General features: G+C 43.1%; 1 protein-coding gene and 3 long non-coding RNA genes across 20 annotated transcripts; 3 read left to right on the top strand and 1 right to left on the bottom strand.

Moving 5' to 3' along the window:
- Window positions 1-9,642: 9,642 nt before the first annotated feature.
- LOC135321514 (GDP-fucose protein O-fucosyltransferase 2-like) lies at window positions 9,643-17,106 on the bottom strand. 14 transcript variants are annotated; one of them, XM_064487029.1, is made up of 5 exons: window positions 16,931-17,102; window positions 15,310-15,546; window positions 13,005-13,171; window positions 12,048-12,177; window positions 9,643-11,139 (listed from the first exon to the last, which is right to left on the bottom strand). In XM_064487029.1, exons 1-3 carry the CDS (start codon window positions 17,040-17,042, stop codon window positions 13,164-13,166), a joined length of 357 nt encoding a protein of 118 aa, XP_064343099.1. In that variant the 5' UTR covers window positions 17,043-17,102; the 3' UTR covers window positions 9,643-11,139; window positions 12,048-12,177; window positions 13,005-13,163. The 14 variants fall into 14 exon arrangements, with proteins under 14 accessions (XP_064343099.1, XP_064343101.1, XP_064343103.1 ...); XM_064487031.1 differs by having other exon boundaries at window positions 12,048-12,105; XM_064487033.1 differs by having other exon boundaries at window positions 9,643-10,453; window positions 12,048-12,105.
- Window positions 17,107-17,306: 200 nt separating this feature from the next.
- On the top strand, window positions 17,307-23,920 carry LOC135321513 (uncharacterized). Of its 4 annotated transcripts, none has more exons than XR_010381346.1 (6): window positions 17,307-17,507; window positions 18,934-19,109; window positions 19,230-19,312; window positions 22,534-22,620; window positions 22,968-23,128; window positions 23,419-23,920. It is a non-coding gene; the product is annotated as an uncharacterized LOC135321513 (long non-coding RNA). The 4 variants fall into 4 exon arrangements; XR_010381347.1 differs by having other exon boundaries at window positions 17,493-17,607; XR_010381348.1 differs by lacking the exon at window positions 17,307-17,507 and adding an exon at window positions 19,930-20,065 and having other exon boundaries at window positions 17,836-19,109.
- Window positions 23,921-44,306: 20,386 nt separating this feature from the next.
- LOC135321511 (uncharacterized) lies at window positions 44,307-254,712 on the top strand. The gene is made up of 8 exons (XR_010381343.1): window positions 44,307-44,674; window positions 45,031-51,800; window positions 220,467-220,652; window positions 223,133-223,357; window positions 226,392-226,563; window positions 228,557-229,695; window positions 229,998-230,121; window positions 253,664-254,712. It is a non-coding gene; the product is annotated as an uncharacterized LOC135321511 (long non-coding RNA).
- On the top strand, window positions 137,101-146,506 carry LOC135321512 (uncharacterized). Its single transcript, XR_010381344.1, has 4 exons — window positions 137,101-137,928; window positions 139,321-139,490; window positions 144,141-144,297; window positions 146,241-146,506. It is a non-coding gene; the product is annotated as an uncharacterized LOC135321512 (long non-coding RNA).
- Window positions 254,713-282,074: the final 27,362 nt, after the last annotated feature.

Below are 282,074 nucleotides of genomic sequence, written 5' to 3'. Positions count from 1 at the left end.
CAGCGTGCAGGCTGCCCAAACTGGGGACACGGGAAGCCGGGCAGAGAGTACCAGACAGCAGAGAAGAGTGAAGCCCTGCTCAGAAATTAGATAGGTTCCTAGGTCTTGGATGAGTAAGGAGGCTCACTGCTCATCCTTGATCCCTTTGCTGGTGGCCAAAAGGGACCAAGGTCCACGAGAGCACTTCTGGGAGCTGCCTGCCAAAACCTGCAAAAGGACTGCTCAGGACTGGCTCTGCAGTAGGAGCAGAGGAAGGAAATGTCACCTCTTGGTGGACATTATTGGTGATGGCAGTAGGAGGCCTAGCAGCCTCGGTATAGTGGTGGCAGGACAGGGTCCTAGTGGATGATCGTTTTCACCTCTCTTAAAAATCATTGCTTCATATATTGTATCCATTTTGTGGTTTATTTTAGGGTGGTAAATATGGTCTCTGTTACTCCATATTAGCTGGATTGATTAATTTTTTTATTGTTAATTTTCTCTTCAATGATTTGGAATCTATATTGCCTTTTAATGAAAATTCTCTCTAAATTTTTATAAATCATCTCTAAGTTCATAACTTTATATGTAATTGGACCAGTATTCCTATAACACTATCAAAACTGAAATAACCTATTAGATCCTGTTCCTCAATAATGATAAATTTAGCATATTTTACCTCTCTGCTGTTCCAGATTGTGTGTGTGTGCGTTTGTGTGTGTGTGTGTGTGTGTATGTGTCCTCCAGTTACTATGTTTAGACAGTTGCTTCCAGTTTGTTATATTAACAATGAAATATAGCTATAAACTTCCTGGATTTCATTGCTCACTACCACTATTTAATACCATGTCTTTCCCACTTTTGAGTTATTTACTTATCGGGATTTTCAAATCAACTGGACACATGATTGGCTAAGTTTTTTCGAGAAGTGGACTTGGAACACTTTCATGTCTATATGAAGCTTTATGTTCTCCTCCTCAACAACTCTCAGGGTGTTGTTGATGGCCCAAGCCTTGTTTTAAAATATGGCATTGTTTTTCATCACCAAAAAAACAAAAAAGTTTTCTTGATTTAAATTGCTGTCTTTTTATGACTGGCTAGTCTTTTCTGGTGGATAGAGATTTACTTAACCTTCCCCCTTCTTTTCGCCATAACTCGGATTCATTGAGATGCATGTTTTTACCATTTCTCAGATGGGCTTCCGCTTTGACTTCCACTTTAAACCATCACCCCACTCTTTTTCTCCATGCTTATTCCTGAAAAAGTGAGCTCTCTATCGGATTAAAGGTGGTTCCCGTCAGAGATGTGTGGCTCCCTGTCCAAAGGTCCAAATGAAGAGAAAAGGAAAGATTCCTGTTTCTGGTGGTTACATTTTGTCAGCTTAGAGATCTAGTTATCCGTGTGGCTGCGGTGGAATCTGCAATATCTTGGCTGAGAGTTTCCTTTTTCTGGCTTACTAGGGGAGCCGCAATAGCTGGGGTCACGGCGCTGTGGCCGTTGTCAGGATCCCGGGACTGAGGCAGCCCCTCTCCCCCCTTGTTATTTTGATCTTGCAAACTGGGCCCCAGCTATGCGAACCCTGCATCTGGCGGCCAGGATCGCCCCCCACGTGACGTGTCCCCAGTTCCTCGGCGTCCCTCACTGCTATCAGCTAGCTCCAGTAAGGGTGCGAGCTGGCTTCCACTGCGGTCTTTCCTCCTTCCTCTCCAGGCAGGCCGTCCTTTCCCACTAGATGTCCCTATACTTTCTCTCCTGTGCTACATAAGCTGAAGGAATTCCTCAGGGTTTCCAGCAGGTACATGGCGCTCTTCTATGTTTGGACCCCTTCAGTGCTTGTAGTGGAAATTTAGGAGGTGGAAAGGAAGAGCTTGGGGGTTCTCCGTATCTAGGGGCTCCCTATCCAGCAGATTCAACTAACTGTGGTTTGAAAATATTCGTGAAAAAACAGTTTCAAAAAGCAACACTTGAATTTGCCATCATTGACAACTACTTACATAGCATTCATGTTGTATTAGATACAGTGAGTAATCCAGAGATGATTTGAAGATATATATAAAGTACATGGGAGGGTGCACATAAGTTCCATGCAAGTCCTATGCCATTTTATACAAGGGGCGTCAGCATCCATGGATGTTGACTTCAGGGGGGAGTCCTGGAACCAGTGCCCCATGGTTACCAAGGGATGACTAGAAGTCCAGGCTCCTTATCCCAGCCTGTCAGGTCCCCATGTGGTCTGAAACCTACCTGTACCACACTTCCCTTGTCACTCTCCTCCAGCCCTGGCAGACTGTCCTTTGATTTTTGAACAGGCCACACTCACTGTGCTTCATATCTGGCCCCTAGAAATACCCGTTACTTTCTGAGCATGGCTCTGCTTTCACAAAAAGGGCTGCATTGTCACTAGAGAAGACACTGTGGAATTTCCTTTAAAAACTGAAAATAGACTTAACTCATGATCCAGCCTTCCCACTCCCGGGCATATGTCAGAAGAAAACTCTAATTCAAAAAGTCACATGCACCTCAATGCTCACAGCAGCACTATTTATAATAGCCAGGACATGGCATAAACGCAAATGTCCATCGACAGCTGACTAGATAAAGATGTAGTAGTATATTTATACAAAGGAATACTACTCAACCATTAAGAAGAACAAAATAATGTCATTTGCAGCAACATAGATGGATGTAGAGATAGTCATTCTAAGTGAAGTAAGCCAGAAAAAGAGAAGAATGCCATATAATATCACTTATATGTGGAATCTAAAAATAGACACAAGTGAACTTAACTACAAAAGTGAAACAGACCCACAGACATAGAGAAACAAACTTACGGTTACCAGGGAGAGAAGGGGATGGGAAGGGATAAATATGGTAATTGGAAAAGTGTCCCTCTTGGAGAGTTATGGAAATGTTAGCTATCTTGATTGCGATGATGGTTTTCTGGGTGTAGACATCTATCAAATTCATCAAATAGTACATGTGAAATATGTGTAATTTACTATACAGGAATCGTACCACAATAAATATGCCTGTAAAAAAAAAAAACAAGAAAATATTGGCGGCATTCTGTCCTACGTTTTTATGTGTCTTTAGTGAGTGGGTCTTCAATTTTCCGGTCTGCCATATTTTCTGAACCAGAAGTGCCCTCCTTCCCTTTTCTTTGATAAACTGTCAGTGGGTGGCATTTATTCCCGTGGCTTCAACTGCTCTCTGTCCACTGATTAACTGTCAAATCTTTTCCAGCAAGGACATTTCATTTCAGTCCCAGAAATATACTTATAATTGACAAGTAGACATGCCATTGTTTGAAGAAGTAAACCTAGTTCTGAGCGAGTGTAAATTCAAACACACAGAGCTTGAGATTTTTATGGGATAATCAAGTGGGAATGTCTACTTGTCAATTATAAGTATATTTCTGGGACTGAAATGAAATGTCCTTGCTGGAAAAGATTTGACAGTTAATCAGTGGACAGAGAGCAGTTGAAGCCACGGGAATAAATGCCACCCACTGACAGTTTATCAAAGAAAAGGGAAGGAGGGCACTTCTGGTTCAGAAAATATGGCAGACCGGAAAATTGAAGACCCACTCACTAAAGACACATAAAAACGTAGGACAGAATGCCGCCAATATTTTCTTGTTTTTTTTTTTTACAGGCATATTTATTGTGGTACGATTCCTGTATAGTAAATTACACATATTTCACATGTACTATTTGATGAATTTGATAGATGTCTACACCCAGAAAACCATCATCGCAATCAAGATAGCTAACATTTCCATAACTCTCCAAGAGGGACACTTTTCCAATTACCATATTTATCCCTTCCCATCCCCTTCTCTCCCTGGTAACCGTAAGTTTGTTTCTCTATGTCTGTGGGTCTGTTTCACTTTTGTAGTTAAGTTCACTTGTGTCTATTTTTAGATTCCACATATAAGTGATATTATATGGCATTCTTCTCTTTTTCTGGCTTACTTCACTTAGAATGACTATCTCTACATCCATCTATGTTGCTGCAAATGACATTATTTTGTTCTTCTTAATGGTTGAGTAGTATTCCTTTGTATAAATATACTACTACATCTTTATCTAGTCAGCTGTCGATGGACATTTGCGTTTATGCCATGTCCTGGCTATTATAAATAGTGCTGCTGTGAGCATTGAGGTGCATGTGACTTTTTGAATTAGAGTTTTCTTCTGACATATGCCCGGGAGTGGGAAGGCTGGATCATGAGTTAAGTCTATTTTCAGTTTTTAAAGGAAATTCCACAGTGTCTTCTCTAGTGACAATGCAGCCCTTTTTGTGAAAGCAGAGCCATGCTCAGAAAGTAACGGGTATTTCTAGGGGCCAGATATGAAGCACAGTGAGTGTGGCCTGTTCAAAAATCAAAGGACAGTCTGCCAGGGCTGGAGGAGAGTGACAAGGGAAGTGTGGTACAGGTAGGTTTCAGACCACATGGGGACCTGACAGGCTGGGATAAGGAGCCTGGACTTCTAGTCATCCCTTGGTAACCATGGGGCACTGGTTCCAGGACTCCCCCCTGAAGTCAACATCCATGGATGCTGACGCCCCTTGTATAAAATGGCATAGGACTTGCATGGAACTTATGTGCACCCTCCCATGTACTTTATATATATCTTCAAATCATCTCTGGATTACTCACTGTATCTAATACAACATGAATGCTATGTAAGTAGTTGTCAATGATGGCAAATTCAAGTGTTGCTTTTTGAAACTGTTTTTTCACGAATATTTTCAAACCACAGTTAGTTGAATCTGCTGGATAGGGAGCCCCTAGATACGGAGAACCCCCAAGCTCTTCCTTTCCACCTCCTAAATTTCCACTACAAGCACTGAAGGGGTCCAAACATAGAAGAGCGCCATGTACCTGCTGGAAACCCTGAGGAATTCCTTCAGCTTATGTAGCACAGGAGAGAAAGTATAGGGACATCTAGTGGGAAAGGACGGCCTGCCTGGAGAGGAAGGAGGAAAGACCGCAGTGGAAGCCAGCTCGCACCCTTACTGGAGCTAGCTGATAGCAGTGAGGGACGCCGAGGAACTGGGGACACGTCACGTGGGGGGCGATCCTGGCCGCCAGATGCAGGGTTCGCATAGCTGGGGCCCAGTTTGCAAGATCAAAATAACAAGGGGGGAGAGGGGCTGCCTCAGTCCCGGGATCCTGACAACGGCCACAGCGCCGTGACCCCAGCTATTGCGGCTCCCCTAGTAAGCCAGAAAAAGGAAACTCTCAGCCAAGATATTGCAGATTCCACCGCAGCCACACGGATAACTAGATCTCTAAGCTGACAAAATGTAACCACCAGAAACAGGAATCTTTCCTTTTCTCTTCATTTGGACCTTTGGACAGGGAGCCACACATCTCTGACGGGAACCACCTTTAATCCGATAGAGAGCTCACTTTTTCAGGAATAAGCATGGAGAAAAAGAGTGGGGTGATGGTTTAAAGTGGAAGTCAAAGCGGAAGCCCATCTGAGAAATGGTAAAAACATGCATCTCAATGAATCCGAGTTATGGCGAAAAGAAGGGGGAAGGTTAAGTAAATCTCTATCCACCAGAAAAGACTAGCCAGTCATAAAAAGACAGCAATTTAAATCAAGAAAACTTTTTTGTTTTTTTGGTGATGAAAAACAATGCCATATTTTAAAACAAGGCTTGGGCCATCAACAACACCCTGAGAGTTGTTGAGGAGGAGAACATAAAGCTTCATATAGACATGAAAGTGTTCCAAGTCCACTTCTCGAAAAAACTTAGCCAATCATGTGTCCAGTTGATTTGAAAATCCCGATAAGTAAATAACTCAAAAGTGGGAAAGACATGGTATTAAATAGTGGTAGTGAGCAATGAAATCCAGGAAGTTTATAGCTATATTTCATTGTTAATATAACAAACTGGAAGCAACTGTCTAAACATAGTAACTGGAGGACACATACACACACACACACACACACAAACGCACACACACACAATCTGGAACAGCAGAGAGGTAAAATATGCTAAATTTATCATTATTGAGGAACAGGATCTAATAGGTTATTTCAGTTTTGATAGTGTTATAGGAATACTGGTCCAATTACATATAAAGTTATGAACTTAGAGATGATTTATAAAAATTTAGAGAGAATTTTCATTAAAAGGCAATATAGATTCCAAATCATTGAAGAGAAAATTAACAATAAAAAAATTAATCAATCCAGCTAATATGGAGTAACAGAGACCATATTTACCACCCTAAAATAAACCACAAAATGGATACAATATATGAAGCAATGATTTTTAAGAGAGGTGAAAACGATCATCCACTAGGACCCTGTCCTGCCACCACTATACCGAGGCTGCTAGGCCTCCTACTGCCATCACCAATAATGTCCACCAAGAGGTGACATTTCCTTCCTCTGCTCCTACTGCAGAGCCAGTCCTGAGCAGTCCTTTTGCAGGTTTTGGCAGGCAGCTCCCAGAAGTGCTCTCGTGGACCTTGGTCCCTTTTGGCCACCAGCAAAGGGATCAAGGATGAGCAGTGAGCCTCCTTACTCATCCAAGACCTAGGAACCTATCTAATTTCTGAGCAGGGCTTCACTCTTCTCTGCTGTCTGGTACTCTCTGCCCGGCTTCCCGTGTCCCCAGTTTGGGCAGCCTGCACGCTGGCCACAGCCCATCAGAATCTGTTCCCCTGCCAAGAGGCAACGCGTGATCTTGAGTAGGGCTCCAGGCCTGTGGAGCAGCGTGGCTTGGACTGCGTCCTGGCCCTGGGTGCGCGAGCTCCATGTCCTTGGTTGAGTCAGTTAACATCTCTAAGCTAAGTTTCTTCATCAGTAAAATGAAGACATATCAATATGGAAAAATAAAGTCAGAATCGGGGGGGAATAAATTTCTAGTGACTGAAGATTTTTTTAATTTTGAATTATACAGCAAAAGACATCATACAAATTTTACTACTTCATAATTCTAAAGGACAGCTTCTACTGTTAATACTAATGCATGCACATACACACAAACACACGTGCAGACGCACTGACTCTGGCCCACATACATTCCCTACACACACACGTACATGGACTCATGTACCACACACACACATACCATACACACAACCATACACGTCCTCAGACGCACACACACACATAGCATACACACAACCACACACATCCCCAGGCGCGTGCGCGCACAGCCACACACACACTCACAGTCATGTACCACACAATTCCCCAGGTGCGTGCGTGCGCACACACACGTCATACACACCTTTGGCGTTATTCTAAATCAATTTACAATTGAGGGTCTCAGTGTCCATTGTTTTATCCGCTCAGAAGATCCTGACTTCGGACTGTGAAGCAGGAGCCCCTCCTCTCTGGAGATGGTCTTTGCCACTTACAGTCTCAGTAGAGCCAACATAAATGCTCTGGACCCTTGGAAGTGCAGGGCCAGAGCATACCTGGGAGCTCACATTCTATATATCTAAACATTTTAAGTGCAGTAGGTTCTAAAGTCCTGCCTTTACAAATATACATTCATTTGAACCTGGAAGGCCAGGTTCAAAATTAGAACAACCAGACTCAGGGGAGTCCTGCAAAGAAAGTGAGTGTGTGGGGAGAGCTGATTCCCAGACTCTGATCACTAGCCTGACCCTTTTCTTCCCAATGCTGGGTCCATCCCTTGCCATAAGTGGCCTTGGATGTGCACAGGGGGACACTCAGATTTCACGTCCGGGCTCTGCCTATAACCTCCATGCAAACAGCTGCCCTTTGGCCTCTCTGTGAGTCCTGGGAATCTGAACTCCGGGGAGAGCCAGTGCAGGCACTAGAAATGGGTCAGGGGCTGCTGAGGCAGGGCATTCGGCGTCCTGGGTTTCTAGAGCATGGGATGGAGCCAATGACCATGTCCCCTTGGCCTTGCTGACTCCACCCGATGGAGGGCGTGGCCAGAGGAAGTGTCAGGGCCAGGGGAACCTTCTGCAGTGCAGGACCCAGGGCAGCGGGGGGCCCGGGTCTAAGGAGAGAAGCCCTAAGGAAAAGTCTGTGGAGGCTGTAAGGTACCTTCATTCCCATTAATTAAAAAAAACAAAAGCTTACCACAGGCGTGCGGGGGAAGGGTTTTGTTATAACAAGGGAAGGCACTTGCCAAGGTCTGGCCATAGAGGGCTGCTGGGTTTGCCAGGTTGAAGAGGAACCGAGAGGCCGTTTGCCTCCCCTGGGTCTAGACACTGCTTGAATTCTTCCAGGTGACACTTAAATGCAGTGAGACATGGAACTCTCTAAAGTTGTTAAAATATTCATGGTGAGCCATTCAACTCTCTCCTCATTCTTGGCTACGAAAGCACGATAAACACAGGTGGGAATCTCATCAGCATGTTGGTTGGTTCACTGTCCATCTGGAGCCCCCTCTTGTAGGAGCCTTTATCACATCACCCAGGGCTGACCCATCTCAGGATCACAGCTGATTTTCCACAGGTGGCACCACTTGCTGGTGACATGAAGGAACCATGTTAGCCACCTCCCAAACTCTGAGGCTTCTCCTGGGAGGAGCCTGCAGACACCCAGTCCAGCCTCTGCACAATGATGCTCCTCAGTGTCACTCCCGGCTTGCTGCCCTGGCCTCTAGCTCTGGCCAGAACCTCGCTGAATTGTCGATAAATGTCCCCCATGCACCACGTCTAAGCTTGGGGTCCAGAGGTGACCATGGTTCTTATTTTCTTCCCATCGATGGACTGTTTGATCTTCATGTAATCGTGTTGGCAGGAAGGCCAGTACCACCCTCTTGAGGCCTCCCCGAGCCGCCTCTGTCTATAACTGTCCTAGCGCCCCAGGGGATCGGGTCTGAAGCCTGGCACTCAGACACGAGGATGACAGCTGGAGAGACAGGAATCCACTCCTGCTGTGGCTTCTGCTGAGGCTCGATGTGGCCATACAAATGGATCCCACAGGCCCTGACTTCACTTGACTCACTGCAGGGATGCTCCCACACTGCCCCGTTCCCCTCCAGAGACAGAGGGCTTTCTGCTTGTTCCCGAAGGCCCCACCCCCGAGGGGGCACTGGGTCCAGTGGAGCGTCCAGCCTGGTTCCCCGCCAGCCCTTAGGGCTTTGGTGGGGCCTGGAACATCAACTACCCTCCCCTTAGGGGCCCGTTTGTCCTTTCCAGCCAACAGACCTAGGTCATAAGCACTTTAACTCACCTGAGGGTGTTTTCCTCACTTCAGGGGCAGTGAGGACGGGGCTTCTTCACACTCCAAGTGCCCCAGGTCTGGATGCAGACAGTCTGGCTCTCCCCCAAGTCCTGCAGTTCCCGGCCACACCTGCTGCTGGTCACAGTCTGTGCTGTGTTCTCTTCCAGGACAAGGGGTGCACTCTGACCCCCGCCCCGCCCCCACCAGCAGTGGCAGAGGCGGCGGACAGGCAGGTGAGCTGGGGCCTGAGACCGTGCCCGCAGATCAGTGCCCCAGAGGCCGCTGGTGACTAGAGGGGCCACGGGGCAGAAGGCAGCATGGGATGGGAGGAGGAGGAAGGTTCAGGATAAGGAGATGAAAGGGGGAACGGACAGCACTGTGAGGGCCTCGGCCATGAAAGGGAAGAGAAATCACAGTGACAGCTGGAGCGGTGTCGGCGTTAAAAGCTGCGGGCTGTTTTTTTAAATTTTATTAATTACCAATATATATTGACAGATTTCTTATTTTATTAAAGATTATGTTCCATGTCATATAACAGGATAGAGTATGTTATTATTTATTAAATAATATATAATAGAAGATATACTAGCATATTATCTTCTGTTTATTTATTAGCAGATAGTATATAATACATATGTAGGTGTTTATACACATAATATATAATTCATGCATCTATATAATATATAACCCATAACAAATAATGTAAGATTATGATTAATATATAATATAACAAGATTACATAACAATAATGATGTAATATTACCCATTGTATGTCTTGGTTCATGACACATTCTCATCTTAGGTGCCTGTCAGAGGTATTTATGTATTAAAATTAATATTATAAGACACAGTTATGAACCTATCACCCAGCATCATAACAGGAATATTGACAGTGACATACTGTGTCCTCTTTCCCTATCCTGCTCTTGGCCTTTTCTCACAGGAAGTAACCAGCATCCTGAATCCTGGCTTACCCTTGCCTTGTGTTACTTTCACACACACAACATTTAAGATCAGTTAAAACAAATGAACTGCAGGTACATGCAATGAAGTGGATGAATCGCACACTCCATGTTAAATTGAAAAAGTAACCCCTAGAAGGTAGCCGATAGTGTGCTATGCTTTTAACTGTGTATATATATGTCAACTAAACTCACTGAATTAAGAACAACTACAGCTAGAGTCCAGGTGGGAGAGGGACAGATAAAAGGTGAGGTGAGCAGGTTTGCTGCAGGTGAGCGAGTTCCTTTCCAGTGACATGTCATTCTCTCTGAAGCAGGAGGCAAGGCCATCTGCTGGGAGTCAGGGAAGAGACAGAGGGAAGGTTAGAGGTGTGCAGAGAGCAGAGAATGTTGACACCACTGAGTGATAAGTGGGGAAATGTGCTCACTAGAGAAATCCTGGAGGATTGCCTGGCAGCGGCAACATGGTGGGCATTGATTTGTAGTCTTGGAAATCTGTGCTGGGAGAGCCTGCTGCCTGCAGGCTCAGAACAAGTAGAGCTGGGTGAACCGAGATGGAAGTCGGCCTGGTGAGGAACTGAAAAGGTCAAGGCTCAAGGGGGTTTTGTCTGTCATAAAGAGAGTGCTGACTGTGGATGCAGAGCTGGAAGGTGGGGAAGTGGAAGTAAGAGGAACGTGGACAGGCAGGAAAGCAGAGGAGTCAGCACATGATGCCCCAGTGAGGGTGAAGGAGGGCCAGGGAGGCTGGTGGAGAAGAAGCTGGACGGCTAGAGGTGGGCACTTAAAGGAGAGAGGCTGGACCTGGGGTGGAGACACGCCCGGGTATGAGCCCGGGGGTAGGGTGAATGGGGGGTGGCTGGCTCAGGCTGACAGAGAAGAAGACCCTACAATGACCATACTGGGTGGTGGAAGGAGAATGAACTTTGACGTCTTGATGGTAGGAGGCGAGGCAATACAGAGCTGGTGGTCCAGGTGCTCCTGACTGAGGCAGATGAGCAGGGAGGCCAGGGTGGCAGGCACTGCTAGGAAAGGATCTGGGTTTTCCATGTGCTCCCACGAGGGGAGGAGCAATCATCTGAAGGTGGAAAGTGAGCACAAGGAGGCCAACCCAGGCACCTGATCAAACGGGGGTTGTGAAGGTGCAAAGCGTCAACTCCAGTGATGGTGGCCCAGGAAGCAGGGACCACGGGTGAAGTGAGGGGGCACTCAGAGAAGAGAGGGAGAAGAGTCTTCTGGGTGTAGGGGGAAGAGAGGCCCCAGGACAAAGGAGCACAGAGGCACAGTGATGAGGATGGACTGGCTCTATGGTGACAGTGCAGGGATGGCTGGATCTTTGTCCTGAGGGCTTAGGTTGGGGGGACTACTGGCCTCATGAGGATCCCCCTCTCAGCAGCCTGGACAGAGGCTCTCGCTCCTGAGAGCTGTGTGGCCACCACTGTTCCCGGAGGGGCTCTGCCTCCATCTTCTCTTATCAGACTTTCCTGCCCAGCCCCCGACCGCCAGCGAGGGAGCCTGGGCCTCGCAGCTGTTTGCCGTGGAGGGACACAGGCTCCTCGGAGGAGCAGGCGGATCTTACTTTGCTCCGTAACCCAGGGCCTAGCAAAGCGCCAGCCCATGTGTGGGCCATGTAGGGGCTCGGATACTTACTATACTAACTCAAAGCAGTAGAATTGCAGAGCTGGAGGAAGTGACCACTGAGCTCACAGAGTTCACTGCCCACACCCCCATTCTACAGATGAGGAATCAGAGACCAATCAGTGAAGCAGCCTTGGCCAAGGTCACGCTGCTCGTAAATGCTGGCCTGTGTCGGGCATGCCAAGTGATGAGCTGCAGTGAAGGGGCTGAGAGGGGTCTCTGGGGCCAGAGAGCTCGGGTTCAAGTCCCAGCTCTGCCATTTATTAGCCGTGTGATTAATGAATGTCCTTACCTTTAAAGTGGAACTCATAGTGGTGCCAACTCATTGGGTTGTCATGAACACAGCGTTCCTGGAACAGCAGGACAGAGTTCTGTAAGGGTTTGCTGTTGCTTTGGTTATGATTATTATCACCAAGTGAACCCTGAAATGAAGAACAAAGGCAGCAAGAATTTTTATTTTAAAGGAGTTTCAAATCCTCTGATGAATGCTTCATTTCATCTATTCAAGTTTTCATTTGACCCTTATTAACAACTAAACAATGGATGACTTTTGAGGCAATCTTGCTTCATGTCTTTAATTCTCACTAACGACACAGGCTATTTAACAGGCAGCAGTTTCTTTTCCAGGAAGAGGGACAAAAAGTTAAAAATGACTCAGTGCCTCTCGGTCCCCAGTGAGTTGGTTGTGACCTGTCAACCCAGCTTTGGGGAAGTGCCCGCTCCCCCTGGGCCCACTGAGCTGCCCCGCAGCCTCCAAGGGGTGCCATACCCCCACACGAATCCAGTCTCTTGGTTCCTATCTTTGCTTCAGATCCCTCAAGGACTGCCCATGCCCCAGGGCCCCATCTGCCCCACCAGCCTTGGCTGCTGGACTCCAGGACACCATCCTGGGTCTCAACCATCCCCTGTTCCTATGACCGCCCCACTACTCTACATTTTGTCCTTCAAGTGTGGGCTTCTGTGGCTCGCCACACAGCAGGGGTCTCCCCGTCCTCCACCTTGGGTAACTGCATCGTCCTGCACGGTGCCTAGGGAACCCGTGTGGAGGCAGGAAGAATACAGAACAACAGGTGCTCAGAGGGGCTGCCTTTCCCACTGCAGGGGCCCTAGAGAGCTTTCTCCCAGCTGGTTATTCACAGGCGCTGAAGCTGTGGAATCTCGATCTCACCAATTTAAAGGGCATCATCACTAATTACAAAAGCAATCATTTCTTCAGTAGCAAAAGGAGAAAAGACTTTGTGTTCCCCACCTCCAACTGTTTTCCTCCAGCTTCAGATGTTTCTCATCTCTGGGCAAGGGTAGAATGCAACTCACAGAATATTATTTTTCAATGTCTTTTCCCACTCTGAAGATTGCTTTCCCAGAACCGATGAAGGCTAGAATGGTTTAGCTTCCCTGGACTGAGGATTCAGAGGCCTGGGGGGAAGGGGGGAGGGGGAGGTGAGATAACTCAGCAATATTGAACCTAACAGAGACATTAAAAGGTTCTATTCTAAACAGAAAGGAAGCAGGATGCTATAGAAACAGGAAAACCATAGTTGGAAATGCAATAACGAGTTGCAAGAAAATAAACATAAAGATGTAAAAATGAAAAAGGACAACAAAATAAAAAAAGTTGGGAATGGGAGAGGGGAGCAAGAAAATGTAGATTTTTTTCTTTCTTTTTTTTCTTCGTTATTCTTAGGATGTGTTGGAGCCTACGTGATTATCAGTCTAAAGGAAATAGATATAGTAATGGGCTGATATATTTGAAGAATAAGGTAACCACAAATCAAAAGCATACAATAGAGTCGCAAAAAAACCAAAAAGAAACAAACTCAAAATGGCTTAAAGACTTAAATATTACACACGACACTATAAACTTCTCACAAGGAAACATAGGCAAAACATTATTTGACATACATCTCAGCAATGTTTTCGTAGGGCAATCTAAGCAACCCAAGCAACAGAAATAAAAGCCAAAATAAATAAATGAGACCTAATTAAACTTATAAACTTTTGCACAGCAATAGAAACCATAAGTAAAACTAAAAGACAACCTATGGAATGGGAGAAAATATTTGCAAAAGATGAGACTGACCATGGCTTAATTTCTAGACTATATAAATAGTCCATACAACTTAATAAGAAAAAAATAAACAACCAAATCCAAAAATGGGCAGAACAACTAAACAAGCAATTCTCCAATGAAGACACACAGATGGCCAATAGGCATATAAAAAATGCTTAATATCGTTCAATTATCAGAGAAATGCAACTCAAAACTACAATGTTATCATCTCACACCAGTCAGAATGGCCATCATTCAAAAGTCCACAAACCATAAATGCCGGAGAGGCTGTGGAGAAAAGGAAACCCTCCTACATTGTTGGTGGGAATGTAGTTTGTTGCAGCCACTGTGGAAAACAGTATGGAGATTCCTCAAAAGACAAAAAAAAAAAAAAAAAAAAAAAAAGGCTTATCACCTAATCCAGCAATCCCACTCCTGGGCATATATCCAGAGGGAACCTTCATTCCAAAAGATACCTGCACCCCAATTTTCACAGGAGCACTGTTTACAATGGCCAAGACATAGAAGCAACCTAAACATTCACTGACAGATGACTGGATAAAGGTGCGGTATTTAGATATAACAGAATATTACTCAGTCATAACAAAGAAGGAAATAAGGCCATTTACAGCAACATGGATGGAACTGGAGATTATCTCACTAAGTGAAATAAGTTAGACAAAGACAAGTATCATATGATATCATTTATATGTGGAATTTTTAAAAAAATGATACAAATGGACTTATCTATAAAACAAAAAACAGACTCACAGACTTATAAAACAAACTTAGGAGTTCGGGATTAACAGATACAAATTACTATATGTAAAACAGACAAACGACAAGGATTCACTGTAGAACACAGGGAAGAATATTCAGTATCTTGCAACCTATAATGGAAAAGAACCTGAAAAAGAATAGACTATGTATATGTACAACTGAATCACTATGCTGCATACCTGAAACTAACAAAACAGCTGTATAACTGAAACTAGCAAAACATTGTAAATCAAACACATTTCAATTTAAAAAAAATTGATAAGCTCTAAATACCTTTATTCAAAGAAAATCTTGAACTCTTCCCTCTTACAAAATTTAAAATGGGTAGCTTGAGCAGGGCCAAATTATACTGGATAGGCAGTTACATATCTTCTCCAGCACGTGGCCCATGCTACACACACATCGTGTTTTCCTACAGGTAAGAACAGCCCTGACTGCACAGCGAGCGACTCTTTCTGGGACAAGGGCCTCTGTGGCAGTGGCCTCCTTGTCACCGCTGCATCTCACCAGGAGGCCAGGGTTTTCAGAGGGGAGGGGACATAGAGCTCATACACTTCAAATTGACTTCCCGAAAAAACTATGGAAAAACCAAATTCACCTGCAGTGTAGGAAACATGAGCAGGGCCCCTAAGCAGACCGACAAGCCCAAAGTAAGATGGCCCGATGTTCAGATCGGAACCAGAACAAAGACCACCTGGCCCCAGTTAAATGACCACCACCTCACCTGCAATGAACTGCTCGTACTCAATGTCAGGGATGTTTCTGTTGAGACTTGGGAGGTCAAAGGAGTCGGACCAGGGATCGGGGCTCTGCCAGTGGTAGAGGTGGCCCCAAGGGAATAGCACCAGTACCGTCTCCTCCATCTTCAGCAGGGTCTTCAGGAGGAAGGCAATGTGGATGCAGACGTTCCTACGGAGGTTGAAGCCCTCTGGAGGGTTGAAGTCACACAGAAGGTACCTGGCTGGGAGCAAAGGAGAGCGGGTCTTCAGGGCCAGGCCTCTGCACAAGAATCCCGGCTTAGATAGAACAGATACAACGGGAATCCCTGCACAGCCCATGGCCTAGACTCCAGACACATTCAGCAGCTTCTGGTTTGTAAAGTGGAGGCACTGCCCACCCATCTCCATGTGGCCAATTACTTCAAGTCCGGGAGCAGTTGCGGAAGACATCTTGGCATCCGTCTAACACCACTAAGCACCCGACTAGCATCTGAGCACCCGTTCTCCAGGGGCTCTCAAACTTCTTGTTCTACAGAACCCTATACACTCTTAACAATTACTGAGAACTCCAAAAGGCTGCTATTTATGTGAGTTTAATCTATCACTATTTCCTGTGTTAGAAGTTAAATAAGAAGTTAGAAAAAGTGTATGAATTCACTTAAAAATATTAACAATCTACTGTATGTTACCATTAATACTCTTAAACAAAATATAATTCTATTTTTCAAAAGAAAAATCATTAGTGAAAAGAATAGCAGTGATTTTAATTTCTGCAAATCTCTTTTGGACTGGTGAGAGCTGAATTCTCCTATCTGCCTCTGCATTCCCTGTTTTGTGATATCGCAGGCCAGGTTTTCCCTGGAAAACCCCGCAGGAACTCGGGAGAGCAAGAGTGTGCAAAAGGCAGGTGACATCCCGGCGTTTCTATGAAAATGGTCTTGCACCTCAGGGGCCTTGGATACACTTTGATAACTGTTGCCCTATCCAAGGCGAGACTCTTCTACACAAGAGCCAGGCAAGGGTCCTGGATTCTGTAATGAGTTACCGCCACCACACCCCTCCCTTCTCTGTGTGTTCTCACAAGCTCCATTACTGCAGATGAGGATGTAATCCTCAACTGGGGCCTCTAATCCCAGAAGACTGCTAACTTCAAGAGGGAGGGTCCCATCTACCATCCCTACACCCCGCATAGTTTATTTTGAGTCAAGCCCTAGATAACTGCTTATCGGCACTGACCCTTGTGTCTTTTTCCTGAGGTTGACTGAAGGAACCAACATCTGGATGGAACTGAAATTTCCCTGCAGATAAACAAGGCTGATAAGCCACCCCATTCCAACATCTGATTCTGGGGCTCTTCAAAACCCGGGTAAGGCCCCGCTTCATCTAAGATGGGTCCTCCGCCTGCCCTTCCCGGGGGGTTCTGGGAGGCCGCGGCCACCAAGGGCGACCCAGACTCGCGGCCCCAGCCCCAGGGCCTGAGGGGGAGGAAAGCTTGAGGCTGTGCCCAAGCCCTGCCCCGCCCCGCTCCAACACGCTCCCCGGCACCACAGCCCTCCCCGGCCACCGCCCCAACCCCGATCCCACCCCGGTTCATGTCCGCCGGCCCCGCCGACGGCGCGGACGTACGTTTACCGTCTGTGGGACGCCGCCCCAGACAGGATGTCGGCCGCCGACTGACCAGGCCAGAACTAGTCGCCCGGCCGAGCAAGCCGCCATCCCCAGCAGCAAGCACCGCCATGGTCCCGGGCAGCTGCACACTTCCGGAGCCCGCTACCCGCCCCAGAAGCGCACGTCGGCCCGCGCAGAGCGTGGCGCCTGTAACCATGGCAACTCCGCGGGGCCCTCCCCTAGCGCTTGCGTCGTGCGTCCTCCCGAGTCTAGTTGTGCGAGGGCAGAACTTGCGGAGCCAATGGGAGCCAGGGCGCAGCCAGGACGGGGGTGGGGGGAGGCTTATGGGACAGCTGGGCGGGGCCGGGGAGGGCAGGGCCGCGTGGAAGTCCTGACCTGCAGGTGGCGCCGGCCGGAGGCTGGGGCGTTGCTGCCACCAGTGGGCGGGGCAGCGGGGCAGCGGGGCGGGGGCACCCTCACCTGTCCGTGTGTGGGGATCAGCCTGGGCTCCGTGGCCTCCGCTTGCACCGGACGTGGACCCAGGCTATCGGTGGGCAAGATAGAGGACTGAGCCCAGGCACGCACGGCTGGCCAGGTAGGGCACCTGAAGTGCAGATCCGCCAGGCCCGCTGCCGGCCTTGAATACGCGCTGCTAGGCAGTTTCCAAGAAGACGGGATCTGTCATAAGAGGGGAGGTAGGGCTTGGGTGCCAGATGTCGGGTTGGGTGCAGTCTCACAGGAGAGCCACGGTGAGAGGGCGCAGAGCGGCCCCTGTGTTGGCGGGGCTAGGAGTTTGGGGTATAGGGTCGGGGTGGTGTGTGCCTTTCTCTGTGGTCTCCTCACTCCAGAGCAAGGGGCTCTGCTTCCCCCCTGCCCTCACTGCACTCCCTGCCTTCCCCAGCACCACCTGGGGTGTGGTCATGTCGAGGCAGGGAAGGCCCAGGGAAGGGGCTCACTCAGGGGCATGGGCCACTCTGCAGGGATGCTGGACCTGACAGCAATGCAGTGCTTCGGAACTCCCCTGGGCTGGGTTTCTAACCAGTGGGATGGAAGGGCCTTTCCTTCCTGGGGTGCATTTGGGGGAACTAGATACGTCATGAATGTCAGCCCTGAAAATGGAGGCTGCGCTACATCCATTCTTGGAAAGAAAAATCAGGCCCTTCCAGCCCAGGTGACTCAGAAAGTCAGTCAGCAATGTTCGGGGTCCCCAGTTTAGGCTTTCAATTTGAGCTGAGCGGCTCAGGAGGCCAGATCCCTGTCCGTGGCTCCAGGAGTAGGCTTTCTGCTGGGGGACAGGATCCTCACAAACACCTGTGTCTTTGTGGGTCACTCCCCTCTGACAAGCTGGGAGGCAGGGTGCAGTTGTGGGAAATCGTGTTTCCATGAGGAGAGGGCCACCAAGTGGTGGGGGCACAGGAGACAGTGAGAAAGAGTCCCGCGGCCTTTCTGGAATCAAAAAACTGGCAAATGTGAAAAAGTGCATAATTTGTTTTATTGAACAGGCTGCTTATGTACGTTTGGAGGGCCAGGTTCAAGGACACTGCATCCCTCCAGGACAATAGCCTCAAAAGAAGAACAGACAGAGCAGGAAGAGATGTGGGGTTTCTCCCAGGAATGAGGCAGAACAGGGATTTCTGCAGATTTGCAAGGAGACCCCGACCGCTGAGCACCGGGTTACAACCCCACGTGACCCTTGTCGTGTTTGGCTTGGGCTCTGGGTCTGGCCTGATCATGTATTCTTCCAGCTGAGTTCCAGAAATTCAGAGGGTAGACTTAGAGAGGCTGCGTTTGGAACCCGGTGTGGAGACGGAGGGTCCTTTATCCTGAGTCCCCTCAGCCTAATCACTGTAGCTGAGTTCCAACACCACCCAGGCCCCCAGGGTGGCCGTGGAGGGAGAGCAAGCCTGGCAGGTGACCCAGGGGTCCCACTGCTGTGCCCCTCCCTTATCTTTGTTCCCTTTCACCCCGGAAGGTGTGATTGTCTCATGTCATGGTGACAAGCCATCTCTCTTCTCTGTCAGGTGGGATCCCCACCCCCGCTCAGCCTTCTTTCTGCATGGATGCTGAAGGACCAGGCTCACTTGAAGTTCTGAGTTTGAGCAGTAAGGTGGAAACAAAGAAACCAATGGAAACAAAGAAACAAGTCATTGTGGCAAAGCTCCCCACCACAGAGAAGCTGCCCTGAGTGGAAGGGAGGGTGTGGGCATGCCCATTTGTTTCGTGTCTCCCAGTGCTCTTCTCTTTCTTATTGCAGACCTGCATGGTTACAACAAAATGATCTGCAAAACTGAAAATATTTACTCTCTGGCTTTTACAGAAAAGGCTGACCAGCCTCTGGTTCCCGTACCGGTCAACTGATTGGAGTACCTTTCCAGTTTGGAAACATCTGGGCAGGCCCAGGTTTGCAAAATTCTTTAAGAGTAGTTATGGAGTTTTGCTTCTAAACATTTTTATGGCTGTATACTTCTGAGCTGAGGTTGTGCTGTGTAATTCTGAGCCGGGATTTTCTCAAACTGTTTCTTATTTCTTATACCGGACACCCCTAAATTCCAAGGGGAATGGGATGTTAAGGAAGCCATGGAGTTTAGGAAAAAGATACAGATTTCATTTCCATTTAAGCATCGATGTATCTCCATCCTAGGCAGTATCGGTTCTGTGGTATTGATAGGGGAACTAAATAGCAACCAAATTTATAGAAAATAGTGGGTCATTGGGTACACAAGTTCTTCTTTTCAACATTTTTGTAGTGTTTGCAGTTTAAGATGACCGTTCCTGAGAAACAGGCAGCCTCTTAGAATGAAATAGCATTTTCCCTGAACCATACTCAATTTTTATTTCGTAGACAGCAGGAAAGGCAATCACACATCCAACACTTGGGGACCTCAAAGATAAAACGTAACTTTCTGGGAGCACACTCCCCCCATCTCCCTCTGCTCTTTTCACTGTCCCATTGTCCCTGAAGGCTCTTTTGTATCTTCTGCTCATGACTCCAGTAACTCTTCCTTCTCGTCCCTCAGCTGGTAAGTTTACTTTTCTACTTTAACCAAGCAAACTGAAGCCAACAGAAGAGAACTTTCACCAGCAACTCCCAGCACATCCGCTCGCCTTCTGATGTCTGTGACCTCACTCTCGCTGCCCCACCTCTTATTACAGGTGACATCGAAAGCCAGATCATCCAAAAGTCACCAGGGGGCCCATCCATACAATCTTCTCCGGGCTGTCACTCCCACATCCATCCTCTCTGTCACTACCTCATCTATTTTGTTCTCCTGCTAGTTGGCTCCTATCAGTATATAAAAGTCCATCCTCTTAAAAGAAACAAACAGCACTCCTTGACTCTAATTGGCCCCCACCAATTGCCACCCCATGTCTTTGCAGCAAATCTTTAATGAGTCGTTTAAACTCACTCTCTGCATATTCTCTTGAGCCATTCCCTTTTGCACCCACTCTGGCTTTTCCCCTGATCCCTCGCTCTATGGAAACTGCTCTGTCAAGGCCATCAGTGACCCCACGTTGCTAAATATAGTGGTCAGTTTTTAGTCTTCATCATGCGTGGCCCTTTGGCAGCATTTGACCCAGCTCTTCCATTTCTCCTCCCCCGTGTTCCTGCTTCACTTGGCCTCCAGCCCATCGCTCTGCTTTCGATCCACTGGCTGGTCTTTTGCCAACGTCTCCTCTTTTTTCCAAATATTTACTGCGAATGTGCCTCGGAGTTGGGTCCTGGGTCTCTCCTCTATCTCACTGCTATACTTTTGGTGGAAGCAACCAGACTTGGAAATTGACATGCCATCAATTTCTCGATTTGTCCAAAACTCCCTGATTGAGCTTTTCCATTTGGAACTCTCTCCCTGATACTCATATTCTTTTTCTTTCATTCATCTTGCTTTCACATTCATACATATGTTCTACTGTGTAAATTACTTTTCCAAATTTTGAATCAGTCCATACATATCATGTGAAATGCTCAGATCTCTATTATTTCCACTAAGATGCTTATTCTACCTTAGAACCTTTCTGCATTTCTGTATTTATGTCAATAAAGTGAATAGTATTTCTACAAGCCTCATAGTTAAACAGTGTGTTTGTTTGGGGCTACTATGTAACATGAAATAATGATACATCAACATAGTCCTTTTTCATTTAATTTTATGTAACACCAAGATGAGGTTTTTGCACTGAAGACTGTTTCATTGAAATTTTACCTACGTTATGGACAGTCAGTTTATGTGAAAGCCCTCATTTCTCCCCTTTTCTGATATATTTTCCATTTGGCTATTATAACATATACCTTGGCATGAAATGAAATTCCAAATCCACTCACATAATAAAATTAATACATTTAAATTATATTTTTTAATGTTAAAAAGAAAGAAAAAAAACCCCAGACTCCTCTACCTATTAGGCATTTCTGTGGCAATATCTAATAGACTCCTTAATCATGACATTGAAGAACTGAGCTGATTCCAGCCCCTTTCCACCTGCTCAGCCCCATCTTGTCCCATCCCCTGTGGATGGAGAGGACATCCATCCCATTTTCCAGGTACAGATGTTGGAACCATGTTCTCCCTCTCTCTTTCTCTTACACACACACAGACAGCAAATCCAGCTTGTTAGAAAATTCTGGCTACTCTGAATTCATTAACCACGTACTCCCTGTTCCCCACCCTCCTAGGAGCCACCTTCAACCCCTTGTTGGACACCAATTAGCCTACTTCTTCCATCTTTGCTTTTCTACAATCTCATCCACACAGAGTCAGAGGGAGCCTATAAAAGCATACATTGAGGGGGTGGGTGTAGCTCAGTGATACAGTGCATGCTTAGCATGCATGAGATCCTGGGTTCAAACTACAGCACCTTCACTAAAATAAATAAATTAACCTCCTCCCAAGAAAACCCAAAACAAAAGCATAAATTGGACATCACCCATCCCATCAAAACTCACTAAAAGGGTCACCATTCCATTAGGAGCCAAAGTCGTCCCAAAGTCTTCGAGGACACGGCCTGCTCTGCTCTCCGCCCACACTCTCCCCATCACTCTGGGGGCCTCTGGCTCCGGCTCTTCCTTCTTCCTCCGGATCTATTCTGCTTCAAGTTCATTACTCCTTGAGATCTGCCAGGATTGCCTTATTCCCTCCTGCCTGCCTCCCACCCCACCGCCATCACCTGAGTTTGCTCATATCACTCTTATTTTTCCCCAAGCTCTTGCTACCCCCATCATGTTGCCTGTTTTCTCTGCTAAAACTCTGAGCCCCCAGTGATGGGGAGTCGTGTCTATTTTGTTGACTAATAAAGCCCAAGAGCCTTGGGAGTGGGTATAGTTACTAGATTCCCATAAGTAGTAGGAGCTTATACAGATTTGCTGAATGAATGCAGAGGTCCTGGTCCAATTCGATGGAGCACTTCTGTGTCCTGCTCAAAGTTTAACTCTCCTTTCTTCCTGAGAGAGGGTGACCACTTCCTTGGTGATCAAAGGCAAGATCTATTTTCTTTATGCTGTTAACCTTAGGCGGGGAGACTGGGGGATCTTCATTTATATTTTAAAATTTGATTCACTCTGCAGTTTGTCTCTTGTCTATGTATCCTTTTGAGAAACCGTTTATGAGTGATCATTCTTCCATCAGATTGAACAGGATCCAGGGGGAAGTACCAAGCCTGTCCCATCGGCCATCCTGTGTGTCATGTCCTGTGACCCAGTGGATGCTCAGCACGTAAGTGAACCAACAGGAGTGAGTGAAGAGATGGGAACATCTCATAATTGTGGTGGCTGCACTCTGTCCGATGCCTTGAGATTTGGGGAAGGGTTTACAACTGCGGAGGCGAGATGTCAGGTCCTCTGTGCTCTTCCTGAGTGCCCTGGCCTTACCCATTCCCCCAGCCCCCTCTGGGCAGCCAAGCCCAGGAGCTGGGCCACCGGCGATTGTGCTGATCAATAATCCACCTCACCCAAAGTCCGGGGGTAAGAGCGGCCAGCACAACTGTTTGTAGACTCTGAAGTCAGGTCCTTGGAGGAATTCCTCACTGAACAATGTTTTGGACCTTTTATTTTTCTCTATAGCCTCCAGCTGAAGAAACAGATTGCCTTAGGTACATGAAAGGTGAGGACACCTACTATCCCCATGGAGCCCAGGTGGGGCTGGGAGTCTGCTGTTTGTACAGCCGGTGGGCTCGTGTTTCTTTGGGCATCCCTGTGCCTGAATTCCTGCAGTACACTCGGTGGTAAGAACGGGGGTGCCTGGCAGGGAGGGAAGCGGTTCGGGGGACTACACAGCTGGGGAGACGTTAACCTGGGGTGAGCGGGAGCCGGCTGATGCATGGAATCTCGGTGCAGGGAACTCTCCAAACTCAGAGAGGTTCCCACTCCCGCAGGGTCCCTTTGATCAGGGTGCTAGGCTGTCAGCACTGCAGGGTCCCTGTGAGGATCATGGTGCCTTCAGGCAGTGGGAAGTGAGGGGTCCAGTGGCAATTAAATTAACTGTGCACCCAAAGCCAACCCCCGTCTCTTTCAGCCTGTTTCCTAATCTGCAAAACTGGAATGATGTTAACCACCCCGCAGGTTTGTTGATGGGCTGGGACACACTAGACTGCCAGGAGCTGGAATTCCTCTGTGCCCTGATTGTAATCCTTCCTTCACACTATTTACTCTCACAAGTTCAGTCTCTCTGTCTCTCTCTCATTCACTTGTAACTTTCTCTCCTGCTCTGGTTTCATTTGATTCCCACCCTCCTCCCAATCCCCAGATGAGTGAAATTAATTTCTGTGTGTCAGTTCCAAATTCCTGGGAAAGATGCTCTGTCCTCTCTGGATTGGTTGTCCAACCCATCAGTTGCAGTCAGAGGAGTGAGTCCCTCTGTGACCAGAGGAGGGGCTCTGCCCAGCCCCCCAGCCACCACTGTGGGAGCACATAGCTCTCCGAGGAGGAGGTACTGGCTGTGACTTGGTGTCACTAAGTGTGAATTTATCTCTCCTCTTGCCCCACCTTCATCCTCCTAAACAAAGATGAAAATTATACACTCCCGAGATTTGTGTCATGGAACACTCAGGGTGGGGGCTAAGAGGGCTGGATTCCCTGCTGAGTGTAAGGGGCTACAGTGATTCCCCAACGAGAGCTTGTAAAGGAAACAGCACCAGCCCCACTGGACACTTAGGGTGCTGAGTCTGCGTGACATTGAGCCAGGCTTCTGACCACAGCTCAGGGGTCTGGTCCGACCGGTTAGTCTTTGAAACCAACCAGCTTTGGATTCCTCAACCCCTCCCTGAGGTTTTACCTGAACCACGAGCTTCTGTATCTCTGAAGACAGATGATGAGGACCCTTCACGTAAGGCATTTGCACAGCCCTGTGCGGGAATTTGTGCTGCACGGTCTGCCCGGCGAGCTGACCAAAGTTCGTATTTTACTGATCTTAGAAATAGTCTGGTTTCCTGATGCACTGTTTCACTGAACAAGCAACAGAAGCCACCTCTGGCTGATAAAAACCAAAAAGGGACTTAATGAAAAGATACTGGGAGGGTGCATGGAGTGGCCCAGACCAGAGCCGACCCTGGGGCCATAGGAGATGTTGGGGAGCCCCAGGCACCAGGCTGTGCAGGGTGCTACCGGGCCCCCTGCTGCCCCAGCAGGGACCACCCCTCCTCCTGACACTCCACCTCACTGCAGGTTCATGTCCCGGCAGGGCCAGGTCACACTGAAGCCACCAGCACACACCTCAATGGGGGAGTTGGCCCCTTCTCAGCTGAGGGCGTGCCTGGTGTGGGGAGAGGCCCAGTTAGAGGAAGACGGTTCCCCTACTGTTCCGAGTTAATGCGCAAGTCAGTGCCCATCACTCAGGAGAGCCGGGCTGGCCTGACCTCATTGTGGTGACTAGGCCGTCTGAGTTCACGTATTACTTTTTAGGTTGGAAGGCCCAAGAGGGAGAAAAAGTGGAGGTTCTAGTACTTATTTTATATTTCCCATGTACCAGGTGCGGTATGCAAGCCACTTCAGACAAGGCCCATAACAACCACATTAATAGGCCACGGAGAAAGTCGTGCATTCAGGCCTCTGCAGCCCCGAAACGCGTGTCCTCATCAGTTCCTTAGTTACCAGTGGAAGTTGTAGGGATTTATGGGACTGTGTGCTCCTGTGGGGCTGGGATGTGTGTGTTTAAATCCACATCTTCAGAAACTCGGCCAGAACCACAGCCACTGATTGTCTGCATGGAGGCAGAGGAGGGGAGGCTTCCAGCCTCTGGTCCAGCTCGTGTGGACCTCAGAAATTGCTCCTTCTGTCCTGAAAACAACACCAGAGCTGAGGGAGCTGAAAACCCACTGCTGTTCTTAGACCCACAAGAAAACTGAGGGGGAAAGCTGCTCCCAACCCAGAGAGGCAGCCGGGCAGGCTTGGAGAGTCACAGCTCCCAGGGCAGAACCCGCTATTTTAAGAAACTAGGGGGCAGGCAGATTTAACAGGTCCCTGAGGCCAGCTGGAAACAGCGTGGGGAAGTCTGAGTGTGACAACTTCAGGGGGCCAGTCAGAGGGGCCCCCTGCTCTTTTTCATGCATTTTACTTCGAGGACAGTACCCTGTTCTCAGAGTGAAAATCATAGGAAAACTCTTCATGCTTCCTGCCAGGAAAGGATAAAATAACTCTAATGAAATACACCCAGAACATTCTCTTCCATTGTGGGGGGTTGTGTTTTTTTTTTAAATGAGAAATTATTTTACCAGAGCCTAACCAGCCTGGGGGAAGGGAAATCCCTTCTGTCTCACCCAAATTGGGGTGAAGGGAAAGAGACACACTTGTGGAGGTCACAGCTCAGGGCACAGGCTCAATGAGAACTAATCACAGGAGTATAGATGCCCTGCTCTGTTCCACTACCCCAACACCTTACCTCCATGTCAGTAGGGCCTCTGTGTAATAACAGGAATAAAATTAAAAGAAGTTAATGTCTCAGGATTGTCTAGGGAAAACCCAAAGACAGCGGGCGGATGAAAACAAGGACACACAGGCAGCTTTAGCCTCTCACACCAATGGCTGTAGCAAACTACACACAGCCCATCCCAGTAGATAAACAGAAAACCTCACAGAAAAAACTATTTATTTTGGTTCTCTTACCCAGTGCATTCCATGGTGCATCCTCACCTAGAATTGAGTGGAAGCAAGTCCATTTCAGAAGGGACATAACTGAAGAGGAATGGCTTTCCAGACTCTGAAGGGCAGAGAAACACCAGCCTGGGTTAGAGAAAGGTGAGGGGTGGGGTAAGGGGTGGGCTGCCTTCCCCAAATAAGGAACCTTCCTGAGGCCAGCACAGTGGGAGGGAGGGCCATGGGGTGGAAGCAGCCAGACTTCTTCCTGAGAACTGATGGGATGCCTCAAAGGGACCATTCAGGTGCCCATTCAGGTGTCTTGACGGTGGGAGCCAGTTGGTCTGCCTCAGAGCCCAGGACTGAGGTGGGTGCATAGCAGGCAGGTCTTACTTAGCCGGATCCATTTCACTTCTCCGAAGCCCTGTGTAAAACATGAAGCGTGAACGGCCTGGTGAGCACAGCTCTGCCCTCAAGACCGGTTTCTACTCCTCTCTTCCCAGAGAACAGCATCTCTGAGCCCGTCCTGGGTGACCTCACAGAGATCACTCTAGTGGCCCAGGCTAGTGACCGGGAACATGTACCTTCCTGCAGCCAACCCCAGACGTCCACTGATGCATCATATACTGGCAAATATGTGAGTTCATGTGCATTGGTCTAACAGCAGAGACTCTGCCACAGGCCCAAGAGGTGGTGTGTGAGACATACAGGGGTGCAGGACTGTAAGCAGTGCAAAGGTGTAAGTGGTGGCAGGGGTGCAGGGGCTGTGGAGGGTGAAGGCAGTTCAGGGGTTGTGGGGGTGCAGGCAGTGCAGGGAGTGTCAGGGGTGCAGAGGTACAGGGAGTGTAGGGGTGCAGGGAGGTGCTCAGGCAAGTGCACATCCTCGCAGTCAGCCTGACCACGGGAGGCTAGTGCAATGGTTTGGGGCGGCGGAAGCGGAGGCGGCGGCGGGTGGGAGGCTGCCAGGGCAAGCCGGTCGATTTCTTCTCTTCCCTGCAGCCTGGCCTGGGGGTGCCTTGGCCGCCGGAGATTCGCCAGATGTTGGACTCCAAGTAAGCTTGCTCCTGGGAGGTGGGGCGGTTAGGTCAGCAGGCGGCGGCAGCGGTAGGGGGGCGGAGCGGGGCTGCCCCTGGCGAACTGGTGGAATAGCTGCCTTCTCCCGGCTGCCGGGCCTGGGAGCAGCCTCTGCTGCCCCAGGTCGCCGGACACACCTGTCCCACTCAGCTTGCTGAGTGGGGAGTGGAGGCGGTGCCGTTAATGTGCGGGGACCACGGGGGTAGGGGGGCTGCCGCGGGGGAGCCGGTCAATTCTCTCCGCACTCCCCCGCGGCGGAGCCTGGGGGCGGCCTCCGCTGCCCTAGAGGGGGGACGCCGGTCTCCAGGTGAGCTTGGCCCTGGGAGGTGGGAGCAGCGGCGCCAGGGGGAGGGGGTCCTTTCCAGGGAGCTGCTCCATTTCTTCTCTCCCCCGCGGCCTGGCCTGTGGGCGACCTCTGCCGCCGGAGATTTCCCTGAGGTCCGACTCCAGGTAAGCTTGCTCCTGGGAGATGGGTGCGGTGCGGTCAGGGAGCTGGTAAGGTGGTGGCTGCGGGGATAGGGTGGCTGCCCCGGGGTAGCTTGTGTATTAGCTCCATGTCTGCACCGCATGGCCTGCAAACGGCCTCTGCTGCCCCAGGTCCCGGGACACCCCTGTCCCACTTAGCTAACTGGGGGCGGGAGGCAGGGTAGTCAGTGTGCAGGGGTGGCGGGGTTCGGGGGCCTGCAGCTGGGAAGCTGGCCCATTTGCTCCCATCTTCCCCGCGGCTTGTCCTGGGGGCTGTCTCTGTTGCCCTGGGTTACGGGACACGTGTATCCTAGTCGGCCTGACCCCGGGAGGCTGGCGTGGTACGTTGGGGGTGGTGGCAGCAGCGGTGGGTTTTCCCATGAAGCTGGTCCATTTGCTCCCATTTCCCCTCATGGTTTGCTCTGGGGGCGGTCACTGTTGCCCCAAGTTCACCGGACGTCCATCTCCAGGTCAGCCTGCTCCCTAGAGGCGGCCACCGAGAGGTCAGGGGGCAGGAGCGGTGGCTGATGCGGGGGGATGGGGATGCCTTGGGGAGTTGGTGGATTGGCTTCTGTCTCCCTGATGGCCTGGTGTGGGAGTCGTCTCTCCTGCCCTAGATCACCAGACACACCTGTCCCATTCAGCCTGCTGGGAAGGGTCGCCCTGGGCGGTGCCTTTAAGGTGCGAGGGTGGCAAAGGCGGAGGTAGAGGACCTGCAGCGCGGAGCTTGTCAATTTGCTCCCCTCTTCCCCGCGGCCAATCCTGGGGGTGTCCTCTGCTGCCCAAGAAGCTGGATGCCCGTCTCCAGGTCAGCTTGCTCCTGGGAGGCGGACGCGATGAGGTCGAGGGGCAGGGGCAGCCGGCCGTCGCAGCTTCCTAATGGGGCCACTTCTTCTCCTTTCCCCTGACCTGGCCTGGGGACGGCCTCTCCCGCCCAAGATTCGTCTGACACACCACACCAGGTCAGGTTGCTCCTGGGAGGTGGGCGCGGTGAGATCAGGGGGTGGGGAGGAGAGGGGTGCTGCCTATTGTGAGCTGGAGGATAACCTCCCATCTCTCTGGAGGCCTGACATGGGGGCGGCCTCTGCCGCCCCTCGTTCCCAGGTCACACTTGTCAGGGTCATATTGCCCCGGGGGTGCGTTAAGGTGCGGGGGTGGCGGGATGATGTCGAAGGTATGGAGCCTGCCGCTTGGGAGCTGGTGGTTTAGCTCCCATCTCCCCAGCAGCTTGGCCTGGGGGCAGCCTCTGTTGCCCCAGGTTGCAAAGCACAGTTTCCCTGACAGCTTAGCCACCTGAGGTGGGCAGGATGTGCTGAGGGGGCAGAGGCAGCTGCCAAGGCAGCAACGGCGGGGGCTGTCCCAGGCCAGCTGGTCTATTTGTTCCCATCTCTACCTTTGCTGCCCTAGTTTCGCAGGACGTCCTTCTCCAGTATTTCCTTCTCCTGGGAGGTGGGCGAAGTGCATGCAGCCCAAGGTCTGGGCTCTCCCCTGGGGAGGGGCAGAACTCTATTGTTCTCATTTGTCTTTATTCTTCAGCGAAGGGGTTACTGGACCCAATTCTTAATTCTGAGAATGTGTAGCCTATGTTAAGGAAGAGCTGCTGGACAGTGTGATTTCTAGGTGGGTTTTCACATCAGCTGATGCCCAAGGCAGGCAGGAAAGCTATTACTCAGAGCTCCTTAGTGTGGAGTTGGGGGGTGGCCCTGCTGTCCTCACCATACTTTTTAAAAATGTGTCACTCCCCTTTTTTTCCTAGGTGACATTTTAGGTTATTGGGTCACAGATTCCTGGCACAATCATCCCTGTTCTCAAACATCTTTTAAACTTGGATGAAGTGATAAGTAGGGGAAGAAGATGATTTGCTGAAAGGTAAGAATACTTAAATTTGCATTAAAGCTACATTCTGTCAATCTTTCTCAAATGATTTTTCTCGGATTCAAAATCCACGACCTAATGAATGTTGTACTCCTGTGTAAATCATTGATCTTCAGATCACATTTGTTAAATGGTCAATGAGATTTGTTAAGTAGATTATTCCTGAAAGGAAAAGCTCAGGCTTTTGAGAATTCCTTGTCTGATGTCACCCAGGCAGTCACAGTAGAAGACAGAACTGATATAAAAATCCCTCAGCTGCCTGAACTGCAAAGCTTCTGGGATTACTGATCCCTGAAATGCAGGTGACTCTTGATGATATTCTGGGGCTTGGTTTACATGATCAGATTCTTCCAGTCCTTTAAATGGGTTCCGTGGCCCCAGCCCCGGGAGAGCTGGTCATAAGGTCCATATCGTGAGGGGTGGGATGGGAAGGCAAGGTCTAAGAGCTGGAATCACTGAGATTCCACACTCGCTAAACACAGACTCCAGAGCCTAATTGTTGTCAGGTTCTGTTCTGGATTTGAGAGTGTGTTCAGACATGATTCTTGCCCTTCAGGGGTCACTGCCTGGGTGGAAGTAACCTTTACACAAATCTGGGAAGGATGGCAATTAAGTAGATGGGCTGTTATAGTCCTCAGTATGCCCAGGCTCACTCTTCCAGGCACTCTTGGGACTAACGAGAGTCATGTTATTCACTCATTCACTGATTTATTACCCTTGAATTGATCATTTGTCCCATAGTAAGTGAAACAAGGGATCAGGAACATGAATTTTGTCCCCTCTCCCATCACTGATTGTATCTGTCAGTCGGGCGCCCTGTGTATGCACTGTGAAATGGTGATATTTTTTGCCCAATGGGGCAGCACTGACAGTTCTGAGAATCAGGGGAGTCTCGTGGGTAGGACAGAACCGTGACACACAAGGCAACACGCCACCATGTGAGACAGCATTGTCGATGCTCAGGTGACCCGATGTAGACCGCGGTGCTAAACCTGAGCGTGTTCAGTGATCTTGGCTGCTCTAAAAATACAGACTACAGGTCCCAAACTCTGGAGACGCTGAGGGTCTGCACCTCAGAATTCTGCAGTTTAAGAAGCACTTTAACTAATTCTGATGAAGATGATCTGAGTGTCCCAATGAGAAACACTGGGGTGCGATTCAGCAATACTGAGGATTCTCAGGGAACGATGTCTTTTCAGGTTGGTCCAAGGTCCCTCACTTGAGACTTTTGCCTTGGGTTTAATTGTATGTGTTCAGAAGTGATGTCTCTCATTTCCAGTGCTTGTCAGCATGCTCTGTGCAGGAACTTGCACTCAGTAGATGGCAAAAACTATGATTCTTCAGGTCACCGAGCTAGAGTGTGAGTGATCTTTTATTTTGGTTTTCTTTATAGCAATGCAGAGTCTCCCGAGAAGAGATTCAGTCTGAACAGCTTTGTGTCAGACTTTGGAAGACCGCTGGTGCCCAAGGTGTTCTCTGGCAGGGCAATGACGAATCTAGGTCCCTCTTTCACTGCTACATCAATCATGTGGGCCACTTGGATAAGGCCAAATTTGCTATCCCAACCATAGCCCTTGACAGAGATATTCAGCTCCAGGAAGCCATCAGATGCAGCAGGTGGCCAGAGGAGGAGGCGAACGGGCTCATAAAATGTGACATCCCCAACTTCATCAATACGGACCAGAACTCTTCCTTTGGGGAAGATGATCTCCTGATTTTGGAACCACCAATTGTTCTAGAAGATAAGCCAGTTGCTCAGACCTCACACATAGACTTGAATTGAGAAACGTGCTTTGTCAAGTGTCTTTCTGAAGATGTGAAGTTTGTCTTTGTATGGCAGGAATTCCCCTTTCACAAAATTGTATGTGTTTGTGTCTGAGAGAGAGAAATGGAGACAGACAGAAAGACGGAGACAGAAGAGCACCCCCTCAGAAGAGAGCTAGTTAAGGTGAGTTTTGTGCCTTTAAAAACATTTGGGGTTTTGGGGGGAACAAAGTATTTACATTGTCTCATTCTCCTAGTTGGAAACCTTGGCCCCATACTCAGTGTTAGCGGCCTTGAATGGGGATTGGCAAGGTGCATTTCATCTGGCGCTGCCACATCCATGCTCTGCCTTTAGCACGTTGCTTTGCCTCTCAGGGCTGCCACCCTTTTAACTGTAAGGAGAGGAGTCTGGAGTAGGTGATCCATCCCAGCTCTGCTGTTTTGCAAATTTCTGATTTCGTATTCGGATGAGGCTGGGATACACCCAGAGCAGTATAAACCAGGCCCTACCTCCTGTCTCTTGCTGGGGCATCCCTTAGGCCTGTGCCTTCTACCCAACCCTTTACTGAGCCCAGCTTTTGTCAGGAGCCCAAGAGCCTACCGAGATGGCAGGGGACGTCTCTCGTGGTCACGGTGGCCATCATTTCTATTGGTTGTGCTGAAACAGCTCTTCTGAGATCCTCCGGCCACCCTTGCTCCAACCTGAGGACAGCCCTACCGTTTCTTTCCTAGGAGGAGGATCAATCCATGGTGCATTTTATGACAATCCTGTCCCCAGGAATGCACGGAAGGTTATCAGCTGAGTGAGGTGAGGTGCCTCTGTTTCTCTGCGTCCCTGTATCTCTGTCTGCTCACAGTGCCCTGCCTCCGGCTACTGAGCAAGAAAAGTGCTATTCACCATGATGGGTGTTTTGCAGATGTGTAGGTGATGGTCGTGTAGCTCATGTGTGGGCTTTGAGCTGGGATGGTGAAGAGCTTATAAATACCTCATCAACATTTATTCGAGGTGGCCTGGTGCCACACAGACTTGATTAATGAAGGCATCAAGCCTACACACTGGTTTGGAAACAACTTGGTTTTGATCAGTCACACTGCATGCATGACTCGCTGCTAATCTCTGGGTGGTTTTTTCATTTTAGATTTATTCACCCAGTGTCTTGCTTAAGCTGAAAAATACTTTTATTTCACCAGAATATTCTCTGATTCTTTGTTTTCACTCATCCAGTTTTTTAATTCCTTTAAAAATGTTGTGTTTATAATGCCTCCTTATTTCTATCATCTCTAGGTTCCCAGTGGCCTGAGCCATGCAGCAGACTTTATGTAGGAACTGTACCACCAAAAGAAATCCCCTCGCCATAATATCTTTTGAGGAAAATATTATTCTTTAAGACTCTAACACTAAATCGTAGAAGAAAGCATGGAACATTTCTTGTAGTTAATACATGTTCATGCAAAAAGAAATTTGATATTTTCATTGAAAAATGTTGACTTTAATAACTTTTACTAATGTGAATATTATTATTCATTATTTAATTAACCAAATAATACCACAGTTATTTATTATTAAGATTGAAAACTATTTACACAGTCTCTCAATTAGAAGACTGAAGTGTATTTAAAAGATGGAAAAATACCCATGATGACACCATCTTTTTTATTAACTAAATATCAAGAACTGTGCAGGGTTAAGATTTGACCCCCTGCAAGCTGCCAGGTTAGCATGAGGTAGTCTGTGGATGCTGCCAGAACACAGGACACTCCCCCAGGATCAGAGACAAAGGACTTCCTGCCGGCACAGCAGGCAGCCTGGGGTTCATGTTCATGTTGCTTCCTGAGCTCTTTTCCTATTGCTGTTGTAACTAAGGACCACAGACTCAGTGGCTTAAAGTAACACACATCCATTGTCTCACTGTTCTAGGGTGCAGAAATGCAAAGTCAATGTCAGTGGGCTAAAACCAACGTGTGGCCAAGGCTACGTTCCACACTGACGCTCTTGGGAGGGATTCATCTTACTACCTTTCCAATCTTGCAGAGGTGCTCACAATCCTTGGCCCAGAGCCCTGTGTCACTGTGACTTCTGCTGCCACATCACATCTCTGTCTCTGACCAATCTGCCTCTCTCCTCTAAGGACCTCCGTGATGACGTTTGCTTCCCACAGTGATCTGCCATCCCAAGGTCCTTGACAGTCACACCTGCAGAGTCCCTTTTGCCATGCACAGTGACATTCCTAGGTTCTAGGGATCAGACCGTGGACATATTGGGGGCCATTATTCTACCGAGTTCTTCCCTTTGGCCCCACTGATTCTTGTCCATCCCACATGAAAAATGCATCCACCTCATCCCAACACCCTCCAGAGTCTCATTTACTACACCATCAACTCAAAGTCCAACATGTAGTCTAACTATTATCAGCTCAAAAGCCTAAGTATTTTCATCCTCAACACCTAAGTCAGGCATGATTGAGACCCTGGGTGTGATCTTCTCTGTTCAAATTCCTGCAATGGCTTCTCATTTCACTCAGTGAAGAAGCGAGTGTCCTTATGGTGACCTTAAAGCTTTCCTCCCCCTCCCGAAGCTGAGCTCATCTCCGGTTTTCTCCCTGGCTCACTCCGCTCCAGCCACACTGGCCTCCCTGCTGTCCCTTGGGAATATCAGACATGCACCCACAGGCCTGTTGCCCTGGCCGGTCTCTGTCCAACTCATATGCTGAAGTCCTGAACCCCAGGACTACAGAACATGACCCCACTTGGAAATAGGGTTGTTGCAGATGTCATTGGTTAAGAAGAGGTCATTAAGTTGGGCCCTAATCCAGTATGACTTGTGTCCGGATAAATAGGGGCAATGTGGACAGAGAGACACGTGTACATGGGAGATGACGTGATGAGATGTGGAGAGAAGACGGTCGTCTCCAAGCCAAGGAGAGAGGCCTGGACCAGCCTCTCCCTCCCAGCCCTCAGGAGGAGCCTGCCCTGCTGACACCCTGCCTGCAGACTCCCCGCCCCCAGGGCTGTGAGACAGTGAGCCTCTGTGGTTCATGTCACCCAGTGTGCGGTGCTGTGTTAGAGGGAGCTCAGCAACTAGCACCGCGTTCTCAAGGTCCTCAGTGAGCCCAGCTCTGGCCATCTCATTTTAACCTGGAAACTGCCTTTCCCTTGTCTCTGCCCCAGATACCCCCTCTCCCTGATCATATTATTTCTATCACCTTCTAGAATACCATATATTTCACATGACTGTCAAGACTGTAGTTTATGTTCTGCTCCTCCTCAGTCCTACAGGGACAAGGATCCTTATTTGTTCACTGACGGACCTCAGGTGGCTTGACCTGTACCCATGGCACAGCAGTCAATACAAATTGGCCGGATGGAAGGAGGGATCGTTCCTTACATTCACAGGTGAGTGAACGAAGATTCCGGGGGACTGAGAGTTTCGCTCAGGCACAGAGCTGGTAAGTTTCAGGCCAAGGTGGGTTTCAGGTACCTATGAACCTGAGGGAGGCTTGAGTGATACTCTTTCCATTGATTAGTATTTCTCAGGTGTCTCTTTTTCTGGCTCTAACTTTTGACTTCTTTCTGTTATTCTTCTAAGCTTTCAACCAGTTTTAAGTTTTAATTCTGCTTTGTCTCAGGTAAACAAATAAAATCTGTAAATCTTTCAACTCATTATATATTTCATCTAAATACATTGTGATTAGTGATGATGTTTTATTTCTGGCATCTTCTTTTGTGATTTTTATTTGCTTTGCTCTGCTTTTCTCCTGCCTGTTATATACCTTGCAGTCATGGTTAAGAGCATGGCGTCTAGAGACAGCCTATCCGGGCTTGGTTCCCTCCCTTGCTAACCATGTAACCAGTATATGTAATCCCTTTGAGACTCACTTTTTTCATGTACAAAAAGTGGTACTATCCGCCTCAAAGACTGTGAGCATTAAGTGATAAAATAGATGAAGAACTTAGAATAGTGACCGGCCTATTTTGCGTTCTTCATTTTGACTTCTTTATTTTTATTCTCTTTTTAAACAATTACTTTAGAGATTACTGTTGAATTTTAATGAACACCCTAGATATTGAAGATTAAAATGTTACTTAACCCATTCATTGAATTTTATATACCAAATGATATCTGTGTTTTATTTCCATAAGTTCTGTTTGGTTCTTTAAAAAATTGATCTGTTTTCTTTTTCATGATGTCCTGATTGTTCATTAGTTATATAAGATTCATTTTATCTTTTAATGATTCAGTCATACTTCTTTTATGCTCTCTCTTAGATTGTTTCATAATTTTAAGCTCTGGAATATTAATCATCTTGTGTTTTACGGTTAGATCTTTCTTCCCAGTGGCACTGATTTCCTTCTGTTTTTAGTTGTGTGTCTGTGTGTGTGTAGAGTTGTGGGAGCTTCTCTATAGTGAGTACATATTTTTTCCTAAGATTGTCCCTTACATCTTGGTTTTTAAAGTTTCCCTAGAGAACAATTTTGTGTTGCTTATCCTAAGGCTCCAGGTGATATGATCAACCTTGAATTATTATATTTTTGGTTTGGGAATTCCGGAATCTTCAGTGGAGTATCAATTTGGATTCCACATTCAAATAAAGCAGGGGCGTGGAGATTAGATTTTTTAAGGGAGACTTTGTTTTTCCCTAGAGAACCGGTTGTTACACCCCTTTCCTGTGTGCACATGTGGAGAACTTTGAGTCTCCCTTTCAGTGAAGAGGCAAGTCTTCCAATACGTCTTATGCAGAGGTTTCTATAAAGGAAGACTCTTCTACATCTGGTATGGACCCTGTTTCCTAAATGGACATTGTATCCCTATTTATGTGCAGATGAAAACCCCTTCCCTCCAGGGTGCGGTGGCATCAGCTCACAAGATTACCATTTTGGCGTTAAGTGTCCTCTTTGTATTGTCACCTGGGAACTTCTCTTTCCATAGTTAGCTCTGTGTTACTTTTGTTGTATTTTATCCGGCATTACTGAAAGTTTTACTTAAAAGGGATCCTAATTAGCTCTGTTTACCTGTTTCCAGAGCTGAAAGCTTCAGTTCTAGAGTATCTGTTTGATTTTTCTTAAAAATACATTCCAGTATATTTCTCTGGTGAAAGTCTTGACCCTGCTATATATTCTCCCATCATTTCCTTATTTTCTTGAATGTGTTAAAAGTATTTTATAGCCTTTATTTTTAACTCTGATGCCTACATCACCTGGGGTTTGCATCCTTTGTCTAATATTTCTTATTCTCATTTTATCCATCATACAGTCTTGACATGTTGCATGTCTAGAAATTCTTTATTACATGGAAGATATTGCAAATGAAAAATCCATATCTTATCTTCCGTAAGAGGTTTTCTACCTTCCCGTTAGGCAGACAGAGTGAGGGACTGATCATCTCACTCCAATCAGGCCCTGAGTTGTGTCAGGACAGAAGTGCCGTTTTTCTTAAGACAGCTTTGAGGTATACTTGGCAAAATAATTTTCACACATTTAAAGTGTACAACTTAATACATTTTGACATGTGTATCCCCAAGAAACCATGACCACATTCAAGAGAGTGAACATACCCATCACCCACAAAACTCTTCTCCTGCATTTTGTTGTCCCTCCCTCCCTCCCCATCTATTCCCCTGGAAACCATTGATCTGCTTTCTATCACAACATACTGGTTTGCATTTTCAAGATCGTTGTATGAATGGATTCATGCAGTATCAACTCTATGTTGTCTGACTTCTTTCATTCAGTGTAATTATTTTCAGAGTCATCTGTGTTCCTGTATTAATAGCTTATTTTTCTTATAGCAGAGTATTGCTTAGTGCTGAGTTTTTCCTGAATAGTTTATTGTGAGCAGTGTTTGGATAGAACATCCTTTGTTTCTTCATTTACTTCTTGATGGATGCATGGGTTGTTTACAACTTGAGCTATTATAAATAATATTGAAGTGAATATTTAGTTACAAGTCTTTGTATGGACATATGCTTTTATTTTCTAAAGCATCAGATGAGGAATATCTGGCTTATATGGCAGATTGGTGTTTACCATTTTTAAAGAAACTGTTAAACAGTTTTCCAAAATGGTTGTGCTATTGTAAATTCCTCGTGGTGTGTATCAGTTCTGGTTGCTCTATTTCCTTGCCAGCACTTTGTAAGGTCGGTCTTTCTAATCGTATACATTCTAGTATGTATGTGTACTACTATCTCACTGTGGTTTTTAAAAGCATTTCTCTAATGACTAATGGCATCTTTAATCAGCATCTTTTCATATGCTTATTATCCATCTGGATATCTTTACTGAAGTGTGTTTTCTGGCCTCATTCATTCATTCAGGTGTTTGCATTATTATTGAGTTTTGAAAACTTTTTATTCTGGATCAGACACAAAGAAAGACCTTTACCAGATATATGATTTGCAAATAGCTTCTGTCTATGGCTTGTCTTTTCATTTGCTTTGCAGTGTTTAGAAGAGCTTTGAAGAGTCTTCATTTTTGTAAAGTTCACTCTATCAGTTACTTTTTTTAAAATAGATTATACTTTTGGTGTCATAGCAAAGAAATATTTGCCAAACCCAAGATCATAAAGCTTAAGCCTATGCTTTTTCTCCTAGCTGTTTTATAGTTTTAGATTTCCTATTAAGATCTATGATCCACTTAGAGTTAATTTTTGTATATTTTGTGAAGTGTGGATCAAAGTTCATTTTTTTTTTTGCATATCACTATCTAACAATTCCAGCACTACTTGTAGAAAAGATCCTTTTCTCTACTGCAACCTTTTGAGAATCAATTGTCTATATAAGTGTTCGTTTAGTTCTGAACTTTCTATTCTGCTCCATTATTCTACTTCCCTGTTTTACACCAACACCATACTTTCTGATTACTGTAGCTTTATAAAAAAAGTCTGAAAATCAGATAGTGTAAGTCTTCCAAATTTGTTTTTCTTGTTCAAAGTTGTTTTGGATATTTGGGATCCTTTACATTTTCATGTGAATTTTAGAATCAGTTTTTAAATTCCTTACATCCTCTTCTGCCAAAATTCCACCCATGTCTTTGGCCATCTCCAAAGCCACATTTTCTGAAGAGGTCTCTCTAGATCCTAGGTGAAAGTAATTCCTCTTTCATCTGTGCTTCATTCACATTTCTTAATATTTGATTACATTTATTCATATTTGGCTTTATGCACTTGTCTGATCTTTCCTGCCATATAGTAAACCTCTCAAGATTAGGAATCTTGACTTGGTTCCCTCTGTCTGCTGAGAAAACTAGTTCTATGCTTTGCAGGAGTGAGCCCTGCAGTAAGAGGTATCTGCAGCACACGTCTATCTCATTGTTTGCATATTGTCAAGGAATCCTGCAGATTTGGAATTGTTTATTGATTGTTGTCTCCAAGACGGCTAGGTCTTTTTTATTTCTATTACTACTGCTGCAGTTTCAAAGAACAATGGGCTAATTATTTTCCAAATATAAAAACATACTGTAATTGAGTTCTGATGCAAATTATGTGCTGCTGTGTCTTAAAAACCTGCTTAGTGTTCACAGGCCCCTTCACTCATGGAACTTTTGGGAGAATGACATATCCTTAGAGATAACACTGCTGACTTTGGCGACTTGAGCAGCAGTATCTGAACTCACTCCTGCTGTTTTTCCAGTGTCCCCTCTAGCCCTCCTCCAGCCCTCCATGCCCGAACCTGCAGTTCTGCCCTCGAAATGCCTATTACTTCTCAGGAAGACTTCCCTATGAAACATAATCATATCCTTCTTGTGGGGACATTCAGTCCAGTGACCTGACAGCAGGGGAAAATGTTTAGTCTGCTCTTGGTAGAGCCTAAACTCTTCCATACTTATTAGAAGCAAATCCAATGAGGAAACTGTGTTGACATCTAACAAATCAGCATAAATGTCTGATGAGGAAGATCAGCTTCCCCATCCCACTCAGGCGTCATGTTGGTGTGACACTCACCATGGCTAACATTTTCTCCTGTGTGCAATGTAAGTTTCAAGACATTATGCATGGCTTTTTGTTTTTCTTCATTGGTCTTTCCACATTTACTGTGTCTGGTGAGATTATATGAATCCTGCTTATTTTCAGCCCAGCACTTACCCTTTTTAAAGGATCACGTGTTTAAAAGGCTAGTGGACAATTTGTTAGAAGATAGAAATCCTTAGATTTTGGTCCTAGAGTTGAATCTTGGTTAGGGGTGAATGAAAATTCCCATTAAAATTTTAAATTCAGTGTTACAAAGTTTTAAAAATAGTTAAATATTAGCCAATTCCATTAAACACTTTAGCAGTTATTTACTTTTAATCCTGCTTCTGGGGCAATTTTGCAATGATTCCCTCCCTTTGTTGATTCCCTCTTTGTCAGAATCCTTGAGAGGCCCCTGTCATCACTGTCAGTATCATCATCATCATCATCATGGAACTGATTCCTCTGGAAAGTTCTAGGAAAATAAACAGATGTGTGGGGTTATGTGTAGGTCAATGTGTGCATATACAATAAGAACAGTTATCAGACATTAGATGCAAGATATCCATTTTATTTAGAGAAGAATGTGGTCATGAAATCCTGATGTGGTGAATGAAGGAGCAGTGGGAACAGGATAGTCAGTGGAAAGGAGGAGGAAGTGAGCGAAGCGGGGAGCATAGATCCTTGGTTAGCCGATCATCAAATTGGTGTGAATGAGGGGAGTGTGGTGGCAGAATCATGTTCCTCCCCTGCCACAGGTTAGCCAACAGTGACATGTTTCTGTACATGGCAAAAGGGATGACAGATATATTAGGAGAAATATCTTAGAGGATTTCGGTATTCTAAATTCTCTATTAGCCTTTTAAACCCATGATACATTATTAAAGTTTAGTGGAGGGCCACAAATAAAAAGGATTCATATAATCTCACCACACATACTGAAGGTAGAAAGACTAAGGAAGAAAAACAAAAAGTCATTCATAAGTGCCTTGAACCTTAAATTGCTCATGGGATGAAATGTCACACAAGGTGAGTGTCACAGCCACATACATAATGCCTGAATGGGAGGGGAGAAGGGGATCCTGAGATGAGACAATAGGGTGAGTAGCCTGGATTGTCCAGGTGGGCCCAATGTAATCACAGGGGTCTTTAAAATTGAGGACGTAGCCCAGCTGAGTTTAAAATCAGAGGGAGGTGTAGCCATGGAGCAGTGTTCAGAAAGGCTGCTGGCCATGAAAATGGAGGAAGTCGTGGGACACAAGCTAAGGAAGGTGGGTGACCTCTGGAAACTGGAAAAAAAAAACAAAAACGAGGAAACATTCTCTTCTAGATCCTCTAGAAGGAAGGAACTCTGCTGGCAATTTGAATTTAGCTCAATGAGAACTGTGTTGGATCTCTGACCTCCACAGCCATAAGCTGATAAATCTGTGCTGGTTTAAGCTGTTAAGCTTATGGAAGTTTGTTACAGTGGTAATAGAAAAATAACATAGTGAGCGGTAGTGTAAGGGATTAAAGTTCTAGGCTGGGGTGTGGAGAGGATTCTGACATTTACACCTAAAAAACAACCAGGTGCAGTGGAAAGGTGTTTTAAGGAAGACCTACCTGGCAGGGCTGTTAATAGGACTGTTTGGTGTGAGGAGAGCATTGGAGTAGAGGAATCAAATAAATCTCTACCAGAAAAATAAGGAATAAAATATAACAGTGCTTCAGTGTTAGTGGATGCAGGAATGGAAATGGGCAGAGAGATATAAACATTACTTTGAAATTAGCTACAGGTTTGATGATAGCATGTTGGGGAGAGTTAGCCGATGTGTGGACTGAATGTTTGCATCCCCTCAAAATCCGTATGTCAAAACCCCATCTCCCAGGGTGATGGTATTGGGAGGCGGGGCCTTTGGGAAGTGATTACTAGGATAAAATAAGGTCATGAGAGTAGAGCCCTCATGAATGGGATTAGTGCCCTTATAAAGGGCCCCAGATTGCTTGCTTCTCTCTGGCCCATGAAGATAGTGGGAAGACAGCCATCTTCAAGTCATGAAGGCTATCATCTCCCAGATGCATTGACCTCAGCCTCCAAAACTTAAGGAACATGCTGGTTGTTTAAGCCACCTGGCCCATGGTAATTTGTTACAGCATCCCAGACTGACGAAGACAGTGGAGAATGCCTCTGAGTTTGACACTGATTGCCTGGAGAATGCTGAAACCCAGGGAAGTGGGCAGCACAGACGTTTACTCATTTAATCCTGGCAACACTGTACGAGATAGAGTCTACATATTCCTCGCTATTTAAAAGGGAAGGAAAAAGAGGCACAAATAACAACAACAACAACAACAACAACAACAACAATTTTTCCAAGATTCACACAGAACCCCTGGAGGCAGAGTGAGAATTTATACTCAGGCAGGCTGACCCGAGAGCCCCTGCTCATAACTACTAAGTCAGATCACCTTGCTTATGTGGATCAATTTTTTTCAAGTGTGATATGAGGGTACTGTGTCCAGTAACTTATAATTTCAAAATAACTCACTGTAAGGGAAACATTAGTCGCAGGCATTGCAAACCACAGTAAGCTACACATACAAAAATAACTCGTTAGGGCAAGATAACCAATAATGTTTTTAAATATTATACTTTCTGTACCTTTGCAATAAAATGTGTATTTATAATTCTGTCTGCCTACAGAATAACTTCATAATCCTGAATGTGGCTGGTGGCTCCCATGGTGGACAGCACGGGCCTAGAAAATTTAAGTGACTTGTCCAGCCTCGCCCAGGAAGCTAGTGGTGGGATCAGAGATATAGGTTGTGACTTTTCCTTCCTATCCAACAAGTCCCTCATGGAGGCTTAGAAGCTTCTCCTTTGGTGCCCAGCTGTCTATTCGTACTTATGACATCTTGTCAGGTGTCCCAGCCTGCTCCTGAACATAAGCCAGTAACAACATCTGCCCTTTTCTGGCCAGGTAATACATTCTAGCAGCTTCCATTGACTTCTTGGCATCAGTTCTTACCTGGAAGGGTAGTGGCTAGAGGTGGAAATGTGTCCACATGACAGGTTTTTCATAAACATAGCAGGAGTGGTCAAGAGAATAAAACGTCAGGAAGATGAGTAGAAGCAGGTCATTTAATATACCAAATGGGTACTTTCAATGTCTGTGTTTCCGAGTCCAGGCTTGTTCTGCTCGTGCATTACAGGCCAATAAATCAGGAGACCAGGTTTTGGGGGCAAGAAATAGCGACTTTAATTTGGAAAGCCAGCTGAGAAATGGTAGAATAATGTCCTGGTGAACCATCACCCCAAGTCAGATTTCAGGCTCTTCTTATATTAAAAATGGGAAGTGGGAATGCTTGGTTGTTGCAAACTTGGTGTATGAATTCTTTGTTGTTAGAATCCTTTGTTCTTGCAGCTCTTCACCTGGGTCACATCCGTGTAAACCTCCAACAAACAAATGTTGTTTTCTATTCTGTAACTTGTTATCTTTATGTGAATAGAAAAGTGTTAATATCCTTCAAAGTCAGAGCCTTGAGAATAGGGTCTCCTGTATATTTCAGGCTCTAGGCAACATTGTTTTACAAAAGGTGCAGAACCAACAAGACTAAGCCTAGGAAACAGGGCACAGGGTTAAAGTCAAAGGAACAGATCTAATATGGAGTCAGATTTTTTCTTTCCTATTTCAGTAGTGCCATGGAGAAGGCAGTTTGGGCAGCTTTTTGTAGGGTCCTGGAGGCTTTCTCAGCCTCTGTGTGCCTCTGTTGAAAACCCTTCATAGCTATCTGGCCTGCTGGAAAACCACTCCGCCTGTTTTGCCCTGAAGATGTGTTCTGTTTATAACTGATCTCTACTTCTTGGAAAACAACTCAATAAAAACTCAGTTGGTTTTCCACCAGCCATGGGCAGGGGTGAGGAATAGCACTTTATTATTTTATGAAAAAAAATAAAAGAAGTCTTAAAACAGCACTGGGCACATAGGAGAGAGTCAATAAATGCTTCCTGGCTGAAATCAAAGTGATGGCTCAGTGATTCCATGGCTGCTGTATTTGCTGAGCTTGCTACTCCTTTGCTCCATTACACATTTTTTTTTAACTGAAAAAGAAATACATGCATGTGGTTGAAAAATTTCAAACAGAGCACAAAAATACACAAGTGAAAGAAGTTTTCCCTCATCCTCTCTTCTTTCAGCCCTCCCTGGAGATGCCACTGTTTACAATCCTTTGTGTGTTTTCCAGATATGCTATGCACATTCCGACCTATGTATGTAAATTCCTTTAAAGTTAAAGTATTACTTATTTTTAACTTAAAGGGATTTAAATCCTCAAGTGTCTTCTGCCCTGGTAATAGAAAAGAACAAATCTGACTCCATATTAGATCTGTTCCTTTGACTAAACCCTGTGCTCTGTTTCCTAGGCTTCATCTTGCTTGTAAAACAATGTTGCCTAGAGCCTAAAATATACAGGAGAGCCTATTTTGAATGCTCTGACCTTTAAGGATATTTAACACTTTTCCATTCATATAAAGATAACACGTTACATAATAGAAAATAACGTTTGTTTTGTTGGAGGTTTACAGGGATCTGACCCAGGCAGATAGCTGCAAGAACAAAGGATTCTAACAACAAAGAATTACTACATCAAGAAGATTGCAAAAACCAAGCTCGTAGGAAAGGAGCCTGAATTCTGACTTGGGGAGATGGTTTTCCAGGACATTAGTTTGCCATCTAGGTCTACAGAAAGTTGCTATTTCATGCCCCAACACCTGGTCTCCCAACTTACTGGCCTGTCCTGCATTAAGGAGAATGAATTTGGACTCAGTAACACTCCTATCTTCCTAGCAAGCTGGGCACTGGAATTGAGGGCAGCTATCCCACACCCAGGGACATACTGTGTGCCCTTGATGGTTCCCCGAGGGTGGGGAGTGGTTTACCCAGGAAGGATGGGGACTATGCACCAAAACTCAGGCAGTATGCTCCTTTTGGGATCTGACCTTGTACCTCCCGCTCCCCGCCAGCACAACACCTGGGACAGTGGAGGTAAGGCAGAGATCTTGCCTGCCTGTGTCCCAGCGTGTAAAAGGGGAATACGTACTCTTTCCAAGGTAGTTCTGAGCGACAACACCTGCGGGTGCTTGGTTCCCAGAGCAAAAGGAAACCCAGCTCCGCTTGGGGGCAATGGGTGTGATCCCCGTAGGGGTCCTGCAGAGGCCTTGGGTGGAGGGCTGGGCCAGGGAGGTAAAATATGAGCTGCGGGCCTTGAAGGGTTAGAGAAGTGTGCAGAGGCAGGACTGCTGCCTCCTTCAGGATGCCCCCAGAGTTAAAACTATTTCTCTCCATCTCTGCTACTCTCCTCCACCCTCCAGATCCCTGCCTTCTCTCTGCTCCTCCTGTCCATGTCTCTCCCTCCACTTTTCCCCTTCTCCCTTCCTCCTCCCATCTTCTCCGTCCCTCGCTTCCCCACCTTCTCTTGCAGAACCCAGAGAGGATCGCTGGCCCTCCTGCGCATGCGCAGTCTGTGCCAGCTGGACCGAGGGTTGGAAGCTGCAACTCCGAGCCGGGGATCGGCCCCAAAGGCTTCTCAGCTCTTTCGCCCGGTAGGACTTTGGCTCCTGCCCTGGCGCCCCGGCCACAGCTGTCCAGGGCCAAGTGTGCACCTGCCGCCTCTCGCCCCAGCCGGGCTCCCCTCAGTCCGCGGCTGGCTTCCCCTTCCCCTCTCCCGCCCGCGAGTCCTCTCCTCCCGGGCTGCCTCTCCTCGGGCGCCGGCCCGTCCCCGCCCCTAGGCGGGCTGTGTCCCGGGCGGGCGGGTTCTGCGGACCCGGACGGGGGCGGGCGGCTGGGGCTGGGGCTGGCCTCCGAGCGGGGCTACAGTCCGCGTCACCCCCCCCCCGCTTTCCCTGCCCCGCGACCCCGGGGCTGCCCTCCTCTCCCTTTCCCGCTCCCTGGGGACCAGCTCAGTGGTGTGGGCGCTGCTCCCCGGGCTGAGAGCCTCCGGCTGTGAACCCCAGCTTCTCCTGGTGGAGTCGGGAAAAGGGAGCGTCAGTGCTGAGCGAGCTTCCGTCTCCTCCCTCAGTGTTTCTGCCCCAGGTAAGTACCTTGAACACTTTCACGTGTTTTGATGGCGGTGCTTGATGATGTCACTGTTTTTATAGTGAGAGGGATTACAGTGTTGAAAGCAAGGCTTGGTTCATTTAAAAATGAGCTGAAGGCATGAGGCTGTGACATCCTCCATCCTTCCCTCTCCCAGGGTGAAACGTGTGGCCGTCGATCTTAAAAAGATAGTTACAGTCCCTAACTAGCCCAGCCCAGCTAGGGTGTGTTAACAGGAACAGCACCACCAGAGGCGTTGGAGACTCAGGGACTTTGCAGTCCTAAAGAGCTCCTGGCAAAATTTGGTTTGTTTTGGTTTTTTTGTTCTTCTTAAATTGTGGGGCAGACTAGTAGTATAGAGGGAAAAATAATTGTCAAGAAATATTTTTTCATTTAACATCTTTATTGTGATATTGTTCACACACCATGAAGTCCACCCACTTAAATGCTACAATTCAGCAGCTTTAGCATATTCACAGTGGTGCAACCATTTAATATTCCAGAACGTTTTCATCACTTCAGAAAGACCAGTGGAAATGAATGACCTATCCACCCCTTCCCAGTGCTGGTTCTAAAGAAGTTTCTTGGTTGTTCCTGACCATAAATTATCTTGTTACCCATAAAAAATCTGGTAGGAAATCTAAACAGAATTGTATTGAATCTGTCTATCAAAGCAAGAAGAATTAATGTCTTTATGGCATAAATTTCTTCTACCCATGAATATATCTCGGACCCTATATTTTCATATTTCCAGAGCCTGGCCCATGGGAAGTCCTCTTTAATTGTTGGGTTTGTGAATGATGAGATTCTATACATCGTTAGTTGCAACTGAAGCCTTTCACAGAAGAGAAAAGTAAACTCACTGAAGCCAAGTGACTCTCTGATGGTCAGAAAGAGTGACAGCCAGTGCTGGAGTGATCCAGTGGACTTGGTGTTTGTAACCAGAATTCTCCAGCACCTACAGCTAAGGGGATCAGAGTATTCTTTTATTTTTTCTAAATGGCGTTTCTTTTATTTTTACTTATTTTTTAAAATTATTTTTTATTGAAGTGTAGTCAATTTAGAATGTTAGTTTCAGATGTACAGCAGAGATTCAGTTATAAACATATGCATATGTATCTACATATGTTTTAGATTGTTTTTAGTACAACTCATTACAAGAAATTGAATATAGTTCCCTGTGCTATATAGTAGGTCCTTGTCATTTATTTTATATTTATTAATGTGTATCTGTTAATCCCCCTTTTCCTGCCTGCTAACCACAGTTTGCTTTCTATGTCCATGAGTCTATTTCTAGCAGCACCGTATTTGCTAGTAATATATGCTGGTTGGCTGCTTTCAGTTTCAGTAATTCCACCTTATCTGTGGGCATTTTCCTTCTGGTGGGCCTGTGTGTGGTTTGCACACGTGATATAAGAGTTGTGTATTTGGGAGAACTCCAGGCCTCATGTAGTGCCTGGTACAGAGTGCCCACTGAGCTGATGCTTGAACTGGGAAAAAAAACATAGTAAACGTTGGAATTTCCACTATGGTTGAGACTTCCAGGTTTCCATAACCTGTTTAGCCCACCTTAATGTTGGCTGCACCCATACTGGGTAATTTGGTGGAACTTCATGGTATGGTGGTGTAGAGACGGGGCCTTGTATGCTTCTTCTCTTTCCGTTTTCTAAGACTCATTCTCCTGGGCCTTCCAGATCCTCCCCCAGAAGTGCCCAAGGCTGGCTTGGTGCTGCGCTGAGGCAATATTTGTTAATAAGACCCTTTCCTCATCTCTTCTGAGCCTCCGTTTCCTTCTCTGCACAATGAAGACTTAGACTAGAAAAGTGCTTTTCAGTTTCTTTTAAGCCATGTTTCCTTTGAGAAACCGAATATACAAATCTCTCCTCCCATTCAACATACAGATTTTGACACATCCTCCAAGGAGTGACATAGCTCTTTGTGGAAAATTGAAGTGATTGTGATTCCAGGTGGCACAGAAAAGACTCTTCAGACATTTATTGCAGGGAGAGGGCAGGAAAGGGGCAGTATATCCCACTTTCTAGTGTGAGCACTGGAACAGGGGCTTGGGTTTAAATACAGTGTCCGAAGTGGCCTCTCTCTAATCTTTTTTTTTTTTTTGCCTCTCTCTAATCTTGCACAATGTGATAAACCTCTCTCCCTCAGTTTCTTAATGCGTCAAGTTGGGGTGATAATAATTTAAGTCTTTTGTGAAACATTATACACATAAGACATTTGTTTCTCGGTAGAAAAAAAACCTGCGAGAGAATCTGGGATTTCTTTAAAAAAAAAAAAATCTTGTCCACAGCACTCTGTCTGTGTCTATTTTGAAGTTCCTTGAGGGTGAGTGTTGGGTCTAAAGTCCATCGTGGGACAGGTGGCCCATGGGTCTGTGTGCCGCAGATTGCCCCCTCCTCCCCAGTCCTCTTCCTCTCAGTCCAGGATGAAGTTCCCTAGTAGATTTACACAGAGATCTTGTGGAAATGGCTTTTCATTTTATTGTTTCACGAAGAAGGGCTGCCATCATGATCTCTGTAGTCAGCTTTTGGTGACCTGAAGGCTATGCAATTACGTTTTTCTATTTAATAAAAAGAAAAAAAAATTACAAGTACAAAATTAGACCTACGGTGGTGGCAGGGGCTCTTGAAAGTGGGGACCATTAGCTTTGTTAGTTTCAGGTGCAGGGGCCTCTGGCCATGAGGACACATCATCGTGCTCTGAAGTTGGAGGGACCAGTGGGCTCAGTGGGAATGTTTACTGAGTGTATCTCATGGGCTGGGCATTGACCTATTTGTACTGTGTGTTCCTTATTTGAGACAGTGAGCTCATTTAACCTCAATAGCCTCTTTAATAAATTAGACTTTTTATTTTGAGATATAATGTAGATTCCCATGTAGTTGTAAGAGATAATATGGAGAGGGCCTACGGACTTTTTGCCCAAGTTTCTTTAAAGGTTCCATCTTGCAAAGTTGGGATACAATTCAGTAATGACTCACTAACACTTTGAGGTTTGTGTTATTGCCCTCATTTCTATTCATGATTAAACTGGGGTTAAGAGGAGCACACAGGCCTGCCCAGGTCACCCATGGTTAGTGTAGAGTCGGGTGAAACGTGGGCTTGGGATTTCCAGGCAGTACCATCATGATGCTCTGTGGCAGGGAGCAGCATTCACTTTGCTTGTTTATTCATTCATTCAACAAGCATTTATTGAGTAAACTCTGTGGGTCAGATGCTATCATAGGTTTATCTGATTCTTCAGCAGTATGGAGAATCCGGTAATGTTTCCTTCTTTTTTTTAATCTGAGAAAATTAGCTCTGAGAGGTTATAAACCCCCCAAAGGAAATATAGCTCATAAATGAGGGATAGTAAATTTGTACAGTTCCTTCTTCTTATGCAGGTGGGACCCTAGGCATTTTACATTTGTAAACTTCCATAATCCAGATATATTCTTGTAAGGCAAGGATTTTTTTTTAATTGAAGTATACTCATGTTTACAATGTTGTGTCAATTGCAAGGTGTTTTTTTTTTTTTTCTTGAATTTGGAATTCAAAAAATATTTTTTGAGGGGGGTAAATAGGTTTATTTATTTGTTTCATTTTTTTAAAATGAGGTACTGAGGATTCAACCCAGGACCTCATACATGCTAAGCATGTGCTCTACCACTGAACTGTACCCTCCTCCCCAAAGCAAGTTTTCTTATCAAGTATTCTGCAGCTTAGGAGTTCAAATAAATTGGAGTTGAAATCCAGGTCTTTTGATCCTACTGTGTTTCTTTGCTTTATATCCTGCTGAGGGGTGTGGAAGCAGTTCCTTTATTCATTCCTTTATTCAGCAGTTTTGAGCACTGACTTTGCATCAGGGCCTGGCTAGGTGCTTGGAAACAGAAAACAAGAAATGACCCTTTTCTGCAGAGGGCGGAGGCCTAGACCAAAAGCTGCGTAATGTGATCTGAGCTGCGGTAGCCATGTGCAGACGCTGAGGACAAACTGTACCCCCGGCTTTGCTTGGGCTTCCCCTGCCTTCTGACTGGTACACACCAGGTCACCGCAACCCAGTGAGGCCCGCAGCCCGCAGCACAGTATGTACCTCGGTCTCCTCTTCCCTCTCGTCAGGGCCTGCAACATGAACATCCCTGACTACGTGCAGTGTGCTGAGGACCACCAGACTCTCCCCGTGGTGGTCCAACCCGTGGGGATCATCTCAGAGCAGAATTTGTTGTGCATCTATAAGCGAATCTCCTTGGTGAGGCAGATCAGCCCGTGCGGCTCGCAGTGGGCACTCTGTATCCACTAAAGTCACCACTATGCGCCCGAGAATGGGTGGAGCGACTTCCAGACCCACCACAAGGTCGTGGGCCTTGTCACCATTACCGACTGCCTCTTGGCCAAGACCTTCGAGAAGCTCCACGTGCAGAGGAGCTGTATGGCACCACGCTCTATGACTCTCGGCTCTTTGTCTTTGTGCTGCATGGGGAGGTGGCCGAGCAGCCGCGCACCGACGTGGCCTTCAATTTACGAGGACTGCCGGGTGGTGGAGAAGAGGATCGAGGACTTCACTGAGTCTCTCTTCATCATGCTCAAGTCCAAGTGGCTGGACGGTGCATCCAACAAGTCTGGGGACAAGATCCTCCTGCTCTACATCCTGTTTGAGAATGAGGACTTCGTGGGACTGGACACAGAGAGCAGGAAAGTCTACCTGGATGCCCGGCCACCCTGGCTATGTGAAGGGTTGCTTCCCTACATCCAGAAAGGGATCAGCAAGGAGGAGGGCTGTCTTGTAGCCAAGGCGTGAGGGAGGAGCAACCCGCCGGTTTTCAGACGTTTAAAAGTGAATCCGCCTTTGTTTCAGAGAGATTCTTCTAGGGTTATTATGGACACTTACTCCCGCTTTTCAGCCAATTACCCTGGTGTGACCCCTGGAGTTGCTGTCCAATAGAGTAGCCAAAGCCACTGATGCTAGGAGAGCTGGGGAGGAGGCTGCTCTGAGCTGAGATGTGCTCTAGGTCAAATGCACATCAGACGCTGAGACTTGTCTAGTAAAAAGAATGTAAACAATCTTGTTACTTTCTTTATTGATTACATGTCAATATGATAGTATTTTACATACAGTAGTATAAGTAAGATATGTTCTTAAAATCAGTTTCTAGGGGTTTTTTTGGGGGGTTACCTCTTTAAATGTGGCAACTGGGAAACTTTCTTTACATGGCTCACATTTCATTCCTGTTGGACAGCCTCTCCTGGGACAGTCTCATCACTTTGCTTATAGATGTCATGCTGAATCCTGAGATGCAGAATGAGGCGCTGGTTGAGCTGGGGGTGGAGCCAGTGTCTCCTGCTTCCCAGGTCCAGCACCTGCACGGCTCAGGCCCTCTCTCCCTGCCTGACAACCACCATGCCAATTTAGGACAACAGAAACACTGCCAGGGGCTTCCAAATGAGCTCCTTACGCAGGGAAATGCGTGTCACGGAGTATGGGGCACAGCAGGGAAAGATTCGTCCTCACTTTGTCCCTGTGATTAGGTCAACGGACCCACTTTGCCTTGGAAGTGCAGACGAGTTCTTCTGGGCTGCCTAACCCCCCTCCTTTTGCTCTGTTTCCCTGTGTATCTATCGAGATGTCCCTCGGGCAGAAGAGGGTGAGATGCCTTTGCCGAGAGGTGGTCCCTCTTTGCTGGGGAGATTGTGGGAATCTGTGTCCCCCCGGCCTACGGCCTCGGGCCTTGACTCTGGAGAGGGCTCATGGCGGTCCCACAGGTGACGGTCGGAGGACCTGGCACGTGCTGCCGGGCCCGAAGTGGAGGAGGTGTTCTGCGATTCTCTGTGAGTCTAAAATCAGATTCTACTTTCTGGTTGTTGGTAAGTTGGAGGAGAAGATGCCAGAGAATTGATAAAAAGATAGTCCAGACCAGTCCTGTGAGTGACAGGCACAGGGGACCCGAGTCCCACCTGCTTGTGGTGCCTGGCGGGCTCTGGATGTATTTTCAATTCCTCCCCGGGCATACCTCTGTGGCTTAAGGAAGGGGCGAGGCATATCGTGGCCATGACCTGTACTTGTCCTCGCAGGGCCCTGTGATATACACGGCTTTCTCCCCTTCCGCTTCTTGTAGATGAGCTGGCAGATGTAGTGGTCTGGGCAAAGCTGAGGGCACAGATGCCAGCACCGTGCCACTCCCAGGCTGGCTCCATTCCCGTCACCTGTCACCTCCTGCTCAGGCCCCAGGCGTCAGTGAATATAGGTGCATCAGTGCAACGTAAGCAGGGACCACCTTCTCCCCCTGGACAGAATGGTGGGTGAGCACTGGAAGCCTGAAGCCCTGCCCCAGCCCCCTGGCCAGTGCCTCCTCTTTTGTCACAGGAGGCACTGGTGATATGTTTGCTCAGCAACTGCTTGGCTCTGAGTCTGCAGACCCACCAGAGAATGCCAGCTTGTTTTTGCCTTTTGAAGTGTGTCCTTGGGATTTGGCGGAGTAGCTGTTTTTGTGCTTAGCCCATAGTGGTTGACACTGTCACCATTGTTTACCCAGAACCTCGTGTACCAGGCATGGCTCTCGGCATCAAAATACAGCAGCGCATTAAACCTCCCTCCTGGTGGGTCTGTCTGTTTTGGTACCATAAGGGCTCAGCCAGCATCTGAACGTCAGTGAGATAACGCGGCCAGTGAGCTCGGGTCAAGTACGCTCTCCTCCAGTCACTTTTACTCCATTGTTGCTTTTACTATTCCACAGTCATTACTTTTTTAAACAATGCTTTGGTGCAGGAACAGAGCCTAATTCTCTCCTGTTACTCTTGGTGGGAGTGAGTAAAATTGTCCAGCTTGAAATGCGACCACATTTTGTAGCTCAAAAGCTGTCTACACGCATCTAGGTGAAGTTTAGGTTTGGGGCGCTGACCACGTTGGGGTCCCCCGGCAGCGCCGCTCGCCTCAGGCCCCTGCCTTCCCTGGAACAATAGGTGAGGGTGGGTCTCACCGTCCCCTCGTCCCTGTCCTCACCAAACTCACCTAAATTCTTGTAATTGCTGTCAGTTATTTTTGTTCTCATGTGTTTCTAATTTTCGCTGTTCCTCTTTTCCTTTTTCTATTTCCCTTTCTATCTTGTACCGCCCTGTGAGCATGTTGTTGCGTCTGAAAAGTGGACTGTGCACACCCTGCATTGGAAATAGCCAGATTGTCCTCCGTGCTGTCCCCATCGCTTTAAAAAGCAAAAACCTTAACAGTTGCCTTGATCCATATATTATCCTAGTCATCTTTTTATTTTCTAGTTTTTTGGAATTTTTGCTTTGTTAGCACATCACCCACTGGTGTTTGATACCTGTTAAAATCCTTGCTTTGAGGAACCAGTTTGGTCCTCCTTATGTTTGGTGACAAATGCGCCCTTATTAAATTTGTTTGATTGTTTTGAAGAAGTGAGATGCGAATTGATTTAGGCGGCTGCTGAGGGATTTTTTTCATGGAGTATTTAAACTTGGAAAGTCAAAATCTGCAGCATCTTCCTTGATTCTGGCTTTCACACAAACGTGCTTGGCACGAGGTTCCGGGCTATTGTTGTGTGCGTGCGTGACGGAGATCCTGGCCGGTGGTCACTGGTGAGAAAGTGGCAGGCTCGGAGATGAGCAGCTGCAGGGGATGCTGTTGGAGGAAGCAGTCACCGATTTTATGTTTTTCGTTTTTTCTTTTTGCATTCACCTTCCCCGTGCCATTTACTTTACTTTGCCTTCATAGAGAGGCAGGATCGGGTCTAAACTCCATGCCACTCTTATTTTTCCTTTACGAGGCTGGTTTTTCTGAGTATCAGAACAACATGGCCTTCTCCTAAGTAGCTGGCTCACTTGGATCTGGTGGACACAGGGACCGCTAGAGGGGACCGTAGCTTCCTTTCTGCTCCAGCCAGTGGGCATTCAGAGCCGGGTCTGTGGTTTGCCTCAGCAGCCATGCAGGCCCCCCTGTACCAGCCTTTACTATTAACCCATGTTGGCAGTAAATAGCTGACTCCATGTCTGTTGCAGCTGACATCCACCACTGACGGCCGTGTCGTTAGTTTGCGGTAATGAGTCTCCAACACCCCAGTCAGCCGTGAAGTGACCTTGCATTCTCACCCACACCCTGGTTCAACTCACCCGGGGAAAGCGTTTGGCCACCACCGTCATGCTGGCCATGAGACCTTGCTTATCCTTTCATGCCCTGGTCCAATTGTGGACACTTCATCCTTCACTGACTTGGTCTCGCTTGAGACAGGCCAGACTTTCTGAAAGAGTCCATCACATTCTGGGGGGGAACAGAACAGAAGTAAGAGTAGCAAGTATGTGTCTAGGCTATCTGGGTTGGCAAATGCAGGCTGGGATCTGTGAAGGCTGGTCTGTGCCTTGGACACAGGCCTTTCCCGTGGCTCCCGATAGCCCGGGGGTCGGAGTGAGAACAGCCTTGCCTGGGTTCCCCCATCCTCATCTGCTCACTGGCAGGTGTGCCTGCTAACTCGGAACTGCCCCAAACCTCGGGCCCTTCAAAGTTCAGACCACAGGAGAACCTTGAGTCCCTTCTCCTGGGCCTCCTTTGTGAGAATCCAGTGCCTTCTGAGGTGACCAGCGGCAGGAGATGCCTCCCCCTCCAGGGAGCTCTCTTCGGAGGACTGTGACGCACTGTACCTTGCTATGAGCTTGTGGGGTTCCATCCGTGGTCCTTGCAGAACCAGAATTGAGACTGGCTTAGCGATAGAAATGACAGGACTGATTCCAGGGCAGGGCCGGGGGGAGGAACAGGGGAAATTGAATGTGACCTCAAACACCTAGGTGGGTTCTGGGTCTGTTACTAAAATCGGGAGCCTGGGAGGTACCTGCCAGGAATCGAACTCTAGAGTAAATGGTGGACATGAGGCATTTTTAAGATTCCATTTGTCATCCAAGCTAGGACTTCAAAGAGGCACTCGGGTCTGTGGCCCTGGGGCTCAGGTGAAGGAGCCGGACCACAGATACACGTTGGGAGTCGTCATTCTTAGCTGGTGTTCACAGCCGTGCAGGTGGATGAGCTCATCTCGAGAGGTGCAGACTGAGGCTGAGGCGGGGCAGGGCTGTGCCTGGGTTGGAGGAAAGCCCAGACCATGCAGCTTTGGTGTGTCAGTCAGTGGCGTTTGGGATTTTCAGAGCAATGGCATTTATCCTTAAGGGTCCTGGAGGTGGGCAGGGCCACCCAGGAAGAAATCTGAAGGGAGGGTTGTGGCCACGCGTGCGCGTCTTGGGATGATGCAGAGGCTGCATGGTCCGGGAGGGGAACCTCCTCGGAAGCTGGAGTCGGAGTGGGGAGTGGGGAGAAGGTAGGCACACTCACCTGTGAGGGAGGGACAGAGGCCTAGGGAGTCTCCACCCTAGCGGACTCTCTTTCCCACGAACAAAAGGCCAGCAGACAGAAGATTTGAGGTGAGAAGGGACGGGCGCTGGGAGAGGAGCCAAAGTGGAGAATGGTGGTTGGACAGTTCTGGAATAGTCTCCCTGCAAAATAGAGTTAAAAATACCCAGATTCTTAAGAAAATTGATAGTGACCTTGGAGGAGATACTTCTTTTTCTGGCCTCCTAAAGGTAAGGCATGTATCCAGGGATACACAGAAGAATCGGGCAGTCTGGTCCGGGGTCTTGACCCTTACCAGGGGGAACAATGCAAGTTTAAAGGGGGAGAAGGGCAGCGGAGGGAAACTAGCCAGGCCTCGTGTCAGGTACCAGTCGGCCGCACTACTTGCGTGTTGCATTCACATCCATGTCTCCCAGGTGGGCGGTGGCAGCCCCCTTTTGCAGATTGGGAAGCCTTCTCAGAGGGGTTAAGGGATTGGTCCGTTTAGCGGCTAGTCAATGCTGTAGCAGGATTCAAGCAGGGCCTTGTCAGACTTCAAGGGCATGTTCTCTCTACTAATTCCGGTACCTCTCTGTTGTACCTGGATTGGTGAATTGGGTCCGTTTTGGAGCCTTTCACAAAAAGAACGATTTAAGTGCCTCAGGACTGTTTCACAAAGCTCAGTGTTCTTTAATGGTTCAGAAGCACCACAGTGATTTTCGCCCCACAGAGGTAAGGTCTTACTCCTTTGACGCTGACGTGGTTGCAAATGACGTACAGGTGCAAAACCAGACTTAGCAGCTTCTGAAGGGAAACTCTCCAGTTCTGCCTTGATAGGCTTTCTTCCACAGGATGTAACCTGCTGCAGCGTAGATCTGAGCTTTCCGTATGGAGTGAGGGTTTGATATCCAAAGTTAGCAAAGAAGGGTCAGATGGAGAAAATCGACGTTAACAATTTATTTTGGGGTTTCATTAGACAAGATGCACTATCGCTTAATGGCCCATATAACGTATGTAATCGAATACAGAATATTGCACTCCTTACTTTCTAATGAGAGCTGTCTTGCAACGTATGGTTGTCTGCTTTGGAACTTCAGCTCAGCCACTAGGGCGCCTGTCAGTGTGTTGGTGTGATTGTATTTACACAGTGCATGTAATCTGGACTTCCTCAGCCCCAAACACTCCAGTGCAGAATCATAGGCTGTAGCCATCACTTAGTTACACAAATACTTCTACAACTATATGATACAAAAAAAAAAAAAAAGAGAGAGAGAGATTGCCTTTATCAAAGTTCCTTTGATTTTAACTGCAAACTGTTGTTGAGCAGCTCTGGTTTCCTTTGGATATGAATATGTACATTTCTTTGCATGTAACTTGGATTTTAGACTAGAACACCAACCTCTTGCTTTCCATGAGCCACAAAACTCATAGCCAAATGACATACGTATGAAACATTTTATTCTTTTCTTCTGAGACAGAATCCTTGAATCTGGGACTTGGGCTGTGATTTTGCTTTTTGCTCTTCCCACCCCTCTTGTTGTCTCACTCCTTTTTCTCACGTGGCCTCCAAGAGGTCATGGTCTCCGAGGAGCAGGTGGACAAACACCAGTTGGTCGCCAAGCAGTCCTGCTGTAGAGGGAGCCCAGCCAAGAGCTAAAGGACATCATCAGAGAGGGCTTCCTTGAAGAAATGGGCTCTACATTCAGTTATGAGGGCAGAGTAAGAGTCAGCCAGAAGAAGGAATCAAGAGGGTGACTCAGGTGGCAGGAGCAGCCCGGGTAGAGGCCTGGAGGCTTGTGGGGTGGGGACTCGGGGAGAGTGCACTGTGTGGTCCAGGGTGGAGGGTGCCCCTGCTTGGAAGGACCCTGCAGTGGGCCTAGGGATGGAGGGCTTTGGAGGAGCTTGGTTTTTTACTAGAACTGACACAGAAGAAGCAGTGAAGGGTGTCAGCAGACAGTGAACCTCAGGAGAGGTACTCCTGGTTTTGCTTCTGATGTTCTACAGAAAGAAGGGGTCGGGGTGGGCGAGAGCAGCTCTGCCCGTCCCTTTGAGACCCACCCCTTCATTCATTTATTCATAACACATGCAATTCTGAGTGTCCAGGGGAGAGAGGGTGGACTCAGAGTAGTAAGCAAAATGTATTGCTTCTTGAGAGCTTAGCAGTGTCAGAAGTTGTCTTAGCGTAGAATGTTCTAGGAACACAGCAGGGGCACCTAACCCAAAGTGCAGAGGTTCGAGGGAAGGAAGGCTTCCTTGACAAACCGTCAAAATGCGCCTGGAGGCAAGTGGGAAGTAGCAGCAGGTCAGGGGGCACCTGAGGTCATTGGGGACCTGGGTACTGAGGTGAGGCTGGGCGAGCAGGGTCGGGGGTGGGGCTAGAACTCTACCAGGGAGCCTCTGAAGGGTTTGAAGTGGGGGTGATGTAATCAAATTTGTGCTTTGGGAAGGCTGTCCTGGCTGTGTGTGTGTGTGTGTGTGTGTGTGTGTGTGTGTGTGTGTGAAGCGGGTTAGAGGGGGAGAGTGCCACCAACTGGGAGGGTCATTAGAAGACCATTGACAGGCCGGGGGGCCACCAGTGGGAGAGGGGCGTCGGGGCTGCTTGGGGACGGCAGGGGCAGTGTGGATGCCGGATTTCCTCATGGGGAAGGCTTATTAACTGGGACCCCCTTGCGGCACCTTGTGGCTGGAAGAAAACGGATGCAGCCAGGTGGAATTTTCTCTTCTTCCCTGCCTTGTTTGATGATCTTAGCTCAGCCAACATTTGGAACAGAAGAGCTAAGTTTCAGGGTACTCCAGGAATTTGTTGAGCTCGTTCGAGTGAGATGTGATAGGATTTAGGCTTGTGTTGAGATCTGCATGTTCACTTAGCTAGAAACGTCCCGTCTTTTGGATTTCCATAGGGGTATTTATTCTTGATAAAGATTGCTTTCTTGGTGAGAGGAAATTTAATACAGCTGCTGTCTTTCTCAAAAAAAATCTTATCTTTTAAGAAATTTAATATTCAAAAGAATAGCAAAATTTAAAAATGATAAAGTAAGGCTTTGGTGTAGTTTCTTTGGATTCTGAGTTAATGTAGAGTTAGAGCCTTTGCATTACTTAAATAGCACATCCTTGTCAGTATTTAAAGAGCTGTTAGTGAGCGCCCCAGGCCCCACTTCTCAAAGCATCATTAAATCTTGCTCTGAAATAGTGAAGTCATAAAGTTCTTGTTGGCAGAAGCCAAACAGTTGGTTTATAATTTGCAGCATAGCACCCTTTATAAAATAATAATAGGTTCAAAATTAAGAAAGTGGAAGATAATTGATTTTTTTAAAGCTGAAACATAAACTCTCTTGTGTTAATGTTGCAACTGGAAATTTCGAAAAGAAAAATCCTACTGTAATATCATCTACGTGGAATACATATATGTCTATCACGTTTGCAATGTAACTGCGCAGTGGTTTTTGAAGACAGGACCATTCCAGCTGAGATACTGGCAGTGATGCTTGCTGGTTTTCAATGGAAGACCCTAAATTTGCCTACTTAGCTTTATTCTTTTCTTTTCTGTTCTCTCTCTCTCTATTTTTTTTTTTTTTTTTGTAGTGAAAGGGCTCAGTAGTGCTTTGCCAGCATGATTTTGGGGCAATTTGGGGGCAGATATCGTGCACAAGCAGTGAGATATTTCCATGCATTTTACTTTCCGGACATCACCATGGAACATGTGGGGGTTTGTGCCTGCAGGCCGGGATGCTGCAGGACTCCCTGGTCCATCACCGTTATGTCTTGGAGCTGCTCCAGTCAGTGAATGACTTTCTGTGCCTTGGAGGTAAGGTGATCTGATGCAGATGATCAGATGTGTAACAAAGTACTGTTACTTGAAATAGAAAACCTAACAAAAATGGCTCTAAAATACAGGATGAAGGAGGAGAAATGGCTGAGCTGCTTGCATGGGGAATATTCTCAGGTGACTCCCTCATTGTGACTCCTGTCACTCCCCACCCCCCCAGCCCTGCACGGCAGTCATGCTGAAGCAAGCATGCACTTTCTCAGAAACACGCTGAATTTCCTTGTGCCTCTGTTTGTTGGCTTTTTTTTTTTCAAAGCACATCTTGCCCTTTGCTTAAATGCCATCCCTGCCTAGTCACCTCTTACACTCATTCTTCTGGACCTCGTCCGTACATAGCTGCTGAATGGATGAACAGAACGTAGTATCTCCATGTAGTGGAACATTATTCAGATGTAAGAGTGAATAAAAAAGAAAAAATAAATAAAGGGGAATATGAAAAAGGCCACCTGCTCTGGGAAGTCCACCCTGACTGCTCAACCCGCCCTTTTCCCTTTGAAACCCAATCACTTATGCTCCTCTCTACTCTTTTTGATAGTACTTACCAACTTCTAATGAACTTTAACACTTTCAAAAAAAAAAAAAGAGAGATGCTGATACCACTTCAACATGGACGAGCCTTCATAACAGCACGTTAAGTGAAAGGAAGCAGACACAAACGGCCACATATTGTTGACTTCAGTGATCTGAAATGCTCAGAATAGGCACATGCAGAGGCAGAGAGCAGGTGATGGTTGCAAGGGGCTGGGTGGAGGGGGGTTGGGGAGTGACTGCTAGTGACAGGGGTGTTCTTCTGGGGTGATGAAGTGTTCTGGAAATAGATGGTGTTGAGGGCTACACAACCGTGAGTGTGCAGAAGACTGCTGAGCGCTGTCTCTGGGAGTGCCTGTGGTTGGGGGCGGATTTATTTTGTTCTCATCCGTGAAGAGTCATCTTGTGCTGAGGCCATTCTACTCCTGTGAGTGGTGAGGCTCAGAGACTTTGCAGAGTCATGTGTTAGTTTCCCCCTTGCTGAGTGTAAGCAAAAAATTTTTAAGCCTGAGAAAGTGCTCCATCTGCAGAAATGTCTTTCAGTTTTGCATGGTGTAAAAATCTTGAGAGATTTTTAATCGTTGAGGACAGCCTGTGGGGGGATACAGCCCGTGAAGCCTGGGTGACACTGGGAAGAGCCACGCTTCCATCCCTGACAGGGGTGGGGATTTCACCCCCGTTCAGGCAGTGAAGGGCCCAGACCCGTGAGCGGAGTTGACAATCGTGAATATTTACGTGTATCCGCTGCTTCATCTTGGATATTAATTTCAAGCTGAGTCAGTTTGTGGCGGCAGCCTCATCCTACATCAGGAATCTATACTATCTGCTCTTTGAGGTGAAGACCTGACAGACTTGATTATTTAACAGTCTCCCTTGAATTGATATCTCAGATTCCTTTGTCAATAGTAAAACAGCAGAGATATAGACGTCCTTTAATGCCGATGTGACCTGGAGCAGGTTTAGTCTCTGTGCCTCAGTGGCCTCATCTGCGGGTGGGGAAGATGATAACAGTGCTTCCCTCAGAGGGGCTGGTGAGGGGAGAGTGAGGAGCACAAAGGGAGGACTTACACGAGATGCTCATGAATGACAAAATTTAGTGCTCTCAGCCTGGTGAGGCCTCAGGGGCCGAGATGGCCGAACAGAGCAGTCCTAGCCGGAGCTCGATCCGTGTTGGCAGCTGTTATGATCAGTATCACCACTGTGGGTTATCAGGCAGTTTTAAGACTTGGTAATAGGAATTCATGAATAATGTTAAAAGATTAGACAACTCAGATCCGGTTTACATAGTTCTCAAGATTTCCTATGAGAAATGGATATTTTTCCCCCATCTTTAATCTGAGTTGAGTCTCTAAAAAATTCTGTATTCCTCCATCTTTTTGATTTAATTCTCCATTTCTTGAAAAATAAAGTCTTTAAATGGAGTTACTGGTTTCTGAACTGAGGGTCTCATGCATGCTGAGCACATACTCTCTCAAGTGAGGTATAATCTCCCCCGTGATTTTTTTTAAACTTTTCTTTCTTAGTATTCAGAGGTTAGAGGCCTCTAATTCTTTTTCTGGAGACATGTCCATGAACCTGTAAATCTATAATCAGTGGACAAAATTTGGTTTATGAAAAAATTCTATAGAACATTCTGCAATCCATTCAAAAGGAAATGCTCATTGACATAAAATGTTTCTCCTTTATGGTGATTTCTAATTTTTTGTCTGCCTTAACTTATTAAAAGTAATCCTCATCATCATAATGACCAAGCTTGCTCTGAGTGGACACCTCCCTAAGTCTAAAATGCTTTCCTCATGTTTTACCTCATAGCAGGTGTTTAAGGGTAGGTATCAGTGTCTCCATTTTTGCAGCTGAGGGATTGAGAGATGGGGCAGCTTGTCCAAAATCTCACACAGCTGGCGCTGGCAGACTCAGGGCTGGAACCCAGGCTGCACAGGATGCTTTCTCAATGGCTCCTCTGATCAGCGCCGTGTTGAGTGGTTTCCCGAACTCCTGTGAGTCCATAAATGAACGATTTTAGCGGTCTCAGTTTGATGAAGCCTTCAAATGAGACACACCAGTGAGAATGTGAGACAGAGTGGCATAAATTGAAATTGTACATTTTCACAAATGTTGCATTCTCAGGCAATGACTTAAAAAGTTTATTTTTTTATTTTAGTGCTCTGTAAACACTAAAAACAAAACATTAAAAATGATTATAGTGCAAAATAGGAGTGGGCTTTGAAAGTCCAACCATTGCTAATGATGTTGCTTGTTTTTCTCTAGTGGTGCTTATTGACAGAAAAATTTACAAAGACTGAATTGGTTCTATGTAGTCTTAGTATGGAGGAAAGTTTTGTCAGTGAATATTGTAAGTAAAATCTTTACTCTTTTCTTTCCTGATGATGAATATGTAAGTTGTTTTCATGGCTTAAGTACATTTCCTCATTTGTGAAATTTGAGTGATGCCGTTTACCTTGTTTGACTGTGAGATGTAGACGCCTTGTATACGAAGCACCCAAGAGCTGCTTAGTAAAAATATGCCGTCACAAGGACAGATAGTTTAGAAGGATCAACTCTGAATACTAAAGAGGGTGGCTTGTTTCTGATGCATATTCAATTTGCATATATATGAATATATGAATATGGCTTAAAGTAACAAGGATTCAGGGTTTTGTGTGTGTGTGCAGTATGAAGGTTTAATGAAATCTGTATCATTCTAGTGAGACAGGGACTAGTTAAATCACCTTAAGCAGACGGCCTTGAAGATTATTTACACAGAATGTGTGTTGTTACAACTCAGAATTCATGTTGCCGTGTAACCATCCACTCAGACATTTAAATTCGTAGAAATCTGACCAGAAGTATTAAGTTTAGAAAAATCCACATTGATCATTTTAAGGGAATAAGCTTCTTTCTTTTGTGATTAAAGAAATTTTGATTTATTTTTCTGCATGCTTAATAGGTTTTAAAATATCAAAACATTGATTTGACATGTCACTTTTTTTTAATAGAATAAAGCTCATGCTGTTTTAATGTGCAAATAAATGTTTTTGTATTTCAATACACTTGTATGATTTCCTGGCTCTTTGAGAAGTATTTTGCAAGATACTTAGGTTACCTACTGTTGGAAAAATACAGACGTGACTTTTATGAATAGAGGTCTAGTACAGATCTGTTGGTTTTTGCTACAGTGCATGACATGAGGCCTAGGAGAGAGAGCTTTGCTGCTGATTGCCGGAAGGACAGATCCCAGATCTCAGTCTCCCCTCCTGTAAAATGAAGTGGCTGGACTGGATTCTTTCCTCTTCTAAGATGAGTTTCCATGAGCCTGTGTCTTTTGTTTATATTCAAGAGTATTAGCAATGTCAGATTAAATACTGAATACCCCTCCCTTCCCCGAAGCAAACTGCAGTATGTGCTACATAAGCTTTAAGTTATCTGATTCTTGTTTCTGATTCAACAGGCAATTTTTGTGTTGCATCTTTCCCGGCAACCTGGAAGGTCTTTTTAGCCATAGGAGGCGCTGTTGCACCTTCATACAGTCTTAATTTTCCTGTTTGTAAAAGAAGGCTTAACAAATTTTTTTTGCTTTGATTCCTTTGCTTAGTGCTTCAGAATAGCACAATGTCCATTATGTCTGTCTACCTGGAAAAATTATTCTGCTTATATCTTTGTTTTATTCTGTCATCTCGCTGTGAACATTTCAGACTTGCTGTGCAAACAATGGCAAAATCGGTCTTTTATTCCAGTGTTAGCAACCAGTGAGCCGGGATTTTATAAAGCAGCTAGAAGCGGCCTCTTGAGCACCTTAAAGCTGAAAAGTGTACTGAGTTCCCTGAGTATTGACCCAGCCGCTGTGTGTCATTTGGTGGGAGGTGATTTTGTACATAGAAGAAGGGGTGTAGTGATTTGTCTTGGGTTTGCGTGCACGCGCTGCCACTGAGCCACGTGAGCCTGAGTCAGTTTGTTCTGAGTTTCTCCCTCGTCTGTGAGATGTGGATGCTCGTATATGCTTTGCAGAATTGTGAGAATTAGAAATTATGTAAATTGTTTAGCACAGTGGGAATGTCAAAGGGCTCATAAAGTTTAGCTCCTGTTTTGTATGAAGCCATCATTTTAGAGTCTTTGGCAATTACTAAGAAACAGGAAAATAAGAAAAGCTGGTTTTATGATGAAAGATATTTGAGGAGGTTCCATAGTTCCTATACCCATAATTTAGCATCAGCAAAGTCAGGACCGTTACACAGTCGCCCTGAACCAATGTTAAGCCACAGAATTTTTTGGTACTTCATATATATTGGGGCTTAAGTGGACCCAATACTTATACACATGTTTTCTCCAGCAGCCAACTGAGAGATGACACAGAAGAACAGACAGGCGATAAATGTCTCCTTTATTACTGATGAAGCCACGTTCTCCATGAAATTCAGGGCTGTGGGAAAATGCATGTCATGATACTGTGTCCCAGAATTAGAGACTCACGCAGTCCCAGTTAGCTCTGGGCCACAGCGAGCCTTCCCTTAATATGATCTGCCCCATCCTGCACAGGGCTTCCCTGCCATGGAGCTGAGCATCCCGGGTGCTTCCCAAGGGTGGCCAACACTGGAGGGAAAGGAAAGGTTTCATATGCCCTGCTTGTCTCTCCGGACTCACACCTCAATCTGTTGTTGTGAAGAGTGCTAGCCGTTGGCCAGGGGTCAGGGGTGTGAAGGGGGAAGCACTCTCCATGGACCAGAGGAGTGTGGAGGAGGCATCCCTTCTCTCAGTTTAAACGGGTGGTGAGATGCAAGAGAAGGGTGCTCTCCAAGAGTTTATAAGAGGGGAAATAAGGATTTCCTTTGGGACTCAGACTAGCCATGAAACACAGAAGATGATTAGTAGGGAGACTTGTAAATCACTTTCTTATTAAATTCACATTTGTTGAGCACCAAAAATGTGCTACATTCTTTTCTGAGCGTTTTACAGAAATGAATCCTTCAATCTTCACAACAAGTGAGTAAGGGAGATTTGATTGTTATCCCAGGTTTACAATGTGGAAATTGAGGCACGGAGAGAGTAAGTAAGTTGGCCAAGGTCACAGAGCTAGTAAGTGGCAGAGCTGGTATTTAAACCCTGGCTGTCTGGTTTCCAGGCTCCCAGGGATGGGCTTTGGGTGTTTACAGGTATCTGCATCCCTGGATCTCTGTACCTCTGTGCATCACTTAGCCCAGAAAGGACAGGGAAAGGAGAGTTACACAGGTGCTCACAGTCGTGTCTCAGCCACTGTCCACGGACAGTGCACCGTGATTGGCGTTAAATGTCTTCTGGGCAGCAGATCTGTTCGTATAACAGAAATTTAGTCCATTGAGTTAATCTAGAAACCCTTCCTGCTCTGCTTCTGTCCATGGTTGCCATGTGACTGCCTGCCCGTGATTGGGCCGTTGAGGAGAATCTGTACTCATAGTTGAACTCTGATATTTCAGTCTGGTTCGTAGTTTCACATCTCCTGTTACATTAATAAATTCAATTTCTGGTTTCTTTGCATCAGTCTCTCATGAGTTTGGTTAATGTGACATCAGTCCATGGGAGCCCAGGGTTGCTGACGGTATATTTTCTGAGCACGTTGTGGCACTTCTACCCGTGCGGACCTGGGTGGAAGATTTCCGCCTTCCGCACTGATTTCCCCGAACAGCAGGGTCCTCTCCCACCCCCGGATGTGAGGCTGTGAGCTCTCAGAGTAGGCCAGTCAGAGGCCAAGTCCACCAATCAGAAAATGATGAAGTCCTTGGAAGTGGGTTTAATAGAAAAAAAGGGCTTCCAGGTAGTCCGATGGGCTGTTCGAGTCCATTTGGTGAAAAGCTATCCACTGTTTCTGGTTGAGCTGCTTCTTTGCTGTTGAAAAGTCTGGATTACATGGAAGGATTTTAAAAAGCAGAAAGGTGTGATTTCATGTGGTACATCCACACCGGTGAGAAGTGATGGATGACCGCCTGGGTGAGGCATAGACAGAGTCTTACAAACTTCATAAAACAGCTTTAAAAGCTCTGCCATCTGAGTGCACTTCATATGGGGTCCAATTCATGACTGGGCATGCTGAGAGGGCAAATAATTGATAATGGCAGAAAGGACACGGAGGCATCAAAAAGGTCTCAGTCATGTTCCCTGTTTAAAGGATGTGGCACAATGTAATATATTTGAGCTGGTTCTTCACTGAACAGTTTTGAGTGTTTTCTGGGACTCCCCAGTGCACCAAGGTTCCGTGCAGCTGGGTGTCCCCTCAGTGCATCTCTGTCAGCGCTCCTCCTGGGCTGACGTGGTGTCACGGGGAGCAGGACGGTCAGCGTCCCCGGCTCCTCCGAGCTCCGTTTCTTCATCCGCAATGCTGGGTTTCTCTTCGGTGTCTACTTAGTAGGTTTGCTGAGAATCACACGTGATGGTTGTCAGGGGCGATTTGTGGTTGTCTCTGTGATTGTCATATAGTGAATATTTGATAGAAACTCTTGTGTTTTATTAAAATTATGGCTCCTAGATTGCAGTGGTTTTTAGTCTGCATTTACTCTTTTTATAACTTTATTCTTATTTTTAAATATGTACTTATTTTTATTTATTTTTATGAAGGTACTGGGGACTGAAGCCAGCACATTGTGCATGCTAAGCAGGTGTTCTACAACTGAGTAATACAGACCCTCCTTGTCTGAACTTAAAAATAAATATTTCAATACCCAAATAACTCTTAAACACCATCATGGGACCAATTTTCTCTATAGACAATTGAATACATATGCTATTTCAATAAGAATAAAAGTTGTTGGGACATACTTTATGAATCTGTTTACGTGTTTAAAAACGATCATAGGTAGTGATAAACACGAGTCTTGGATCCACTACTTAGGGTCTGTTTTGCCGTCATGGGAAATTATATTCTACAGAGAAGGCTAATTGGGTCTCGTTGATATTTGGATGATTTAGCAGATGATGAAGGCTTTCAAAAGCTGACAGTTTTGTATTTTAAACTAACTACAAAGTTATCTTCTATAAATTGGAAGTCCTCAGCTTGTGAATTGCCCAGTAATTCAGTGTGTACATGTCTGTGTCTCTGTGAACGTGTGTGTGTGTGTGTGTGTGTGTGTGTGATTTCAGGAAGGTAGAAATAAGTTCCATATAGCCTTCTGATACCTTTCTCTTCCAGTTCAAGGTGTAGGCATATATTTATACAAATAAATTGATACTCTTTTGTCATTTGGCATATTGGTGGGTATAAAAGGTTCTCATAGTTGTTTCAGAAGGGTTGGGGAGAATGAGCTTAGAAAATAGGAGGAGATAGAGGCAGGAAGGTTCTTTACACTTTGTGCAGGATGAGAAACAGTAGCTTTTCTTTTTTCTACTAAAGCAAACTGGCACTGAATTGTAACATACTATTACTCAGAATTGCTTTTCTGATCAGATACGAGTGCCTCAGATTTTTCAAGGCAACATGAATGATGAAATGTGTTTTAGCAGTTATCTTTAAATGTAGTTTTATTTTTTAAGTAAAAGGCTATAGCCTGTTCTTTCTTCCAGCGTTACAAGAAGTTCCCATTGATCCAGGTACATGATAATTGTGCTTAGTTTCTTCGGGTTATTGTTTTGTTTTTTTTTAAGTGCTTGTTTCATTGTGGTGTGAATGAATGTTTAAAATTTCTGGATTTTGATGTTTAGAACATGCTGATTTATCAGAACTGTTAAAAACCTGATTGTTGTTTGGTCCTCGTTTGGTGGGGCAACCTATTGATTTCTGTTGTCTGTTAAAGAGGGAAATTCTTCCTCTAGCCTGTAGATCATTAAGTGAATGGTTTGCAGTGTGCCTTTAAAATTCTTTGAATGCATTGAGCATGTTTGTCCAGTGAATTTTGTATTGACTCATAGTAATGACTTTGTTTGATTCTGTGGCTTTTGCTCCTCTCCACATGAATTTGAATTCTCTGTTGCATTTTGTATACGTGTTCTTAACAGGGGAAGAAATTTTGCATTTTTTACATAGGTGGGTTTTCCTATCCCCTCTGAATGCCTTCTGTAATTGATACAGCGAAAATCTGTTATTGCAGTGCTTAATTATTTCATAAACTATTTTTTGGCTTAATCAGAAACAATGACAAAGAATGATAATAAAAAACATGAAAACCTTCCTTCCTTTGAAGAATAGAAATGAGGTGGTCAGGCTCACGCGTGCTTTGTACCTGACACCCTTACTTTCATGTCATTGTGTATCATGATTCGGAGATGGAGTTGCTTCAGGTTTGTAGATTTTTGTTTTAACATTTGTGTTGAATTCATTCTCTAGGCTGATGTTTCCTGTTGCGTTTGTGGAAAGTGTAGGTGAAGGGAAACAGATGCTACGTTTTGTATTCAGGAGGCCTGAGTTGCTGAAGAGAATAGAGTAGAGGGTGGGCTGAGGAACAGAGAGACACTCCCTCACCTCCAGGCTGAAATTGATGAACAATGAAATCAATTAGGTGTATCGGTATTTATTTGAGCAATAGAAGTCAGAGGGCCCAGACTGTCTAGTTATGCGCAATGGAAAGTACTGAATTCACCTGCAGAATTAGGTGATTTACCAAGTAGAAGCAGCTTAGAGCAATCAGAAAAATCAGTTCTATGATGAGATATAAAAAGAATATAATATCTATTATTTCTGAAACTTTTCTATGTTAAGTTGTGTAGAGCTAAAATTAAGTTCCAAGCACCAGGAGTTAAGAGTCTGGGTGGTTCTGTGGGATCGTTATTCAGGGATGTGTCTAGACCCTGCTGGAATGGCCGAAGCTGGCAGGAAAAGACCCAGAGCCAGGATTTGTCATCCTAGGGTGTCCTCCATAATGGTTCCATGTGATAGCCCATGATTGGGTTAGCAAATTTAACAGACACCAGACGCATGTCAACTTTAAGAAGAAAAAGTGTGCTTAGTAACTGCTTTCAAGCAAGCACCTGTGCATCCTCACTCCTGTCTCCTTGCCATAAAAAGCAGAGACAATGCCTTGCTTGCATATTTGAGGTTTTAGATAGCACTCTGTTCATTGCAGAGCAATGACCCAGGCCCTCAGCTATAAATGCTGGGCATGCGTGCTGTTAGATAGCCTATTATCCCCAAAACACGGACCTGGCTGGACTGGTGGTCTGCTTTGTAATGAATATCTAAAGAATTTATCTTGTTCCCCTCTCCCCATGACTCCCCTAAAGGTAAACTAAGCCTTCTTACTCATTGTGGATTCTACAATCTCTGTCTCATCCTGTCTTTCCCCAAGTTCCTGTTTACTATCACACAACTGTTAAAGACTATTTTCTTTGATTATACACAATACATATGGGAGCATTTGAGAGGCTCTTGGAGTTGGCTCCCTACTCCCTCTCGCTTTCTTTCCTTTTTCCACAGTCTTGAGTCATTCATTCCATGTCGGTAAGACTTCTGCCAGCCAGAACCCACAGTTCCAGGTGAGAAGGATGCAGACTTTATCTCTCCTACCCGAGGGAGAGAGAGAAGAGAATTGAGATCTGCTCCCCCGTGGTCCCTTCCTGCCCCAGGGCCACTCCAGTTCACCTGCAGCCTTCTGGCCTCTGCTCTCAGGGCCTCTGTCCCAAGACTGATATCAGCCTTTTTTTCCCTTGTCAATATTTCCTGTGCCTTTAAGGAGTTGGTCTCTTCTCTGCAATTCCACCCTGGCAGATGTGATGGTGGTCAGCGTGCTGGTGGGCAGTCATTTGGGGACTCCCAGGAGCCATTCTGATTCTCCTGAGTCTCTCATTCGGGGTTACAAAACTGTTGAGAACCGGAGGAAGCCCATTCACGTGAGGTCAACACAGTATTACATCACTTTCATTTTATTTTTGAATTTTCAGTGGAGAAATTATTTGTAACAAACTGTTCCAAATTTTCGGCCGCCTGCTTTCCTCACCACTATTTCCTTGTTGCCTCTGGTGCTTGTTTAAAGAACCAGGTTTCTTCTCTGGTCATTTCTAGCAGGTGGGCTTGCCGAATCCTTGATCTGCATTTGAAGCAGAATGCTTCTTCGTGATGTCAAACTGATTTTCCTTGTCATGTCTTAATATTTTGTGTACACTCAGCAACTGTTTCAAGTGAAATGCTCTTGTCCAATTTCGGTTAACTCACATTTGCTGAACTCCTGCTTTCATGCTGAGGGCAGTTTCTTCTTCCTGTAATAAAATTTAGCAATTTGCATTTACTATGGGAAGGTACTGGCCCGAGGTGCTCTCGTTCTTAACAGTTTTAATAACAATTCACCCATTAAAATGTACAGTGGTTTTTACTCTATGCCCAGAATTGTGCATCCCATTCAATCTTAGAACATTTTCATCCCCCCAACAGGAAGCTCCTTACGCATAAGCAGACATCCCTATCTTCCCCATCCTCCCACAGCCCCAGGGAGCCACTTTTCTCTCTCTGTGGGTTTGCCTCTGCTGGAAATTTCATGTAAATCGAGTTACTTCATGTAAGTGGAAGCATCTATTGTGACTGACTTCTTTCACACTGAGTAACGTTTTCAATATTTGTCCACGTTGTGGCCTGGGTCAGTACTCTATGCTTTGCTATTGCTGAAAGTATTCCTCTGTATGGCTGGGCCCCTCTGTTTACCCATTCATCACGTGATAGGCATTTGTGTTGTTTCTGCTTTTTGGCTGTGATGAGTAAAGACACCGTGAATATTCCTGTAGGAGTTTTTATGTGAACATTTGTTTTCAGTTCTCTTACGTGTGTGCCCAGGAAGCAAAATTGCCTGGTTATTCAGAAACCAAATGTTCAACTCTCTAAGGACCTGCCAGGCGTTTTTCCAAAGTGGCCAGGCTGTGTTACATTCTCACCAGCAACGGCTGCGACCTCTGCATCTTCTGTGTCCTCATTAGTGCTTGTTACTCTTTTTTTGATTATAACCTATTGAAGTGAGTGTGAAGCGGTTTCTCCTAGTGGTTTAGACTTGATTTCCCTTACAGCTAATGATATTGAACATCGTTTCGTTGTGCTTATTGGTCATTTGTATATTTTCCTTGAAAAATGTTTTTCAGATCCTCTATTCATTTTTTAATTGAGTTGCCTTATTATTGTTGAGTTATAGGAGGTTCTTTTTGTTTTTGTTTTGTTTTGTTTTTTTTTTTTCTGGTAGATACAAATTCCTTATCAGATAAATGATTTTAAAAAATTTTCTGCTGTGTGTTGTTTTTTCACTTTCTGGATGGTGTCCTTTGAAGCAAAGTTTTAAAATTTGATGAACTCCAATTTATCTCTGTTTTCTTTTTCCTTGTGCTTTTGGGGTAATATTTAATATCTGAGGTATTTTATTTAAACTTTTATATATAAAATTACTTAATTATTAGGACCGTTCTAGGAGAGAGTCAATAAATGCTTCCTGGCTGAAATCAAAGTGATGGCTCAGTGATTCCATGGCTGCTGTATTTGCTGAGCTTGCTACTCCTTTGCTCCATTACACATTTTTTTTAACTGAAAAAGAAATACATGCATGTGGTTAAAAAAATTCAAACAGAGCACAAAAATACACAAGTGAAAGAAGTTTTCCCTCATCCTCTCTTCTTTCAGCCCTCCCTGGAGATGCCACTGTTTATTATCATTTGTTTGCTTTTCCAGATAGGCTATGCACATTCCCACCTATGTATGTAAATTCCTTTAAACTTTTACTTATTTTTAACTTAAAGGGGTTTAAATCCTCAAGTGGCTTCTGCCTGGGTAATAGAACAGAATAAATCTGACTCCATACTAGATCTTTTCCTTTGAATTTAACCCTGTGCTCTGTCTCCTAGGCTTCATCTTGCTTGTGAAACAGTGTTGCCTAGAGCCTGAAATATACAGAAGAGCCTAATCTGAAGGCTCTGACCTTTAAGGATATTTAACACTTTTCCATCCATATAAAGATAACAAGTTGCAGAAAAGAAAATAACGTTTGTTTTGCTGGAGGTTTACAGAGATTTGACTCAGGCAGATAGCTGCAAGAACAAAGGATTCTAACAAAAAAGAATTCCTACACCAAGAAGTTTGCTACAACAAAGCACGTAGGAAAGGAGCCTGAATTCTGACTTGGGGAGATGGTTTTCCAGGACATTTGTTTGCCATCAAGGTCTACAGAAACTTGCTATTCCATGCCCCAACACCTGGTCTCTGAAATTATTGGCCTGTCCTGCACTGAGGAGAATGAATTTGGACTCGGTAACACTCCTATCTACCTAGCAAGCTGGGCACTGGATCTGAGGACAGCTCTCCCACACCCAGGGACCTACTGTGAGCCCTTGATGGTTCCACTAGGGTGGGGTGTGGTTTATTCAGGAGGGATGGGCACTATGCACCAACACTCAGGCAGTCTGCTCTGTCTGGGGCTCTGATCTTGTACCTCCCGCTCCCCACCAGCCCAAAACCTGGAACAGTGGAGCTAAGACAGAGATCGTGCCTGCCTGTTTCCCAGCGTGTAAAAGGGGAATATGAACTCTTCCCAAGGTAGTTCTGAGCGACAACACCTTCGGGTGCTTGGTTCCCAAAGCAACAGGGAACCCAGCTCCGCGTGGGATCAACGGGTGTGATCCCGTAGGGGTTCTGCAGAGGCCTCGGCTGGAGGGCTGGACCAGGGAGGTAAAACTTGAGCTGCGGACCTTGAAGTGTTAGTGAAGGGTACAGAGGCAGGACTGAATTCTGTTTCAGGATGCCACCAGAGGTAAACCTTTTCTCTACATCTCTGCTACTCCCCTCCCCTCTCCAGATCCCTCCCTTCTCTCTGCACTTCCTGTCCATCTGTCTCCCTCCACTTTTCTCCTCCTCCCCTCCTCCTCCCATCTTCTCCCTCCCTCACTTCCGCAGCTTCTCTCACAGAAACCTGAGGATCGCTGGCCCTCCTGCGCATGCGCAGTCAGTGCCAGGTGGACCGCGGTTTGGAAGCTCCATCTCCGAGCCGGGGATCTGCCCCAAAATCTTCTCAGCTATGTCGCCCGGTAAGCCTTTAGCTCCTGCCCCGGGGCCGGGGCCTCCGGCTGTGGAAGTGCAAGGTGGGGGGCTCACGGGAAAGGTTCAGGCGGCTGCAGGAGGGCGGTCCACGTGTCACAGCCCGCGAGGGCATGATTCAGCGTGTGTTCAGCTATATTGCTCGGGCCAGGCCCCTCTGCCCGCGCCACCTGCCCCGGCGCCCCGGCCACAGCTGCTCAGGGCCAGGTGTGCACCTGCCGCCTCTCGCCCCAGCTGGTCTCCCCTCAGTCTGCGGCTGGAGTCCTCTTCCCCTCTCCCGCCCGCGAGTCCTCTCTTCCCGGGCTTCCTCTCCTCAGCCGCCGGCCCGTCCCCGTCCCTGGGCGGGCTGTGTCCCGGAACGGCGGGGTCTGCGGACCCGGACGGGGCAGCTGGGACTGGGGCTGGCCTCCGAGCGGAGCTGCAGCCCACGTCCCCAATCCCCCGCTTTCCCTGCCCCGTGACCCCTGGGCTGCCCTCCTCTCCCTTTCCCGCTCCCTCAGGACCAGCTCGGTGGCGTGGGCGCTGCTCCCCAGGCTGAGAGCCTCCGGCCGGCCGTAAAGCCCAGCTTGTCCTGGTGAAGTCTGCAAAAGGGAGCGTCAGTGCTGAGGGAGCTTCCGTCACCTCCCTCAGTGTTTCTGCCCCAGGTAAGTTCCTTGAACACTTTCAGGTGTCATGATGGCGGTGCTTGATGATGTCACGTGGTTTTATACTGAGAGGGATTACAGTGTTGAAAGCAGGACTTGGTTCAGTTAAAAATGAGCTGAAGGCATGAGTATGTGACATCCTCCAGGCTTCCCTCTCCCAGGCTGAAACGTGTGACCGTTGATTTTAGAAAGATAGTTACAGTCCCTAACTAGCCCAGCCCAGCTTGGGTGTGTTAACAGGAACAGCACCACCAGATGCGTTGGAGACCTAGGGACATTGCAGTCCTAAAGAGCTCCTGGCACACAGTTTGGTTTGTTTTGGTTTTTTCTTTTTCTTAAATTGTGCGGCAGACTAGTTGTATAGAGGGGAAAATAATTGTCAAGAGATTATTTTTCATATAACAGCTTTATTGTGATATTGTTCACACACCGTGAAGTCCATCCATTTAAATGGTACAATTCAGCAGCTTTTAGCATATTCACAGTGCTGCAACCATTATTATTCCAGAACGTTTTCGTCACTTCAGAAAGAACAGTGGAAATCAATGACCTATTCACCCTTACCCAGTGGTGGTTCTAAAGAAGTTTCTTGGCTGTTCCTGACCATAAATTAACTTGCTATATTCCATGAAATATCTGGTAGTAATTCTAATCAGAATTGCATTGAATCTGTCTATCAAAACAGGAAGAATTAATGTCTTTACGGCATAAACTTCTTCTAACCATGAATATATCTGAGACCCTACATTTTCATCTGTCCAGAGCCTGGCCCATGGGAAGTCCTCACTAATTTTGGGGCTTGTGAATGATGAGATTCTATACATTGTTAGTTGCAAATGTAGCCTTTCACAGAAGAGAAAAGTAACCTCAGTGAAGCCAAGTGACTCTCTGATAGTCAGAAAGGGTGACAGTCAGTGCTGGAGTGATACAGTGGACTTGCTGCTTGCAGCCAGAATTTTCCACCACCTACAGCTACGGGGATTACAGTGTTCTTTTATTTTTTTAAAGACTTGCTTTTATTTTTCTAATAATTTTTTATTGAAGTGTAGTTAACTTACAATGTTAGTTTCAGGTGTACAGCAGAGATTCAGTTATAAACATATTCATATGTATATACATACGTTTTAGATTGTTTTTAGTACAACTCATTACAAGAACTTGAATATAGTTCCCTGTGCTATATAGCAGGTCCTTGTCATTTATTTTATATTTATTAATGTGTATCTGTTAATCCCCCTTTTCCTGCCTGCTAACCACAGTTGGCTTTCTATGCCCATGAGTCCATTTCTAGCAGCACCATTTTTCCTAGTTAATATATGCTGCTTGGCTGCTTTCAGTTTCAGTAATTCCATCTTATCTGTGGGCGTTTTTCTTCTGGTGGACCTGTATGTGGTTTGCACACGTGGTAATAGAGATCTGTATTTTGGAGAACTCCAGGCCTCGTGTAGTCCCTGGTAGAGAGCGCCCACTGAGCTGATGCTTGAACTGGGAAAAAAGCATAGTAAATGTTGGTATTTCCACTATAGTTGAGACTTCCAGGTTTCTATAACCTCTCTAGCCAACCTTAATGTTGGCTGCACCCATACTGGGTAATTTGGTGGTACTCCATGGTATGGTGATGTAGAGACAGGGCTTTGTATGCTCCTTCTCTTTCCTTTTTCTAACACTCGTTCTCCTGGGCCTCCCAGATCCTCCCACAAAAGTGCCCAGGGCTGGCTTGGTGCTGCACTCAGGCAATATTTGTTAATAAGGCCCTTTCCTCATCTCTTCTGAGCCTCCGTTTCCTTCTCTGCACATTGAGACCGTAGACTAGATAAGTCCTTTTCAGTTTCTTTTAAAGCCATGTTTCCTTTGAGAAACAGAAAATGCAAATCTCTCCTCTCATTCCAACCCTTTAGATTTTGATAGGTCCTCCAAAGAGTGACATAGTTCTTTGTGGAAAGCTGATGTGATTGTGATTCCAGGTGGCACAGGAAAGACTCTTCAGAGATTTATTGCAGGGAAAGGGCAGGAAAGGAGCAGTATGTCACACTTTCTGGTGTGAGCAATGGAGCAGGGGATTGGGTTTAAATACGGTGTCTGATGTGGCCTCTCTCTAATCTTGCACAATGTGATAAACCTCTCTCCCTCAGTTTTTTCATGTATGAAGTTGGGGTGATAGTATTTTAGGGTTTTTGTGAAACATTATACACATAATCCATTTGTTTCTTGGTAGAAACAAGAGCTGCTAGGGAGTCAGTGATTTCTTAAAAAAAAAAAAAAATCTTGTCCATAGCACTCTGTCTGTGTGTATTTTGAAGTTCCTGGAAGGTGAGTGTTGAAACTAAAGTCCATCATGGGACAGGTGGCCCATAGTCCTCTGTGCCCCAGATTGCCCCCTCCTCCCCAGTCCTCTTCCTCTCAGTCCAGAATGACGTTCCCTAGTAGATTTATACAGAGTTCTTGTGGAAATAGCTTTTCATTTTATTGTTTCACCAAGAAGGGCTGCCATCATGATCTCTGTGGTCAGGTTTTGCTGACCTGAAGGCTATGCAATTGGGGGTTTCTATTTAATAAAAAGAAAAAAGATTACAAATACAAACTTAGACCTAGGGTGGTGACAGGGGCTCTTGGAAGTGGGGGCCATTAGCTTTGTTAGCTTCAGGTGCAGTGGCCTTTGGCCACGAGGACCCATCCTAGTGCTCTGAAATTGGAGGGACCAGTGGGTTCAGTGGGAAATTTGAGTGTATCTCATGGTCTAGGGATTGTCCTATTTGTGCTGTGTGTTCCTTATTTGAGACAGTGAGCTCATTTAACCTCAATAGCCTCTTTAAAAATTAGACTTTTAATTTTGTGATGTAACTTAGATTCCCATGTAGTTGTAAGAGATAATATGGAGAGGGCCTATGGACAATTTGCCCAATTTTCCTTAACGGTTCAATCTTGCAAATTTCGGGTACAATTCATTACTGACTCACTAACCCTTTGAGGTTTATGTTATTGCCCTCATTTCTATTCATGATTAAACTGGGGCTTAGAGAATCACACAGGCCTGCCCAGGTCACACACATGGTTAGTGTAGAGTCGGGTGAAAGTGGGCTTGGGATTTCCAGGCAGTACCATTATGATGGTCTGTGGCAGGGAGCAGCATTCACTTTGCTTGTTTATTCATTCAACAAACATTTATTGAATAAACTCTGTGTGTCAGATGCTTTAATAGGGTTATCAGATTCTTCAGCAGTACTGAAAATCAGGTAATGTTTTCTGTTTTTTAATCTGAGAAAATTAGCTCTGAGAGGTTATAACCCCCCGAAAGGTAATATAGCTGATAAAGGAGGGATAGTAAATTTCTACAGTCCCCCCTTTTTATGCAGGTTGTAACCTAGGCATTTAACATTTGCAAACTTCAGTAATCCAGATAATTTCTTCTAAGGCAATCATTTTTTTTTTAATTGAAGTATAGTCAAGTTTACAATGTTGTGTCAATTTCAAGCTGTTTTTTGAATTTTGAATTAAAAAATATTTTTTGAGGAGGGTAATTAGGTTTTTTTATTTGTTTCATTTTTTAAAATGAGGTACTGGGGATTAAACACAGGACCTCATACTTGATAAGCACGTGCTCTACCACTGAACTGTACCCTCCTCCCCAAGGCAAGTTTTCTTATTCATTATTCTGCAGCTTAGGAGTTCAAATAAATTGGATAGAAATCCAGATATTTTGATCCCACTGTGGTTCTTTTCTTTATATTCTGCTTAAAGGGGTGTGGAAAGCAGTTCCTTTGTTCATTTCTTTATTCAGTAGTTTTGAGCACTGTCTTTGCATTAGGGTTTGGCTAGGTGCTTGGAACAGAAAACAAGAAATGACCCTGCTCTGCAGGGGCAGGAAGCCTAGACCAAAAGCTGGGTAATGTGATCCGACCTACAGTAGCCATGTGCAGGCACTGAGGACAAACTGTACCCCCGTCTTTGCTTGGGCTTCCCTTGCCTTCTGGCTGATACACACCAGCTCACCGCAATCCAGAGGGGCCCACAGCCCACAGCAGAGTAAGTATATCGATCTCCTCTCCCCTCTCGGCAGGGGCTGCAACATGAGCACCCCTGACTACGTGCAGTGCGCTGAGAACGACCAGATTCTCCCCGTGGTGGTCCAAGCCATTGGGATCATCTCAGAGGAGAATTTCTTTTGCATCTATAAGCGAATCACCTTGGTGAGCCAGATCAGCCCCTGTGGCTCCCATTGGGCACTCTGTATCCACTACAGGCACCACTATGCACCCGAGAATGGGTGGGGAATCTTCCAGACCCACAGCAAGGTAGTGGGCCTTGTCACCATTGCCGACTGCCTCTCGGCCAAGGCCTTCGAGAAGCTCCACGTGCAGAGGAGCTGTATGGCACATCGTTAATGACTCTCAGTTCTTTGTGCTGCATAGGTAGGTAGCCGAGCAGAAGCGCACCGACGTGGCCTTCAATCTACGAGGACTGCAGGCTGGTGGAGAAGAGGATCGAGGACTTCACTGTCTCTCTCTTCATCATGCTCAAGTCCAAGTGGCTGGATAGGGCCCCCAACAAGTCTGGGGATAAGATCCCCCTCCTCTGCACCTTGTTTGAGAAGGAGGACTTCATGGGATTGGACACAGACAGCAGGTAAGTCTACTTGGAGGCCCGGCCACCCTCGATGTGTGCCAGATTGCTTCCCTATATCCAGGAAGGGATCATCAAGGAAGAGGGCTGTCTTGTAGCCAAGAGTGGATAGAGGTGCAGCCCGCTGGTTTACAGACATTTAAAAGTGAATCCGCCTTTGTTTCAGAGAGATCCTTTTAGGGATATTGGGGACACTTACTCCAGCTTTTCAGCCAGGACCCCTGGTGGGACCCCTGGAGTTGCTGTCCAATAGAGTAGCCACAGCCTCTGATGCTAGGAGAGCTGGGGAGGAGGCTGGTCTGAGCTGACATGTGCTGTAGGTCAAATGAACATCAGATGCTGAGACATCTAATAAAAGGAATGTAATCTACCTTGTTCCTTTCTATATTGATTACATGTCAAATTGATAGTATTTTACATACAGTAGAATAAGTAAGATCTGTTCTTAAAATCACTTTCTAGTATTTGTTTTTTGTTTGTTTCTTTGTTTACTTTTTAAATGTGGCAACTGGGAAACTTTCTTTACATGGATCTCATTTCATTTCTGTTGGGCAGCCTGTCCTGCGACAGTCTCATCCCTTTGCTTAGATAAGAGATTCTGAATCCCGAGATGCAGAACGAGGCTCTGGTTGAGCTGGGGGTGGACCCGGTGTCTCCTGACTCCTAGGCCCAGTACCTGCACGGCTCAGGTCCTCTCTTCATGCCCGACAGCCACCATGCCAGGTTAGGTCATCAGAAACACCGCCAGGGATTTACGAATGAACTCCTTACACAGGAAAAGGCGTGTCACGGAGTATGGGACAGAGCAGGGAAAGGTTCATCCTCACTTTGTCCCTGTGATTAGGTCAAAGGCCTCACTTTGCCTCGAAAGTGCAGATGAGCTCTTATGGGCTGCCTACCCACCACCCCCACTTTCTGCTCTGTTTCCCCGTGTGTCCATTGTGCCGTCCCTCAGGCAGAAGAGGTTGAGATGCCTTTGCCGAGAGGTGGTCCCCCTTTGCTGGGGAAAGTGAGGGAAGTTGTGTACCCCCGGCCTACGGCCTCGGGCCTTGAGTCTGGAGAGCACTTATGGCGGTCTCACAGGTGACGGTTGGAGAACCTAGCACGTGCAGCCGGGTCCGCTGTGGAGGCGGTGATCTGTGATTCTTGAACTTGCCCAAGATCAGATCCTACTTTCTGGTTGTTGGTCAGTTGGAGGAGAAGGTGCCAGAGAATTGAAAAAAAGAATGTCCAGACCAGCCCTGTGAGTGAGAGGCACAGGGGACCTGAGTCCCACCTGCGTGGGGATGCCTGGCGAACTCTGAATGAATTTTCAGTTCCTCCCCGGATATTCCTCTATGGCTTAAGGAAGGGGCAAGGCATGTCGTGGCAATGATCTGTACTTGTCCTCACACGGCCCTGCGATCTACATGTCCACACTCCCCTTCTGCTCCTTGGAGATGAGGTGGCAGGTTTAGGAGCCTGGGCACTGCTGAAGGCACAGCTGCCAGCACCGGGCTTCTCCCAGACTGGCTCCGTTCACCTCACCTGTCACCTCCTGCTGAGCCCCCAGGCATTAGTCCAGGTAGGTGCATCAGTGCAACGTAAGAAGGGACCAACTTCTCCCCCTGGACAGACTGTTCGGTGAGCAGTGGAAGCCTGGAGCCATGCCCCAGCCCCATGGCCAGTGCTTCCTCTTTTGTCATAGGAGGCACTGGTGACATTTTTGCTCAGCAACTGCTTTGTTCTGAGTCTGTAGACCCACCAGAGAATGCCAGCTTGTTTTTGCCTTTTCAAGTCTGTCCTTGGGATTTGGCAGAGTAGATGGATGTGTGCTTAGCCCATAGCGGTTGACACTGTCACCATTGTTTACCCAGAATCTCGTGTACCAGGCATGGTTCTCGGCATCAAAATACAGCAGCGCATTAAACCTCCCTCCTGGTGGGTCTGTCTGTTGTGGTACAAAAAGCACCCAGCCAGCATCTGAACGTCAGTGAGATAACGCGGCCAGTGAGCTCGGGTCAAGCACGTTCTTCTCCAGTCACTTTACTCCATTGTTCCTTTTACTATTCTACAGTCATTAATTTATAAAACAACGCTTTAGTGCAGGAGCAGAGCCTAATCCTCTAATGCTACTCTTGGTGGGAGTGAGTAAAACTGTCCAGCCTGAAATGTGACCACAATTTGTAGCTCAAAAGCTGTCTAGACGCATGTAGGTGGAGTTTTGGTTTGGGGCTCTGAACACGTTGGTGTCCCCTGGCAGCGCTGCTCCACACAGGCCCCTGCCTTCCCGGGAGCAGGAGGTGAGGATGGGTCTCACTGTCCCTGCGTCCCTGGCCTCACACACTCACGTAAATTCTTGTACAGGTTGTCAAATTCATTTTTGTTCTTGTGTGTTTCTAATTTTCGCTTGTTCCTCTTTTCCTTTTTCTTTATTCCTTTTTCTCTTGTACTGCCCTTTGAGTATGTTGTTGCATCTGAAAAGGTGGGCTGTGCACACCCTGCATTGGAAATAGCTGGATCGCCCTCCATGCTGTCTCCATCGCTTTAAAAACCAAAAACTTAACAGCTGCCTTGATCCATGTATTATCCTAGACAGCTTTTAATTTTCTAATTTTTTGGAATATTTGCTTTGTTAACACATCACCCACTGGTGTTTGATACCTGTTAAAATCCTTGCTTTGAGGAACCTGTTTAGTCCTCCTCATATTTGGTGACGAATGCGCACTTATTAAATTTGTTCGTTTGTTTTGAAGAAGTGAGATGGGAATTGATTTAGGCGGCTGCTGAAGGATTCTTTTCATGGAGTATTTAAACTTCTAAAGTCAAAGTCTGCAGCACCTTGCTCGATATCTGCTTTTACACAAAAGTGCTCAGCACGCGGTTCCTGGCTGTCGCTGTGTGACGTGCGTGATAGCCCTTCTTGGCCGGTGGTCACTGGTGAGGAAGTGGCATGCTCGGGGGTGAGCAGCTGCAGGGTACGCTGTTGGAGGAAGCAGTCACTTTTTTTTTTTTGCATTCAAATTCCCCTATGTCATTTACTTTACTTTGCCTTCATAAAGGGGCAGTATCGGGTCCAAAATCCATGCCACTCTTTTGTTCCCTGTACGAGGCTGGTTTTTCTGAGTATCAGGACAACATGGCCTTCTCCGAAGAGGCTGGCTTACCTGGATCTGGTGGACACAGTGACCTCTAAAGGGGACCGTATGTTCCACTCTGCTTCATCCAGTGGGCATTCAGAACTGGGTCTGTGGTTTGCCTCAGCAGCCGTGGAGGCCTCCCTGCACTGGCCTTTACTTTTAACCCACGTTGGCAGTAAATGGCTGATTCAGTGTCTCTTGCAGCTGACGTCCACCACTGACGGCCATGTCGTTACTTTTCGGTAGTGAGACCTCAATACCCTAGTCAGCCTTGAAGGAAGATGTTTGGCCGACCAAACCTTGCATTCTCACCCCTACCATGGTTCATCTCACCCAGTGGAAGGGTTTGGCCACCACCATAATGCTGACCTTGAGGCTTTGTTTCTCCTTTCATGCTCTGGTCCAAATGTCGACACTGCGTTTTTCACTGACTTGGTCTTTCTTGAAACAGGCCAGAATTTATGAAAGAGTCCACCACATTCTGGGTGGGGAACAGAACAGAAATAAATGTCGCAAATAGAAGGAGTCTAGGCTGTCCGGGTTGGCAAATGCAGGCTGGGATCTGTGATGGCTGGGCTGTGCCCTGGACACAGGCCTTTCCCGTGGCTCCTAAGAGCCCAGGGGTCAGAGTGAGAACACCCTTGCCTGGGTTCCTCCATTCTCTTCTGCTCACTGGCAGGTGTGTCTGCTAATTAGGAGCTCCCCCAGACCTCGGGTCCTTCAAAGCTCAGACCATGGACGAACCTTGAGTCCCTTCTCCTGGGCCTCCTGTGTGAGAATACAGTGCCTTCTGAGGTGACCAGCGGCAGGAGATGCCTCCTCCTCCAGGGAGCACCATTTGGAGGACTGTGACTCACTGCACCATGCTGTGAGCTTATGGGGTGACGGCCATGGTCCCTGCAGAACCAGACTTGAGATGGGCTTAGCAATGGAAATAACAGGACTGATTCCAGGGCAGGGCTGGTGGGAGGGAACAGGGGATATTGAATGTGACCTCAAACACCTAGGTGGGTGATGGTTCTGTTAGTTAAATGGGGAGCCTGTGAGGTACCTGCCAGGAATTGAATTCCAGAGTAAATGGTGGACATGAGGCATTTTTAAGATGCCATTTGTCATCCAAGTTAGGACTTCAAAGAGGCACTCGGGTCTATGAGCCTGGGGCTCAGGTGAAGGTGCCGGACTAGAGACACACGTTGGGATTTGTCCTTCTTAGCTGGAGTTCACAGCCTTACATGTGGGTTAGCTCTTCTCAAGAGGTGCAGACTGAGGCTGAGGGAGGGCAGGGCTGTGCCTCGGTTGGAGGAAAGCCCAGATAATGCAGCTTTGGTGTGTCAGTCAGTGGCATTTGGGATTTTCAGAGCAATGCCATTTATCCTTAAAGGGCCGGGTGGTGGGCAGGGCCAGCCAGGATGAAATATAAAGGGAGGGTCGTGGCCACGTGTGCGTCTTGGGAAGATGCAGAGGCTTCAGGGTCCGGGAGGGGAGACTCCTCAGAAGCTGGAGTTGGATTGGGGAGTGGGGAGAAGGTAGTCACACTTACCTGTGACGGTGGGAAAGAGTCCTAGGGAGTCCCGACCCTACCGGACTCTCTTTCCCATGAACAGAAGGCAATTAGACAGAGGATCTGAGATGAAAAGGGATGGGTGCTGTGAGGGGAGCCAACCTGGAGAATGGTGCTTGGACAGTTCTGGAATAGTCTTCCTGCAAAATAGAGTTAAAAAAACACAGACTCTAAAGAATATTGACAGTAACTGAGGAGGAGGCAGTTTTTCTGGCCTCCTAAGGGTAAGTCATGTATACGGGGATACACAGAAGAATCGGGCAGTCTCTTGCGGGGGCTTGATCCTTACCAGAGGCAACAGTGCAAGTTTAAAGGGGGAGAAGGGCAGCGGAGGTAAACTAGCCAGGCCTTGTGTCAGGTACCAGTTGGCCGCCCTAATTGCGTGTTCCATTCACATCCATCCCTCCCATGTGGGCGGTGGCAGCCCCCTTTTGCGGATTGACAAGACTTCTCAGAGGGGTTAAGGTATCGGTCCATTTAACGGCTAGTAAATGCTGTAGCAGGATTCAAGCTGGGCCTTGTCAGACTTAAAGGGCATGTTTTATCTACTAATTCCGGTACCTCCCTGTTGTACCTGGAATGGTGAAGTGGGTCAGTTTTGGAGCCTTTCAGAAAAAGTGCGATTTAAGTGCCTCAGGACTGTTTCACAAAGCTCAGTGTTCTTTGATTGTTCGGAAACAAAGCAGTGCTTTACGCCCCACCGATGTAAGGTCTTACTCCTTTGACGATGACGTGGTTGCAAATGACATACAGGTGCAAAACCAGACTTAGCAGCTTCTGAAGGGAAACTCTCCAGTTCTTCCTTGATCCGCTGTCTTCTGCGGGATGTAACTCTGCTGCAGCGTAAGCCTGAGTTTTCCGTATGGATTGAGGGTTTGATAACCAATGTTAACATAAAACGATCAGATGGAGAAAATCGACGTTGGCAATTTATTTTTGGGTATCATTAGACAAGATGCACTATCGGTTAATGGCCCATATAACGTATGAAATTGAGTACAGAACATTGCATTTCTTACTTTCTACTTAGAACTGTGTTCCATTGTAAGGTTGTCTGCTTTGAAAATTCAGCTCAGCCACTAGGGCGCCTGTCAGTGTGTTGGTGTGATTGCATTTACACAGTGAATGTAATCTGGGCTTCCTCAACCCCAAACACTCCAGTGCAGAATCATGGGCTGTAGCAATCACTTAGTTATACAAATACTTCTGAAACTATGATTCCAAAAAAAAAAAAAAAAAAAAGGAGAGAGAGATTGCCTTTATCATAGTTCCTTTGGAATTAAACTGCAAACTGTTGTTGAGCAGTTCTGGCTTGCTTTATATATGAATATATACATTTCTTTGCATGTAACTTGGTTTTTGGACTAGAACACCAAGCTCTTGTTTTCCATGAGCCACAAAAATCGTAGCCAAATGACACACGTATGAAACATTTTATTCCTTTTTTCTGAGAAAGGATACTTAAATTTTGAACTTAGTCTCTGATTTTGGTTTTAGCTCTTCCCTACCCTCTTGTCATCTCACTCCTATTTCCCACGTGGCCTCCAAGATGTCATGGTCTCAAAGGAGTTGGTGGACAAACACCATTTGTTCGCCATGCACTGCTGCTCTAGATGAAGCCCAGCCAAGAACTAAAGGACATTATCAGAGAGGACTTCCTGGAAGAAATGGGCTCTACATACAGTTCTGAGGACAGAGTAAGAGTCAGCCAGGAGAAGGAGTCAAGAAGGTGGCTCAGGTGGCAGGTGAAGCCCGGGCAGAGACATGGAGGCTTGTGGGGTGGGGACCCGGGGAAAGTGCCCTCTGTGGTCCAGGGTGAATGGTGCCCTTACTGGGGAGGACAATGGAGAGGACCTGGGAGGAGGGCTTTGGAGGAGCTTGGGTTTTACTAAAACTGACCAAGGAGGCAGTGAAGGGTGTCAGCAGTAAGTGACTCTCAGGAAAGGTACTTCTGGTTTTGCTTCTGATATTCTACAGAAAGAAGGGCAGGGATGGGCGAGAGCAGGTAAGTCTCTCCCTTTGAGACCCATCCCGTCATTCATTTATTCATAACATGCGCAGTTCTGAGTGTCTAGGGGAGAGTGAGCCCACATTAATAAGCAAAATTTATTAGCTTCTTGGGAGCTTAGAAGTGTCAGAAGTTGACTTAGCCTAGAATGTTCTAGGAACAGAGGAACAAAGTGCCGAGGTTGGAGGGAGGGAAGACTTCCTTGAGAAATAGTCAAGATGAGCCTGGAGGCAAGTGGAAAGTAGGAGCAATTCAGGGGTCCCCTGAGGTCACTGGGGACCATGGTGCTGAGGTGAGGCTTGGCGAGCAGGGTCAGGGTCAGGGTCAGGGTTGGGGCTAGAACTCTACCAGGGAGCCTCTGAAGTGTTTGAAGTGGGGTTGATGTAATCAAATTTGTGCTTTGGGAAGGCTGCCCTGGCTATGTGTGTGTGTGTGTGTGTGTAGCGGGGAAGAGGGGGAGGGTGCCACCAACTGGGGGGGGCATTAGAAGACCATTCTCAGGCTGGGAGGCGACCAGTGGGAGAGGGACGTCGGGGTTGCTTGGGGAAGTCAGGGGCAGTATGGATGCCGGATTTCCTTTTGGGGAGGGCTTGTTAGCGGGGCCGCCCTAGCGGCACCTTGTGGCTGGAAGGAAACAGATGGAGGTCGCCAGGTGGACTTTCCACTTCTCTCCTTCCCTGCCTTGCCTGATGATCTTAGCTCAGCCAACATTTGGAACAGAAGAGGTAAGTTCTAGGGTAGCCCAGTACTTTGTTCCGCTCGTTCGAGTGAGATCTGATAGGACATAAGTTTGTGTTCAGATCTGCATGTTCACTTAGCTAGAAACGTCCCGTCTTTTGGATTTCCATAGGGGTTTTTATTCTTGATAAAGATTGCTTTCTTGGTGAGAGGAAATTTAATACAGCTGTTGTTTTTCTCAAAAAGAAATCATATCTTTTAAGAAATTTAGCATTCAAAAGAATCAGAATATTTAAAAATGATAAAGTAAGGTTTTGGTGTAGTTTCTTTGGTTTCTGAGTTAATGTGGAGTTAGAGCCTTTGCATTACTTAATAGCACATCCTTGTCAGTATTTAAAGAGCAGTCAGTGAGCGCCACAGGCCCCACCTCTCAAAGCATCGTTAAAGTTTGCTCTGAAATAGTGAAGTCATACAGTTCTTGTTTGCAGAAGCCAAACAGTTGGTTTATAATATGCAGCATAGCTCCCTTTATAAAATAAACATAGGATCAACATTAAGAAAGTGGAAGATAATTGATTTTTTTTAAAGCTGAAACAAAAACTTTCTTGTTCTAATGTTGCAACTGGAAATTTTGAAAAGAAAAATCCTTCTGTAATATCATCTACTTGGAATACATATATACATTTCACGTTTGAAAAGTAACTGCGCAGTGGTTTTTGAAGTCAGGAGAATTCCACATCAGATACTGGCAGTGATGGTTGCTGGTTTTCAATGGAAGAGCCCAAATTTGCCTTCTTAGCTTTTTTTCTTTTTTTTTTTTTGTAGTGAGCGGGTTGAGTAGTTCTTTGCCAGCATGATTTTGGGGCAATTTGGGGGCAGATGTCATGCACCAGCAGTGAGATATTTCCATGCATTTTACTTTCTTGACATCAACAGGGTACATGTTGGGTTTATACCTGCAGGCTGGGATGCTGAAGTACTCCCTGATCCATCACCTTTATGTCCTGGAGCTGCTCTGGTCAGTGAATGGTTTTCTGTGGCTTGGATGTAAGGTGGTCTGATGCAGATGATCAGATGTGTAGTTAAAGTGCTATTACTTGAAATAAGAGAAACCAAGTAACATGGCTCTAAAAATACAGGATGAGGGATGAGAATTACCTGAGCTGCTTGCAGTAGAGAGTCTTCTCAGATGACACCCTCACCGTGATTCCTGCCAATATCAGCCCCAGCCATGCACGGTAATCCTGCCGAAGCAAGCATGCACTTTGCTCAGAAACGCAGTGAATTTCCTTGTGCCTCCATTGGTTGGCTTTTTTTTAAGGTACATCTTGCCCTTTGTTTAAATGCCATCCCTGTTATTCACATTTTTCACTCATTGTTCTGGACCTCGTCCATACATAGCTGCTGAATGGATGAAAAGAATGTAGTATCTCCATGTAGTGGAATATTATTCAGACGTAAGAGTGACAAAAAAAGAAAAAATAAAAATAAAAGGGCAGATGAAAAAGGGCTCCTGTTCTGGGAAGTCCACCCTGTCTGCTCAACCCGACCTTTTATCTTTGAAACCCAATCCATTATATTCCACTATACTCTTTTTGACAGTACATACCACCTTCTAATAAACTTTAACATTTTCAAAAAAAAAAAAAAGAGGGAGATGCTGATACCACTTCAACATCTACGAGCCTTGATAACAGCATGTTAAGTGAAAGGAACCAGACACAAACGGCCACATATTGTTGATTTCAGTGATCTGAAATGCCCAGAAAAGGCACATGCAGAGGCAGAGAGCAGGTGATGGTTGAAAGGGGCTGGGTGGAGGGGTGTTAGGGAGTGACTGCTAGTGACAGGGGTGCTCTTCTCGGGTGATGAAGTGTTCTGGAGATAGATGGTGGTGAGGGCTGCACAACCGTGAGTGTGCAGAAGACTGCTGAGCGCTGTTTCTGGGAGTGCCTGTTGTTGGGGCGGCTTTATTTTGACCTCATCCTACAATGTGAAGAGTCATCTTCTGCTGTGGCCTTTCTACTCCTGTGAGTGGTGAGGGTCAGACACTTTGCAGAGTCATGTTTCTTTTTTCACCCTTGCTAAGTGTAGGCAAAAAAGGTTTAAGCCTGAGAAAGTGCTCCATCTGCAGAAATGTCTTTTAGTTTTGCATGGTGTAAAAATCTTGAGAGCATTTAATCGTTGAGGACAGTCTGTGGGGGGAAAGAGCCCGTGAAGCCTGGGTGAGACCTGGAAGAGCCGTGCTTCCCTTCCAGACACGGGTGGGGACTTCACCCCCGTTCAGGCAGTGAAGGCCCAGACACGTGAGCGGAGTTGACACTCGTGAATATTTACGTGTATCCACTGCTTCATCTTGGATATTAATTTCAAGCTGAGTCAGTTTGTGGCGGCAGCCTCATCCTACATCAGGAATTTATAGTATCTGCTCTTTGAGGTGAAGACCAGACAGACTTGATTATTTAACAGTCTCTCTTGAATTGATATCTCAGATTCCTTTGTCAAAAGCAAAACAGCAGAAATACAGACGTCCTTTAATGCCGATGTGACCTGGAACGGGTTTAGTCTCAGTGCCTCAGTAGCCTTGTCTGCGGGTGGAGAACATGATAACAATGCTTCCCTCAGAGGGGCTGGGGAGGGGGGAGTGAGAAGCACAAATGTAGGACTTACACGTGATGCTCATGAATGACCGAATTTAGTGCTCTCAGCCTGGTGAGGCCTCAGGGGCAGAGATGTCAGAACAGAGCAGTCCTAGCCGGAACTCGATCCGTGTTGGCAGCTGTTACGATCACTATCACCACTGTGGGTTATCAGGTAGTTTTAAGACTTGGTAATATGAATTCTTGAATAATGTTAAAAGACTAGACATCTCAGACCCAGTTTACATAGTTCTCAAGAATTCCTCTGAGAAATGGATGTTTTTTTCCCCATCTTAAATCTGAGTTGAGTCTCTAAAAAAATTCTGTATTCCTCCATCATTTTGCTTTAATTCTCCATTTCTTAAAAAATTTTTTTAAATGAAGTTACTGGGGACTGAACTGAGGGCCTCGTGCATGCTAAGCACATACTCTCCCAAATGAGGTATAATCTCCTCCCTTTTTTTTTAAACATTAGTTTCTTAATATTCAGAATTTAGAGGCCTCTAATTCTTTTTCTGGAGACTTGTCCATGAACCTGTAAATCTATAATTAATGGACAAAACTTGTTTTATTAAAAAAATCAATAGGATATTCTGCAATCCATCCAAAAGGAAATGCTCATTGACATAAAATGTTTCTCCTTTATGGTGATTTCTCCTTTTTGGTCTAGCTTAATTTATTAACAGCCATCCTCATCATCATAATGACCAAACTCTCTGTGATTGGACACTTACCTAAGGCTAAAATGGTTTCCTCATGTTTTACTTCATAGCAGGTGTTTGAGGGTAGGTATCAGTGTCTCCTTTTTTGCAGCTGAGTGATTGAGAGATGGGCCAGCTTGTCCCAAATCACACGCAGCTGGTGGTGTCTAGCTCGGTGCTGGAATCCAGGCTGCACAGGATGCAATCTCAATTGCTCCTCTAATCAGCCTCCCATTGAGTGGTTTCCCGAACTCCTCTGTGTCCATAAATGACCGATTTTAGCGATCTCAGCCTGATGAGGTCTTCAAAGGAGAGACACCAGTGAGAATGTGAGACAGACTGGCATAAATTAAAATTGTACATTTTCACAAATGTTTTATTCTCAGGTAATGACTTAAAAAGGTAATTATTTTTTATTTTAGTGCTTTGTAAGCACTAAAAACAAAACATTTAAAATAATTATTGTGCAAAAGAGAAGTGGGCTTTGAAAATCCAACCGGTGCTAATGATGTTACAGTTTTTCTCTAGGGGAGCTTATTGACTGAAAAATTTACACAGACTGAATTGTTTTTATGTAGCCTTAGTATGGAAGAAAAGATTGTCAGTGAGTATTGTAAGTAAAATCCTTACTCTTTTCTTTCCTGATGATGAATATGTTAGTTGTTTTCATGGCTGAAATACATTTCGTTATTTGTGAAATTTGAGTAATATCGTTTACCTTGTCTGACTGTGAGAGTTAGACTCCTTGTATACCAAGCACCGTAGAGGTGCTTAATAAAAACGTGCTGTCACAATGACTGATACTTTAGAAGTATCAACTCTGAATACTAAAAAGTGTAGCTTATTTCCGATGCATATTCAGTATGTATATATATGATATATATGAATATGGCTTAAAATAACGAGGATTCAGTTTTTTTTTTCCTTAGTGCAGTATGAAGTTTTAATGAAATCTGTATCATTCTTGTGAGACAGGGAATACTTAAATTGCCTTAAGCAGACGACCTAGAAAATTATTTACACAGAATGTGTAGTGTTAAAGCTCAAAATTAATGTTGCCGTGTAAACATCCACTCAGACGTTTAAATTCGTGGGATTGTGACGAGAAACATTAAGTTTAGAAAAATCCGCATTGATCACTTTCAGGGAATAAGCTTCTCTCATTTGTGATTAAAGAAACTTTTGATATTTTTTCTGCACTCTTAACAGGTTTTAAAATATCAACATTTTGATTAGACATGTCACATTTTTAATAGAGAGAATAAAGCTCAGGCTGTTTTAATATGTAAATAAATGTTTTTTTATTTCAACAAACTTGTATGATTTCCTGGCCCTTTGAGAAGTATTTTGCAAGATACTTTGATTACCTGCTGTTGGAAAATTACAGACGTGACTTTTATGAATATAGGCCTAGTACAGATCTGTTGGTTTTTGCTACAGTGCAAGACATGAGGCCTAGGAGAGCTTTGCTGAGGATTGCCAGGAGGACATATCCAAGGTCTCAGTCTCCCCTCCTGTAAAATGAAGTGGCTGGACTGGATTCTTTCCTCTTCTAAGATAAGTTTCCATGAGCCTGTGTCTTTTGTTTATATTCAGGAGTATTAGCAATATCAGATTAAATACTGACTACCCCTTCCTTCCCCCAAAGCAAAGTGCAGTATGTGGTACATAAGCTTTTAGTTACCTGATTCTCTTTTCTGATCTTACAGGCAATTTTTGTGTTGCATGTTTACCGGGAACCTGGAAGGTATTTTTAGCCGTAGGTGGCGCTGTTACACCTTCTTAGAGTCTTAATTTTCCTGTTTATAAAAGAAGGTTTAAAAAACATGATTTTATTTTGATTTCTTCGCTTAATGCTTCAGAATAGCACAATGTCCATTGTGTCTGTCTACCTGGAAAAATTATTCTGCTTATATCTTAGTTTTATTCTGTCATCTCGCTGTGAACATTTCAGACTTGCTGTGCAAACAATGGCAAAATCGGACTTTTCTTCCAGTGTTAGAAATCAGTGGGCCGGGATTTTATAAAAGAGCAAGAAGCGGCCTCTGGAGCAACTTAAAGCTAAAAAGTGTGTTGAGTTCCCTGAGAATTGACCCCGCCGATGTGTGTTAATTGGTGGGAGATGACTTGGTACATATACAAAGGGGTGTAGTTTTTTGACTTCGATTTGTGTGTACGTGCTGCCACTGAACCACGTGAGCCTGAGTCAGTTCGTTCTGAGTTTTTCCCTCGTCTGTGAGATGGGGACGCTCATATCTGCTTTGTAGAATTGTGTGAATTAGAAGTTATGTGAAGTGTTTACCACAGTGGGTATGTCAGGAGGGCTCATAAACTTTAGCTGCTGTTTTGTGTGAAGCATTCATTTGATGGTCTTTGGCAATTACTAAGAAACAGGAAAATAAGAAAAGCTGGTTTTATGACGAAAGATATTTGAGGAGGTTCCATAGTTCCTATACCCATAATTTAGCATCAGCAGAGTCAGAACTGTTACACAGTCGCCCTGAAACAATGTTAAGCCTCAGAATTTTTTGTTACTTCATATATGTTGGGGCCTAAGGGGATCCAATAATATACATATGTTGTCTCCAGCACCAACTGAGAGATGACACAAAAGAGTAGACAGGCGATAAATGTCTTATTTTTTACTGATGAAGCCAAGTTCTCCATGAACTTCAGGGCTGTGGGTAAATGAGTGTCGTGATACAGTGTCCCAGAAGTAGAGACTCACCCTGTCCCAGGTATCTCTGGGCCACAGCGAGCCTTCCCTTGAGAGGATCTGCCCCATCATGCACAGGGATGTCCTGCCATGGAGCGGAGCATCCAAGGTGCTTCCCAAGGGTGGCCAACCCTGGAGGGAAAGGAAGGGTTTCACATGCCCTGCTTGTCTCCCTGGAATCACACCTCACTCTGTTAGTGTGAGGAGGGCTAGCTGTGTGGAAAGGGGTCAGGGGTGTGAAGGGAGATGCACTCTCCATGGCCCAGAGGAGTGGGGAGGAGGCATCACCTCCCTCAGTTTAAAGACGTGGTGGGATGGAACAGAACGGTGCACCCCAAGATTTTATAAAAGGAGAAATAAGGGTTTTCTTTGGGACTTAGACTAGCCAGGAAACACAGAAGATGATTAGAAGGGAGACTTGTAAACCACTGTAATATTAATTTGACATTTGTTGAGCACCAAAAAAGTGCTACATTCTTTTCTGAGCGTTTTACAGAAATGTATCCTTCAATCTTCTCAACAAGCGAGTAAGAAAAGTTTGATTTTTATCCCAGATTTACAGTGTGGAAATTGAGGCACACAGAGGGTAAGTTGGCCAAGGTCACAGAGCTAGTAAGTGGTAGAGCTGGTATTTAAACCCTGGCTGTCTGGTTTTGAGGCTCACAGAGACGGGCTTTGGGTGTTTAGATGTATCTGCATCCCTGGATTTCTGTACATCTGTGCATCAATTAGCCCAGAAAGGACAGAGAAAGGAGTCACAAAGTTGCTCACATTCGTGTCTCGGCCACTGTCCACGAAGAGTGCACCGTGATTAGCGTTGTTTTCCAGGCAGTAGATCTGTTGGTATAACAGAAATTCAGTCCATTGAATTAATCTAGAAATCCTTACTGCTCTGCTTCTGTCCACGCTTGCCATGTGACTGCCTGCCCGTGATTGGGCCATGGAGGAGAACATGTACTCATGGTTGAACTCTGATATTGCAGTCTGGTTCATATTTTCACGTCTTCTGTTACATTAATAAGTTAAATTTCTGGTTTTCTTGCATCAGTGTCTCATGAGTTTGGTTAATGTGAAACCAGTCCATGGGAGCCCAGGGGTAAAGACAGTATAATTTCTTAGCACGTTGTGGCACTTCTAGCAGTGCACACCTGACTGGAGGATGTTCGCGTTCCTCAATGATTTCTCCCAACTGCAGGGTCCTCTCCCATCCCTGGATGTGACGCTGGGAGCTCTCTGAGTAGGCCAGTCAGAGGCCATGTCCACCAATCAGTAAATGATGAAGTACCTGGAAGTGGGTTTAATAGAAGAAAAGGGCTTCCAGGTAGTCCGAAGGGCTGTTCGAGTAATTTAGTGAAAAGCTATCCACTGTCTGTGGTTGAGCTGCTTCTTTGCTGTTGAAAAGTCTGGATTAGATGAAGGGATTTTAAAAAGCAGAAAGGAATGATTTCAGGTGGTATATCCACACTGGGGAGAATTGATGGATGACCGCCTGTGTGAGGCATAGACAGAGTCTTACAAACTTAATAAAACAGCTTTAAAAGCTCTGCCATCTGAGTGCACTTCATAAGGGGTCCAGATCATCACTGGTCTTGCTGAGAGGGCAAGTAACTGATGATGGCAGAAAGGACACGGAGGCATCTAAAAGGTCTCAGTCACGTTCCCTTTTTAAAGAATGTGTCACAGTGTAATATATTTGAGCTGGTATTCCACTGAAAAATTTTTAGTGTTTTCTGGGACTCCCCAGTTCCCCAAGGTTCCATGCAGCTGGGTGTCCCCTCAGTACAGCTCTGTCAGCTCTTGCCTTGGGCTGACGTGGTGTCACGGGGAGCAGGACGGTCAGCGTCCCCGGCTCCTCCGAGCTTCGTCTCCTCATCCTCAGTGCCGGGTTTCTCATCTGTGTCTACTTAGTAGGGTTGCTGAGAATCACACGTGATGGTTGTCAAGGGTGATTTGTGGTTGTCTCTGTGATTGGCATAAAGTCAATATTTGATAGAAACACTTGTTTTTTTTATTCCAATTGTGGCTCCTAGATTGAAGTGGTTTTTATTTGAATTTTTTTTATAACTTTACTCATTTTTAAATAAGCACTTATTTTTATTTATTTTTTTGGAGGTACTGGTGACTGAAGCCAGGATATTTTGCATGCTAAGCAGGTGGCCTACAACTGAGTAACACCCACCCTCCTTGTCTGCACTTAAAAATAAATATTGCAATACACAAAAGAACTCTTAACACCATCATGGGACATAGTCTCTGTATAGGCATTTGAACATGTATACTATATCAAGAAGAATAAATGTTGTTGGGACAAACCTTTCTGAATCTGTTAATGTGCTTAAAAACGATCATAGCTAGTGATAAACACGAGACTTGGATCCAGTACTTCTTAGGGTCTGTTTTGCCATCATGGGAAATTACATTCTACAGAGAAGGCTAATTGGGTCTCTTTGATAATTGGATGGTTTAGCAGATGATCAAGGCTTTCAAAAGCTGACAGTTTTGTATTTTAAACTAACTACAAATTTATCTTCTAGAAGTTGGAAGTCCTAAGCTTGTGAAGTGCCCAGTAATCCAGGGGGAATATGTCTGTGTCCCTGTGAACGATTGTGTGTGTTATTTCAGGAATGTAGAAAGAAGTTCCATATAGACTTCTGATATATTACTCCTCTAGTTTAAGCTGTAGGCATGTATTTACACAAATAAATTGATATTCTTTTGTCATTTGGCATATTGGTGGGAATAAGTTGTTCTCATACTTGTTTCAGAAGGGTTGGGGAGCATGAGCTTAGAAAACGGGAGGAGAAAGAGGCAGGGAGGCACTTCACACACTGCAGGATGTGAGAAACAGTAGCTTTTGTTTTCTCTTTTATTCTAAAGCAAACTGGCACTGAATCGTAACATACTATTACTCAGAATTTCTTTTCTAATCAGATACAAGTGCCTCAGATATTTCAAGGCAACATGAATGATGAAATGTGTTTTAGCATTTATCTTTAAAAGTAGTTTTATTTTTCAAGGAAAAGGGTATAGTTTGTTCTTTCTTCCAGCGGTACATGAAGTTCTCATTGATCCAGGTACATGATCTATGTGCTTAGTTTCTTTGGGTTTTTTGTTTTTTTTTTTTTTAAGTGCTTGTTTCATTGTGGTGTGAATGAATGTTTAAAATTTCTGGATTTTAATATTTACAACATGCTGATTTATCAGAACTGTTAAAAAACTGATTGTTCTTTGGTCCTTGTTTGATGGGGCACCCTATTGATTACTGTTGTCTGATAAAGAGAAAAATTCTTCCTCTAGCCTGCAGATCATTAAGTGAATGGTTTTCAGTGTGCCTTTAAATTTCCTTGAATGCATTGAACATGATTGTCCAGTGAATTTTGAATTGACTCATAATAATGACTTTGCTTTGTTTCTGTGGCTTTTGCTCCTCTCCACAAGAGTTTGAATTCTCTGTTGCATTTTGTATACGTGTTCTTAACAGTGGAAGAAATTTTGAATATTTTACAGAGGTGGGTTTTCCTAACCCCTCTGAATGCCTTCTGTAATTGATACAACAAAAATCTGTTATTGCACTGCTTCATTATTTCATACACTAGTTTTTGGCTTAATCAGAAACAATGACAGAGTGATAATAAAAATAGGAAAACCTTCCTTCCTCTGAATAATAGAAATCAGTTGGTCAGGCCCACCCATGCTTTACTCTCATGCCATTGTGTATCATGATTCGGAGATGGAGTTACTTCAGGTTTATAGATTTTTGTTTAAACATTTGTGTTGAATTCTTTCTCCAGGCTGATGTATCCTGTTGGGTATGTTGAAAGTGTAGAAGGGAAACAAATGCTTTTTTTTTTTTGGTTTCCGGAGGCCTGAGTTGCTGATGATAAAGAGTTGAGGGTGAGCTGAGGAAAAAATTGACACTCCCTATACTCCCAGCTGAAACTGATGAACAATGAAATCAATTAAGTGTATCGGTATTTGACCAATAGAATTCAGCGAGACCAAACTGGCTAGTTATGCCCAAAGAAAGTACTGAATTCACCTGCAGAATTAGTTGCTTTTCCAAGAAGAAGCAGCTTAGAGCAATCAGAAAAATCAGTCCTATGATGAGATATAAAATGAATATAATACCTTTTATTTCTGAAACTTTTCTACGTTAAGTTGTGTAGAGCTAAAATTAAGTTTCAAGCACCAGGAGTTAAGAGTGTGGGTGGTTCTGTAGGATCGTTATTCAGGGATCTGCCTAGACCCTGCTAGAGAGGCTGAAGCTGGCAGGAAAAGGCCCAGAGCCAGGATTTGTCACCCAAGGGTGTCCTCCATAATGGTTCCATGTGGGAGCCCATGATTGGATTAACAAATTGAAACAGACCCCAGCCGCCTGTCAACTTTAAGGAGAAAAAAAAAAAGCTTAGTAACTGCTTTGCAAGCAAGCGCCTGTGCATCCTCACTCCTGTCTTCTTGCCTTAAAATGCAGAGACAATGTTTTGCTTGCATAGTTGAGATTTTAGATAGCACTCTGCTCATTGCAAACCAAGGACCCAGGCCCTCAGCTATAAACGCTGGGCTTGTGTGCAGTTAGATAGTCTGTTATCCCCAAAACAAGGACTTAGCTGTTCTGGTGGTCTGCTTTGTAATTCACATATCAAAGAATATATCTTATTCCCCTCAACCCATGACTTCCCTAAAGATACAGTAAGACTTTGTACTCATGGTGGATTCTACAATCTCTTTCTCATCCCTTCTTTCCCCAAGTTCCTGCTTAGTATCACACAACTGTTAATGACTTTTTCCTTTGATTATACACAATAAATATGGGAGCATTTGATAGGCTCGTGGAGTTGGCTCCCTACTCCCTATCGATTTCTGGGTTTTTTCCACAGAGTCTTGAGTAATCATTTACTGTAGCTAAGATTTATGCAAGCAAGAAACCACAGTTCCAGGTGAGAAGGATGCAGATTTATCTCTCCTACCCGAGGGAGAGAGAGTAGAGAATTGATATCTGCTCCTTCATGGTCCCTTCCTGCCCCAGGGCAACTCCAGTTCACCTGCAGCCTTCTGGCCTCTGCTCACAGGGCCTCTGTCCCAGGACTGACTGCAGCCTTTTCTTCCCTGGTCAACATTTCCTGTGCCTTTTAGAAGTTGGTCTCTTCTCTGCAATACAACCCTGGCAGATGTGATGGTGGTCAGTGTGCTGGTGGGCAGTCACTTGGGGACTGCCAGGAACCATGCTGATTCTCCTGAGTCTCTCATTCGGGGTTACAGAACTGTCGAGCACCAGAGAAAGCCCATTCACGTGAGGCCAGCACAGCATTGCGTCACTTTCATTTTATTTTTGAAATTTCAGTGGAGAAATTATTTGTAGCTAACTGTTCCAGAATTTCGGCCACCTGCTTTCCTCACCACCATTTCCTTGTTGGCTCTGGTGCTTGTTTTAAGAACCAGGTTTCTTCTCTGGTCATTTTTAGCAGCTGGGCTTGCCGAATCCTTGATCTTCATTTGAAGCAGTATGCTTCTTCGTGATGTCAGACTGATTTTCCTATTTCTGAATATTTCGTGTACACTCAGCAAGTGTTTCAAATGAAATGCTCTTGTCCAATTTCAGTTTACCCACATTTGAAGATCTCCTGCTTTCATGCTGAGGGCAGTTTCTTCTTCCTGTGATAAAAGTTAGCAATTTGCATCTACTATTTGAAAGTACTGGCCCTAGGTGCTTTTGTCCTTAACAGTTTTAATACAATTCACCCATTAAAATGTACAGCGGTTTTTACTCTATGCCATAATTGTGCATTGCAGTCAATCTTAGAACATTTTCATCCCACAACAGGAAGCCCCGTACGCACAAGCAGTCATTCCCATCTTCCCCATCCTCCCCCAGCCCCAGGCAGCCATTGTTCTCTCTCTGTGGATTTGCCTGTGTTGGACATTTCATGTAAAACGAGTCATTTCATGTAAAAGGAGCCGTCTATTATGACTGACTTCTTTCACACTGAGTAATCTTTTAAATATTTGTCCATGTTGTTGCCTGGGTCAGTACTCTATGCTTTGCTATTGCTGAATAATATTCCACTGCATGGCTGGGCCCCACTGTTTACCCATTCATTAGGTGATAGTCATTTGTGTTGTTTCTGCTTTTTGGCTGTGATGAGTAATGGCGCCGTGAATATTCCTGTAGGAGTTTTTATGTGGACATTGGTTTTCAGTTCTCTTACGTGTGTGCCCAGAGAGCAGAAAGGCTGGGTCATTCATAAACCAAATGTTCAAATCTCTGAGGACCTGCCAGGCTGTTTTCCAAAGTGGCCACACAGCGTTACATCCTCACCAGCAAGGGCTGCGAGTTCCGCTTCCTCTGTGTCCTCATTAGAGCTTGTTACACTTTTTGTTATTATAACCTATTGTAGTGAGTGTGAAGCCGTTTCTCCTAGTGGTTTTGACTTGTTTTCCATTACAGCTAATAATATTGAACATCGTTTGATTGTGCTTATTGGCCATTTGTATATTTTCTTTGAAAAATACATTTCCAGATCCTTTATTCACTTTTTAATTGAGTTCCCTTTTTATTGTTGAGTTATAGGAGTTTTTTTTTTTTAATTTGAAGATAAAAATTCCTAATCAGATAAATGATTTGAAAAAATTTTCTCCTGTTGCTTTTTCACTTTCTGGATGGTGTTCTTTGAAGAAAAGATTTACATTTTGATGAATTCAAATTTATCTTTGTTTCCTTTGTTCCTTGTGTTTTGGGGTAATATTTATAATCTGAGGTATTTTATTTAAACATTTATATATAAAATAACTTAATTCTTAGGACCGTTCTAGGAGACGGGTTCTGTTGTTGTCCCCAGTCTATGGATAGGAGACTGAGATGCAGAAAATTTCACTGACATATCAGTGTCAAAGCTACCAAGTGCTGAGGGAGTTCAGACACTCATGTTTGTCCCAAGCATCTGTGCTCTTCACCACCATGCTCCACTCCTTCCTGGAATCGTTATGGAAAAAGTCTTTCCTTTTTTGATTTCTTGTTAGTTTGTTTTCTCATTGGGGACCTCAACTCCTCATTTTCCTTGCAGAGATCAGTGTAGGTTTATTTTAGGTCTCATGTAGGCAGAAGCATTGCTATCAGTTTACTTCTTTATTACTCACTTTCCAGTGATGATTGTTGCTAGTTGAACTAATCAAGTCATGCTTAACTCTTTCCTGCTCATGACACTAAAAAGAGAGTCATTACTTACAGAATGCTCAAAGAAGAAAGTACTTGAGTGATTTTATTTTTCTAACAAATCAAACCAATCAAATAAAAACCCCTATGTTGGAATAGATTATAAGCCCTCCAGAAGAGGGTCACTGTCATCCTTGTGTTTCATTTGTTTAGTCACAGTGTCTGGATAGTCCCTTGTTGTCCAGCAGTTTTGTTAGGATACGGTGCTCGTGAATCATTGTAAGGACAGAATTTTGACGACAGACTGTGTTGTTCATTTCACGAGGGAAAAGATCATATAGAAATACTGCTCAGATCTATTTTAAAATTAAGCTTGGAATTTTGAGAAGAGTTCAAGAAAGCATATAAAGATCTTTTTCACTAATTTTAAATCTATCTTACACACATTATGTTTACATAGCAGAGTAACTTATCAACAAGATTTGACAAGAGTAGTGTATTATTGATTATTTGTTTTAGTTCAAATATTCTACCTGGGATAAAGTAATCAGTGCCCATAAATGAACATATATATATGTATTTCTATGCAACATGGGAGCAGACTTCATATGTTTCTGTATAATATATATGACTGTGTGTTTTAATCTGTCTGTCAGTGTTTTTAGTTTTTCAGCAATGTTGTAGCCTTAGAATTCTTCTAAGAAAATCACCCCGTATTCTAGTGCAGTTTGTACTGTGTATCCTGTCTTATGCATGGGATTCCACTCTTCCCTCAGTGAGGAATTTCCTCTCCTACTGAGGTAGTAGCAGAGTTAAAGGAACTGTGATTTCTAGGACTTTGCTCTCCATGTGTTTGCAGTTGGCTGTCAATCACGATTTTCCCTTTCTTGAGTTTTCATTCTTCAATTAGAATTTTTGAAAATAACTATTAATATGTTGCATCAGTCTCCCTAGAAACTTGATGTGTTTGTACTTTTCAGTTTTCAATTTATGGAAAATATAAATGCACTCTTGTTTTAAGTAGTCCTTTTTCACTAGATATTTGTTTACCTCTTTATAGTTAAAATATTACTTTCCCAATGAATGAATCTGTGTGCATGTTTTAAAAGATACCTTACTTTTTATTTTTCTTATTGTAACAGTTATATTCATTGTAGAGAATTTAGAAAATAAGGATAAACACAATAATAACTTAAAAATGGCCTCTAGCCTCACCTAGAGATACAGTTGTAAGGTTTGAAATTGAGAATTACAAGTCCTCTCACGTTGTTCTTTTTCAAGCACATTTTGGTTACTGAGACCCTCGAATTCCCATATGAATTGTAGCAGCAGCTAGTCAGTTTCTGCAGTGGAACCCGCTGGGATTGTGATCAAAACCACGTTGCATGTATGGATCGCTCTGGGGAGCACTGCCATTCCAAGAGCGCTGTCTTCTGATCCAGGAATGTGCGTGCTGTGTCTGTCCAGGAATTTAGGTCTTCTTTAATTTTTTTCAAAAATGCTTTGAGTTTACAGAGAATTATCTTACTTTTTTTTCTTTGCCTTTATACTGAGGACAAGTGTGCCAGTTCCGGGATCAGAAGTGTATTTGAGCCCCGCCACTTGCTGCCACCATGGAGGCTGCACTCTTGCTTTGCCCTGTGTAAAATCTTGCACAAAATAGGACCTCAGTAACTCTCTTTTGAATGAATGATAGTATGATTGTTGAATGATGCTTGAGAGTCCTTGTAATGATGTATTTTTCCCAGCCTTTCCCCTATTCATAATGAAGCCCTTTCCCTTCCTTTCCTCCAGCCTGGTTTTAAGCCTGCCTGTGGCATTGATTTTCCCTGTCTGTAGACTCTTCTTTTCACTGGTTCACGATAATCTTACATGTGCCCTTTGGAAACTTGCTAAATGACAAGAAAGAGCAAATCCATTGCATGCTAGTATTTTTAGAGTGTGTTATTCTTTTATCAATTGAAATTAAATCAGGCTTACCCCCTGAGCCCTCCCATGAGCTTTTTCTGCCTTCCTAAGGTGATACTGCTCTGGTTGCTGCATGTCCCTGCCCCCAGCCTTGGTTTTGGAGTTGAGTAAGTCACCATCAGTGGAGTACTCTCTTTAAAATTTGAAGACATTTGCTCCTTCTCCCTTGTTGGGGACTTGGATGAGATGAGGTACCAGATAAAGAATGGAGCCCCACCTCATTCTGACCCCTGCTCTTTCCGTTCCTTTCTCCAGGGGAAAAGAGTACAATTCAACAGTATAAAGATTGATTGTGAGCTAATGAGATAGACAAGACAACCGAACATATATTAAATATACTTTCATGCCAGAAAAAAATGTATTATACACACAAAAAGCACACAGAGCACGTTAGTACCGTGCTTACAAATGTGGGTCCGAGTTCGAGTCCTGCTCTGGAGTGACCAGTCCTGTGAGATGGAGAAATGTTAGGTCAGCTTAGCCTCTCCCGGACTTGTTTCCTGTCCTGCAAAGACGGACTCGCTAGGCGTCCCACCCCCATAGAGGTGCTGTGGGGTGTAAATGACGTGCATGGGCAGACCAAGCACAGCTTCTCGTTCCTCATAAGTGCAGGATAGAATGGATTTGCGGAGACGGCGTTATGGCCGCACCGTGTAGACTCTCAGTGCTCCAAAGGGATGCCTTGTGGTTTGGAGATGGGATTCTCAATTCGGTAAATACCCAATGATTGTGTTATTGGGCTCTTCTGATTTAAATCTATTCTTTGGAAAGTACATATTGTAGATATATTTTTTCAAGCATGCGTGCTTTTTTTCTTTTATTATTTACAGTTCTACTCTCTCATCTCTTGGTGTGACTTTTCATGGAATCCAGGAAACAGCCCTAAGCCACCTGCCTCTTCACACTTCTCCGTGGTGGTTTTCTTCCCTGACTAGAAGAGGGTTTTGCATAGGAAATTTTCTTTGTTCCCCTTTTCTTGCAGTCTCTCTCTCTGTCTGCCCATCTCTCACCTGTCCATCTGTCCATTTATCTACCCACTCATTCTTCTGACATGTTCCAAGAAGCACTTCAGGCAGCTTACAGAAGAATAGATACCAAATAAACAGGTGAGAAAATGGGGCCAAGTTCAGACAGTGAGGCTAGGAAGCGAGCTTGTGTGATGTTTGCAGGCGTGAGACACACGCCTCTGCCCTGTGACTTATCAGATCGACAACAAGAGTGTGCCTGAGGCTCCCAGCAGACACAGGGAAATAGGGTTTGTGGGAGATGCTCACTGGCTGTGAAATAAATAAGTGGATGTGAAGAAGCCCAGCCTTTCCAGCTACTAAGGCTTAGGAGGATATTTTGAGTGTCTTCCAAAATCAGAGTATTTCATCTTTTATATTGTCAGAGTTCTACATATTGTTGGTTACATTCTATACCTGGAAATTTCTCCAAAACTCCTTCCTGCATGAGTCCCATGGCTCAGGAATGGGGTGGTCCTGCTCATTGACGGTGTTTGGACAGAAACAGAAAATGACAGCCTCAAAGGAGCCTAGGATTTGTCAGTTATGTTTTGTCAGTGCTGTAGATTTCAGAGAATGTTTTCACAGTTTCTCTCCATCTGAGGCGGCAGTGTGCTCTCTTAGCAGCATCAGGAGCTCAGGGCCACGGGATGGTGAGTGCTGACTGCACTGCCGTCAAGGCATCTAAGGTAGTCACTGCAGGCGTGGTGCTTTTATATACGGCATTTCATGTTCTTTAATAGAAGGTTTCAACAGGGAGTTAATTGAGTTAATTAACATTTAATAAATATGATAATTTTTTGAAAAGACAGTTATAAGCAGAATATAAGCTGTGAAGATTTTAAGAACGGTTTCATTACTGAAATTTCAGTAGGGAAGATTCAGTTTACCTTATTTATGCCTCTCTTTTAAAGTAACAAAGAAACAAGACAGAAAAAGCAGAGGATGATTTCTGTTCTTCCTCTCGGCTTGCAGGTGCCCTCACCTCCAGTGACATCCATCCAGACACCAGCACTGACACTGGCCGTGCTCAGAACTGCCTCAGCCCTGAAGACACAACTGACAAATAGAAGGGGGCCACGCCCTGTTACAGCAGGTGCTCTCACTTTGTGGGTCCTTATGTAACTGTGCGGTGTTAATCAGGATCGCCCGTTCTACATTACATGACTCTGCTGCGGTGTCTCCTAGTTACTTGTTTCTGTATGTACTCGTGTATTTTCTCCAATGTGTAGTACTACACATCTTAAAATGCTTTTTTCAGATGAAAAATAATGTGTATTTAATATAATAAGTCTGAAAAAAGGGGCAAAAGAGGCTATCCTTATCCCACTACTCAGAGATAATAATTAACACTTTAACATCTATTTTCTGTTCTTTTCATCAGTGTGTATCAACTCTCTCATAAAAACCAGTGAGCACTCTGTGCCTGTTTACTGTGTGGAGACCTTCATTTTCCATTTGGCTTTTTATATGTTTTTCTACAATATTCTAATTCCCCTGGCATGATTTTTAATGACCAGTATAGCATTCTGTCTTGTGGAGGCATTGTCCATTTTACTTCAGACTTAAATAAACTTTTAAATTCCAAGTATATTTAACTGAAATACTGAAAAGAGAACTGTGGTGGTACTGAAAGGCCCCTATATCCCTTCCCCTTTTTTCCTGAGGGCAAAACTGTTGACAATGTGGTGTATATATTTCATGACATTTATGCCTATGTATATACACATACATACATAGATACATACACGAATCTGGGAAATCTATGTATATGTGTGTGTATATATGCTTTATTGAAAAATAAGGCCATAATACATGTTTTATGCAGCTCTCTTTATTCACTCAGGGGTATAACATAGACTTCCTCCCACTCCATACTCACCCGGTCCTTTCAGATAGAGTGGAGGGGTCCCCTGATGTGCAGGTGTGTTCTCTTGTGCAAGGACAACTTTGGTGGGAGAGTGCTGTGGACAAGGCCCTGAACCATGCCGAAACGCCGGCCCCATCAGAGCCCACAGCTCGCCGTGATTTACCGCTTCATTGTATTGATGGTGGACACTTAAGTTTTCTCCATTTTCCACTGTCAGAAAAGATGTTTGACTGGCATCCTTCTTCTGTAAATATTCCTGTGATCTCGTATGAGTATTCCTTTAGTTAAGGCTTCTGGAAATTTAGTCCCTGGATGTGACATTTACATTCATCACAGGCTCTTTTCAAGTGACTCTAGAAATTCCATTTCCAGTGGGGAATGAAAAGATGTAGAATTACTTATGTAACCATTTCTCTATAGCAGGATTTGATTTCACTTCAGCTTTTCATCCCACCATTGTAAACAGTGCTGTGAAAATATCCTGATGAGTACATCTTTTTGAACTGATTTTTTCTAAACGAAACGATTCCTAGAAGGGGAGTTCAGTCTGTGTGTACACACGTTTTTCAGAGTTTACATATCCATTGACATGTCGTCCTCCAAACACGTTGCTCACAGTTTGTTCTCTCACAGATGGACACTAGCTAGAACAACTTTTAAAAATATTTGCCAATATGATGAGCAAAAGTGCTTTTTCATTGTTTTAGTTTGCATTTGATGACCAATGAGGTATTCAGCATTTTTCACTTATTAGCCATCTGACTTTTAAAAAGTGAATGATCCCTTTTGTCCTTCGCACACAGTTAAGTGAGGGAGCTTCTTGTTGCTTTGTGACAGCTCTTTGTATGTTATGAACATTAACCCCTTGACTTCATCAATATGTATCACGCAGTTTTTACTTGTCATTTCTTGCCTTTCATTTTATTCAGTAGGTTTACTTTTGTTGTGGCCCAAAATATACTTAAGATAGTAAATGTCTTCTTTTTGGGTTTTATTTTTGGTATTATTTTAGAAATACTTTCTTATAATGGTACAAATCTCTTCTGTAGGTTTTTTAATCTCTAAGATGGAGATGATAATAGTACTTGTTATAGTGAGGAGAAGTTGAATTAATATGAGCAAAGAGTTGTATTTGCTGTTATTAGTACTTTTTAATATTTACATCACTATCTGTAATTTTTCTTGTGGTCATTATGACAGGAATAGAATTTGTTCTTTCCAGGTGATTCTCTGATTGTCCCAGGACAATTATTGAATTCATACTTTGCTCTTTGATTTGAAATCCCACATGCACAAAATACTTATGTACACTAAAGTCTCTTTTTGAGCTCATGGTTTATTTCTGTCAATCTTACTTTATTACTCCAGCACCATAACTTACATATTGTAAAAATTTATTTAATATCTGACAGTGTGATTTTTTTTTTGATTCTTTTCTTCCATCCCAATTTTTCTTGGCTAGTATTATGACTTTATTATTCCTGAAGAATTCTAAAATACTTTGTTCAAGTTAAAGAATAAAAACAGATAAGGGTTTTCATAGGATTTTTTAGTAAGTTTTGAATTATCTTTAACAGAGCATTCATTTTACAAAGCTGCTTTCCTCCATGCAATATGTTGATGTCTCTACATTCACATCTCTTACTTTACCCCTCAGTATAGTCCTGTATTTTTCTCCATGTACAACATGGGCATTATTTTTGAGTTTAGCCCAGATTATTGTTTATGTTTTACTTAATTTTGTAAGTGAGAATTTTTTGCAATTATATTTTTTAACTCTTCAAACTGACACCTAGGAAGGCAGATTCGGATTGTCAATACTCACCTTGTAACTTGTCATTTAAAATTGTAAGTATTAAATACTTGTTCCAGAATCCTTTCTTTTCTGTTTTTCAAAATTTGTTTCCAAGATTATCAAAGTGGTCGTAGCTAAGTGGTATACTTGGGGAGACTGATGGAGAGAGGTAGTGTGGCTCATGTACAAACTGTGAGCATTTTCATGGCTGCCTTTAGGCTGGAGAGGCCTCCGAAGAACCCAGGTTAGACCAGGGATGGCTTTTTATGCACTTGAAAGCCAGCATTCCTGCCTTTGTGGAGAAGCCTGTTGGGCGTGACAGGTAGATGATCAAGGTCCGATGGAGGCCATTGGCTGCACAGAGCGCTGTGACTGTGAGAACTGGCGACCATTAACATGGGAAATGCTTGGCGCCAGGAACACTGCAGGGGAGCTGGGGAGCCTGTGTGTTAAGGATTTTCCAGTCCTGGGAGTGAGAAGAGCAGACTCTGCATTCAGATCTGAGTTTGAATTCATCCTCTCTTGTTTAATGGTCCTCTGACTTTTGTCAAGTTATATATCCGCTTTGAACTCCTGTTTTCTTGTGTCTCAAAATAGGAGAATTACGGCCTGCTGCTAGAGTGTTTGATCAGGGTAAATGATTTGTGTCTATAAGATGCCACGTACTGTCACAAGTTCAGTGAGAAATGGGCTGTTGCCTCTTCTGCAACTCAGTGTTCGACAAGACACCTGGGGAAAGCCAGTCCCTAATTTGTGTGTGATGCAAGTAGGAACAAAATTAATGTCTTGCCTTTCGCTAGCAGTATTCTTACTCCTTGGCTTCATTTACTTCTTTCCTCCTTTCATTTCCCCTTTCCCCTCCTCCACCAAAAGAACCTGAGAATGTCTCAGAACACTAGATTCAAATTACTTTAAAGGTTGTCTCATCCTCATGAAATGACAGTAACATAAAAAAATCTGTACACATCCCAGAATTCATTGTATTTGATTTACGCACACACGCGCGCGCGCGCGCGCGCACACACACACACACACACACACACACACAATCAGGCTACCTCCCACTTACAGAGGAAGAAGGACCACTTATTCTGAGTTTTCATTCACTGTCCGTGAGAGCAAAGTGTCTTACGCAGACTTTCACCTGGCTTCATGCATGGTGTTTTTAGTTGGATTTCTGCTTTGTGGCCATAGAATTATTCTCCTAACAGAAGAGAGGAAGTGGAGACATAGACATTCTGCTCAGATATTGGTGTCATCATATTTGAGTTGGGAAGGACTTAAGACAGCATAGAGTCGTATCTGTTTATGGGTGAGAATCCATGATAGTGTAACTTGGACAAGAACCTGGATCTTCTGCCATCGTGCCCACGAGGGTGAAGAGGCAACTTGGTGGGGGATGGCAGTGATCCTTCTTGCTTGAGTTCCAGGGTCTTGCTAGTTTTCATTGCTCACCTGCCTTTAGTTAAGGTCCATGTGGCCTCTCATGGGAAGGTCACGCTGTTCTGATAAATAAAGTTACTAATCAGCAAAAAGCTCTGGACCCACTCATATTTCCCAGAGTTTTTTCTGCTGACCTGCTGACACTTTATATAAATGAGACCTAAGAAACTACTGGATATAAAATCCTTTGTGTTATCCTCGAGTTCCATAGGAATGGGGTGCTGTCTCAGGCTGTCTAAGGCTAGATCTGAATAAAGATAGGGTGATAGGCTTTGCTGCTGGACCCTCCACAATCAAATGTGTTTTCCACCTTAGTGTTTAGAATCAGGCAGATGAGCTCAAATCTTGCCTTTACCAGTTATTAGCTTAGTGACCTTGGGGAAGAAACTGTACTTAATTGTGTTCAATTTTCTTTGTTTGTAAATAAGTTCAGTATTTATTTTAAGGTTTTTGATTTAGAGTTGAATGAGTTAATTTCCTCATTTATACCTAAAATATATATCGCGTGGCTCTATGATGGTGCCTTGGTTGTTGATTACTAAGGCACTCGGCAGGGAGAAAGGGGGTGGGGGACCCCTGGATTCTAGAGCTTATTATATTCCAGGATATGCTTGTAAAAGACTGGATGTGCAGTGGATTTTTAGTAAATATCCATTCCTTTCCTAATCCGCATTGATTGTGTATATATCTTTATATTAATATATGAACAAATTTATAATGCAATTTAAATATTTCTGTAGAATTTAAAATATGTAGTTGTAACAAAAATACGTGAAATAAAATGATTTCACTTTTATTTTCTTTTCAATAAGCAAAACAAAATAAAATAGAAAAGAAAAAAAAAGGTTTGAAGGAGTAGAAATAACTTTCTTTCCGTAGAATCAATTCCCTAACAAAGGTTTTTTGGTTGTGTTGTTAAACAGCATATAAAATTGATAGGTTGTGACATATTGGAAATGAGGAAACAGTGGAGACATACTACCTCCAATGAAGTCATTTAGTTACCACGTCAAAACTAGTTCTGCTTCCTGAATGACAGGCCAGTAAATCGGGAGATGAGGTGTTAGAGCAAGGAATAGTGACTTTATTTGAAAAGCTGGCAGACCCAGAAGATGGCATACTGATATCCTGGAGAACCCTCTTCCCCAAGTCAGAATTCAGTCTCCTTTTTTACTAAAAAGGGGCGGGGGTGTTGTTGGTTGTTGCAAACTTCTTGCTGTACGAATTGATTTCCTTGGAATCCTTTGTTCTTGCAGCTGTCCATGTGGGTCAAATCATGGTGCCCCTGTAAAACCTCCAAAAATAAACAAAGTTTATTCTGTTTTACTACTTGTCATCTATATATAAGTGCAGAAGAGCTAACATCCTTAAAGATCAGAGCCCGGAGAATAGTCTCTCCTGGATATTTCAGGCTAAAGGCAACTTTCTTTTACAAAAGCTCCAGAGCTAACAAGTCTGAACCTAGAAAACAGGGCAGAGGTTTAAAGCCAAAGGAACACATCTAATATGGAGTCAAATTTGTTCTTTTCTATTACAATTTCTTTTTCCACCTCATAAATAATTTTATTAAGAAACATGGGCAATTATTTTTTATTTTTGCTTCTTAATAACGGATAAGTGGTCCAAATACATTTTTGTGAACAGGGATGCTGTGCGTGATTTGGGGTCACAGCAAATTCTTGTTGGGGGTGGTCGACCCTGCAACATGCCTGCTGCCCCGTGACCCTTGGTGAGAGTCCCCCTAACCAGGGGCTATCTTCAGGAACCAGCATATGGGCATTGACCTCTGGAGACCTCTTTTTCAGGTGCAGGAAATTTTTTCAGATTCTGTGATTGAAAAATCACTCCAGCTGGGGAAAATTAGGGAATAAAGGAAGAGGAAAGGGGCTTGGAGTAGAGTAGAAGAGAAGGACAGAAGATCATGGAGCCTGGGGGCTTGGCAGCGAGGCCTCCGGAGAGAGAGAAGCAGGGGTGGGGATGGGCCCTGTTCCAGAACCAGCTCCTGCACCTGTCCCCGCGCCCAAGACACACAGCCTTTAATAACCCAGGACTCTCTGCTGTCTGGGCGTCACCCTAGGCAGAACCTTGAGAACAAAATTAAGGGGTGGGCAGTACTCACATAGGGGGTCACAGAGGACTTTGTTCAAGTCCACAGTGCCTTTTCTGGTCATGTGTCTTCAGTTGTCCTTTATCTTAGGATCTGAGGATCAGGAGCAAGGAACTCAGGGAGAGATCCAGGAAGACATCTGAGTGTGTTAGGGAGGACATTCACAGCGAAACGGGGAGCGAGGACACCTGCAGCAAAGTAAAATGACTTTACAACTATTGCATCAGAGCTGCAGGTATGAGAGAGCCTAAGCCTGTTTCAGAGTGCAGGGGACAAGTGGAAAGGAATGGTAAAATTTCCACTGACAATTGAAATTTTGTTAAACAGCCTGATACTCTTAATTGTATCACTTGAATGTAGGCAGGTGTATGTCTGTGAGCATTTATAGGTTCACACAACCCCACCAGCCCCTCTTGACCCCATCAGGGATGGGCTTTCTCAAGCACAGTGCACTTCCTGCTTGGGTGGGCCATGCTGCATGTCCTCACCTTGGGCCGGGCTGCTGCAGGGCACTGAGTCCCCAGGCACGGGCTGTGAGACACGACAGGAACATCTCTGCTCATAACTGAGAGCATCCGTTTCCCCCTGCAGTGTAAGAATGCCGGTGACTCAGTTAGAAGCATGCTTCAAAGCTGTCCGTGTCTTTGCCATCCAGAAGCGGAGCCTGGGAGCTTCCGAATTTCTCCAGAATGCGGTTTACATTCACCTTCGATAGGTGACTGCATGTCCACTTACAATTGGAGGAATTACTGCAGTTTTTCTGAAACTTACCACTATTCCATCTGATTTTTCTGTGCTAGGATTCAGTATAGCCTGCTAAAAATTCTGGAGTCAGATCTTGAAACCCTGATGAAGAGGACTATTTATCTTATTTCTTTATATGATAATATTTTACTTTCAAAATTCAGAGTTTTTGGTTTTTTGAGGAAATTTGGGGGGGTTGGAGAATCAACTTTTCTCTTACCATCTATGTGACCTGTTGCTATATGCCTCTCACCTGTCTTCTGTCACTTGTGAGGCGGTTCCATTTGTGACCCTGTCTGGTTTGTTCATGTTATAAAACATAAAGTCTGTAAAAGTACAGTCCCTTTTACTCTGAAGACATTCCACAAGTACTACTTAAATCTGAGTGTGGTTTTTAGAAGAGAGAATCATTAGAACATGTACTTGCAGGTTGCTAGTGCAAAATCCCCAAATCAATACTCTAGCTCAACATCTAAGATCTTTCTAATCTACCTTGGATTTATATGGATAAGTGAAGCAGTTTGCTAAGAACACAAGACCAGGTTTAGAATACAGGCTGGTGTAGCTCAGCAGGTCCTTCCATGCTGATGCTCTGCCAGAGGGCGGGGCCGAGGAGAGAGGGCGTGTCCTGCCCTCCCTGAGCTGACAGTTTCATGGCAAAGACCTTCATCAGGTGAAGAACTGGGAGTTTCTTCTAAGAACAGTGGGATTGAAAAGAGTCCTATAAGCGCGGGACTGACAGAATCCCATTTGACTCAAGTAGGGGAGAGCGGTTGTGGGGCCACTTGGGAGACTCGTGAGTCCAGGAGTGCAGTGCTGGTGGCTTCCACTTGAGCGGTGAGATGGTCAGTGGGTAAAAGCGAACAGATTGAAGACATGTTTAGATGGTAAAAAGAAAGGATGAATGCTGTCTGTGAAGGTAGGATGGAGTAAGGCCCAGCTTTCTGGGTGGATTAATCAGGTAAATGATGGTCCTGCTGTGCTTTTAGGAGGGAAACTTGCAGAGGAATTTCGGGGGGAAAACTGATGAGTTCAGTTGTGGGTAAAGTGAAAGGCTGCTCGATGTGTGGTCTGGGAACTCAGGTGAGAGCCAGTAGTGAGTAGAGGAAGGGGAGAGAGTTTTTCAAGTCATTTTGTCTTGTGAACATACAAACAAGAATGAGTAATGACACACAAAACCTCTAAATTCTGGATTTAAAACCCAATAACATTTTGTTATATTGAGTGCAGAGGTTCTTAAATTTTTAATAGAAATTAAACAAATAGAAACAAAATAGTGGAGTTAATCAACATCTTAGAGTTGATGTGTGTCCTTGTATGTATTTTGATACCTCATCTCTTTATAAGCATAATCTACAAAAGCTTGTTTAGCATAAGATTTAAAAAAAGGGATGGGGCACACAATGTTGTGGGTTGAGGCTGATCACCTTGGGCAAATTTTGTAGTCTCTCTGTGCCTTAGTAGCATCTTCTGTGACTGCCCCCGGGCCCCTCATCACAGCTGATTTCCTAAACTAGATTTTGGGAGGGAGGCTGCTGAAGGGATTAAGAAGTGGCAAATGCTAGAGATACTGAAGAGAGACAAAAAAACAGATTAAAGCCTATAAACTTTGTACAAATACCCTCAAAAGTGAAAGAATCCCGCAGTGTTTTGAGCCACTTAGCGTAAGGGAAACAAAATCACGTGGACCCAATTCTCTTGAGCATGTGAGTATTGTGGGTGGGAGGATGTCATCAGAAAAGTGTTGAGAAGAGGCCTTTTGGTTTCCCTTGACATTTCCAGTAAGGATGGGGCAGAGGAGCGAAAACCCCCTCTTCACAGTGGAAGCTGCTGTTTTGTGCGAAACTGACCAAAGGTTGGAGACCAGTCATCAGCGGTGCTGGCAAATGAAGAGACTTCAGGATTGGGTGGGGCACTTGCTGTGACTTCCAGGTGACCTGCTGACTGGGGGCTGTGAGGAGGGCAGTAGCTTTGCAGGGTGACCCGGGCATAATCCCTGGCTCTGAGGCTGCTGGTCTGATTAGCAGACCTGGGCACCCGCAGTCCTAATGGGGCAGATCATGATGTAGCCTGGGACACCTGCCATTCTGAGGGCGAGAAGAGGGCTCCTCTGAGGGGGTGTCCCTGTGGAGAGTGGAAACATCCTCCTGCAGGGGAGAAAGTGCCTCTGAGCACGGGGCCGGAAACACAGGCAAGACCAGCCTGAGCACGGAGGGTTTGGGAACCCGGAAGTCATACAGTGGCCTGAGCAGCCTTGTTCCTGAGAGACTGGAGGGACAAGATGCTGAAAAGTCAGGCAATGGTCCGACCCTGTGGTGGGTTATAAGTGACAAGAAAGGACTGGTCAGGCAGGCACGAGAGAACCCTGTGGCCATCCCAGCTGGGGCATCACGCCGGAGGGAGGAGCAGTTATAGACTTTGCCACTTATTAGCTGTGTGACTTTGAGCAATATCACTCCACCTCTCTCTACATATATCTTGATGTGTAAAGTGACAGAGTGACAGGCTCGTGTCATCAGAAGGCTTAGTTTAGCTCTGATCCTCTGTGTCCTGTCCTGTCAGTGCTACCCTGCAAGTTTCTGCAGCGGCTGCTCTTACCCTGAGATGGGAGGGCGCAGAGGGACATTGTAGAGCCTGAGGGCAGGAAGAGGTTGCTTTAAAAGCAGACTTGTAGCCGCCTGCATTTGCAGACCTTCAGGCAGTTTGGTTGAAGTTAGTGGAGAGAACTTTGGAGGCCTTAGTATCCTCATAAAACTTGTTTTCCCTTGGGGACTGGATTTAACTTTGCAGATCCATGTTGAAGATTTGAGCTTCTGGCAAAGCTGTTTTCAGAGATGGGTATATACATAACATATGGTATAAAATAAAATGCTTTTATTTAATGTGTGGGACTTTGCAGGTCTTGGGAACAGCTAAGTTGGCCTGGTCTCCACGGATGACAGTAGGGGTCAGCAGAGCGTGCGGGAGGGCAGGCTGACCGCCTTGCTTCTGCAGGGGGTTCTCCATAGCAAGACACTCTGTTGAGTTGACTCTTCTCTAAGTTTGGTCTGAGCAGACAGCAAAGTAATGAGTTCTGGTGGGATTGTATAATGACAGGAAGAAAGAGGAACCCGTGGTTTTCGGGACTAGAACACGCTTTTGGTTCCTGATCCAGTGTGTTCCATTACATAATTGATGAGTTGTGTCTATTCTGGGACTTGATTGAAAGAAACATTCAGCCTTAAAGTTAAGAGTTATGTATTATTTGGAGGGAGGACTCGAGCCGGGATGACAGCCTTTCAGATCACTCTGAGGGACTGCTCCCAAGAGGTAGGGAAGGAGCTGGGATATATAGGAGCTTTACAACAAAGACCAGGTAGTTTGAAAAATAAAAGATTGTTATCTAAGAAAGCCAGGTATCTCAAGTTCAAGAATTTAGTGTTTTTCTATGTATGGGAGGATGCGAACATTTTGGTCATTGAATTCAATTCTTTAACGAGCACCTGGCTATCTAGGGCCAGTATCCTGTTGTTTCTTACTGTGAGTCCGCTCAGAGGGCACCACTGTGAGTGGCTAAGAGGCTAGGCTGCAGGCTTGTACTCGCTGAGGAGTGGCAGCAGCTGCTGATGACTTGGTTTCAGCATTCTTTGTTTACTGACATGGATGCAGTATTTTCATTCACATTGTAGTATTTTCATTCACAGTGCTCCCCCTTGGTCCTAAATTCGACCAATATTTTGAGAGACATTTCATGACCAATTTTGTCCCATGGTGCTAGGATGGCTCATTCCTAGTTAAGTTGAAGAATATTCTGAGCTGCCATTCAAGGTGTTAGATTTTTTATCAGGACCTGTTGATACTAAAATTTCTCTGGATCGCCTGTCTTACTAGTCTATTATGATCGAGGAAATGTTTGCCCTTCGTTGCTCATTCCCATACCTAGAATCACACTATTACAATTATTTTATACAGGGTTATAAATTTTATCTATTTCTTCAAGATGTTTAGCCATCATCAATCTTGTAGGCCTAGTTACACATTGGGAAATGTAACAGACAACAATTTTATTATATAGACAGGATATAAGTAATAAAGCTAGTAAAGTTAATAAAGCCACGAATGAGAATTTAATAGTCGAGAAGTTATATTTTTGGGTTAAAATTTTGCTTGTGTTCCTGATTGAGTTTGAGTCATCTTATGAGAAATTTCATATTTATGGTCAGGGTCAGAGCAGGTATTAATTAGCCTGGTGAGGTCTCCCACCTTGTAAGATCAACAGTGGCCTAAACAGAACTATAATTTCCTTTTTAGAATAACGTTTCTGAGGGCTATCTAGTTAGAGCCTTGGAGTAGGGAAACCCACCAAGGTAACACAGAAGTACTAGACATAGGTAATTTACCATAAACTTAACAGTTGGAGTAGTTCATAATCAAAGGTAGGAGAAATTATCAAAGTAATTGGCATACAGGCCTGGTTCGGTGTTTTGGGTCAGCTGTCTTACCTCAGATGTCGTCGTCTTCTCATCCTGGCCTGGGTAGATTTTTCTTCATTTGGGCATTGTTTTAAGGTGAGCAGTGCTCTATAGGCCAGTGCACTGCAGGGGCTGTTTCTGATAGGAAATGAATCCAAAAGTCCATTTCCTTCAGCTTTGGTATGTACGGTCTAGTTAAGAGTACCAGCTAAAGGATCCTTCCATTCAGGTAGTAGACAGTTCTTTAAGTCATGCCTGTTCCAGTATGTATAATCCCCTGGCTGCAGGTCATGGGGCATTGGAACTTTACCCAAGGATAGATTACTGAACTTCAGAAACAAACCTAGAGTATTCTTTTCATAATTCAATTAACCTTTACAGCAATGTGACATAACAGCAAGGAATGATCTGGGAAATGTCTTAGTAAATATAGACCTCAATTAACAAAACTAGAATTTAATATCCACTAAAATATAATCTTTTTTCTCTCTAAAGTTACCCTCATTTTTCTCAAATATAGTCAAATCAAGAGTAATTTGTTTACAAGTTAAGTCTGATTATTTGATCATATAGGCTTTTTTAAATTGGCTGTGTTGGAACTTTTAATTAGGAGTCTCAGGGTAGAATGTTAATAAGGTTTTCTAAGGCCAGGAAAGCCACATCAAGGTCTTGTCATGGTTTTCTGCCTTACACATTTAGGTAAATTCTTTTCTCTTTAAAATCCTTAAAATACCTTGAGATTCCTATATCTGTTAGGAGATGATCTTCCTCATTTGTCTGATAGAGCCACTGGGGACCTAAGAGATTTTAGTCTCTTGAGGGATCAGATAGAGAGAAAAGATAACTGTTCCAAGTCTGCTTACATAGGTATAATTTATCAAATTTCTGTGAATCATAACTAGTTAAGGAGAAGAGTTTCTTTATGTCAGGGAAACAGGTTAAAAGCCAGTAGTATGTCAGACAAAATCAAAAATTATAACCATATTCACCAGTTTACTCAGTCCCATGTAACTAATTTTTTAATCAGTTTTCATTAGATATTTAAAATTTCTTACCGAGTTTAGTTCAGTGTTATAGTTTGAAATTTATTAGAAACCAGTAAATCTCCTTGAAGAGAAAGCATTTTGCAAAATCATCAGAAGAAAGCAATTAACTGTCTATAAATGACAAAAATTTAAAAGCATGTTTAGACACCTTTACACTATAATCGATGAAGAAACCTGGTCACTATAACCAGAAATATGACTGGTAACATTTTAGATATGCCAGATTTTAGTGAGTCCATATAATTTCTAGAGTATCTATATTAATAATATTTTCTCATACAATATAACCTTAGAAGATTTATTATTCATTTGACAATACCATGTATTTAACATGCCAAATAAATTTACTAGTTTAAAATCTCTCTTTGGGATGTTTCAGGGGCCCTCTGTAGCATCCCAAACTTAACTGGAGATTAAAAGAACTTTAATTAGAAATTGATATTTGGGGAGTTTGTTAAAAGATTTCAAAACACTTGGTCACGTAAACATATAGATCACTGTGAAGTAGTACTTATTCATTAAGAAAATACGTCAAAGGTAAAGGCAGAACAGATCAGGTAAGTGGTATAAGAAGCTTTACAATTTGTTACTGAAGGTGGATTAACATTTCAAGACAATTTTGTCCTCTTAACAGAGAGTAAACCAAATCTACTCTTGTACCAGTTTATGTCTAAGATTCATTTACTTTGCCCAAGTTGATTCTAAATTTAGCCAATTCCGACCACGTACAAATCCCTTTCTTCAGGGTTCCTCTTCCACAAGCCTTCCACAGCTTTCTATACTCATATTAGTTTGTTCCTTATTTTCTATTCCATTCAGAAGTAACCAGCTTCAGGACAAAGTCACTATTTTTCATTAACAAAATATAATTCCATTCTTTTATCTTCCTTTACACATTTATCTTACTTTCCTAGGATACTGAGATCATTCCCTTAATAATAAAGACTATTTCAAGGTGGCACCAACCATTTATTAATACTTCTAAACACCTTTATTTTCTCTGTAAGAGGAAGTTAAATGTTAAATAATTCATATTTCAATCTTATAATATCTGAAAATGGCATAGCTATTTAATAAAATCCTATCATTTAACTTAATGTAGCACAACTCTAGAATTTAAAGATATCAAACATTTAGATTATCTTAAATATACATTTTAAAAATATATTTTAAAAATTTACCCAAAGCTCTCATCTCATTTGCATTTAATTTATTTAAATTTTACCACACCACATTACTATTATATTTTTTAACAAATCTGCACCAGATATAACAGGATCTTATTTGACTTTCATTAAACCTAGGTTCAGTAAAAGTACTATACTTAATATTGGTGACTTTAAAGATGTCTATATTAATTAGAACATACTTAAACTAAACAATATCAAATATTATCTTAATATTGAATATTTTCCAGTTCACATGAAGCTGAAGGTCAATTTGGTCAGTTTTTATTTTAAAACTACTTAATTTGTAAGCTTTTATTTTTTACGCCAATTAAGCAGAGCTCTTTGACATTGATTTTTATTTTTTCAGCTGTAGAATTATCTCACATCTACAATGTGTACGCAGGCTTATAAACAGACAAAAGTTAGAGATTTCATAGCTTCACTTCAAAACTTACTTATGAGATAAGTATAATAATAGTTGTAGCGAACTGAATTTGCTTGCTCAAATCACTAAGTCTTACCATTTATGAAACAGACATTTAAGATTTCTTGACAAAGACTTAAGGACCCATCAGGGTTCTGAGTTGTAAAATGCCACAAATTTCTTTGGCCCTGAGTTTTATCTCGTTGAGCTAATTAGGCTCAGTCCTAGGTCACTGTTTGCTGTATTTACATTTCTGATCTGCAAGACAAAGACACACGCTTCCAGTTCCCCAGAGAATTTCTCTGTCATGCAGGCCCAATAGTATCTCCTTAATTTGCTTCTTTGTATCAGTGAGAAGAGCTGTAAACAAAGAATTCCATGTTTAAAATTTTAAGGTTTACTTTATCTTGCCTTTGAAAGCTTGCATAAGGCATTTAGTAAGGTCTCTTTTCCTTGAGTTATAAGTTAAACCCAGGGTAAACCTCTTATTATATTTTTATTAGCTACTGAATATTAGTTTTTAGTTTTACGTTATATTGGACAGCTCATGTAACTCTATTGGTTTCCTTTACTGTGTTCAATTAATATTTTCTGAGGGATAGATACGTGCCCAGCCTTGTAATACCAAGAAAAGGAAGCGTTTTTCCATTGAAACATATCTATCCCAAAAGATAATTAAGGAAGATGTTTATACAAAGCCCATTTAATATACCAATTTTACAAACTTTTATCTCAATTTTATTAAATCTTATACCTTTAATTTTTATATTTATTATGTTTAATCAATAATTCTTATTTCTAGAAGGAGTGCCAAAAGCCTTTTTTTTTTTCCGTGCATTGTATCTAATTTTATAGAAAAGTCTCTGGGATCACAAAGTTTGAGCCAAAGAGCTTAGGCCCTTCTCAATTTTAATTTCATTAATTGGTCTGTTGTCCCAATCATTGATCAAGTATTTCAGTCTATATATATTTATATATATATATATATATATTTTAGCCCTATAAATACATATATTTAAAACTGTGGTAAATAAAACGGACTTGTTTGAACTTTAATGTTGGAGGTAGTAGGTGATATCTTTGGCTCTTTTTTTTTTAACTTTACGTAGTGTAGTATCAAAACCTTGCATGTAAATGCAAAAATGTCCATTTTATTTATCTCATTCAAAATAACCATATAAAAATATTTATCCATTTGGGATAAGCCCCTTATCTTTTTTTTTCCTACATATTTACAATTCTTTTTCCAGTTATTCAACCTAATTAACATTAATTATTCTAAGTTTTTATTAGCATGTCTAAAACCATTGATTGGAAAGTAAAAACACAAATGTAGCTTTTGAAACCAGTTTTTTTTTTTAACTGAGTTATTAAGTTAAACATTAGATATATTTTTCGACCTTTAAACTTGATTTTATTAGTTACCAATAAAACAGATGTTTATACAGAGAGCTCTTTCAACTTTCACCAATTTAAAAGTTTTTCCAAATTAAAGGATCCAACATATGGCCATCAATTTATATATATTCATTTATATAAAATAAAATATATATATATTTTTTAAACCAATAAGATGAAGAGGATTTTCCGCATGATAGTGGGTGTGTTGCCTAAATAAAATTCAAAAGTTTACTCTCCAAAAGCTAAAGGCCTTTGTGGTACATGCTGATGAAACAAAGGTTAAGATGGCAAAATATCTGAAAATTGGTACAATCAAAGGATTGTTGAGAATCCCAATTTATTTGCGTGGCCACCATATGTACACAATATTTCTACCTTTTGTATGGCAGATTCCAAGGTTTCCTTTAAAAAAAAATGAAACACATATATATATACGTACACAAAAATAAAATACCCAGAGAAAGATAAAAAGTTTTCATTTCAAGGACATAGGAAAAAACATCCAAGATATCCATAAAGGGGATTTTGTTTTATAAGTTCAGAATTCCTAAAAATGTTTTTAACAGTCCTGGTTAGTTACTTTCAGGGTGAGGTTTTTTTTTTTTTTTTTTTTTTGCAATTAATGTTGTAAGATTTGTACGTATATAAACCTGGCTGTGGTATAAGATGGAGGCTGGCAATCTGTCATTTCTTTTTCTTTTCTTTTCTTTTCTTTTTTTTTTTCTTTTTTTGAAAGTTCTATTCCCCATTCTAAGGTCGGGTTCTCAAAATAAAATTGCTAGTAAGTTTTCCCACAGGGACAACTATATGGCATGAAGTATTTGCCTCTACCAATCCTGCAAGTTTCTCTGTCACTGGAGAAAGCTGTTACCAGCCAGGAGGAGGGTCCCAATTTTGGAGTTGAAAGGTTCCTCATAAGAGTTTTACTTTTATCCTGAAAAATTCAGTAGAGGTAACCAAATTGAGGAAAACATTAGACCAGCCTCTTACCTAACCACTCAGTCCTGAACCCAGTGTCTTTCAACTTGGACCAACTCGGGACGTCTCCACTGGGTGAGTACTTTCCTGGTATGTTTCCACCAGCCCCACTTTGGACGTCTCCTCAAGTTGGGTGTTTCCTGTTATCTTTCAACCAGGCCCCACCCAGCATGTCTCCACTGGGTGGGTAATTTTCCCCCCAGTATCTTTCAACTGGAGGGCCAGGTACCTGGATACACTGCCAAATAAAACTCAGGATCATCAACAAATATGGGAGATCCTAGAACCAGAAGAGACTCACTCAAATTCATCTGGACTCCCCGAGGAGGCAGACGGGCACAAAGGGCCACTGCTGGTACCAAGGCTCCAGTTCCTCGGAGAGTTCAGCTGGAGAGAAGTCTGCTCTGGGTCCTTTCATGGTTTCCAAAACTTTTGACTGAAATACATGTGCAGCCTAAAAGTTAAGAGTTATGTTTTATTTGGCAGGAGGACTTGACCTGGGATGACAGCCTCTCAGATCTCTCTGAGGGACTGCTCAGAAGAGGTTCGGGAGGAAATAGGATATAGAGGAGCTTTACAACAAAGACCGGGAAGTTGGAACAATAAAAGATTGCTTGTTATCTAAAGAAAGCCAGGTATGTCAAGTTCAAGAATTTAGTGCTTTTCTATGTATGGGAGGAAGCAAACATTTGGACTCACTGAATTCCTTCTTTAGACAAACACCTAGCTATCTAGGGCTAATATCCTGTCCTTTCTTATTCTGAGTCTGCTCAGAGGGCACCGTTGTGAGTGGCTGCAGAGGCTGGGCTGCAGGCCTGTCCTTGCTGGGGTGTGTTGGCAGCCGCTGATGACTTGGTTTCAGCATTCTTTGTTTACTGACATGGTTGCAGTATTTTCATTCACATTGTAATAATTTCTTTCACAGACTGACTATGGATAATCTGCAACCTTGGAAAGCAACCGAGATGGAATTACTGCAGGTACCTTCTACTTTAATAAGCTGCGTGCAAACATAAACATGGAGGAAGGATACAAAATGATTTGGTGGTGTAGGGAAGGCTTTCTGCACATTACAGGAGAAGGCAAGGCAGATTTCCTCTCCTTTGTGGGCAGGGACGTGATTCCACCTTTCTTTTCTGTAGTGGTTTCTGAGAACAATTTATGGTAATTAACCAACATTGACAAAAGTTGGAACACAATGCATTTAAGAGCTGGCCAGCTGGAAATTGTGTATTGGACAGGTGGATTTCATAGGCAAGTGGTCAGGTGGATGGGAGAGAGATGGAGCCCACGTCTGGGCCCAGATTCAGGTTTAAATCGCCATTTCCTCACCATAGGGCCTTGGAATAGAATGTAACCTCTCTTAACCTGTTGGTGATTCTGTGAAATGAGCATGATAATACTCTTTTGTTCCTGGGATTGTTGTAAGTTGTAAAGAGTATTAGAGCACACATGAAGCACTTAACACACTGGCACTTAGCAGTGTTCACTGTGTGCGGCCGCCCCGCTTCGCGTGTGTCAGAGCCGTAAAGACAGCATGTGTCTGTTGAGGGCGCACTGGTGGCCCCTTGAATACGTTGTGAATTTGGTGATTTCTATTAATCCTTGTAACTCTGTGTGCCATGGGCAGTTATTTTCATGGACAGATGAGGAATCTCAGGGTAAAGAAGACTGTGTAATTTGCCCAAAGTCAGACCATAATTTTGGGTGCAGGTGCCTCGATTTGGCATGGGCCCCTGGGCCTTCTACCCTCTTCGTTAAGCACCAGAGCCAGATGTGGGGTCGACTGTCACCCAGCACAGAATATCCAGCAGGTAGCAAGACACACCTGGCCCTGTGCTCCTTGAGGAAAACTCCGGAGGGGTGGCAGTTACAAAAGTGATAAACATAAAAACAGATGACTGCAAACTGTGATCAGCTCTGAGAAGGAAAGGAACAGGCCTCGCAGTGCAGCGCTGGGATCTTTCTCGTCGGGGCTGCTCTGGGGGCGTTCATCTCAGCTAAACAAGCTCTGCTGCTGCACCAAGGCAGGAAGGCAGGGTGCTTGTGACCAGGTAGACTGGGCCTCGTTGATCATTCTCATTCCCCATTAAGTGGCAGCTGTCACGGTCACTTACCTAGTAAACAGATGTTGGCCATAATCATCATGCATTTTGCTAGGTAGTTTTATTGGCCCCACCTTTGAGATGAGGTCATTGAAGCTGGGAAATTTGCTGCATGCCCGTGATCACCATGGAAATAACCCCGCTTGTCTTTCAACTTAGACTGGTGTGGCTCTCATGCCCCAGCCCTGTGAATGGCATCATGTAGCTTCTCCCAAGTGGCCCAAATGACTGACATTGATTTTCTTAATTCATAGGAAATGGTATGTGACAATAGGAGAAAAAGATAGTAAGAAATTTTTTGGAAAAATAGAAAAAAACCATTTCTTCCCCAGCTGGGGAAGCGTACCCTGTGTCACTCACCCCACTCACTGTCTGGCACCTCCCCCCTTCTGACTCCGTGTTCAGAAGCCACTCTGAGCCTTTGAAGAACATTTTGCCTCATGACACTCTTGACTAGGACCTGCGACCTCTCTGTCCCTGGTTAACTCTCTCTTCAAAGCCATTTAAATTTTATGCAGGCTCATCTGCTCAGATGTAAGAATAGCCTCTTTAAAACGTCTTGATGCAGCTCCTTAATGAAGATCTTGAGAAGGAAATCTAGCCAAAAGCAGGGAAGTATGCACATAGTGACCGTAAACTCAGCACTTTGTGAAGTTCAGAATCAGTTGGGTGGGAGACTCAGGAAAGACTTTTTTAAGGTAGCAAGGGTAAAGTGAAAGGACGCAGGCTGTGTGAGACTGAAACATCTCGGTCCCAACCAGCAAGGCACCTGCGTTCACGATGGTGTGTGGGGAGTGCAGAGTTCTCACAAAGAAAGAAGTGGTGGGATCGGAGGGAGGACAGTTAGGTTTTTACTGGGGAAGGAAAATGTGGGCTGAACATTTCCTGGTTGAACAAGAGGACTGTGACATGATGTGCTTGTATTTTGGAGAGAAGGGTTTTGTGGGGATAGGCCTAGGGAGAACTCTCTCTGGCTGGGGAGTCAGCACAACAGAGAACCACAGAGAACTGAGCAGACCCCAGGCCCCTGCTGGGGGAGGGGCTGCCCGCCAATTCGAGCCCTGGGGGCTGCTTCTGTCCCTTAGCTGGGTCCTCAGAGCTCCCTTCAAAATCCAGTCCTGTTGATACAAAAAAACATGGGGCATGAGAAGGGCTGTGCCCCAGGCTTTGGTTGAGCCCCTGGAATGTGCCCCGTCCGATGTGGGTCCTTGGTTTCATGCAGGAAAGAATTCAAAACCAAGCCACTGTTGAGTAAAGGTAGATTTATTCAGATAGATACATTGAAAGGCAAGAGAAACACCACGAGGTTTTGGGGTTTGATGCTCAGATTAAAAGTAGGTACTGGGATATCAAAATTGTAGAATAGATAAACAAGATTATACTGTACAGCACAGGGAAATTTACACAAAGTGTTATGGTAACTAACAGAGAAAAAAGTGTGACAATGAGTGTTAATATGTGCATGTATGACTGAAAAATTGTGCTGAATACTGGAATTTGATACAACATTGTGAAATGATTATAAATCAATAAAAAATATATAAAAAAAAAAAAGAATGTGAGGAAGTTTTCAAGGAATGGTTCCAGATATAAAACCCTTTCTGAGCATTTTCTCTATTTTGTGTGAAATGCATTTTTACTTGAAATTTGACTATAGTTGATCTTAATTCTTTCAAATATGGCAGGGTTTTTTATTTTTTTCAATTTCTTCTTTCTCTTTTTTTTTTGTTTTTTTTGAGCATGAAATCTGTTAGAACTATGGCTAAAGCGTAAACAAAGCGTTGCTGAATTTTAAGTGTCATCTGTTGGCTGTAATGCTTAGAAAACGTCTGTATTTTGAAATAAAAATCTTTAATGCTAACTAAAAAAAAAAGCAGGTACGCACTCCACAGACAGAGTGTGGGCCTTCTCCAAAGAGGGAGAGGGAGGGGTGCCCGCGAGGTGGTGCTGTGTTGCTGGTTTTCATGGGCTTGGTGGTTTCATATGCTAATAAGTAGAAGGACCTGCCTAGGGGCAAGGGGTTGGAATTCCCAGGGAGTTGGCCATTTCCCACCATTTGACCTTTTTTGGCTAGCCTTGGGACTGCCATGATGCCTGGGGTTGTGTTATTCACCATGTTACTATTACAGTGGGTGTAAAATGATGCTCAAGTTCTGCTAGAAGTTAAATCTCTTCATCCTGAGCCTCAAGGCCTATTGGGGGTTGAATGCTTCACCATTTTGATGTTAATTACTGTGGCCTTCCTTGAATGGCTGTGCTCTGGCCCCTTCCATCCTGTCTCACTGTGGTGACACAGAGAGAGCAAAGGCCAGGCCCTGCTTGTGCTCCTGCATTTAACAGGGGGAGGGGTGGTGTGGGCTGAGGATGACTCTGAGTGGTGAGAAGGATGTTTCAGATTTTCCCACGTGGGACATGGGGACTTGCCAGCAGCCACCGCAGATTTATCTCACGGGCATTATCGCTTGTGTCACTCATCTTTTTCTATTTTTTTTTTTTAAGTATTTAATCGAAATTTAATATCAGATATCTTTCATAAAGAAATTTCTCTTTTCCTTTTCTTTGGGGCTCTTTTTGGGGGTTAGGCAATTAGGTGTATTTATCTGTTAGTGGAGGCCCTGGGGCTTGACCCCAGAACCCCGTGCATGCTAAGCACTCGCTCTACAACTGAGCTCTACCACCACCTCATCATCTTTTTCTTTTTGCTTTAGCTGCCAAGAATCTTACAGCTGAATTTCTAGTCGGCCTTTAACACTTACCCTGACTTCATGGCATCCATTTTTATGACTTTACCTCCCCCTGGTTTCATTTAAGTATTGAATCTCCTTTTTCTCTTCACTGTCACTTTTGTCTTTTTGTTGTTATGGTTGTTAAGCTGTGTTTAAAAAATTGTTTAAATTCTCTTTTAGCAGGAAGTTGAAAGTAAATATATATGTAAACAAATTTATCACACTTAAATGCTTTTATACATTCTAAGCTTTTTAGTAGTTACTTAAAAACCGAATGGAATATTAAAGGGAAAACATTTTAAAATCACTTTTTTAATTTTTTATAAAGGTATAGCTGATTTACAATATGATATAAGTATCAGGGTTTTAAATAGATGCACAATTTTTAATGTTATGCTCCTTTTATAGTTTTTGTAAAACATTGGCTATATTCCCTGTGTTGTAAGATACATCCCTGTAGTGTGTTTATGTTACATGGAGAAGTTTGTATAAGAAAGCTGGTTATCGCAGAGTCTGGGGCGTGGCTGTGTCTGACCCAGGTTCATGCTCACCCTGCCTGTCAGAGCCCAGGCCCTCACTCCTGCCTGCAGGGCCGCAAGTGGAGGCAGGTCTCATCAGCGCTGGCACCACCCCCTGAGTGGCAGTGACAGCAGTGACTGTCTGTGGACATGCAAATTGTTGTTCCAGGAGCTTTACATGCATTTCTGCATTTAATAATTAAAGCCCTCCTGTGAGGAATCGTTTTATCTTTTTAATGAATAATACATTTTATTTTGATTTTGATAGAATTCAAACCTCCGGAAAATTTATAGGAATAGTACAATAAACGCTTAGATACAGTTCACCTAAAAGGGCACAATTAGCCCTTTTGTGTCTGGCTTTTTTTAGCATAAAGTTTGAAGGTTCATCCATGTTGTAGCCTGAATCAGTACTTTATTCTTTGGTTTGATAATATCCTTTTTCTTTTTGTTCGTTTTGGTCTATTTAAACATATTTTAATTGAAGTCTAGTCAGTTTATAATGCTGCATCAGTTTCTTGTGTACAACACAACACTTCAGTTATATAGGAACATACCTGTATTCATTTTCACATTCTTTTTAAACATAATTTACTATAAGATACTAAATATATTTTCCTGTGCTATACAGTATAAATTTGCCGTTTATTCTATACATAGTTGGTATCTGCAAATCTTGAACTCCCAATTTATTCCTTCCCATACCCTCTCCCCTCTGGTAACCATAGTTTGGTTTCTATGTCTCTGTGTCTGTTTCTGTTCTGTAGATAACTTTATCTTTTTGTTTGTTGGTTGTTTTATTGTTTTTTAGATTCCACATGTGAGCGATCTCATATGGTATTTTTCTTTCTCTTTCTGGCTTACTTCACTTAGAATGTCATTCTCCAAGTCCATTCATGCTGCTGCAAATGGCATTAATTTATTATTTTTTTATAGATGAATAGTAGTCTAATGTACAAATATACTACAACCTCTTTATCCAGTCATCTGTCAGTGGACATTTAGGTTATTTCCATGTCTTGCTATTGTAAATAGTGCTGCTCTGAACATTGGGGTGTAGGTGTCTTTTTGAATTAGGGTTACTTCTGGATATAAGCCCAGGAGTGGGATTTCTGGGTCATAAGAGAGGTCAATTTTTTGTCTTTTGAGGAACATCTATAGTGTTTTCCACAATGGCTCCACCAAACTGCATTCTCACCACACTGTAGGAGCGTTCCCTATTCTCCACAGCCTCTCCAGCATTTATTGTTTGTGAACTTCTGAATGATGGCTATTCTGACTGGTGAGAGGTGATACTTGATTGCAGTTTTGATTTGCATTTCTCTGATAATGATATTGAGCATTTTTTCATGTGCCTATTGGCCATTTGTATGTTTTCATTGGAGAAATGTTTGTTTAGGTCTTCTGCCCATTTCTGGATTGAATTGTTTGTTTTTCTTTCTTATCAAGTTTAAAAGGTGTTTACGTATTCTGGGAATTAGGCCCTTGTCAGTTTAATTCATTGCAAATATTTTCTTCCATTCCATAGGTTGTTTTTTTGTTTTGCTTACTGTTTCCTTTGCTTTTCAAAAGCTTGTAAGTTTAATTAGATCCCACTTATATATATTTGCTTGTATTTCTATTGCTTGAGTAGACTGCTCTAGGAGAACATTGCTGAGATGTATGTCAGATGATTTGCCTATCTTTTCGTCTAAGAGGTTTAGAGCGTCTTGTCTACATATTTAAGTCTTTAAGCCATTTTGAATTTATTTTTGTGTATGCTGTGAAGGAGTAGTCTAACTTCATTGATTTACATGCAGCTGTATAGTTTTCCCTACACCATTTGCTGAAGAGGCTATCTTTATTCTATTGTATGTTCTCACCTCCTTTGTCAAAGATTCAAAGACCAAAACTTTGTGGGACTATGCTTGGTAATTTTGTTTATACATTCATTGATGGATGGATATTGTTTGTAACTTTTGGCTACTATGAATATTGATGTACAAGTTTTTTGTGAGAATATGTTTTCATTCTTTTGGCTGTAGAGTTGGCCCACCTTATGTGTAGTTTCCACTTCATGGATCCAGATGGCTGATTGTAAAGAGACTCGAACATCCTTGGATTATGGTATCCAGGGTTGGGGTTCCAGAAATCAACCCCCCGAGGATACTGAGGGATGGCTCAATATGTAGGAGGGGAATTGCTGAGCCATATAACTCTAAACTTTTGAGGAAACACCAGACTTCTGCAAAGAAGCTGCACCATTGTCCCTTTCCAATGGCCACATATAAGGTATCTCTTCCTCCTGAACGACACTTGTTATTGTCCATGTTTGATTATAACCATCCTATTGGGTGTAAAATGAGATCGCATTTTGATACTGATTTGGCTAGTGATGCTGAGCATCTTTTCATATGCTTATTGGACATTTGTGTATCTATTTAAATCCTTGGCAAATTTAAAAATTGGGTCGATTTTCTTTGTCTTGTTCAGTTGTAAGCATTTGTTATATATCCTGGATACTAGTCTCTTATTAGATATATGCTTTGCAAAATTTTTCTCCTATTCTGCAGATTCTCATTTCACTTTAGTTTTCTTAAACATTAAAACAATATCTTTATAGGGGAGGTAATTAGATGTATTGATTTATTTTATTTTTCTTGCTAAGCACGCACTCTATCCCTTAGAAACAACCTTCCCCTGTAATTTCACTTTCTTGATGATGTCCTTTGTAAGAAAAAGGTTTTAACTTTGATGAAGTCCAGTTTATCTGCCTTTATCTTCTGTCACTTCTGCTCTTGGTATTGTATCTAGGAAACCAAAACCTATCCTAGGACCACAAAGATTTATACTGTGTCTTCTTTTAGAAAGTTTATAGGTTTAGTTATTATGTTTCTGTCTGTGATCCATTTTGAATTAATTTTTATTTGTTATATACATTATGGGGGGTCCAGATTCCATATTCATTCTTTTGCCTGCAGATACCCAGCTGTCCTTGCACCATTTGTTGAATAGACTATTCTTTCAATGGAGTGTTGTTGGCACTCTTGTGGAAAACTGACTGTAAATGTAAGTTTTTCCCCTCTGGGTTTTATTGTGTCTCATTGACTTATTTATCAAAACTTATGCCAGCACTCTACTGACTTGAGTACTATAGCTTTTTAGTAAACTTTAAAGTGAGTCCTCCAACTTTGTTCTTCTTTTTCAAGATTGTTTTGTCTGTCCTGGTCCCCTTGCACTTCCATATGAATTTTGGTATCAGTTTTTCAATTTTTGAAAAGAATTCAGCTGGAATTTTGATAGCGATTCCACTGAATTTGTAGATCACTTTGGGGAGTCTTAACATTTTTAACAATATTGTCTACTATTCCATGAACATGGGATGCCTTCCATATATGTAAATCTTTTAAAGTTTTCTTCGGTGATACTTCAAAATGTTCAATGTACAAATCTTGTAAATTTTTGTTAAATGTATCTCTCATTTTATTTTTAATGCTGTTGTAAATGGAAAGGCTATGCTTCTTCAGGCGGACTATATATCAATTTGTTTAATTCTAGGATTCCTACACAACAAATACCCTAGGTTTAAATTTGCTACATAAATCTATCCACATCTCTTCCCAACCCTGTGTTATAAGAAACCAAGACCCAAGTTAGGCTACATGAACACCTATGTGGAAGTGAGAAATGAGAAATGAGACCCTTGGGTGGGGCTTTGTGTAGATGATACTGACAGCTTATTCAGGATGGCTTTATCTTAATTTCTTTTAAACAACTCTTCCTGTGTATTTAGTCAGATACATTAAGAACATGCCCTTTTGATGTGCAGAGGAGCTAAGATTATCATTTTCAAATAATTTCTAGTGAGAGTGTTGTACTTGAAACCCAATTTTCATCAATCTTTGAAGATTTATGTTTCAGGAGCTTTGACTAAACTACACATGTTTATTCAATAATGACAACTAAATGCTCAAGCAACATGTAAGAGTTTGAGCAAACTGCCCCCGCCCCATAGTGCTGGTTGGCTGCAGCTGTAACTGGAGTCAGCACTTACCTCTCCTAGTACACTTGTGCTGATCTGCTCAAAGGGTTTCATCCAACAGTTTGTCTGTAGTCTGTTGGACAAAGCCATAAAACGTTGATTTAAGTTTGCTGGAATGGAATATATTCTTATTAATATTAAGTAAGCACATATTGAGAGCTTACTGTATGGTGGAATTGTCCCTCAGCCTCACATGAATATTATTTCTCTTAAAACCTCACATATTTCCTTGTTATTCTCACTTTACAGATAAGGAGACTGAGAATTATGTCTTCTCTCTTTTGGGGGGAGCTCATTATCAATGACTGGAAGTTGTGAGGAAAAAGATATTGATTCATCCTGAAAAAATATTTTTTTGAGAGTCAGCAATGAAGAGGGTGACCACTGAAGAAGGTGATCATTGTTCGAGTGAGATGAGCCCCAGGTTGTACGGAGTCAGCATCCTTGTCTTGGTCATGGCCAGTGTAGAGCTGCGTTGTGGGTGAGGTGGCGTGGCCGTGCAGGGAACGAGGATGCCTGGCCATTGGGCTGTTCTCAGGCCCAGTGGGGCTTTCTCTTAAGGGCAGTGGACCGTCATTGACAGATTTTAAATAGGGGAGTTGGGTGCTCTCATATATCACTTTTGTATTGTAGAATGCTGGGAAACATTTAGAAGGCTCGGCAGGAGGTGATGTGATGAGTCAGAGTAGGGTGGCTGCGAGGTGTAGCAGTGTTCAATTTTCAAGTGGTTTTCAGTCCCATGTTTGTGGCTTAGTAGCCGTTTCACTTTGGATGACGCACTCAAGGAAGTGAAACAATTTATCTAATCAATTAAAGCAGTGACGTACCGACTTCCCAGGACTGCTGTGGAGATCCAGTGAGATAACGTGTTCACAGTGTGCAGCATGGACCCCAGCACAAAGTCAGTGCTGAGTGAGTTCCAGTGAGTACCTGGTAGGTCAGGTGTGGGTGGTGGGGCTCGGTGACTGAGGAAATCTGGGCCCTGAAGGATGGGTCCAGTCACATCTGTGAGTGATGGGCCTGAGCTGGGAGAGGCAGAGAGACCTTGCCCCCCAACCAGTGGCCCTGGGCAGGACGTCTATGGGAGGAGATCCGTGAAGTCAGCTCTTTGCAGGTGCAGTTGGAGGTGCCCTTGAGACATCTAAGTGCAATGTCACGAGCTCAAAGAGGAGGTCTGGGCTCAAGCTGTGCATTTTCCTATAATCTCAATCCCTGAGGACGCCGAGGTATTGATCACTGAACGTGAAGACATACTTTACAGGACAAGTGAATAGTAGTATCATCTCTGTCATGAAAGCTCACGTCTCTTTATTCATCACCCACTTTCCTAATTGGGTACTTACAGGGCGGTTCTTCACCGCCCTCCCCTGGGCTCTGGCTCCACATTAAAGAGCTGGTGGGCCTCCCTCTTTTCCAGAAGAAGACACATTTAGCTGGTAGCCTTCTGTACCTTGCCAGACGTAGAATTTCAGTTTGTTGTTTTAATTCTATTTTCTGTTGGCCATCTCCTGACAGGAGAGAAGTTCTACCTCATGGTCATGTTTCAATTAGCTGTTACTGAGAATTGCTGCTCTGATCCATTATTTATGTATTTTATTAACTTTGTAGAGTATTTCTCATTTTTCTGTCTTTGCCCTTTAATTTTGTATGCCATTTCAAGGTTCTATCCTATTTGGGGCCTTATTTTTTTAATTAAACAGTATCTGTTAGTTAAGAAAAGAAAAGCAAAGAAAAAATGCACATGATACCTAAATTTAGAAAATATCTAGTGTGTTTCCTGTCTCGGCAATGGAGTGATATAGAAACTCGTTAAAACCTTCATTACATAAGTTCCTTAAAATGCTGATTAAGAAATAAAACCTTCCTTCCTCATCTTTCCAGCTGCACAGCTAATTGCCAAGAAAGTGAGGGGAAATACTCAGAATCCAAGACAAACAAGAAAGGGATTCTGGGAAGTAAGCGAGCATTAGAAGCGCTTGGGGGGCCGTTTGGCCCCTGAGCTGGGTTTCAAATGCCCTGACAGGAGGGCAGGAGTTGAGCCCCAAGCCTCTCACAATGGGAGTTGAGTGGCTGATCTTATGTAAGGCCAAGCAGATCCTGAGAAGCCTGGTTTACTAAAGGGTGAACTAAGAAAAAAAAATTCCTCAAGGCAAGAAAGTAAGGAAAGTCAATTTTGTTGGGAGAGGGGAAAATAACAAATCCAAAGTAGGGATATAATTTAAAGCTGTTCTGGCATGAGAGTGACCACAAACTCCTGGCAGAAAAACACAGCTACTCCTGGAATGAGAAATTGTGTTTTGAATGGATCAGTGAACCGCCATTCCGAAAAAGGCCTCCAGAGTCTTGTGGATCAAGATACTGGACCGCAAACACCTCTCTTCCAAGGTCTCATTCAAATAACCAGAAAGGTTTTAAAGGAAAGAAGCCATAATCATAGTTCTATTTATTGACATTACTGTATGCTAGGAATTCAGAGGTGACTATGGAGTCACCTCTTTTATGGACCTCACTTTCTGTTTGGGGAGACAAACTGACATAGTTGGGGAGCTTGGTGGAGGGAGTTGTTAGTCTGTTGCAATTAGCTAGGAAAGGAGATTAAGAAATCAGTGAAGAGTGGGTGAACTTTTTAGCTGAGGAGAGTCTTGTTCAGTTGGCTTTTAATTGCAGGCTCGATGAGTTTTCACTGGAGGGAACAGATCTTATGGAGGATGGACTTAGCTCAAGCCTCTTTAGAATGGACAAGTGAACCTGGACAAAGACAGTCAAATCTGTGCAGACATTGAAGTTCACTTGAATGAGCTCCATCCCTGAGCCAAAAATAGGACAAATATTCAGCACTCCTTGAGGACAGAGGAGTGGTTTTTAAGGTTCTCCAAGAATGAATCCCAGGGAACTCTGATGGCCAGTTGTCAAACTGTGACTTTGTTCTTTGGACGGTGTACCCACCAAGTGTATTGGAATTTTATAGGTTTCCATTTCTCTTTAATTCATGTCAGGTGATGAGGACGTGGTCACAAGCATTTGACACCTTGTCAAGGTGACTTTGGGTACCTGCCTAGAAGCGCAGGCACAGCTGAGGATGCATCATACGTCTTGCCGCCCTTCCCGTTCCCTGGCTCCGTGATCACGGCAGAGTGGTTCCTTGTTGACCTGTCCGTCTCCTCTGTGACATCATAACCCATGAAAAGATTGGAGCATATTAACTTGGCTTTGTTAAAGTCAAAGGAACAGATCTAATATGGAGTCAGATTTGTTCTTTCCTACTTCAGTAGTACCATGGAGAAGGCACTTTGGGCAGCTTTTTATAGGGTCCTGGAGGCTTTCTCTCTCAGCCTCTGGGCGCCTCTATAACAAACTCTTCATAGATATCTGGCTTGCTGGAAATCACTCCGACTCTTTTGCCCTGAAAATGTGTTCTGTTTATAACTCATCCCTACACCTTGGAAAAAACTCAATAAAAACTCAGTGGGTTTTACACAAACCAAGGGCAGGGGTGAGGGATAGCATGTTACAATTTTATAAAATTAATAATAATAATAATAATAATAATAATAATAATAATAATAATAATAATAATAATAATACTAATACTAATAATAATAATAATAATGGAATACTTAAAACAGCACTGGGCACATAGGAGAGAGTCAATAAATGGTTCCTGGCTTAAATCAAAAGTGATGGTTCAGTGATTCCATGGCTGCTGTATTTGCTGTGCTAGTTACTCCTTTGCTCCATTACAATTTTTTTTACTGAAAAAGAAATACATGCATGTGGTTAAAAAAATTCAAACAGAGCACAAAAATACACAAGTGAAAGAAGTTTTCCCTCATCCTCTGTTCTTTCAGCCCTCCCTGGAGATGCCACTGTTTACTAATCTTTGTGTGATTTTTCCAGATATGCTATGCACATTCCCACCTATGTATGTAAATTCCTTTAAAGTTTTAGTTATATTTAACTTAAAGTGATGTAAATACTGAAGTGGCTTCTTCCCCGGTAACAGAAAAGAACAAATCTGTCTCCATATTAGATCTATTCCTTTGATTTTAACCCTGTGCTCTGCCTCCTAGGCTTCATCTTGCTTGTATAAAAATGTTGCCTAGAGCCTGAAATATACAGGAGAGCCTATTCTGAAGGCTCTGCCCTTTAAGTATATTTAACACTTTTTCATTCATAAAAAGATTACAAGTTGCAGAATAGAAAATAACGTTTGTTTTGCTGGAGGTTTACAGAGATTTGACCCAGGCAGATAGCTGCAAGAAAAAAGGATTCTAAAACAAAGAATTCCTACACCAAGAAGTTTGCTACAACTAAGCACGTAGGAAAGGAGCCTGAATTCTGACTTGGGGAGATGGTTTTCCAGGACATTAGTTTGCCATCTAGGTCTACAGAAACTTGCTATTCCATGCCCCAACACCTGGTCTCCGAACTTATTGGCCTGTCCTAAACTGAGGAGAATGAATTTGGACTCGGTAACACTCCTATCTACCTAGCAAGCTGGGCACTGGAACTGAGGACATCTTTCCCACACCCAGGGAACTGCTGTGAGCCCTTGATGGTTCCACTAGGGTGGGGTGTGGTTTACCCAGGAGGGATAGGGACTATGCACCAACACTGAGGCAGTCTGCTCTGTCTGGGGCTCTGATCTACCTCCCGCTCCCCACCAGCCCAACAACTGGGACAGTGGAGCCAAGGCAGAGATCGTGCCTGCCTGTTTCCCATCGTGTAAAAGCTGAATATGTACTCTTCCCAAGGTAGTTCTGAGCGACAACACCTTCGGGCGCTTGGTTCCCAGAGCAACAGAAAACCCAGCTCTGCGTGGGGGCAACGGGTGTGATCCCTGTAGGGGTTCTGCAGAGGCCTTGGCTGGAGGGCTGGACCAGGGAGGTAAAACTTGAGCTGCGGGCCTTGAAGTGTTAGAGAAGGGTACAGAGGCAGGACTGCCTCCTCCTTTGTGGTGCCCCCAGAGGTAAAGATTTTTCTCCCCATCTCCGCTACTCCCCTCCCCTCTCCAGATCCCTCCCTTCTCTCTGCACCTCCTGTCCATCTGTTTCACTCCACTTTCCCCTCCTCTCCTCCTTCTCCCATCTTATCCCTCCATTGCTGCCCCAGCTTTTCTCGCAGAACCAAGAGGATCCCTGGTCCTCCTGCGCATGCGAAGTCAGTGCACGCTGGACCGCCGGTTTGGAAGCCCCAGCTCCAAGCCGGGGATCGGCCCCAAAGGCTTCTCAACTCTGTCTCCCTGTAGGCTTTGGCTCCTTCCAGAAGCCTGGGCCTCTTGCTGTGGAAGTGCAAGTTGGGGTCTCCCGGGAAAGGGGTCAGGCGGCTGCGGGAGGGCGGTCTGCGTGTCACAGCACGCGAGGGCGTGAGTCAGCGTGTGTTCAGCTGAATTCCTTGGACCAGGCACCTCTGACCGCACCACCTGCCCCGGCGCCCCGGCCACAGCTGCCCAGGGCCAGGTGTGCACCTGCCGCCTCTCGCCCCAGCCGGGCTCCCCTCAGTCCGCGGCTGGCGTCCCCTTCCCCTCTCCCGCTCGTGAGTCCTCTCCTCCCGGGCTTCCTCTCCTCGGCTGCCGGCCAGTCCCTGCCCCTGGGAGGGCTGTGTCCCGGGCAGGCGGGGTCTGTGGACCCAAACGGGGGCGGGCGGCTGGGGCTGGAGCTGGCCTCCGAGCGGGGCTGCAGCCCGCGTCCACACACCGCCATTTTCCCTGCCCCGCGACCCCGGGGCTCCCCTCCTCTCCCTTTCCCGCTCCCTGAGGACAAGCTCAGCAGCCTGGGTGCTGCTCCCCGGGCTGAGAGTCTCCAGCTGTAAAGCCCAGCTTCTCCTGGTGGAGTCAGGAAAAGGGAGCGCCAGTGCTGAGCGAGCTTCCTTCTCCTCCCTCAGTGTTTCTGCTCCAGGTAAGTACCTTGAACACTTTCAGTTTTTATGATGGCGGTGCTTGTTGATGACACGTGTTTTTGTAGTGAGAGGGATTACAGTGTTGAAAGCAGGGCTTTGTTCAGTTAGAAATGAACTGAAGGCATGAGGCTGCGACATCCTCCTTCCTTCCCTCTCCCAGAGTGAAACATGTGACCGCTGATTTTAGGAATACAGTTACAGTCCCTAAGTAGTCCAGCCCAGCTAGTATGTGTTAACAGGAACAGCACCACCAGAGGCGTTGAAGACCTAGGGACATTGCAGTCCTAAAGAGCTCCTGGCACAGTTTGGTTTGTTTTGGTTTTTTCTTTTTCTTAAATTGTGGGGCAGACTAGTTGTATAGAGTGAAAAATAATTGTCAAGAAATATTTTTTCATATAACAGCTTTATTGTGATATTCTTCACACACTGTGAAGTCCATCCATTTAAATGGTACAATTCAGCAGCGTTTAGCATATTCACAGTGGTGCAACCATTATTATTCTAGAACGTTTTCATCACTTCAGAAAGAACAGTGGAAATGAATGACTTAACTACCCTTCCCCAGTGGTGGTTCTAAAGAAGTTTCTTGGCTGTTCCTGACCCTAAATTAACTTGTTACATTCCATGAAATATCTGGTTGGTATTCTAATCAGAATTGCATTGAAACTGTCTATCAAGACAGGAAGAATTAATGTCTTTATGGCTTAAACTTCTTCTACGCATGAATAAATTTGGGATCCTATCTTTTCATCTGTCCAGAGCCTGGCCCATGGGAAGTCCTCACTAATTTTGGGGCTTGTGAATGATGAGATTCTATACATCGTTAGTTGCAACTGTTGCCTTTCACAGGAGAGAAAAGTAACCTCAGTGAAGCCAAGTAACTCTCTGATGGTGAGAAAGATTTCAGTCAGTGCTGGAGTGATCCAGTGGACTTGGTGCTTGCAACCAGAATTCTCCACCACCTACTGCTAAGGGATTAGAGTTTTCTTCTATTTTTTTCTTAATGGCGTTGCTTTTATTTTTACTTATTTTTTAAATTATTTTCATTGAAGTGTAGTCAATTTTCAATGTTAGTTTCAGGTGTACAACAGAGATTCAGTTATAAACATATTCATATGTATATACATGTTTTAGATTGTTCTTAGTACAACTCATTACAAGAAATTGAATATAGTTCTCTGTGCTATATAGTAGGTCCTTGTCATTTATTTTATATTTATTAATGTGTATCTGTTAATCCCCCCTTTCCTGCCTGCTAAACACAGTTTGCTTTCTATGTACATGAATCCATTTCTGGCAGCACCGTTTTTCCTAGTAATATATGCTGGTTGGCTGCTTTCAGTTTCAGTAATTCCATCTTATCTGTGGGCGTTTTTCTTCTGGTGGGCCTCTATGTGTTTTGCACACGTGGTAATAGAGATCTGTATTTGGGAGAACTCCAGGCCTAGTGTCGTCCCTGGTATGGAGCGCCCACTGAGCTGATGCTTGAACTGGGAAAAAAGCATATTAAATGTTGGAATTTCCACTATGGTTGAGAATTCCAGGTTTCTATAATCTGTTTAGCCCATCTTAATATTGGCTGCACCCATACTGGGTAATTTGGGGGAAATTCATGGTATTGTGTTGTAGATACAAGGACGTGTATGCTTCTTCTCTTTCCTTTTTCTAACACATATTCTCCTGGGCCTCCCAGATCCTCCCCCAGAAGTGCCGAGGGAAGGTTTGGTGCTATGCTGAGGCAATATCTGTTAATAAGGCCCTTTCCTCATCTCTTCTGAGCCTCCATTTCCTTCTCTGCACAGTCGAGCGCTGCGTTAGATAAGTCCTTTTCAGTTTCTTTTTAAGCCATGTTTCCTTTGAGAAACAAAAAATGCAAATCTCTCCTCCCATCCCAACACTTTAGATTTTGATAAGTCCTCCAAGGAGTGACATAGCTCTTTGTGGAAAATTGATGTGATTGTGATTCCAGGTGTCATAGAAAAGACTCTTCAGTGATTTATTGCAAGGAGAAAGCAGGAAAGGGTCAGTATGTCACACTTTCTAGTGTGAGCACTGGAGTAGGGGCTTGGGTTTAAATACGGTGACTGACGTGGCCTCTCTCTAATCTTGCACAATGTGATAAACCTCTCTCCCTCAGTTTCCTAATGTGTCAAGTTGGGGTGATAATATTTTAAGGCTTTTGTGAAACATTATACACATAAACCATTTGTGTCTCGGTAGAAACAAGACCTGCTAAGGAGTCAGGGATTTCTTCGAAAAAAAAAAAAATCTTGTCCATAGCAATCTGTCTGTGTGTATTTTGAAGTTTCTGGGGAGTGAGGGTTGAGTCTAAAGTCCATCATGGGACAGGTGGCCCATGGGTCTTTGTGCCTCAGATTGCCCCCTCTCTCCAGTCCTCTTCCTCTCAGTCCAGGATGAAGTTCCCTAGTATATTTACACAAAGGCCTTGTGGAAATGGCTTTTCATTTTATTGTTTCACCAAGAAAGGCTGCCATCATGATCTCTGTGGTCAGTTTTTGGTGACCTGAAGGCTATGCAACTGGGGGTTTCTATTTAATAAAAAGAAAAAAAAATTATGAATACAAAATAAGACCTAGGGTGGTGACAGGGGCTGTTGGAAGTGGGGAACATTAGCTTTGTTAGTTTCAGGTGCAATGTCCTCTGGCCAAGAGGACACATCCTCGTGCTCTTAAGTTGGAGGGACAAGTGGGTTCAGTTTGAAATTTAACTGAGTGTATCTCATGGGCTGGGCATTGTTCTATTTGTACTGTGTGTTCCTTATTTGAGACTGTGAGCTCATTTAACATCAATAGCCTCTTTAAAAAATTAGACTTTTTATTTTAAGATGTAATGTAGATTCCCATGTAGTCGTAAGAGATTATATGGAGAGGGCCTATGGTCTTTTGCCCAATTTTCCTTAATGGTTCCACCTTGCAAAGTTGGGATACAATTCATTACTGACTCACTAACCCTTTGAGGTTTGTGTTATTGCCCTCATTTCTATTCATGATTAACCTGGGTCTTAGAGAAGCACACAGGCATGCCCAGGTCACCCACATGGTTAATGTAGAGTCAGGTGGAATGTGGGCTTGGAATTTCCAGGCAGTACCATTATGATGGTCTGTGGCAGGCAGCAGCATTCACTTTGCTTGTTTATTCATTCATTCAACAAACTTTTATTGACTAACCTCAGTGGGTCAGATGCTTTCATAGGGTTATCTGATTCTTCAGCAGTACTGATAATCAGGTAATATTTTCTTTTTTAATCTGAGAAAATTAGCTCTGCGAAGTTATAAACCCCCCAAAGGAAATATAGTTCATAAAGGAGGGATAGTAAATTTGTACAGTTCCCATTTTTTATGCAGGTGGTACCCTAGGCATTTTACATTTTACATATCCATAATCCAGATATATTCTTGTAAGGCAAGGATTTTTTTTTAATTGAAGTATACTCAAGTTTACAATGTTGTGTCAATTGCAAGGTGTTTTTTGAATTTTGAATTAAAAAATATTTTTTGAGGAGAGTAAATAGATTTATTTATTTGTTTCATTTTTTAAAATGAGGTACTGGGGATTGAACCCATGACCTTGTACTTGCTAAGCACATGCTCACCACTGAACTGTACCCTCCTCCCCAAGGCAAGTTTTCTTATCCATTATTCTGCAACTTAGGAGTTCAAATAAATTGGAGTTGAAATCCAGATGTTTTGATCCCACTGTGGTTCTTTTGTTTATATTCTGCTGAAGCGGGTTCGGGAAAGCAGTTCCTTTGTTCATTTCTTTATTCAGCAGTTTTGAGGACTGACTATGCTTAAGGGTCTGGCTAGGTGCTTGGTACAGTAAACAATAAATGATCCTTCCCTGCAGGGCCCGGAAGCCTAGACCAAAAGCTGGGTAATGTGATCCGAGCTACGGTAGCCATGTGCAGACTCTGAGGACAAACTGTACCCCCAGCTTTGCTTGGACTTCCCTTGCCTTCTGGCTGGTACACACCAGGTCACCGCAACCCAGAGGGGCCCGCAGCCCGCAGCACAGTATGTACTTCGATCTCCTCTCCCCTCTCTGCAGAGCCTGCAACACGAGCATCCCTGACTACGTTCAGAGTGCTGAGGACTACAAGACTCTCCCCGTGGTGGTCCAAGCCGTTGGGATCATCTCAGAGGAGAATTTCTTTTGCATTTATAAGCAAATCTCCTTGGTGAGCCGGATCATCCCCTGCGGCTCCCAGTGGGCACTCTGTATCTACTATAGGCACCACTATGTGCCCGAGAATGGGTGGAGCGAACTCCAGACCAACCGCAAGGTCGTGGGCCTTGTCACCATTGCGGACTGCCTCTTGGCAAAGGCCTTCGATAAGCTCCACATGCAGAGGAGCTGTATGGCACCACGCTTAATGACTCTCAGCTCTTTGTCTTTGTGCTGCATGGGGAGGTAGCCGAGCAGACACGCACCGACGTAGCGTTCAATCTACAAGGACTGCAGTGTGGTGAAGAGGATCGAGGGCTTCACTGAGTCACTCTTCATCTCGCTCAAGTCTAAGTGGCTAGATGGGGCCCCCGACAACTCTGGGGACAAGATCCCGCTCCTCTGCATCCTCTTTGAGAAGGAGGACTTCATGGGACTGGACACAGACTGAAGGTAATTAACCTGGCGGCCCGCCCGCCCTGGTTCTGTGCCAGTTTGCTTCCCTACATCCAGAAAGGGATCAACAAGGAAGAGGGCTGTCTAGTAGCCAAGGGTGGAGGGAGGTGCAGCCCGCCGGTTTACAGACATTTAAAAGTGAATCCGCCTTTGTTTCAGAGAGATCCTTTTAGGGTTAGTGTGGACACTGCCTCCCACTATTCAGACAGGAACCCTGGTGGGACACTTGGAGTTGCTGTCCAATAGATTAGCCACAGCCACTGATGCTAGGAGCTCTGGGGAGGAGGCTGGTCTGAGCTGAGAGGTGCTGTAGGTCAAATGCACATCAGATGCTGAGACTTGTCTAGGAAAAAGAATGTAAACTATCTTGTTACTTTATATATTGATTACATGTCAAAATGATAGTATTTTACATACAGTAGAATAAGTAAGATCTGTTCTTAAAATCAGTTTCTAGTATTTGTTTTTGTTTGTTTGTTTAGTTCTTTGTTTACTTTTTAAATGTGGCAACTGGGAAACTTTCTTTACATGGATCTCATTTCATTACTGATGGGCAGCGTGTCCTGGGATAGTCTCATCCCTTTGCTTATAGATGAGATGCTGAATCCCAAGATGCAGAATGAGGCTCCGGTTGAGGTGGGGGTGGAGCCTGTGTCTCCTGACTCCTAGGCTCAGCACCTGCACGGCTCAGGCCCTCTCTTCATGCCTGACAGTCACCATGCCAGGTTAAGACATCAGAAACACCGCCAGGGACTTCCGAAAGAACTCCTTATGCAGGAAAAGGCTTGTCACGGAGTTTGGGACAGAGCAGGGAAAGGTTCATATTCACTTTGTCCCTGTGATTATGTCAAAGGCCTCACTTTGCCTCGAAAGTGCAGACGAGCTCTTCTGGGCTGCCTACTCCCCACCTTCTGCTCTGTTTCCCCGTGTGTCCAACATGCTGTCCCTCGGGCAGGAGAGGTTGAGATGCCTTTGCAGAGAGGTGGTCCTCCTTTGCTGCGGAGAGTGAGGGAATCTGTGTCTCCCCGGCCTACGGCCTTGGGCCTTGAGTCTGGAGAGCGCTCATGGCGGTCTCACAGGTGACGGTCGGAGCTCCTAGAATGTGCAGCTGGGTCCGCTGTGGAGGCGGTGATCTGTGATTCTTGAATTTACTTAAGATCAGATCCTAATTTCTGGTTGTTGGTCAGTTGGAGGAGAAGGTGCCAGAGAATTGATAAAAAGAAAGTCCAGAACAGCCCTGTGAGTGAGAGGCACAGGGGACCCGAGTCCCACCTGCGTGTGTTGCCTGGCGAACTCTGGATGAATTTTCAGTTCCTCCCCGGAGATTCTTCTATGGCTTAAGGAAGGGGCAAGTAATGTCGTGGCCATGATCTGTACTTGTCCTCACAGGGTCCTGTGATCTACATGTCCGCACTCACCTTCTGCTCCTTGGAGATGAGGTGGCAGGTTTAGGAGCCTGGGCACTGCTGAAGGCACAGCTGCCAGCACCGGGCTTCTCCCAGACTGGCTCCGTTCACCTCACCTGTCACCTCCTGCTGAGCCCCCAGGCATTAGTCCAGGTAGGTGCATCGGTGCAACGTAAGCAGGGACCAACTTCTCCCCCTGGACAGACTGCTGCGTGAGCAGTGGAAGCCTGGAGCCATGCCCCAGCCCCGTGGCCATTGCCTCCTCTATTGTCATAGGAGGCACTGGTGACATTTTTGCTCAGCAACTGCTTGGCTCTGAGTCTGTAGACCCACCAGAGAATGCCAGCTTGTTTTTGCCTTTTCAAGTCTTTCCTTGGGATTTCGCAGAGTAGTTGGATGTGTGCTTAGCCCATAGTGTTTGACACTGTCACCATTGTTTACCCAGAACCTCGTGTACCAGGCATGGTTCTCAGCATCAAAATACAGCAGCGCATTAAACCTCCCTCCTGGTGGGTCTGTCTTTTGTGGTACAAAAAGCACCCAGCCAGCATCAGAACGTCAGTGAGATAACGCGGCCTGTGAGCTCGGGTCAAGCACGTTCTTCTCCAGTCACTTTTACTCCATTGTTCCTTTTACTATTCTACAGTCATTAATTTATAAAACAATGCTTTGGCGCAGGAGCAGAGCCTAATCCTCTCCTGCTACTCTTGGTGGGAGTGAGTAAAACTGTCCAGCCTGAAATGTGACCATAATTTGTAGCTCAAAATCTATCTAGACGCATGTAGGTGGAGTTTTGGTTTGGGGCTCTGACCACTTTGGTGTCCCCCGGCAGCACTGCTCCACACAGGCCCCTGCCTTCCCTGGAGCAGGAGGTGAGAATGGGTCTCACTGTCCCTGCGTCCCTGGCCTCACACACTCACGTAAATTCTTGTACAGGCTGTCAAATTCATTTTTGTTCTTGTGTGTTTCTAATTTTCGCTTGTTCCTCTTTTCCTTTTTCTTTTTCCCTTTTTCTCTTGTACTGGCCTTTGAGTATGTTGTTGCGTCTGAAAAGGTGGGCTGTGCACACCCTGCATTGGAAATAGCTGGATCGCCCTCCGTGCAGTCTCCATCACTTTAAAAACCAAAAACTTAACAGCTGCCTTGATCCATGTATTATCCTAGACAGCTTTTAATTTTCTAATTTTTTGGAATATTTGCTTTGTTAACACATCACCCACTGGTGTTTGATACCTGTTAAAATCCTTGCTTTGAGGAACCTGTTTAGTCCTCCTCATATTTGGTGACGAATGCGCACTTATTAAATTTGTTTGATTGTTTTCAAGAAGTGAGATACGAATTGATTTAGGCGGCTGCTGAGGGATTCTTTTCATGGAGTATTTAATCTTGTCAAGTCAAAGTCTGCAGCATCTTGCTCAATTCCTGCTTTTCCACAAACGTGCTCGGCACGCGGTTCCTGGCTGTCACTCTGTGACGTGCGTGATGGTGCTGCCTGGCCGGCGGTCACTGGTGAGGAAGTGGCCGGCTCATGAGTGAGCAGCTGTTGGAGGAAGCAGTCACCGTTTTTTTTTTTTTTTTTTGCATTCAACTTCCCAGTGCCATTTACTTTACTTTGCCTTCATAAACGGGCAGAAGTGGGTCTAAAATCCATGCCACTCTTTTGTTCCCTTTACGAGGCTGTTTTTTCTGAGTATCAGGTCAACATTGCCTTCTCCTAAGTAGCTGGCTCACCTGGATCTGGTGGACACAGGGTCCGCTAAAGGGGACCGTGGCTTCCTCTCTGCTTCAGCCAGTTGGCATGCAGAGCCAGGTCTGTGGTTTGGCTCAGCAGCCATGCAGTCCTCCCTACACAGGACTTTATATTTAACACATGTTTTCAGTAAGAAGCTGACTCTGTGTCTGTTGCAGCTGACGTCCACCACTGACGGCCGTGTCGTTAGTTTGCCGAGTGAGTCTCCAACACCTAAATCAGCCGTGTAGGAACAAGCTTTGACCGACCTAGGACCTTGGATTTTTACCCCCACTCTGGTTCATCTCACCTGGGGGAAGTGTTTGGCCACCACCGTCATGCTGGCCATGAGGCCTTGTTCTCCTTTCATGCTCTGGTCCAAATGTCGACACTTCACCCTTCACTGACTTGGTCTCGCTTGAGACAGGCCAGGCTTTCTGAAAGAGTCCATCACATTCTCGGGGGGAAGAGAACAGATGTAAGTGTCACAAGTAGAAGGAGTCTAGGCTGTCCGGGTTGGCAAATGCAGGCTTGGATCTGTGATGGCTGGGCTGTGCCCTGGACACAGGCCTTTCCCGTGGCTCCTGAGAGCCCAGGGTTCAGAGTGAGAACAGCCTTGCCTGGGTTCCTCCATCCTCATCTGCTCACTGGCAAGTGTGTCTGCTAATTAGGAGCTTCCACAGACCTCGGGCCCTTCAAAGTTCAGACCACGGGAGAACCTTGAGTCCCTTCTCCAGGGCCTCCTTTGTGAGAATCCAGTGCCTACTGAGGTGACCCGTGCCAGAAGATGCCTCCCCATCCAGGGAGCACCCTTCAGAAGATTGTGACTCACTGCACCATGCTATGAGCTTGTGGGGTTCCGGCCGTGGTCCCTGCAGAACCAGACTTGAGATGGGCTTAGCGATGGAAATGACAAGACAGATTCCAGTGCAGGGCTAAGTGGAGGGAACAGGGGAAATTTAATGTGACCAGAAACACATAGGTGGGTGCTGGGGCTGTTACTAATATGGGGAGCGTGGGAGGTACCTCCAGAAATCGAATTCCAGAGTAAATGGTGGACATGAGGCATTTTTAAGATGCCATTTGTCATCCAAGTTAGGACTTCAAAGACGCACTCTCGTCTATGAGCCTGGGGCCCAGGTGAAGGTGCCGGTCTAGAGATACACGTTGTGAGTCGTCATTCTTAGCTGGTGTTCACAGCCGTGTAGGTGGATGAGCTCATCTCGAGAGGTGCAGACTGAGGCTGAGGGGGGGCAGGGCTGTGCCTCAGTTAGAGGAAAGCCCAGACAATGCAGTTTTGGTGTGTCAGTCAGCGGCAGCGTTTGCGATTTTCAGAGCAATACCATTTAACCTTAAGGGGCGGGGGGATGGGGAGGGCCACCCAGGAAGAAATCTGAAGGGAAGGTTGTGGCCACGTGTGCGCGTCTTGGGACGATGCAGTGGCTGCAGGGTCCAGGGTCCGGGAGGGGAGTCTCCTCAGAAGCTAGAGTTGGAGTGGGGAGAAGGTAGTCACACCCATCTGTGAGGGAGAGAGGGAGGCCTAGGAAGTCCCCACCCTACTGGACTCGCTTTCCCATGAACAGAAGGCAATCAGACAGAGGATCTGAGGTGAGAAGGGATGGGGGTTGGGAGGGGAGTCAACCTGGAGAATGGTGCTTGGACAGTTTTGGAATAATCTCCCTGCAAAATAGAGTTAAAAATTCTCAGACTCTTAAGAACATTGATGGTGACTGGGGAGGAGACAGTTGTTTTTCTGGCCTCCTAAGGGTAAGTCATGTATCCGGGGACACACAGAAGAATCAGGCAGTCTGTTCCGGGGGCTTGACCCTTACCGGGGGGAACAGAGCAAGTTTGAAGGGGGAGGAGGGCAGCGGAGGGAAACGAGCCAGGCCCCGTGTCAGGTACCAGTTGGCCGCCCTACTTGCGTGTTGCATTCACATCCATGCCTCCCAGGTGGGTGGTGGCAGCCCCCTTTTGCAGATTGGGAAGCCTTCTCAGAGGGGTTAAGGAATTGGTCTGTTTTGCGGCTAGTAAATGCTGTAGCAAGATTCAAGCAGGGCCTTGTCAGATTTCAAGAGCATGTTTTCTCTACTAATTCCGGTACCTCCCTGTTGTACGTGGAATGGTGAAGTGGGTCAGTTTTGGAGCCTTTCAGAGAAAGTGCAACTTATGTGCCTCAGGACTGTTTCACAAATCTCAGTGTTCTTTGATGGTTCGGCACCGCAGTGCTTTTCGCCCAACAGAGGTAAGGTCTTACTCTTTTGACGATGACGTGGTTGCAAATGACGTACAGGTGCAAAACCAGACTTAGCAGCTTCTGAAGGGAAACTCTCTAGTTCTCCCTTGATAGACTTTCTTCCGCGGGATGTAAATGTGCTGCAGCGTAGGCCTGAGCTTTCCGTATGGAGTGAGGGTTTCATATATAAAGTTAGCATAAAACGGTCAGATGAAGAAAATCGACGTTGACAATTTATTTTTGGGTTTCACTAGACAAGATATACTATCAGTTCATGGCCCTTATAGCGAATGAAATTGAGTACAGAACATTGCATTTCTTCCTTTCTATTTAGAGTTCTCTTACTGCATAAGGCTGCCTGCTTTGGAACATCAGCTCCACCACCAGGGCGCTGTCTTTGTGTTGGTGTGATTGCATTTACACAGTGCATGTAATCTGGGCTTCCTCAGCCCCAAACACTCCAGTGCAGAATTACGGGCTGTAGCCATCTCTTAGTCACGCAAATACTTCTAAAATTATATGATGCTAGAAAAGAAAAAAGAGAGAGAGAGAGACTGCCCTTATCAAAATTCCTTTCAATTCTAACTGCAAACTGTTGTTGAGCAGCTCTGGTTTCCTTTGGATATGAATATATACATTTCTTTGCATGTAACCTGGATTTTGGACTAGAACACCAAGCTCTTGCTGTCCACAAGCCACAAAAATAGTAACCATATTGCATACGTGTGAAATATTTTATTCTTTTTTTCTGAGAAAGAATCCTTGAATTTGGGACTTCAGCTGTGATTTTTGCTTTTTGCTTCTCCCACCTCTCTTGTAATCTCTCACTCCTTCACAGGTGGCCCCCAAGAGGTCGTGGTCTCAAAGGAGCAGGCAAACACCCAGTTGGTCTCCATGCAGTGCTGATGTAGAGGGAGCCCAGTCAAGACCTAAAGGACATTATCAGAGAGGACTTCCTGGAAGAAATGGGCTCTATATTCAGTTGTGAGGACATAGTAAGTGTCAGCCAGGAGAAGGCATCAAGAGGATGGCTCACGTGGCAGGAGCAGCCCGGGCAGAGGCCTGGAGGCTTGTGGGGTGGAAACTCGGGGAGTGTGCCTTGTGTGGTCCAGGCTGGAGGGTGCCCTGCTGGGGAGGACACTGGAGATGACCTTGGGTGGAGGGCTTTGGATGAGTTTGGGTTTTACTAGAACTGACACAGGAGGCAGTGAAGGGTGTCAGCAGGTAGTGACCCTCAGAAAAGGTACTTCTGGTTTTGCTTCTGATATTCTACAGAAAGAAGGGTCGGGATGGGTGAGAGCAGGTATGTCTGTAACTTGGAGTCCCACCCCGTCATTCATTTATTCATTACACGAGCACTTCTGAGTGGCCAGGGGAGAGAGAGTGGACCCACATTAGTAAGCAAAATGTATTTGCTTCTTGGGAGCTTAGCAGTGTCAGAAGTTGACAGCCTAGAATGTTCTAGGAACAGAGGAACAAAGTGTGGAGGTTGGGGGGAGGGAAGGCTTCCTTGAGAAACAGTCAAAATGAGCCTGGAGGCAAGTGGGAAATAGGAGCAGGTCAGGGGGCCCCTGAGGTTACTGGGGACCTGGGAACTGTGGTGAGGCTGGGTGAGCAGTGTCGGGGGTGGGGCTAGAACTCCACCAGGGAGCCTCTGAAGGGTTTGAAGTGGGGGTGATGTAATCAAATTTGTGCTTTGGGAAGGCTGCCCTTGCTCTGTGTGTATGTGTGTGTGTGTGTGTAGCGGGGAAGAGCGGGAGGGTGCCACCAACTGGGGTGGGTCATTAGAAAGCCATTCACAGGCTGGGAGGTGACCCGTGGGAGAGGGGCGTCGGGGCTGCTTGGGGACGGCAGGGGCAGTGTGGATGACGGATTTTCTTATGGGGAGGGCTTGTTAGCGGGGCCGCCCTTGCTGCGCCTTTTGGCTGGAAGAAAACAGATGGAGGCTACCAGGTGGACTTTCCTCTTCTCTCCTTCCCTGCCTTGTGTGATGATCTTAGCTCAGCCAACATTTGGAAGAGAAGAGCTAAGTTCCAGGGTAGCCCAGGACTTTGTTGAGCTCGTTCGCTTGAGATCTGATAGGATTTAGGTTTGTGTTAGGATCTGCATATACACTCTGGTAGAAATATCCGTCTGTTGGATTTCCATAGGTGTTTTATTCTTGATAAAAATTGCGTTCTTGGTGAGAGGAAATTTAATACAGCTGTTATCTTTCTCAAAAAAAATCATATCTTTTAAGAACATTAATATTCAAAAAATAGGAATATTTAAAAATGATAAGGCTTTGGTGTAGTTTCTTTGGTTTCCTAGTTAATGTGGACTTAGAGCCTTTGCATTACTTAATAGCACATCCTTGTCAGTATTTAAAGAGCTGTTAGGGAGCGCCCCAGGCCCCACCTCTCAAAGCATCATTAAAGTTTGCTCTGAAATAGTGAGATCATAAAGGTCTTGTTTGCAGAAACCAAACAGTTGGTTTATAATATGCAGCATAGCTCCCTTTATAAAATAATAATAGGATCAACATTAAGAATGTGGAAGATAATTGATTTATTTGAAATCTGAAACATAAACTTTTTTGTGCTAAAGTTGCAACTGGAAATTTTGAAATGAAAAATCCTACTGTAATATAATCCACGGAATACATATGGGCCTTTCACGATTCAAAAGTAACTGCGCAGTGGTTTTTGAAGTCAGGAGCATTCCAGCTCAGATACTGGCATTGATGGTTGCTGGTTTTCAATGGAAGAGCCTAAATTTGCCTTCTTAGCTGTTTTTGTTGTTGTTGTTGTTGTTGTTTGTAGTAAGAGGGTTGAGTAATACTTTGACAGCATGATTTTGGGGAAATTTAGGGTTAGATGTCGTGTAACAGCAGTGAGATATTTCCATGCATTTTATTTTCCGGACATCACCAGGGCACATGTTTGGTTTGTGCTTGCAGGCAGGGATGCTGCAGTACTCACTGATACATCACCGTTATGTCCTGGAGCTGCTCCGGTCAGTGAATGATTTTCTGTGGCTTGGAGGTAAGGTGGTCTGATGCAGATGATCAGATGTGTAGTTAAAGTGCTATTACTTGAAATAAGAGAAACCAAGAAACATGGCTCTAACAATACAGGATGAGGGAGGAGAACTGGCTGATCTACTTGCAGTGGGGCGTCTTCTCAGGTGATTCCCTCCCCGTGATTCCTGCCAATATCCTCCCCAGCTCTGCACGGTAATGCTGCCAAAGCAAGCATGCACTTTGCTCAGAAACGCAGTGAATTTCCTTGTGCCTCCATTGGTTGGCTTTTTTTTAAAGCACATCTTGCCCTTTGTTTAATGTCATCCCTGCTAGTCACCTCTTAAACTCATTCTTCTGGACCTCGTCCATACATAGCTGCTGAATGGATGAACAGAATGTAGTATCTCCATGTATTGGAACATTATTCAGACGTAAGAGTGAATAAAAAAGAAAAAAAAATAAAGGGGAAGATGAAAAAGTCCACCTGTTCTGGGAAGTCCACCCTGACTGCTCAACCCGACTTTTTCCCTTTGAAACACAATACCTTATGCTCCACTCTAGTCTTTTGATAGTACTTACCACCTTCTAATAAACTTTAACGTTTTCAAAAAAAAAAAAAAAAAAAACAGAGCGAGATGCTGATACCACTTCAACATCTACGAGCCTTGATAACAGCATGTTAAGTGAAAGGAACCAGACACAAACGGCCACATATTGTTGATTTCAGTGATCTGAAATGCCCAGAATAGGCACATGCAGAGGCAGAGAGCAGGTGATGGTTGCAAGGGGCTGGGTGGAGGGGGGATGGGGTGTGACTACTAGTGGACAGGGGGTTTCTTTTTGGATGATGGAGTGTTCTGGAGATAGATGGTGGTGAGGGCTGCACAACCTTGAGTGTGCAGAAGACTGCTAAGCGCTGTCTCTGGGAGTGCCTGTTGTTGGGGCTGCTTTATTTTGGCCTCATCCTGCAATGTGAAGAGTCATATTCTGCTGTGGCCTTTCTACTCCTGTGAGTGGTGAGGCTCAGACACTTTGCAGAGTCATGTTTCACTTTTCCCCTTTGCTAAGTGTAGGCAAAAAAGGTTTAAGCCTGAGAAATTACTCCATCTGCAGAAATGTCTTTCAGTTTTGCATGGTGTAAAAATATTGAGAGCTTTTAAATCATTGAGGACAGTCTGTAGGGGGAAAGAGCCCGTGAAGCCTGGGTGCGACCTGGAAGAGCCACGCTTCCCTCCCAGACACGGGTGGGGACTTCACCCCCGTTCAGGCAGTGAAGGGCCCAGACCCGTGAGCGGAGTTGACACTCGTGAATATTTACGTGTATCCGCTGCTTCATCTTGGATATTAATTTCAAGCTGAGTCAGTTTGTGGCGGCAGCCTCATCCTACATCAGGAATTTATAGTATCTGCTCTTTGAGGTGAAGACCAGACAGACTTGATTATTTAACAGTCTCTCATGAATTGATATCTCAGATTCCTTTGTCAAAAGCAAAACAGCAGAAATACAGACGTCCTTTAATGCCGATGTGACCTGGAACGGGTTTAGTCTCAGTGCCTCAGTAGCCTTGTCTGCGGGTGGAGAACATGATAACAATGCTTCCCTCAGAGGGGCTGGGGAGGGGGGAGTGAGAAGCACAAATGTAGGACTTACACGTGATGCTCATGAATGACCGAATTTAGTGCTCTCAGCCTGGTGAGGCCTCAGGGGCAGAGATGTCAGAACAGAGCAGTCCTAGCCGGAACTCGATCCGTGTTGGCAGCTGTTACGATCACTATCACCACTGTGGGTTATCAGGTAGTTTTAAGACTTGGTAATATGAATTCTTGAATAATGTTAAAAGACTAGACATCTCAGACCCAGTTTACATAGTTCTCAAGAATTCCTCTGAGAAATGGATGTTTTTTTCCCCATCTTAAATCTGAGTTGAGTCTCTAAAAAAATTCTGTATTCCTCCATCATTTTGCTTTAATTCTCCATTTCTTAAAAAATTTTTTTAAATGGAGTTACTGGGGACTGAACTGAGGGCCTCATGCATGCTAAGCACATACTCTCCCAAATGAGGTATAATCTCCCCCCTGTTTTTTTTAAACATTAGTTTCTTAATATTCAGAGTTTAGAGGCCTCTAATTCTTTTTCTGGAGACTTATCCGTGAATCTGTAAATCTATAATTAATGGACAATACTTGGTGTATTAAAAAAATCAATAGATTATTCTGCAATCCATCCAAAAGGAAATGTTCATTGACTTAAAATATTTCTCCTTTATGGTGATTTCTACTTTTTGGTCTAGCTTAATTTATTAACAGCCATCCTCATCATCATAATGACCAAACTCGCTCTCAGTGGACACCTGCCTAAGGCTAAAGTGCTTTCCTCATGTTTTATTTCATAGCAGGTGTTTGAGCGTAAGTATCATTGTCTCCTTTTTTGCAGCTGAGGATTTTCAGATGGAGCAGCTTGTCCCAAATCATACGCAGCTGGTGGTGGCTACCTCTGTTCTGGAACCCTGGCTGCACAGGATGCATTTTTAATTGCTCCTCTAATCAGCCTCCCATTGAGTGCATTCCCGAACACCTCTAAGTCCATAAATGGCCGATTTTAGTGATCTCAGCCTGATGAGGCCTTGAAAGGAGAGACACCAGTGAGAATGTGAGACAGAGTGGCATAAATTAAAATTGCACATTTTCAGAAATGATTTATTCTCAGATAATGAATTAAAAATTTAGTATTTTTTTATTTTAGTGCCCTGTAAGCATTAAAACAAAACATTTAAAATAATTATTGTGCAAAAGAGAAGTGGGCTTTGAAAGTCCAACCATTGCTTATGATGTTACATGTTTTTCTCTAGTGGCCCTTATTGACAGATATACTTACAAAGACTGAATTGGTTTTATGTAGTCTTAGTATTGAAGAAAATGTTGTCAGTGAATATTGTAACTAAAATCTTTACTCTTTTCTTTCCTGATGATGAATAGGTAATTTGTTTTCATGACTTAAGTATATTTCCTCATTTGTGAAATTTGAGTAATATTGTTTAAGTTGTCTGACTGTGAGAGTTAGACGCCTTGTATACAAAGCACCCAAGGTGTGCTTAATAAAAATATGCTGTCACAACGCCAGATAGTTTAGAAGGATCAACTCTGAATACTAAAGAATGTGGCTTATTTCTGATGCATATTCAATATGTTTATATATGATATATATGAATATGGTTTAAGGTAACAAGGATTCTTTTTATTTTTCTGTGCAGTATGAAGTTTTAATGAAATCTGTATCATTCTAATGAGACAGGGACTAGTTAAATTGCCTTAAGCAGACGACCTTGAAGATTATTTACTCAGAATATGTATTGTTACATCTCAGAATTCATGTTGCCGTGTAACCACCCCCTCAGACATTTAAATTCGTCTGATTCTGAACAGATCCATTAAATTTAGAAAAATCCACATTGATCATTTTCAGGGAGTAAGCTTCTCAATTTTGTGATTAAAGAAAATTTTGATTTTTTTCCTGCACTCTTAACAGGTTTAAAATATCAAAACATTGATTTGACGTGTCACTTTTTAATAGAGAGAATAAAGCTCATGCTGTTTTACTATGTAAATAAATGTTTTTGTATTTCAACAAACTTATATGATTTCTGGCTCTTTGAGAAATATTTTGCAAGATACTTAGATTATCTGCTTTTGGATAAATACAGACGTGACTTTTATGAATATAGGCCTAGTACAGATCTGTTGGTTTTTGCTACAGTTCAAGACATGAGGCCTAGGGGAACTTTGCTCCGGATTGACAGGAGGACAGATCCCAGGTCTCAGTCTCCCCTCCTGTAAAATGAAGTGGCTGGACTGGATTCTTTCCTCTTCTAAGATGAGTTTCCATGAGCCTGTGTCTTTTGTTTATATTCAGGAGTATTAGCAATATCAGATTAAATACTGACTACCCCTCCCTTCCCCCAAAGCAAAGTGCAGTATGTGGTACACAAGCTTTTAGTTACCTGATTCTCGTTTCTCATCCTACAGGCAATTTTTGTGTTGCATGTTTCCCGGCAACCTGGAAGGTCTTTTTAGCCATAGGTGGCACTGTTGCACCTTCTTACAGTCTTAATTTTCCTGTTTTTAAAAGAAGGCTTAAACAACGTGATTTTATTTTGATTACTTTGCTTAATGCTTCAGAATACCACAATGTCCATTGTGTCTGTCTGCCTGGAAAAATTATTCTGCTTATATCTTAGTTTTATTCTGTCATCTCGCTGTGAACTTTTCAGACTTGCTGTGCAAACAATGGCAAAATCGGACTTTTCTTCCAGTGTTAGAAACCAGTGAGCGTGAATTTTATAAAACATCTCTAAGCGCCCTCTGGAACACCTTAAAGGTGAAAAGTGTATTGAGTTCCCTGAGTATTGACCCCGCTGCTGTGTGCTTATTGGTGGGAGATGATTTGGTACATATAAGAAGGGGTGTAGTGTTTTGACTTGGGTTTGTCTGCACGTGCTGCCACTGAGCCACTTGAGCCTGAGTCAGTTCGTTCTGAGTCTTCCCCTCGTCTGTGAGATGGGGACCCTCGTATCTGCATTGTAGAATTCTGAGAATTAGAAGTTATGTAAATTGTTTACCACAGTGGGTATGTCAAGAGGGCTCTTAAACTTTTGCTGCTGTTTTGTGTGAAGCCATCATTTGACTGTCTTTGGCAACTACTAAGAAGCACGAAAATAAGAAAAGCTGGTTTTATGATGAAAGATATTTGAGGAGGTTCCATAGATCCTATACCCATAATTTAGCATCAGCAGAGTCAGAACTGTTACACAGTGGCCCTGAAACAATGTTAAGCCACAGAATTTTTTGTTACTTCATATATGTTGGGGCTTAAGGGGATCCAATACTTATACACATGTTGTCTCCAGCAGCCAACTGAGAGATGACACAAAAGAGTAGGCAGGCGTTAAATGTCTTCTTTGTTACTGATGAAGCCACGTTCTCCATGAACTTCAGGGCTGTGGGTAAATGAGTGTCGTGATACTGTGTCCCAGAAGTAGAGACTTACCCTGTCCCAGGTATCTCTGTGCCACAGCGAGCCTTCCCTTGAGAGGATCTGCCCCATCATGCACAGGGATGTCCTGCCATGGAGCTGAGCATCCCGGGTGCTTCCCAAGGGTGGCCAAACCTGGAGGGAAAGGAAGGGTTTCACATGCCCTGCTTATCTCCCTGGAATCACACCTCACTCTGTTAGTGTGAGGAGGGCTAGCTGTGGGCAAGGTGTCAGGGGTGTGAAGGGGGAAGCACTCTCCATGGCCCAGAGGAGTGGGGAGGAGGCATCCCCTCCCTCAGTTTAAAGACGTGGTGGGATCAACAGAAGGGTGCACCCCAAGAGTTTATAAAAGGAGAAATAAGGATTTTCTTTGAAAATTTGACGTGCCAGGAAACACAGAAGATGATTAGAAGGGAGACTTGTAAACCACTGTAATATTAAGTTGACATTTGTTGAGCACCATAAAAGTGCTACATTCTTTTCTGAGCGTTTTACAGAAGTGTATCCTTCAATCTTCTCAACAAGCGAGTAAGGAAGGTTTGATTTTTATCCCAGCTTTACAGTGTGGAAATTGAGGCACACAGAGGGTATGTTGGCCAAGGTCACAGAGCTAGTAAGTGGCAGAGCTTGTATTTAAACCCTGGCTGTCTGGTTTTGAGGCTCACAGAGACAGGCTTTGGGTGTTTAGATCTATCTGCATGCCTTGATCACTGTACGTCTGTGCATCCGTTAGCCCAGAAAGGACAGGGAAAGGAGAGTCACACAGTTGCTCACAGTCGTGTCTCGGCCACTGTCCATGAAGAGTGCACCGTGATTAGCGTTATTTTCCAGGCAGTAGATCTGTTGGTATAACAGAAATTTAGTCCATTGAGTTAATCTAAAAACCCTTCCTGCTCTACTTCTGTCCATGCTTGCCATGTGACTGCCTGCCCGTGATTGGTACATTGAGGAGAAAATGTACTCATGGTTGAACTCTGATATTTCAGTCTGGTTCATAGTTTCACGTCTTCTGTTACATTAATAAGTTAAGTTTCTGGTTTTCTTGCATCAGTGTCTCATGCGTTTGGTTAATGTGAAATCAGTCCATGGGAGCCCAGGGGTGCTGACTGCATAATTTTTGAGCACGTTGTGGCACTTCTACCCGTGCAGACCTGACTGGATGATGTCCGCCTTCAGCACTTTTTTACCCAATATCAGGGTCCTATCACATCCCCGGATGTGAGGCTGGAAGCTTTCTGAGAAGGCCAGTCAGAGGCCAAGTCCACCAATCAGAAAATGATGAACTACCTCAAAGTGGGTTTAATAGAAGAAAAGGGCTTCCAGGTAATCCGATGGGCTGTTCAAATCCCTTTGGTGAGAAGCTGTCCACTGTCTGTGGTTGAGCTGATTCTTTGCTGTTGAAAAGTCTGGAGTAGATGAAGGGACTTTAAAAAGCAGAAAGGAGCGATTTCATGTGGTACATCCACACCGGGGAAAAGTGATGGATGACCGCCTGTGTGAGGCATAGACAGAGTCCTACAAACTTCATAAAACAGCTTCAAATGATCTTCCATCTGAGTGCACTTCATATGGGGTCCAGTTCATCACTGGTAGTGCTGAGAGGGCAAATATTAATGATGGCAGAAAGGACACAGAGGCATCAAAAATTCTCAGTCATGTTCCCTGTTTAAAGGATGTGGCACAGTGTAATATATTTGAGCTGGTTTTTCACTGAACAATTTTTGTGTTTTCTGGGACTCCCCAGTGCCCCAACGTTCCATACAGCTGGGTGTCCCCTCAGTGCAGCTCCATCAGCGGTTGCCCTGGGCAGACGCGGTGTCACGGGGAGCAGGACGGTCAGCGTCCCCGGCTCCTCCGAGCCCCGTCTCCTCATCCGCAGTGCCGGGTTTCTCATCCATGTCTACTTAGTAGTGTTGATGAGAATCACACGTGATGGTTATCAGGTGTGATTTGTGGTTGTCTCTGTGATTGGCATATAGTCAATATTTGATAGAAACACTTGTTTTTTTATTCCAATTGTGGCTCCTAGATTGCAGTGGTTTTTAGTCTGCATTTTTTTATATCTTTACTCATTTTTAAATATGCACTTATTTTTATTTTTTTTTTGGAGGTACTGGGGACTGAAGCCAGGATATTTTGCATGCTAAGCAGGTGGCCTACAACTGAGTAACACCCACCCTCCTTGTCTGCACTTAAAAATAAATATTGTAATACACAAAAGAGCTCTTAAACACCATCATGGGACATAGTTTCTGTATAGGCATTTGAACACGTATACTATATCAAGAAGAATAAATGTTGTTGGGACAAACCTTTCTGAATCTGTTAATGTGCTTAAAAACGATCATAGCTAGTGATAAACACGAGACTTGGATCCAGTACTTCTTAGGGTCTGTTTTGTCATCATGGGAAATTACATTCTACAGAGAAGGCTAATTGGGTCTCTTTGATAATTGGATGGTTTAGCAGATGATCAAGGCTTTCAAAAGCTGACAGTTTTGTATTTTAAACTAATTACAAATTTATCTTCTAGAAGTTGGAAGTCCTAAGCTTGTGAAGTGCCCAGTAATCCAGGGGGAATATGTTTGTGTCTCTGTGAACGATTGTGTGTGTGATTTCAGGAAGGTAGAAATAAGTTCCATATAGACTTCTGATACCTTTCTCCTCCAGTTCAAGGTGTAGGCATATATTTACACAAATAAATTGATGTTCTTTTGTCATTTGGCATATTGGGAATAAGAGGTTCTCATACTTGTTTCAGAAGGGTTGGGGAGCATGAGCTGAGAAAACGGGAGGAGAAAGAGGCAGGGAGGCACTTCACACTTTGTGCAGGATTTGAGGAAGAGTAGCTTTTCTTTTCTCTTTTATTCTAAAGCAAACTGGCACTGAATTGTAACTTACTATTACTCAGAATTGCTTTTCTAATCAGATATAAGTGCCTCAGATTTTTCAAGGCAACATGAATGATGAAATGTGTTTTAACATTTATCTTATAAGTAGTTTTATTTTTCAAGGAAAAGGCTATAGCCTGTTCTTTCTTCCAGCTGCAAAAGAAATTCTCATTGATCTATGTACATGATCTATGTGCTTAGTTTCTTTGGGGTTTTTTGGTTTTTTTAAGTGCTTGTTTCATTGTGGTGTGAATGAATGTTTAAAATTTTTGGATTTTCATCTTTAGAACACGCTGATTTATCAGAACTGTTAAAAACTTGATTGTTCTTTGGTCGTTGTTTGGTGGAGCACCCTATTGATTTCTGCTGTGTGTTAAAGAGGGAAATTCTTCCTCTAGCCTGCATATCATTAAGTGAATGGCTTGCCGTGTGCCTTTAAAATTCATTGAATGCATTGAGCATGTTTGTCCAGTGAATTTTGAATTGACTCATAGTATTACTTTGTTTTTTTTTCTGTGGCTTTTGCTCCTCTCCACAAGAATTTGAATTCCCTGTTGCATTTTGTATACGTGTTCTTAACAGGGGAAGATATTTTGAATATTTTACAGAGGTGGGTTTTCCTAACCCCTCTGAATGCCTTCTGTAATTGATACAACAAAAATCTGTTATTGCAGTGCTAAATAATTTCATAAACTATTTTTTGGCTTAATCAAAAGCAATGAGAAAGAGTGATAATAAAAAATACGAAAACCTTCCTTCCTTTGAAGAATATAAATCAGGTGGTTAGGCTGACGCATGCTTTGTGCCTGACATACTTACTCTCATGTCATTGTGTATCATGATTCGGAGATGGAGATACTTCAGGTTTATAGATTTTTGTTTTAACATTTGTGTTGAATTCTTTCTTCAGGCTGATGTTTCCTGTTTGGTTTGTGGAATGTGTAGAAGAAGGGAAACAAATGCTTTTTTTTTTGTTTGTTTTCAGGAGGCCTGAGTTGCTGATGAGAAAACAGTTGAGGGTGGGCTGAGGAACAGAGTGACACTCCCTCTCCTCCCGGCTGAAACTGATGAACAATAAAATCAATTAAGTGTATCGATATTTGACCAATTGAAGTTAACGAGCTCAAACTGGCTAGTTATGCCCAATGGAAAGTATTGAATTCACCGGCAGATTTAGGTGCTTTACCAAGTAGAAGCAGCTTAGAGCAATCAGAAAAATCAATCCTATGATGAGCTATAAAAAGTATATAATATCTTTTATTTTTGAAACTTTTCTAAGTTAAGTTGTGTAGAGCTAAAATTAAGTTTCAAGCACCAGGAGTTATGAGTGTGGATGGTTCTGTGGGATCGTTATTCAGGGATGTGCATAGACCCTTCTAGAGTGGCTGAAGCTGGCAGGAAAAGACCCAAAACCAGGATTTGTCATCCCAGGATATTCTCCATAATGGTTCAATGTGGGAGCCCTTGATTGGGTTAACAAATTGTAGCAGACCCAGGCCGCCTGTCAACTTTAAGAAGAAAAACTATGCTTAGTAACTGCTTTGCAAGCAAGCGCCTGTGCATCCTCACTCCTGTCTCCTTGCCTTAAAAAGCAGAGACAATGCTTTGCTTGCGTAGTTGAGGTTTTAGATAGCACTCTGCTCATTGCAAAGCAAGGACCCAGGACCTCAGCTATAAAAGCTGGGCTTGTGTGCTGTTAGATAGTCTGTTATCCACAAAACAAGGAACTGGCATGTTTGGTGGTCTGTTTTGAAATTCACATATCTAAAGAATGTATTTTGTTCCCCTCACCCCATGACTTCCCTAAAGATACACTAAGACTTTGTACTCATGGTGGATTCTGTAATCTCTGTCTCATCCACTTTTCCCAAGTTTCTGCTTACTATCACACAACTGTTAATGACTATTTCCTTTGATTATACACAATAAATATGGGAGCATTTGATAGGCTCGTGGAGTTGGCTCCGTACTCCCTATCGATTGCTGGACTTTTTCCAGTCTTCAATAATCATTCCGTGTCTGTAAGATTTCTGCCAGCCAGAACCCACAGTTCCAGGTGAGAAAGATGCAGGTTTATCTCTCCTACCCGAGGGAGAGAGAGTAGAGAATTGAGATCTGCTTCCTTGTGGTCCCTTCCTGCCCCAGGGCAACTCCAGTTCACCTGCAGCCTTCTGGCCTCTGCTCACAGGGCCTCTGTCCCAGGACTGACTGCAGCCTTTTCTTCCCCGGTCAACATTTCCTGTGCCTTTCAGTACTTGGTCTCTTGTCTGCAATTGAAACCTGGCAGATGTGATGGTGGTCTGCGTGCTGGTGGGCAGTCACTTGGGGCTCCCAGGAACCATGCTGATTCTCCTGAGTCTCTCATTCGGGGTTACAGAACTGTCGAGCACCGTAGGAAGCCCATTCACGTGAGGTCAACACAGCATTGCGTCGCTTTCATTTTATATTTGAATTTTCAGTGGAGAAATTATTTGTAGCTAACTGTTCCAGATTTTCGGCCTCCTGCTTTCCTCACCACCATTTCCTTGTTGGCTCTGGTGCTTGTTTTAAGAACCAGGATTCTTCTCTGGTCATTTTTAGCAGCTGGGCTTGCCGAATCCTTGATCTTCATTTGAAGCAGAATGCTTCCTTGTGATGTCAAACTGATTTTCCTATTTCTGAATATTTCGTGTAAACTCAGCAAGTGTTTCAAGTGAAATGCTCTTGTCCAATTTCTGTTTACCCACATTTGAAGATCTCCTGCTTTCATGCTGAGGGCAGTTTCTTCTTCCTGTAATAAAATTAGCAATTTGCGTTTACTATGGGAAGGTACTGGCCCTAGGTGCTTTTGTTCTTAACAGTTTTAATACAATTCACTCATTAAAATGTACAGCGGTTTTTACTCTATGCCCAGAATTGTGCATTCCAGTCAATCTTAGAACATTTTCATCCCCCAACAGGAAGCCCCGTATACATAAGCAGTTATTCACATCTTCCCCATCCTCCCCCAGCCCCAAGGAGCCACTGTTCTCTCTATGAGGATTTGCTTGTGCTGGATATTTTCATGTAAATCGAGTCATTTCAAGTAAATGAAACCGTCTATTATGACTGACTTCTTTCACAATGAGTAATGTTTTCAATGTTTGTCAAACTTGTGGCCTGGGTCAGTACTCTATGCTTTGCAATTGCTGAATAATATTCCACTGTATGACTGGGCCCCACTGTTTACCCATTCATCAGGTGATAGGCATTTTGTTTGTTTCTGCTTTTTGTCTGTGATGAATAATGGCGCCGTGAACATTCCTGTAGGAGTTTTTATGTGGACACTTGTTTTCAGTTCTCTTACGTGTATGCCCAGAGAGCAGAAAGGCTGGGTCATTCATAAACCAAATGTTTAACTCTCTGAGGACCTTCCAGGCTGTTTTCCAAAGTGGCCTCGCTGTGTTAAGTCCTCACCAGCAAGGGCTGGGATCTCCGCTTCCTCTGTGGCCTCATTACTGTTTGTTATTCTCTTTTTGAGTATATACTACTGTAGTGAGTGTGAAGCAGTTTCTCCTAGTGGTTTTGACTTGCTTTCAATTATAGCTAATGATATTGAACATCGTTTCTTTGTGCTTATTGGCCATTTGTATATTTTCCTTGAAAAATACCTTTTCAGATCCATTATTCAATTTTTAATTGAGTTGCCTTTGTATTCTTTAGTTGTAGGAGATTTTTTTTTTTTTGGAGATACAAATTCCTAATCAGATAAATGATTTGAAAAAATTTTCTCCTGTGTGTTGTTTTATCACTTTCTGGATTGTGTCATTTGAAGCAAAGTTTTCACTTTTGATGAACTCCAATTTATCTCTGTTTTCTTTGTTCCTTGTGCTTTTGGGTAATATTTAAAATCTGAGGTATTTTATTTAAACTTTTATATATAAAATAACTTAATTTAGGACTGTTCTAGGAGACGGGTGCTGTTGTTGTCCCCAGTCTATGGACAGGAGACTGAGATGCAGAAAATTTCACTGTCATATCAGTGTCACAGCTACCCAGTGCTGTGGGAGTTCAGACCCTCATGTTTGTCCCCAACATCTGTGCTTTTCATCAACATGCTCCACTCCTTCCTGGAATCGTTAATGAAAAAGTGTTTCTGTTTTTGATTTCTTGTTAGTTTGTTTTCTCTTTGGGGACCTCATCTCCTCATTTTCCTTGCAGAGGTCAGTGTAGGTTTATTTTAGGTCTCATGTAGGCAGAAGCATTGCTATCAGTTAACTTCTTTATTACTCACTTTCCAGTGATGATTGTTGCTAGTTGACCTAATCAAGTCATGCTTAAGTCTTTCCTGCTCATGACACTAAAAACACAGTCATGACATACAGAATGCTCAAAGAAGAAAGTACTTGAGTGATTTTATTTTTCTAACAAATCAAACCAATCAAATAAAAACCCCTGTGTTGACACATATATAAGCCCTCCAGAATAGGGTCACTGTCTTCCTTGTGTTTCATTGGTTTGGTCACATTGTCTGGATAGTGCCTTGCTGTCCAGCAGTTTTTTTTAGGATACAGTGCTCGTGAACCATTTTAAGGACAGAATTTTGACAACAGACTGTGTTCATTTCACGAGGGAAAAGATCATATAGAAATACTGCTCTGATCTATTTTAAAATTTAGCTTGGAATTTTGAGAAGAGTTCAGGGAACCATAAAAAGATTTTTTCACTAATTTTAGAACTATCTTAGACACATTATGGTTACATAGCAGAGTAACTTATCAACTAGATTTGACAAGAGGATTGTATTATTGATTATTTGTTTTAGTTGAAATATTCTACCTGGGAAAAAGTAATCAGTGCCCATAAATGAACAAATATGTTTGTATTTCTATGCAACATGGGAGCAGACTTCATATGTTTCTGTATAATATATATGACTGTGTTTTAATATGCCTGTCAATGTTTTTATAGTTTTTCAGCAATGTTGTAGCCTTAGAGTTCGTCTAAGAAAATCACCCCTGATTCTAGTGCAGTTTGTACTGCGTATCCTGTCTTATGCATGGGATTCCACTGTCCTCTCAGTGAGGAATTTCCTCTCCTACTGAGGTAGTAGCAGAGTTAAAGGAACTGTGATTTCTAGGACTTTGCTCTCCATGTGTTTGCAGTTGGCTGTCAAACATGATTTTACCTTTCTTGAGTTTTCATTGTTAAATTAGAATTTTGGAAATAAATATTAATATGTTGCATCGGTCTCCTTAGAATCTTGATGTGTTTGTGCTTTCAGATTTCAATTTATGAAAAATGAAAATGCACTCTTGTTTTTAAGTAGTCCTTTTTCACTAGATATTTGTTTACCTCTTTATAATTAAAATATTTTTTTCCCAATGAATGAATCGGTGTGCATGTTTTAAAAGATACCTTACTTTTTATTTTTCTTATTGTAAAAGATATATTCATTTTAGAGAATTTGGAAAATAAGGATAAACACAATAATAACTTAAAAATGGCCTCAAATATCACTTGGAGATACAGTTGTAAGGTTTGAAATTGAGAATTACAAGTCCTCTCATGTTGTTTTTCTTTTACAAGTACGTTTTGGTTACTGAGACCCTCGAATTCCCATATGAATTGTAGTAGCAGCTAGTCAGTTTTTGCAGAGGAGCCTGCTGGGATTGTAATCGAAACCACGTTGTATGTATGGATCGCTCTGGGGAACACTGCCACTCCAAGAACACTGTCTTCTGATCCAGGAATGTGCGTGGTGTGTCTGTCCAGGTATTTAGGACTTCTTTAATTTTTTTCAGCAATGCATTTTGTTTATAGAGTATTATTTTACTTTTTTTCTTTGCCTTTATACTGAGTAAAAGTGTGCAAGTTACCGGGATCAGAAGTGTATTTGAGCCCTGCCAATTGCTGCCACCATGTAGGCTGCGCTCTTTCTTTGCCCTGTGAAAAATCTTGCACAAAATAGGACCTCAGTAACCCTCTGTTGAATGAATGATTATATGATTGTTGGATGATGCTTGAGAGTCCTTCTGATGATGTCTTTTTCCCAGCCTTTCCCCTCCTCTTAACTATGCCCTTTGTCTTCCTTTCATCTAGTCTGGTTTTCAGCCTGCCTGTGGCATTGATTTTCCCTTTCTGTACACTCTTCCTTTCACTGGTACATGATAATGTTACATGTGGGCTGTGGAAACTTGCTAGATGTCAAGAAAGCGCAAATCCATGGCATGGTAGTATTTTCAAACTGTGGTATTCTTTTATCAATTGAAATTAAATCAGGCTGAGCCCCTGAGCCCTCCCGTGAGCTCTTTTCTCCTTCCTACAGGTGATACTGCTCTGGTTGCTGCCTGTGCCCTACCCCCAGCCTTGGTTTTGGAGTTGAGTAAGTCACCATCACTGGAGACCTCTCTTTAAAAGATGAAAACATTTGCTCCTTCTCCCTGGTTGGGGACTTGGATGAGATGAGGTACCAGATAAAGAATGCAACCCCTCTTATTCTGACCCCTGCTCTTTCCGTTGTACTCTTTTTGAAATAGTACAGTTCAACTGTATAAAGATTGATTGTGAGCTAATGAGATAGACAAGACAACCGAAAATTTATTAAATATCCTTTCATGCCAGAAACAAATGTGTTATACACACAAAAAGCACATAAAGCACGGTAGTACTGTGGTTACAAACATGGGTCTGAGATCGAGTCCTGCTCTGGAGTGACCAGTCCTGTGAGATGGAGAACTGGTAGGTCGGCTTAGCCTCTCCCATACTTGTTTCCTGTCCTGCAGAGACGGGTCTCGCTAGGCATCCCTCCCCCTTAGAGGTGCTGTGGGGTGTAAATGACGCACGTGGGAAGCCCGAGCACAGCTGTTCATTCCTCGTAAGTGCAGGATAGAATGGATTTGCGGAGACAGCTTTATGACCACCCCGTGTAGACTCTCAGTGTGCCAAAGGGATGTCTTCTGGTTTGGATGTGGGATTCTCACTTCTCTAAATACCCAAAAATTGTGTTATTGGGCCTTGCTGATTTGAATCTATTCTTTAGAAAGTACATATTGTAGATATATTTTTCAAGCATGCATGCTTTTTTTCTTTTATTATTTATAGTTCTACCCTCTCATCTCTTGTTGTGGCTTTTCATGGAATCCAGGGAAACAGCCCTAAGCCACCTGCCTCTTCACACGTCTCCGTGGTGGTTTTCTTCCCTGACTAGAAGAGGGTTCTGCATAGGAAATTTTCTTTGTTCCCCTTTTCTTGGAGTCTCTCTGTCTGTCTGCCCACCTCTCACCTGTCCATCTGTCCAGTTCTCTACCCACTCATTCTTCTGACTTGTTCCGAAAAGCATTTCAGGCAGCTTACAGAAGAACAGATACCAAAAAACAGGTGAGAAAATGGGGCCAAGTTCAGACAGTGAGGCTAGGAGGCGAGCTTGTGTGAGGGTTGCAGGCGTGAGAAATATAAGACTTATAAGATTGCTGTGACTTATAAGATCGACAGCAACAGTGTGCCTGAGGCTCCCAGCAGACACAGGGAAACAGGGTTTGTGGGAGATTCTCACTGGATGTGAAATAAATAAGTGGATGAGGAGAAGCCCAGCCTTTCCAGCTACTAAGGCTTAGGAGAATATTTTGAGTGTCTTCCAAAATCACAGCATTTCATCTTTTCCTTTGTCAGAGTTCTATGTATAGTTGGTTACATTCTATACCTGGAAATTTCTCCAAAACTGCTTCCCACGTGAGTCTCATGGCTCGGAATGGGGTGGTTCTGCTCATTGACGGGTGTTGGCCAGAAACAGAAAATGACATCCTCCAAGAAGCCTGGGATTTGTCAGTTATGTTTTGTCAGTTCTGTTGACTTCAGAAAATGCTTTCACAGTTCCTCTCCATCTGAGGAGGCAGCGTGCTCTCTTTGCAGCATCAGGAGCTCAGGGCCACGGGATGGTGGGGGCTGACTTCACTGCCGTCAAGACAGCTGAGGTAGTCACTGCAGGCGTGGTGCTTTCACGTAGTGCATTTCATGTTCTTTAATAGGTTTCAACAGGGAGTTAATTGAGTTAATTAACATTTAATAAATATGATGCTTTGTTGTAAAGACAGTTATAGGCAGAATATAAGCTGTGAAGACTTTAAAAACGGTTTCATTACTTAAATTTCAGCAGGGAAGATTTAGTTTATCTTATTTATGCCTCTCTTTTACAGTAACAAAGAAACAAGACAGAAAAAGCAGAGGATGATTTCTGTTCTTCCTCTCGGCTTGCAGGTGCCTTCACCTCCAGTGGCATCCATCCAGACACCAGCACTGACACTGGCCGTGCTCAGATCTGCCTCAGCCCTGAAGACACAACTGACAAATAGAAGGGGGCCATGCCCTGTTACAGCAGGTGCTCTCACTTTGTGGGTCCTTATGTAACTGCGCATTGTTATTCAGGATCGCCCATTCTACATTGTTTGAAGCTGCTGCGGTGTCTCCTAGTTATTTGTTTCTGTAAGTACTCATGTATTTTCTCCAATGCATGGTACTAGACATCTAAAAATGCTTTTTTCAGATGAAAAGTAATGTGTATTTAATATAATAAGTCTGAAAAAAGGGGCAAAAGAGGGTATCCTTGTCCAACTACTCAGAGACAGTAATTAACACTTTAACATCTATTTTCTGTCCTTTTCGTCAGTGTGTATCACCTCTGTCATAAAAAGCAGCGGTCACTCTGTGCCTGTTTATTGTGTGGAGACCTCCATTTTCCATTCGGCTTATTACATGTTTTTCTGCAATATTCTATCTCCGCTGGCATGATTTTTAATGACCAGTATAGCATTATGTCTTGTGGAGGCATCGTCCATTTTACTTCGGACTTAAATAAACTTTTAAATTCAAGTATACTTAACTGAAATACTGAAAAGAGAACTGTGGTGGTACCGAAAGGCCCCTAAATCCCTTCCCCTTATTTCCTGAGTGTAAAAGCTGTTGACAATGTGGTGTATATATTTCATGACCTTTATGCCTATGACATATATATATACCCATAAATACATACATACCTACATACATACACTTATATGAGAAATCTATGTATATGTGTGTGTATATATGCTTTATTGAAAAATAAGACCATACTATATGTGTTCTGCAGCTCGCTTTATTCACTCACGGGTATATCATAGACGTCCTCCCACTCCAGACTCACCAGGTCCTTTCAGATAGAGAGGCGGGGTCTCCTGATGTGCAGGTGTGGTCTCTTGTGGAAGGACACCTTTGGTGGGAGAGTGATGTGAACAAGGCCCTGGACAATGCCTAATCGCCGGCCCCTTCAGAGCCCACATCTTGCCGTGATTTACCGCATCATTTTCTTGATGTTGGACCCTTAAGTTTTCTCCATTTTCCACTTTCAGAAAGGATGTTTGACTGGCATCCCTCTTGTACAAACATACCTGTGATCTTGTATGAGTATTCCTTTAGTTAAGGCTTCTGGAAATTTAGTCCCTGGGTGTGACATTTACATTCATCACAGGCTCCTTTCAAGTGACTCTAGAAATTGCTCCTCCAGTGGGGAATGAAAAGCTGTAGAATAACTTATGTAACCAATTCTCTATCGCTGGATATGATTTCACTTCAGCTTTTCATCCCACCATTGTAAACAGTGCTGTGTAAATGCTCTGATGAGTACATCTTTTGAACTGATTTTTTTCTAAATGAAATGATTCCTAGAAGTTGAGTTGAGTCTGTGTACACACGTTTTTCAGAGTTTACATGTCCATTGACATGTCGTCCTCCAAAATGTCACTCACAGTTTGTTCTCTCACAGATGGACACTAGCTAGATTATCGTTTATAAATATTTGCCAATATGATGAACAAAAGTGCTTTTTCATTGTTTTAGTTTGTATTTGATGACCAGTGAGGTATTGAGCATTTTTCACTCATTAGTCATCTGACTTTTGAAAAGTGAATGATCCCTTTTGTCCTTTGCACACATTTAAGTGAGGGAGCTTCTTGTTGCTTTGTGACAGCTCTTTGTATGTTATGAACATTAACCCCTTGTCTTCATCAACATGTATCACAGAGCTTTTTCTTGTCATTTCTTGCCTTTCATTTTGTTCAGTAGTTTTTTTTATTTTCTTTGTGGCCCAAAATATTTTTAAGATTGTAAATGTCTTCCTTTTGGGTTTTATCTTTGGTGTTATTCTTAGAAACACTTTCTTATAATGATATAAATCTCTTCTGTAAGTTTTTTTAATCTCTAAGATGGAGATGATAATAGTACTTGTTATAGTGAGGAGAAGTTGAATTAATATGAGCAAAGAGTTGCATTTGTTGTTATTAGTATTTTAATATTTACATCACTATCTGTAATTTTTCTTGTGGTCATTAGCACAGGAATAGAATTTGTTCTTTCCAGGTGATTCTCTTATTGTCCCAGGAAAATTATTGAATTCATACTTTGCTCTTTGATTTGAAATCCCAACTGTACAATATACTTATGTACACTAGAGTCTCTTTTTGAGCTCATGGTTTATTTCTGTCAATTTTACTTTCTTACTCCAGCGCTATATCTTACATATTGTAAAAATTTATTTAATAACTGAAAGTGTGATTTTTTTTGATTCTTTTCTTCCATCACAAATTTTCTTGGCTAGTATGAATTTATTATTCCTGAAGAATTCTAAAATACTTTGTTCAAGTTAAAAAACACAGATAAGGGTTTTCATGGGATTTTTTAGTAAGTTTTGAATTATCTTTAGGAGAACGTACATCTTTACAAAACTGCTTTCCTCCATGCAATATGTTGATGTCTCTACATTCACACCTCTTACTTTACTCCTCAGTAGAGTCCAGTAGTTTTCTCCATGTAGAACATGGGCTTTAATTTTGAGTTTATTCCAGATTACTGTTGATGTCTTTGTTAATTCTGTAAGTGAGAATTTTTTGCTATTATATTTTGTAACTGTTAAAACTGACACCTAGGAAGGCAGAATCGGTTTGTAAATACTCACTTTGTAAATTGTCATTTAAAATTGTAAGTATTAAGTACTTGTTCCAGAATCCTTTGTTTTCTGTTTTTAAAAATTTGTTTCCAAGATTATCAAAATGGTCTTAGCTAAGTAGTATATTTGGGGAGACAGATGGAGAGAGGTAGTGTGGCTTATGTACAAACTGTGAGCAGTTTCATGGCTGCCTTTAGGCTGGAGAAGCCGCAGAAGAGCCCATGTTAGACCAGGGATGGCTTTGTATGCACTGGAAAGCCAGCTTTCCTGCCTTTGTGGAGAAGCCTGTTGGGCGTGACAGGTAGATGATCAAGGTCCGATGGAGGCCATTGGCTGCACAGAGCGCTGTGACTGTGAGAACTGGCGACCATTAACATGGGAAATGCTTGGGGCCAGGAACACTGCAGGGGAGCTAGGCAGCCTGTGTGTTAAGGATTTTCCAGTCCTGGGAGTGGGAAGAGCAGACTCTGCATTCAGATCTGAGTTTGAATTCATCCTCTCTTGTTTACTGGTCCTCTGACTTTTGTCAAGTTATATATCCGCTTTGAACTCCTGTTTTCTTGTCTCTCAAAACAGGAGAATTACGGCCTGCTGCTAGAGTGTTTGATCAGCGTAAATGATTTGTGTCTATGAGATTCCACGTACAATCACAAGCTCAGTAAGAAATGGGCTGTCACCTTTCTTCTGCAACTCAGTGCTTGACAAGACTTGGGGGAAAGCCAGTCCATAATTTGTGTATGATGTAATTAGGAAAAAAATTAATATCTTGCCTTTCCCTAGCAGTATTCGTACTCCTTTGCTTCATTTACTTCTTTCCTCCTTTCCTTTCCCCTTTCCCCTCTTTCACCATAAGAGCCTGAGACTCTCTCAGAACACTAGATTCAAATTACTTTAAAGGTTGTCTCATCCTCATGAAATGACTGTAAGATAAAAAAAATCTGTAAATATCCCAGAATTCATTGTATTTCATTTACACACACATGCACACACACACGCACACACACACACAATCAGGCTACCTCCCACTTGCTGAGGGATAAGGAACACTTTTTCTGTGTTTCCATTCACTGAGCGTGAGAACAAAGTCTCTTATGCAGAATTTCTCCCGGCTTCTTGCATGGTGTTTTTAATTGGATTTCTGCTTTGTTGCCATAGAAATATTCTCCTAATAGAAGAGAGGAAGTGGAGATATAGACATTCTGCTGAGATATTTGTTTAATCATATTTGAGTTGGAAAGTACTTAAGATCATAGAGCCGTAAATTTTTATGGTTGAGAATCCATGATGTTGTAACTTGGACAAGAACCTGGGTCTTCTGCCATCGTGTCCATGCGGGCGAAGAGGCAACTGGGCAGGGGATGGCAGGGGTCCTTCTTGCTTTAGTTCCAGGGTCTTGCTAGTTTTCATTGCTCACCTGCCTTTAGTTTATGTCCATGTGGCCTCTCATGGGAAGGCCACTATGTCCTGGTAGACTGAGTTTCTAATCAGCAAAAAGCTCTGGATCCACTCATATTTCCCAGAGTTTTTCTGCTGACCTGCTGACACTTTATATAAATGAGGCCTAAGAAACTACTGAATACAAAATCCTTATTGATATCACTTGCCCTCGAGTTCCAAAGGAATGGGGTGCTGTCTCAGGCTGTCTAAGGCTAGATCTGAACAAAGATATGGTGATAGGCTGTGCTGCTGGACCCTCCACAGTCAAATGGGATTTCCACCTGGTTTTTAGAATCAGGCAGATGAGTTCAAATCTTGCGTTTACCAGTTATTAGCTTTGTGACCTTGGGGAAGAAACTGTACTTCTTTGTGTCCAATTTTCTTTGTCTGTAAGTAAGTTCAGTAAATATTTTAAGGTTTTTTTTTTTTTTACAATTGAATGAGCTAATTCCCTCATTTATACCTCAAGTACTGATCACGTGGTTCTATGTTGGTGCTTTGGTAGTTGATTACTAAGGAACTCGGCAGTGAGAATGTGGGTGGTGGACCCCTGGATCATAGAGTTTATATTCCAGGATATGATTGTAAAAGACTGGATGTGCAGTGGATTTTTAGTAAATATCCATACCTTTCCTAATCCACATTGATTGTTTATATATCTTTACACTAATATATGAACAATTTTTTATTGCAATTTAAATATCTTTTTAGTATTTAAAATATGCAGCTATAACAAAAATACATGAAATAAATAGATTTGACTTTTATTTTCTTTTCAATAAGCAAAACAAAATAAAATAGAAAAGAAAAAAGATTTGAAGGAGTAGAAATAATTTTATTTCCATGGAATCAATTCCCTATGTTAGGTTTTTTGGTTGTGTTGCTAAACAGCATATAAAATTTATAGGTTGTGACATATTGGAAATGGGGAAACAGTGGAGACATACTACCTCCAATGAAGTCATTTAGTTACCACGTCAAAGCTAGTTCTGCCTCCTGAATGACAGGCCAGTAAATCGGGAGATGAGGTGTTAGAGCAAGGAATAGTGACTTTATTTGAAAAGCTGGCAGACCCAGAAGATGGCATACTGATATCCTGGAGAACCCTCTTCCCCAAGTCAGAATTCAGTCTCCTTTTTTACTAAACAGGGGTGGGGATGTGGTTGGTTGTTGCAAACTTCTTGCTGTACGAATTGATTTCCTTGGAATCCTTTGTTCTTGCAGCTGTCCATGTGGGTCAAATCACGGTGACCCTTTAAAACCTCCAAAAAAAAAAAAAACAGGTTATTCTCTATTTTGCAAATTGCCATCTCTACATAAGTGTAGAAGAGCTAACATCCTTAAAGATCAGAGCCCGCAGAATAGGTCCTCCTGGATATTTCAGGCTAAAGGCAACTTTCTTTTACAAAAGGTGCAGAGATAGCATGTCTAAGCCTAGAAAACAGGGCACAGGTTTAAAGCCAAAGGAAAACATCTAACATTAAGTCAAATTTTCTCTTTTCTATTACAATTCATTTTTCCACCTCATAAATAATTTTAGTAAGGAACATGAACAATTTTTAATTTTTTTCTCAATAATGGATAAATGAGCCAACTACATTTTTGTGAGCAGCAATGCTGTGCGTGCCTTGGGGTCACAGCAAACTCTTGTTGGGGGTGGTCGACCCTGCAACAAGTCTGATGCCCTGTGAGTGTTGGTGAGGGTCTCCCTAACCTGGGGCTCTCTTCAAGAACCAGCATATGGGCATTGACCTCTGGAGACCTCTTTTTCAGCTGCAGAAAATTTTTCAGATACTGTGATTGAAAAATCACTCCAGCTGGGGATAAGTAGGGAATAAAGGAAGAGGAAAAGGGCTTGGAGTAAAGTAGAAGAGAAGGACAGAAGATTAGGGAGCCTGGGGGCTTGGAAGTGGGGCTTCGGGAGAGAGACGAGCAGAGGTGGGGAGGTGCCCGGCTCCGGAACCAGCTCATGCACCTGTCCGTGCGCCCAAGCCACACAGCATTTAATTGGCCCAGGACGCTATCCTGTCTGGATGTCACCCTGGGCAGAACCTTGAGAATCGAAGGTAAGGGGTGGGCAGCACTCACCTAGGGGACACTGGAGGCTTTAGTCAAGTCCACAGTGCCTTTTATACTCATGTGTCTTCACTTGCCATTTATCTTAGGATCTGAGAAGCAGGAGCAAGGAATTCAGGGAGAGATCCAGGAAGACATCTGACTCTGTTAAGAGACGACATTCACAGCGACAAGGGGAGCGAAGACACTTGCAGCAAAGCAAAATGAATTCACAACGATTGCATCAGAGCTGCAGGTGTGAGAGAGCCTAAGCCTGTCTCAGAGTGCAGGGGACAAGTGGAAAGGAATGGTAAAATTTCCACTGACAATTGAAATTTTGTTAAATAGCCTGCTACTCTTAATTGTATCACTTCATTGTATGTAGGTGTATTTCTGTGAGCATTTATAGGTTCACACAACCCCACCAGCACCTCTTGCCCCCATCGGGGATGGGCTTTCTCAAGCACAGTGCACCTCATGCATGATTGGCCACGCTACGGGTCCTGGCCTGGGGCCGGGTTGCTGCAGGGCACTGAGTCCCCGAGGCACGGGCAGTGAGACAAGACAGGAACATCTCAGCTCATGACTGAGGGCCTCCGTTTCCCCCTGCAGTGTAAGAATGACGGTGACTCAGTTAGAAGCATGCTTCGAAGCTGTCCGTGTACTTGCCACCCAGATGCAGAGCCTGGGAGCTACCGAATTTCTCCAGAATGCAGTTTACATTCACCTTGACAAGTGAATTATGTCCTTTTACAAGTGGAGGAATTGCTGCCGTTTCCCTGGAACTTACTCACCACTAGTGTATATGATTTTCCTTTGCTAGGATTCAGTATAGCCTGCTAAAAATTCTGGAGTCAGATCTTGAAACCCTGATGAAGAGGATTATTTATTTTATTTCTTTATATGATAGTATTTTACTTTCAAATTTCAGAGTTTTCAGTTCATTGAGGAATTTTTTCGGGGGTTGGAGAATCAACGTTTCTCTTACCATCTTTGTGACCTGTTGCTATATGCCTCTCACCTGTCTTCTGTCACTTGTGAGGCAGTTCCATTTGTGACCCTGTGCGGGTTGTTCATGTTATAAAATATAAATTCTGTAAAACTACAGTCCCTTTTACTCCGAAGACATTCCACAAGTACTACTTAAATCTGGGTGTGGTTTTTAGAAGACAGAATCATTAGAACATGTACTTGCAGGTTGCTAGTGCAAAATCCCCAAATCAATAGTCTAGATCAACATCTAAAATCTTTCTAATCTACCTTGGATTTGTATGGATAAGTGAAGCACTTTGCTAAGAAATCAAGACCAGGTTTAGAATACAGGCTGGTGTAGCTTAGCAGGTCCTCCCATGCTGATGCTCTGCCAGAGGGTGGGGCCAAGGGGAGAGGGCGTGTCCTGCCCTCCCTGAGCTGACAGTTTGATGGCAAAGACCTTCACCAGGTGAAGAACTGGGAGTTTCTTCTAAGAAAAGTGGGTTTGAAAAGAGTCCTAAAAGCGCGGGAGTGACACAATCCCATTTGTCTCAAGTAGGGGAGAGCGGCTGTAGGGCCACTTGGGAGACTCGTGAGTCCAGGAGTGCAGTGTTGGTGGCTTCCACTTGAGCGGTGGGACGGTCAGTGTGTTAAAGCGAACAGATTGAAGACATGTTTCGATGGTAAAAAGGAAAGGATGAATGCTGTCTGTGAAGTTAGAATGGAGTAAGGCCCAGGTTTCTGGGTGGATTAATGAGGTAAATGATAGCCCTGCTGTGCTGTGATGAGGGAAACCTGCAGAGGGAGTTCTGGGGAAAATCTGATGAGTTCAGCTGTGGGTAAATGAAAGGCTGTTAAATGTGTGGACTGGGAGCTCTGGTGAGAGCCAGTAGTGAGTAGGGGGAGGGGAGAGAGTCTTTCAAATCATTTTGTCTTGTGAACATACAAATAAGGATGAGCAATGACACACTTAACACCTCTATATTCTGGATTTAAAACCCAGTAACATTTTGCATTATTGACTGCAGAGGTTCTTAATTTTTTAAGAGAAATAAAATAAATAGAAACAAAATAGTGGAGTTAATCAACATCTTAGATTTGATGTGTGTCCTTGTGTATATTTTGATAGCTCATCTGTTTATAACTATAATCTACAAAAAGTTAACTTGCTTAGCATAAGAGTTAAACAGAGGGACGTGACACACACTGTTAGGGGTGGAAGCTGATCACCTTGGGCAAATTATGTCGCCTCTCTGTGCCTTAGTTGCATCTTCTGTGACTGCCCCTGGGCCCCTCATCACAGCTGATTTCCTAGACTTGATTTTGGGAGGGAGGCTGCTGAAGGGATTAAGAAGTGGCAACTGCTAGGGATACTGAAGAGTGAGACAAAAGCAGATTAAAGCCTATAAACTTAGTACAAATACCCTCAAAAGAGAAAGAACCTTGCAGTGTTTTGAGCCACTTAGCGTAAGGAAAACAAAATCACGTGGACCCAATTCTCTTGAACATTTGAGTATTGTGGGTGGGAGGGTGTCATCAAAAAAGTGTCAAGAAAAGGCCTTTTGGTTTCCCTTGACGTTTCCAGTAAGGGTGAGTAGCATAAGCAAAACCCCTCCCGGTTCACAGTGGAAGGTCCTTTTTGTGCAAAACTGACCAAAGGTTGGAAACCACTCTTCAGCGGTGCTGGCAAATGAAGAGACTTCTGGATTGGGTGGGGCACTTGCTGTGACTTCCAGGTGACCTGCTGGCTGGGGACTGTTAGGCGGGCAGTAGGTTTGCAGGGAGACCCGGGCATAATCCCTGCCTCTGAGGCTGCTAGTCTGATTAGTCCCCTGGGCACATGCAGTCCTAATGGGGCAGCTCGGGATGTGGCCTGGGACACCTGCAATGCTGAGGGCGAAAAGAGGGCTTCCCTGAGGGGGTGTCCCTGCAGAGAGTGGAAACGTCCTCCTGCAGGTGAGGAAGAGCCTCTGAGCAGGGGGAAGGATGCACAGGCAAGACCAGCCTGAGCACGGAGTGTTTGGGAAGCCAGAAGTCATACAGTGGCCCGAGCAGCCTTGTTCCTGAGAGACTGGAGGTAAAAGATGCTGAAAAGGCAGGCTAGGTTCAGACCCTGTGGTGTTTTATGAGTGACAGGAAAGGACTGGTCAGGCAGGCATGAGAGAACCCTGTGGGCATCCCAGCTGGGGCGTCACGCCGGAGGGAGGAGCAGAGTTATAGACTTTGCCACTTATTAGCTGTGTGACTTTGAGCAAGATCACCCCAGTTCTCTCTATATATATCTTCAACTGTAAAGTGACACAGTGACAAGCTCGTGTCATCAGAAGGCTTAGTTTAGCTCTGATCCTCTGTGTCCAGTCCTGTCAGTGCTGCCCTGTGAGGTTCTGTAGCGGCTGCTCTTACCCTGAGATGGGAGGGCGTAGAGGGACATTGTAGCACCCGAGGGCAGGATGGGTTTGCTTTAAAAGCAGACATGTTGCCGCCTGCAGCTGCAGACCTGCAGGGAGCTTGGTTGCTGGTCGTGGAGAGAACTTTGGAGTCCTTAGCATCGTATTAAGACTTGTTTTCACTTAGGGACCAGATATGCCTTTGCAGATTAATGTTGAATATTTGGGCTTCTGGCAAAGCTGTTTTCAGAGATGGGTATATACGTAACATATCATATAAAATAAAATGATTTTCTTAACGTGTGGGACTTTGCAGCTGTTGGGAACATCTCTGTTGCCCTGGTCTCCACAGAGGACACTAGGTGTCAGCAGAGCGTGCGGGAGGGCAGGCAGCCCACAGTGCTTTTGCCGGCTGTTCTCCCCAGTAGGGCAGTCTGCTGAGTTGACTCTTCTCTGAGTTTGGTTGCCAGATGAGCAGACAGCAAAGTAATGAGTTCTGGTGGGACTGTATAATGACAGGAAGAAAGAGGAACCAGTAGTTTTTCAGGACTAGAACACGCTTTTGGTTCCTGATCCAGTGTATTCCATTACAGAAGTGATGAGTTGTGTCTATTCTGGGACTTGATTGAAATAAACGTTCAGCCTAAAATTAAGAGTTGTGTTTCATTTGGCGGGAGGACTCGAGCCGGGATGACAGCCTCTCAGATCACTCTGAGGAACTGCTCCCAAGAGGTATGGGAAGAGCTAGGATATACAGGAGCTTTACAACAAAGACCAGGTAGTTGGAACAATAAAAGATTGCTTGTTATCTAAAGAAAGCCAGGTATCTCAAGTTCAAGAATTTAGTGGTTTTCTATGTATGGGGGAAGCAAACATTTGGACTCACTGAATTCATACTTTAACAAGCACCTAGCTATCTAGGGCAAGTATCCTGTCCTTTCTTATTCTGAGTCTGCTCAGAGGGCACCAATATGAGTGGCTGAGAGGCTGGGTTTCAGGCATGTACTCGCTGGGGTGTGGCAGCGGCTGCTGATGGCTTGGCTTCAGGATTCTTTGTTTACTGACGTGGTTGCAGTATTTTCTTTCACATTGTACTACTTTCATTCATAGTGCTCCCCCTTGGTCCTAAATTCGACCAATATTTTGAGAGAGGTTTCATGACCAATTTTGTCCCACGGTGCTAGGATGGCTCATTCCTACTTCTGGTGAAGTATCTTCTGAGCTGCCATTCAAGGTGTTAGTTTTTTATCAGACCCTATTGATACTAAAAGTTCTCTGGATCGCCTGTCTTACTAGTCTATTATGATCCAGGAATTGTTTACCCTTCGTTGCTCATTACCATAACTAGAGTCGCACTATTACAATTATTTTATACAGGGTTATAAATTTTATCTATTCCTTCAAGATGTTTAGCCATCATCAATCTTGTAGGCCTAGTTACACATTGGGAAATGTAACAGACAACAATTTTATTATATAGACAGGATATAAGTAATTCAGATAGTAACGTTTATAAAGTCATGAGTAAGAATTTAATAGTCGAGAAGTTATATTTTTGGGTTAAAATTTTCCTTGTGTTCCTGATTGAGTTTGAGTGATCTTATGAGAAATTTCATATTTATGGTCAGGGTCAGAGCAGGTATTAATTGGCCAGGTGAAGTCTCCCACCTTGTAAGATCAACAGTGGCCTAAACAGAACTATTATTTCTTTTTAGAGTAACGTTTCTGAGGGCTATCTAGTTAGAGCCTTGGAGTAGGGAAACCCACCAAGGTAACACAGAAGTACTAGACATAGGTAATTTACCATAAACTTAACAGTTGGAGTAGTTCATAATCAAAGGTAGGAGAAATTATCAAAGTAATTGGCATACAGGCCTGGTTCGGTGTCTTGGGTCTGCAGTCTTCTTCAGATGTTGTCTTCTTCTCATCCTGACCTGGTAGATTTTTCTCCATTTGGGCATTGTTTTAAGGTGAGCAGTGCTCTATAGGCCAGTGCACTGCAGGGGCTGTTTCTGATAGGAAATGAATCTGAAAGTCCGTTTCCTTCAGCTTTGGTGTGTATGGTCTTGTTAAGAGTACCTGATAAAGGGTCCTTCCATTCAGGTTGGAGACAGTTCTTTAAGTCATGCCTGTTCCAGTATTTATAATACCCTGGCTGCTGGTCATGGGGCATTGGAACTTTACCAAGGATAGATTACTGAGCCTCAGAAACAAACCTAGAGTATTCTTTTCATAATTCAATTAACCTTTACAGCAATGTGACATAACAGCAAGGAATGATCTGGGAAATGTCTAAGTAAATATAGACCTCAATCAACAAAACTAGAAATTAATATCCACTAAAATATAATCTTTTTTCTCTCTAAAGTTACCCTCAGTTTTCTCAAATATACTCAAATCAAGATTAATTTATTTACAAGCTATGTCTGATTATTTGATTATATAGGCTTTTTTTAAATTGGCTGTGTTGGAACTTTTAATTAGGAGTCTCAGGGTAGAATGTTAATAAGGTTTTCTTAGGCCCGGAATGCCTCGTCAAGGGCTTGTCATGGATTTCTGCCTTACAGATTTAGGTAAATTCTTTTCTCTTTAAAATCCTTAAAATACTTTGAGATTGCTATATCTGTTAGGAGATGATCTTCCTCATTTGTCTGATAGACCCACTGGGGACCTTAGAGTTTTTAGTCTCTTGAGGGATCAGATAGAGAGAAAAGATAACTGTTCCAAGTCTGCTTACATAGGTATAACTTATCAAATTTCTGTGAATCATAACTAGCTTAAGGAGAAGAGTTTCTTTATGTCTGGGAAACAGGTTAAAAGCCAGTAGTATGTCAGACAAAATCAAAAATTATAACCATATTCACCAGTTTACTCAGTCCCATGTAACTAATTCTTTTACTCAGAGTTTTCATTAGAACTTTAAAATTTCTTACCCAGTTTAGTTCAGTGCTATAGTTCGAAATTTATTTGAAATCAATAAATCTCCTTGAAGAGAAAGCAATTTGCAAAATCATCAGAAGGAAACAATTAACTGTATATAAATGACAAGTGATTTAAAAGCATGGTTAACGTCACACTATAATCGATAAAGAAAGCTGGTCACTATAACTAGAATTATGACTGGTAACATTTCAGATATACCAGAATTTTAGGGAATCCATATAATTTATAGAATATCTATATTAATAATATTTTCTCATACAATATAACCTAGGAAGATCTATTATTCATTTGACAATACCATGTTATTTAGCATGCCAAATGAAACTTACTACTTTAAAATCTCTCTTTGGGATGTTTCAGGGGCCCTCTGTAGCATCCCAAACTTAACTGGAGATTAAAAGAACTTTAATTAGAAATTGATATTTGGGGAGCTTGTTAAAGGTTTTCAGAACACTTGGTCAGATAAACATATAGATCACTGTAAAGTAGTTCTTTTTCATTAACAAGAAAATACGTTAAAGTAAAAGCAGAACAGGTCAGTTATGTGGTATAAGAAGCTTTACAATTTGTTACTGAAAGTGGATTAATATTTTTAGAAAATTTTGTCATCTTAACAGAGAGAAAACCAAATCTAGTCTTGTACCAGATTACTTCTAAGATTCATTTACTTTGCCCAAGTTGATTCTAAACTTAGACAATTCTGACAACGTACAAAACTCTTTCCTCAGGGTTCCTCTTCCACAAGCGTTCCACAGCTTTCTATATTCACATTAGTGTGTCCTTTATTTTCTCTTCCATTCAGAAGTAACCAGCTTCAGAAGAAAGTCACTATTTTTTATTAACAAAATATAATTACATTCATATATCTTCCTTTACACATTTATCTTACTTTCCTAGGATACTGAGATTATACCCTTAATAATAGAGATTATTTCAGGGTAGCACCAACCATTTATTAATATTTCTAAACACCTTTACTTTCTTTGTAAGGGTAAGTTAAATGTTAAATAATTCATATTTCAATCTTATTTTATCTGAAAGTGTCATAGCTATTTAATAAAATCCTATCATTTAACTTAATTTAGCACAAATCTAGAATTTAAAGATACCAAACATTTAGAGATTATCTTAACCATACATTTTAAAAATATATTTTAAAAATTTACCCAAAGCTCTCATCTCATTTGCATTTAATTTACTTAAAATTTTACTACACCACATTACTATTTTTTTTTTTGACAATTCTGCAACAGATATAACAGGATCTTATTTGACTTTCATTAAAACTAGGTACAGTAAAGGTATTGTACTTAATATTGATGACTTTAAAGATGTGTATATTAATTAGAACATACTTAAACTAAACAATATCAAATATTATCTTAATATTGAATATTTTCCAGTTCACGTGACGCTGAAAGTCAACTTGGTCAGTTTTTATTTTAAAAATACTTAATTTGTAAGCTCTTTTTTTTTTTACGTCAATTAAGCAGAGATCTTTGACTTTGATTTTTTTTTTCAGCTGTAGAAATATCTCACATCTATAATGTGTACGCAGGCTTATAAACAGACAAAAGCTAGAGATCTCATAGGTTCACTTTAAAACTTACTTATAAGATAGGTATAATAATAGTTGGAGTAAGCTGAATTTGCTTGCTCAGATCACTAAGGCTTACTATTTATGAAACCGACATTTAAGATTTCTTGACAAATGCTGAAGGACGCGTCAGAATTCTGAGTTCTAAAATGCCAAAAATTTCTTGGCCTTAAGTATTATCTCATTGAGCTAATTAGGCTCAGTCCTAGGTCACTGTTTGCTGTATTTATATTTCTGATCTGCAAGACAAAGACAGAAGCTTCCAGTTCCCCAGAGAACTGCTCTGTCATCTAGGCCCAATTGTATCTCCTTATTTGGCTTTTTTGTATCAGTGAGAAGAGCTGTAAACAAAGAATTCCATGTTTTAAAACTTTAAGATTTACTTTAGCATGTCTTCCAAAGCTTGCATAAGGTATTTAGTGAGGTCTCTTTTCCTTGAGTTATAAGTTAAACCCAGGATAAACCTCTTATTTTATTGTCTATTAGCCACTGAATATTAGTTTTTAATTTTACGTTATATTGGAAGGCTCACGAAACTCTATTGGTTTCCTTTACTTTGTTCAATTAATATTTTCTAAGGGACAGATATGTGCCCAGCCTTATAATACCAAGAAGGGGAAGCGTTTTTCCATTGAAATATATCTATCCCACAATATAATTAAGCAAAAGTTTTATATAAAGTCCATTTAATATACCAATTTTACAAATTTTATCTCAATTTTATTAAGTCTTGTACCCTTAATTTTTATATATATTAGGTTTAATCAGTAATTCCTATTTCTAGAAGGAGTGTCAGAAGCTTTTTTTTTTTTTTTTTTTTTTGTGCATTGTATCTAATTATATAGAAAAGTCTCTGGGATTCCCAAGTTTCAGCCAAAGAGCTTAGGCCCTTCTCAATTTTCAATTTGATTAATAGGTCTGTTGTCCCAATCATTGATCAAGTATTTCAGTCTATAATTATGTATTTTTTTTAGCTCTATAAATACATATATTTTAAACTGTGCTAAAGCGGACTTGTTTGAAATTTAATGTTAGGGGGCAGTAGGTGATCTCTTTGGCCCCTTTATTTTACTTTACATAGTGTAGTATCAAAACCTTGTATCTAAATCCAAAAATGTCCATTTTATTTATCTCATTCAAAATAACCATATAAAAATATTTATCCATTTGGGATAAGCCCCTTATCTTTTTTTTTTCCGACATTTTTACAATCCTTTTTCCAGTTATTCAGCCTAATTAACATTAATTATTCTAAGTATTTATTAGCATCTCTAAAACCATTGATCGGAAAGGGAAAACACAAATGTAGCTTTTCAAACCAGTTTTTTTTTTTTTAACTAATTTCTTAGGTTAAACATTAGATATATTTTCCTACCTTTAAACTTGATTTTAATAGGTACCAATAAAACGGCTGTTTATAATGAGAGCTCTTTCAACTTTCACCAATTTAAAAGTTTTCCCAAATTAAAGGATCCATCATATGGCCATCAATATATATATATATATATAATAATATATATATTATTATTATATAATATATATATATAGTGATTTTAAACCAATAAGATGAAGAGACTTTTCCACATGAGAGTGGGGGTGTTGCTTAAATAAAATTCAAAATTTACTTTCCAAAAGCTAAAAGCCTTTGTGGTCCAGGCTGATGCAACAACGGTTAAGATGGCAAAATATCTGAAAATTGGTACAATCAAAGGATTTTTGAGAATCCCAATTTATTTGCTTGGCCACAATATGTACACAATACTTGTACCTTTTGTATGACAGAGTCCAAGGTTTCGTTTAAAATAAAAGAAACACATATATACATATATACACACACATAAAACACCCAGAGAAAGATAAAACGTTTACATTTCAAGGACACAGGAAGAGAAATCCAAGTTCCCCCTAAATGGGATTTTGTTCCTATAAGTTCAGAATTCCAAAAAATATTTTATCAGGCCTGGTTAGTTACTTTCAGGGTGAGTTTATTTTTTTCTAATTCCTAATTAATGTTGTAAGTTTTGTACGTATATAAACCAGGCTAGTGTATTAGTTGGAGGCTGGCAATCTGTCATTTCTTTTTCTTTTCTGTTCTGTGTTTTTTTTTTTTTTATTTTTTTTTTTTGAAAGTTCTATTCCCCATTGTAAGGTCGGGTTTTCAGAATAAAATTGCTGGTAAGATTTCCCGCAGGGACAACACTATGGCATGAAGTCTTTGCATCTACCATTCCTGTAAGTTTCTCCATCACCCAAGAAAGCTGTTACCAGCCAGGAGGAGGGTCCCATTTTTGGAGTTGAAAGGTTCCTCATAGGAGTTTTACTTTTATTCCAAAAAATTCAGTGTAGGTAACCAAATCGAGGACAACATTAGACCAGCCTCTTACATAAGCACTCAGTCCTGAACCCAGTGTCTTTCAACTTGGACCCACTCAGGACGTTTTCACTGGGTGAGTATTTTCCTGGTATGTTTCCACCAGCCCCACTTCAGACGTCTCCTCAAGGTGGGTGTTTCCTGTTATCTTTCAATCAGGCCCCAACCAGTATGTCTCCACTTGGTGGGTAATTCCGCCCAGTCTCTTTCAACTGGAGGGCCAGGTATCTGGATACACCGCAAAATAAAACTCAGGATCATCAACCAATATGGGAGATCCGAGAACCAGGAGAGACTCGCCCAAATTCATCTGGATTCCCCAAGGAGGCAGATGGGCACAAAGTGCCAATGCTGGTACCAAGGCTCCGGTAATTCGGAGAGTTCAGCTGGAGAGAAGTCTGCTCTGGGTCCCTTCCTGGTGTCCAAAACTTTTGACTGAAATACATGTGCAGCCTAAAAGTTAAGAGTTATGTTTTATTTGGCGGGAGGACTCGAGCCGGGATGACAGCCTCTCAGATCGCTCGGAGGGACTGTTCCAAAGTGGTTGAGGAGGAGCTAGGATATATAGGAGCTTTACAACAAAGACAAGGTTGTTGGAAGAATAAAAGATTGCTTGTTATCTAAAGAAAGCCAGGTATCTCAAGTTCAAGAATTTAGTGATTTTCCATGTATGGTAGGAAGCAAATATTTTGACTCACTGAATTCATTCTTTAGACAAGCACCTAGCTATCTAGGGCAAGTATCCTGTCCTTTCTTATTCTGAGTCTGCTCAGAGGGCACCGTTGTGAGTGGCTGTAGAGGCTGGGCTGCAGGCCTGTCCTCGCTGGGGTGTGTTGGCAGCCACTGATGATTTGGTTTCAGCATTCTTTGTTTACTGACATGGTTGCAGTATTTTCATTCACACTGTAGTATTTTCGGTCACAGAATGATTATGGATAATCTGCAAACTTGGAAAGCAACCGAGATGGAATTACTTCAGGTACCTTCTAATTTAATAAGCCGTGTGCAAACATAAACATGGAGGAAGCTTACAAAAGAATTTGGTGGTGTAGGGAAGGTGTTCTGCACATTACAGGAGAAGGCAGAATTCCTTTTCTTTGTGGGCATGGACGTAAGCCCACCTTTATTTTCTGTAGTGGCTTCTGAGAAAACTTTATGGTAATTAATGAACATTGAGAAACGGTGGCAAACATTGCATTCAAGAGCTGGCAGGCTGCAAACTTGTGTATTGGACAGGTGGATTTCATAGGCAAGTGGTCAGGTGGATGGGAGAGAGATGAAGCCCAGGCCTGGGCCCAGATTCAGGTTTAAATCGCCGTTTCCTCACCATGGGGCCTTGGACTGCAATGTAACCACTCCTAACCTGTTGGTGAATCTGTGAAATGGGCATGATAATATTCGTTTGTTCCTGGGATTGTTGTAAGTTGTAAAGACTATTATAGCACACATGAAGCACTTAACACACTGGCACTTAGCAGTGTTCACTGTGTGTGGACGTCCCGCTTCGCGTGTGTCAGAGCCGTAAAGGCAGCATTTGTCTGTTGAGGATGCACTGGTAGCCCCTTGAATACGTTGTGAATTTGGTGATTTCCTTTTATCTTGGTAAATCTGTGTGCCATGGGCAGTTATTTTCATGGACAGATGAGGAATCTCAGGGTAAAGAAGACTGTGTAATTTGCCCAAAGTCAGACCATAATTTTGGGTGCAGGGGCCTCAGTTCAGCATGGGTCCCTGGGCCTTCTGCCCTCTCCTTTCAGCACCTGAGACAGATGTGTGCTCGGCTGTCTCCCAGCCCAGAATATCTAGCAGGAAGCAAGACATACCTGGCCCTGTGCTGCTTGAGCAAAACTCCAGGGTGGAGGCAGTTACAAAAAGGATAAACATAAAAACAGATGACTGCAAACTGTGATCAGCTCTGAGAAGGAAAGGAACAGGCCTCGCCGTGCAGCGCTTGGACCTTCCCCGTCACGGCTGCTCTGGGGGCGTTCATCTCAGCTAAACAAGCTCTGCTGCTGCACAAAGGCAGGAAGGCAGGGCGCGTGTGTCCAGGTAGACTGGGCCTCGTTGGTCATACTCATTCCCCATTAAGCGGCAGCTGTCATGGGCACTTACCTAGTACATAGATGTTGGCCATAATCATCACGCACTTTGCTTGGTAGTTTTATTGGCCCCATCTTTGAGATGAGGTAATTGAAGCTGGGGAGTTTGCTGCATGCCCGTGATCACCATGGAAATACCCCCACTGGTCTTTCAACCTAGACTGGCGTGGCTGTCATGCCCCAGCCCTGTGAATGGCATCGTGTAGCTTCTCCCAACTGGCCCAAATGACTGATATTGATTTTCTTAATTCGTAGGAAATGGTATGTGACAGTAGGAGAAAAAGATAGTAAGAAATTGTTTGGAAAACTAGAAAAAAATTCAATTCTTCCCAAGCTGGGGGAGCGTAAGCTCTGTCACACACTCCACTCACTGCCTGTCACCTCCTCCCTGCCGATTCCGTGTTCAGAAGCCACTCTGAGCCTTTGAAGAACATTTTGCCTCATGACACTGTTGACTAGGACCTGCGAACTCTCTGTCCCTGGTTAACAGTCTATTTAAAGCCATTTAAATTTTATGCTGGCTCCTCCGCTCAGATGTAAGAATAGCCTCTTTAAACTTCTTGATGCAGCTCCTTAATGAGGATCTTGTGAAGGAAACCTAGTCAAAACCTGGGATGTATGCACATAGTGACCGTAAACTCAGCACTTTATGAAGTTCAGAATCAGATGGGTGGGAGACCCAGGAAAGGCTTTTTAAGGTAGAAAGGGGAAAGTGAAAGGACGTAGGCTGTGTAAGACTGAAACATCTCGGTCCCAGCCAGCAAGGCACCTGCGTTCAGGATGGTGGGTGGGGTGTGCAGAGTTGTCACAAAGAAAGAAGTGGTGGGATGGGAGGGAGGACAGTTAGGTACTTTACTGGGGAGGGAAATAGTGGGCTGAACATTTCCTGGTTGAACAAGAGGAATGTGACATGATGTGCTTGTATTTTGGAGAGAAGGGTTTTGTGGGGACAGGCCTAGGGAGAACGCTCTGTGGCTGGGGATTCAGCACAACAAAGAAACACAGAGAACCGGGCAGACCCCAGGGCCCCTGCTGGGGGAGAGGCTGCCCGCCAATTCGAGCCCTTGGGGCTGCTTCTGTCCCTTAGCCGGGGCCTTAGAGCTCCCTTCACAACCCAGTCCTGTTGATACAAGAATAAATAAGTGGGGCATGAGAAGGGCTGTGTGCCAGGCTTTGGTTGAGCCCCTTGGATGTGCCCTGCCAGATGTGGGCACTTGGCTTCATGCAGGAAAGTATTCAAGCGCAAGCCACTGTTGAGTAAATGTAGATTTATTCAGAGAGATTCATTGAAAGGCTAGAGAAACACCACGAGGTTTTGGGGTTTGATGCTCAGATTAAAAGTAGGTACACACTCCACAGAGTGTGGGCCTTCTCTGAAGCGGGAGAGAGAGGTGTGACCCCTAGGTGGTGCTGTGTTGCTTGTATTCATGGGCTTGGTGGTTTCATATGCTAATAAGTAGAAGGACCAGCCTAAGGGCAAGGGGCTGGAATTCACAGGGAGTTGACCATTTCCCACCTTTTGACTTTTTTGGCTAGCCTTGGGACTGCCATGGTGCCTGGGGGCATGTTATTCACCATGTTACTATTACAATGGGTGTATAATGAAGCTCAAGATCTGCTAGAACTTAAATCTCTTCATCCTGAGCCTCAAGGCCTATTGGGGGTTGAATCCTTCACCATTTTGATGTTAATTGCTGTGGCCTTCCTTGAATGGCTGTGCTCTGCCCCCTTCCATCCTGTCTCACTGTGATGACACAGAGAGAACAAAGGCCCGGCCCTGGCTGTGCTCCTGCATTTAACAGGGGGAGGGGTGGGGTGGGCTGAGGATGACTCTGAGTGGTGAGAAGGATGTTTCAGATTTTCCCACGTGGGACATGAGGACCTGCCAGCTGCCACCGCAGAATTATCTCATGGGCATTATCGCTTGTGTCACTCATTTGTTTCTATTTTTCTTTTTTTTTTTTTAAGTATTTAATCTAAATTTAATATCAGGTTTTTTTAGGAAACAAATTTCTCTTTTTCTTTTCTTTGGGGCTCTTTTCTTTTAGGGGGGTAGGTAATTAGGTGTATTTATCTGTTAGTGGAGGCCCTGGGGCTTGAACCCAGACCCCGCGTATGCTATACACACGCTCTAACACTGAGTTCTACCACCCGCCCCTTCATCTTTTTCTTTTTGCTTTAGCTGCCAAAAATCTTACAGCTGAATTTCTAGTCGGCCTTTAACACTTACCCTGACTTCATGGCATCCATTTTTATGACTTTACCTCCCCCAGGTTTCATTTAAGTATTGAATCTCCAATTTCTCTTCACTCTCAGTTTTGTCTTTTTGTTGTTATGGTTGTTAAGGTGTGTTTAAAAAATTGTTTAAATTATCTTTTAGCAGGAGGCTGAAAGTAAATAAATATGTAAATAAACATCACACTTAAATGCTTTTATACATTCTAAGCTGTTTAGTAGTTACTTAAAAACTGGACTGATATTAAAGTTATAACATTTTTACATTATTTTTTAATTTTTTCTAAATGTATAGCTGATTTACAATATGATATGTTTCAGGTGTACAACAGTTGCTCCATTTATACTTATTGTAAAACATTGACTGTATTACCTATGTTGTAAGATACATCCCTCTAGCGTGTTTACGTTACATGTAGCAGTTTGTATAAGAAAGTTGGGTAACACAGAGTCTGTGGCGTGGCTGTGTCTGACTCAGGTTCCAGGTCACCTTGCCTGTCAGACCTCAGGCCCTCACACCTGTCTGCAGGGCAGCGAGTGGAGGCAGCTCTCATCAGCGCTGGTACAAACCTCTGAGTGGCAGTGACAGCAGTGACTGTGGACGTGCAAAGTTTTGTTCCAGGAGATTTACATGCATTTCTTCATTTATTATTTAAAGCCCTCCTGTGAGGAATCGTTTTATGTTTTTAATGAATAATACACTTTATTTTTAATTTGATAGACTTCAAACTTCCGGAAAATTTACAGGAGTAGTACAATGAACACTTAGATACACTTCACATAAAAGGGCAGTATTTGTCCTTTTGTGTCTGGCTTATTTCAGCATACATTTTTAAGGTTCATCCATGTTGTAGCCTGAAACAGTAAATTATTCTTTTGGTTTAATAATATCTTTTTTCTTTTTTTTTTTTTTTGTTTTTGGTCTATTTAAAAATAGTTTCATTGAAGTCTAGTCAGTTTATAATGTTGCATCAGTTTCTTGTTTACAGCACAACACTTCAGTTATATAGGAATATACATGTATTCATTTTCATATTCTTTTTCAACATAAGTTACTATAAGATATTAAACATATTTCCCTGTACTATACAGTATAAACTTGCTGTTTATTCTATACATAATCAGTATCTGCAAACCCTGAACTCGCAAGTTATCCCTTCCCACAACATCTCCCCTCTGGTAACCATAATTTGGTTTCTATGTCTCTGTGGTTCTGTTCTGTAGATAAGTTTATCTTTTTGTTTGTTGGTTGTTTTATTTTTTTTTAGATCCCACATGTGAGTGATCTCATATGGTATATTTCTTTCTCTTTCTGGCTTACTTCTCTTAGAATGACATTCTCCAGGTCCATTCATGTTACTGCAAATGGCATTATTTTATTATTTTTTATGCCTGAGTAGTAGATTATGGTATAAATATACTGCAACCTCCTTATCCAGTCATCTGTCAGTGGACATTTAGGTTGTTTCCATATATTGGCTATTGTAAATAGTGCTGCTGTGAACAATTGGGGGAAGGTGTCTTTTTGAATTAGGGTTACTTCTGGATATATGCCCAGGATTGGGATTGCTGGGTCATAGGGGAAGTCAATTTTTTGTCTTTTGGTGAATCTCCATACTGTTTTCCACAATGGCTCCACCAAACTGCATTCCCAGCACAGTGTAGGAGTGTTCCATTTTCTCCACAGCCTCTCCAGCATTTATGGTTTGTGAACTTCTGAATGATGGCTATTCTGACTGCTGTGAGGTGATACTTGATTGTAGTTTTGATTTGCATTTCTCTGATAAAGATATTGAGCATTTTTTCATGTGCCTATTGGCCATTTGTATGTCTTCATTGGAGAAAAGTTTCTGTAGCACTTCTGCCCATTTTTGGATTGAGTTGTTTGTTTTTCTTTCTTATGAAGTGTAAAAGCTGTTTATATATTCTGGGAATTAACCCCTTGACAGTCTCATTTATTGTAAATATTTTCTCCCATTCCATAGGTTGTCTTTTTGTTTTGCTTACTGTTTCCTTTGCTGTGCAAAAGCTTGTAAGTTTAATTAAACCCCACTTGTATATTTTTGCTTGTATTTCTATTGCTTGAGTAGACTGCTCTAGGAGAACATTGCTGAGATGCATGTCAGATGTTTTGCCTACGTTTTCTTCTAAGAGGTTTATAGTGTCTTGTCTACATGTTTAAGTCTTTAAGCCATTTTGAATTTATTTTTTTGTGTGCTGTGAGGGAGTAGTCTAACTTCATTGATTTACATGTAGCTGTCCAGTTTTCCCTACACCATTTTCTGAAGAGGCTGTCTTTACTCCATTGTATGTTCTCACCTCCTTTGTCAAAGATTCAATGACCAAAAGTTTTTGGGACTATTCTTGATAATTTTTTTACCGATTCATTGATGGATGGATATTGTTTGTAACTTTTGGCTACTCTGAATGATACTGCTATGAATATTGATGTGCAAATTTTTGTGAGAATATGTTTTCATTCTGTTGGCTGTACAGTTGGCCCGCCATGTCTGTAGTTTCCACTTCATGGATCCAGATGGCTGATTGTAAAGGGACTCGAACATCCTTGGATTATGGAATCCAGGGTGGTGGGTTCCTGAAACCTATCCCCCGAGGATACTGAGGGATGACCCTATATGTAGGAGTAGAATTGCTGAGCCATATGATAACACTAAACTTTTGAGGAAACACCAGGCTTTTCCAAAGAAGCTGCACAATTGCCCCTTTCCAATGGCTGCATATTGAGGGTTCCCATTCTTTTGCCTCCTGACCGACACTTGTTATTGTCCGTGTTTTCATTATAACCATCCTAGTGGGTGTAAAATGAGATCTCATTTTAATTTTGATTTGACTAGTGATGCTGAGCATCTTTTCATATGCTTATTGGCCATTTGTGTATCTATTTAATTCCTTGGTAAATTTAAAAATTGGGTCGATTTTCTTTGTATTGGTCAGTTGTAAGCATTTGATTTATATCCTGGATATTAGTCTCTTATTAGATATATGCTTTGCAAGTTTTTTCTACTATTCTGCAGATTGTCTTTCCACTTTACTTTTTTTAAACATTAAGACAATTTCTTTATAGGGGAGGTAATTAGATTTATTCATTTATTTTCTTAATTTATTTATTTATTGCCAGGTATGCACTCTATCACTTGAGCTACCTCCTTCCCCTTTCATTTCACGTTCTTGATGATTTCTTTTGTAACAATTGGTTTTAATTTTGATGAAGTCCAGTTTATCTGGTTTTTTTTTTTATCACTTCTGCTCTTGGTATTGTATCTAGGAAACCATAACCTATGCTAGGACCACAAAGATTTATACTATGTCTTCTTTTAGAAAGTTTATAGGTTTAGATTTTACGTTTCTGTCTGTGATCCATTTTCAATTAATTTTTATTTGTTATATACAATAGGGGGTTTCAGATTCTAAATTCATTCTTTTGCCTGCAGATACCCAGCTTTCCCTGCACCATTTGTTGAATAGACTATTCTTTCAATGGAGTGTTGTTGGCACCCTTGTTGAAAACTGATTGTAAATGTAAGATTCCCCCCCTGGAATTTTTACTGTGTCTCATAGATTTATGTATCCAAACTTATGACAGTACCATAATGACTTGAGTACTATAGATTTGTAGTAACCATTAAAGTGAGCCCTCCAACTTTGCTCTTCTTTTTCAAGATTGTTTTGGCTGACCTGGGTCCCTTGCACTTCCATATGAATTTTGGGATCAGTTTTTCAATTTTTGAAAAGAAGTCAGCTGGAATTTTGATAGCGATTCCACTGAATTTGTAGATCACTTTGGGAAGTCTTAACATTTTTAACAATATTGTCTACTATTCCATGAACATGGGATGTCTTCCGTATATGTTGATCTTCTAAAACTTTTTCAGTGATACTTCAAATTGTTTAATGTACAAATCTTGTAAATTTTTGTTAAATGTATCTCCCATTTTATTTTTAATGCTGTTGTAAATGGAAAGGCTGAGCTTCTTAAGGGTGGGACTATATATCAATTTGTTTATTTCTAGGATTCCTACACATCAAATACACTAGGTTTATATTTGCTACATAAATCTATCCACAACTCTTCCCTCCCCTGTGTTATAAGAAACCAAGACCCAGGTTAAGCTACCTGAACACCTATGTGGAAGTGAGAAATGAGACCCTTGGGTGGGGCTCTGTGCAGATGATACTGAGAGCTTATGTAGGATGGCTTCATCTTAATTTCTTTTAAACAATCCTTTCAGTGTATATAGTCAGATACATTAAGAACATGCCCTTTTGATGTACAGAGGAGCTAAGACTATCATTTTCAAGTAATTTCTAGTGAGAATGTTGTACTTGAAACCTAATTTGTATCTATCTTTGAAGATTTATGTTTCAGGAGCTTTGACTAAAGAACACCTGTCTTTATTCAATAACAACAACTAAATGCTCAAACAACATGTAAGAGTTTGAGCTGTAACTGGAGGCAGTGCTTACCTCTCCCAATACACATGTGCTGATCTGCTCAAAGGGGTTCGTCCAACTATTTGTCATTAGTCTGTTGGACAAAGCCTTAAAACATTGATTTAAGGTTGCTGGAATGCAACATATTCTTATTAATACTAAGTAAGCCCATATTGAGTGCTTACTGAATGTTGGGAATTGTCCCTCAGACTCACATGAATTTTATTTCTCTGAAAACCGTACATATTTCCTTGTTATTCCCACTTTACAGATAAGGAGACTGAGGATTAAGTCTTCTCTCTTTTTGGGGGAGCTCATTATCAATGACTGGAAGTTGTAAGAAAAAAAGATATTGATTCATCCTGAGAAAACATTTTTCTGAGAGTCAGCATTGAAGAAGGTGACCACTGAAGAGGGTGATCATTGTTCAAGTGAGACGAGCCCCGTGTGGTACGGAGTCAGCATCCCAGTCCTGGACACGGCACTGTGCTGCATGGTGGGTGAGGCGGCGAGGCCGCGCAGGGAACGAGGATGCCGGGCCGTTGGGCTGTGCTCAGGCCTGGTGAGGCTTTCTCTGAAGAGCAGTGGACCGTCATTGACAGATTTTAAGTAGGGGAGTGGGGTGCTCTCGTAGATCACATTTGTGTTTGTAGAATGCTTGCAAACATTCAGTAGGCTCGGCAGAAAGTGATGTGACGAATCAGAGTAGGGTGGCTGCGAGGTGTAGCAGTGTTCAGTTTTCAAGTGTTTTTCAGTCCCAGGTTTGTGGCTCAGTAGCCGTGGCACTTTGGATGATGCACTCAAGAAAGTGAAACAATTTATCTAATCAATTAAAGCAGTGATGTACCGACTTCCCAAGACTGCTGTGGCAATCCAGTGAGATTACGTGTGTGCAGTGTGCAGCATGGTCCCCAGCACAAAGACAGTGCTGAGTGAGTGCCATTGAGTACCTGGTAGGACAGGTGTGGGTGGTGGGACTCCATGACTGAGGAAATCTGGGCCCTGAACGAGGGGTCCAGTCACATCTGTGAGTGATGGGCCTGAGCTGGGGTAGGGAGGGAGACCTTGTCCCCCGACCAGGGGCCCTGGGCAGGACTGCTATTGGAGGAGAACCGTGAAGTCAGCTCTTTGCAGGTGGAGTTTGAGGTGCCCTTGAGACATCTAAGTGCAATGTCACGAGCTCAAAGAGGAGGTCTGGGCCCGGGCTTTGCATTTTCCTATAATCTCAATCCCTGAGGATGCCGAGGTTTTATCACTGAACGTGAAGGCATACTTTACAGGACAAGTGAATAGTAGTATCATCTCTGTCATCAAAGCTCACGTCTTTTTATTCATCACTCACTTTGTTAATTGGGTACTTACAGAGCTCAATTTACCACCCTCACTTGGGTTCAGGCTCCACAGTAAAGAGCTGGTGAGCCTCCCTCTTTTCCAGAAGAAGACACATTTAGCTGGTAGCCTTCTGTACCTCGCCAGACTTAGAATTTTAGTTTGTTGTATTAATTCTATTTTCTGTTGGCCATCTCCTGACAGGAGAGACGTTTTACCTCATGATCATGTTTCAATTAGCTGTTACTGAGAATTGCTGATCTGATCCATAGTGTATGTATTATATTAATTTTATACAGTATTTATCATTTTTCTGTCTTTGTCCTTTAATTTTGTATGCCCCTTCAATGTTCTATCCTATTTGGGGCGTTATTTTTTTTAATTAAAAAATGTCTGTTAGCAGTTAAGGAAACAAAAACAAAGAAAAATGCACATGATACCTAAATTTAGAAAATATCTAGTGTGTTTTCTGTCTCGGCAATGGAGTGTTCTAGAATCTCGTGAAAACCTTCATTACACAAGTTCCTTGAAATGCTGATTAAGAAATAAGACCTTCCTTCCTCATCTTTCAAGCTACACAGCTAATTGTCAAGAAAGTGAGGGGAAATCCTCAGAAGCCAAGACAAACCAGAAAGCAGGGATTCTGGGAGATAAGCGAGCCTTAGAAGCCCTGGGGTGCCTGTTGGCTCCTGAACTGAGTTTTAGTTGCCCTGACAGGAGGGCAGGAGGTGAGCCCAAGTCCTCTCACACTGGGAGTTGGATGGCTGATCATATGTAAGGCCAAGCCCATCCCGAGAAGCCTGGTTTACTAAAGGTTGAACTAGGGAAAAAAATCCTCAAGGCAAGAAAGTAAGGAATGTCAATATTTTTGGAAGAGTGGAAAAATAACAAATCCTAAGTAAGGATATATTTTAAAGCTGTTCTGGCATGAGAGTGACCACAAACTCCTGGCAGAAAAGCACAGCTATTCCTGGAATGAGAAGTTTTGTTTTGAGTGGATCAGTGAACAGCCATTCCGAAAAAGGCCTCCAGAGTATTGTGGATCAAGATACTGGACCACAAACACATCTCTTCCAAAGGTCATTTAAATAACCAGAAATTTTTTAAAGGAAAGAAGCCACAATCATATTTCTATTTATTGACATTACTATATGCTAGGAATTCAGAGGTAACTATGTGAAGGAAACTTAGCATAGAAGCTGTGGATGTGCCTGCACGCAGGACATTTCACAGAAGTGGCCGGACTTGTCTGCAAACAGAAATTCCTGCCAAGGGACTCTGCCCGTTCCCAGGGGAAACATTGCTTGCAGACAAGAATGTTTAGTAGTTCCTCAAAAGGAACAGGCCTGGGAACAGGAGAGTCTGAGTGTAATTAAGATAAGGAAGCCTTAGATGTAGTGCACATGTGTCAACCTAAAAAATGTTTACTCTCTGTGCTTGGCAAGAGTTACTCCTTTGTGTAGATGGTATAAAAAATAAAGGAACCCGAATCTCGGGAGACATTTTGCACCACAGCAGCTCTCTGATTCATTTCGTCGGCAACAACTATGGAGTTGTCTCCTATTTTATGGACCTTACTTTCTCTTTGGGGAGACAAACTGACATAGTCGGGGAGCTTGGTAGAGGGAGGTGTTAGTCTGTTGCAATTAGCCAGGAGAGGAGATTAAGAAAGCAGTGAAGGGTGGGTGAACTTTTTAGCTGAGGACAGACAGTCTTGTTCAGTTGGCTTTTAATTGCAGGCTCAATGAGTAGTCACTGGAGGGAATAGATCTTACGGAGGATGGACTTAGCTCAGGCCTCTTTAGAATGGACAAGTGAACCTGGAGAAAGACAGTCAAATCTGTGCAGACATTGAAGTTCACTTGAACGTGCTGTATCCCTGAGCCAAATATCGGACAAGAAGAAAGCACTTCTTGAGGACAGAGGAGTGGTTTTTAAGGTTCTCCAAGAATGAATCCCAGGGAACCGAGATGGCCAGTTGTCAAACTGTGACTTTGCAATTTGGACGGTGTATCCACCAAGGTTATTGGCATTTTATGGGTTTCCATTTCTCGTTAATACATGTCAGGTGATGAGGACGTGGACACACGTGTTTGACACCTTGTCGAGGTGACTTTGGGTTCCTGCCTAGAAGCATGGGCACAGCTGCGGCTGTGTCATACATCTTGCCGCCCATCCCGCTCCCCGGCTCCGTGATCACTGCAGAGTCGTCCCTTGTTAACCTGTCCATCTCCTCTGTGACATCATAACCCATGAAAAGACCGGAGCGTATTAACTTGACTTTCTTAAAGTCAAAAGAACAGATCTAATATGGAGTCAGATTTGTTTTTCCTATTTCAGTAGTGCCATGGAGAAGGAAGTTTGGGCAGCTTTTTGTAGGGTCCTGGAGGATTTCTCTCTCAGCGTCTGGGTGCCTCTATTGAAAACCCTTCATAGCTGTCTGGCATGCTGTAAAACCACTCCACCTGCTTTGCCCTGAAGATGTGTTCAGTTTATAACTCATCTCTACTCCTTGGAAAACAACTCAATAAAAACTCAGTTGGTTTTCCACCAGCCATGGGCAGGGATGAGGGATAGCATGTTACTATTTTATAAAATAATAATAATAATAATAATAATAATAATAATAATAATAATAATAATAATAAATAATAATTAATAATAATAATGATAAATAACAACAACAACAACAATAATAATAATAAAATTAATAATAATAAAAGAAGTTTTAAAACAGCACTGGGCACATAGGAGAGAGTCAATAAATGCTTCCTGGCTGAAATCAAAAGTGATGGCTCAGTGATTCCATGGCTGCTGTATTTGCTGAACTTGTTACTCCTTTGCTCCATTACACTTTTTTTAAACTGAAAAAGAAACACATGCATATGGTTAAAAACAATTCAAACAGCACAAAAATACACAAGTGAAAGAAGTTTTCCCTCATCCTCTCTTCTTCCAGCCGTCCCTGGAGATGGCACTGTTTACTATCCTTTGGGTGCTTTTCCAGATATGCTATGCACATTCCCACCTATGCATGTAAATTCCTTTAAAGTTTTAGTTATTTTTAACTTAAAGGGATTTAAATCCTCAAGTGGCTTCTGCCCGGGTAATGGAACAGAACAAATCTGACTGCATATTAGATTTTTTCATTTGACTTTAACCGTATGCTCTTTCTCCTAGGCTTCATCTTGCTTGTAAAACAGTGTTGCCTAGAGCCTGAAATATACAGAAGAGTCTATTCTGAAGGCTCTGACCTTTAAGGATATTTAACACATTTCCATTCATAAAACGATAACAAGTTACAGAATAGAAAATAACTTTTGTTTTGTTGGAGGTTTCCAGAGATTTGACTCAGGCAGATAGCTGCAAGAACAAAGGATTCTAACAACAAGGAATTCCTACACCAAGAAGTTTGCAACAACCAAGCACATAGGAAACGAGCCTGAATTCTGACTTGGGGAGATGGTTTTCCAGGACATTAGTTTGCCATCTAGCTCTACAGAAACTTGCTTTTCCATGCCCCAGCAGCGGGTCTTCCAACTTATTGGCCTGTCCTGCACTGAGGAGAATGAATTTGGACTCGGTAACACTCCTATCTACCTAGCAAGCTGGGCACTGGAACTGAGGACAGCTCTCCCACACCCAGGAACCTACTGTGAGCCCTTGATGGTTCCACTTGGGTTAGGTGTGTTTTACCCAGGAGGGATGGGACTATGCACCAAAAATCAGGCAGTCTGCTCTGTCTGGGGCTCTGATCTTGTACCTCCCGCTCCCCGCAAGGCCAAAACCTGGGACAGTGGAGCTAAGGCAGAGATCGTGCCTGCCTGTTTCCCAGCCTGTAAAAGGGGAATATGTACACTTCCCATGGTAGTTCTGAGAGACAACACCTGCGGGTGCTTGGTTCCCAGAACTAAAGGAAACCCAGCTCCGCGTGGGGACAACGGGTGTGATCCCCGTAGGGGTTCTGCAGAGGCATCGGCTGGAGGGCTGGACCAGGGAGGTAAAACTTGAGCTGCGGGCCTTGAAGGGTTACAGAATGGTACAGAGGCAGGACTGCCGCCTCCTTCGGGGTGCCCCAGAAGTAAAGCTTTTTCTTTACATCTCCGCTACTCCCCTCCCCTCTCCAGATCCCTACCTACTCTCTACTCCTCCTGTCCATCTGTCTCCCTCCACTTTTCCCCTCCTCTCCTCCTCCCCCAACTTCACCCTCCCTCGATGCCCCAGCCTCTATCACAGAACCTAGAGGATCTCTGGCTCTCCTGCGCATGCGCAGTCGGTGCCAGCTGGACCGCGGGTTGAAAGCTCCAGCTCCGAGCTGGGAATCGGCCACAAAGTCTTCTCAGCTCTGTCGCTCGGTAGGCCTTTGGCTCCTGCCCGAGGCCGGGGCCTCTGGCTGTGGAAATGCAAGGTGGGGGCTCCCGGGAAAGGGCTCAGGCGGCTGCGGGAGGGCGGTCCTCGTGTCAAAGCCCGCGAGGGAGCGAGTCTGCGTGTGTTCAGCTGAATTGCTCGGGCCAGACCCCTCTGCCCGCGCCACCTACCCCGGCGCCCCGGCCACAGCTGTCCAGGGCCAGGTGTGCACCTGCCGCTTCTCGCCCCAGCCAGGCTCCCCTCAGTCCGCGGCTGTCGACACCTTCCCCTCTCCCGCCCACGAGTCCTATCCTCCCGGGCTTCCTCTCCTTGGCCGCCGGCTTGTCCCTGCCCCTTTGAGGGCTGTGTCCCGGGTGGGCGGGTTCTGCGGACCCGATCTGGGGGGCGGGCGGCTGGGGCTCGGGCTGGCCTCCGAGCAGGGCTGCAGCCCGCGCCCCCCCACGCTTTCCCTGCCCTGTGACCACGGGGCTGCCCTCCTCTCCCTTTCCAGCTCCCTGAGGACAAGCTCAGCGGCATGCGCGCTGCACCCCGGGGTTAGAGCCTCCGGCTGTAAAGCCCAGTTTCTCCTGGTGGAGTCTGGAAAAGGGAGCGCCAGTGCTGAGGGAGTTTCCGTCTCCCCCCTCAGTGTTTCTGCCCCAGGTAAGTACCTTGAACAATTTCAGGTGTTATGATGGCGGTGCTTGTTGATGTCACGTGTTTTTATAGTGCCAGGAATTACAGTGTTGAAAGCAGGGCTTGGTTCAGTAAAAAATGAGCTGAAGGCATGAGGCTGTGTCATGCTCCTTCCTTCCCTTTCCCAGGGTGAAACGTGTGACAGTCGATTTTAAAAACATAGTTACAGTCCCTAACTAGCCCAGCCCAGCTAGTGTGTGTTAACAGGAACAGCACCACCAGAGGCGTTGGAGACCCAGGGACATTGCAGTCCTAAAACGCTCCTGGCACAGTTTAGTTTGTTTTGGTTTTTTGTTTTTATTAAATTGTGGGGTAGACTAGTTGTATATAGGGAAAAATAATTGTCAAGGAATATTTTTTCATATAACAGCTTTATTGTGATATTGTTCACACACCATGAAGTCCACCCATTTAAATGGTACAATTTAGCAGCTTTTAGCATATTCACAGTGGTGCAACCATTATTATTCCAGAACGTTTTCATCACTTCAGAAAGAACAGTGGAAATGAATGACCTATCCACCCCTCCCCAGTGGTGGTTCTAAAGAAGTTTCTTGGCTGTTCCTGACCATAAATTAACTTGTTACATTCCATGAAAAGCCTGGTAGGAATTCTAATCAGAATTGCATTGAATCTGTCTATCAAAACAGGAGGAATAAATGTCTTTATTGCATAAACTTCTTCTACCTATGAATATATCTGGGACCCTATCTTTTCATCTCTCCAGATCCTGGCCCATGGGAAGTCCTCACTAATTGTTGGGCTTGTGAATGATGAGATTCTATACATCATTAGTTGCCACTGTAGCCTTTCACAGAAGAGAAAAGTAACCTCAGTGAAGCCAAGTGACTGTCTGATGGTCAGAAAGAGTGACAGTCAGTGCTGGAGTGATCCAGTGGACTTGGTGCTTGTAACCAGAATTCTCCACCACCTACAGCTAAGGGGATAAGAGTGTTCTTTTATTTTATCTTAATGGCGTTGATTTTATTTATACTTATTTTTTAAAATTATTTTTATTGAAGTGTAGTCAATTTACAATGTTAGTTTCAGGAGTACAGCAGAGATTCAGTTATAAACATATGCATATGTATATACATATGTTTTAGATTGTTTTTAGCACAACTCATTACAAGAAATTGAATATAGTTGCCTGTGCTATATAGTAGGTCCTTGTCATTTATTTTATATTTATTAATGTGTATCTGTTAATCCCCCCTTTCCTGCCTGCTAACCACAGTTGGCTTTCTATGCCCATGAGTCCATTTCTAGCAGCATCTTTTTTCCTAGTAACATACGCTGGTTGACTGCTTTCAGCTTCAGTAATTCCATCTTATCTGTGGGCACTTTTCTTCTGGTGGGGCTTTATGTGGTTTGCACACATGATAATAGAGATTTGTACTTGGGAGAACTCCAGGCCTCGTGTAGTTCCTGGAACAGAGTGCCCACTGAGTTGATGCTTGAACTGGGAAAAAAGCAGAGTAAGTGTTGGAATTTGCACAATGGTTGAGACTTCCAGGTTTCTATAACCTGTTTAGCCCACATTAATATTGGCTGCACCCATACTGGGTAATTTGGTGGAACTTCATGTTATGGTGGTGTAGAGACAGGGCCTTGTATGCTTCTTCTCTTTCCTTTTTCTAACACTCATTCTCCTGGGTCTCCCAGATCCTCCCCCAGCAGTGCCCAGGGCTGGCTTGATGCTGCGCTGAAGCAATAATTGTTAATAAGGCCCTTTCCTCATCTCTTCTGAACTTCCGTTTCTTTCTCTGCACAATGAGGGCTTAGACTAGATAAGTGCTTTTCAGTTTCTTTTAAAGCCATGTTTCCTTTGAGAAACAGAAAATGGAAATCTCTCCTCCCATCCCAACCCTTTAGATTTTGATATGTCCTCCAGGGAGTGACATAGCTCTTTGTGGAAAATTGAAGTTATTGTGATTCCAGGTGGCACAGAAAAGACTCTTCAGAAATTTATTGCAGGGAGAGGGCAGGAAAGGGGCAGCGTGTCACACTTTCTAGTGTGAGCACTGGAACAGGGGCTTGGGTTTAAATACGGTGTCTGACGTGGCCTCTAATCTTGTACAATATGATAAACTTCTCTACCTCAGTTTCTTAATGTGTCAAGTTGGGGTGATAATATTTTAAGGCTTTTGTGAAACATTATACACATAAGCCATCTGTGTCTCGGTAGAAACAAGACCTGCTAGGGAGTCAGGGATTTCTTTAAGAAAAAATCTTGTCCATAGCACTCTGTCGGTGTGTATTTTGAATTACCTGGAGGGCGAGGGTTGAGTCTAAAGTCCATCGTGGGGCAGGTGGCCGATAGTTCTCTGTGCCCCAGATTGCCCCCTCCTCCCCAGTCCTCTTCCTCAGTCCAGGATGAAGTTCCCTAGTAGATTTACCAGAGGTCTTGTGGAAATGGCTTTTCATTTTATTGTTTCACGAAGGAGGGCTGCCATCATGATCTCTGTGGTCAGGTTTTGGTGACCTGAAGGCTATGCAATTGGGGGTTTCTATTAAATAAAAAAATATTACAAATAGAAAATTAGAACAAGGGTGGTGACAGGGGCTCTTGGAAGTGGGGACCATTAGCTTTGTTAGCTTCAGGTGTAGTGGCCTTTGGCCACGAGGACCCATCCTCGTGCTCTGAAGTTGGAGGGATTAGTGGGTTCAGTGGGAATTTTAACTGAGTGTATCTCATGGGCTAGGCATTCTCGTACTTGTACTGTGTGTTCCTTATTTGAGACAATGAGCTCATTTAACCTCAATAGCCTCTTTAAAATATTAGACTTTTTATTTTGAGATGTAATGTAGGTTCCCCTGTACTTGTAGGAGATAATATGCGGAGGCCCTATGGACACTTTGCCCAATTTTCCTTAATGGTTCCATCTTGCAAAGTTGGGGTACAATTCATTACTGACTTACTAACCCTTTCAGGTTTGTGTTATTGCCCTCATTTCTATCTATGATTAAACTGGGGCTTAGAGAAACACACAGGCCTGCCCAGGTCACCCACATGTTTAGTGTGTAGTCGGGTGTAACGTGGGCTTGGGATTTCCAGGAAGTACCATTATGATGGTCTGTGGCAGGGAGCAGCATTCACTTTGCTTGTTTATTCATTCATTGAACATTTATTGAGTAACCTCTGTGGGTCAGATGCTTTCACAGGCTTATCTGATTCTTCAGCAGTACTGAGAATCAAGTATTGTTTTGTTTTTTTAATCTGAGAAAATTAGCTCTGAGAGTTTATAACACCCCTCAAAGGAAATATAGCTCATAAAGGAGGGATAGTAAATTTGTACAGTCCCCCCTCTTTATGCAGGTGGTACCCTAGGCATTTTACATTTGCAAACTTTCGTAATCCAGATATATTCTTGTAAGGCAGGGATTTTTTTTTTAATTGAAGTATAGTCGTTTACAATGTTGTGTCAATTGCAAGGTGTTTTTTGAATTTAGAATTAAAAATATTTTTTGAGAAGGGTAATTAGGTTTATTCATTTGTTTCATTTTTTTAAAATGAGGTACAGGGGATTGAACCCAGGACCTCGTACATGCTATGTATGTGCTCTACCACTGAACTGTACCCTCTTCCCCAAGGCAAGTTTTCTTATCCATTATTCTGCAGTTTAGGAGTTCAAATAAATTGGTGTTGAAATCCAGATCTTTTGATCCTACTGCGGTTCTTTTCTTTATAATCTGCTGAAGGGGGGTGGGGAAAGCAGTTCCTTTGTTCATTTCTTTATTCAGCAGTGTTGAGCACTGACTTTGCATCAGGGTCTTGCTAGGTGCTTGGAAACAGTAAACAAGAGATGACCCTTCTGTGCAGGGGCAGGAAGCCTAGACCAAAAGCTGGGTAATGTGATTCGAGCTACGGTATCCATGTACAGACTCTGAGGACAAACTGTACCCCCGGCTTTGCTTGTGCTTCCCTTTCCTTCTGGCTGGTACACACCAGGTCACCACAACCCAGAGGCGCCCGAAGCCCACAGCACAGTATTTACCTCGATCTCCTCTCCCCTCTCTGCAGGGCCTGCAACATGAGCATCCCTGACTACGTGCAGTGTGCTGAGGAATACGAGACTCTCCCCGTGGTCTTCCAACCCGTGGGGATCATTTCAGACGACAATTTCTTTTGCATCTATAAACGAATCTCCTTGGTGAGCCAGATCAGCCCGTGCGGCTCCCAGTGGGCACTCTGTATCCACTACAGGCACCACTATGCGTTCGAGAATGCGTGGAGTGACTTCCAGACCCACCGCACGGTCGTGGGCCTTGTCACCATTACCGACTGCCTCTCGGCCAAGGCCTTCGAGAAGCTCCATGTGCAGAGGAGCTGTATGGCACCACGCTTAATGACTCTCAGCTCTTTGTCTTTGTGCTGCATGGGGAGGTAGCCGAGCAGCCGGGCACCGACGTGGCCTTCAAACTACGAGGACTGCAGGGTGGTGGAGAAGAGGATCAAGGACTTCACTGAGTCACTCTTCATCTTGCTCAAGTCCAAGTGGCTGGATGGGACCCCAACAAGTCTGGGGAAAGATCCCCCTCCTCTGCACCTTGTTTGAGAAGGAGGACTTCATGGGACTGGACACAGACAGCAGGTAAGTCTACCTGGAGGCCCGGCCACCCTGGCTGTGTGCCGGGTTCCTTCCCTACATCCAGGAAGGGATCAGCAAGGAAGAGGGCTGTCTTGTACCCAAGGGCGGAGGGAGGTGCAGCCCGACGGTTTACAGACATTTAAAAGTGAATCTGCCTTTGTTTCAGAGAGATCCTTTTAGGGTCAGTGTGGAGACTTCCTCCAGCTTTTCAGCCAGGACCCCTGGTGGGACCCCTGGAGTTGCTGTCCAATAGAGTAGCCACAGCCACTGATGCTATGAGCGCTGGGGAAGAGGCTGGTCTGAGCTGAGATGTGCTGTAGGTCAAATGCACATCAGACGCTGAGACTTGTCTAGTAAAAAGTATGTAAACTATCTTGTTACGTTCATATATTGATTACATGTCAAAATGATACTATTTTACATACAGCAGATTAAGTAAGATCTGTTCTTAAAATCAGTTTCTAGTATCTGTTTTTTGTTTGTTTGATTGGTTCTTTGTTTACCGTTTTAAATGTGGCAACTGAAGCTTTCTTTACATGGCTCTCATTTCAATTTTGTTAGGCAGCCTGTCCTGGGACATTCTCATCCCTTTGCTTATAGATGAGATGCTGATTCCCGAGAGGCCGAACGAGTCACTGGTTGTGCTGGGTCTGGAGCCGGTGTCTCCTGCCTCCCAGGCCCAGCACCTGCTGGGTTCAGGCCCTCTCTTCCTCCCCGACAGCCAGCATGCCAAGTTAGGAAATCAGAAACACCTCCAGGGAATTCCGGATGAACTCCTTATGCAGGGAAAGGCGTATCACGGAGTATGAGACAAAGCAGGGAAAGATTCATCCTCACTTTGTCCCTGTGATTAAGTCAACGGTCCCACTTTTGCCTTAGAAGTGCAGACGAGCTCTCCTGGGCTTACTACCCCCCACCTTCTGCTCTGTTTCCCCGTGTATCTATCATGCTTTCCCTCGGTCAGAAGAGGTGAGATGCCTTTGCCCAGAAGTCGTCCCCATTTGCTGGGGAGATTGAGGGAAGCTGTGCCCCCACGGCCAACGGCCTCGGGCCTTGAGTCTGGAGGGCACTCATGGCGGTACCACAGGTGACGGTCGGAGGACCTGGCACGTGCTGCCGGGCCTGCTGTGGAGGCAGTGCTCTGTGATTCTTGAACTTACCTAAGATCAAATCCTACTTTCTGGTTGTTGGTAAGTTGGAGGAGAAAATGCCAGAGAATTGATAAAAAGAAAGTCCAGACCAGCCCTGTGAGTGAGAGGCACACGGGGCCCGAGTCCCACTTGCGTGTGTTGCCTGGCGGGCTCTGGATGAATTTTCTGTTCCTCCCGGACATACCTCTATGACTTTAGTAAGGGGTGAGACATGTAGTGGCCATGATCTGTATTTGTCCTCGCAGGGCCCTGTGATCTACACGCCCGCACACCCTTCTGCTCTTTGGGGATGAGGTGGCAGGTTTAGGTGCTTGGGCACTGCTATGAGCACAGCTGCCAGCATAGGGCTACACCGAGGCTGGCTCCGTTCACCTCAAATGTCACCTCCTGCTGAGCCCCCAGGCGTTAGTCAAGGTAGCTGCATCAGTGCAACGTAAGCAGGGACCATGTTCTCCCCCTGGACAGACTGGTGGGTGAGCAGTGGAAGCCTGGAGTCCTGCCCAAGCCCCATGGCTAGTGCCTCCTCTTTGTCATAGGAGGCACTGGTGACATTTTTGCTCAGCAACTGTTTGGTTCTGAGTCTCCAGACCCACCAGAGAATGCCAGCTTGTTTTTGCCTTTTGAAGTCTGCCCTTGGGATTTGGCGGAGTAGCTGGATGTGTGCTTAGCCCATAGTGTTGACACTGTCACCATTGTTTACCCAGAACCTCATGTACCAGGCATGGCTCTCGGCATCAAAATACAGCAGCCAATTAAACTCCCTCCTGGTGGATCTGTCTGTTTTGGTACCATAAGGGCTTAGCCAGCATCTGAACGTCAGTGAGATAACGCGGCCAGTGAGCTCGGGTCAAGCACGTTCTCCTCCAGTCACTTTTACTCCATTGTTGCTTTTACTATTCCACAGTCATTAATTTTTAAAACAATGCTTTGGTGCAGGAGCAGAGACTAATTCTCTCCTGCTACTCTCGTTGGGAGTGAGTAAAACTGTCCAGCCTGTAATGCGACCACATTTTGTGGCTTAAAAGCTGCCTAGATGCATGTATGTGGAGTTTTGGTTAGGGGCACTGACGACGTTGGGATCCCCAAGCAGCGTCGCTCACCTCAGGCCCCTGCCTTCCCTGGAGCAGGAGGTGAGGGTGGGTCTCACCATCCCCGCGTTCCTGGCCTCACACACTCACGTAAATTCTTGTACTTGCTGTCAAAGTCAATCTTGTTCTTGTGTGTTTCTAATTTTCGCTTGTTCCTCTTTTCCTTTTTCTTTATTCCTTTTCCTCTTGTACCGTGCAGTTGCGTCTGAAAAGGTGGCTGTGCATATCCTGCATTGGAAATAGCTAGATCGCCCTCCGTGCTGTCTCCATTGCTTTAAGGAGCAGAAACATTTCAGCTGCCTTGATCCATGCATTATCTTAGTCATCTTGTTATTTTCTAATTTTTTGGAATATTGCTTTTTTAGCACATCACCCACTGGTGTTTGATACCTGTTAAAATCTTTGCTTTGAGGAACCTGTTTGGTCCTCCTTATATTTGGTGACAAATGCACCCTTATTCAATTAGTTTGATTGTTTTGAAGAAGTGAGATGCGAATTGATTTAGGCGGCTGTTGAGGGATTCTTTTCATGGAGTATTTAATCTTGTCAAGTCAAAGTCTGCAGCATCTTGCTCGATTCCTGCTTTTACACAAACGTGCTCAGCACGCGGTTCCTGGCTGTCTCTGTGTGACGTGCGTGACGGAGCTTCCTGACCGGCGGTCACTGGTGAGGAAGCAGCAGGCTCGGGGGTGAGCAGCTGCAGGGGACATTGTTGGAGGAATCAGTCACCGTTTGGTTATATTTTTTTTTTTGCATTCAACTTCCCCTTGCCATTTACTTTATTTTTCCTTCATAAAGGGGCAGAAGTGGGTCTAAAATCCATGCCACTCTTTTGTTCCCTTTACGAGGCTGGTTTTTCTGAGTACCAGGACAACATGGCCTTCTTCTAAGTAGCTGGCTCACATGGATCTGGTGGACACAGGGACTATTAAAGGGACCGTAGCTTCCTCTCTGCTCCAGCCAGTGGGCATTCAGAGCCGGGTCTGTGGTTTGCCTCAGCAGCCGTGCAGGCCTCCCTGCACCTGCCTTTACTTTTAACCCATGTTGGCATTAAAGAGCTGACTCCATGTTTGTTGCAGCTGACGTCCCCCACTGACGGCCGTGTCGTTATTTTGCGGTAGTGAGTCTCCAACCTCAAGTCAGCCATGAAGGAAGATGCTTTGGCCAATCTAAGACCTTGGATTCTCACCCCTACCCTTGTTCATCTCACCCAGGGGAAGGGTTTGGCCACAACCATCATGCTGATCATGAGGCCTTGTTTCTCCTTTCATGCTCTAGTCCAAATGTGGACACTTCATCCTTCACCGACTTGGTCTCGCTTGATACAGGCCAGACATTCTGAAAGAGTCCATCACATTCTCGGGGGGAACAGAACAGAAGTAAGTCTCGCAAGTAGAAGGAGTCTAGGCTGTCCGGGTTGGCAAATGCAGGCTGGGATCTGTGATTGGTGGGCTGTGCCCTGGACACTGGCCTTTCCCGTGGCTCACGAGCGCCCAGGGGTCTGAGTGAAGACAGCCTTGCTTGGGCTTCTCCATCCTCATCTGCTCAGTGGCAAGTGTGTCTGCTAATAGGAGCTCCAACAGACCTCGGGACCTTCAAAGCTCAGATCACGGGAGAACTTTGAGTCCCTTCTCCAGGGCCTCCTTTGTGAGAATCCAGTGCCTTCTGAGGTGACCGGTGGCAGGAGATGCCTCCCCCTCCAGGGAGCACCCTTCGGAGGACTGTGACTCAGTGCACCTTGCTGTGAGCTTGTGGGGATCCGGCCGTCGTCCCTGCAGAAACAGTCTTGAGATGGGCTTAGCGACGGAAATGACAGGACTAATATTCCAGGCCAGGGCTGGAGGGAGGGAACAGGGGAAATTGAATGTGACCTCAAACACCTAGGTGAGTGCTGGGTCTGTTACTAAAATGGGAAGCATGGGAGGTACCTTCCATAAATTGAATTCCAGAGTAAATCTTGGACATGAGGCATTTTTAAGATGCCATTTTTCGTCCAAGTTTGGACTTCATAGAGGCACTCGGGTCAATGAGCCTGGGGCTGAGTTGAAGGAGCCGGACTAGAGATACACGTTGGGAGTCGTCATTCTTAGCTGGTGTTCACAGCCGCGCATGTGAATTAGATCATCTTGAGAGCTGCAGACTGAGGCTGAGGGGGGGCAGGGCTGTGCCTGGGTTGGAGGAAAGCCCAGACCATGCAGCTTTCGTGTGTCAGTCAGCGGCGTTTGGGATTTTCAGGGCAATGTCATTTATCCTTAAGGGGCCGGGGGGTGGGCAGGGCCAGCCAGGAAGAAATCTGAAGGGAGGGTCGTGGCCACGTGTGTGTCTTGGGAAGTTGCAGAGTCTGCAGGGTCCGGGAGGGTAGACTCCTCAGAAGCTGGAGTTGGATTGGGGCGTGGGTTGAAGGTAGTCACACTAACATATCAGGGAGGGAAGAAGGCCTAGGGAGTCCCCGCTCTTCCTGACTCGCTTTCCAATGAACGGAAGGCAGACAGAGGATCTGAGGTGAGAAGTGATGGGCGCTGGGAGAGGAGCCAACCTGGAGAATGGTGCTTGAAAAATTCTGGAATAGTCTCCCTGCAAAATAGAGGTTAAAAAAATCCAGACTCTTAAGAACATTGATAGTGACTGGGGAGGAGGCAGTTGTTTTTCTGGCCTCCTAAGGGTAAGGCATGTATCCAGGGATACACAGAATATTCGGGCAGTCTATTCCGGGCATTTGGTACCGGGTAAACAGCACAAGTTTAAAGGGGGACAAGGGCAGCGGAGGGAAACTAGCCAGGCCCCGTGTCAGGTACCAGTCGGCCACCCTACTTGCGTGTTGCATTCACATCCATGCCTCCCAGGTGGGCGGTGGCAGCCCCCTTTTGCGGATTGGCAAGCCTTCTCAGAGGGGTTAAGTTATTGGTCCACTTAGAGGGTAGTAAATGCTGTAACAGGATTCAAGCAGGGTCTTGTCAGACTTCAAGGGCGTGTTTTCTCTACTAATTCCGGTACCTCACTGTTGTACGTGAAATGGTGAAGAGGGTCAGTTTTGGGGCCTTTCAGAAAAAGTACGATTTAAATGCCTCAGGACTGATTCACAAAGCTCTGTGTTCTTTGATTGTTCTGAAGCACCGCAGTGCTTTACGCCCCACAGAAGTAAGGTCTTACTCCTTTGACGATGAAGTGGTTGCAAATGATGTACAGGTGCAAAACCAGACTTAGCAGCTTCTGAAGTGAAACTTTCCAATTCTCCCTTGATAGACTTTCTTCTACGTGATGTAGCTGTGCTGCAGCATAGGCCTGAGCTGTCCGTATGGATTGTGGGTTTGATATCCAAATTTAGCATAAAACAGTCAGATGAAGAAAATCAACGTTCACAATTTATTTTTGGGTTTCATTAGACAAGATATACTATCAGGTAATGGCCCATATAGCTAATGAAATTGAGTACAGAACATTGAATTTCTTACTTCTTATTTAGAGTTTTCTTACTGCATAAGTTTGCCTGCTTTGGAACATCAGCTCCTCCACAAGGGCACTTGTCAGTTTGTTGGTGTGATTGCATTTACACAGTGAATGTAATCTGGGCTTCCTCAGCCCAAACTCTCCAGTGCAGGATCACGGGCTGTAGCCATCTCTTAGTCACGCAAAAACTTCTAAAATTATATGATGCCAGAAAAGAAAGAAGAGAGAGAGAGAGAGATTGCCTTTATCAAAATTCCTTTCAATTCTGACTGCAAAATGTTGTTGAGCAGCTCTGGTTTCCTTTGGATATGAATATATACATTTCTTTGCATGTAACCTGGGTTTTGGACTAGAACACCAAGTCCTTGCTTTCCGCAAGCCACAAAAATAGTAGCCAAATTGCACACATGTGAAATATTTTATTCTTTTTCTGAGAAAGAATCCTTGAATTTGGGACTTCAGGTGTTATTTTTGCTTTTTGCTTCTCCCACCCCTCTTGTAATATCTCACTCCTTCCCAAGTGGCCCCCAATAGGTCGTGGTCCCAAAGGAGCAAGCAAACACCCAGTTGGTCCCCATGCAGTGCTGCTATAGAGGGAGCCCTGCCAAGACCTAAAGGATATTATCAGAGAGGGCTTCCTGGAAGAAATGGGCTCTACATTCAGTTGTGAAGACAGAGTAAGGGTCAGCCAGTAGAAAGCATGAAGACTGTGGCTCATGTGGCAGAGCAGCCCGGGTAGAGGCCTGGAGGCTTGTGCGGTGGGGACTCGGGGAGAGTGCCATGTGTGGTCCAGGGTTGTGGGTGCCCCTGCTGGGGAGGACACTGGTGAGGGCCTGGGGTGGAGGGCTTTCGAAGAGCTTGGGTTTTACTAGAACTGACAGAGGAGGCAGTGAAGGGTGTCAGCAGGAAGTGACCCTCAGGAAAGGTACTTCTGGATTTGCTTCTGATATTCTACAGTAAGAAAGGTCGGGGCGGACGAGAGCAGGTCTGGCTGTCCCTTTGAGACCCACCCCATCATTCATTTATTCATAACATGCACACTTCTGAGTGTCTAGGGGAGAGAGTTTGGACCCACATTAGTAAGCAAAATACTCCTTGGGAGCTTAGCAGTGTCAGAAGTTGACTTAGCCTAGAATGTTCTAGGAACAGAGGAACAAATTGCGGAGTTTGGAAGGAGGGAAGGCTTCCTTGAGAAACAGTCAAAATGAGCCTGGAGGCAAGTGGGAAGTAGGAGCAGATCAGGGGGCCCCTGAGGTCACTGGGGACCTGGGTACTGAGGTGAGGATGGGCGAGCAGGTTCGGGGGTAGGGCTAGAACTCTACCAGGGAGCCGCTGAAGGGTTTGAAGTGGGGTGATGTAATCAAATTTATGCTTTGGGAAGGCTGCCTTGGCTCCGCGTGTGTTTGTGTGTGTGTGTGTTTGTGTAGCGGGGAAGGGGGGGGTTGCCAACAACTGGGGAGTGACATTAGAAGACCATTCACAGGCTGGGAGGCCACAAGTGGGAGAGGGTCGTTGGGGCTGCTTGGGGACGGCAGGGGCCGTGTGGATGCCGGATTTCCTTATGGGGAGGGCTTGTTAGCTGGGCCGCCCTTGCGGCGCCTTTTGGCTTGAAGAAAACAGATGGAGGCCGCCAGGTGGACTTTCCTCTTCTCTCCTTCCCTGCCTTGTGTGATGATCTTAGCTCAGCCAACATTTGGAAGAGAAGAGCTAAGTTCCAGGGTAGCCCAGGACTTTGTTGAGCTCGTCCGAGTGAGATCTGATAGGATTTATGTTTGTGTTCAGATCTGCATGTTCACTTAGCTAGAAACGTCCTATCTTTTGAATTTCCATAGGGGTTTTTACTCTTGATAAAGATTGCTTTCTTGGTGAGAGGAAATTGAATACAGCTGTTGTCTTTCTCAAAAAAATCATATCTTTTAAGAAATTTAATATTCAAAAAATAGGAATATTTAAAAATGATAAAGTAAGGCTTTGGTGTAGTTTCTTTGGTTTCCTAGTTAATGTGGACTTAGAGCCTTTGCATTACTTAATAGCACATCCTTGTCAGTATTTAAAGGGCTGTTAGCGCCCCAGGCCCCACCTCTCAAAACATCATTAAAGTTTGCTCTGAAATAGTGAGGTCATAAAAGTTTTGTTTGCAGAAGCCAAACACTTGGTTTATAATATAGCTCCATTTTTAAAATAATAATAGGTTCAAAATTAAGAAAGTGGAAGATAATTGAGTTTTTTAAAAGCTGAAACATAATCTTTCTTGTGCTAATGTTGAACTGGATATTTCGAAAATAAAAATCCTACTGTAATAACATCTACGTGGAATACATATATGCTTTCCCGTTTGAAAAATAAGTGCGCACTGGTTTTTGAAGTCAGGAGCATTCCAGCTCAGATACTGGCATTGATGGTTGCTGGTTTTCAATGGCAGAGCCTAAATTTGCCTTCTTAGCTTTTTTTTTTTTTTTTTTGTAGTGAGAGGGTTGAGTAGTGCTTTGCCAGCATGATTTTGGGGCAATTTGGGGGCAGATGTTGTGAACCAGCAGTGAGATATTTCCATGCATTTTATTTTCTGGACATCACCAAGGCACATGTGGGGTTTGTGCCTGCAGGCTGGGATGCTGTAGGACTCCCTGGTCCATCACAGTTTTGTCCTGGAGCAGCTCCGGTCAGTGAATGATTTTCTGTGGCTTCGAGGTAAGGTGGTCTGATGCACATGATCAGATGTGTAGTTAAAGTGCTATTACATGAAATAAGAGAAACCTAGAAACATGAGGGAGGAGAATTGGCTGAGCTGATATCGGTGGGGAGTCTTCTTAGGTGACTCCCTCCCCGTGATTCCTGCCAATATCCTCCCCAGCCCTGCACGGTAGTCCTGCCGAAGCAAGCATGCTCTTTGCTCAGAAACGGACTGAATTTCCTTGTGCCTCTGTTTGTTGGCTTTTTTTTTTAAAGCACATCTTGCCCTTTGCTTAAATGCCACCCCTGCTAGTCACATCTTACACTCATTCTTCTGGATGTCGTCCATATATAGCTGCTGAATGGATGAACTGAATGTAGTATCTCCATGTAGTGGAACATTATTCATACGTAAGGGTGAATAAAAAGGAAAAAAAAATAAAGGGGAAGATGAAAAAGGCCACCTGTCCTGGGAAGTCCACCCTGACTGCTCAACCCACCCTTTTCCATTTGAATCCCCACCCCTTATGCTCCACTCTAGTCTTTTTGATAGTACTTACCACCTTCTAATAAACTTTAACGTTTTCAAAAAAAAAAAAAAAAGAGAGAGATGCTGATACCCCTTCAACATCGAAAAGCCTTGATAATAGCACGTTAAGTGAAAGGAACCAGACATAAACGGCCACATATTGACTTCAGTGATCTGAAATGCGCAGAATAAGCAAATGCAGAGGCAGAGAGCAGGTGATGGTTGCAAGGGGCTGGGTGGAGGGGGATTAGGGAATGACTGATAGTGACAGGGGGTTTCTTCTGGGATAATGGAGTGTTCTGGAAATAGATGGTGGTGAGGGCTGCACAACCATGAGTGTGCAGAAGACTGCTGAGCGCTGTCTCTGGGAGTGCCTGTGGTTGGGGCGGCTTTATTTTGTTCTCACCCTGCAATGTGAACTGTCATCTTGTGCTGAGGCAGTTCTACTCCTGTGAGTGGTGAGGCTCAGACACTTTGCAGAGTCATGTTTCTTTTCTCCCCCTTGCTGAGTGTAGGCAAAAATTGTTTAAGCCTGAGAAAGTGCTCCATCTGCAGAAATATCTTTCAGTTTTGCATGGTGTAAAAATCTTGAGAGCTTTTTAATCGTTGATGACAGTCTGTGAGGGGAAACAGCCCTTGAAGCCTGGGTGTGACCTGGAAGAGCCGCGCTTCCCTCTCTGACCTGGGTGGGGATTTCACCGCCGTTCAGGCAGTGAAGGGCCCAGACCCGAGAGCGGAGTTGACAATCGTGAATATTTACTTGTATTCGCTGTTTCATCTTGGATATTAATTTCAAGCTGAGTCAGTTTGTGGCGGCAGCCTCATCCTACATCAGGAATTTATAGTATCTGCTCTTTGAAGTGGAGACCAGACAGACTTTTATTATTTAACAGTCTCCCTTAAATTGATATCTCAGATTCCTTTGTAAAAAGTAAAACAGCAGAAATACACACGTCCTTTAATGCCAGTCTGACCTGGATCGGGTTTAGTCTCTGTGCCTTAGTGGCCTTAACTGCGGGTGGGGAAGATGATAACAGTGCTTCCCTCAGAGGGCCTGGTGAGGGGGGAGTGAGAAGCACAAATTGAGGACTTACACGAGATGCTCATGAATGTCCGAAGTTAGTGCTCTCAGCCTGGTGAGGCCTCAGGAGCAGAGATGTCAGAACAGAGCATTCCTAGCCGGAGCTCGATCCGTGTTGGCAGCTGTTATGATCACTATCACCACTGTGGGTTATCAGGTAGTTTTAAGACTTGGTAATATGAATTCTTGAATAATGTTAAAAGACTAGACATCTCAGATCCAGTTTACATAGTTTTCAAGATTTCCTCTGAGAAATGGATGTTTTATTCCCCATCAGAAGTCTGAGTTGAGTCTCTAAAAAAATTCTGTATTCCTCCATCTTTTTGCTTTAATTCTCCATTTCTTAAAAAAAAAAGTTTTTAAATGGAGTTACTGGGGACTGAACTTAGGGCCGCATACATGTTAAGCACATATTCTCCCAAATGAGGTATAATCTCCCCCATAATTCTTTCTAAACTTTACTTTCTTAGTATTCAGAAGTTAGAGGCCTCTAATTCTTTTTCTGGAGACTTGTCCATGAACCTGTAAATCTATTATTAATGGACAAATCTTGGTTTATTAAAAAAATCAATAAAATATTCTGCAATCCATCCAAAAGAAAATGCTCATTGATTTAAATGTTTCTCCTTTATGGTGATTTCTACTTTCTGGTCTAGCTTAATTTATTAACAACCATCCTTATCATCATAATGACCAACCTCGCTCTGAGTGGACACCTGCCTAAGGCTAAAATGCTTTCCTCAAGTTTTACTTCATAGCAGGTGTTTGCGGGTAGGTATCAGTGTCTCATTTTTTGCAGCTGAGGGATTGAGAGATGGAGCAGCTTGTCCCAAATTACACACAGCTGGCAGTGGCTAGTTCAGTGCTGGAACCCTGGCTGCACAGGATGCATTTTTAATTGCTCCTGTAATCAGCCTCCCGTTGAGTGTTTTCCCGAAATCCTGTGACTCCATAAATGGCCAATTTTAGTGATCTCAGCCTGATGAGGACTTCAAAGGAGAGACACCAGTGAGAATGTGAGACAGAGTGGCATAAATTAAAATTGTACATTTTTACAAAAGTTTTATTCTCAGGTAATGACTTAAAAGTTAATTTTTTTTTAATTTTAGTGCTCTGTGAGCACTAAAAACAAAACATTAAAAATAATTATAGTGCAAAAGAGAAGTGGGCTTTGAAAGTCCAATCATTGCTAGTGATGTTACTTTCTTTTCTCTAGTGGCCCTTATTGACAGAAATACTTAGAAAGACTGAATTGGTTTTATGTAGTCTTAGTATGGAAGAAAAGATTGTCAGTGAATATTGTAAGTAAAATCATTACTCTTTCTTTCCTGATGATGAATAGGTAAGTTGTTTTTATGGCTTAAGTACATTTCCTCATTTGTGAAATTTGAGTAATATCGTTTTCCTTGTCTAACTGTGAGAGTTAGACGCCTTGTACACAAAGCACCCAAGGGGTGCTTAATAAAAATGTGCTGTCACAATGACAGGTATTTTAGAAGGATCAACTCTGAATACTAAAGGGGGTGGCTTATTTCTGATGCATATTCAATATGTATATATATGATATATATGAATATGGCTTAAAGTAACAAGGATTCATTTATTTTTTTTAGTGCACTATGAAGTTTTAATGAAATCTTTATCATTCTATTGAGACAGGGACTAGTTAAATTGCCTTAAGCAGACGACCTTGAAGATTATTTACACAGAATGTGTATTGTTACAACTCAGAATTCATGTTGCCGTGTAACATCCACTCAGATATTTAAATTCGTGGATTCTGACCAGATCCATTAAGTTTAGAAAAATCCACAATTATCATTTTCAGGGAATAATCTTCTGTCTTTTGTGATTAAAGAAAATTTTGATTTTTTTTCCTGCACTTTTAACAGGTTTAAAATATCAAAACATTGATTTGACATGTAACTTTTTTAATAGAATAAATCTCATGCTGTTTTAATATGTAAATAAATGTTTTTGTATTTCAACAAACTTTTACGATTTCCTGGCTCTTTGAGAAGTATTTTGCAAGATACTTAGATTACCTACTGTTGGAAAAATGCAGAAGTTATTTTATGATTATAGGCCTAGTAAAGATCTGTTGGTTTTTGCTACAGTGCAAGACATGAGGCCTAGGAGAGCTTTGCTGCCGATTGCCAGGAGGACAGATCCCAGGTCTCAGTCTCCCCTTCTGTAAACTGAAGAGGCTGGACTGGTTTCTTTCCTCCTCTAAGATGAGTTTCCATAAGCCTATGTCTTTTGTTTATATTCAGGAGTATTAGCAATATCAGATTAAATACTGAATACCCTTCCCTTACCCCAAAACAAAGTGCAGTATGTTCTACAGAAGCTTTTAGTTATCTGATTCTCGTTTCTGATCCTACAGGCAATTTTGTGTTGCATGTTTCCCGGTAACCTGGAAGGTCTTTTTAGCCATAGGTGGCTCTGTTGCACCTTCTTACCTTCTTAATTTTCCTGTTTGTTAAAGAAAGCTTAAACAACGTTATTTTATTTTGATTTCTTTGCTTAATGCTTCAGAATAGCACAGTCTCCATTATGTCTGTCTACCTGGAAAAATTATTCTCCTTATATCTTAGATTTATTCTGTCATCTCGCTGTGAACATCTCAGACTTGCTGTGCAAACAATGGCAAATTCGGACTTTTCTTCCAGTGCTAGAAACCAGTGAGCCGGGAATTTATAAAACAGCTAGAAGTGGCCTCTGGAGCACCTTAAAGCTGAAAAGTGTACTGGGTTCCCTGAGTATTGACCCCGCCGCTGTGTGTTAATTGGTGGTAGGAGATTTGGTACATATATGAAGGGGTGTAGTTTTTTGACTTGGCTTTGCGTGCACGCGCTGCCACTGAGCCACGTGAGCCTAAGTCAGTTTGTTCTGAGATTTCCCTCGTCTGTGAGATGGGGATGCTCATATCTGCTTTGTAGAATTGTGAGAATTAGTAATTATGTAAACTGTTTACCACAGTGGGTATGTCAAGAGGGCTCGTAAACTTTAGCTACTGTTTTGTGAGAAGCCATCATTTGATAGTCTTTGGCAATTACTAAGAAACAGGAAAATAAGGAAAGCTGGTTTTATGATGAAAGATATTTGAGGAGGTTCCATAGTTCCTATACCCATAATTTAGCATCAGCAAAGTCAGAACTGTTACACAGTCGCCCTGAACCAACGTTAAGCCACAGAATTTTTTGTTACTTCAAATATGTTGGGGCTTAAGGGGATCCAATACTTATACACATGTTGTCTCCAGCAGACAACTGAGAGATGACAGAAAAGAGTAAGCAGGCGATATATGTCTTCTTTTTTACTGATGAAGCCACGTACTCCATGAACTTCAGGGCTGTGGGAAAATGCGTGTCATTATACTGTGTCCCAGAAGTAGAGACTCACCCTGTCCCAGGTAACTCTGGGCCACAGCGAGCCTTCCCTTGAGAGGACCTGCCCCATCATGCACAGGGCTGTCCTGCCATGGAGCTGAGCATCCCGTGTGCTTCCCAAGTGTGGCCAGCACTGGAAGGAAAGGAACGGTTTCACATACCCTGCTTGTCTCTCCGGACTCACACCTCACCCTGTTAATGTGACGAGGGCTAGCTTTGAGCCATGGGTCTGTGGTGTGGAGAAGCACTCTCCGTGGCCAAGAGGAGTGGGGAGGAGGCGTCCCCTCCCTCAGTTTAAACAGGTGGTGGTATGGAACAGAAGGGTGCTCCCCAAGAGTTTATAAAAGGAGAAATAAGGATATTCTTTGGGACTTAGTCTAGAAAGGAAACACAGAAGATGATTAGAAAGGAGACTTGTAAATCACTTTAATATTAAGTTGACATTTGTTGAGCACCAATAATGTGCTACATTCTTTTCTGAGAGTTTTACAGAAATGAATCCTTCAATCTTCTCAACAATGGAGTAAGGAATGTTTGATTTTTATCCCAGGTTTACAGTGTGGAAACTGAGGCACACAGAGGGTAAGTTGGCCAAGGTCAGAGAGCTAGTAAGTGGCAGAGCTGGTATTTAAACTCTGGCTGTCTGGTTTTGAGGCTCCCAGGGATGGGCTTTGGGTGTTTAGAGGTATCTGCATCCCTGGATCTCTGTACATCTGTGCATCAGTAAGCCCAGAAAGGACAGAGAAAGGAGATTCACACAGTTGCTCACAGTCGTGTCTCGGCCACTGTCCATGAAGAGTGCACCGTGATTAGCGTTGTTTTCCAGGCAGTAGATCTTTTGGTATAACAGAAATTTAGTCCATTGAGTTAATCTAGAAATCCTTACTGCTCTGCTTCTGTCCATGTTTGCCATGTTACTGCCTGCCCGTGGTTAGGCCGTGGAGGAAAAACTGTACTCATGGTTGAACTCTGATATTTCAGTCTGGTTCATAGTTTCACATATTCTGTTACATTAATAAGTTAAGTTTCTGGTTTTCTTGCATCAGTGTCTCGTGTGTTTGGTTAATGTGAAACCAGTCCATGGGAGCCCAGGGGTGCTGACGGTATAATTTCTGAGCATGTTGTGGCACTTCTACACGTGCAGTCCTGACTGGAGGATGTCCGCCTTCCTCACTGATTTCTCCCAAGAGCAGGGTTCTATCCCATCCCTGGATGTGACGCTGGGAGCTCTGTGAGTAGGACAGTCAGCGGCCAATTCCACCAATCAGAAAATGATGAAGTACCCAGAAGTGGGTTTAATAGAAGAAAAGGGCTTCCAGGTAGTCCAATGGGCTGTTCGAGTCCATTTGGTGAAAAGCTGTTCACTGTCTGTGGTTGAGCTGATTCTTTGCTGTTGAAAAGTCTGGATTAGATGAAGGGATTTTAAAAAGCAGAAAGGAGTGATTTCAGGTGGTACGTCCACACCGGTGAGAAGTGATGGATGACCGCCTGTGTGAGGCATAGACAGAGTCTTACAAACTTCATAAAACAGCTTTAAAAGCTCTGCCATCTGTGTGCACTTCATAAGGGGTCCAGGCCATCACTGGTAACGCTGAGAGGGCAAATAACTGATGATGGCATAAAGGACACGGAGGCATCAAAAAGGTGTCAGTCATGTTCCCTTTTTAAAGAATGTGGCACAGTGTAATATATTTGAGCTGGTTTTTCACTGAACAATTTTTCGTGTTTTCTAGGTCTCCCAGCTCCTGAAGTTTCCACGCAGCTGCATGTCCCCTTGCTGCAGCTCTGTCAGCACTTGTCCTGGGCTGATGTGTTGTCACGGGGAGCAGGACGGTCAGAGTCCCTGGCTCCTCCGAGCTCCGTCTCCTCATCCCCAGTGCTGGGCTTCTCATCCATGTCTACTTAGAAGGGTTGCTGAGAACCACACGTGATGGTTGTCAGGGGTGATTTGTGGTTGTCCCTGTGTTTGACAAATAGTCAGTATTTGATAGAAACACATGTTTTATATTATAGTTCTGGCTTCTACATTGCAGTGGTTTTTAGTCTGCATTTTTTTATAACTTTTTGCTTATTTTTAAATAAGCACTTTTTTGGGGGGGGGAATTACTGGGGATTGAAGCCAGCACATTGTGCATGCTAAGCAGGTGCTCTACAACTGAGTAATACCCACCCTCCTTGTCTGCACTTAAAAATAAATACTGCAATACACAAAATAGCTATTAAACACCATCATGGGACCTATTTTCTGTATAGACAATTGAATACATATGCTATTTCAATAAGAATAAATGTTGGGACTTACCTTTCTCAATCTGTTTACTTGTTTAAAAACGATCATAGCTAGTGATAAACACGAGTCTTGGATACAGCACTTCTTAGGATCTGTTTTGACATCATGGGAAATTACATTCTACAGAGAAGGCAAATTGGGTCTCATTGATATTTGGATGATTTAGCAGATGATCAAGTCTTTCAAACTTGACAGTTTTGTATTTTAAATTAACTGCAAAGTTATCTTCTAGAAGTTGGAATTCCTAAGTTTGTGAAGTGCTCAGTAATTCAGTGTGTATGTGTTTGTGTCTGTGTGAACGTGTTTTTGTGTGATTTCAGGAAGGTAGAAATAAGTTCCATGTAGCCCTCTGATAACTTCCTCCTCCAGTTCAAGATGTAGGCATATATTTACACAAGTAAATTAATAATCTTTAGTCATTTGATATATTGGTGGGAATATGAGGTTCTCACACTTGTTTCAGAAGGGTTGGGGAGCATCAGGTTTGAAAACAGGAGGGGAAAGAGGCAGGGTGGCCCTTCACACTTTGTGCAGGATTTGAGGAACAGTAGCTTTCTTTTTTCTTTTATTCTAAAACAAACTGGCGCTGAATTGTAACATACTATGACTCAGAATTGCTTTTCTGATAAGATACAACTGCCTCAGAGTTTTCAAGGCAACATGAATGATGAAATCCGTTTTAGGAGTTATCTTTAAAGTAGTGTTAATTTTCAAGTAAAAGGCTATAGCCTGTTCTTTCTTCGAAGGGTAAAAGACGTTCTCATTGATCCAAGTGCATGATAAATGTGCTTAGTTTCTTTGGGGTTTTTTTCTTTTTTTTTAAGTGCTTGTTTCATTGTGGTTTGAATGAATGTTTAAAATTTCTGAATTTTGTTCTTTAGAACATGCTGATTTATCAGAACTGTTAAAAACCTGATTGATCTTTCGTCTTTGTTTGGAGGGGCACCCTTTTGATTACTGTTGTCTGTTAAAGAGGGAAATTCTTCCTCTAGCCTGCAGATCATTAAGTGAATGGTTTGCAGTGTGCCTTTAAAATTCTTTGAATGCTTTGAGCATGCTTGTCTAGTGAATTTTGAATTGACTCATAGTAATGACTTTGCTTTGATTCTGTGGCTTTTGCTCCTCTCCGCAAGAATTTGAATTCTCTGTTGCATTTTGTATACGTGTTCTTAACAGGGGAATAAATTTTACATTTTTTACAAAGGTGGGATTTCCTATCCCCTCTGAATGCCTTCTATAATTGATACAACAAAAATCTGTTATTGCAGTGCTTAATTATTTCATAAACTAATTTTTGGCTTAATCAGAAGCAATGAGAATGTGTGATAATAAAAAATATGAAAACCTTCCTTCCTTTGAAGAATAGAAATCAGGTGGTCAGGCTCACGCATGTTTTGTGCTTGACACACTTACTTTCATGTCATTGTGTATCATGATTCGGAGATGGAGTTGCTTCAGGTTTTATAGATTTTTGTTTTAAAATTTTTGTTGAATTCTTTCTCCAGGCTGATGTTTCCTGTTGGGTTTGTGGAAAGCGTAGAAGGGAAACAAATTCTTTCTTTTAATTTCAGGAGGCCTGAGTTGCTGATGAGAAAAGAGTTGAGGGTGGGCTGAGGAACAGAGTGACACTCCCTCTCCTCCCGGCTGAAACTGATGAACAATGAAATCAATTAAGTGTATCAGTATTTGACCAATAGAATTCAGCGAGCCCAAACTGGCAAGTTATGCCCAATGGAAAGTACTGAATTCACCTGCAGAATTAGGTGCTTTGCCAATTAGAAGCAGCTTAGAGCAATCAGAAAAATTAGTTCATATGATGAGATATAAAAGAATGTAATATCTTCTATTTCTGAAACTTTTCTTTGTTAAGTTGTGTAGAGCTAAAATTAAGTTTCAAGCGCCAGGAGTTAAGAGTCTGGGTGGTTCTGTGGGATCGTTATTCAGGGATGTGTCTAGATCCTGCTAGAGTAACTGAAGCTGACAGGAAAAGACCCAGAGCTAGGATTTGTTATCCTGGGGTGTCCTCCATAATGGTTCCATAACGGTTACATGTGGGAGCCCAAGATTAGGTTAGCAAATTGTAACAGACCCCAGCCGCCTGTCAATGTTCAGAAGAAAAATGTGTGCTTAGTAACTGCTTTGCAAGCAGGAGCATGTGCATCCTCACTCTTGTCTCCTTGCCTTAAAAAGCAGAGACAATGCTTTGCTTGCATAGTTGATGCTTTAGATAGCACTCTGCTCATTTCAAAGCAAGGACCCAGGCCCTCAGCTATAAAAGCTGGGCTTGTGTGCTTTTAGATAGTCTATTATCCCCAAAACAAGGACCTGGCTGGTCTCGTGGTCTGCTTTGTAATTCACATATCTAAAGAATGTATCTTATCCAGTCACCCCATGACTTCCCTAAAGATACACTAAGCCTTTGTACTCATTGTGGATTCTACAATCTCTGTCTCCTCCCGTCTTTCCACAAGTTCCTACTTACTATCACACAACTGTTAATGACTTTTTCCTTTCGTTATACACAGTAAATATAGGAGCATTTGAGAGGCTCGTGGAGTTGGCTCCCTACTCCTTCTCTTTTTCTGGACTTTTCCCACAGAGTCTTGAATAATCATTCCGTGTCGGTACGACTTCTGCCAGCCATAACCCACAGTTCCAGGTGAGAATGATGCAGGCTTTATCTCTCCTACCCAAGGGAGAGAGAGAAGAGAATTGAGATCTGCTCCCTTGTGGTCCCTTCTTTCCCCAGGGCCACTCCAGTTCACCTGCAGCCTTCTGGACTCTGCTGTCAGGGCCTCTGTCCCAGGACTGATTTCAGCCATTTTTTCCCTTGCCAATATTTCCTGTGCCTTTCAGAAGTTGGTCTCTTCTCTGCAATTCAACCCTGGCAGATGTGATGGTGGTCAGCGTGCTGGTGGGCAGTCACCTGGGGACTCCCAGGGGCCATGCTGATTCTCCTGAGTCTCTCATTCGGGGTTACAGAACTGTCGAGCACCGGAAGAAGCCCATTCACGTGAGGGCAGCGCAGCATTGCATCACTTTCATTTTATTTTTGAAATTTCAGTGGAGAAATTATTTGTAGCAAACTGTTCCAGTTTTTTGGCTGACTGCTTTCCTCACCACCATTTCCTTGTTGGATGTGGTGCTTGTTTTAAGAACCAGGTTTCTTCTCTGGTTATTTCTAGCAGGTGGGCTTGCCGAATCCTTGATCTGCATTTGAAGCAGAATGCTTCATCTTGATGTCAAACTGATTTTCTTCATTCTGAATATTTTGTATACACTCAGCAACTGTTTCAAGTGAACTGCTCTTGTCCAATTTCGGTTAACTCACATTTGCTGATCTCCTGCTTTCATGCTGAGGGCAGTTTCTTCTTCCTGTAATAAAAGTTAGCAATTTGCATCTACTATGGGAAGGTACTGGCCCGAGGTGCTTTTGTTCTTAACAGTTTTAATACAATTCACCCATTAAAATTTACACCGGTTTTTACTCTATGCCAAGAAATGTGCATCCCAGTCAATCTTAGAATATTTTCATCCTCCTAACAGGAAACCCTGTATGTATAAGCACTCATTCCCATCTTCCCCATCCACCCCCACCCCCAGGGAGCCACTCTTCTCTCTCTGTGGATTTGCCTGTGCTGGACATTTCATTTAAATCGAGTCAATTCATGTAAATGGAACCGTCTATTGTGACTGACTACTTTCACACTGAGTAACGTTTTCAATGTTTGTCCACGTTGTTGCCTGGGTCAGTACTCCATGCTTTGCTATTGCTGAATAATATTCCACTGTATGGCTGGGCCCCCCTGTTTACCCATTCATCAGGTGATAGGCATTTTGGTTGTTTCTTCTTTTTGGCTGTGATGAATAATGGCACCTTGATCATTCCTGTAGGAGTTTTTATGTGGACATTTGTTTTCAGTTCTCTTACGTGTGTGCCCACAGAGCAGAATTGCTGGGTCATTCAGAAACCAAATGTTCAACTCTCTGAGGTCCTGCCAGGCTGTTTTCCAAAGTAGCCACGCTGTGTTACATCTCACCAGCAAGGGCTGCTATCTCTGATTCCTGTGTGTCCTCATTAGTTCTTGTTATTCTTTTTTTAAATATAACCTTGTAGTGAGTGTGAAGCGGTTTCTCCTAGTGGTTTTGACATGATTTCCCTTACAGCTAATGATTTTGAACATCGTTTCATTGTGCTTATTGGCCATTTGTATATTTTCCTTGAAAAATACCGTTTCGGATCCTTTATTCATTTTTTAATTTAGTTGTCTTTTTTGTTGAATTGTAGGAGCTCTGTTTTATTTGGAGATACAAATTCCTAATCAGATAAATTATTTGAAAATATTTTCTCCTGAGTGTTGTTTTTTCACTTTCTGGATGGTGTCTTTTGAAGCGAAGTTTTAAATTTGATGAACTCAAATTTATCTCTGTTTTCTTTTTTCCTTGTTCTTTTGGGTCAATATTTAAAATCTGAAGTATTTGATTTAAAATTTACATATAAAATATCTTAATTCTTAGGACCGTCCTAGAAGACGGGTGCTGTTGTTGTCCCCAGTCTATGGATAGGAGGCTGAGATGCAGAAAATTTCACTGACTTATGAGTGTCAAAGCTACCCAGTGCTGTGGGAGTTCAGAGCATCATGATTGTCCCCAGCATCTATGCTCCTCACCACCATGCTCCACTACTGCCTGGAATCGTTAATGAAAAAGTCTTTCCTTTTTCGGTTTCTTGTTTGTTTGTTTTCTCATTGGGAACCTCATCTCCTCATTTTCCTTTCGGATATCAGTGTAGGTTTATTTTAGGTCTCATGTAGGCAGAAGCATTGCTATCAGTTAACTTCTTTATTACTCACTCTCCGGTGATCATTGTTGCTATTTGACCTAATCAAGTCATGCTTAAGTCTTTCCTGCTCATGACACTGAAAAGAGTCATGACTTACCGAATGCTCAGAGAAGAAAATAATTGATTGATTTTATTTTGCTACCCAATCAAACCAATCAAATAAAAACCCCGGTGTTGACACAGTTGGTAAGCCCTCCAGAATAGGGTCACTGTCTTCCTTGTGTTTCATTTGTTTGGTCACAGTGTCTGGATAGTGACTTGCTGTCCAGCAGTTTTGTGAGGATATGGTGCTCGTGAATCATTGTAAGGACAGAATTTTGACAACAGACTGTATTGGTCATTTCACGAGGGAAAAGATAATATAGAAATAGTGCTCAGATCTATTTTAAAATTAAGATTGGAATGTTGAGAAGAGTTCAAGAAACCATAAAAAGATCTTTTTCAATTATTTTAGATCTATCTTAGGCACATTATGATTACATAGCAGAGTAACTTATCAACTAGATTTGACAAGAGGCGTGTATTATTGATTATTTGTTTTATTTGAAATAGTCTACCTGGGAAAAAGTAATCAGTGCCCATAAATGAACAAATATGTTTGTATTTCTATGTAACATGGGAGCAGACTTCATATGTTTCTATATAATATATATGACTATGTGTTTTAATCTGTCTGTCAGTGTATTTATAGTTTTTCAGCAATGTTCTAACTTTAGAATTCTTCTAAGAAAATCACCCCCGATTCTAGTGCAGTTTGTACTGTGTATCCTGTCTTATGCATGGGATTCCACTGTCTCCTCAGTGAGGAATTTCCTCCCCTACTGAGGTAGTAGCAGAGTTAAAGGAACTGTGATTTCTAGGCCTTTGCTCTCCATGTGTTTGCATTTGGCTGTCAATCGCGATTTTCCCTTTCTTGAATTTTCATTGTTCAATTAGAATTTTTGAAAATAAGTGTTAATATGTTGTATTTGTCTCCCTAGAAACTTGATGTGTTTGTGCTTTTCATTTTTCAATTTCTTAAAAATGTAAATGCACTCTTGTTTTTAAGTAGTCCTTTTTCACTAGATATTTGTTTACCTCTTTATAGTTAAAATACATTTTTCCAATGAATGAATCGGTGTGCATGTTTTAAAAGATACCTTACTTTTTATTTTCCTTATTATAACAATTATATTCATTCTAGAGAATTTAAAAAATAAGGATAAACACAGTAATAACTTAAAAATGGCCTCTAATCTCACCTAGAGATACAGTTGTAAAGTTTCAAATTGAGAATTACAAGTCCTCTCATGTTGTTCTTCTTTTTCAAGATCGTTTTGGTTACTGAGACCCTCGAATTCCCATATGAATTATAAGAGCAGCTAATCAGTTTTTGCAGAGGAGCCCACTGGGATTGTGATCGAGACCACGTAGAATATACGGATCACTCTGGGGAGCACTGCCATTCCAAGAGCACTGTCTTCTGATCCAGGAATGTACGTGGCGTGTCTGTCCAGGTATTTAGGCCTTCTTTAATTTTTTTTCAGCAATGCTTTGAGTTTACAGAATATTATTTTACTTTTTTTCTTTGCCTTTATACTGAGGACAAGTGTGCAAGGTACCGGGATCAGAAGTGTATTTTAGCCCCGCCCCTTGCTGCCAACATGGTCGCTGCGCTCTTGCTTTGCCTTGTGTACAATCTTGCACAAAATAGGACCTCAGTAACTCTCTCTTGAATGAATGATTATATGATTGAAGGATGATGCTTGAGAGTCCTTGTGATGATTTTTTCCTCCAGCCTTTCCCCAATTCTTAACTATGCCCTTTCTCTTCCTAAACTCCAGCCTGATTTTCAACCTGCCTGTGACATTGATTTTCCCTGTCTGTAGACTCTTCCTTTCACTGGTTCACGATAATGTTACATGTGGGCTTTGGAAACTTGCTAGATGTCAAGAAAGAGCAAATCCATTGCATGCTAGTATTTTTACAGTGTGGTATTTTTTATCGATTGAAATTAAATCAGGCTGACCCCCTGAGCCCTCCCGTGAGCTCTTTTCACTTTCCTACATCTGATACTGCTCTGGTTGCTACATGTGCCCTTCCCCCAGCCTTGGTTTTTGGGTTGAGTAAGTCATCATCAGTGGACCCCTCTCTTTAAAAGATGAAGAGAACATTGTCTCCTTCTCCCTGGTTGGGGACTTGGATGAGATGAGATACCAGATAAAGAATGGAGCTCCACCTCATTCTGACCCCCGCTCTTTCCGTTCCGTTCTCCAGAGGAAAAGAGTACAATTCAACAGTATAAAGATTGATTGTGAGCTAATGAGATAGACAAGACAACCGAAAATTTATTAAATATCCTTTCATGCCAGAAACAAATGTATTATACACACAAAAAGCACATAAAGCACGGTAGTACTGTGGTTACAAACATGGGTCTGAGATCGAGTCCTGCTCTGGAGTGACCAGTCCTGTGAGATGGAGAACTGGTAGGTCGGCTTAGGCTCTCCAGGACTGGTTTTCTGTCCTGCAGAGATGGGGCTCGCTAGGCTTCCCTCCCCCTTAGAGGTGCTGTGGGGTGTAACTGTCACGCGTGCACAACTGCTCGTTCCTCGTAAGTGCAGGATAGCATAGATTTTGCGGTGATGGCTTTATGACCGCCCCGTGTAGACTCTCAGTGCTCCAAAGGGATGCCTTGTGGTTTGGAGATGGGATTCTCATTTCTGTAAATACCCAAGGATTGTGGTATTGGGCCCTGCTGATTTGAATCTATTCTTTAGAAAGTACATATTGTAGATATATTTTTCAAGCATGTGTGCTTTATTTCTTTTATTATTTATAGTTCTACCCTCTCATCTCTTGGTGTGACTTTTCATGGAATCCAGGAAACAGTCCTAACCTACCTGCCTCTTAACTCTTCTCCGTGGTGGTTTTCTTCCCTGACTAGAAGAGGGTTTTGCACAGGAAATTTTATTTGTTCCCCTTTTCCTGGAGTCTCTCTTTCGGTCTGCCCATCTCTCACCTGTTCATCTGTCCATTTATCTACCCACTCATTCTTCTGACATGTTCCAAAAAGCATTTCAGGCAGCTTACAGAAGAACAGATACCAAATAAACAGGTTAGAAAATTGGGCCAAGTTCAAACTGTGAGGCTAGGAGGCGAGCCTGTGTGATGGTTGCAGCCATGAGACACACGCCTCTGCCCTGTGACTTATAAGATCGACAGCATGAGTGTACCTGATGCTCCCAGCAGACACAGGGTAACAGGGTTTGTGGGAGATGCTCACTGGCTGTGAAATAAATAAGTGGCTCAGGAGAAGCCCAACCTTTCCAGCTACAAAGGCTTAGGAGAATATTTTGAGTGTCTTCCAAAATCAGGGTATTGCATTGTTTCTTTTGTCAGAGTTCTACGTATAGTTGGTTACATTCTATACCTGGAAATTTCTCCAGAACTTCTTACCAAGTGAGTGCCATTGCTCGGGAATGGGGTGGTTCTGCTCATTGACGGGGGTTGGCCAGAAACCGAAAATGACAGCTTCAAAGGAGCCTGGGATTTGTCAGTTATGTTTTGTCAGTGCTGTAGTTTTCAGGAAATGCTTTCACACTTTCTCTCCATCTGAGGCGGCAGTGTGCTCTCTTAGCAGCATCAGGAGCTCAGAGCCACGGGATGTTGGGGGCGGACTGCACTGCCTTCAAGACAGCCAAGCTAGTCACTGCAGGCGTGGTCCTTTCACATAGTGCATTTCATGTTCTATAGTAGAAGGTTTCAACAGGGAGTTAATTAACTGAGTTAATTAACATTTAATAAATATGAAGCTTTGATGAAAAGTCTGTTATAGGCCGGATATAATTTGTGAACACTTTGAAAACGGTTTCATTACAGAAATTTCAGTAGGGAAGATAAACAGTTTATCTTATTTATGCCTCTCTTTTAAAGTAACACAGAAACAAGGCAGAAAAGGCAGAGGATGATTTCTGTTATTCCTCTCGGCTTGCAGGTGCCCTCACATCCAGTGGCATCCATCCAGACACCAACACTGACACTGGCCATGCTCAGAACTACCTCAGCCCTGAAGACACAAGTGACAAATAGAAGGGGGCCGCGCCCTGTTACAGCAGGTGCTCTCACTTTGTGGGTCCTTATGTAACTGCGCGGTGTTAATCAGGATCGCCCGTTCTACATTGTGTGGCGCTGCTGCGGTGTCTTCTAGTTATTTGTTTCTGTAAGTACTCGTGTATTATTCTCCAATGTGTGTTACTACACATCTAAAAATGCTTTTTACAGATGAAAAATAATGTATATTTAATATAATAAGTCTGAAAAAAGGGACAAAAGAGGCTATCCAGGTCCCACTACTCAGAAATAATAATGAACACTTTAACATCTACTTTCTGTTCTTTTCATCAGTGTGTATCAGCTCTGTCATAAAAACCAGTGAGCACTCTGTGCCTGTTTACTGTGTGGAGACCTCCATTTTCCATTCGGCTTATTACATGTTTGTCTACAATATTCTATCTCCCCTGGCATGATTTTTAATGACCAGTATAGCATTATGTCTTGTGGAGGCATTGTCCATTTTACTTCGGACTTAAATAAACTTTTAAATTCCAAGTGTACTTAAGTGAAATACTGAAAAGAGAACTGTGGTGGTACCAAAAGAGCCCTACCTCCCTTCCCCTTATTTCCTGAGTGTAAAAGCTGTTGCCAATATGGTGTATATATTTCATGACCTTTATGCCTATGACATATATATATACCCATACATAGATACATACATACATATGAGAAATCTATGTATATGTGTGTATATATGCTTTTTTGAAAAATAAGGCCATACTATATGTTTTCTGCAGCTCGCTTTATTCACTCAGGGGTATATCATAGACGTCCTCCCACTCCAGACTCACCCGGTCCTTTCAGATAGACTGGAAGGGTCTCCTGATGTGCAGGTGTGGTCTCTTGTGCAAGGACACCATTGGTGGGAGAGTGCTGTGGACAAGGCCCTGGGCCACGGGGAAACGCCGGCCCCCTCAGTGCCCACAACTCGCCGTGATTTACCGCATCATTGTCTTGATGGTGGACACTTAAGTTTTCTCCATTTTCCACTGTCAGAAAGGATGTTTGACTGGCATCTTTCTTTAACAGACATTCCTGTGATCTTGTATGAGCATGCCTTTAGTTAAGTCTTCTGGAAATTTAGTCCCTGGATGTGACATTTATGTTCATCACAGGCTACTTTCAAGTGACTAGAAATTCCTTCTCCAGTGTGGAATGAAAAATGTAGAATTACTTATGTAACCAATTCTCTATTGCTGGATATGATTTCACTTCAGATTTTCTTCCCACCAGTTTAACCACTACATCTATTTGAACTGATTTTTTTTCTAAACGAAACGATTCCTAGAAGTGGGGTTGAATCAGTGTGTACACACGTTTTCAGAGTTTACATATCCATTGACATGTCATCCTCCAAAAAGGTCGCTCACAGTTTTTTCTCCCACAGATGGACACTAGCTACAATATCTTTTAAAAATATTTACCAATAAGATGAGCAAAAGTGCTTTTTCATTGTTTTAGTTTGCATTTGATGACCAGTGAGGTATTGAGCATTTTTCACTCATTAGCCATATGACTTTTGAAAAGTGAATGATCCATTTTGTCCTTTGCACAAATTTAAGTGAGGAAGCTTCTTTTTGATTTGTGACAGCTCTTTGTATGTTATGAACATTAATCCCTTGTCTTCATCAACATCTATCACAGAGTTTTTCCTTGTCATTTCTTTCGTTTCATTTTGTTCAGTAGGTTTATATTTGTTGTGGCTCAAAATATTCTTAAGATAGTAAATGTCTTCCTTTTGGCTTTTATCTTTGTTATTATTCTTAGAAATACTTTCTTATAATGGTATAAATCTCTTATGTAGGTTTATTTAATGTCTAAGATGGAGATGATAATAGTACTTGTTATAGTGAGGAGAAGTTGAATTAATGTGAGCAAAGAGTTGTATTTGCTGTTATTAGTATTTTAATATTTAAACCACTATCTGTAATTTTTTTTGTGGTCATTATGACAGGAATAGAATTTGTTCTTTCCAGGTGATTCTCTGATTGTCCCAGGACAATTATTGAATTCACAATTTGCTCTTTGATTTGAAATCCCACATGCACAAAATACTTATGTACACTAGAGTCTCTTTTTGAGCTCATGCTATATTTCTGTCAATCATACTTCCTTACTCCAGCGCCATATCTTACATATTGTAAAAATTAATTATTATCTGACAGTGCGATATTTTTTTGTTCTTTTCTTCCATCCCAAACTTTCTTGGCTATTATTATGACTTTATTATTCCTAAAGAATTCTAAAATATTTTGTTCAAGTTAAAAAAAAGTCAGATAAGAGTATTCATGGGATTTTTATTAAGTTTTGAATTATTTTTAGGAGAACTTCCATATTTACAAAACTGTTTTCCTCCATGCAATATGTTGATGTCTCTACATTCACACCTCTTATTTACCCCTCAGTACAGTCCTGTAGTTTTCTCCATGTACAACATGGGCATTAATTTTGAGTTTATTCCAGATTATTGTTGATGTTTTTCTTAATTTTGTAAGTGAGAATTTTTTGTTATTATATTTTTTAACTGTTTAAACTGACACCTAGGAAGGCAGATTCGGTTTGTAAATACTCACTTTGTAACAAATCATTTAAAATTGTAAGTATTAAGTAATTGTTCCAGGATCCTTTCTTTTGTGTTTTTAAATATTTGTTTCCAATATTATCAAAATGGTCATAGCTAAGAAGTATAGGTGTGGAGACTGATGGAAAGAGGTAGTGTGGCTCATGTACAAACTGTGAGCACTTTCATGGCTGCCTTTAGGCTGGAGAAGCCCCAGAAGAGCCCAGGTTAGACCAAGGGTGGCTTTGTATGCACTTGAAAGCCAGCTTTCCTACCTGTATGGTGAAGCCTGGTGGGCGTGGCAGGTAGATGATCAAGGTCTGATCAAGGTCATTGGCTGCACAGAGCGCTGTGTCTGTCAGAACTGGAGTCCATCTCCATGGGAAATGCTTGGTGCCAGGAACACTGCAGGGGAGCTGGGGAGTCTGTTTGTTAAGGATTTTCCAGTCCAGGGAGTTGGAAGATCAGACTCTGCATTCAGATCTGAGTTTGAATTCATCCTCTCTTGTTTACTGGTCCTCTGACTTTTGTCAAGTTATCTACCCTCTTTGAACTCCTATTTTCTTATCTCTCAAAATAGGAGAATTACGGCCTGCTGCTAGAGTGTTTGATCAGGATAAATGATTTGTTTCTATAAGATGCCACGTACAGTCACAAGCTCAGTGAGAAATGGGCTGTCACCTCTTCATCTGCAACTCAGTGCTCGACAGGACATCGGGGCAAAGCCAGTCCGTAATTTGTTTGTGATGCAAGTAGGAACAAAATTAATGTCTTGCCTTTCACTTGCAGTATTCTTACTCCTTTGCTTCATTTACTTCTTTCCTCCTTTCCTTTCCCCTCCTCCACCAAAAGATCCTGAGACTCTCTCAGAACAGTAGATTCAAATTACTTTAAAGGGTGTCTCATCCTCATGAAATAACAGTAACTTAAAAAAAATCTGTACAGATCCCAGACGTCATTGTATTTGATTTACACACACACACGCACACCCACCCACACACACAATCAGCCTACCTACCACTTGCTGAGGGAGAAGGACCAATTTTTCTGAGTTTTCATTCACTGAGCGTGAGAGCAAAGTCTCTTACGCAGACTTTCACCTTGCTTAGTGCATGGTGTTTTTAATTGGATTTCTGCTTTGTGGCCATAGAACTATTCTTATAGAAGAGAGGATGTGGAGACATAGACATTCTGCTGAGATATTGGTGTCAAAATATTTGAGTTGGAAAGGACTTAGGACAGCATAGAGTCGTAACATTTTATGGGTGAGAATCCATGATGGTGTAACTTGGACAAGAACCCGGGTCTTCTGTCTTCGTGTCCACGTGGATGAAGAGGCAACAGGGAGGGAGATGGCAGGGATCCTTCTTGCTTGAGTTCCAGGGTCTTGCTAGATTTCATTGCTCAGCTGTCTTTAGTTTAGGTCCGTGTGGCCTCTCATGGGAAGGTCAATCTGTCCTGAAAGACTGAGTTTCTAATCAGCAAAATGCCCTGGACCCACTCATATTTCCCAGAGTTTTTCTGCTGTCCTGCTGACAGTTTATATAAATGATACCTAAGAAACTACTGGATATAAAATCCTTATTGTTATCATTTGCCCTCAAGTTCCATAGGAATGGGGTGCTGTCTCAGGCTGTCTAAGGCTAGATCTGAACAAAGATAGGGTGATAGGCTGTGCTGCTGGACCCTCCCCAGTCGAAAGGGATTTCCACCTTAGTTTTTAGAATCTGACAGATGAGTTCAAATCTTGCCTTTACCAGTTATTAGCTTTGTGAACTTGGGGAAGAAACTGTACTTGTTTGTGTCCAATTTTATTTATCTGTAAATAAGTTCAGTATTTATTTTAGGGTTTTTGTTTTAGAATTGAATGAGCTAATTTCCTCATTTATACCTAAAATACTGATCGCGTGGTTCTATGCTGGTGCCTTGGTAGAAGATTACTAAGGGACTCAGCAGTGAGAATGCAGGTGGGGGACCCCTGGATCATAGAGCTTATATTCCAGGATATGCTTGTAAAAAACTGGATGTGCAGTGGATTTTTAGTAAATGTCCATTCCTTTCCTTATCCACATTGATTGTGTATATATCTTTGTACAATATATGAACAATTTTTTATTGCAATTTAAATATCTTTGTAGTATTTAAATTATGTAGCTATAACAAAATACGTGAAATAAAATGATTTGTCTTTTATTTTCTTTTCAATATGCAAAACAAAATAAAATAGAAAAGAAAAAAAAGTTTTGAAGGAGTAGAAATAATTTTATTTCTGTGGAATCAATTCCCTATGTTAGGTTTTTTAGTTGTGTTGTTAAACAGCATATAAAATTGATAGGTTGTGACTTCAGTGTTGATAGCTAGGTGAGTGTAGTTTCTTTTTGTGGTTGTCTTTGATGAATTATTTGCACTAGATCATAAATGATGTGCATGTTACATATTGGAAACGAGGAAAGAGTGGAGACATACTACCTCCAATGCAGTCATCTTGTTACCAAGTCGAAACTCGTACTGCTTGCTGTATGACAGGCCAATAAATCGGGAGATTGAGGTGTTGGAGCAAGGAATAGTGACTTTATTTGAAAAGTTGGCAGACCCAGAAGATGGCTGAATGACATGCTGGAGAACCGTCTCCCCCAAGTCAGAAATCAGTCCGCTTTTATACTAAAAAGGGGCGGGGATGTGGTTGGTTGTTGCAAACTTCTTGCGGTAGGAATAGTTTCTCCTTGGAATTCTTTGTTCTTGCAGCTGTCCACGTGGGTCAAATCATGGTGCCCCTCATAAACCTCCAAAAAAAACCAAAGTTGATTTTCTATTTTGCAACTTGCCATCTCTATATAAGTGCAGAAGAGTTAACATCGTGAAAGATCAGAGCCCGGAGAATAGGCTCTCCTGGATATTTCAGGCTAAAGGCAACTTTCTTTTACAAATGGTACAGAGCTACCAAGTCTGAGCCTAGAAAACAGCAAAGGTTTAAAGCCAAATGAACAGATCTAACATGCAGTCAAATTTATTCTTTTCTATTACAATTTCTTTTTCCACCACATAAATAATTTTAGGAAGAAACATGAGCAATTTTTTTACTTTTGCTTCTTAGTAACGGATAAGTGGGCCAAATACATTTATGAGAGCAGGGATGCTGTGTGGGCATTGGGGTCACAGCAAACTCTTGTTGGGGGTGGTCGACTCTGCAACATGTCTGATGCCCCGTGGGTGTTGGTGAGGGACCCCATAACCAGGGGCTCTCTTCAGGAACCAGCATATGGGCATTGACCTCTGGAGACCTTTTTCAGCTGCCGGAAATTTTTTCAGATAATGTGACTGAAAAACCACTTCAGCTGGTGATAATTAGGGAATAAAGGAAGAGGAAAAGGGCTTGGATTAGATTAGAAGAGAAGGACAGAATATCAGGTAACCTGGGGGCTTGGCAGTGGGTCCTTGGGAGAGAGGGGAGCAGAGGTGGGGAAGGGCACGGCTCTGGAACCAGCTCCTGCACCTGTCCCAGGGCCCAAGTCACACAGCTTTAAATTGGCCTAGGACACTTTCCTGTCTGGATGTCACCCTGGGCAGAACCTTGAGAATCGAAGGTAAGGGGTGGGCAGCACTCACCTAGGGGATCACTGAGGACTTCGTTCAAGTCCACGGTGCCTTTTCTGGTCATGTGTCTTCACTTGCCCTTTATCTTAGGATCTGAGGAGCAGGAGGAAGGAACGCAGGGAGAGATTCAGGAAGACATCTGACTGTGTTAAGAGACGACAGTCACAGCCACACGGGGAGCGAGGACACTTGCAGCAAAGTAAAACGACTTCACAACTATTGCATCAGAGCTGCAGGTGTGAGAGAGCCTAAGCCTGTCTCAGAGTGCAGGGGACAAGTGGAAAGGAATGGTAAATTTCCACTGACAGTTGAAATTTTGTTAAATAGCCTGCTAATGTTGCTTGTATCACTTGAATGAATGCAGGCATATTTCTATGGGCATTTATATGTTCACTCAAAACCACCAGCCACTCTTGCCCCCATCGGGGATGGGCTTTCTCAAGCACAGTGTACCTCCTGCTTGGGTGGGCCATGCTGCGGTTCCTCGCCTGGGGCCGGGCTGCTACAGGGCACTGAGTCCCCGAGGCACGGCCTGCGAGACACGACAGGAACACCTCTGCTCTTGACTGAGGGCCTCCGTTTCCCCCTGCAGTGTAAGAATGCTGGTGACTGAGTTAGAAGCATGCTTCGAAGCTGTCCATGTCCTTGCCATCCAGAAGCGGAGCCTGGGAGCTACCGAATTTCTCCAGAATGCGGTTTACATTCATCTTCTACAGGTGAGTTTATGTCCTTTTACAAGTGGAGGAATTACTGCAGTTTTTCCTGGAACTTACTCACCACTAGTCCATCTGATTTTTCTGTGCTTGGATTCAATATGGCATGCTAAAAATTCTGGAGTCAGATCTTGAAACCCTGATGAAGAGGATTATTTTATTTATTTATATGATAGTATTTTACTTACAAAATTCAGAGTTTTCGGTTCTTTCAAAAATTTTTTGGGGGGTTGGAGAAACAACTTTGCTCTTACCATCTTTGTGACCTGTTGCTTTGTGCCTCTCACCTGTCTTCTGTCACTTCTGAGGCGGTTCCAATTGTGACCCTGTCCGGGTTTTTCATGGTATAAAACATAAAGTCTGTAAAACTACAGTCCCATTTACTCCGAAGACATTTCACAAATACTACTTAAATCTGGGTGTGGTTTTAAGAAGACAGAATCATTAGAACATGTACTTGCAGGTTGCTAGTGCAAAATCCCCAAATCAATAGTCTAGCACAACATCTAATATCTTTATAATCTACCTTGGATTTGTATGGATAAGTGAAGCAGTTTGCTAAGAACTCAAGACCAGGGTTAGAATACAGGCTGGTGTAGCTCAGCAGGTCCTCCCAAGCTGATGCTCTGCCAGAGGGCGGGTCCTAGGGGAGAGGGCGTGTCCTCCCCTCCCTGAGCTGACAATTTGATGGGCAAGACCTTCATCAGGTGAAGAACTTGACTTTCTTCTAAGAACAGTGGGTTTGAAATCAGTCCTAAAAGCGTGGGAGTGACACAATCCCATTTGTCTCAAGTAGGGGAGAGTGGCTTTGGGGCCACTTGGGAGACTCGTGAGTCCAGGTGGGCAGTGTTGGTGGCTTCCACTTGACCGGTGGGATGGTCAGTGGGTAAAAGCGAACAGATTGAAGGCATGTTTAGATGGTAAAAAGGAAAGGATGAATGCTGTCTGTGAAGGTAGGATGGAGGAAGGAACAGGTTTCTGGGTGGATTAATGAGGTAAGTGATGGTCCTGCTGTGCTCTGAGGAGGGAAAGCTGTAGAGGGAGTTCTGGGGGATAACTGATGAGTACAGCTGTGGGTAAAGTGAAAGGCTGTTAGATGTGTGGTTTGGGAGCTCAGGTGAGAGCCAGTAGTGAGTAGGGGGAGGGGAGAGAGACTTTCAAATCAGTTTGTCTTGTGAACATACAAATAAGGATGAGTAATGACACACTTAAAACCTCTATATTCTGTATTTAAAGCCCAGTAACATTTTGCTATATTGACTGCAGAGGTTCTTAATTTTTTTTAAAGAGTAATAAAATAAATAGAAACAAAATAGTGGAGATAATGAACATCTTAGAGTTGATGTGTGTCCTTGTATGTATTTTCATACCTCATCTGTTTATAACCATAATCTACAAATAGATAGCTTGCTTAGCATAAGAGTTAAACAGAGGGACGTGACACACAGTGTTGGGGCTTGAAGCTGATCTTCTCGGGCAAATTAAGTCACCTCTCTGTGCCTTAGTTGCATCATCTGTGACTTCCCCCGGGCCCCTCATCACAGCTGATTTCCTAGACTAGATGTTGGGAGGGAGGCTGCTGAAGGGAATAAGAAGTGGCAACTTCTAGGGATATTGAAGAGAGAGACAAAAACAGATTAAAGCCGATAAACTGAGTAAAAATACCCTCAAAAGAGAAAGAATCCCGCAGTGTTTTGAGCCCCTTAGCGTAAGGGAAACAAAATCAGGTAGACCCAAAACTCTTGAGCATGTGAGTATTGTGGGTGGGTGGGTGTCATCAGAAAAGGGTTGAGAAAAGGCCTTTTCATTTCCCTAGACGTTTCCAGTAAGGATGGGGAGCAGAAGAGAAAACCCCCTGCTTCACAGTGGAAGCTGCTGTTTTGTGCAAAACTGACCAAAGTTTGGAGACCAGTCATCAGCGGTGCTGGCAAATGAAGAGACATCGGGATTGGGTGGGGCACTTGCTGCGACTTCCAGGTGACCTGCTGGCTGGGGGCTGTGAGGCGGGCAGTAGGTTTGCAGGGTGACCCGGGCATAATCCCTGGCTCTGAGGCTGCTGGTCTGACTAGCAAACCTAGGCACCCGCAGTCCTAATGGGGCAGCTCGGGATGTGGCCTGGGACACCTGCTGAGCTGAGGGTGAGAAGAGGGCTTCCCTGAGGGGGTGTCATGCCGAGAGTGGGAACGTGTTCCTGCAGGGGAGGAAGAGCCTCTGAGCAGGGTGCTGGAAGCACAGGCAAGACCAGCCTGAGCACGGAGGCTTCTGGGAGCCAGAAGTCATACAATGGCCCGAACCGCCTTGTTCCTGCGAGACTGCAGGGAAAAGATGCTGAAAAAGTAGGCAAGGGTCAGACCCTGTGGTGTTTTATGAGTGCCAGTAAAGGACTGGTCAGGCAGGCACGAGAGAACCCTGTGGGCGTCCCAGCTGGGGCGTCACGCCGGAGGGAGGAGCAGAGTTATAGACTTTGCCACTTATTAGCTGTGTGACTTTGAGCAAGATCACCCCACCTCTCTATATATATATATCTTCGTCTGTAAAGTGACAGAGTGACAAGCTCGTGTAATCAGAAGGCTTAGTTTAGCTCTGATCCTCTGTGTCCAGTCCTGTCAGTGCTGCCCTGTGAGGTTCTGCAGCGGCTGCTCTTACCCTGAGAAGGGAGGGCGTAGAGGGACATTGTAGTGCCTGAGGGCAGGAAGGGGTTGCTTTAAAAGCAGACATGTTGCCGCCTGCAGCTGCAGGCCTGCAGGCAGTTTGGTTGAAGGTCCTGCAGGGGACTTTGGAGGCCTTAGGTCGTGGAGAGTACTTTGGACGCCTTAGCTTCGTCTTAAGTCTTGTTTTCCCTTGCGGACCGGATTTGCCTTTGCAGATTGATGCTGAAGATTTGGGCTTCTAGCAAATCTGTTTTCAGAGATGGGTATATACGTAAAATATCGTATAAAATAAAATGATTTATTTAACGTGTGGGACTTCGCAGCTGTTGGGAACAGCTCTGTTTTCCTGGTTGTCACGGAGGACACCAAGGGTCAGCAGAGCGTGCGGGAAGTCAGGTAGCCTGCAGTGCTGCTGCGGGGTTTTCTCCCGAGTAGAGCACTCTGCTGAGTTGACTCCTCTGAGTTTGGTTGCCAGATGAGCAGACAGCAAATTAATGAGTTCTGGTGGGATTGTATAATGTCAGGAAGAAAGAGGAAACCGTAGTTTTTCCAGACTAAAACAAGCTTTTGTTTCCTGATCCAGTGTGTTCCATTACAGAATTGATGAGTTGTGTCTATTCTGGGACTTCATTGAAATAAACGTTCAGCCTAAATGATAAGAGTTATGTTTTATTTGGCTGGAGGACTCGAGCCGTTATGGCAACCTCTCAGATCACTCTGAGGGACTGCTCCCAAGAGGTAGGGGAGGAGCTAGGATATATAGAAGTTTTACAAGAAAGACCAGGTAGTTGGAACAATAAAATATTGCTTGTTATCTAAAGAAAACCAGATATCTCAAGATCAAGTATTTAGTGCTTTTCTATGTATGGGAGGAAGCAAACATTTGTGTCATTGAATTCATCCCTTTGGCAAGTACCTAGCTATCTAGGGCCAGTATCCTGTCCTTTCTTACTCTGAGTCCTCTCAGAGGGCACCACTGTGAGTGGCTGAGAGGCTGGGCTGCAGGCATGCACTCTTTGGGGGTGGCAGCAGCCGCTGATGACTTGGTTTCAGCATTCTTTGTTTACTGACATGGTTGCAGTATTTTCATTCACAGTGCTCCCCCTTGGTCCTAAATTCTGCCAATGTTTTGAGAGACATTTCATGACCAATTTTGTCCCATGGTGCTAGGATGGCTCAATCCTAGTTCAGGTGAAGAATCTTCTGAGTTGCCATTCAAGGTGCTAGTTTTTTATCAGGCCCTGTTGATACTAAAAATTCTCTGGATCACCTGTCTTACTTGTTTGTTATGATCCAGGAAGTGTTTTCCCTTCATTGCTCATTCCCATACCTAGAATCACACTATTACAATTACTTTATTCAGGGTTATAAATTTTATCTATTTCTTCAAGATGTTTAGTCATCATCAATTTTGTAGGCCTAGTTACACTTTAGGAAATGTAACAGACAATTTTATAAAATAGATAGGATATAAGTAATACAGCTAGTAACATTAATAAAGTCACGATTAAGAATTTAATAGTCGGGAAGTTGTATTTTGGGGTTAAAATTTTGCTTGTGTTTCTGATTGAGTTTGAGTGATCTTATGAGAAAGTTCATATTTATGGTCAGTCTCAGAGCAGGTATTAATTGGTCAGGTGAGGTCTCCCACCTTGTAAGATCAACAGAGGCCTAAACAGAACTATAATTTCTTTTTAGAATAACGTTTCTGAGGGCTATCTAGTTAGAGCCTTGGAGTAGGGAAACTCACAAAGGTAACACAGAAGAACTAGACATAGGTAATTTACCATAAACTTAACAATTGGAGTAGTTCATAATCAAAGGTAGGAGAAATTATCACAGTAATTTTTATGCAGGCCTGGTACGGTGTCTTGGGTCAGCTGTCTACCTCAGATATTGTCTTCTTCTCATCCTGGCCTGGTAGCTTTTTCTCCATTTGGGCATTGTTTTAAGGTGAGCAGTGCTCTATAGGCCAGTGCATTGCAGGGGCTATTTCTGATAGGAAATGAACCCGAAAGTCCGTTTCCTTCAACTTTGGTTTGTATGGTCTACTTAAGAGTACCTGATAAAGGGTCCTTCCATTCAGGTTGGAGACAGTTCTTTAAGTCATGCCTGTTCCAGTTTGTATAATCCCCTGGCTGCAAGTCATGGGGCATTGGAACTTTACCCAAGGATAGATTAGTGAGCTTCAGAAACAAAGCTAGAGTATCCTATTAATAATTCAGTTAAACTGTACAGCAATGTGACATAACAGCAAGGAATGATTGGGAAGTGTGTTAGTAAATACGGAAGTCAATTAACAAAGCTAGAATTTAATATCCACTAAAATATAATCTTTTTTCTCTCTAAAGTTACCCTCATTTTTCTCAAATAAAGCCATGTCAAGATTAATTGCTTTACAAGTTGTCTGATTATTTGATCATATAGGCTTTTTTAAATTGGCTGTGTTGGAACTTTTAATTAGGAGTCTCAGTGTAGAATGTTAATAAGGTTTGCTAAGGCCAGGAAAGCCCCGTCAAGGGCTTGCCATGGATTTCTGCCTTACAGATTTAGGTAAATTCTTTTCTCTTTAAAATCCTTAAAATACCTTGAGATTCTCATATCTGTTAGGAGATGATCTTCCTCATTTGTCTGATAGAGCCACTGGGGACCTAAGAGTTTTTAGTCTATTGAGGGATCAGATAGAGAGAAAATATAACTGTTCCAAGTCTGATTACATAGGTATAATTTATCAAATTGCTTTGAATCATAGCTAGCTGAAAGAGAAGAAATTCTTTATGTCTGGGAAACAGGTTAAAAGCCAGTAGTATTTTAAACAAAATCAAAAATTATAACCATATTCGCCAGTTTACTCAGTCCCATGTAACTAATTCTTTTAATCACAGTTTTCATTGGAAATTTAAAATTTCTTACCCAGTTTAGTTCACTGCTATAGTTTGAAATTTATTAGAAATCAGTAAATCTCCTTGAAGAGCAAGCATTTTGCAAAACCATCAGAAGACAACCATTAACTGTCTATAAATGACAAAAGATTTAAAATCATGGTTAAACACCGTTACACTATAATCGATAAAGAAACCTGGTCACTATACCCAGAATTATCACTGGTAACATTTCAGATATACCAGAATTTTAGGGAGTCCATATAATTTCTACAATATCTATATTAATAATATTTTCTCATACAATATAACCTTAGAAGATTTATTATTCATTTGACAATACCGTGTTATTTAACATGCCAAATGAAATTTACTAGATTAAAATCTCTCTTTGGGATGTTTCAGGGGCCCTCTGTAGCATCCCAAACTTAACTGGAGATTAAAACAACTTTAATTAGAAATTGATATTTGGGAAGCTTGTTAAAGATTTCAGAACACTTGGTCAGATAAACATATAGATCACTGTAACGTAGTACTAATTCATTAACAAGAAAATGCGTCAAAGGTAATGGCAGAACAGATCAGTTAAGTGGTATAAGAAGTTTTACAATCTGTTACTGAAGGTGGATTAACATTTTAAGAAAATTTTTTCCTCTTAACAGCGAGAAAACCAAATCTAGTCTTGTACCTGCTTACTTCTAAGATTCATTTACTTTGCCCAAGTTGATTCTAAACTTAGCCAATTCCGACCACGTATGAAACTCTTTCCTCAGGGTTCCTCTTCCACAAGCCTTCCATAGCTTTCTATACTCATATTAGTGTGTCCCTTATTTTCTCTTCCATTCAGAAGTAACCAGCTTCAGAAGAAAGTCACTATTTTTCATTAACAAAATATAATTCCATTCTTATAATTTCCTTTACACATTTAACTTACTTTCCTAGGATACTGAGATCATTCCCTTAATAATAGAGACTATTTCAGTGTGGCATCATCCATTTATTAGTATTTCTAAACACCTTTATTTTCTCTGTAAGGGGAAGTTATATGTTAAGTAATTCATATATCAATCTTATTTTATCTGAAAATGGCATAGCTATTTAATAAAATCCTATCATTTGACTTAATTTAGCACAACTCTAGAATTTAAAGATACCAAACATTTAGAGATTATCTTAAGCATACATTTTAAAAATATATTTTAAAAATTTACCCAAAGCTCTCATCTCATTTGCATTTAATTTACTTAAAATTTTACCACACCACATTACTGTTTTTTTTCTTGACAATTCTGCAACAGATATAACAGGATCTTATTTCACTTTCATTAAACCTAGGTACAGTAAAAGCATTATACTTAATATTGATGACTTTAAAGATGTCTATATTAATTAGAACATTCTTAAATTAAACAATATCAAATATTATCTTAATATTGAATATTTTCCAGTTCACGTGACGCTGAAAGTCAATTTGTTCAGTTTTTATTTTAAAAATACTTAATTTTCAAGCTCTTATGTTTTACGTCAATTAAGCAGATCTCTTTGACTTTGATTTTTTTTTAGCTGTAGAAATATCTCACATCAATAATGTGTACACAGTCTTATAAACAGACAAAAGCTAGAGATCTCATAGCTTCACTTTAAAACTTACTTATAAGATAGGTATAATAATAGTTGGAGTAAAGTGAATTTGCTTGCTCAAATCACTGAGGCTTGCTATTTATGAAACAGACATTTAAGATTTCTTGACAAAGTCTGAAGGACACGTCAGAGTTCTGAGTTCTAAAATGCCAAAAATTTCTTGGCCTTAAGTTTTATTTCGTTGAGCTAATTAGGCTCAGTCCTAGGTCACTGTTTGCTGTATTTCCATTTCTGATCTGCAAGACAAAGACACAATCTTCCAATTCCCCAGAGAACTGCTCTGTCACCCAGACCCAATTTTCTCTCCTTAATTGGCATTTTTTTTTATCAGTGAGAAGAGCTGTAAACAAAGAATTCCATCTTTTAAAACCTTAAGGTTTAAATTATCATGTTTTCCAAAGCTTGCATAAGGCATTTAGTAAGGTCTCTTTTCCTTGAGTTATAAGTTAAACCCAGGGTAAACCTCTTATTATATTTTTTTATTAGCCACTGAATATTAGTTTTTAGTTTTACGTTATACTGGACGGCTCATGTAACTCTGTTGGTTTCTTTTACTTTGTTCAATTAATATTTTCTGAGGGACAGATTTGTGCCCAGACTTATAAAACCAAGAAGGGGAAGCGTTTTTCCATTGAAACATATCTATCCCACAACATAATTAAGCAAAACTTTTATATAAAGACCATTTAAATATACCAATTTTACAAACTTTTATCTCAATTTTATTAAATCTTATACCTTTAATTTTTATATTTATGTTTAAATCAATAATTCTTATTTATAGAAGGAGTGCCAGAAGCCATTTTTTTTGTGTGTGTGCATTGTATCTAATTTTATAGAAAAGTCTCTAGGATGCCCAATTTTCAGCCAAAGAGCTTAGACCCTTCTCAATTTTTAATTTGATTAATTGGTCTGTTGTCCCAATCATTGATCAAGTATTTCAGTCTATATATACATATATTTTAAACTGCGGCAAATAAAACGGACTTGTTTGAACTTTAATGTTGGGGGGCAGTAGGTGATCTCTTTGGCCCTTTATTTTTACTTTATGTAGTGTAGTATCAAAACCTTGTACCTAAATCCAAAAATGTCCATTTTATTTATCTCATTCAAAATAATCATATAAAAATATTTATCCACTTGGGTTAAGCCCCTTATCTTTTTTTTTCGACATTTTAACAATCCTTTTTCCAGTTATTCAACCTAATTAACATTAATTATTCTAAGTTTTTATTAGCATCCCTAGAACCATTTATCGGAAAGGAAAAACACAAATGTAGCTTTTCAAACCAGTTTTATTTTTTTCACTAAGTTCTTAGCTTAAACATTAGATATATTTTTCTACCTTTAAAATTGATTTTAATAGATACCAATAAAACAGCTGTTTATAATGAGATCTCTTTCAACTCTCACCAATTTAAAAGTTTTTCCAAATTAAAGGATCCATCATATGGCCATCATTTTATATATATATATATAATAATATATATATTATTATTATATAATATATATATAATATATATATAGTGATTTTAAACCAATAAGATGAAGAGGCTCTTCCACATGAGAGTGGGGGTGTTGCCTAAATAAAATTCAAAGGTTTACTCTTCAAAAGCTAAAGGCCTTTGTGGTCCAGGCTGATGAAACAAAGTTTAAGATGGCAAAATATCTGACAATTGGTACAAAGAATTGCTCAGAATCCCAATTTATTTGCGTGGCCACCATATGTACACAATACTTGAACCTTTTGTATGGCAGAGTCCAAGGTTTCCTTTAAAAAAAAAGTAAACTTATATATACATACATACACACACTTAAAACACCCAGAGAAAGATAAAACGTTTACATTTCAAGGACACAGGAAGAGAAATCCAAGTTCCCCCTAACGGGAATTTTGTTTGTATAAGTTCAGAATTCCAAAAAATGTTTTTATCAGGCCTGGTTAGTTACTTTCATAGTGAGGTTTTTTTTTTTTTCTAATTCCCAATTAATGCTGTAAGTTTTGTACGTACATAAACCTGGCTGGGGTAATAGTTGGAGGCTGGCAATCTGTCATTTTTTCTTTTCTTTTCTGTTTTTTATTTTTTTTGAAAGTTCTATTCCACATTGTAAGGTCGGGTTCTCACAATAAATTTGCTAGTAAGATTTCCCTCAGGGACAACTCTATGGCATGAAGTCTTTGCCTCTACCACTCCTGCAAGATTCTCTGTCACCAGAGAAAGCTGCTACCAGCCAGGAGGAGGGTCCCATTTTTGGAGTTGAAAGATTACTCATAAGAGTTTTACTTTTATCCTGAAAAATTCAAAGGAGGTAACCAAATTGAGGAAAACATTAGACCAACCTCTTACCTAACCACTCAGCCCTGAACCCAGTGTCTTTCAACTTGGACACACTCGGGACGTCTCCACTGGGTGAGTATTTTCCTGGTATGTTTCCACCAGCCCCACATCGGACGTCTCCGCAAGGTGGGTATTTCCTGTTATCTTTCAACCAGGCCCCACCCAGTATGTCTCCACTGGGTGGGTAATTCACCACAGTATCTTTCAACTGGAGGGCCAGTTACCTGGAAACACCGCCAAATAAAACTCAGGATCATCAAGCAATATGTGATTTCCGAGAACCAAGAGAGATTCACCCAATTCATCTGGACCCCCCGAGGAGGCAGATGGGCACAAAGGGCCACTTATGGTACCAAGGCTCCAGATACTCGGAGAGTTCAGGTGGAGAAAGTCTGCTCTGGGTCCGTTCATGGTGTCCAAAACTGTTGACTGAAATACATGTGCAGCCTAAAGGTTAAGAGTTATGTTTTACTTGGCGGGACGACTCGAGCCGTGATGACAGCCTCTCAGATCTCTCTGAGGGACTGCTCCCAAGAGGTTGAGGAGGAGCTAGGATATATAGGAGCTTTACAACAAAGACCAGGTTGTTGGAACAGTAAAAGATTGCTTGTTATCTAAAGAAAGCCAGGTATCTCAAGTTCAAGAATTTAGTGCTTTTCTATGTATGGGAGGAAGCAAATATTTTGGACTCCCTGAATTCATTCTTTAAACAAGCACCTAGCTACCTAGGGCCAGTATCCTGTCCTTTCTTATTCTATGTCTGCTCAGAGGGCACCATTGTGAGTTGCTGCAGCTGCTGGGCTGCAGGCCTGTCCTCGCTGGGAGTTGGCGGCAGCCGCTAATGACTTGGTTTCAGCACTCTTTGTTTACTGACATGGTTGCAGTATTTTCATTCACATTGTAGTATTTTCATTCACGGACTGATTATGGATAATCTGCAAACTTGGAAAGCAACCGAAATGGAATTACTGCAGGTACATTCTTCTTTAATAAGCCGTGTGCAAACATAAACATGGAGGAAGCATACATTTGGATTTGGTGGTGTAGGGAAGGGTTTCTGCACAATACAGGAGAAGGCAATGCAGAATTCCTTAAGTCCACCTTTCTTTTCTGTAGTGGCTTCTGAGAACAGTTTATGGTAATTAACCAACATTGACAAATGGTGGCACACATTGCATTTAAGAGCTGGCCGGCTGCAAACTTGTGTATTGGACAGGTGGAATTCATAGGCAAATGGTCAGGTGGATGGGAGAGAGACGGAGCCTAGGCCTGGGCCCAGATTCCGGTTTAAATCGGCATTTCCTCACCATACGGCCTTGGACTAGAATGCAACCTCTCTTAACCTGTTGGTGAATCTGTGAAATGGGCATGATAATATTCGTTTCTTCCTGGGATTGTTGTAAGTTCTAAAGAGTATTGTAGCACACATGAAGCACTTAACACACTGGCACTTAGCAGTGTTCACTGTGTGCGGCCGCCCCGCTTGGCATGTGTCAGAGCCGTAAAGGCAGCATGTGTCTGTTGAGGATGCACTGGTAGCCCCTTGAATAGGTTGTGAATATGGTGATTCCCTTTAATCTTGGTAACTCTGTGTGCCATGGGAAGTTATTTTCATGGACAGATGAGGAATCTCAGGGTAAAGAAGACTGTGTAATTTGCCCAAAGTCAGACCATAATTTTGGGTGCAGGGGCCTCTGTTCAGCATGGGCCCCAGGGCCTTCTGCCCTCTCCATTCAGCACCAGAACCAGATGTGGGGTCGGCTGTTTCCCAGCCCAGAATATCGGGCAGGCCGCAAGACACACCTGGCTCTGCACTGCTTGAGCAAAAACTCCGGAGGAGAGGAAGTTACAAAAGGGATAATCATAAAAACAGATGACAGCAAACTGTGACCAGCACTGAGAAGGAAAGGAACACGCCTCGCAATGCAGAGCTGCGAGCTTTCCCGTCGGGGCTGCTCTGGGGGCGTTCATCTCAGCTAAACAAACTCTGCTGCTGCACCAAGGCAGGAAGGCAGGGAGCGTGTGGCCAGGTAGACAGGGCCTTGTTAATCATACTCATTCCCCATTAAGCTGCAGCTGTCACGGGCACTTACCTAGTAAACAGATGTCTTCCATAATCATCACGCACTTTTCTTGGTAGTTTTATTGCCCCACCTTTGAGATGAGGTCATTGAAGCTGAGCAGTTTGCTGCATGCCCGTGATCACCATGGAAATACCCCCACTGGTCTTTCAACCTAGACTGGTGTGGCTGTCATGTCCCAGCCCTGTGAATGGCATCGTGTTGCTTCTCCCAAGTGTCCCAAATGACTGACATTGATATTCTTAATTCGTAGGAAATGGTATGTGACAATAGGAGAAAAAGGTAGTAAGAATTTGTTTGGAAAACTAGAACAAAATCCAATTCTTCCCCAGCTGGGGGAGCGTACCCTGTGTCACTCACCCCACTCACTGCGTGTCACCTCCTCCCTGCCGTCTCCGCATTCAGAAGCCACTCTGAGCCTTTGAAGAACATTTTGCCTCTTGACACTGTTGACTAGGACCTGCGACCTCTCTGTCCCTGGTTAACTGTCTCTTCAAAGCCATTTAAATTTTTTGCAGGCTCCTCCGCTCAGATGTAAGAATATTCTCTTTCAACTTCTTGATGCAGCTCCTTAATGAAGATCTCGTGAAGGAAACTTAGTCAAAACCTGGGAGGTATGCACACAGTGACTGCAACCTCAGCACTTTATGAAGTTCAGAATCAGATTTGTGGGTGACTCAGGAAAGGCTTTTTTATGGTAACAAGGGGAAAGTGAAAGGATGCAGGCTGTGTGAGACTGAAACATCTCGGTCCCAGCCAGCAAGGCACCGGCATTCAGGATGGTGTGTGGGGAGTGCAGAGTTCTCACAAAGAAAGAAGTGTTGGGATGGGAGGGAGGACAGTTAGGTACTTTACTGTGGAGGGAAAAAGTGGGTTAAGCATTTCCTGGTTGAACAAGAGGAATGTGACATGATGTGCTTGTATTTTGGAGAGAAGGGTTTTGTGGGGACAGGCCTAGGGAGAACGCTCTGTGGCTGTGGAGTCAGCACAAGAGAGAAACACAGAACCGTGCAGACCTCAAGCCCCCTGCTGGGGAAGAGGCTGCCCGCCAATTCGAGCCCTGGGGGCAGCTTCTGTCCCTTAGCTGGGGCCTCAGAGCTCCCTTCACAACCCAGTCCTGTTGATACAAGGAATAAAATGTGAGGCATGAGAAGGGCTGTGTCCCAGGCTTTGGTTGAGCCCCTGGGATGTGTCCAACCAGATTTTGTTCCTTGGCTTTGTGCAGTAAAGTTTTCAAGAGCAAGCCAGTGTTGAGGAAAGGTAGATTTATTCACAGAGACACATTGAAAGGCAAGAGAAAGGCCACGAGGTGTGGGGTTTGTGTGCTCAGATTAAAAGTAGGTACACACTCCACAGAGTGTGGGCTTTCTCCGAAGAGGGAGAGAGAGGGGTGACCGCGGAGGTGGCGCTGTGTTGCTCGTTTTCTTGGGCTTGGTGGTTTCATTTGCTAATATATAGAAGGACCAGCCTAAGGGCAAGGGGCTGGGATTCCCAGGGAGTTGGCCATTTCCCACCCTTTGACCTTTTGTGGCTAGCCTTGGGACTGCCATGGTGCCTTGGGGCATGTTATTCACCATGTTACTATTACAATGGGTGTATAATGAAGCTCAAGCTCTGCTAGAAGTTAAATCTCTTCATCCTGAGCCTCAAGGCCTACTGGGGGTTGAATCCTTCACCATTTTGTTGTTAATTGCTGTGGCCTTAATTGAATGGCTGTGCTCTGCCCCTTCTATCCTGTCTCACTGTGATGACACAGAGAAAGCAAAGGCCGGGCCCTGCCTGTGCTCCTGCATTTAACAGCAGGAATTGTGGAGTTTGCTTATGATGACTCTGAGTGGTGAGAAAGATGTTTCAGATTTTGCCACGTGAGACATGGGGACCTGCCAGCAGCCATCACAGTTTTATCTCAAGGACATTATCGCTTGTGTTGTTACAGAAACAACAGGCCAGCCAAGAAACATGCACTGAGATTTATTACGCCGGCGGGCTCAGAGGGGCTTCTGTTCCGAAGCTCTGAGCACCTCCAAGACCTGCACATGTGGTTCTATAGGGTTAATTACAAGTAAGGGGCCATTAGCCAATAAGGCTCAAACAACAAAAAGCAAGGAATCAGTACACTGAAGCTTATGAATTTGGAACAGATCACTTTACTGACAATTGTTGACCTTGGATTTACGAGTTAGCTTATTAGCCCATTCAACTGACACTAAACTTCAGATTTACGAGTTAGCCCAGCAATACTTAGATCAGTAAACCGACACTTATCACACTTAGATTTGTGACTTAGCTCGTTAGCCCAGCTGGGATTTTCCTTCACAGTGTCATTCATCTTTTCTATATTTCTTTTTTTTTTTTTTTAAGTATTTAATCCAAATTTAATATCAGGTTTTTTTGGAAAGAAATTTCTCTTTTTCTTTTCTTTGGGACTCTTTTGGGGGGGTAGGTAATTAGGTGTATTTATCTGTTAGTGGAGGCCCTGGGGCTTGAACCCGGGACCCCGTGCACTCTAAGCACACCCTCTACCACCCCCCCATGATCTTTTCTTTTTGCTTTAGCTGCCAAGAATCTTACAGCTGAATTTCTAGTCGGCCTTTAACACTTGCCCTGACTCCAGGGAATCCATTTTTATGACTTTACCTCCCCCAGGATTCATTTAAGTATTGAATCTCCAATTTCTCTTCACTCTCAGTTTTGCCTTTTTGTTGTTATGGTTGTTAAGGTGTGTTTAAAAAAATTGTTTAATTTCTCTTTTAGCAGGAGGCTGAAAGTAAATAAATATGTAAACAAACAGCACACTTAAATGCTTTTATACATTCTAAGCTGTTTAGTAGTTACTTAAATACCGAATTGAATATTAAAGTGATAACATTTTTAAATTATTTTTTAATTTTTTACAAAGATATAGATGATTTGAAATATGATATGTTTCAGGTGTACAATAGATGCTCCATTTATAGTTACTGTAAACATTGGCTGTATTCCCTGTGTTGTAAGATACATCCCTGTAGCCTTACATTACATGTTGCAGTTTGTATAAGAAAGTTGGGTAACGCAGAGTCTGGGGCATGGCTCTGTCTGACCCAGGGTCACGCTCACCCTGCCTGTCAGAGCCCAGGCCCTCACTCCTGTCTGCAGGGCAGCGAGTGGAGGCAGCCCTCATCAGCGCTGGCACCACCCTCTGAGCGGCAGTGACAGCAGTGTCTGTGTGTGGACGTGCATAGTGTTTTTCCAGGAGCTTTACATGCATTTCTGCATTTAATAATTAAAGCCCTCCTGTGAGGAAGCGTTTTATGATTTTAATGAATAATACATTTTATTTTGATATTGATAGGCTTCAAACCTCCGGAAAATTTACAGAAGTAGTACAGTAAACGCTTAGACACAGTTCACCTTAAAGGGCACTATTTGTCCTTTTGTGTCTGGCTTATTTTAGCATAAAGTTTCAAGGTTCATCCATAATGTAGCCTGAGTCAGTACTTTATTCTTTTGGTTTCATAATATCCTTTTTCTTTTTTTTCGTTTTTGTTCTATTTAAAAATACTTTCATTGAAGTCTAGTCAGTTTATAATGTTGTGTCAGTTTCTTGTGTACAGCACAACAATTCAGTTAAATAGGAACATACCTGTATTCATTTTCATATTCTTTTAAACATAAGTTACTATAAGATATTAAATATATTCTCCTGTGCTATACAGTATAAACTTGCGGTTTATTCTATACATACTCAGTATCTGCAAATCTTGAACTATCAATATATTCCTTCCCACACCCTCTCCCCTCTGGTAACCATAGTTTGGTTTCTATGTCTCTGTGTCTGTTTCTGTTTTGTAGATAAGTTTATCTTTTTGTGTCTTTGATTTTTGATTTATTTTTTTTAAGATTCCACATGTGAGCGATCTCATATGGTATTTTTCTTTATCTTTCTGGCTTACTTTTCTTTGAATGACATTCTCCAGGTCCATTCATGTTGCTGCAAATGGCATTACTTTATTATTATTTTATGGCTGAATAGTAGTCTATTGGAGAAATATACTACAGTCTCTTTATCCAGTCATCTTTCAGTGGACATTTAGGTTGTTTCCATGTCTTGCTATTGTAAATAGTGCTGCTGTGAACATTGGGGTAAAAGTGTCTTTTTGAGTTAGGGTTCCTTCTGGATATATGTCCAGGAGCGGGATTGCTGGGTCATATGGGAGGTCAATTTTTTGTCTTTTGAGGAACCTCTATACAGTTTTCCACATTGGCTCCACCAAACTGCATTCCCACCACAGTGCAGGAGGGTTCCCAATTCTCCGTAGCCTCTCCAGCATTTACTGTCTGTGAACTTCTGAATGATGGCTATTCGGACTGGTGAGAGTTGAGTCTTGATTGCAGTTTTGATTTGCATTTCTCTGATAATGATATTGAGCATTTTTTTCATGTGCCTATTGGCCATTTGTATGTCTTCATTGGAGAAAAGTTTCTTTAGGACTTCTGCCCATTTTTGAATTGAATTGTTTGTTTTTCTTTCTTATTAAGTGTAAAAGCTGTTTACATATTCTGGGAATTAAGCCCTTGTCAGTTTCATTTATTGCAACTATTTTCTCTCATTCCATAGATTGTCTTTTTGTTTTGCTTTTTGTTTCCTTTTCTGTGCAAAAGCTTGTAAGTTTAATTAGATCCTACTTGTATTATTTTGCTTGAATTTCTATTGCTTGAGTAGACTGCTCTAGGAAAACATTGTTGAGATGTATGTCAGATGTTTTGCCTATGTTTTCTTCTAAGAGGTTTATAGTGTCTTGTCTACATGTTTAAGTCTTTAAGCCATTTTAATTTATTTTTGTGTATGCTGTGAGGGAGTGGCCTAACTTCATTGATTTACATTCAGCTGTCCACTTTTCCCTACACCATTTTCTGAAGAGGCTGTCTACTCCATTGTATGTTCTCACCTCCTTTGTCAAAGATTTAATGACCAAAAGTTTGTGGGACTATTCTTGGTAATTTTGTTTATCCGTTCATTGATGGATGGATATTGTTTGTAACCTTTGGCTACTCTGAATGATACTGCCATGAATATTGATGTGCAAGTTTTTGTGAGAATATATTTTCATTCTGTTAGCTGTACAGTTGGCCCGCCATTTCTGTAGTTTCCACTTCATGGATCCAGATGGCTGATTTTAAAGGGACTCGAACATCCTTGGATTATGGTATCCAGGGTGGGGGGTTCCTGAAACAAACCCCCCGAGGATACTGAGGGATGACTCTATATGTAGGAGTGGAATTGCTGTGCCATATAATTCTAAACTTTTGAGGAAACACCAGGCTTTTCCAAAGAAGCTGCACCATTGCCCCTTTCCAATGGCTGCGTATTGAGGGTTCCCATTTCTCTGCCTCCTGACCGACACTTGTTATTGTCCATGTTTTGATTATAACCATCCTAGTGAGTGTAAAATCAGATATCATTTTGATGTTGATTTCACTAGTGATGCTGAGCATCTTTTCATATGCTTATTGGCCAATTGTGTATCTATTTAAATACTTGGCATAATTAAAAATTGGGTCGATTTTCTTTGTATTGGTCAGTTGTAAGCATTTGTTTTATATCCTGGATACTAGTCTCTTATTAGATATATGCTTTGCAAAATTTTTCTCCTATTCTGCAGATTGTCGTTTCACTTTAGTTTTTTTAAACATTAAAACAATTTCTTTCTAGGGGAGGTAATTAGATTTATTCATTTTATTTTTCTTGCTAAGCACGCACTCTATCACTTGAGCTACACCCTTCCCCTTTCATTTCACTTTCTTGATGATGTCCTTTGTAACAAATGGTTTTAAATTTGATGAAGTCAATTTTATCTTTTTTTTTTCACTTGTGCTCTTGGTATTGTATCTAGGAAGCCATAGCATATCCTTGAACCACAAAGATTTAAACTATGTCTTCTTTTAGAAAGTTTATACATTTAGTTTTTACGTTTCCGTCTGTGATCCATTTTGAATTAATATTTTATTTGTTATATAAAATACAGGGGTCCAGATTCCAGATTCATTCTTTTGCCTTCAGATACCCAGGTGTCTCTGCACCATTTGTTGAATAGACTATTCTTTCAATGGAGTTTTGTTGACACATTTCTGGAAAAATGACTGTAAATGTAAGTTTCCCCCCTAGATTTTTTATTGTTTCTCATAGATTTATGCATCCAAACTTATGCCAGTACCATAATGACTTGAGTACTATAGATTTGTAGTAACCATTGAGTGAGTCCTCCAACTTTGCTCTTCTTTTTCAAGATTGTTTTGGCTGACCTGGGTCCCTTGCACTTCCATATGAATTTTGGCATCAGTTCTTCAATTTTTGCAAAGAAGTCAGCTGGAATTTTGATAGGGATTCCATTAAATTTGTAGATCACTTTCGGGTGTCTTAACATTTTTAACAATATTGTCTACCATTCCATGAACATGGGATGCCTTCCATATATGTAGATGTTTTAATTTTTTTTTGGTGATACTTCAAAATGTTCAATGTGCAAATCTTGTAAAATTTTCTTAAATGTATCTCTCATTTTATTTTTAATGCTGTTGTAGTTGGAAAGGCTGAGCTTCCTAAGGGTGGGACTATATATCAATTTATTTATTTCTAGGATTCCTACACAGCAAATACCCTAGATTTATATTTGCTACATAAATCTATCCACAATTCTTCCCACCCCCGTGTCATAAGAAACCAAGACCCAGGTTAAGCTACCTGAACACTTATGTGGAAGTGAGAAGTGAGACCCTTGGGTGGGGCTTTGTGCAGATTATACTGAAAGCTTATTCATTATGGCTTCATCTTAATTTCTTTTAAACAATCCTTTCAGTGTATATAGTCAGATACATTAAGAAAATGCCCTTTCGATGTGTGGAGGAGCTAAGACTATAATTTTCAAATAATTTCTAGTGAGAGTGTTGTACTTGAAACTAATTTGCATCAATCTTTGAAGATTTATGTTTCAGGAGCTTTGACTATATAATACCTGTCTTTATTCAATAACTACAACTAAATGCTCAAACAACATGTAAGAGTTTGAGCAAACTGCCCCCGCCCCGTAGTGCTGGTTGGCTGCAGCTGTAACTGGAGTCAAGTCTTACCTATCCCAGTACGCTTGGGTGGATCTGCTCAAAGGGGTTCGTCCAATAGTTTGTCGGTAGTCTTTTGGACAAAGCCATAAAGCATTGATTTAAGGTTGCTGGAATGGAATCTATTTTATTAATATTAAGTAAGCACATATTGAGTGCTTACTGTATGTTGGGAATTGTCCCTCAGCCTCACATGAATATTATTCCGCTTAAAACCTCTCATATTTCCTTGTTATTCACACTTTACAGATAAGGAGTCTGAGTATTAGGTTTTCTCTCTTTTGGGGGGAGCTCATTATCAATGATGGGAAGTTGTAAGGAAAAAGATACTGATTCATCCAGAGAAAACATTTTTCTGAGAGTCAGCACTGAAGAGGTTGATCATTGTTTGAGTAAGACGAGCCCCGGGTTGTACGGAGTCAGCAGTCCTGTCCTGGACACGGCACGTGTAGCACTGCGTGGTGGGTGAGGCGGCGCGGCCGCACAGGGAACGCGGATGCCGGGCCGTTGGGCTGTGCTCAGGCCCGGTGGGGCTTTCTCCTAAGGGAAGTGGAACGTCATTGTCAGAATTTAAGTAGGGGAGATGGGTGCTCTCGTAGATCACTTTTGTCTTGTAGAATGCTTAGAAACATTTAGAAGGCTCGGCAGGAGGTGATGTGATAAGTCAGAGTAGGGTGGCTATGAGGTGTAGCAGTGTTCAATTTTCAAATGGTTTTCAGTCCCAGGTTTGTGGCTCAGTAGCCGTGTCACTTTGGATGACGCACTCAAGGAAGTGAAACAATTTATCTTATTACTTGAAGCAGTGATATACCGACTTCCCAGGACTTCTGTGGAGATCCAGTGAGATAACGTGTGCACAATGTGCAGCGTGGTCCCCAGCACACAGTCAGTGCTGAGGGAGTGCCAGTGAGAACTTTGTAGGTGAGGTGTGGGTGGTGTGACTCATTGACTGAGGAAATTGGGCCCTGAAGGAGGGGTCCAGTCACATCTGTGAGTGATGGGACTGAGCTGGGAGAGGCAGAGGGTGGAGTTGGTGGTGCCCTTGAAACACCTAAGTGCAGTGCCACAATCACAGAGGAGGTCTAGGCCCGGGCTGTGCATTTTCCTATAATCTCAATCCCTGAGGACGCCAAGGTATTGATCATTGAACGTGAAGACATACTTACAGGACAAGTGAATAGTAGTATCATCTCTGTCATCAAAGCTCACGTCTCTTTATTCATCACTCACTTTGCTAATTGGGTACTTACAGAGCTCAATTCACCATCCTCACCTGGGCTCAGGCTCCACAGAAAAGATCTTGTGAGTCTCCCTCTTTTCCAGAAGGAAACACATTTAGCTGGTAGACTTCTCTACTTCGCCAGACTTAGAATTTTAGTTTGTTGATTTAATTCTGTTTTCTGTTGGCCGTCTCCTGACAGGAGAGACATTTTACCTCATGGTCAGGTTTCAATTAGCTGTTACTGAGAACTGCTGATCTGATCCATAGTGTATTTTTTCTATTAACTTTGTAGAGTACTTATCATTTTTCTGTCTTTCCCCTTTAATTTTGTTTCCTCTTCAATGTTCTATCCTATTTGGGGCCTTATTTTATTTTTTAATTCAAAAATGTCTGTTAGCAGTTAAGAAAACAAAAGCAAATAAAAAATGCACATGATAGCTAGATTTAGAATATATCTAGTGTGTTTTCTGTCTCGGCAATGGAGGGTTCTAGAAACTCTTGAAAACCTTCATTACATAAGTTCCCTAAAATGCTGATTAAGAAATAAGACCTTCCTTCCTCATCTTTCAAGCTGCACAGCTAATTGTCAAGAAAGTGAGGGGAAATCCTCAGAAGCCAAGTCAACCAGAAAGCAGGGATTCTGGGAGATACACGAGCCTTAGAAGCCCTGGGGGCCAGTTGGCTCCTGAACTGAGTTTCAGTTGCCTTGACAGGAGGGCAGGAGGTGAGCCCCAGGCCTCTCACACTGGGAGTTGGATGGCTGTTCTTATGTAAGGCCAAGCACATCCTGAGAATCCTGCTTTATAAAAGGGTGAATTAGAAAGAAAAGTAAAAAAGCATTCCTCAAGGCAAGGAAGTAAGGAAAGTCAATTTTTTTGGAAGCGGGGAAAAATAACATATCCAATGTAAGTATTTAGTTTAAATCTGTTCTGGCATGAGACTGACAACAAACTCCTGGCAGAAAATCACAGCTCCTCCCGGAAAGAGAAGTTGTGTTTTGAATGAATCAGTGGGCAGCCATTCCGAAAAAGGTCTCCAGAGTCTTCTGGATCAAGATACTGGACCCAAACACCTCCCTTCCATGGTCTCATTTAAATAACCAGAAAGGTTTTAAAGTAAAGAAGCCATAATCATAGTTCTATTTATTGACATTAATATATGCTAGGAATTCAGATGTGACTATGGAGTTGTCACCTCTTTTATGGACCTTACTTTCTATTTGACATAGTTGGGGAACTTGGTGGAGGGTGGTGTTAGACTGTTGCAATTAGCCAGGACAGGAGATTAAGAAAGCAGTGAAGGGCGGGTGACATTTTTAGCTGAGGACAGTCCTGTTCAGTTGGTTTGTAATTGCAGGCTCGTTGAGTTGTCACTGGAGGGAATTGATCTTATGGAGTTTGGACTTAACTCAGGCCTCTTCAGAATGGACAAGTGAACCTGGAGAAAGACAGTCAAATCTGTGCAGACATTAAAGTCCACGTGAACGTGCTGTATCCCTGAACCAAATATAGGACAAGTAGGCAGCACTTCTTGAGGACAGAGGAGTGGTTTTTAAGGTTCTCCAAGAATGAAGCCCAGGGAACCGGGATGGCCAGTTGTCAAACTGTGACGTTGCTCTTTGGACGGTGTACCCACCGAGGTTATTGGCCGTTAATAGGTTTCCATTTCTCTTTAATGCATGACAGGTGATGAGGACGTGGGCATACACTTTTGACACCTTGTCAAAGTGACTGGGTACCTGCCTAGAAGGGCGGGCACAGCTACGGCTGCGCCATACATCTTGCCGCCCATCCCGTTCCCCGGCTCCGTGATCACGGCAGAGTGGTTCCTTGTTGAGCTGTCCGTCTCCTCTGTGACATCGTAACCCAACAAATTACCGGAGCGTATTAGCTTGGCTTTGTTCTTTTCCATCCTTCCCTTCAAATGATGATGACTGATAATGGACCCAGTTACGTTTGCAGATGATTTACACGTAGTGCTGTCAATACAAACCTTGTAATCCCCACTGTGTGATCTAGAGAAGAAAGTTACATTCTTTCCAAATTGTTTTGATGCACTTATGTGGGAAAATGATGTACGTTTGAATATGTATTTCCTCTCTGAATCATCATGGCTACAGATGAATATTTGTAGACATGGAATGAGTTTACTGTATTTGAACTGTATGGTCCCCTAAATTCTCCCCAGCTTTTTAAAGTCATCACTGGAGTGCTACCTCCACAGTGTCCCAAAGCATCCACCACTGCCTGTTCTTCGGACACTGTGAGTTTCCAAGTTGGAGAAGGCTGCTGGCTGTTGAGGCATTCTCTGGCACATCTCTGGCTGGCTGATGTGAGCTTAGCACACAAGATTTGGCAGACAGTATCTAACCATGGTCACGTCCATTTCTGGAACACTCATGGAGGATTTTACACCTATGCTAGTGGCATACGTTATTTCTTTTAGTTTTCAAAACAATCATAATTAGATTTTATCACCTGTATTAATAAGGAAACTGTCAAAGCGAGTGATGTGCAGACTTTGGACTGGAACACGGGTCTTTCTGATCCCTATCTCTGTTCCCTCCCCAGCCTATCCTTCCAAATGTCCAGGAGACTCTTCCTCAGTCTTGAGTTTCCCGCTGATGTTACCACTGTCTTTGTTTCTGGAGAGGAAAACAAGTCTAAACTTACTTTCCAGTTGGAAATGGAATGGAGAGTTAACGTTGGAAGCCGGGAGAGTCTGTCCTGTGATGAAGCGGTCTCTGAGCCACTTCCATGGGGACGTCACGTCACTGTCTGGGCCCCTTGCACAGCCTGTGCACAGGTGATAAGCCAGATGTGCTGAGCAGTCCTACCGGACAGGGAAGTGCTTGGAAATGAGTTTGGGTATTTGGTTTCATTACATATGTTCCTGAGGGCCTTGGCCTGGCACTTCAAATGGGACCACTCCCTGTCCCACAGACTCGTGCTCTGGGCCGGTGCAGACCTAACGTGGCCTCAGCCTGAGGCTCAGGGCCCGTGGTGATGAGGAGCATTTAAGTCCAGGGTCTGCCGGAGGCTCTGACACTTCTGGGCCATGGGAATTTGTCCAGGATGATAATAAATCCTCCCCGAGATTCAGATTTCCTTGCCTGTGAGCTGGGGTAGTAATAGTTTCTGAAATGATTGTAATGATTCAGTAACGGGCACAGCGTGTGCTGGCAGGTAGCTTGTGTTTAAGGAGCAGAAGTCGCAGTCACTCTGTCAGCCTCTCACTGTGTGCTCTGTGCTTTGAGAGGTTGTGTGTTTGGTGAAAGTCCCGCCCAAACCCTAGGGTCTAGATGAACTGTTGTTCCTTTACTTTCCCGTCCTTTTCCTCTTTCCCTTCTCTGTGTCCCATGTTTAGGTAGCAGATTCCTCTGTTTCAGGGAATACGGAACTTTCTAGTAAAAGGAGAGGCGGAACGCGGAAAGGTGGGGCCCAGAGGGGGTCTGGAGCATCCGCACAGCGCTGCTTCCCTGCATTTCTGCATCCGGTCCCATCAGTGCATGAAGTCAGCCTTCCTCTTCCTTCCTGTGTCGTTCGGTCTCTGTTTTAAGGGAAAATTTATTACGGGTCTTTTTTCCATTACATGTTTCGTTCAGATGCTTGTTGCTTTTCTCCCTGTGCTTCAGCATTCCTAGGAGAGAATTCAGCAGTGCAGCATCCTCTCCGAGCTCTATGAGTTGATCGGCTTCCACCGCAAGTCCGCCTTCTTCAAGCGGGTGGCCCCCGTGCAGCGCGCGGCCCCCGGCATTACGGAGCCTGGCGGGAAGGTCTGCTACCGACTCCTTCTGCAGACGCTTCCTGGCTACAGTCTGTCGCTGGATCTGCAGGACTTCAGCAAACGTGTTGGAACTAAAACATTGCTTCAGTCCCATTAACCATGCCTGGTTTGGGCCCTGCTGTCCTGTCTCATCAGGGTGAATTCTGATTCGTTTAGAATAGGGCTCAGCAGAGTTTTTCTGTCAAGGGCTTGGGAGTAAATATTTCAGGGTCTGCAAACCTCCTGATCTCTGGTGCAGCTGCTCAGCTCTGCTGTTCAGACTCCAGAGCATCCGGACATTCCACACACCCACAGAGCTTTATTAACAGCGGTGTCTGGGGCTGGATTCAGTGTATGAACTGCAGTTTGTCCCCACAGCCTCCTCACTATTGACGCCTGCAACAGAGCATGCATTTGCGACAATGGGTGAACCTGCACTGACACGTCATCATCACCCAGAGCCCAGACTTAACACTAGGATTTACACTTGGTGGTGTGCACTCTGTGGGTTTGGACAGATGTGCAATGACATGTATCCACCGTCACAGCATCATACAGAGTAGTCTGTCTTAGTGACCTTAAAATGCTCCGTGCTGCACCTCATTCATTGCTCCTTCCCCTCTAGCCTCTGACAGCCACTGATCTTTTAGTCTCTGTGGTTTTCCCTTTCCCAGAACACCATACAGTTGGAATCAGACAGTTGCGGAACCTTCCCAGATTGGCTTCTTTCCCTTAGTAATATGCATTTAAGGTTCCTCCATGTCTTTCCATGCCTTGATAACTCATTTCATTTTAGCACCAAATAATAGTCCATTTTCTGGCTGGACCACAGTTTATCCATTCACCTACTGAAGAACAGCTTAGTTGCTTCTGAGTTCTGGTGATTATGAATAAAGCTGCTATTAACATCTGTATGCAGTTTTATGTGTGGACATAAGTTTCCATTTCGTCGAGTAAACACCAAGGAGCACAGTTGCCGGATCATGTGTTAGGAGTACGTTTAGTTTTGTAAAAAATTGCCAGACCGTCTTCCAAAGTATCTGGGCCATTTTACATTCCCACCAGCAATGAATGAGAATTCCTTATGCTCCACATCCTCACCAGCATTTGGTGCTGTCAGTGTTCAGAGTTTTGGCAGTTCTGACAGGTGTGCAGTGGTACCTCGCTGTTTCAGTCTGCATCCCCTTGATGACAGATGCTGTGGAGCATCTTTCCATAGACTTCTTTGGCATCTAGATTTTTTCTTTGATGAGATCTGTGTCAGGAATTTTGCTCATTTTTTAATCAGGTTGTTCATCCTTCTTGTTGAGTTTAAAGAGATTTTGGTATATTCTGGATATCAGCCCTTTATCAATGTGTCCCTGCCCTTCACCTGCAGCACCGGAGTTGTCCTTTGGGTCTCAGTGGAGTGTCAGCTCTTCAAAGAGGTTCCCTGTCTTCCCTCAGCCTAAATACTGTCCTTGTATTTTTCACTTTCATTGACTCATTTTGTTCTTTTTAAATAGCATTTCCCATAATTTGTAAGTATATTAAAAAAAAGGGCAATGATTGAACACCACCTCCCCACCAGGCTGTGTGCCCTGTGAGAGCAGAGGCCCTGTCCCCACTCACCATTTCCCATGACAGCACATGGCACATGTCCATGTAAAAGTGTGTAACGTGGGGCCAAACCTGATGAGCAGCTATGATGACATGTGTTGGCTACCATTTATTGAGTAGACTTTGTTTCTGATGTATATTATTAAATCACATGAATTAAACTTGTTTGTTTTGAAAAATAAAACAACAAAGCCCACCTCCATTTGATTGGTACTTTCTACTTAGCCTTCTGACACAGGAGGGGATGTTCACAATCATTTTCTGGAGGAGGTTGGGGAGGTAAAGTAAGAGAGTGAGATCAAATAAAGTAAAAATGATAACTATCAGTTGGCTTTATTTTCACTAAGACATAAAAGTTACTTTAAACCCTATCTCAGGTGTTGTTCTGTTGTTTTAAACATTTCTCATAGAATTAAATGGAAGCCCACTAAACCCTGAAAGGGAAATTGTGTGCTCAGGTCCTGAAAAGTGTTTATGTCTATTTCTTGAAATGCACATTTTCCCTGCTGGTTAAAGAAATTCGAGGCGGGAACACAGCCGTGCGCTGTGTGTCTGCCGGCTTCACGGGCTGCTCACTGTCATTTTCATTTTCTTGTGTTGCAGTTTATGAAGGTTTTCCCATGAGATATATTGCTCAGCCTTTTCCTGAATGAAGGATTGAATTTTCCACAGGAAATCTTATGAAAGAGAGTGACAAGGCACATGGGTTTCCCAAAAAGGAATACTTGATGCAATAAACTCTCACTATGGTGAATCTTTTTTAATACAAGCCAGTTGAAAATTTTATCACTAGGTCATAGGCCACAAATCTGTCTTAAGAATAAAAAGATTCAAATTTTATAGAAGAAGCAGTTTGAATCAAGTAGAAATTATGATTTGTACACTAGTTGGTGTTAGAAATTATACTCAGTCTTATCATAATTGCCTGTGGTAGGAACTGGATTATTATTTATTTATTAAAAAAAAATCCACTAGGTGCTATTTGCCCCATTCTTGATGCAGCAGTGCTGAGGTTAGTTAAGTTGGGCCATTTAGGATTGTTAGCTAGGTTTTCCGGACATTGATTTCAGCCTCTTTATCTTTTTTACAATCTCTTCTTTTGTATCGGCCTTTGGTCTTTTGACAACGTGGAAATACTGCACGGATCTGCCTTTCCCTTTTTTCCTGTCTTTATGGGAAAAGATTTCTGAAAGACAAACTACTAGGATATTAAGGATTTTGTGTGGGGTAAGTTTGTTCAGTTCTAAGGATTTCAATTAATACGCATTAATACTTGCTATTCAGCTAATGACAGTAAAATTATAAACTAACTTAAGTATACATGAGTAAGTATAGTACAATAAGCCAATCACCCAGATTAAGGAATTCACAAACTTTTCCATATTTCCTTTATTCAGACCTTTGTTCTTTTATTTGTCCTTTGTTGAAGTATTTGACAGCAAATCCAAGAAGACATGTCATTTTACCCTATGTGCTCAAGTAGGCATGTCTGAAAAATGAGGGCCTTTTTTTGATCAGGTTTTTCCATTTGACCCATGTGCTCATTAAGTACCAGCTTTATCATGCATCTCACTAGGCATTAGGGATCCTTGGGGCAATGAGACAGTCCTGGCTCCCAAGGAAGTAAGGGCTGATGGAAGAAACCAACACAGGAGCTTGGGTGCCTCACTTAAGGTCCATACTGGATGACACCAATTGGACAAAATTTGTGCACAATACAGTAGGATTCACAGAAGGGACTGGTCAGACTTGTAGGGCAGGCCGTGAGAGAGGCGGTCAGCAGGGCTACAAGAGGAGGACTCATTTGATCAGAATCTGAAATCCTTTCTGCCAACCTTTCTACCAAGCCCCCAAGGCCATCACAAACAACCCTGTGCTGTAACTGTTTTTGATTCCAGTTACCACATCTCCTTCAGGAAGGATTTTAAGGTGGAAAATATTTAAAATCCGTAATTGTTGCCAGAAGGGACATAGAACAAGGAACATGTAAACAACACAAATGTCCATCAGCACATGACTGGATAAAGACGAGGTGATACATATATACAATGGAATACTACTCACCCATAAAAGATGCCATTTGCAGCAACATGGATGGACCTGAAGACTGTCATTCTAAGTGAAGTGGGGTGGAAAGAGAAAGAAAAATGCCATATGACTTCATTTATGGGGAATCTAAAATTAATAGCAATAATAATAAGACCACAAATGAACTAAATATTGTTTTGATTTCTTGAATATATGCAAGCACATCTGACCGTCCTTTGTGATTGGATTACCATATTCTGTTTATTCTTTTGTAGATGTCCTTATTCCTCTGGTAACTAATTTTAAAAATCTAAAGCTCTAATCTGTTCTTATGAAACAATAATTAGTACATATATGTAAACTAAAAAATGCAGTATGCTCTATACATGTATTTACATGCAATATGTGTATGTGAAGTTGAACTGTAAAAATTCTACCTGATAAAACTGAAAAAGGAAAAAAATAAAAAATTTATTTTAAAAAAACACCCCTCTTTAGATATTAAAACGTTCATTTCTGAGATTCTGTGAAAGACAGCATGGAAGTAGGTTTTTAAGATTTTCTCCTTGTTCCTCGGTGAGCAGCCTGGGCTGCACAGCTTGGCCGCCACAGGCCCCCAGGACTTGCCGGCTTGCTCCTCACTTGTTGGGAGGAAGATTAGCTGCTTCAGGAATATTTATGTTCTTAGAAGTTGCTGAAAACCCCACAGAGCTTCTGTTTACATGGAGTGTATCTGTCAATATACCCCATTATAGAAATTAGAAGAGAAAATTTAAACCCAAGAACTGACAAGCACACGCTGCCCCAGCACGTGTTCAAAGTAGTGCTGCCACGGTGGTGTGTGTTGGTTCTAGAAAAAATGCACCATACAGTCAAGAATGAGGGTGAACCCACAGATCTCATCTCAGCAATGCTATGAAGAGGTGGGACCCAAAGCCCCTAAAACAGTGCTGAAGTCCCCAGAAGTCCCAGAACACACAGAGCCATGGGACCAAGAATCCAGTGTCTCATGGATCATCAGCTGTGGAGACCGCGTCCTGGGTCAGGAGGAGTAGAATTAGGGACAGAAAGCACACAGTCCTATTGACAGCAAAGCTTTAAAGGTTTTGAATTGACTGAAAGTTTGGCAAAGATTTGCATTTAGACTACTACATTTCCTCTCCTGGAGACGTTAGAAGGAAAACACTGATTAATAGAGGATGATTGTAATGGATTAATTATGATACTGATGACATGGGCTGCGAACACTAGCCCTGCACTCAGTGTAGAATAAGCCTTTTATGTACACACTTCATTAGGTCTCCACACCCCTGCAACGTGGCATTAAGCACTCATACAAACATGAAACCAGTGACTATAAAACAGTCACAAGCCTTCCTCTCCAGCATGAGGTAGCAAAACCAGTAAGGGTTTTCAATGACAAAAGCCAAAATCATATATTTTTGGGAAAGAAAGCAAATGAAACACTGAAGAACAATAAACCAAAAGAGCAGATGGAATGGAAAATTTTATTGAAGAAAGCAATGATTGATTCAATTAAAACAGCTAATGTCCCTGGTATAATTGAACCATCAATCCAAATTTTTGGAAAAGTGGGTTGTGAAATTACTGTCTCATTTAATATTGGAATTCCTATTTGGACCAATTTGATATGCACCACTGGTGTGAGGTTAGATATTTAGGTAAATAACAATATTCCTATTTTTTAAGTTAACAGGAAACATAACACAGGACTCCAGATTTAGGGAGAGAATGCAAAAAACTACTATCATATTCCATCCAGTAAGGACAAGTGTCCCTGCGTCACCAAAGCAATGAGAATTTGCACAAAGAAAACACAGTTCCAATTGTGACAAATACGAGACCGTGAGCCATGAGTTACGAGAACAAGCAACTGTTTAAATGCCATGGGCAAATTTTTTTTATCATCTTGAAAACATCACTGATGTTCTAGGTAAGAAAAAGAATTGTTTTACTAGCAAATCCAACTGACACGGGAGTTTTTCCAAGTGAGAAGGTGATTCCAAAAAGTGCAGTAAAATGAGTAAAGATGATCTGCGTAGTGACGGAGATGGTCTTAGACTAACCAGCACCACGATTCCCGGTTTTACACTTGCTCTCTGCTCATCACCTCTGACACAAGAACTCATCAAATGATTGTTTTTTCTTTAGGGAAAAAAAGATAAATAAAATCTAAATACAAGATGTGGTATGTAAAGCGGTAATGAAGTTTTCTAACCTTATAATGCAGCCAGTGTAATGTAGCACTTATTCGGGCACTAGAATTTTTTAATTTATTTCTTTTATACCCTATTTCTATCCTAAAGGAGACACTTAAAGTTTTCTACTTTATTCAACGTATCTTGTGAGGGTTGTGATATACACTGGTATGGCAGTTTTAAGAGATTCAAAATCGCCTCTTTGGTTGTGGTCAGGAAAGACAGGCTCCCTCACAGCTGCGACGGAGATGGAATCCCCGGAGTCAGCCTCCGGGCAGCTTCCGAACCGCATCTGCTTGCACTTGGCACAGGACACCATAAGCAAGTGTAACTCTGACAAGGAGATTTCCCCCAGGGACTTGGGAGGTGCTCTAACATTCTGAAGCCACTTGTTTCCCAGTTAGGTAAGGGTTGGAAAAATAGTTTATTAGAACTGACTCCCTTTGTATGTGCCTTTTGTCCTGAGTGGTCACTAATTAGCATAGAATATAAAATACCCCATAATATAAGAATTTAGGCAAAACATCTTTCCATCTACCTGTCTATTTGTTTATCATATTTATAGTTAGGTTACATTTTCTATGACGTTCACTTCCGGGCAACAGAAAAGAAAGGTTACAAAATATTTATTGTCAATAGGGGGGACTGGGTCTAAGGATTAAAAACCACTCCTGCTAACAATAAAAACCATATAATAATTTTAATCTCAGTTGCATCAGACCTTCCAGAATTACTCCTTCAATTTCACTGTTAAAACAGTAATGGAATCTCTGTTCTTCCAAGACTTGGGCCTGATCGCCACCCATCCAGACATCTGTCTGTGGGTCCCTACTTGTCCTCGAGGCCCCCGAACACACCTTATGGGGTGAACTTTCTTCAGTGTCCCTACTGTAGGGGAAACCAGGAAGTCCCAGGCACTATCCAGGATTCACACCTACCTGCAAAAATCAAAGTCATGTGACTGAAACGGGACAACCCAGGTGGAGTTATAGGACTGAAAGCTCACCAAAAAACAGGTTTGGGGGCCTAACACAAGCCCTCCAGCTCCTAAAATGAAGAAGGACAGGGAGTCCCAATTAGCCACGAGACTGGGGGGCTTCATTACTCCATGAATAAATGATTTGTTCCAGTGCCACCTTTAGACAGGGAACCCCAGAACCCAAACTTGGAAGCACCCCGTCCCCTCCCCTCTGAACAAATATTCTCTAAAGACACGTAGTGAGAGATGGGAGCCCCGATGAGCTCTGGAATAAGATGCAATCTGAAAGACTGCTGGTAACAAATGGTGTGGAGCTCGGGCAGCCCCCAGGGCCACCAGCCCTTCTGGTACCCACACTTCCATCCACAACAGTTTCTTCAGGACCCTTATGCACACATAACCATCAAACAAAAATGATTGCTTAGACATATTTTAAGAGAAATAACATGAGAATGCCAAATTCAAGACAAGTCAGAATCAAGACCCCAGAGTATTTACTGAATGAGATCTCACGTGTGCTCCACAGTGAGCTTTAAACCCTTAGGACACAGTCATGGAACAGTAGGCATTTTCTTTCTTTCCTCCAAGTTGGCTTTACTGCAAAACTCAAACACAGGAAGACTCTGGATCCCACCTCTACTACTTACACAAAGGGCTCATCTCACCATTTGGAGTGGGATCAGCGATGGTGCGGCCGGCTTCAATGTGCGCACTGCCGTGCCCAGCTCCCCGAGGAGCAGAGCTCCCCCCACGGGCACTGCAGTGCCTGCAAGAATCAGGTGTCTGATGAGTGAGCCTGGGGCGGGCAAGACAGGAAGCAAGCACCGCTTCCTCACACTCTGCAGGTGATCTCTGTGTCATCTTGAATAAATACAGTCAGCATTAAAGATGTTTGGCAAGAGGGTAAAAGTTAAGGCCTCCCCAAATCTCCTCGCATTCCTTTAGTGGGAGTCCTGTTAGAACACATGGTGACAAGAGACGCTGGCTTTACATGCGCACGTTGCCCTCAGGGCTGCAGGTGAGGCCACGGTGCTGCCTCTGCCCCACCTCCTGCCCTCGTCCCCCAGACCTCACAGGGGCCGCTGACTCATTTCTCTGACTTTCTCTCCTTGGTATTGCTGCTCTTCCAGCTTTTAAGAGCTCATAAGAACCTCACCAGAAAATCTTTAACAATGAAAGCAAATCAAATGAAATCAACCACAGAAACACACTGCCTTCATCATTACTTTACATTTTAGGAAGAAATTCTTGAAGACGACTCCCTGACCTGAAGGGATGAATGGAGGAGAAAAGAAAAGAAGACAAGCATTTTTGGCCCACAAAAAATGAAAGGTAACCAGATGGTGGCTAGTTTTCATTGCACCTCTCTGCCCGCCCCAATTTCACATGCCCCTCCCAACTCAACTCATCAGAAATCGACTGAAGGAGACGGCTTTGCAAATTTATTGGAAGCCAAAAAATCGCTCCAGAAACAGTCTCCCAAACCCAGCGAGAACACTGTAAACTGACCAGTGCCAGGATCTGAATACTAAAACACACAGATTCAAACTCCGACACCCTCCCTGGTGGGTGTACTTACCGTGAAGGTGTTGCCGTGAAATTTGTCAGCATCCAACATATAAAAATGAATGGGACACCAGTTTTCAACATCACAGTCCCTCTGAAACAACTGGTAGTCAATTAGCGTTTGTCGGCAGCAAAAGTCGATTTTCTCCCCTGCACGTGGAGATCAACACACAGAAGAGACTGATGATCCCCGCTGCGAGTGTAGCTAAGTGTGTCTAAGCAAACTGGCTCCATCAGCCTCCTGATGAGCAGGGGAGTGTGTGAGCCGCGGGGCTCTGCAGACTAATGGCCAGGCATTGAGGGCGCTTCCTTACTTTGGGGAGAAAAACGCGGAAGCAGCACTCGCTGTAAATAAATTCTAATTAAAATTTCAGGTGCAGTTACTGCAGCATAACCCAGGCCAATAGATGAGGCTCCCTCCGTGCTGTCCAGTCATGTGAGCCAGGCTCATTATTGTACCTGTGTGTTTGGTTTAGCAAGTGAATCATGTCTGTTTTCTGGAAATTACATTAGGGTGGAAAACCTTCCAAACATGTTCATTTATTTGCTGTGGAATTTGTTTAATACTCTTAAGAACATTTACAATGACAACCTTCTTAAATAAGCATCTTTGCCCGAGAGACATTTCCAGGCACATGTGCCAAAACCTAGGACAACCCAGAAGCAAAATCAAATCCGTTTCAGCTGCACAGCACCACAGAATGCGTCCAGTTTGCGAGTCAACGATTTTTTTCTCCACACCCTTTTACACTTCTGCCCAAATTAATCAGCCTCTGCTTCTCTTGTATAGTGAGTATCGTATGACTCATCTTCTCTGCCTGTAAAATGGAAATGGGAGATAGTTCTACCCAATAAAATGTCATAGAACTAACCACCAAAATTATATATATTAAAAAAAAAAAAAGCCAGTGCTTTATGCTGTCCAGGGATATGAATCATTTATTTAATGTGTCAATTGTTACAAGAATAAACTTTTCTAAATGTAAAACCTCCTCAGAAATCTTCAAGTACTTTTCAAGAAAAATATCACAGAAAATTTCTGAAAAGTATTTAAAGGAAAACCATTTTTAACTGAATCATATTCTAGGCACACTGAATAAATTCTCTTTAGAGAACTCCTACTTTTTTTTTAAATAAATGACCTATAAAAATACACCCAGCATTAATCAGTAAATCTTCATTCCTTATTTTTAAAATTCTTAAGGCATGCTATTTTTCTTAAATCAAATGAGGAGGTATTCTCAAGCCAATGGACAACGGAATTACCTAAGAGGACATTATAAACCAGCAAGAGCAACTAGCACTTTGCCAAGCATTCTGCCTGAGAGTCACTCGTAACATCTCATTTTGACCTGACCACATGGAGGTGAGCTCCATCAGCCCATTTAACACATGAAGAAACTGAGGCTGTAGGTGGTCATGTTTCCAGTACTTGATGGAACCAGGATCCAAACCCGGATCTTTGTCTATAGAGCCTGCGCCTTTACCAGATCACACTTAACATTTCTCACTCTTCAAATGCACTCAGTCCCCGAGGTAACACACCTTCCTTGCGTTTCTGAGAATTTTAGGAAGTACTGAATTACAAGGACTAAGAAGTCATTTGTGTGGGCTAATTTTTTATTTTCTGATTTTCCTGAATCAGCTCAGGCTGAATTCATACTACTTACGAGGAGAAGTCCTGAGGCAGAGGAGAGAGGGGAAGATAAGACAGACATAAACAATTTCAAGAGATCCAATTCATCAAGGAAGCAAAGTATTAAATAAACCACTTCAGCTACATGCTTGTCAATAAACCTTGGTGTCTCTGTCTCAGCCTGAAGGAGGGTAAGCCCTCCAACCCATCTGCCTTCCAGCCACTTACCCTGGATGATCTTGGTTCCCTCACCTGTGACACGTGTGTTCTCCAGGGAATCTTTGTAGAGATTAAATGATAAAAATATATGCAAAGGGGATACTTATTTGTTAGACAGTAGGCACTAAACAAATAATAAAATTATTTTATTTCATGAAAATGGGAGGTAGGTCTCCCAATTAAACATTCCTGATAGAATCCCAACAAGGACTTTAATTTATCTGCCAGAAATTGTAAAATAACTTTTCTTTTTTAAAGGCTGTATCCATTCTCCCTACTTTTTACCAATCCTGGCTGTTATCCTGAAAATCTATTCCCAGAACTTGGCATCCATCTCCCATATTTAAATCCTTAAAGTTTGAAATTATGATGAAGCTTGGGCACATAAAGATTCACACCATAATTCACAGAATAAACAAAGACCACAGGAACAGGGCCACTTCCAGACCCCATGTGCTCAGGACAGTCTCCAAACTTCATAAAATCAGATGCATGCTGTTTGAACAGAAAGAAAATTGAATGTGATCAAGGAGGCTGACATAGAGCACTGGCCGGCTCACGAGACGACTCCTTCACCCCTCATCTGACTTAAGTCATCTAACAGTTATCAGTTGACCTCTAACTAAAAGTAAAACAGGGGTAGGGTTGGAAAGTAACATTTTTTCCTACAATATATACATATTGTCAACTAAAAATTGGCACTTGTCATCTGCCTCTGATTTGATTAAGTCATGAGCCGCTGCAGCTGCTGACCTTGAACACCCTCTGAAAGTAGTTCAGGGTGGAGATCAGGAATGGGGCGCTCTGTGCTCTGGGAAAATGGGCAGAAAATCTTTCAGATAGTTAGACATTTTCAGGAAATTTTATGAGCCCAAATTCTTGCATCTCCTCCTATCTAGAAAAGCACTAAAATCATTAACAGAGACACCTGTTCCTCGAATAGCAGCAGCCTCTGACTTAACGTATACTTGACTGCACGTCAGCATTCAATGAAATCTCATATAATGCTGAACTCCCCCTCAAATTCAGAGCAGTTCCTCCGAGCTCTCTGAGATGCTGACACCTGGGCTCTGGTCCTCATTTTGCCCCAGATAAAACTTAACCCACAACTCTCACGTTGTGTGTTTTAACGACAGTACCACAAAAATTAAGCTTACATACTTGGACTCATAGTAAACTTTCAGTATCAAACATTTCTTGACTTAAATTACTTTTTAAAAGTAAATAATTATTCCATTTTTTAAATATAGCATCTTTAAATATAAAGTAACAGATATTTGTGAATCTTAGGAAAATATATTCTGGAAAAATTTTTAGCTAATTAATAAAAAAGCTATTGTGTGGAGTTATAGAAATTCAGAAGTGGAAAAGAATAGTATTGTAACTCAACTTCTTGTTTTAATTGCAGAGATCCCGAGGCCTCAATAGACACATAAATTTGCCTGATTTTATACACTGTCCTTTAACAGAAAGCCTAGAACTTAGATCCTGGTCTTTGAGAAACCAAGACTTGCTCTGCTTGTGCAGGGCTGAATCTGATGAAATTGGGTGGTGAGAAATAACCAGAATGTGGGGGGCTGGGCGAGGCAGTGGAGGAAAGGAGGGTCTCACCTGGTCGTGGGTGAGAAATAGGCTCCCACAGTGCTGGTGTGATGGGCATCCCCCAAGTGCCTGAAAACTACTATTTAGCACACCTGCCACCGAAACGCACACAAGCTGTTTAACTAAAAGGCTGACCAGGAGGCTTTCTCAGTGACACAACAAGCTATTTTCATGTAACTCTACAACTACAGGAAGAGAAAGAATAGAAAGCTGATATTAATTATTAATAATTTACACCAATAGCCAAGGAATTTCCAGGAGAAATATAAAGACTTGTTGGAAGTGTCATTATGTGAACTTACTGCCAATTCAATTGTCTTAAAAGTTGTTCTATAAATTATATTGTCCTTTGCTGTTAAAAATCACATTTGAAAGAAATAATGTTTCTTAACGGTGTTTCTGGAATTTTCTTCTATTTCCTAACACCAAATCTCAGAGCTTTAAAGAAATGGAGGGTTGGAATTTTGTCCACTCTTCTCTAGGCAATTTGTTGTTCCTTCAAAGAACAAGGGGGGAATCACACAGAAAAGCATTTGAACATCAGGCTGCTTACATTTCCTCTGGAAGTCTTAGAAAATAACGTGGAAATGAACAGCAGGACAGCAACCTGGCGGGAGGGTCACTGGCTAGAAGGTGAGAACAAATGTGTTCTCCAACGTGCTCTGGTAGCCACTAGTTTAAATGAACCGAGCAATTGTTCAAGCATACACGCACCTCTACGTGAAAATCTCAACCGTTACCAACCGCTCAGTGCAGCCCAAAGCAATGGGCGGACTGAAGAGGCCCCCGGCGGCTCATCGTGGTGTCTTACACCATGTGCAGGATGATCGGTTCCTCCCCGCGCACTCCCTCCCCTCCCCTCGAGGGAGAAGGCTGGTCCTGAGTTGAGCTTACCTCATAGCAAGCTGTCTCTCAGCCCTCTGTCTAAAGCAAGATAAAAGCAGGAAAGCTACCTGGGACTTTACAGAAACATCCCAAAAGGGAACTGAAGCACCTTTCTTCGCTCCTCTCTGCTGCCTGGAATGTGGACCTGATGGTTGACCCTCAGGCAGCCACTTTGGGCCATCAGGTTGATGGGCTGAAGATAACAGGCATCTTGTTCTCTGACCCAGGGGCCATCATGCAAACCAGCCCTGGGCTACCGATTGCTTGACTTCTTTATGTAAGAGGGAAATACAATTTTAGCATGTTTAAGCCACTGCTGTTATCTGGGGAACTAGGTGTTGTGCATTGCCATGGTAAGACCTAATAATAAAGTTCAATATTCACCAAAAACTCTTTACCAAATAGTTAATAAATGATAAAGAGATCTTGATTTTTGTTTTAATGCTATGAAATATAAATCAAGTTACAGCATATGCCAGTAAAACAAGACACTGTGGAGATAAACAAAACAGAGTTTGTAGAACAGAGACCCAAAGCATCCTCCTCTCCAAGGCACAGAAGGACAGCAGTGACTCTAAGTGCCAAGGATGGAGTCACATGGGCTCCCTGTTTTCCTTGTCTTGGGTTATGTTTTGTTTCCAGCCTTGGGAAAAATGGATAAGACTGCTGGTCAAATCATTTCAGGAGCAGCTTCCATCCTGTAGAACCCCAGTCTCTTCCTTTCCTCTGCCTCCTGGAATGTTCTGACACAATATCAGTCCAGCCTTCTAAATTGAGCAAATGGGGCTCAATCAATCTGCTTTTAGACAGAGTTAAAAATAGACATTAAAAAGCATAACTAGGAAATCTTATCTTCCAGAGGTCATTGCACAGATGAAATAGGAGAATATCTGTGAATCACTCTGTAAACACTAAGTACAATACAAACAATATTAGTACTGATTCTATGTTAGATTCATCAATAAAGGAATACAGAACCCTTTCTTACCAGAAGGAAAAGGTGCTTTGTAATTATCTGTCACTTTAATTCTTCAAAAGTTTCTATAAATTTGATGTCTTTAAAAAAATCAATGCACATTAGGGACTAATTTTAAATCCTTCACATCCCCCGGTTTAACACATATCAAGAATGTTACCATTTCTAGGTATTTTATTTAGGAAAGCCTTTGGTATACATGTGGCACAGAGCACGGCAAATTGTCAGTATCACTCAGGATAGGAAAACCATGTTGGATACCCGAACTTGAGGACATGAAGGAGATGCCTGACATGTCCCACTGACCTTTCAAGCTATTCTTTTGCAAACACTTGTTTCTTCTTGGTCCAGAACAGACACGCATTTGTTGATGTGAGACCCTTTAAGTGAAAAGGTCAACCCATCATTGCCACTTTAGAGACTGAAATCTTACCCTCCTCATCCATGTGGACATAGCATCCTTACTGATTCCGAACATGAAAAATGACAATTGATGACATCTCAGGATGCTCCAATGCAGAGGTCCTCTGCTGCAGTGAGGAGGAAAGAGTCGTGTGCTTCAAGATGTACTTAGTGTATTTAGCTCACTTGGCAAGACACGGCAACTTGTCTAAGCTAAATCTTAAAAGTGGCGAATAGAGACAACATCCATGGCAAAGGGCATTCGGAGGCTAATTCCTTGGCCTCACTTCAACGCTTCTCAAGAGCCGTGGGCAATACCTTGAGAAAGGCAGCAACGTGGTACCCAAGTCTTCAAAAAGCTGCACCTCCACTAGTTGACAGTAAAGCAAGTGTCATCTGGCTCAACAGATCTCCCTGTGTCTCTACAGTGTATGGCTACATTTTCTTAATTTCCTCGGTTGGGGGACACTCCATTTTTGAAAATCCCCCTCCCTGCAGTAGAAGTTCTTAGTTTCCCAATCAAAATGCAGGCTTGAAGGGGGGATAACAGAGCTGATAAAACATATATCACTATTTATTCCTTGATATATTATTGGCACATGGACTAAAAATCTTTGGGTCAGTTGGACATCAAGATCATATCTAATTTACACAATTGTCAACTGTCATTTTACTACCAGCTCCTGAAACACTCACGTGGTCACTAGGTTTTTTTTTCCTTCCCTTGACACTGGATTTGATGATTTCTAACAAGACACAATAGATTTTTGAAAAGAAATCTGGTTCACCTTTTGTTTTTAAACTAAATTTGTGTACCTGACCCTGACTTCACTCTAACATTCACAAAAAGCTATCCAAGGACACCCACTTTTGACATCATCTCTAGATGTCTCGAATACACTGCTGAGCTGATTCTTCCAGATCATTAAAATATATATGCACATTATGCTGTGGTCCTCTTCAATTTGTGGTGTTTTCAGTAATCATTACCTCTTTGGATACTTTATTACACATTTAACATTTCTTTATCCAATTCAGTTACATTAGTATATAAGATTTCAAAAGAACTGGTTTCTCAAAATGATGATATTTAACATCTATGGCCTTTTCTTAATCAAGTAATTCTATAAGGCTGTCAAGGACAGCAGTGGAAGTTGTGTGTGGTGACTGCTGCTTCAGAGTCTCCGGTCCTGCCCCATGATCTTGCAGGTGTTTACGCATCCTTGTGAATGTCAACACATCAGTCTATTAGGAGCTGAAATTAAACTACCTGGATGTTAATTTTTCTTTTAAAAACAATAAACTCAATTTACCCTACTAATTCTTTATTGTTTCTCATACTGAGGCTCACCACTTTTCCTAATATATATGTTTGGTGGGGAGGGGGCACAGCCCTGAAAGCCTGCAGACAGCACCCACTCTATAAGATTAACCAGAGGTGGCCGTGGATGTTGTGTGACTTCAGCCACTGAGCACGAGCACCTGCTGTCCCTCCAACTGTTCTGCCTCCATTGCTGACAGTCCTGAAGGTCACTGCCTCTTGTAAAATTCTACATTACAGTTCATATATTTTTAAAAGGTATCAAATTGTGAAAGTCGTCTATTGATTGTGTAAAATGGGGGGTACTTGCCTTTGCTCATTTCAGGCTAAACTAAGTCCAGAAGGACACACACACACACACACACACACACACACACACACACTCAGTTCTGAGTGCACCCAAAGAAAAGTTTGAAAGTCTTCGGGACAGTGGTGGCACTCAAACCTTTGGAATTTTGAGCTCTGTGAAAGTATCACTTATTCAGAAATTAAGCATTATAGATCTAGACCAACAGAATCAGGGTCCTCCACAAGTTACTTACCAGAGATTTTTTAAAGAAACTATCTTCCCTAAAATCCAATGATAAATCAAATATCCATGGAAAGAATATAGATCAGTAATATCAAGCAACAATTTCTACACTAATGCTGATTAGCCATCAGCCCAAACCAAAGGACATAGAAATAAGACACCTGGAGATAAAGAGATGGAAGAGAGGTGTTAAAAAGCAAGAATATAAAAGAAGTAATGGCCCTATGGAAACCTGCTCATTTTTTTGAAATACTTGTTTAAAGGAACTCACTCTTGAGGATTGGTAATGCACCAAGAGGAAATCTAGCAGGGAAAAGAAGCAGAAGCAGGTCTCAGTTTTCTCCGAGGCTGATCCTAAATGAAAAAAAATTTCCTTGGCTTCCACAATACACAACCTGCATTGATGTCTAAGCAGAAGAGTGAGGATGAGAGAAAACCGAATATGTGTGGAAGCCACCCTTCACCAACACTGCTGGAAAAACAGAATTGTGGTGTTGGGGCACTGCCCGACCGATATATATAACAGCAGGAATAAGCTCTAACTAGGTATCTGAGCGAAAAATGCTTTTAGCTTTAAATCTACTCAAGTAAACATGCAGAGAAATCATGGTAAGTGCTTGAGATTTAGCCTTGCTGTTTAGGTGAGACAAAGGAATTCTTCTACACTTGTTCCATTTTGGAAACATATGTGAGTGGAAGCCAACTTTCACCTAGGTTTTTGAGAACCCAGTTTCTGGTCTCGGGGAATTACGGTACTTACTTATATAAGGTGAGGCACAAGCTCCAGTTGGCTTTTCCATTCCAAAGACCTTTTACTTGAAACCAGCTTTCAGAATCATGCTGAGAAATCAGAGTTAGTGTTTCTATATGTCACTCCACCTTTTATGCTGTATGAAAGAACTCCACACCACATGCTCAATTTTTAGATAATGTATGAGTTTGGAAGCTGTCCTTCAACTAGCTAATTGGGAACCCACAGTTTCTGGGGTAGGGAAACTACGCTACATACATATCTATGGGGATGCATTAGTACCAAAACGGTTTTTCACTGCAAACCGTGTTTACTTGCAACCGGCTCTGAAAAACACACTGAGAAATCAGAGTAAGTGTTTCTGTATGTCACTTAACCGTCAATGCTGGACGAAAGAACGCCTCTCCACATGATAACTTCTGACATTTGAATGTGTGTTGGAGGTGTCCTTCACCTTACTTGTTGGAAACCCAGAGTTTCTGGTCTAGGGGAACTAAGCTACTTACATATGTAACCGGAGGCAGTCGCTCCAACGCGGTTTTCCTAAGCAAACCACTTTTACTTTGAAACCAGCGTTAGTAAACACGCTGAGAAATCAGAGAATGTGTTTCTACATGTCACTCTGCCTTTTATGATGGATGAAAGAACGCCACTCCAAATGCTCTATTTTCAAATCTGTATATGTATGGAAGCCTTCTTTCACCTATTTGTTGGGAACCATAGTTTCAGGACTAGGGGAACTACGCTGCTTTCTTATATTTGGGGACGTCCTAGCACCAACTCTCATTTCCACTGCACACCGCTTTATTGAAACCGGCTTTGAGAAACATGCTGAGAAATCAGAGATAGTGTTTCAGTATGTCACTTAACCTTCAATGCAGGATGAAAGAACGCCTCTCCACATGCTCACTTATGACAGCTGGATGAGTGTTGGGGACGTCCTTCACTTAAAATGTTGGAAAACAAGATTTTCTGGTCTAAGGGTACTACGCTGCTTACATATCTAAGAGGAGGCTCTCGCTCCAATGCAGTTTTCCACACAAACAGCTTTTACTTTTAAATCGGCGTTAGTAAACATGCTGAGAAATCAGAGAATGTGTTTCTACATGTCACTCTGCCTTTTATGCTGGATGAAAGAACATCACTCCACATGCTCTATTTTCAGATCTGTATAAGTGTGGAGGCCGTCCTTCACCAAGCTTGTTGGGAACCCAGAATTTCTGGACTAGGGAAACTACGCTGCTTTCATATATATGGCAATGTACTAACACCAACTCGGTTTTCCTATGCAAACCGCTATTATTTGAAACCGGATTTGCGAAACATTCTGAGAAATCAGAGTAAATGTTTCTGTATGTCACTTTACCTTCAATGCTGGATGAAAGAACGCATCTCCACATGCTCACGTCTGACAGCTGAATGTGTGTTGGAACTGTCCTTCACCTAACTTGCAGTAAACCCATTGTTTCTGGTCTAGGGGAACTACGCTACTAACATGTCTAAGGGGAGGCACTCGCTTCAACGTGGATTTCCACAGCTAACTACTTTTACTTTGAAATCGGCATTAGTAAACATGCTGAGAAATCAGAGAATGTGTTTCTACATGTCACTCAGCCTTTTATGCTGGGTGAAATAAGGCCTCTACACATGCTCTATTTTCAAATCTGTATATGTATGGAAGCCGTCCTTCACCTAGCTCGTTGGGAACCAACAGTTTCTGGACTAGGGAAACAACGCTGCTTTCATATATATGCGAACGAACTAGCACCAACTCTCATTTCCACTGCAAGACGTTTTTACTTGAAACGGATTTCAGAAACATGCTAAGAAATCAGAGTGAGTGTTTCAGTATGTCACTTAACCTTCAATGGTGGAAGAAGGAACGCCTCCCAACATGCTCACTTCTGACATCTAAATGTGAGTTGGAGTCATTCACATAACTTCTTCGAAAACAAGGGTTTCTGGTCTAGGGGAACTACGCTGCTTACATATCTAAGCAGAGGCTCTCGCTCCAAAGTGGTTTTCCACAGCAAACTACTCTTCCTTAGAAACTGGCATTAGGAAACATGCTGAGAATTCAGAGTAAGTATTTCTGTATGTCACTTAACCTTCAATGCTGGATGAAAGAACGCCTTTCCACAAGATCACTTCTGACACTTGAATTTGTGTTGGAGACGTCCTTCTCCTAACCTGTTGGAAAACCAGAGCTTCTGGAAAACGGGAACTACCCAATTTACATATCAAAGCGGAGGAACTCGATTCAAAGCAGTTTACCAAAGCAAAGTGATTTTTCTTTCAAACCAGCGTTTCACAGTAAACATAAAAGGCAGAGTGAAATGTACAAACACGTTCTCTGATTTCTCAGTATGTTTCTTAAACCCGGTTTCAAGTAAAAGCGGTTTGCAGTGAAAAACTGAGTTCGTGCTAGTACGTCCCCATATATATGAAAGCAGCGAAGTTTACCTTGGACTGAAAATCTGGGTTTCCAACAAGCTAGGTGAAAGGTGGCTTCCACACTCCTATATTCCTGAAAATTGAGCATGTGGAGAGGCGTTCCTTTATCCAGCATAAAAGGCAGAGGGACTTCTAGACACACATTCTCTGATTTCTGACCATGTTTCTTATGCCGGTTTCAATGTAAAAGCGGTTTGATCTGGAAAACGAAGTTGGAGCGAAAGCCCCCCCTTACAAATGTAAGTAGCGTAGTTACCCTATACAAGAAACTCTGGGGTTCCAACAAGTTAGGTGAAGGACAGCTCCAAGAGAAATTCAGATGTCAAAAGTGAGCTTGTGGAGAGGCTTCTTTCATCCAGCCTTGAAGGTTAAGTTACATACAGAAACAAGTACTCTGATTTCTCAGCATGTTTCTCAAAGCCGGTTTCAAGTAAAAGCCGATTGCAGTGAAAAATCGAGTTCATGCTAGTACTTCCCCATATATTGGAAAGCAGCGTAATTTACCTTGGAATGAAACACTGGGTTTCCAAAAACTTAGGTGAAGAACGGCTTTCAAACTCGTACAGATCTGATAATTGAGCATGTTGAGAGGCGTTCCTTCATGCAGCATAAAAGGCAGAGGTATTCTAGACACAAATTCTCTGATTTGTAAGCATGTTTCCTAACGCCTTTTTCAATGTAAAAGCGATTTAGTGTGGAAAACCACGTTGGAGCGAGTGTCTCCCCTTAGATATGTAAGTAGCGTAGTTCCCCTGTACCAGAAACTATGGATTTCCAACAAGTTAGCTGAAGGACGGCTCCAACGCAAACTCAGATATCAGAATTGAGCTTGTGGAGAGACGTTCTTTCATCCAGCATTGAAGGTTAAGTGACATACAGAAATAATTACTCTGATTTCTCAGCATGTTTCTCAAAGCCGATTTCAAGTAAAGGCAATTTGCAGTTTAAAATTGAGTTAGTACTATTACATCCCGATATATATGGAAGCAGCTTAGTTTGCCTTGGACTGAAACTCTGGGTTTCCAACAAGCTAGGTGAATTACAGCTTCCAAACTCATAGAGTTATGAAAATTGAGCATGTTGAGAGGAGTTCCTTCATGCAGAATAAAATGCAGAGGTATTACAGACACACATTCTCTAAAATTTCAGCATGTTTCCTAACGCCGTTTTCAATGTAAAAGCGATTTAGTGTGGAAAACCACGTTGGAGTGAGCGCCTGCCCTTAGATACGTAAGTAGCTCAGTTCCCCTACAACAGAACCTCTGGTTTTCAAACAAGTTAAGTGAAGGTCGTCTCCAAAACAAATTCAGATGTCAGAAGTAAGCCTGTGGAGAGGAGTTTTTTCATCCAGCATTGAAGGTTAAGTGATATACAGAAACAGATTCTATGAGTTGTCAGCATGTTTTTCAAAGCCAGTTTCAAATAAAAGAAGTTTGCAGTATAAAACTGAGTCCGTGCTAGAAAGTTCCTATATATATGAAAGAAAAGTAATTTCCATTGGACTGAAACTCTGGGTTATCAACAAGGTAGATGAAGGATGGCTTCAACACTCATTCAGTTCTGAATATTGAGAATGTGGAGAGATATTCATTTGTCTAGCATAAAGGGAATGGTGTGCAAGAGAAACACCTACACTGGATTCTCACTATGCTTCCTAGTGCTGGTTTGAAGTTCATGCAGTTTTCAATGTAAATACGAGTTGTAACTAGTATCTCCACATTTATACAAATGTAGTGAATTAAACCACTCATAAGAAACTGTGTGTTCCCAACAGGAAATTTAATTGAACACTTTCACACACACTTAACACTCAGAATTGTGCAAGTGGAGAGAAGTTCGTTCATCTATAAAAAGGAAAAGGGTTGAAATAGAATCACATACCCTGGACTCACAGTATGATTCAGAGTGACGCTTTGAAGTTCACGCAGTTTTCACTGTAAAACCGAGTTGGAGCTAGTACCTCCCCATATATATGTATGGAGAGGAGTTTGCAACTGAAAAGAAACTTTGTGTTCCCAACAAGCTAGGTGAAGGACGGCTTTCACACACACTTATCTCTCAGAACTGAGCATGTGGAGAGACTTTCGTTCATCTAGCAAAAAGGGAACGGGTTGCAGGAGAAACTTTTACTCTGGTATCTCAGTCTGTTTCCTAGTGCCGGTTTGAAGTTCCTGCAGTTTTCACTGTAAAACCGAGTTGGAGCTGGTACCTCCACATATATATGCATGTAGTGTATTTACACACTGAAAAGAAACGGTTTTTCCAACAACTAAGCTTTCTGATGCCATGCACAAATATTTATCTGTCAGAATTGAGAATAAGAAGAGAAGTTTTATCATCCAGTATAAATGGAATGGACTGTAGTAGAAAAAATTACACTGGTTTCTCAGTATATTATCCTAGATCCGGGCAAATATCATGAACTATATCTGTAAAGCTGAATTGGAGCTAGTAATCAACATATATGTATGAAGGGCAGATTCCAACAAAAAAAATATGTGTTCTTAACAATCTAGAAGATTGAAGACTTCCCAAAAATTTAACACTCAATATTCAACATATGGAGAGACGTTTGTTCAACTAACAAAAGGGAGTGGGTCCAGTAGAAAGACTTATAATGGATTTTTTGTCGGTTTCCTAGTGCTGGTTTGAAGTTCTTGCAGTTTTCCCTGTAAAACCGGGTTGGAGCTAGTACATCCCCACATACATGTATGGAGTAGAGTTGCAACTGAAAAGAAACTTTGTATTCCCAACAAGCTAGGTGAAGGACGGCTTTAACACACACTTATCTCTCAGAACTGAGCATGTGGAGAGACGTTCGTTCATCTAGCACAAAGGGAACGGGTTGCAGGAGAAACTTTTACTCTTGGTTTCTCAGTCTGTTTCGTTCTGCCTGTTTCAAGTTCCTGAGTTATCACTGTAAAACCTTGTTGAAGCTAGTACAACCCCATATATATATATGGAGTGGAGTTTGCAAATGACAAGAAACTTTGTCTTCAAAACAAGCTAGGTGAAGGACGGCTTTCACACACAAATATCTCTCAGAATTGAGCATGGGAATAGACGTTCGTTCATCTAGCAGAAAAGGAACGGAATGCTGGAGAAATTTTACACTGGTTTCTCAGACTGTTTCCTAGTGCCGGTTTGAAGTTCCTGCAGTTTTCACTTTAAAAACGAGTTGGGGCTAATACCTCCCCATATATATGTATGGGGTGTTGTTGGCAACTGAATAGAAACATTGTGTTCACAACAAGCTAGGTGAAGGACGTCTTTCACTCACAGTTATCTCTCAGAACTGAGCGTGTGGAGAGACATTCTTTCATCTAGCACAAAGGGAGCAGGTTGCAGGAGAAACTATTACTCTGGTTTCTCAGTCTGTTTCCTAGTGCCGGTTTGAAGTTCCTGCTGTTTTCACAGTAAAACAGTGTTGGAGCTCGTACCTCCCCATACATATGTATGGAGTGGAGTTTGCTACTGAAAAGAAACTTTGTGTTGCCAACAAGCTAGGTGAAAGACGGATTTCACACACACTTATCTCTCAGAACTGAGCATGTGGAGAGACGTTCGTTCATCTAGCACAAAGGGAACTTTTTGCAGGGGAAAGTTTTACTCTGGTATCTCAGTCTTTTTCCTAGTGCCGGTTTGAAGTTCCTGCAGTTTTCTCTGTAAAACAGAGTTGGAGTTAGTACCTCCATATATATATGTAAGGAGTGGATTTGGCAACTGAAAAGAAACTTTGTGTTTCCAACAATCTAGGTGAAGGACGTCTTTCACACACACTTATCTCTCAGAACTGAGCATGTGGAAAGACGTCCGTTCATCTAGCACAAAGGGAACGGGTTGCAGGGAAACATTTACTCTGGTTTCTCAGTCTGTTTCCTTGTGCCGGTTTGAAGTTCCTGCAGTTTTCACTGTAAAAGCGAGTTGGAGTTAGTACCTCCCCATATATATTTATGGATTGGATTTTGCAAATGAAAAGAAACTTTGTATTCCCAACAAGCTAGGTGAAGGACGGCTTTCACACACACTTACCTCTCACAACTGAGCATGTGGAGAGACGTTCGTTCATGTAGCACAAGGGAAAGGGTTGCAGGAGAAACTTTTACTCTGGTTTCTCAGTCTGTTTCCTAGTGCTGGTATGATGATACTGAGATGTCACTGTAAAACATAGTTGGAACTAGTACCTCCCCATATATATGTATGGAATGGAGTTTGCAACTGAAAATTAACTTTGTGTTCCCAACAAGCTAGGTGAAGGACGGCTTTCACACACCCTTTTCTCTCATAACTGAGCATGTGGATAGACGTTCGTTCATCTAGCACAAGGGGATAGGGTTGCAGGGAAACTTTTACTCTGGTTTCTCAGTCTGTTTCCTAGTGCCGGTTTGAAGTTCCTGCAGTTTGCACTGTAAAACCGAGTTGGAGCTAGTACCTCCCCATATATATGTATGGAGTGGAGTTTGCAAGTGAAAAGAAACTTTGTGTTCCCAACAAGATGGTGAAGGTCTTCTTTCACACACACTTATCTCTCAGAACTGAGCATGTGGGGAGACTTTCGTTCATCTAGCACAAAGGGAACGGGTTGCATTAGAAACTTTTACTCTGGTTTCTCAGTCTGTTTCCTAGTGCCGGTTTGAATTTCCTTCAGTTTTCACTGTAAAATAGGGTTGGAGCTCGTACCTCCCCATATATATGTATGGATTGGAGTTTGCAATTAAAAGAAACTTTGTGTTCCCATCAAGCTAGGTGAAGGACGGCTTTCACACACACTTATCTCTCAGAAATGAGCATGTGGAGAGACGTTCGTTCATCTAGCACCAAGGGAACGGGATGCAGGGGAAATTTTACACTGGTCTCTCAGAATGTTTCCTAGTGCCCGTTTGAAGTTCCTGAAGTTTTCACTGTAAAAACGAGTTGGGTCTTGTACCTCCCCATATATATGTATGGGGTGGGGTTGGCAACTGAATAGAAACTTTGTGTTCCCAACAAGCTAGGTGAAGGGCGTCTTTCACTCACAGTTATCTCTCAGAACTGAGCGTGTGGAGAGACGTTCGTTCATCTAGCACAAAGTGAACAGGTTGCAGGTGAAAAAATTACTCTGGTTTCTCAGTCTGTTTCCTAGTGTCGGTTTGAAGTTCCTGCTGTTTTCACAGTAAAACATTGTTGGAGCTCGCATCTCCCCATATATATGTATGGAGTGGAGTTTGCTCCTGAAAAGAATCTTTGTGTTCCCAACAAGCTATTTGAAGGACGGCTTTCACACGCACTTATCTCTCAGAACTGAACATGTGGGGAGACGTTCGTTCATGTAGCACAAAGGGCACGGGTTGCAGGAGAAACTTTTACTCTGGTTTCTCAGTCTGTTTCCTAATGCCGGTTTGAAATTCCTGCAGTTTTCACTGTAAAACCGTGTTGGAGCTAGTCCCTACCCATAGATATGTATGGAGAGGATTTTCTAACTGAACAGAATCTTTGTGTTCCCAACAAGCTATGTGAAAGACGGCTTTCAAACACACTTAACTCTCACAACTGAGCATGTGGAGAGACTTTCGTTCATCTAGCAAAAACTGAAAGATTTGCAGGGGAAAGATTTACTCTGGACTCTCAATCTGTTTCCTAGTGCCGGTTTGAAGTTCCTGCAGTTTTCTCTGTAAAAGAGAGTTGGATTTAGTACCTCCATATATATATGTAAGGATTGGATTTGGCAACTGAATAGTAACTATGTGTTCCCAACAATATATTTGAAGGACGTCTTTCACACACAGTTATCTCTCAGAAATGAGCATGTGGAGAGACGTTCGTTCATCTAGCACAAAGGGAAAGGGTTTCAGAAGAAACTTTTACTCTGGTTTCTCAGTCTGTTTCCTAGTGCTCGAATGTAGATACTGAGCTTTCACTCTAAAACATCGTTGGAACTAGTACCTCCCCATATATATGTATGGAGTGGAGTTTGAAACTGAAAATTAACTTTGTGTTCCCAACAAGCTAGGTGAAGGACGGCCCTCACAGACAATTACCTCTCACAACCGAGCATGTGGAGAGACGTTCGTTTATCTAGCACAAATGGAACGCTTTGCAGGAGAAACTATTACACTGGTTTCTCAGTCTGTTTTCTACGGCCGGTTTTAAGTTCCTGCAGTTTTCACTGTAAAACCGATTTGGAGCTAGTACCTCCCCATATATATTTATGGAGTGGTATTTGCAACTAAAAAGAAACTTTGTTTTCCCAACAAGGTAGGTGAAGGACGGCTTTCACACACACTTATCTCTCAGAAATGAGCATGTGGAGAGACGTTCGTTCATCTAGCACAAAGGGAACGGGTTGAAGGAGAAACTTTTACTCTGGTTTCTCAGTCTGTTTCCTAGTGCCGGTTTGAAGTTACTGCAGTTTTTACTGTAAAACCGAGTTGGAGCTCGTACCTCCTCACATATATGTATGGAGTGGAGTTTTCAACTGAAAAGAAACTTTGTGTTCCCAACAAGCTAGGTGAAGGACGGCTTTCACACACTCTTTTCTCTCAGAACTGAGCATGTGAATAGACGTTCGTTCATCTAGCAGAAAAGGAACGGGATGCTGGAGAAATTTTACACTGGTTTCTCAGACTGTTTCCTAGTGCCGGTTTGAAGTTCCTGCAGTTTTCACTTTAAAAACGAGTTGGGGCTAATACCTCCCCATATATATGTATGGGTTGGGGTTGGCAACTGAATAGAAACATTGTGTTCACAACAAGCTAGGTGAAGGACGTCTTTCACTCACAGTTATCTCTCAGAACTGAGCGTGTGGAGAGACATTCTTTCATCTAGCACAAAGGGAACAGGTTGCAGGAGAAACAATTACTCTGGTTTCTCAGTCTGTTTCCTAGTGCCGGTTTGAAGTTCCTGCTGTTTTCACAGTAAAACAGTGTTGGAGCTCGTACCTCCCCATATATATGTATGGAGTGGAGTTTGCTACTGAAAAGAAACTTTGTGTTGCCAACAAGCTAGGTGAAAGACGGCTTTCACACACAGTTATCTCTCAGAACTGAGCATGTGGAGAGACGTTCGTTCATCTAGCACAAAGGGAACTTTTGCAGGGGAAAGTTTTACTCTGGTATCTCAGTCTTTTTCCTAGTGCCGGTTTGAAGTTCCTGCAGTTTTCTCTGTAAAACAGAGTTGGATTTAGTACCTCCATATATATATGTAAGGAGTGGATTTGGCAACTGAAAAGAAACTTTGTGTTTCCAACAATCTAGGTGAAGGACGTCTTTCACACACACTTATCTCTCAGAACTGAGCATGTGGAAAGACGTCCGTTCATCTAGCACAAAGGGAACGGGTTGCAGGGAAACATTTACTCTGGTTTCTCAGTCTGTTTCCTTGTGCCGGTTTGAAGTTCCTGCAGTTTTCACTGTGAAAGCGAGTTGGAGCTAGTACCTCCCCATATATATTTATGGATTGGATTTTGCAAATGAAAAGAAACTTTGTGTTCCCAACAAGCTAGGTGAAGGACGGCTTTCACACACACTTACCTCTCACAACTGAGCATGTGGAGAGACGTTCGTTCATGTAGCACAAGGGAAAGGGTTGCAGGAGAAACTTTTACTCTGGTTTCTCAGTCTGTTTCCTAGTGCTGGTATGATGATACTGAGATTTCACTGTAAAACATAGTTGGAACTAGTACCTCCCCATATATATGTATGGAATGGAGTTTGCAACTGAAAATTAACTTTGTGTTTCCAACAAGCTAGGTGAAGGACGGCTTTCACACACCCTTTTCTCTCATAAATGAGCATGTGGATAGACGTTCGTTCATCTAGCACAAGGGGATAGGGTTGCAGGGAAACTTTTACTCTGGTTTCTCAGTCTGTTTCCTAGTGCCGGTTTGAAGTTCCTGCAGTTTGCACTGTAAAACCGAGTTGGAGCTAGTACCTCCCCATATATATGTATGGAGTGGAGTTTGCAAGTGAAAAGAAACTTTGTGTTCCCAACAAGATGGTGAAGGTCTTCTTTCACACACACTTATCTCTCAGAACTGAGCATGTGGGGAGACTTTCGTTCATCTAGCACAAAGGGAACGCGTTGCATTAGAAACTTTTACTCTGGTTTCTCAGTCTGTTTCCTAGTGCCGGTTTGAATTTCCTTCAGTTTTCACTGTAAAATAGGGTTGGAGCTCGTACCTCCCCATATATATGTATGGATTGGGGTTTGCAATTAAAAGAAACTTTGTGTTCCCATCAAGCTAGGTGAAGGACGGCTTTCACACACACTTATCTCTCAGAAATGAGCATGTGGAGAGACGTTCGTTCATCTAGCACCAAGGGAACGGGATGCAGGGGAAATTTTACACTGGTCTCTCAGAATGTTTCCTAGTGCCCGTTTGAAGTTCCTGAAGTTTTCACTGTAAAAACGAGTTGGGTCTTGTACCTCCCCATATATATGTATGGGGTGGGGTTGGCAACTAAATAGAAACTTTGTGTTCCCAACAAGCTAGGTGAAGGGCGTCTTTCACTCACAGTTATCTCTCAGAACTGAGCGTGTGGAGAGACGTTCGTTCATCTAGCACAAAGTGAACAGGTTGCAGGTGAAAAAATTACTCTGGTTTCTCAGTCTGTTTCCTAGTGTCGGTTTGAAGTTCCTGCTGTTTTCACAGTAAAACATTGTTGGAGCTCGCATCTCCCCATATATATGTATGGAGTGGAGTTTGCTCCTGAAAAGAATCTTTGTGTTCCCAACAAGCTATTTGAAGGACGGCTTTCACACGCACTTATCTCTCAGAACTGAACATGTGGGGAGACGTTCGTTCATGTAGCACAAAGGGCACGGGTTGCAGGAGAAACTTTTACTCTGGTTTCTCAGTCTGTTTCCTAATGCCGGTTTGAAATTCCTGCAGTTTTCACTGTAAAACCGTGTTGGAGCTAGTCCCTACCCATAGATATGTATGGAGAGGATTTTCTAACTGAACAGAATCTTTGTGTTCCCAACAAGCTATGTGAAAGACGGCTTTCAAACACACTTAACTCTCACAACTGAGCATGTGGAGAGACTTTCGTTCATCTAGCAAAAACTGAAAGATTTGCAGGGGAAAGATTTACTCTGGACTCTCAATCTGTTTCCTAGTGCCGGTTTGAAGTT

The sequence above is a fragment of the Camelus dromedarius genome, chromosome 6 (genome assembly GCF_036321535.1).
Source record: "Camelus dromedarius isolate mCamDro1 chromosome 6, mCamDro1.pat, whole genome shotgun sequence".
Classification (NCBI taxonomy): Eukaryota; Metazoa; Chordata; class Mammalia; order Artiodactyla; family Camelidae; genus Camelus; species Camelus dromedarius.
Note: the sequence above shows the minus strand (reverse complement) of the source record. Positions and strands in the feature narration are given on the sequence as shown.

What these genes read in the sequence shown, in the direction of transcription:
- LOC135321514 (XM_064487021.1), bottom strand. Translation starts at nt 17,042, where the DNA reads ATGGCGGTGCTTGCTGCTGGGGATGGCGGCTTGCTCGGCCGGGCGACT. An exon ending in GCGTCCCACAGACGGTAAAC is followed by an intron (nt 15,547 to 16,930) that starts GTACGTCCGCGC and finishes CTTTGCTCCCAG; the next exon opens with CCAGGTACCTTCTGTGTGAC.